We start from the raw sequence: 288,358 nt of genomic DNA on the forward strand, positions 1-288,358 counted from the left end.
CCGGTCCGCTCGGCCCAAGTGGGGAGGACTTGGGGGCGTGAAGGACGGGGAGGAAGTTGAAGGAGCCGGCCAGAAAGACCCAGGAAAAGAGGGGCTGAGAATCCGCAGCTGAGAAGTCCAAAGGTATATTAATCAAAACATATGAATGAAAGATCGACGGGGTGGGGGGAAAGTCTCGACCGTTACAACTCTTCCGGAGTTAGGGGTGGGGGACAGGCAGGCAGGCAGGCAAAAACTGCGGGCTTAATAGATTTGCGCCTAACCCCCCCATCTTCATATTTGCTTAGCGTTTTGCAAAGGTCTGGACTGGCCTGTACCCGAGCAGGCTTTCTCAGGTGCGTGGATGCGGAAGGAGGATTAAGAATGTTCCCCCTTTTCTTCCTGGCACACTGGTTTTGTGGTGAGCCAGGTTCTGTTAATACTGCAGCGTTCTTCTCCGGGGAAACGCGTGACCCCTATGTCCTGGACTTTGTTCTGAAAAAGGAGACGCTGTATGGATGTAGGGAGGGGAGGGGAGACGAGACAAGGGGAGGAGTTACAGCGGCTTCCCCAAGGCCTCTCCTTTTGAGGGTAGAGGGGAACCATTCACTTTTGCTTTCTCTCACCGCCGCCTTCCGTTCTCCTCACACGATTGCGGAAGCAGCTGCTGGGTATCATATGTACTGTATGGGGAAAAGCTAGGGAGAGAAGTAATTTAAAACAAGTAATGCTATTCAGTGAGTTTCTTCCCGTTTCTCAGCAGTTTTTTTTTTCTCACTCCCACTCCTGTACTGAGAGGAAGATTGATTATAACAGCTTTGTTTCCGGTTTTGCTTTGCTTGTAGCTTGCTCGGCTGTAATTTTCTTGGCGCCTGGTGCCCATGGTCTCTGGAGCGCGTTTCAGGCATGTGGTGCTGAAATGGACAGCTCCTTGACCTCGAAATAACTGGCAATGCCTAAGTGGCTGGCGATTTCCCCCTGTACTGTATTGCTTTGATCTTTCCATTAGTATCGAATGCACAATTGTATAAGCTTTTAGTTTTGCTGTGGAGAATGCCAGAAGTAACTCCCAGATGTTTTTATTTGGCCCCAATTGTGTTTAAGCAGCTCTGAAATTATTCCAGCATCATTATCAAACAGAAGAATTTGTGCTGCTGTTTAATTTTAGGGTAGAGGTTTCTAAAGCAATTAACAGTGGGAATTTCTAGAAGATTGTATTACATTAAAAAAATACAAGGAAATTGGTCAATGTTACCTGAGGCAATGTATACAGCTTGGGAAGTGGATTGAAAGTCCACTTCACCTCTGGGCCTGGCAGGTTTCTTGATTCTGCTGCACCTCAAGTCTTAGCAGAAAAGGAAAGATCTAATGAACTTACATCACAGTTATTTTGAGCCAGTAATGTAAGAAATGAATTGAAGCACCCTGCAGAATGGAAGTTCCATATAAAGTCTTAATTACAATGAAATGTTAATCATAATGGAAATGGCAGGAATTTTTATTACAAATATATGGTTTTCATAAACATGTAATATGAAAGGCACATAAACTATAGACAGCATCTATTCTGTGTGTTGAGTCATATTTCATTATCTTGCCACATGGCTCAGTCTCTTTCAATATCACTTTGTGTCATTAAAAACTGCCTATTTATATTTAAAATAAAGATACAAAAACATGGTCAAAATCAGACTGTCGAACCTGCATGTGTGGCTACAATAGATGCTGTATCTAAATAGTCTCAGTATTAAAGCTCCATCACCCAAATCAATCCTTACTGGGGTCAGTTTTGCAATTTCCACTTTGAAATCTTTTCTACAAAAGGATATATGCAATCTGTAGCTCATTGGAGCCTTAGAAATATAAAGAAATATAAATACTCTTCTTTGCTGTCATACCTAACATTGTCATCCTTAGCAAACAGGCACCTGGGCATCTGATTAACACAGCTGGAAATCGCAGCTGCCATAACTATGTGATTTTACCACAAACTAGGTTTAGGAAACAATACCAGGTTTGTGGTAAATATTGATGTCTCTCTACCTCCAGGTGGCATTAACTGTGATTAGGGATAATACATTGCTCGATTCAGCACATTTCATCTAACTCACACTAAAACTAGCAATTCTTCACATTATTTGAAAATGAAGTTTCAGTTCATAAGTAAGCTTAATGGCCATTAAGTGTGACTCAAAATAGGCTATGATGACTAGATATTAATTTATCATCTTTTGGGCTGCTTTTGAACATTTTGAAATATTTCAAAATATTTGCAAGGTTTTGCAAAATTTTGAGATATTTCAAAATATCTGCAAGGTTTCCGTATTTTCAAGACTATTAAATGGGTTAACATATGGTAGTCATAAGCTATGTTTACACATGTTGTAGATGAAGTTAATAGTCTCTAGACAGGTATGTGTATACATGCAATATAACAGATTAAGTGAAACCTCATACTGACCAAAGTATACTATACTGACATCCTTGCTTTGCTGTACATTACATTCAAAATTATTTTTCTATGCCAATACTTTATCAGAAACTGAATGAACATATACAGTAATTGTGGGGTTTGGGGATGGGTGGGAAGTAACATGGCACCAGCAAAGTCACTGATAATTCCATTGATGTATTTCTATAGTTAGATAAAATCCACTGCTTTTGGATCAAGATCCATTCACATGACACTTTCAGAAACAATTTAATTATGAGTAGAAATTATAATGAATTGTTTCCCCTTTAGGAGAGGATTTGTCAGTAGTTATTCATCACTGAAATCTCAAATGCGTAGAAATAGGTTGCATGATTTGGAGTGGCTGAGAATTTGGCTTTCAAAGTGGCTCTCTTTTCATTCCTATTTAGAAGCAAGGTCTTCTTTTACTATGACTTAAGACCAATCCTGTATTATGCACAGAAGTATCTGTGAAAATTATTTTGCAGAAGAAGCCAACCTTTAGAGAATATAGGAGCCCCACCTTCCTTCTTAAATCCTGTGGTTTGATTTATATCCATACGATTCTTTCTATAATATTCTCACTGATGCTTTTTCCCTGTTATGTTAAAGATGTAAAATCTCCACCTTCATTTTAATTATATAGAATGTATGCAAATCAAATTATTTCCATTCATTCTTGAGTACCTTCCTTTTACACCAAAATAAATTAAACACGCTGAATTAAAACAATTCAGTGTTTTGCAAACTTTATTTATTTACAAATTTATATAGTCATCCAACTTATACATAGGTAACTCTGAGTGGCTTACATTTTTTTTAAAAAATCCATCCTATAATAAAACCCATTAAAAATACCCAACCCCATGGCAGCATTTATATGATAAATGGCTATTCATAAGTAGCTCACTGATCATACAATGTTCAAAATATTTTATCCAACTTCCAGTGCAGAATCCCAAAGCACTATAAATTGAATAGTTCAAATTACTTTAACATTAATTGCAACAATAGTTTTCAGGGGGCTCCAAACATCTGTCAAACCTTTCAAATACTTGATTTAATATTTACTAGTACTAAAGTTAGAAATCCTGCATAGTACTTACACGATTAAGAAAGAAGCAGATCTATATTCATATAATTCACAATTTCCAGCATTTCAAACGATTGAATTAAGAATACTCACAATTTGGAACAGTATTAAGAGGAGCCCAACCTCAAAATGGCCATATAACTCTAAGCTTTACTTTACCGGGACTTAGTAAAACAGTTGAAGAAGTGTTTTGCCAACTAAGTGAAACACTTTCAAGTATTACAGGTGCCATTTGAGAAAGCATAGACTCTTCTGTTGAAATTGGGATTGAAATTGCTCACCAGTAATGGCAATATAGTATCTTTTGGTCTTACCCATTCATGTTCTAATGACATGGGGAAATGCCCAAAACAGCCACAGCATGTCCTTGAGAGGGTATAATGACCATCAAGAGTGAGTTACCGGTAAATTGGAGCAGCACTTCAGTTGTTGGCCTGTAAGGGTCCTTCTAGGTGGTTTGTATAGCTATACTATGTATCTTAATATCTCGGTGAAAGAAATAGTTAAAGATTCAGTTCAGGAAGGATTTAGAGTTGGGTGAATATCAGTGCACTTGCCATTTTGCCTTTGCTGCAATATGTTTTTGGGATTTTGCTCCTTTAAGGGAGATACTGAAGAGATGAGAAAAGAGATGAGAAAAGGCAGCCTAAGCAGTGTTTAAATACCCAGCAAGGAACCTATAGAGAGGTTGTGCTGAACGAATATGCAGAAACTGCCTTACTTCGATTTAGAAATAGCTTTCAATTTTTTTTAAAAAAAGCTGTCCTTTACTTGTTTTTCTGAAGTCCCAGACTTGGCAAGGCATCGAAGAATGCCCTATCAATTTATCCCTGGGAGTGGTAGGCCTTGCTACTCTGATCACCCCATGGTTAGCATTGGTTGCTGGTCCCTAAGAAAAACTTCTCATCTCTAACAGGACTCGTTTGTGTGTCAGTACTGGGGCTTTCTAGCAATGTTTTATTTACCGGTAGTTAATTTTTAGATGTAACAGAATTGAACTTACACAGTGAAATACAATGCTACAGGGGTGGACAGGTCACAGAGAAAGAGAGTGGTATAGAATAAGTGTCAGTTCTCATTTTGCCCATCCTTATTTTTAAGAGTTGTAAACATTTAGGCCAGCATTTGTAAGTGTTAACTTGACCCCCTTTCACTTTTCACCAAAAGATAATAATCTGCCCCATTCATACAAACTTTAAAATTAGTGATAGGTTGCCGGCCTTTAAGAACCTACCATGGAACATCAAATCAAATGTCTTGATTATGGTCTTTGACCAGCTTTTATAGTAAAAAGAGGAATAGTTTGACATAACAATCCTTTTATTGAGAAAGGGAAAAATAGAACAGAACAATGAAGCAACGTATCAAAGCTTTGGGCAGTTGTATAACTTGGTGAAGATATTTGGCCATCAGCGTAGGATTAGCAGCTCTTTAAAATAATAAACATATCATTTTTGCCCTCATATTCGGAAATGATTGGGAAGATCAGAGCATATTTTGGGACATCATGAATAAGACACCATATTTGGACTTGAGTAAGAGTTTCTACCTCTCTGGATCCAACAAGGGCAAAGTCTCTGTAAATAAGGAACACCATGAAATTTTCCTTCCAGTAAAGACAAATGGGAGAATGTCAAATCAGGATTTAGAAAAAGGCCATCTATGGTTTCTGAAGGTGAGATTGTATGAATATCCTGCAATAGAGAGCTTGCAGCTATCTAACATTTGGCAATAGAATTCAGGGGCACTGGAGGTATCATATTGACGATCAATATCCCCGATTCTCTCCATTACTATTGATTTGGCCTTCTCCAGGGTTAATTGGCCTAAACATCATCAATACAGGAGTTCTGAAAAAAGGTTTATTGGCTGGCAAGGATTATATATCTTTTTGGCATGCCTCCTTTGTGCTTGTTTGGATGGTCCTGTGGAGGAATGTTGTTTTGCAAGTGTTTGATGCTTTGTTTTAGATAGATGATTTATTTGGCTGAGAAGATTATTGGTTCCATCTTGCCAGTGTGTCAGTTGCTTCCTGTGCAGTAGCTGTTGGGATGGCTTGTTGGGATGCGCAGTAGCTGTTGGGATGGCTTGTTGCGAGAATAGTGTTCTTTTTCTATGATGGCAGTATTGTGGTTGGTGTTTGATTGTTAGGGAAATAGTATTGCTTGCTTTGTGTTGGGACGAAGAATGTTGCTTTCGAAGCATCAAAAACCAACTCATCTCACAACCTTCTCCACCCTGATGGTCATCAAGTTCAATAAGATGTTAAAACTCAAGTCTGCTGACTATTCATTTTAGTGTCGGGGAATCCCCCTATTCAACTCTCGTCAGCCACCCCCATATATGGGAATGAAAGATCACATTGCCTTTCACAAATCCAGAAGCTGCAGAAAAGTCACAAATAAGCAACCATGAGGCCCTTCCAAGATATCTGATTCAGTTTCAGTCCTTTGAAGCAGGACTGCACTTCACAAATCGGTTCGGAGGAGCTGATTTGACTAAAGCTTCATTCATTTGGATTCTCCTTCAAAGCTTTGCACAGCCGTAGTACTTTTCATCTTCATTTTTTTTTAAAAAAATCAATATGTAAAAAAAATGGCAGGCAAAAGCATACTGCATGTCAATTTACAAAAAGTAAAAATCAATAACTGAAAATTTCACTTCCCAATAAGCCCCACCCAAATGAGCTGTGCCATTTCCTGAGCTCCCTGGGATTTCCTGAGTCACTTTTTTTTCCCTTTAACTCTGCAGACCACCCAAGTGAATACAGGTAGTCCTCAACTTACAACAGTTCACTTTTTTTAAAAAAATTTGAATTTATATCCCGCCCTTCTCCAAAGACTCAGGGCGGCTTACTGTTGTGTCTTGCCCGCCCTCAGAGCAGCCGGGGCCTTCTTACCTGCTCCCGAACACGGAGAAATGTATGCCTCACGGCCCAAGTCCTGGCTCCATGCCCACACAAACTGCAGAAGAAGGAGCATCTCCCTGCCCCAGCCCTGACTCCATGCCCAGGCAAACGGAGCAGCTAGACCCCTCCCCCTCCTCCACAGCAGGTGAGCCTGAGGAGGGTTTACTCCCAACAACAGCTGATTGGAGTGACCCTCGCATCAGAAGATTGGAGAGGCGGAGGCAACAGAAGGAAGGAGGCAGGCCTTAATGAGTGCTGAGTCATGGAGCCACACCCCATGGCCTATATAAAGGATCTACTTTCTGGCAGTCTCTGAGTCAGGCAAAAGTCGAACTTATCTTGCTGAAGTCACTTACTGGTCTCCTGCCTGCTCTGCGGACTTTGCTAGGACTTTGGGCAGAGCTGCAGAGGCAAGCCTGATTCGGATTTCCCTGACCCGGCCGTCAGCGGAGGAGTGGGACACGACACTTACACTGTGTTAAGCAATAGTCTTCATCCATTGTATATTATATACAAAGTCAACTTTTATTGCCCCCAGCAATCTGGGTCCTCATTTTACCTAACCTTGGGCCTGGTGGGACTTGAACTTGCAGTAATTGCAAGCAGCTGTGTTAATAACAGATAGACTTAGTCTGCTGAGCCACCAGAGGCCCTTAGTGACTGTTCAAAGTTACACTGACAAAAGTGAACCATTTTTATGACCATTTTTCAGACTTACGACCGTTGCAGCATCCTCATGGTCACAAGATTTACATTTGGATGTTTGACAACTAATTCACACTTACGACGGTTGCAGTGTCCCTGGGTCACACGGTCATCTTTGGCAACCTTCTGACAAGCTAAGTCAATGGCGAAGCCAGATTCCCTTTAATAACCAGATTACTAATTTAACAACTGCAGAGATTCACTTAACGTGGCCAGAAATGTCATAAAATGGGGCAAAACTGACTTAACAAATTTATGTCTTAGCAACATAGATTTTTGGGCTCAGTTGTGGTTGTAATTTGAGGATTGCCTGTATTACTGTGTTCATGGAGTTGGGGAGGGCTGTTTTAGGCCATCCAATTGCAGGGATTCCGTTGAAGCATCTCTTACAGAAGATGATCTGCATCTCCAGGGAAAGGGAACCTGCGCCTCTCTGGATCTGCTCTGCAGCTGTTTTGGCTAGGTATATTTTCCCCTAACATTCTATCGGAATTTGCTTTCTGGCAAATCAGTTCACTTTGTTACATTCTGGAGAACAGTTTTGACCTTTTGTGTGACACTCTTTAGTTCATATATCTCTCATTTTTACCCAGAGGTAAATTGCTCACCTTTTCAATCTCTCTTCACAGCATTTTGTTTCCAGTACATTAATCATCCTCACAACCAGTTTCTCTGACTCCATCCTAAGTTGTGATGCCCCAAAACTAGACCTGATGAGTTCTGACTGCCACAGCATCAAATGAAGCACTTACTTTTCATAATTTAAAAACTGACCAGATTTGCCTTTATTGCAGCTGAACCATCCTGCTGACTCAAATTCAATCAATTGGTATTCCAAAAATGTTTTCACACGTATTATTACCAAGCCAGGTATACAACTTCTCTTTCTGACATTTTTCTAGTTTTTGAATGTGCTCAACAGCTGTGTTCTAATTAAAGGGTTCTCGTATTATGCATATTCGAGACATATGTGACCTCTTTGCTAAGAGTCCAGATTTATTTTGTTCATTTCCCATATTCTAAGCATTAATGGGTGGAAAAAAGTCATGAATTTTAGGAGCCAGCGTTCTTTTTGATTTGAAAAGGCTTAAAAGTCATAATTATAGCAAAATTCCCTCTTCTTCTTCTTCTTTTTTTTTTTTCTCAAGGTTTTTACTTCAGTATTTTCATCTTTAACCCGGATCAAATTCAAGTTTAAATCACTCTAGTAAAAATCATAATGCTTCAGCCATATACATTTTTATCAATCCACTGCAGTGCAACTCATCTCATTGCAAAAGTCCCATCTGGATAACTCAGATCGTAGTGTCAGTAATGAAATCCCTCATGTTAACTATATAGAGCACTGCACACCAGAACAATTAGACACAAGAACAGTTTTTTCCCGAAGGCCATCACTCTGCTAAACAAATAATTCCCTCAACACTGTCAGACTATTTACTGAATCTGCACTACTATTAATCATTTCATAGTTCCCATCACCAATCTCTTTCCACTTATGACTGTATGACTATAACTTGTTGCTGGCAATCCTTACGATTTATATTGATATATTGATCATCAATTGTGTTGTAAATGTTGTACCTTGATGAACGTATCTTTTCTTTTATGTACACTGAGAGCATATGCACCAAGACAAATTCCTTGTGTGTCCAATCACACTTGGCCAATAAAAATTCTATTCTATTCTATTCTAACGAGATTTGCGTAGTTATTTACTTGCAACATTCTTTTCCAACCCTTTCTGGTCCTTTTCCATGGGAAAGATCCCCTGATCTTCTTGAATTTCTTTCCTAGAACTTCAAAATTTATAGTGATAGAGCTGTAGCCCTTTTTTAAGTCCAATACAAAACAGCAGGAAGGGAGATTTTATTAGTTGGCTTGGTAATTCTTGGAAATTATTTAATTATATTCCTAATCCCTCTTTCTGAGAAATAGCACATTCTTTCATCCAATGGGTCTTGTCAGCATATATTTGATTCATTTCCTTTTATTAACGAGTCACCAACTACCATAACACTTCTCTTTGTCTTCTTGTAGGACACAATTGTATCTTCTCTGCCTCCCCCTCCCCCAGGGATTTTACTGTCCTAGCTCCTATTTCACAATATTTTCGTCTTCTTTTTCTGAACTCTTAAAAACTGGTATTTCAATTGAAGGCATCAAAGCTATCTCTGAGGTCCAATAGTGAAGAGCATCTTCTGGTCTCTATTTCATGAGTGACAAATTTGCTCCTTTGCTCATCTTTATGGGGAGTTGCTCCCACTGTCGATTTGTATTTTCTTTACAGTATTCTTGTTCCAGATTAACAAAACTTTATTTGATATTGGAAGATCAAAGCTATAGAGTGCAGTTTGATTCTTAATTTTTATTTCATTGTTGAACTAAAAATATATGTACCTATATTTTCAAGTCAATGTTGACACCTAATAACTGCCTGGATAAGTCCCTGCAGTTTTCTTGGCAAGATCAGAAGTATTTATCACTGCCTCCTTCCTAGGGCTGAGAGAAAGGAACTGGCTCAAGATCACCTAGCTGACTTCATGTCTAAGGATGGAACTAGAACTCACAGTTTTCCAGTTTCTAGCCTGATGCCTCTATGACTACACCAAATTGGTTTTCATAATATTATGAGATTATAATGAGTGGTAATTATAATACCTACCTGTATTATACAATTATACTACTGGTATACTATACAAAGTCTTGTTAAACAGTTCCCAAGAACGTGCTATGATTTTCAATAAATTTTTTCCAACTTAAGAGCACTTTTTTTTCCAATATCCCCTCTGAAAATGAGAACAAACTATTTCTTTTATTTCTTTGCGTTGAGACTGATTTTAGCTTAATATGTTGAAAATATGCTGGGTTGAGATTATGGCAATTTGTGGGGAAAGTCATTTGTAATGAACCCATTATTAATCATACTTGTGGTGAGCAAACATGTTCTGCAAACTTGATTGTATTTCCCACAAGATTATTAAGAATTTAAAACAATTTTAATACTGTAAGGGTGTTTCACAGTAACAGTAACTGGCTTTTCCAAAAAAGGTACAGCCAAATGTTTATAGAATTGTTAGAGGAAATATCATACAAATCCTGGCTGAAATACTGTACATAAAGAGCAGAGGTGGGTTTCAGCAGTTCTGACCAGTTCTGGAGAACCGGTAGAGGAAATTTTGAGTAGTTCGGAGAATCGGTAGTAAAAATTCTGACTGGCCCCGCCCCCTTCTATTCTCTGCCTCCCAAATCCTAGCTGATCTGGAGGAAATGGGGATTTTGCAGTATTCTTCCCCTTGATTGGGGAGGGAATGGAGATTTTATAGTATCCTTCCCCTGCCACGCCCAAGCCATGCCCACCAAGTCATGCCACGCCCACCAAGCCACACCCACAGAACCGGTAGTAAGAAATTTTGAAACCCACCACTAATAAGGAGGATTTTCTTTCCTGGGATTCATGTATCCTACAAATGAAGTAGAGGGAATGAAAGGGATCTTATCATGTTTTTAACTTCAGGTATCCTTGACATACGACCACGACTGAGCCCAAAATTTTTGTTGTTAAGTCAACTTACGTTACTAACTTAAACCATTCTAGTAGTTCACTTAAGAACTGTGGCAGGAAAGGTCGTACAATGGGGCGAAGCTCACTCAAGATCTGTCTTGCTTAGCAACAGAAATTTTAGGTTCAGTTGTGGTCATAAGTCGAGGACAACTTGTATTATTACATCATGTGACCATGTTAAAAAAAGAAAAAAGAAACACTTTGTTAGAATTATATGTTAATGTTGTGGGATTTCCCTTTCTTTCCTTCCTTGCATAATCTTATAGGAAACAAGGGACAATGGAAAGAGATGGGGCTGGTAGGGAGTGAGAAAAGAAGTTTATTTTTTAAAAAAATATGTTTTGAAATGTAAGGTTTCCCAGGCAATATGCTAATCATATACATTTGTAATTATTGCTGGCTTCTTTTGAAGATATTTCTTATTCTGGAGGTTTTTAAAAGGTATTATGATTTTATCATACTTTTGTTCTTTTTTAAAAAATAATCACTGCCGTAGGGTTCCACCATTATGCATATCCACACTTACTGTTTAAGCTGTTCTTGTCTTGTGCTCATACCAGCTCCGTTCTATGCCATTTTAAGAAAATCCTGCCTGGATGAAAACACTTTGGCAACAGCTTGCAACTTACCATGTCTTCCAATTGGATAATTCCTCTGCTGCTCTGTCCTCTCACCCTTCTCATTCAGGAAACCATTCCTTTGAATGGGTCTTACAAGACACATGTTCTACTATGTACATGTGTATACATGCAATTACAATGTGATACTTTTTTTAAAAAAAAGTTCACTATTTTTATCCCACCTTTATTATTTTTATAAATAACTCAAAGTGGCAAACACATATAATATTTCTTCCTCCTCCTATTTTCCTCCCAACAATAACCTTGAAAGTTGTTTGGCTGAGAAGACCAGTTGGTTTTCATGCCTAAGGTGGGACTAGAACTCCTGGCTTCTAGCCTGGTGTTTTTCCTTGCAAGTCAGAGGAAGTTGCTTCAAATCCAGCAGAAATTGTTACTCCTTTCCAAGCTCCTTGCATATTTTGTTATAATAAATGCAACTGCATAATTCATTATTTTTCTAGTCGCTTGAGAAAAAAGGGCTTCACTCAGAGATCCTAAATAATCCATAGGCTAACTGGCTATTCAGGAGCTACCTTGAAAGCCTTTTAATTGGAGACATAAGGTCCTGAATTTAAGGCTCTATGCATATGAATCAGCTGAGCTTCTCTTACTGAGAGATAGACGCTGTCTAAGATCTGACCTCTGTTCCTCAGGGAAGTCTACAAACCAAACGCTTTCACACCCAAAGTGCAAAATCATTCTCTCAGAGCACACTTGTCTTAGGTAAATAAAGAGTTTGCTGCAAATAGAGACTTTTGCTGCAAATAAAGATTTGGCTTTTAGAAGATTTCCACGCTTAAAGACATGAAGCCTCTCCTATTCAGGTTTAGATACTTTTGCACCTATTATGCTGAGAACACTGAGAACCAAACCAGAGAACAAGGGGTATCTGTTTTAACATCCACACACATCATTCTTGTGTGCCGGTAGCCCTATCTGGGCAGGTTGCTTCTGGATAAGCATGGAGCCAAAATGAGAAGTAGCAATCTCTCCAATTTGCAAAGGGAAAAAAAAAATAAGTGCCCATTTTGTTCCTTGGACTTTTATTTTGTAATCTCAACATCTGGAGGACATTTTGATGGCATCTGGCTTGTCTTCCTCCTCCTCTTAAATTCTACAATATTTGCTCCTTCGTCCTTCCTATGATTTCCCACTTTTCTCCAACATGTATTACTAATTTTCCTCAGAGGAGTCTCTGAGTATATGGAAGAAAGGCAAATTATAGAATCACTTACTGTGATTAAGGATGTCGCCAGGAGAGAACTGTGGGCTCAGCAGAAACTGGTCTTATTTGAGAGAGACTGCAGAAAACAATGCAGTTGTAGACAAAAGGAATATATTGGAGGTGCCATAGCAAATATTTTTAAAGGGGGAAAGTACTATAGAATGCAAGAGAGTAGGAGAGATAATGGGAGGAAGAGGCATCAGATACCACACATGTTTAATCTAATACAATTCTAATGAGAGAGAAATAATATGAATATATTCTGGTATAGGTAGTCCTTGACTTACAACCATAATCGAGCCCAAATTTTTTGTTGCTAAGAGACAGACAATTGTTAAGTGCCTTTTGTCCCATTTTATGATCTTTCTTGCCTTCGTCGCTAAATGAATCACAGCAGTTATTCAATTAGTGACACTGTTGTTAAACAAACCCATTGACTTGGCCTCTCAGATGGTTGTAAAAGGAGATCACATGACTCTGGGATACTGCAACCATCATAAATATGAACCAGCTGCCAAGTGTCTGAATTCTGATCACATGGCCTCAGGGACATTAATTCAATGGTCGTTAAGTGTGAAAAACGGTCATAAGTCATTTTTTTTCAATGTCATTGTAACTTTGAACGGTTACTAAAAGAACTATCGAGGACTACTGTATATGAATTTTTCCATCTTTACCATGCATAAATATGCTAAAAATTGAACAGCCTAGTTAATGAAGATGAACATGATATAGTAATAATGACAGGTGTTTGATCTACTCAAAAGGGCCATAAGGCTATTGCTTTTATTCAATTAATATGGTATAGGCTTAAAGGTGGCAAACATTTAAAGTTTTTTTTAATGATAAAATCACATTCATCTCCAATATATGAAGTTTTCCCAAAGGAGAAATGTGAAGCAAGGTATGTAAAACATATCTGATTAGAGCTAAACAAGGCATATCAAGGAAATTTGCATGTACTATTGCAGAAATAGGAATCGGACCTCAAAAATGTAACTGTTCATTTATTTTGAACAATAGCTTTTAATTATTTATTTATTTTTTATTTATTTATTATTCGAATTTGTATACCGCCCTATCTCCCAAAGGACTCAGGGCGGTTCACAGGCATATAAAACATCTATATACAAATTAAAATAATAATTAAAAAACTTATTCTAATGCCCAATTATTAAAAATAGAAATATAAATATTAAAACCAATTTAAAACCCCTATAAATTTAAAATCTAGGCCAGTCCTGCACAGGTAAATAGATGTGTCTTGAGCTCGCGACGGAAGGTTCGGAGGTCCGGAAGTTGACTATTGATAGTCATAACTTCCTCAGGAAAATGGACTATAGGGAGCAGTTGATAAAACAATGTCATGTTAGTAATGGAAGGGCTGGCAGTACAGTTTTGTGCACAGTCACACATTTGAAGTTCACATACAACTTACATGTTCACAATATGGCACCATTGTGAATGAATGAACGTCAGCCAAGGGGCTGTTTGATGCTGTGGCAATGTTGCTCAGTCTCCAAAGAAAAACTCCCTTATCAAATATCTTAAATTGGAAGCCCCCAATAACTCCATTAGAAGCGTCTGGGCCTATAGGTAGCCCTCAACTTATGACCACAATAGAGCCCAAAATTTCTGCTGCTAAGTGAGACATTTGTTAAGTGAGTTTTGCCCCATTTTACAGCCTTTCTTGCCGCAATTGTTAAGTGAATCATTGTATTTTCTAAGTTTGATAACATGTTTGTTAAGTGAATCTGGCTTCTTTGCTTGTCAGAAGGTCACAAAAGGTGATCACTTCACCCTGGGTCACTGCAACCATCATAAATGTGAGTCAGTTTCCAAGCATCTAAATTTTGATCACGTGACCATGAAGATGCTGTAAGGGTTGTAAGTGTGAAAACATCACAAGTCAACTCTTCAGTGCCCTTATAACTTCAAGCCATCACTAAACAGATGGTTGTAAATGAAGGACTACCTGTAATAATGGTCAAAACAGGATGACACGGGTTAGAATGCAGTATTGCAGGCTGACTCTGCTCACTGACAGGAGTTCGATCCTGACCGGCTCAAGGTTGATTCAGCTGTCCATCCTTCCGAGGTCAGCAAAATGAGGACCCAGATTGTTGGGGGAAATATGCTGATTCTGTAAACTGCTTAGAGAGGGCTGTAAAGCACTGTAAAGCGGTATATAAATCTAAGTGCTATTGCTTTTCTATTGCACAGGCAAAACTGAGGGAAGTTATTCCCATCTTCATCTTGATTATAGAAGTTGGACTCCCACCCATCTTCATCCACCATGCTCTTCATCTATAATCCATGTGCAGATTGATGAAGCGGTTATTGCTGATTATATTGCCGTCCAATATACTAAGACTGCAACTCTCACTTTTCTCATGGCGGGGTATGCTATGGCTGAGAAATCTGGGAGTTGATAACTCAACATATGTAGAGGTTATCTGACTGGGGAAGGAACCATCTTCCTGTACAAAGGAAATTTAATAGATCACAGTTTAAACCTGATGAAATTCTCAACATTTGAATGGACTACAGAATGGACTATAGCTTGGAAAAATTGCCGTGAGGTGAATCTTCTTATCAACTTTATCTGGGTTTAAGAAAAGCCCCTGTCATGGGAATCCTTAATCCCATTCTGCAATCAGGTAGAAATGATGCGTCATTGACTTTGTCTTTCTGCTATATCCATTCCAATTGGCTTTATCAATGCAAATGAAGCCATAATAGTACACAAGAAGAAGTCTAAATCAATAACTTTTCCAATATAGGTACAGTGTCTTTTTAGTCTTTAAGGTAAAGTATCCTAAAATCTAAACAGAATAAAATACCAGCCTTTCAACTCCTTACACCCTGATGGGAAAAAGTAAGTGTAAGGGGGCACTTTCACTTTTTGAGAAATAGTGATGCTTGGCAGAAATATTTCTTAGTTGTAATGTAGTCGTGTGTATTCACGGAGATGGTTCTTGTTATGATTATTATATTGCACAAAAATAAAGTTTTATTAGGACTGATATTCCAAATGTTGAGACTGAGTTAATGTGAAGTAATAATGAATTATTATGATTTTTATTGTTTTATTTTTTTTCCAATAGTCTTTAGACCGAGTACTGTAGTCAAGAAATACAGTATAAACACACTGATTGTTGTTCTTTAACATGTGGGAATGTATTGTGTTATTTATTTTAAGTGTCCTTAGGAATCCTTCCTGAGTCATAAAATAATGTTATAAATAATAGAATATATAAATAATAGAAGAACAGAATGCTTCTCTACCGTATTCCTTTGAAAAGGTAGGAACTGGTGTCCTTGGCTGCAATTTCCACCTTCAAGGGAATATATAAACTGAGAAATCCAGAACCAAAAGTGACAATGGTAAATTGCTATTTTCAGGAAAAATTGCAGCGAGTACAGCCCATGGCTATTGTTCATATTTCATTGGTTTTAATTGCACCTGGACTTACATAATGCTTTAAGGCATCTGTCTTTTGTTTAGTTGAAAGCCAGTTTGTAGATTCAGTAAATACATACTGGACATACTTGCAGTACTTCGCGTTATGCTCAGTCTTAACACATACATTAGGCATATATGGGTGGGCATTTGTTGTGGTTGTTTTTTGTTTTTTTTTACATTTATATCCCGCCCTTCTCCGAAGACTCAGGGCGGCTTACAATGTATAAGGCAATCTGGTTGAGAATTGTATGTACATTTTTTATTATTATTATTTAATGTTCCTAAAGGTGTCTAGCCTGTGGTTTTGTCTTCAGAGTAAGTTGTTCTGTCTGTGTCAGCAGGTTGAAAGGGGAGAAATAAGTCATTAAGCCTTTCAAAAGATAATGTGTTTATTTTTTTTTTCTATTTCGAAAAATAAGAAAAGAAAAATAAGAAACTAGTCATCTAGAAGTGACTATTTCTAGTCATTATAACCATAGAGACAAGAATGGAAAGGATCTTCCCATCACCTTTGTCAATCTCTTTGCTCTCTGTGATGAATAGATACAGGCGATATTATGTAGAACCAGGGGAAAATGTCCAATACTCGTACTTTGCATATTGTATCATAATCACACTGTGTCATTGTGTGTAATCAAAACCCAACAGGAAAAGCCACATAGAAGGAAAGTCCTTCCATCCTCCAATGATGCAAGAGATCTGACTGACACACATCCTATAGTACCACATCGCTACATTATACACCTGGCTAGAAACAAGGTAGTAGAAGTAGGAACAAAAGTGTAGGATGATATTTCTAAAAAAAAGATACAATATGGCATGAAACTGGATAACAAATAACATTAGAAGGCTACCCCTCCAACAGTAAAAGTTCTTGATGCAGTCAGTGTTCAAAGCAGCACAAAGACAAAAAGGTACAGTACCACTTGCATTCCACTTACACATATGCAAACTTGGGAAAATTACCTACAATCAACAATGGATAGGAAGCTCCAAGTATAGATCTTTGGTTGCACAATTATTCCCCCTCCACCACCACCCCCTTTTTTGTTTTTGTTTTTTTTGTGCCTTAAAAAGAAACTTCTAGTGTTGGAGCATTCACAACTTCTGGAGGCAAGTTGTTCCACTGATTAATTGTTCTGTCAGGAAATTTCTCCTTAGTTCTAAGTTGCTTCTTTCCTTGATTAATTTCCACCCGTTGCTTCTTGTCCTGTTCTCAGGTGCTTTGGAGAATAGCTTGACTCCCTCTTCTTTGTGGCAACTCTTGAGACACTGGAACACTGCTATCATGTCTCCCCTAGTCCTTCTTTTCTTCAAACTAGACATAACCAGTTCCTGCAACCGTTCTTCATATGTTTTAGCTGCCAGTCTTTGTTCTCTCAACATCTTTGTTGCTCTTCTCTGCACTGTTTCCAGAGTCTTCAAGACAGGTTTTTTCATTCCTGGATGTTGCCCAGACTAATCCCGGCAGTTTTCTTGGCAAAGGTTTTCAGAATAGCCTTGTTCTTACCTGCTTCCCAGAGTTGAGAGAGAGGGACTCGCCCATGGTCACCCAGTTGGTTTCATGTCTCAGGTAGGACTAGAAGGTGGGCTGCTGCCGGTTCGGATTGGTTTGGGCGAACTGGTAATTTCGGCCAGTGGCTGGGCCCACCCACCTGCCTTTGCGCTATCCCGTCCTATATAATCGCTGTTTTATCAATGCCCGTGCGTGCAAGGAATGCACATGCGCGAACAAAGCCAGCATGCACATGTGCGTGCTCACATTTTTGGTTCTGGGTGAACCGGTTGTTACAGTTACGTTATGCCCACCTCTGGTCTGGATAGGTAATTTTGTCTGATCTAGCCTTAACCACTAGACCAAACTGACTTTCTATTTTCTTCATGCAAGCTGCTTATCTAAAGAGGATAATCATTTATCTGATCATTCAAAAGTCCTTTTAAAAACGATGACTTAAATGTATATTTACATGTATGTGGTATAAAAAGATACAAGGTAACAGTTCTCACTAGCCTACTCATCAGTCCAAAACAGGCTTAGATTTCCACTTTCCGGAGGTGTTTTTATTGGGGAATCTAAGAAAAGATATCCTTAGAATTTTAATGGTAAGAATAAAGTTGAGAGCTATTCTCAGCACTGACATATTTTTTTTTGCAAGCAATCTCTCATGATTGGTTTTGAAAAATGCCAAAAAGATGACAACACTCTCATTTTACAATGAAAAGATAATATAAAAGTGAAGGAGACGGGGAGCGATCTTGCAACCATCTTATGGGGTTGCCAAAATTTACTATAATAAGATATGGGAAGGGCTGCTAGTTTAAATCATCAGAGCTGTGGGGGGGGAATAAGCTATAACAGACTGTTGCCATAATGGTTAACTGTGGATCTTTCGTGGTCAGAGATAACATATTCCTAAAAATAAGAAGAACAATTGTGGACCGACAGAAACACTGGACCACTGTCTTCAAGCTTTGCTTGTAACTTTTCAGCAACCAATGGAAGGAAAAGTTCTGGATCAAAGGTGGGCTGCTGCCAGTTCGGATTGGTTCGGGCGAACTGGTAATTCTGGCTGGGCCCACCCACCTGCCTTTGCATTATCCCGTCCTATATAATTGCTGTTTTATCAATGCCGCACATGCGCGAGCAAAGCCAGGATGCACATGTGCGTGCTCACATTTTTGGTTCTGGGTGAACCAGTTGTTACGGTTATGTGACGCCCACCTCTGGTCTGGATAGGTAATTTTGTCTGATCCAGCATAATATTTCTTATGGGAAGGAAAGGTGTGATTCATTTGATATGTGCCCTTCATGAGTCATTTAAACGTTATTTAGAATGTTGGAATCAATACACAGCCATTTTTCATATCAAGTATTTTTGTCCTGGGGTACTGCTATGTGCAGGAGTAAGCATAAAGTAGAAAGCAGGTGTATGGTTATTTGTAAGATCTCAGTGGAAAGCGCACCAGGTAGCCCTGGCAAATTTGGATTTTGTGGCATTTTTCTTATTCGTTGAATATTGTAGTTCTCTTCTGGAAACTTTATAATGTATATTAATGCAAACATATTTGACAAATATATACATCAGGCCAAAGATAACCTTTACACTCTGTATAGCTTTCCTGCCCATTCTGGGAGCTGTACTCATGGCAAGATTCAAAGTCACTAGAAAAAAATGTTTGGCACAAAAATTTGTGACCTTAAGCTCAGGTGAGCTCCCCTTGTGAAATTTCACATGTTCTTACACTTTACTTGATCTGTTCTCTTGCTGAACAGTGAGCAATTTGTTTTCCTTTTTCTTTTGGCATATTTTAAACCAGGGGTCTCCAACCTTGACAACTTTAAGACTTGCGGACTTCAGCTCCCAGAATTCTGGGAGTTGAAGTCCACAAGTCTTAAAGTTGCCAAGGTTGGAGACCCCTGGTTTAAAATATGCACAAATTATCAGCACACCCTTTCCACTATTTTATTTTTGCGTGTATTTAGAACCAACGTAGTGGTTAAGATAAAGGATTTAACTATTATGGTGGGAGAAATCCTCAATTATGGAAAGGTGCTCGATGACTTTGCTCCAGTTGCTCCCTCTCAGCCTGCCATATCTCACAAGTTTGTGGTGGGGAAAAAATGAAGGCAGATTCCCTATGTAAGTCACCTTGAACTCCTGGAGAAAAGGCAGGTTATACATCTCACAAACACATTCTGTTTGTTTGTTTGTTTATTTGTTTGTTTGTTTAAAATAATTTATTTAAAATACCTTTAAACATTCTGTCACTTGACCTGAATTCTAGACCAGGGGTCTCCAACCTTGGCAACTTTAAGACTTGTGGACTTCAACTCCCAGAATTCCTCAGCCAGCTTTGCCACTAAAGCCAGCAAAGCAAAGCCAGCTTTGCTGGCTGAGGAACTCTGGGAGTTCCTGAGGAACTCTGGGAGGAACTCTGGCGCCGCGGATCTTATAGGCGTTACAGAGACCTGGTTGGGCACTGAAGGGGGCGTGCCCCTGGTCGAAATGTGCCCACCGGGTTTCCGTGCATTCCATCAGCCGAGGGCCCAGGGTAGGGGTGGGGGGGTGGCGGTTGCTATTAAAGAGAGTCTAGAGCCGAGGGAGACCACTGTACCTCAGATTGCCGGGTGTGAATCCCTCTTTGTGAGATGGGGTCATAGGTGTCAGATGGGCTTGCTGGTCACGTACCTGGCTCCTTGCTGCGTGACAGCTGCCCTGCCCGAGCTCCTGGAGGTGCTTGCCGGGGTGGCAGTGGAGACTTTAACTTGCCATCTGCCGGCTCGTCATCGACAGTGGCTCGGGAGTTCATGGCTTCCATGACGGCCTTGGACCTGACTCAAGTAGTTGATGGCCCCACTCACATCGGGGGTGGCACTCTGGATCTTATTTTTATCTCTGGTCAGTGGTTGAAGGATCTGGATTTGAGAGATGTAGTCATAGAACCTTTGTCATGGTCAGATCACTCTCTCCTTCGCCTGGACTTTCTGACCGCCACTCAACACCGCAGGGAGACGGAACCACAATGTTGGTTCCGTCCCAGGCGCCTGATGGACCCGGAGAGGTTCCGGACGGAGCTTGGGCCACTTCCTGAGGGTCTGGCTCACGGCACGGCAGAGGAACTAGCCGCAGCCTGGCAACGGGCTGCGGCTGGGGCTTTAGACCGTGTCGTGCCTCTGCGGCCTCTGACCCAGCGCAGATCCCAACCGGTTCTCCGAGGAGCTGAGGGGGATGAAACGCCGGAGAAGACGCCTAGAGAGCTCCTGGAGGTCTAGCCGTTTAGAAGCTGATCGGACACTAGTTAGGTCCTATACTAGGACCTACCTAGTGGCACTGAGGGAAGCGAGGCGTTGCTACGCCTCCTCCCTCATTGCGTCGGCAGATAACCACCCAGCCGCCCTTTTTTGGGTGACCCGTTCCCTCCTTCACCAGGGGGAGCGGGATGACCCGTTGCAGGGACATGCTGAGGAGTTTAACGGTTATCTATACGATAAAATCGTTCAGCTTCGAGAGGGTCTAGACCAAAATTGTGGCGATTCAGATGAGGCATCTGAGGGTGGTCTTGGTGACATTTTTTGGGATGAGTTTGACCCTGTGGCTCCCGAGGACATAGACAGGTTGTTGGGTAGGCTGAATACCACCACGTGTTTACTGGACCTGTGCCCCTGCTGGCTGGTGCTGGCCACTCAGGAGGTGACACGAGGCTGGCTCCAGGCGATTACGAGTGCTTCCTTGTTGGAGGGAGTCTTTCCGGCCGCCTTGAAAGAGGCGGTGGTGAGGCCCCTCCTCAAGAAGCCCTCCCTGGACCCGGCTGTTTTAGGTAATTATCGTCCGGTCTCCAACCTTCGCTTCGCGGTGAAGGTTGTAGAGAGTATGGTGGCATATCAGTTTCCCCTGCACCTGGATGAAACTGTCTATCTAGACCCGTTCCAGTCCGGTTTCCGGCCCGGCTACAGCACGGAGACGGCTTTGGTCGCGTTGGTGGATGATCTCTGGAGGGCCAGGGATAGGGGTTGTTCCTCTGTCCTGGTCCTATTAGACCTCTCAGCGGCTTTCGATACCATCGACCATGGTATCCTGCTGCGCCGGTTGGAGGGATTGGGAGTGGGAGGCACCGTTTATCGGTGGTTCTCCTCCTATCTCTCCGACCGGTCGCAGACGGTGTTGACAGGGGGGCAGAGGTCGGCCCCGAGGCGCCTCACTTGTGGGGTGCCGCAGGGGGCGATTCTCTCGCCCCTTCTGTTCAACATCTATATGGAGCCGCTGGGTGGGGTCATCAGTGGCTTGCGTGTGAGGTACCAGCTGTACGCTGATGACACCCAGCTGTACTTTTCCACACCGGGCCACCCCAATGAAGCTATCGAAGTGCTGTCCCGGTGTTTGGAAGCCGTACGGGTCTGGATGGGGAGAAACAGGCTCAAGCTCAATCCCTCCAAGACTGAGTGGCTGTGGATGCCGGCATCCCGGTACAGTCAGCTGAGTCCTCGGCTGACTGTTGGGGGCGAGTCACTGGCCCCGATGGAGAGGGTGCGCAATCTGGGCGTTCTCCTGGATGAACGGCTGTCTTTTGAAGACCATTTGACGGCCGTCTCCAGGAGAGCTTTCCACCAGGTTCGCCTGGTGCGCCAGTTGCGCCCCTTTCTAGACCGGGATGCCTTATGCACGGTCACTCACGCCCTCGTGACGTCTCGCCTGGATTACTGCAATGCTCTCTACATGGGGCTCCCCTTGAGGGGCATCCGGAGGCTTCAGTTGGTCCAGAACGCGGCTGCGCGGGTGATAGAGGGAGCCCCTCGGGGCTCCCGTGTTACACCTATCCTGTGCAGACTGCACTGGCTACCTGTGGCCTTCCGGGTGCGCTTCAAGGTGTTGGTGACAATCTTTAAAGCGCTCCATGGCATAGGGCCGGGCTATTTACGGGACCGCCTACTGCTACCAAATACCTCTCACCGACCCGTGCACTCTCACAGAGAGGGACTCCTCAGGGTGCCGTCAGCTAGGCAGTGCCGTTTGGCGACACCCAGGGGAAGGGCTCCCACCCTCTGGAACGAACTCCCCCCAGGACTTCGTCAACTTCCGGACCTCCGAACCTTTCGTCGCGAGCTTAAAACGCACTTATTCATCTGCGCGGGACTGGATTAGATTTTAAAGTTATTGGTTTTAAGGGGTTTTTTATTATTTATATTGTTTTTTAAATTCGGCAATAGAATAAGTTTTTTAATTGTTGTTTTTTAATCTGTATTTATATGTATTTTAACTGCCTGTGAACCGCCCTGAGTCCTTAGGGAGATAGGGCGGTATATAAATTTGAAAAATAAATAAATAAATAAATAAATAAATAAATATCTGTTTCTTCCTCTCATCAAATGAGTGGTTTCTTTTGTTTATGCCAAAGAACATTGGATTTAACCCTAGAAAGCTTCCCTGTGCATTGAACTGCAGTGCAAAACAGCTTCTTTTCAAAAAACACCACGCTACTGACCAGAGCATATAAAACATTTGTTAGGCCAATTCTTGATTACTGCTCTCCTGTCTGGAACCCTTACCATATATCTGACATCAACACAGTTGAGCGTGTCCAAAGGTATTTTACGAGAAGAATTCTCCATTCCTCTGAAACTAATAAAATACCTTATTCCACCAGACTTGATATCTTGGGTCTAGAAAACTTGGAACTTCGTCGCCTTCGACTGGATCTGGGTTTAGCATATAAAATCATCCGTTGTAATGTCCTTCCTGTCAATGACTTTTTTAGTTTCAATAACAATATCACAAGAGCTACAAACAGATTCAAACTCAATGTCAACCGTTCCAGTTTAGATTGCAGAAAACACGATTTCTGTAACAGAATTGTATATACTTGGAATGCATTACCTGACTCTGTGGTTTCTTCTCATAACCCCAAAGGTTTCACTCAAAAACTGTCCACGGTTGACCTCACCACTTTCCTAAGAGGACTCTAAAGGGGCGTGCATAAGAGCACAAACGTGCCTACCGTTCCTGTCCTACTGTTTCTTTCCCTATGTATATATACGTTTTTAGTACCTCATTTCTCCTCATATATACGTTCATATATTTATAACCCTTTATGCAACGCTTGTATATATATTGTTATGACAAATAAATAAATAAATAAATTCGATTTATGACAAACCAATCCAATGGTCCATTTGTGGGAATCAGCTACCACATTCAGACTGCATGGAGTGGGTTCCCATCTGCACTTGCTTTGCTTCTGTTATTCTCTTTCTTCTTCACAGCATGAAAGAGGGCAATACGAACGAGAATGTTTCTCTGTCACTTCACGGCTCCCAAGAGAAATATGTAGTTTGGGCCCAGGAGATGCCATCAGTAGGGACTTATTAAGGGATGCCATTAGCAAACAGCTGGTTTTCATACATGTGAAGCTGCTGTTCCACAGTGGATTCTACACATGACAAGGTTCTAGCATGAGTGTTGATCTATTTGAGATTGTTAAGAGTTCCTTAAGCACCTCTCTATTGGGGAAAATCATGGATAAGTCTGGGAAGCTGGAATGTTGATATTTTTCACTAAGATTTAGCTTGTCTCTTTATTTTCTATTTTCTCTGACAAATCCCAAATAATTCAAAGCATAGGCATAAAGAGAAAATCCATGCTGCTACATGGTTCATAAGGTGGTTCTGGGAAGTACCAAAAGATACAAGATAAGCCTGGTTAACTATTCATTTTTAAGAAGGCTCATGATTGGATTGGATTGGATTGCAATGCATTGCATTGCATTGCATTGCATTGCATTGCATTGCATTGCATTGCATTGCATTGCATTGCATTGCATTGCATTGCATTGCATTGCATGAGAGTCCTATTTAATTTTTGTTTGTCCAGGGTTGGGTGGAACCCTCCCTTTATGTTGTTTCAGTGCTAACTCCTGCACATGACTCAGAATGCAGCATAATGGAAAATAGAACCTAAAATCATATCACAAACCTGGATTCTTCAAAACTATACAATTGGGGTAGGGAATTAAAACAGTACACATGTTTTGTGTCTTAATTCATAGGAAAAATTAGCTCCATTTCACAAAGGAGAAGACTCTGGCAGTAGGGCTAATCTCTAGGACTGAGCCATCAGTAAAATATCCTTACATTCAGGAGGACATCATTTTTCTGTTATTTGGTTCACTGACTACATTGGGAAACTCGGGATTTTGTTTTCCTTCTTTACTAATCACCATCCAGGTGAAAATACACAGCAGGTAGAAAGTATTTTTACAGTGGCATGGTGCATACCTACATAATAGGCAGTCTAGAGTGACATGTAGAGCTAAGCCAGAATATGGTTTTGGTCATTTTTGCCTTAATAGGATATGTACAGCCAAAAATTGTATAGCAACTTATAGCTTATGCAACAGAAAATAGTTAAATAAAGTATAGTTTAGCATGATATGTGAACTTAGACACAGCCCATTTAGACTTTCAAATGTTATAAAACAGTTAAAAATAGAGCAATAGTATAAACGCTTCCTGAGCTCTAGATATCACCTAAAGTTAAAATCAACCCAATGTTCATATCTATGTTTAGTTAAGTTTTAAACATGCTGGGCAAATCCTTTTATCAGAAAATTATTTTATTTTATTTTTCTCAGAATTGTATCTGAAGTATTTTTCCCACCCATAAGCAACTGAAGTGACCCCAAAAATGAAGCAAATTTTGTCAAAAATATAGTGCAGTCCCACATCAAATCAAGTATTTCAGTTCAATGTTATTTTTTTAAAAATAAATAACTAATAGTTTCAGCATTCTTTGGTTTTAGTCATAACTTCCCAAAACAAAGTGGAATTATTTGATGTGCTGTATCAGATAATTGCATCAGTTACATGGAGTATGAATAAGGGGACTGAATAATCTCTGACTCATTATTAGGTAAATGAGAACTTCTTATTGATTATTATATTATTAGCATTGGTTCTGCCAAATGTTGTTATTAAAGGATCAGAGATTATTTTGTGTTTCCTCTCGAAGAATTTTGGAACCCAGGGTCTTGTAATTCCTTTGGCCTTTTCAACCTGCACATATCCAAATATGGTTTCTTGTATACCTTGTTGGGTTTTTTTTTACCAGCCATCTTGCAACTTTCTCTCCAGCTACGTGTTACAATCCTAACCCTAATTTCTCTGAAAATTGAAAGCTGGAAAACTGTGGTTCTGAAGATCATCTAGGAAAGCTAGCTCCTGAAAGAAAAGAGGAACATTACATCCTAATTTGGGAAGGAGCCTAAAGTAAATTTGATAGCTAGAGACTGGAACCACTATAGTTATATCGTTATGCATTTGATTTCTGTATCTTACGGGTTTGTGAACTGGTTATAAGGTTAATACAATAAGAGAATGATGCATCCTTGGTAGTCTATCAGAACTTGGTTAACCTTATTAAACTTTTGCTGTCTTCCTTCTCTAGGAATGAGGACTGCTTACTCTGCTGGTTTTATAAGACTGAAGGTGAGATGCTATCCAAACCATTATAGCAGAAGCTATAGATGCTTCCCTCCATTGTTTAGTTGGATAAGTTCCAAATCATTTACTGGATGCATATTTCATGCTTAGTAGGGTTGGTTAAATCTTCTTGCGGTTGATTAAGCAACTGTTTAAATTTAACTTCAAAAATTAAATAATAATTTAATTAACTAATTAATCAGATTTAAGGCTGACCAATATCTCCATATAGAAGGCTCCACCGTATGCCAGAGCAATTGGATGTAACTTAAATGTGAACAGTGCAAACTATCATTCATTGGTTAAGAGGTCTAGCAATTTTTGTCTGTTAACTACAGCAGAAACATATCAAAGCTTGAAATAGCTTCAGAAAATGATCAGATCGGCTTTTTGCAGCAATAGCAAACATTTAATGAAGTAAAGCTTTGATTATCTACCTTAACTTTGCCATCATACTTGAATATCCAACAAAATTTGGGGAAATCATGGAGCTTCCCAGCAGCAGACTAAACTTTCTCTCAGAAATTGGAATGTTTAAATTTATTTATTTGTTTTTCTGTTTGTTTTTTTCTCAACAAGTACAAGGAAATAAGTAGACATAGACATGGACACATGAAAAAAAATGGCACAAATAAAAGGATATAAATAGGCAAAACATAGCCATAAACACATAGAATGATTACATATAAATGGGGACAGTAAGACAGGGATGGTAGGCACGCTGGTGGGTTTATGCATGCCCCCTTAGGGAAACACAAAAGGTCCATGGTAGACAATTTAAGGTAAAAGGTATGGGGATTAGCGATGCAAATGGTTTTGTCTCTGTGTATGTTTGAGTCAATCTTGACACCTGGTGATTTCCTGGGCAAGTCCTTGCAGTTTTCTTGGCAAGATTTTCAGAAGTGGTTTGCCATTGCCTGCTTGCTAGGGCTGAGAGAAAGGGACTGGCCCAAGGCCAACCAGATAGCTTTGTGCCTAAGGTGGAACTAGAACTCACAGTCTTCCAGTTTCCAGCCTGGTGCCTTACCTAGTACATTTAGAATTTACCTAGTACCCCAAACTGATTCTTCCATTTTTGTGTATACCGTATGGTTGCATTTTTAACTATACAGTATTTTCTCCAAGGAGATCAAGATAGTACATTATCTCCCCTTTCTGGTTTTAATTTGACAACATTGTGAAATAGGTTAAGCCAAATGCCAGGTCCAAGATCTCTTCAGCTGTTTCATGGTTTGAGTGTGCCTTTGAACCAGGATCTCTCTGATCCAATCAACGTACCAAAAGTCTCAGCTCTTTTTATATGTTTGCTTCTCTTAGGAGATTTTAATGAAGAATGATTCCGATTAGGGACCATAATAAAAAAATATGTATATCTAGTAAAGAATGGGTGAGAGAGGCAAAAAAAACAAGTTGGGTTTCTCAATGGGAAACGATGACTGACTTCTTGCTGGAATAGCCACATCATAATGATTTGGCCTTGTAGGGGTTCATTGGCTTCAGACAATGTATTGAGTCATCCTTCTTTATTCAAGAAGTCCTTGCTAGTCACTCATTTATGGGAAGATGCGTGCGTGTTTGGGCTGAAAGAGAGGATGGATAAAATCTCCTACGCCTCTGCCTTTGTTTTTAGAAATCACCCTGTCTATGTAAGGTATGTGGCAGGATCAAGATTTCTGTACTTCAGACCTTCTGCCCACTCAACAGCTGGATTCCTCCCTTCAGCGCCAGAGCCGATGTGCTCTGTTGTATTTCAGTCTGCAGTGCTGCAGTGCCATTGCATCAGTGCACCGCTTCTAGAACTCCACTCCCCTGCTTCCTTCAGTATAAAATGCTGTCGTGAAGGGAGCCACAGAGCGGAGAACCAAGGCTTCCTGTTTCTCCTGCACAATCTGCAAAGAAAGGGTGCTTGTGTATCTTGGCGTCTCGGCATGCATGCTTGACAGAAGCATTTGATGCAGATAAACTCTGGTGTGTGTGTGTGTGTTTCTGACTCATGCATTTATTTTGTCTGAGAGCACGTCATACCTGGACGGTGCCCTCCTTGTTGGGACACGGTGCAGTCTCTGCTGCATGCAAACTTATTTCTCCAGACATAGTCTTTCAACCGTATGTGGGTTTTTTTGCTTTCCTTTTAAGGTTTCCTTCCTCAGATTTAATCAGCATCTTTTAAAAATTCTAGTTTTATTTATATATATATATCTGGAGGACCGCGGCTTGCTCAGTTTGGTGTAAGGAAAATAGATTTGGCCTTGCTAGCCAGGCAGGCTTATTAAAAAGGATTGCCAACTGATCGGGAAGAAGTGTCAAAGGTACTTTTAGCAAGAGCAGCAACTTAATATTCAGAAAGGCTGAAATAAAGGTTTTGCTGCATTTCTGAAAGACCAGTCCTGCTGTGAACCTTCCCTGATGTAGCTAATATAACCAGAAATTCATTCTGGAGCCATTTCTCTTATAATACTGAAAAAGTTAGCTAGCCATTCATATTTCTTAAGCATGCCAACTAATTCTGGATTCTGGAAAATGGGGTTTTTTTTAATCGATCATTTTTATTTGCTGAAGGGGAAAACAAAGATCTTTTACCTTTTTTGCCTAGAAATAGAATCCTAGATCTCTTTCAACTAAACCCAAGGTTTGGGCACTGCAACAAGTTACTGTATGGTTTTTTTTAAAAAAAAAAAAAACCAAACCACAATCTGTTGAACAAATGGCCATGTTCACTCATAATGCCAAGCCACTGTGGCTGAACTTGCACGTTGTGCTATACTGCAAACAACCACAGTGAAGTCCTCCTCTTAGAAAGAGAAAGGGTAAGCCTGTTGTGCAAACCCTGTAACCTACATTAACGACAAAACACCCACCTACCCATATTATGTGAATTACTTTCTAGGAGGTTAGTTGATATTTCTTACACCTGAGACTGAGATAATAGCCTGGAGAAATGGGGGGGGGCACTTTTGCCTCTGTCTTTTTCGTTCCTTTTCACACCACCCCAGCCCCAGCCCTAAAATGGTATATGGTCTCCTGCTCAAGCAGAGGGTTGGACTAGAAGATCTCCAAGGTCCCTTCCAATTCTGTTATTCTGTTACCTGTTGTGTAGCAAAGGGTAAGTTCTCTCGCAGTCCATCTGCAATGTGACTCAACCCAGTTGTGTAACTGCAGAGCCCTTACACACAAACCAGTGGTGGGTTGCCCCCAGTTCGGACTGGTTCTATAGAACCGGTAGTAAAATAGTCGGGAGACTCCGCCCACCGACCCGGATGTGGTCATAGGCGATCTGCGTATGCGCAGAAGCGATCCTGTTGTGAACTGGTAGTAAAAGTAAGTAGAACTTACCCCTGATACAAACATACATAATCACACAGGGGGGGGGGGAAGCCAAGAGTTAAGAAGCAATAGTCTTTTTCACAGAAGCTGAGAGGACTAAAAATATAATAACCACATGACAAATCTTGCCATCTTTGCCATTTGCTACCAGTAGAGGAAAATGAATGGAGCAAGGTTATTCCTGTCATGTTAGGACAGCCTATGGCTTTGCAAATTATATGAATGAAGTCCCAGAATGATATGTGCCCCAACCTAGGGGATGTGTGGATATCTAACGTTTTAAAATCGAAAGCCCTATGCTTTTAGCCTAAACATACCAGCATGGTTCTGTCACATCTGCAGAGTGTTCACAGGCAAGTACAGAGCAGGTGTATGCTAGAGTTGTGTGAGTCAGAAGTCAGTGTGATCTGTCAGTTCAAACGCCAAGTGCGAATGAGGGCAAATAAGATTCATGCCTGGCTTATTGCCATACATGATCTCAGACAGACAGTTCAACGGGGAGAGATGATGGAATAGAATAGAATAGAATAGAATAGAATAGAATAGAATAGAATAGAATAGAATAGAATAGAATAGAATAGAATAGAAAAGAATAGAAAAGAATAGAAAAGAATAGAATAGAAAAGAAAAGAATAGAATAGAATAGAATAGAAAAGAAAAGAATAGAATAGAATAGAATAGAATAGAATAGAATAGAATAGAATAGAATAGAATAGAATAGAATAGAATAGAATAGAATAGAATAGAATAGAATAGAATAGAATAGAATAGAATAGAATAGAATAGAATAGAATAGAATAGAATAGAATAGAATAGAATAGAATAGAATAACAGAGTTGGAAGGGAACTTGAAGGTCTTTTAGCCCAACCCCCTACTCAGGCAGGAAACCTATACCATTTCACACAAATGGTTGTCTTCTTTAAACGTTTCCAGTGTTGGAGCATTCATAATTTCTGGAGGCAAGTTGTTCCACTGATTAATTGTTCTAACTGTTAGGAAATATACGCCATCAGAATAGTTTTCAACTCCTAACAACCACATTGTAGATACAACTGGATCATAACTTTACAGGTAGTCCTCAATTTATGATGACAACTGAGCCCAAAATTTCTGTTGCTAAGCGAAACATTTGTTAAGTGAGTTTTGCCCCATTTTACGACCTTCCTTGCCACAGTTGTTAGGTGAATCACAGCAGTTGTTAAGTTAGTAACACGGTTGTTAAGTGAATCTGCTTTCTCCATTGACTTTGCTTGCCAGAAGGTCACAAAAGCGGATCACATGACCCCAGGACCCTGCAACAGTCATAACTATGAATCAGTTGCCAAGCATCTGAACTTTGATCACGTGATCATGGGGATGCTGCAACAGTCCTGAGTCACTTTTTTCAATGCCGTTGTAGCTTTGAATGGTCACTAAATGAACTGCTGTAAGTCGAGGACTACCTGTATTTTAAACAGCTCCCAGGTCTTTTATTGAAACTTTTTTTTTTTAAATAATCAAATTCTATCTTTTTGTTTGGTTTCATTTTGTGGCATTGATGAATTAATGTTTCCTTTATTGAAAAAAAAAAACAACCTCAGAACTTGCTAATCTTTATGCATTTAAGGACAAATGCCTCTTGGATCATATTTGCACTTAGAGCTACGTTTTAGAGAGTTGATTCCAGGGGTGAAATGCTACCGGTTCAGACTAGTTCGGCCGAACCGATAACAATGCCGGCAGGTGGTTCAGAGAACCAGTAGCGATGTCACCGCGAGGCTCCGCCCACTCGCCTGGTCAGCGTTACTTCCAGGAAGTAACCTTTTTTTACCCTCTGAGCATGCACAGAAGGGTTTGCGCATGTGCAGAGTATCCACGCGCACATGTGACATGCACTTCCGAACCGGTATAGGGAAGGTAAGTAGACTTCACCCCTGATTGATTCCCTGCGTAGATCAAGAGGAAATGCTGCTTTGATATAGCTGTCTACAAATTCTTCACTTTTGTTGCTGGGTGGGTTCTTCCACACAAAGCTGTCTTAATATACTCAGAGAAGAACAACGTTCTTATGAGGAGCTCTGGTTTTCAGGTGGCACAGTGGGATTCCATCTTTTTTTTTTTTTCCTGTTCAGGAAATCCTTTGAAATGGGCTGATCGGTCAAGAAGAGACCACTGAAAGTATCTATGGAGATTCTCGGTCATCCAGGTTATGGTTGTCCCAAAGGTGCTTTTTCCAAAAGGCAACTGGACTTCCTTGGACTTTTTCCTGACTCCATGGTGAGGAATAGAGGGGTTTATATTACTTTTGGAAAAGCATCTTTGGGATATTTGGCATGAAAATTCCGGGACACACTTGATGGGTCCTGCTTAATTCAGGCTGCATCCGGTTAAACTACAGCAGCGGTTCTCAATCTGTGGGTCGGGACCCCGTTGGGGGTCGAATGATGATTTGCCAGGGGTCGCCTAAGACCATCGGAAATATGGGAAGTATACTTGCGAGTCGAAGAATCGCGCTCCAATGGTTGACTCCACAAGCCAGCTGCAGGCTCTTCAAATCGCTAGCCGAATTCGGCTTCAGGCGCGATGAATTAAAAAAGAGAGAAATCTTTGCTCTGATGTCTCCCTCTCAAGCCAGCTGCAATCAGTCCCGATCGCTAGCCTAATCTGGCTTCAGGCGCCATAAACTTAATAGGGGAGGAGTCTCCGCTTTAATGCCTCCGTCCTCAAGGCAATCGCAAGCAGTTCAGATCGCTAACCAATACAGCTTCAGGCGCGATAAATTCAAGATGAAAATAATTTTATGGTTGGGGTCGCCACATCGTGGGGAATTGTATTAAAGGGGTCACAGCACTATAAAGGTTGAGAACCACTGAACTACAGGAAGGGAAACCAAACAAAACTTTTGGGAATCTGTTGTTCAGGCACTCTGAGGTGGATGTCAGAAGGCCATTGGTCAGCTTCAGTATTTAAACCAAAATCAACTTTATTAAAGGTGCCAAAAAAGATAAAAGTTTCACACAAAATGCGCACGGACACATACAGACACACACACACACTAACACAATTTTATTCTAGAACAAAATAATTCCTCAGTGTTCGGTGTTGCCTGAGGTAAATGCCTCACCATCAGTCCACAACTAAAATCAACTCTAAAAAGTGTTTCTTGCCCAAAACCTGACAGAAACCCTTCTTTTCCTCTCAGGGATTAGATAACTTCTTCTGAACACATCAGGCTGGTTTGTTATGTAAAGGGCCAGCTGTTCCCTACTATACCGTAATGAAAAAAAGTAGAAACAACGTTATAACCTAAACCAAATCAAATACAGGAACTCTTCAATGTACGAGCACAATTGGGACCAGAATTTCTGTTTTTTAAGCAAAGTGAGCTGTACCCAATTTATGACCTTTTTGCCCTGGTTGTTAAACCATGGGACACAGCAGCCATAGTAAATACATGCCAATTGCCAAGCACCTGAATTTAATCACTTGATCCTGCAGATGCTGTGATGGTTGTTGTTACAAGTCCCTTTTTTCAATGCTACCGTAACTTCAAACAGACATTAAATGAATGGTTGCAAGTTGAGGGCTACCTGTCATAATAATATTCCCATTCAAAATCATGCCAAGAAATGGCACTCTGAATAATTAACCATTCACCTACTCCAGCACAGAAACCCACCGTTCTATTTATGCCCCCATCAGTAATGGGTTTTAATTTCCTTTGCTACTGGTTTGTTTGTGGGCGCGCGCGTGCGCACCGCTTCTGTCATGTGCAGAGACATCTGGGCAGGTGGGTGGAGCCTCCTGCCACCACCGCTACTGGTTCGGCTGAACCTGGGTGAACCGGTAGCAACCCAACACTGCCCCAATGCCATATTTTAGGGATTTTCTTAAATGCCAACAGAGTTGGTAATGCTATGAGCATTAGGTGCTCACAGCATTAATGTTGTTGCAGCATTAATAAATAATACTCTCAGGTGGAGCATTATTTCAAAGGAGAGGGGCAGCTCTGGAACAGGCATGCCACCATAGTCCCTGAAGGTGTTCAAAAGGGATTCATAAGGGTGCTCCCTTGGGTGATCAGAAACCATTGAGAGAAAGAAAAATCCTGAGTTTAAACAGGACAACCAGGACCTTGAATTGCACCTAGAAGCAACTTGGCAACTAATACTCCTCTCCCAGTAGTGAGGTCACTTGAGCAAATCAGGGATTCAATTAATTGGGTTGCATTCTCAACCAGCTTTAACTGATGCACTTCAAAGAAATCACTATATAGTGTGTTGCACTAATCCGGTCAAGAAATGACCAAATGTTGTTTTGAAATCATTGATTTAGCATCTCAAGTCTTGTAAAACTTTCCATGTTTCTTAATATGAGCCTCTGAAACTGAAAGAAAAATGTTGAACATAGAATACAAACTGAGATGAAATTGCTCAGAATGGAAACAGGATAAAAAAGAGAGAGAGAGAGAGAGAGAGAGAGAAATATCAGATTAATCTGTAGTTGTAGAGTTGAATCTTCAGGAGAGGCAGAATCATCAAAGCATTACAAAACACAGTAAATTCTGGCAATAAAAGCTGCTAGTTCCTACTGTTTTGATCATGGGCTATTATACAGAGTAATCCCAATAATTTATTCTTTATCTGAAGAACTCGGAACTTGTGGTAAGGTCAATGTCTCAAATGTCCCCAGAAGGACCCAAAGTTAAATGAGGTAAATGACATAGGGAAGCATAGTCCTTGAAAGTTGATGCTAATTTTTTGGCATGCTTTTTTTTATTATTGTTTATTCTACACTAGGCAAAACTGATTACTCCACCAGGGAATGTAGGAAGTGATATTTGTTTGTTTGTAACCTCAGAGGACTCTCAGTCAGCTATTTCAGTGGGGGAAGGGCTCGACCGGATAAATTCTTCCCTAGGGAAATTCCCAACTCTCCAGCCAATCTTGATATTGATAACTGTGATTGAGACAGTGATATTGATATTGTGGTTTTCTTTTCTTTTCTTTTGTGCTTTCAGAGTTGACCTATCCTGGGCGCAACATAACTGAACAAGCTTCTGCAGGATGAAAAGATGGCAGGGCGGTTGCTTGCACCACCAGGCCCTGACAGTTTTAGGCCTTTCACTCCGGAATCTCTGGCTAACATTGAGAAGCGCATTGCAGAAGAGAAGAAGAAGAAGCGTCCTAAGCAAGACGGCAGTCACAGAGATGACGATGAAGAGAACAAACCAAAACCAAACAGTGACCTGGAGGCAGGGAAGAGTTTGCCTTTCATCTACGGGGACATCCCCAAAGGCCTGGTTGCTGTGCCACTGGAGGACTTTGACCCTTACTATATGACGCAGAAAGTGAGTCAGCAAACAACCAGCTATGTAAAAGTCAGCCTTCTGATGGTCAAAGGAGTTACAGGTTTGGGTGGCCGGAGGCTTCACATGAAAAGCGGGGTGGTGGTGGCAGAAAAACAACAATTGTGTGGCCTTTCTTTGCAAAGATATTTCTTGTCTTTGGGTTGTTGGGGGATGGGAGGAAAAGGGAAGAGGGAGAAAGTTAAGGGAGCAATGGCTTGGACAGCTGAGTTTTTCAAAACGACCACATTGTTTATGTCATTGTATGAGTCGGAAGATTTAATGGGGAGGCAGTGATACATCCAAGAAAGATGGCAAATGAGGCTGAGAAGAAGATTGACTTTTATCAGCAAACGGTCCCTCAAAATCAGGATAAGCTAAAAACTGTCCACACCATGGTTATATTCCCAGAGGAAAAAAGGAAAATAGGATGAGGTTAGTGGTTCAATTATATTTGCAAATATGCAAATGGGTACAGTAGTGGTGTTTTGCGGCACCAAGAGATGCCCCAAAATCTAGGGGCCGGTGAATAGCGCAGGCTGGTAATGCCTGTTATTAAGAACACAAAGCCTGTTATTAAGAACACAGCAGCCTGCAATTACTGCAGGTTCGAGCCCGGCCCAAGGTTGACTCAGCCTTCCATCCTTTATAAGGTAGGTAAAATGAGGACCCAGATTGTTGGGGGGGCAATAAGTTGACTTTGTAAAAATATACAAATAGAATGAGACTATTGCCTTATACACTGTAAGCCGCCCTGAGTCTTCGGAGAAGGGCGGAGTATAAATGTAAAAACAAACAAAAAAAAAATTTTCTAGGGAAAACAATGACAGTGGCTCCCACATTTTTGGGCGGGGAGGGAGAAACAGGAAATGCAGCTGTTAAATATTAAAAGTCTAACTTCTTAGGAAAATATGTGGAATAGAAGTGAACCGGATAGTGATACGGAGAGCAAGAATCAGTCTCTCACCTGTATGGAAGCATATAATCCATATAATTGGTGACTGTCAGGCTAGAATAGCTTGTATAAATTGGCTAAAAAGAATGAGATGAGTGGAATGAAACCAAGTTCCAGCATTGGGGATTCTAAGTGGAAAACCAGACTTCTGTCGGCATATAAATTATATCCTCATATGAATAATGACAGACAGAGCTTATTTGCCTGGTAGCAACTGCAGATGCTCCAGCCTTTCTAGAGAATGCTAAGCAGACCGAGAGAATTACTACTAGGGTTAGAGTTAATACCACTGTCCACATATTGCTCATTCTACATGAGTCAATCTTGTTTCTTATCTCGATTAAATCTTGGGCAATGTCTGTGAGTAGAAGGGGGCAAGACAAATAGTCAGCTTAAGGTGTTGGAATCTTGAACACTTATCTCTCTTCCCATGGTTTCAGGCTCTTGATTCCAGCATCTTACAGTTCCACTAGACCAGTGTTTCTCAACCATGGCAACTTGGTTGGGTGGACTTTAACTCCCAGAATTCCCCAGCCTTGCTGTCCACCCAGCTTCAAGTTGCCAAGGTTGAGAAACATTGCACTAAACAATGTCCATCTCATGGCTTTATTTTCTGTTCATTCCAGATACTTGGCTATGTTTACCTCACATGCCTAACTTGGAGACTGAATAACACGTTTTCTGCGTAACATATTGAATTACAAACTACCCTTACAGGCTGGATTCACACAATGTGCACAGGAGGAAAAAAAAAACACATCTAATCAAGATTAACCCTAAGTTGGGTTCAGCCTGAGTAAATTATCTTCAAACATTTTATCTGACCTGCCTGTTTGTGTTTTGTGATCACTTGCAGTGCGTCCGTGTGAGAACTAAGAATTGCATTGTAAAAGATGCTTTCTTACATATATTTGCCAACTTCTCACAAGTTTGTTTCCTACAGTATCATGAATAGGATCCTCTTTCACTCTTCCTCTACCTCCTTCAATTGATACATTTGGGTGTATTTTGGATTTTTGTTATTGCAGATCTGAAGGCTGAGTTCCAGAGTATATGGTTAGTGAGGGATCCTTGGTGTTCTCTGAGCTTGCTTGTTTTCTTGTAGACATTTCATTGCCCAAACTAGGTAACATTATCAGTGCTAGTAAGGAGTGGCGTTTGCTCTCAGTTTATATTCCAGTGGCTTGCCAGCCTGTGTGGGTGGGAGTAGTCTTGGAGGTTCTTTGGTTGGGCTGTTTACTGACAACTTTTTTGGCAGTTTCTTAGTTTGGGGTATTGCTTACTTGATTATTGGTCTGATGTTAACTTTGGAGTTAAAAGATCTGGGTGCTGGGTGCTGGTGGAGAGGTGGTTGGGTCTTTTTGTTCCTTTTTGGACAGGGTGATTGTCTCTTTTATCTATTGTGTCTATTGATGGCTGTTTTGTCAGAGATCCAGGCTTCTAAAAATTCCCTGGAGTTTTTTGACTTGGCTTGGTCTAGGATGGTCACATTTTCCCAATTAAAACTATGGTTAAATCTGTCTATATGTTGTGAAATTAAAGAATTTTCATCATGTCTTCTGACTTCTACTTGGTGTTCGTAGATACGTTCTGCCAGTCTTCTACCTGTTTGTCCTACATAGTGGTTGTTGCAGTCCTTACATTGTTTATCGTGGATGATTCCCGTTTTTTCTCCTGGGGTTGTTGGGTCTTTTGATCTGCCTAGGACCTTTCTTTTTAGAGAAACAACTCATCTCCCACAAGGGAAGCTGTGTAAGGACTTTATTTAAACGAGCTAAACATGCTGCAGCAACCCAGAATAGCAGAAGAAGAAAATAGAGCATCTCTACAAGATATTCCAACAAAATGGATATCCACACAACTTTATCAAAAAGTCCCTGACCACTCAACCTTATGCAGCACAACCAGCACAAATCCTAAAAAGAATCACACCATACATCAAGAAGATCTCAGAAACCAACAGACTACTACAGCTACATGGAATCAGCATAGCACACAAGCCTTCAAAACATCCTAAGCAGACCAAAAGGAAGCTGACAGTGAAAAGGTCTTGAGGAGGCTTTGCTTCAAAATCTTCTTATAAAAATATAACATAATGCACATTCTGTGTTGAGTATAGTGTGTCCTGGCTTCATAACTTCATAACTTCATAACTTCATAACTTGAAACCATCGCTATCTATTGGACCTGATGGACTATGCGCATACTTCTTAAAAAAACTTTCCACTAATATAGCAGAACCCCTAAGCATAATCTTTAACAAAGCTTTCACAACCAGTTCCCTTCCCAAACTTTGGTCACTAGCCACAGTCATCCCTATCTTCAAAAAAGGAGACCCCAGCTTAGTTGAAAATTACAGACCGATCTCTCTGTGCTGCGTCAACTGCAAAGTCATGGAATCAATCATCAACCAATCCATTACCTCACACGTAGAAACTAACAACCTACTCTCCAATAAACAATTTGGTTTCAGGAAAAAATTATCATGCAACTTACAACTTCTTCACTGTAAAAACATATGGACTACAAATCTCGATCAAGGGAAAACAATAGATGCAATTTACATAGACTTCTGCAAAGCTTTTGACTCAGTAGTACACGATAAACTTCTCCTAAAACTAAAATCCTATGGCATTTCAGGACCCCTTCACAAATGGATATCTGCATTTCTGTCCAACAGACAACAAGTGGTCAAAATTGGCAATGCTCTATCAAATCCTGTTCCTGTCAAGAGTGGCATTCCTCAAGGTAGCGTCCTTGGACCAACACTCTTCATACTATACATTAATGATCTTTGTGACCATATCGCAAGTAATTGTGTTCTCTTTGCTGACAATGTCAAACTATTTAACACCACAGACAATGCATCTATCATCCAAAAAGACCTTGATTATCTAACCACTTGGTCTAAAACTTGGCAACTCCAAATCTCAACCAGCAAATGCTCAGTCTTACATATTGGAAAAAAGAACCCAAACACTAAGTACATACTTGATGGACATTATCTTACAGATGACCCCCACCCCGTTAAAGACCTTGGAGTTTTCATGTCAAATGATCTAAGTGCCAAAGCCCACTGTAACTACATAGCAAAAAAGGCTCTAAGAGTTGTAAACCTAATCCTGCGTAGCTTCTTTTCCAAAAACACTACACTACTAACCAGAGCATATAAAACATTTGCTAGACCAATTCTAGAATACAGCTCGCCTGTTTGGAACCCTCACCACATCTCTGACATCAATACAATTGAGCGAGTCCAGAAATATTTTACAAGAAGAGTTCTCCATTCCTCTGAAAACAACAAAATACCTTATCCCACCAGACTTGAAATCCTAGGCTTAGAAAACTTGGAACTCCGTCGCCTTCGACAAGACCTAAGTTTAACTCATAGAATCATCTATTGTAATGTCCTTCCTGTTAAAGACTACTTCAGCTTTAATTGCAACAATACAAGAGCAACCAACAGATTTAAACTTAATGTTAACCGCTTTAATCTAGATTGCAGAAAATATGACTTCTGTAACAGAATCATCAGTGCTTGGAATACTTTACCTGACTCTGTGGTCTCTTCCCATAATCCTAAAAGCTTCAACCAAAAACTTTCTACTATTGACCTCACCCCATTCCTAAGAGGACCATAAGGGGCGTGCATAAGTGCACAAACGTGCCTACCGTTCCTGTCCTATTGTTTTTTTTTCTTTTCTTCTTCCTATATATATATTGATGCTTATACCTCCTAATATTTACTCATATATATGTTTATATACTATATAATCCTTTTTATATGATGTTGTGACAAAAATAAATAAATAAATAAAATAAATAAATAAATAAGTTTTCCTGAGCTAAGGGGCCCCTGGTAGTTATTTACAGCACACTGAAAACTGCACTCTAGAATTGGTAAATCCAAAGGAAAGGGAAGACTAGAGCAATAAATAAATATGGTGTAAGTATTGCATAAATAGAAGACATTAGTGAATAATAAAGCAGTCTCGGAGCAAATGCTTCCAATAGGTTCAAAACAAAGTCATGAAAGCCTTTAGCTATTTAATAGTGCCCAACGGCTTTTATGGAAACTGAAGACAAACTGTAATAAACCAAGTAACATGAGTGCACACCTACACACATAAACTACTGGTCATTAAGTGAGAGATTAGAATGGAAGAAAAGTGATATTTTAAAGGCAACTGGGTCAACCTGAAAATTTTCTCAGCATTCACTTTAACTGATTACTCTGAACTTGTAAAGAATATTATTCCAGAATGTCTGGTGTTTTTTTTTTATTTTATAACTACATTCTTAGTCTTTTCTTAAGAGCCATGGTGGCGCAGTAGTTAGAATGCAGTACTGCAGGCTACTTCCGGCTGCCAGCAGTTTGGCAGTTTGTGTCTCACCGGCTCAAGGTTGACTCAGCCTTCCATCCTTCCAAGGTCGGTAAAATGAGGACCCAGTTTGTTGGGGGCAATAGGCTGACTCTGTAAACCGCTTAGTGTAAGAACTGTGAAGCGGTATATAAGTCTAAGTGCTATTGCTTTTCAGAGAGTTAGAAACCATTTTCAAGTGGTTTTCTTCCTTTGTGTACTAATTATAGTGGTCAATGGAATTATGAACCACCATTTGCATCTCGTTAACCATCTATGTATTCCTCTATTCTAGGTTCCATTTACCCAGTTTATCACATTGTTTGCTCATTAAATTTATTTGCCACCCATCTCACCGAGAGGCTTTACTATGCTGGGTGGTTTAAATAAATTTTAAGAGTGAATAAATTAAAAAATGAATGCAGATTAGATGGACATTGCATATGCAACTGAAAATGTACAAGTCACATTTATAGCTAAGAATGGCACCTCCATTGATTTTTATACCAGTTCATCTATTCTTGATGTCATGCTTATTTGAACTAAAGGAATATTTAGAAACCAAGACTGATGTCTCATCAGTCTTGGTTTCTAAATATATTCCTCTATTTCAAACCAAGGCTGGCCACAATACATTTGTTTAGCTGGGGCTTTGGATATTGGTGCCTTCTTCTGTAGAGAAGTCTTTTAATCTTATTCCCTTGAAGGCTTCAGGAGCTTAAGACATATTATTTCAAGGAATTTTCAGGAGATAATTGGAACCACAGGAGGAGGCATTTGCATTCTGCAATAGCTTAGGGACATGCTTTGTGTTTTTACCTGTTTTACGTGTTGGTGACATTTATGTTTTAAAAATAAAACCAACAAAGGCATCATATAGTAAGCAATAACAGGCATCCAAAACAAAAATCTGGAGGGAAAAAAACCTCAGTCCCCAGAGAATCATAGAAAAGAGATGAAGATGGGAGAGATGTGTTCTGCACCCATGGAGAATAACTAACAATTCTAGTTATTCCCCAATAGACTAGCAGTAGGTTCTTCAGGTATAAATCTGCTGGCAATAGGAAGCCCCAGGATATTTCAGGAATGGTGCGGAAATAGACAGCCTTGTATCCTTTAGATAATGACTCTTCCTTCCCAGTGAGTTCACTAGATTTGGATTTTGACTCACTGACTCTTCCCAGTGAGTTCACTAGATTTGGATTTTCCACCAGAGAGAAAAACGCTGGCAGGAAACAACAAATATAAGTATCCTTCCCCTCCCCCCCCCCCGCCCCCAACTTTCCAATCCTAAAAAATATATTGTATTTTAAATCATGAACCACATAAACCAGCAAGTTTTCAGGTTTGGCATATGATCTGCCACTTCCAATCCCTTGCACCCTCTTAGGGTGATATAATTGTCAAGAAATAAACTTCAGACTCCAAAAACCAGAAGGCTTTCTAATAGCAAATATTTTAACACTGGCAAAAGGCCAGTCAAGCAAAAGTAAAATTTACATCCAAAGACTGCTTGCCTGCAAGTGAGCATAATAAACATGTTGATGTTTCCCAGTAGATTCCCAGTAAAGTATTTGAACTTAATCCCATGTTATTGCATGCTTACGTTGCACCCTAATATGAATTTGCTTGAGGCAAATATGATGAATATGATGAGGCCCCCAGAAGAGAATATTTGTAGCTCAGAGTTGAACTGTGGAGTCCTTAGTACTGTCTGAGCCTGGTGGTTTTCTTGCAGATGTTTCATTACCAAATCAGGTAATATCAGCAGCGCATTGAGGGTGTTATCTAGTTTGGTAATGAATCATCTGCAAGAAAACTACTAAGTTCAGAGAGTACCAAGGACCCCACAATGAGTCCCACAGAATTCAGTGAAGATATAAATCAGATTGCAGTGTTATAGTATTATCTATGTAATAGAACTGAGATCTGAAGATGAGCTTGTATTTGATACCAAGGCTAAACTTTGGTGAACAAAAGGACAGAAATTGGGATTTTGGAAGGATGAAGGGCTGCAGGCTAAGTAAAGCTTTGTCATGGACCTGGTGTGGCTGAAGTTTTGGGAGGATTCTTTATTTGATATTCTATTTCCCACTTTAAAATAGCAGAATTTGCCATCAGTTTTCAATAGCTATGGTCAGAGAGACATCAAGGACTGCCCCAAAGAGACATGAAGGTCACAGGCCAATCCCAATCATAAGTATATAATATTGTCCATTTCTATATAGGAAACCTGTATGTTGTTTTAATCATTTGCCTTTCTGTCATATCTTGTATAATTAAGTGCCCCTATTTTCCTATTGTACTACTGTATATGTCAGTGAGACTGAACTTATGTGCTTCTAATGTAGACCCTTCTTATGAAAAAAATGCTATAAAGATTTTTTTTGGAATCATTGTATACATTACATACCACTATTCCATTACTTTTGAGATTTTGATAGTCATACCATTTGTTTATTCTCTGCAGAGTATTTTGATGGATATGAGAAACATTTTTTTTTTGTTTCTATATTGGGCCTTAGAAAAATAATCTCAATTTTTAGCTGAACCATAATCTCCATCCCATATTTTTTTTGTATCAGATTAATGTAGAAACATTATGAGATGAGCATAGCATGTCTGAAATGTTATTATGAATTACTTTTCTTCTATGCTTTTAATCATGATTTTGAAGACCATAAAATCTTTGCTACTATGATTATTTGGGGTTTTTTTATCCATTCATTTTCCATACAGGAAGATATTTGCAAATTCAAGTAAAAAACATATAAAATTCATTGGGGGAAATGCAATGTTTCACTTTCCCCAAACAAAGCAAGATTTCTTGGGCTTTTTGATCCCCATAAGCAAAAAAGAAATTCATATATATAGAATAGAATAGAATAGAATAGAATAGAATAGAATAGAATAGAATAGAATAGAATAGAATAGAATTTTTATTGGCCAAGTGTGATTGGACACACAAGGAATTTGTCTTGGTGCATATGCTCTCAGTGTACATAAAAGAAAAGATACGTTCATCAAGGTACAACATTTACAACACAAATGATGGTCAATATATCAATATAAATCATAAGGATTGCCAGCAACAAGTTATAGTCATACAGTCATAAGTGGAAAGAGATTGGTGATGGGAACGATGAGAAGATTAATAGTAGTGCAGATTTAGTAAATAGTTTGACAGTGTTGAGGGAATTATTTGTTTAGCAGAGTGATGGCCTTTGGGAAAAAACTGTTCTTGTGTCTAGTTGTTCTGTTGTGCAGTGCTCTATAGCATCGTTTTGAGGGTAGGAGTTGAAACAGTTTATGTCCAGGATGTGAAGGATCTGTAAATATTTTCACGGCCCTCTTTTTGATTCATGCAGTATACAGGTCCTCAATGGAAGGCAGGTTGGTAGCAATTGTTTTTTCTGCAGTTTTATTATTCTCTGAAGTCTGTGTCTGTCTTGTTGGGTCGCAGAACCAAACCAGACAGTTATAGAGGTGCAAATGACAGACTCAATAATTCTTCTGTAGAACTGGATCAGCAGCTCCTTGGGCAGTTTGAGCTTTCTGAGTTGGTGCAGAAAGAACATTCTTTGTTGTCCTTTTTTGATGATGTTTTTGATGTTAGTTGTCCATTTTAGATCTTGCGATATGGTAGAATCTAGAAATTGAAGGTTTCTACTGTTGATACTGTGTTATCTAGTATTGTGAGAGGTGGAAGTATGGAAGGGTTTTTCCTAAAGTCTACCACCATTTCTACGGTTTTGAGTGTGTTCAGTTCCAGATTGTTTTGGTCGCACCACGAGGCTAGTCGTTCGACCTCCCATCTGTATGCGGATTCATCATTGTCTTGAATGAGACCAATCACTGTTGTGTCATCTGCGAACTTCAGTAGTTTAACAGATGGATCGTTGGAGATGCAGTCATTGGTATACAGAGAGAAGAGAAGTTGGGAGAGCACACAGCCTTGGGGGGGCCCTGTGCTAATTGTACAGGTATCTGATGTGATCCTGCTTAGCTTCACCTGCTGCTTCCTGTTTGTCAGGAAGCTTCTGATCCACTTACAAGTCTGTTCGGGTACCTGTAGCTGGTTTAGCTTAGTTAGAAGAGTGGCTGGAATGATGGTATTGAATGCTGAACTAAAGTCTACAAAGAGGACCCTTGCATAGGTCTTTGGAGATTCAAGATGTTGTAGGATTATAAGGTAAAATAATAAGAAATGGCTGCCATTTGGAAGATTCATGAAATATGATGCAAAAATATATGAAAGGAACAGTAAAAGAGTGCCATGTATATTTGCAGCATCTGGCATTTATGGGATTTTACATTTCCATGGCAACTGATGCTTTCATTTTAGATTTGATCATTTCAGAAACAACACAGACACTGATGATAAAAGTTGGTCAGACTTTTGCATGATCAACAAAGGAAGTAAAAGTTTGGTTGAACCTACTGGGCTGTCTCTGGTTTTCTAGCACAGTCAACAATAACTTGCAACAAATCCAAATGTTGACAAAATCTGCTCTGCAATTTAGACCTAGGATCACCAGGAGGAACCTAAATACTTTTACATGCCTGAATAACCACTCTATATTTTCAGAAAATGAATTGACAGAAATTATATTTACCTGCCAGCCTTTAATAATATTATTAATACATATGAAATTTACAGTGTATGGACCTTCATGGCTGTCTGCAATAAACACATTCTGTGAGCAAGAGAAACTTGCTCATTGTAACATGAACACTTCTATTCGTATAGAACAATCAACTGCAGCCCACTCAAATATGTGTATAAATGTTAAAATAACAGTATGTTTTTAAGCAACAGATGATTGGCAGCCATATTGTTCTTCTCAGTATTATCATAGGGGGGAAAAAGTACACAGGAAGATGGGGAAACCAAATTTCTCATTTGAAGTGTTGAAGTTTTGCAAGGGGAAGCAGATTGTTTTTATATTGACAAGAAAAACTACTCAGCTTGGCTCCTGCCTGATGACCTTCCCTTTCGCTTCATTTCCTGTGGAAGCAAATCTAAAGTACCTTTCTATAGTACCTTCAGCCATACCATGACTTTTAATTGATCGAAGAGAAAGGACTCTGACAGCTTACAGCTCTCCCTTGTTGTAGATCAGGGGTGTCAAACTTGATTTCATTGAGGGCCGCATCAGGATTGTGTTTGACCTCAGGAGGGCGGGCAGGGGATGGCCGGTTCATCATCACTCCTTTCAGGAGTGCCTGTGGTGGCCCGAGCTCCGTTTTCGGCTGCAATGGCCTCCCGCAACCCTCTGCCAGTGAAAACAGAGTTCAGGAGGGCTGCCAGCTCCGTTTTCACTGGCAGAGGCACCGTGGGCCAGTCCTTCGCTGTTTCCAGGGCAGCCCTGCGGGTCAGATCTAAACACCTTACAGGCCAGATCTGGCCCACGGGCCTTGAGTTTGACACCCCTGTTGTAGATACTCAGACTTGTCCCCATGATACAGTGATGACAAATCCATGACATGTGCATCAAAGGTGACACACCATGACGTTTGGTTTGATATACCAGCATTTGCTAACACATAACAACAAATATTCTCAAAAACATACTCCTTTCTTCCACAATTTTCAAAACTTGCAGGGGCTGCACGAGAATACGATGTGCTCATCCGTGGCCTCCAGGCCCTCTGAAAATTGCACAAGATGGTCATGCTTTTGCACAGTCTTTGGAGCCTCCAAAAATTGCTCGAGAACTGGACATACTTTTATGTGGTTTTTGGAGGCTGCAGAGGCTATGGAAGAGCATTCTCCAAAGCTGCTTTAAGATTGAAGGCCTTGTGAGTCCTGGAGCAGCCTCAGGTAGGTCACAGAGCCAGTCAACAGAAAGAGAACATGGCCTAAAGATAGATGGCGCATGGCAGATCCGAGGGGATGCTGGGCCATGGGTGGAATCACACCATTCCTCAAGGCTTGTGCTTCTTGGGAAATGGCATGAGGAGGCCTTTTCAAGTGGCAGCAGTGCTGCTATGGCTTCTACTTCAGACCTAGCCTTGGCACTGCCCCTAACTGCCACTGTTCAGAGAGGCCCAGATGGTAGTGGTGAGATAAAGAATTATTTCTCTTGTGTTGTGGTGGAGGGATGCCAGCAGAATCGTTAGGCATCTTCCGAAATTTTGACATAGTGAGCCCAAAATATTCACCATCACTGCCATAATACCAATGTATTATGTTTCATTTTTTGCACTCTTTTATTAGTCAGCTGAAAGGCAAACTGGTTGATGTGGTTTCCTTAGCATTTTGAAAATGGTGGTGAAGATGACCGCAAATTAGTTTTAAATAATTTCTAAGACTCTGAAAATATACTCTTGTCTTCATTCAACTCTAATTTATCATCCTTGTTGCACCATTTATAACTTGGATAAATTGGAGTAATTTTTAAATATATATATGTATGTCTCAGGGGTGGGTTCTATTTACCTTTACTACTGGTTCACAACGGGAGCGCGCATGTGTGTTTGCTTCGCTCACTCGTGCGCACTTCTGCACATGCACAGAAGCCCCTTGATGATGTCGAGGCAGGCGAACGGAGTCTTCTGCCAGTTTTACTACTGTTTCTATAGAACCGGATAGAACCGGGAGCAACCTACCACTGGTTATGTATGTATGTATGTATTTAGTTGCTTGCTTACACATTAGATAAGCATTTTCTAATCCATCGGATGCAATGTTCTTCCAGAGCTTCACAAAAGCAGTGGTTGTTCCATTTCTTTCAGTTGTCTTTTCTTCTCCACATGGAGATAAGCCTTGTGGTTGCACTTGAGATCAAGTGGTACATTTGCTGCTCAAGTTAGTCCTGTTTTGGGCATCAAAGTTGGGCAGCTTTCTGGACCACAGCCAGGGGATTCAGTGAAGGAAGATTTCAAGTGTGTTTATGGAACCTTCCATACTACCGCAGGATTTGGCTGTGCAGAATTCACAGAATTTTATGTAGTGGTTCTAAATGCAGTGGGCCTTTTTCCATTTGTAATTTTCCAGTGTTTTCCTATCACTTCCTTCTTTTTTTTTTCTTTTTTTTTTCTTTTTCTTTGCTACAGTAAAGAAAATGGATTGGTAATATGAGAAGCCGTCCATAAGTATGGTGTGTGTGTGTATGTCTGGGTATAGATGCGTTTAGGGATGGGAATGTGCCTGGGCTTCAGGAGTGGAGATTTTTGTATTTGCATTGTTTTCCAAAGCAAAGTAGAAAGGGGCTTTGCAGAGAAGGAAGGTTGCTTCTTCTCTGTGATTGGGCAGGTACTGTATATTCTTTATTCTAATTTATAAAATGGCATCTAATACAAGTCCGTATGCTACAGATATACTAGAAGAGATCTCAGTAAAAATGCAAAGCAATATGACTCACTGGATGGAGAAGAAACTAAAATGTTCTAGTTATATTTATTAAGGAAAACCATGTTACTTGACTGATTTTTCCCTGTTGTTGGTTGTTATATCTCTTTCACTGAGCTACATACTGATATATTTTAAATCGTTAAGTAACATATGTGATCCTGTTTTTGAAAACCATTCTATACACAATACAGAAAGAAACAGGAGCGGCAGTTGCAGAATTCTAGTCTGTTCCAATTAAACTCCAGAGAAAGCGTTTGGATCAATCTTGGAATCTCCCTTCCATACAGAAGAAAAAAAATGTTTCATAGTGTACATGTAAATGTCATGTGCAGAGTGTAACTCTCAAAACAAGATGGCAGCTTTCCATCAGCCCTTAGAGACAGATCAGACTTTAATATCAAAGTCATGAATGGTAAAGCTATTTTTATTACAGGGTTATGGTAACAGAACTTTGCAACCCTGAATGTGTCTCTCCCCTCCCCGCCTTTATCCTAAAGAGAACTGGGAGGGGGGAGTGTCCAATCTGAGAGGTTTTGACTAACTGCATTCCTGTTTTGGACTGAGTTTTCTCTTGTCTTACTGTTGCCTTGGCTGTGTCGAGTCTTCCTCAAGGTTATTTTCACAGCCCATTACATCCAGTCTATTCTTTCACTCTCCATGTGCTACTTCATTCCTCCTTTTCTGGGGTGAAGGCTGAGAAATACTTTGTAATACAGTTATGCACATTTCACAGTGGGATCTATTCTGAGGTAAATGAAGCCTTAATATATAAATTTGCTTTAAGGATGTAAGCGACTGTTGTTGTTAATATTATTGTGGCTGTTGTTGCTGTTTTTATGTGCTTCTTTTAAAAGAGCTGTCAGATCAATTAAAGTATATTGTGGGATTTCTTCAAAATGATTTCGACACAAAGAATCATCTAGCTAAGAATGATATATTCATGGTTTTTGAATTAAAAATGTATGCTTTCTTCCTAGGCTTATGAATGTGTAACTTTTCCTTCTTTTTCTCTTTCTCTGCAGACCTTTGTAGTACTAAACAGAGGCAAAACACTCTTCCGATTTAGTGCCACGCCTGCCTTGTACATTTTAAGTCCTTTTAATCTGTTTAGGAGAATAGCTATTAAAATTTTGATACATTCATATCCTTTTCATAGTAATGTATACCACTTATTCTGAAGTCATTATTTCCTGTGTTGCTGGATTAATGTGCTGCCTTAAAAAAAGCATTATTTGGATTTAAAAATATATTTTATAGAAATAGCCTGCCTCGGGGAGATTGAAATTTCCGTAAGCAATTGTAAGGGTAGGTGAATGAAAGTGAATTTATTAGGGATGATGTTTCATAATTAGGGAATGTATGTACAAGATATGTCAGTAGATTTGAATACAGACTTACGACCATTTATATAGCAATGGTTGAAGTTTTGGCTGCGCTGAAAAAAGAGACTTACCATCAATCCTCATACTTACAACTGTCACAACATCATCATGGTCATATGGTCAAAACTTTCTCATTTGACAATCAACAAGGTTGCATGATAGTTGCAGCATCGCGGGGTCACATGATTGCCCAGAGAATTTCTGACAAGCAATGGAAAAACCCAGATTTACTTAATGATGGTTATGATTCACTTAATGACTTGGGGCAAAAAAGGTCATAAAATCAAGTGGGATTCACTCAACAGCCACATTGCTGGTCATAAGTCGAAAACTACCTGTGACTGATATTCTGCAAGAAGTGCTTACTATCAAGCAGAACTCATACTAGAGAAAACTTGAAAATGCTACTGTTTTCTCCTATTCTCTATATCAGACAGTGCCTCTGCTCAGCACATGGATTAAATACATCCCAATGCATTCTATATCTCTTCCTATTCAGATGCCGCAGGAACCAGAGAGCGAGGCTGGGAGAGATCTGCCCATTGTTATGTGGGGCTGCATCTTCACACACATACAGAGAGGGGGGTTAATATGGAATCTAAATATTATAAAATGAATCAAATTATTAATTTCAAAGAGGGAGATATATTAATTCTAAATATGTAGTTATTGCCTTTCCTTGTGAGTCCATAAACAGTCCATAAAACTATCATGCAATTAAGGTATAATTCTCAAATCTAAAAGCTGAATAGTCAGAATTCACCTTTTCCAACCATACTGTTTCTATGTATATACAAACTTAGGATGTTGTCTGATTATATGATATCATTCATTCAAAGACATTCATTTTGCCTATTTTACTATTTTACTGACTGGGCCTTGATTGTGAGAGTTTTTCTGGGTCTAATTCAGTTCTTATAACTTCCTCTTTTTCTTCCCAGTGAGCTGGCAGGCCTCTTTTCAGATCTTCTCATCTGCCTGCAGCAACTGCCTGAAAAATGAATAGGGGCATACAATTGCCCTAGACTAGGGGTCTGCAAACTTGGCTCTTTTAAGATTTGTGGACTTCAACTCCCAGAGTTCCTCAGCCAGCTGGCTGAGGAACTCTGGGAGTTGAAATCCACAAGTCTTAAAAGAGCCAAGTTTGCAGATCCCTGCCCTAGACAGACGTGGATGCTCAATTGTCCTTTTTTCCCCCCACTTTTGCAACCATATATGAAACTCCCCAAACCAATTCACTTTAAAATACATGGACTAGGTTCACCTTTTATGCTAAACCACAATGTGTGATTTGTTTCTAGCTGAGCATGAGGCATGAATGAAGCTAACAGATAAACTGTGGTTTTATAACCATGTGATTTGGAGTTTCCTGATTTGTTTTGTGTTCCAACCAAGCCTCTGTCCAATCCATAGAAGTGCAAAGCAAACGCAATGATTTTTTAAATCATTGAAACTCTTTTTTCCTTTTTAATCCAGAAAAAAATGTTTGACTCATGAAGTAGAATTTTCTTATCCTTCTATTCAGAAAATCTCTGTTTAGCTCTAAACTGTTTAGAGCTAAATAAGTCTAAAAGCGTTTAAGAAATTAGGCTTGTGTCCTCAAACCTTGTCCCTATATAGGCTGCATTATGGGTGTGAGTTAGATTGAAACCCTTTGACTCCCAGTCACTCAATTTATGAGCCAATTATAAAAACCTCAGTTCCTGCAGTTTTCTCACGAGGAGTAGCTGTCCAAAATGCAAGTGGGCAATCTCTAAATCTCTCCTTTATCCAGAAAGACTGCACCAGCTAGTATTCACCATCCTGCCACCAATCACCACTGCAATGCTATCCCTGCTCCTTCAGGGACATCTAGTCTACAATAAATACTCGCCAGAACAGGGGTCTCCAACCTTGGTCCCTTTAAGACTTGTGGACTTCAACTCTCAGAGTTCCTCAGCCAGCTTTGCTGGCTGAGGGACTCTGGGAGTTGAAGCCCACAAGTCTTAAAGAGACCAAAGCTGGAGACCCCTCCACCAGAACACCAAGACATTTTTTTCATTTGAAATATGAGTACAAAACCAGTACTGGATAGTATATATATACACTATTCCAAATCAGATTGGCTTCTTTTTTTATGATTTTTTTCCCTGAACATTCATAGGTGAAAGGATTCGTTTTTATTTATTCCTTAAGCAAGGAAATATCCTAAATGCGTAGATATATTTTGCAAAAGTTGCACTCCTGATGTCGCTGAAATATTGGACACATTGGCTGTAGTTTCTAGGGATGATTGGAGATGTAGCTAAGCAGTTTCAGGAATGACAGGTTTTTTTTTCCTTTAAGACTTACACTGGATCCTTTGACAAAAAGAGTTGGAAGTTCTTGATAAATGAACTAATTAATGAATTGATAAGTGAACTGATAAATGAATTAATGGAATTTAATGGAGTCTAAAACATTAATGAATTAATGTTATTGCCCTACATGGACTGAAAACCATTATGATTAGTCATCTCTGGATGTCCATATTCTGCATCTAATTATGAGAAACCTGTCTCCTCAGTAAATTGAGCATAATTCAATATAATTGCAATACAAGTGAGTTCAATTCCAGTTAAGGTTCCCAAAGCACTCCTTTGTTCTCATGTGGCTGGGTTCAGTATAATCTAAACTGCAAAAAGGTGTATATCCTTCTCAAGCCAAAATCAAAGCTAGGCATATTGTCACATTTGTTACCAGGAAAGTTTCAAATCTGCACTTTATTAATACTATTTCTGTGGTGGTGGGGGGGAACTGTTTGATTTTTGTTCCCAAATTTAAACAAGATATACCATCAGCTTGATGTTCTTTTGTTAATGTCAATAAGAAATTTCTTATCTTTTGTGCTTCCTTGACTTTGTTTTACAGTATTTAGCATGATCATTATGTGCACTATTTTGACGAACTGTGTGTTCATGACTTTTAGTAACCCACCAGAATGGTCGAAACAGGTGGAGTAAGTAATAATATTTTTGTTTGTTTCACTTTGATTGTTTATAATATCTAGCATTTCTTTAAAGTAATAGTTGCCAATTTTGAAGGAAAAGTGTGCCATATATAAACTCCCTGCCCAATATGGTTTAAAATATCAAGCTGGGAGTTAATTGAACATGTTTTCACTCTTGTCATAAATGTCTCTCAAAAGAAAGACAGAATGCCTTCTGTTTAAAATAGATAATTATTAAATTTATTTATTTTTTTAGTGTATATTGAATCTCTCCAAGATGGATAATTTTAGAAAATTTTTAATGTTGCTGGGTTAGGCAACATAATTGAGAGGGTTTTGACTTCTTGTACAAGCATATTAACTAGATCTCCTTTCACACAGGATTAATAGGCTGAGATGACATTAATAGGCCTGATGGATTTTTATCTAGAATCTGATAAAGGGGCTATTTTCTTGGGTCAGAAATGGCTTTCAGTAACAACAGTGGCACCAAGTAGACCATTTGGGAATAATAGGCATTGCTACTTGAATCTTAAATTATGGTGCCTGAAGTCTGTTGCTGGAGTCTGCTGGGGAATAGTGAGATGAAGTTCCTACAATTTATCCACTCTCCAAAGATGTTCCACTTCTCCACTGGAGAAGATCACCAGGAAATCTGGTCCGGAATGTTGTTGATATGCTTTTTTTTTTCTTACCACCTGATTGGGAAATAACAAATCTCTCCAAATGCTTACCTTCAGGCTTTCATTGGTTGAAAGAGATATAATAAATTAAAACTGAGGCCTTATCTTAAATGTCTTAGGGCTGGATTACCTAATTGGAATGCTAACTTCTAGATCGACCTTGGCAACTTTAAGATGTGTAGACTTTAAAATGTGTAGACACAAAATTCTGACTTCTCAGAATTTTCCAGCTAATATACTGCCTGAGGAATTCTGGGAGTTAAAGTTCATGCATCTTAAAACTGTCAAATTTGAGCAACACTGTACTAGATTATGTTTACCTAGCTGTGCCTTCTCCACTGATTTTCATAAACTCTGGAATGCATTGGAATGCACTCACTTTTGAAAAACTGTAAAGGATTGTTTTTATCCTTTAAAAACTCAAAGGCCTGTTTTCAAGGATTTTTAAATGGGGATTAAGATAAATTGAATAGTATTATATACATGCTTTACCCTTGTTAATTGCTAGCCTAGATATGTTTAAACAAAATAATTAATGACTTATGTTTGCATGCATCAACAAGGTAAACATTTTTTAAATTTCTATTTATTATGAATGAGCAGCCATGTTCCTTATGCAGTGTGATCACTCTATCTTAATTCTTCCTGACAGTGGAACAGCTAAAAAAACAATTTGAATGGTTCCATCTGTGATTTGTTTAGCTTATATATGAGCAGGATATATTATGTATTTCTGTTTTAACAAGCCCCAATGTTAAAGCAAAAATATATTTTATTGTCTTTATTGATCTAATTTATATAGCTGCCCATTGCTGGGTGGGTTGCCAGTGTTGTTAATCTTGATTTATAACTTTTTGGGGTGGGGAAGGGAGGAACCAGGATCCTGGGTTACATTATAATGCTAAAAGAGATACTGATAAAGCAATCCAGTTTGTTTTTTTATCTACTTCTGTTGCCAGTAAGCACAAACAAATATTGTCAACTAGATGCCTGAGATGTCAGAATTCCCAAAAAATATAGTTTATTGTTGGTACAAATACCAACTAATGCCATTTCAGTAGATATATTTACACACAACTATATACATATACCGTGTTTCCCCAAAAATAAGACGCCCTCTTACATTTTTTTGAACCCTGAAATAAGTGCTTGGCCTTATTGCCATGCGCTCAAAAGCCCAATTGGGCTTATTATCAGGGGATATCTTATTTTGGGGGAAACAGGGTACATATATACAGATATACAGATATACAGATATACACATATACACATATACACATATACACATATATATATACACACCCTGTTTCCCCCAAAATAAGACATCCCCTGATAATAAGCCCAATGGGGCTTTTGAGCGTATGGCAATAAGGCCAAGCACTTATTTCAGGGTTCAAAAAAATATAAGACAAGGTCTTACTTTCAGGGAAACACGATACATACATGCATACGTCTGTTCATTAAAATGTTCCTTAACAGATCCACTTTGGTCAACAAGATTTTGGAGTGTCATCCAGAAACCTGAAAAAAGGGTTATGAAATAATTACAGTCAATAAATATTCAGAATCTTGGCTTTTGAAATGTAAATATAAACAGTATCTCACCCTCCTTCATTATAAATACTATTCATCATTATTCTTTACTTTCAACAGGTACACATTCACTGGTATATATACATTTGAATCCCTTGTGAAAATTATTGCAAGAGGCTTCTGCATAGATGGTTTCACTTTTCTTCGTGATGCATGGAACTGGCTAGACTTCAGTGTCATCATGATGGCGTAAGTGCCTCAATTAGTGTTATTCTTGTCAGCAGAAGCCATATAATAACTATAAGTAAAAAGAAAAAATATATTTTTTTTATTTTTTTATTTTTTATTTTTATTTGCATTTATATCCCGCCCTTCTCCGAAGACTCAGGGCGGCTTACACTATGTTAGCAATAGTCTTCATCCATTTGTATATTATATACAAAGTCAACTTATTGCCCCCCAATAATCTGGGTCCTCATTTTACCTACCTTATAAAGGATGGAAGGCTGAGTCAACCTTGGGCCTGGTGGGATAACCTGCAGTAATTGCAAGCAGCTGTGTTAATAATAGACTGTTTTAGCAGTCTGAGCCACCAGAGGCCCCTATATACTTTTGAAGTAATCCAGAAAATCAGAAAAAACCCAATCATTGGGGTTTTTTTTATTATTCTGGACTAATGACTGGTAAGTTATCTAATATGACTTCACATTTAAGATATGAAGATCTTCACATCTAAAATACCACATTCTGACATTAGGGTGCAGGACTAAGCAACTTCCTTCTCCATAACATTATTATGGCAATATGTATTTTGGAGTAGTTTTAGTTGACAACCTGTTTTGCAACCAGTCTTAATTTTTCTTAACCTAGATATTTCAGATGAGTTGGAAAATGTATATGATTCCTGGATTTGCCTCAGGTTTTTCTATTTATCTGTTTATTTATTTATATTTTGCATTTCTTTTTACTTTTGTAGTATATAACAAGCAAGCAAAAAGGAAAAAAATTATAGCTAAAATGTTATATAATGTATAAATATAATTTAGTTGATTCATTTTGTAAATGGGTATCTCTTAACTAAATGAGGAATCAAAATCTATGTTGTCCAGATATTTTGGTCAGCAACTCCAATAATCTTCAATACTTAGGCATTGCTTGGGTTTGTATGGGAGTTATAGTCGAAAATATACGCAGACCATGAGATTGCTAATTTTTGGTTTAGGTGAACTAACTCTAATTGAAATATATACAGCATTCCTGGGGAGAAAATTCAAAATTTCAGGATTTTTTAAAAAGTAAAACTCTTTTTTTAATGTTAGCTAACCCCAGCATTTAGCCAGTAGTGGAAATATTTTTTTTAAAAAATCCACTAATTTTTGGTTTTTCTGAAGTTAATACTTTACATCATGTTTAAGGATAGAGAGCTTAATTTTAGTTTCTACAGCAAAATCCACTATAGGTTTAATGAAAAACGGGTCTCCTTGGTTCAGTGGCAAACCCGCCCCTGCCCAAGTACAGGAATTTGTGATGTTCCTTGGAAGACCAATATTTTCTCAGATACATACCAATAAACCTAGATTAGCAATCACAATTGCAACTGGCAACTCAGTTATCAAGTGAAATGGTTGCTAAATGAAATCACAACAGTGCTTATAATCTGATTTCGGCTTTCCTTTGTTTTGCAGACCTGAGTAGGTCATAAACGGGAGGATTGGTCACAAAGTTACTTTTTCATCACTGCTGTAACTGTGAACTAAACGAGGCAGTCAGTAAACATGGACTACCTGTATAGCCAACTGTTCTAATGCTCAAATTCAGGCATCACTTAAATTTACTACCAGTTCTTGGGTCAGGGGAAGTGGAGTCTGAGATAGGAAATGCCAACCTAGCCATCACAGTCGTTTTAAGTGATTTTGACTTTCAAACATGAGGCAGTCTTGTTCCTTTTTTCCTGTGGAGCTGAGGTGATTCTCATAGGTGAGGAAAGAGAAAGGAGGAAAGCAGACAGAGAAGGTAAATCATAATTCCTATGGAATACCACAGTGGCATTTTCCCGCTTTAGGGAGAAAACACTGACTCAGAGAAATGCCATGTCTGCAGCGGACATCCCTGGGCCATGTAAGATATTTCAGAATTTGCCTGTGACCAAAGTCCCCCACCCTTTATAACGAGAGGCCAGCAAAACCAAACAGAAACTTTGCAGGCTATGATTCTGTACTTCAGTTTCTGTATGGCACATATGCTGGTGTGCTGAGCAGGTGTTCTTACAGTGTTAGTAGTTAGTAGGTGTTAGTAGGTGTTAGTAGAGCTGATCTATCGCATTACAGTTCTTTTCCAGGAAATAAAGGACAGCCATATGATTTCAAGCGAAAACAATAATAACCTCATGTCAACTGAAAGACTGACACATTTTTATGCCGTTTCTTTTATCCCACAAAAAAATAGTTAGATTCTATGTCAATTTTTTTTTATACAACAGATGACCATGGCTGCTTTTGGGGTCCACATGCCCTGGATAATTGATTCTTACCTCACCTTACGTCAATTTTCTCTAGAGTTGGAAGCAATTTTCCATTACTTTATGCTCACCCTAATCTATTTAGAACTTTGTTTTTTCCACACCGCCCATTGGAAATGGGTGGTTTTTAAAAATAAAAAATCATGTTCTAATTATTATTATCCTGATTAGTTTCTCTCATTATTTTTGTGATGCTAGATCACCTGTTTTTCTATCTACTTCTCCCCACGACCACATTCCTACAACTGATGAAGATAGTCAGTCACTCATATTTGGGCCCATATCAGAGAAGTCCTTGTCAAATTATCCTTGTTAAATAGCTGACCTGCGATAACTGAAACACTTCCAATTGTCTTATTTACATCTTTGTTTCTTCTCTCCATTTTTAAACACTTCAAAGCATTTTACATTTGAAAGTTGTTTCTCTGCAACTGAAGATTACGCTCTTCTTTTTGAGGAGGTGACCCAAATGGTGCCATTAACTCTGGTTTAATTCTGCAGGTATATAACAGAGTTTGTAAACCTAGGCAATGTTTCAGCTCTGCGCACCTTCAGGGTACTGAGAGCTTTGAAAACTATTTCTGTAATTCCAGGTAAGGCAGTTTGGTGTTAGGTGTTGGGTTGCAGATCCCTGTGAGTGATGTACTGCTGTTTGTAGTTGTTGTTTTATTCCTCGTTCCCCTTTTGGTGTGTGTTATTGTCATTGTGTCTCTTTTGTGTGTGACCTCCCTCATTGCAGATATGTCACAGAGTTTGTGGACCTTGGGAATGTGTCAGCCTTGAGAACTTTCAGAGTTCTCCGAGCTTTGAAAACTATCTCTGTCATTCCAGGTGAGAGATGCTCTAAGAATGACCGTGTCTTACATTTTCCTTTGCCTCCCTTTGCCTTCCTTGTCACGTTTTAAAAATGGCTGTGGCACATTTCTAATAGGCCTTGTGATTTGCATGAGCATAAAATATAGTATGATTGAGCCTCAACCAATCAACTCAAAGCACTGCTGCAAATCAAGGGATTGTAATGCTGCTAGTAGAACAGCTTTTTAGTTTCAAGTGTTTGGTAACTTGGATGCATTCATCTTTAACAGTTATGCTTTCCTATTATTATTTTTATTATTATAGTTCAAAGATAAGAAAAATAAAATGCAATGACAATGTGCTAGATTAGGTTAGAAGCAAATAATAAATAAATAATAAATTAGCAAATAAATGAAAATAATTATTTGTGAAACTTTGGCATGAGTATTTATTACTCCATAAGCACATAAATTGGCTTCCCAATTAAAATTTCCATTAAATATTAAAGCCCATCATGTCACAACTTTATCCATGATAAGCAGGACATTTTCTTAGGTTGCAATCATCTTTAATGGGTGAAACAATCCTCAAGCAAGGCAGTGATACAATGCCTAGGCTGTCAATTCAAATGAGCTTTCTAATTTCAGATCTTAGATCTAATGCAGAGACTGTACTGTATATTGCTGTTCAAAATCATAAATGATTGAAATGATATGTGTGCTCAAATAAGTAAATATCCCTTGTGCTTGTCACTTAAAATTGAGTCACATATTCTATTCTGCCTGCCCATCTTTTTAAATGATCTGACGGGTAACAGAATAATTGAAACGTTGCCTGGCTCAATGATGGCAAAGCTATGACTTACATGTCAAAAGTGACAGACCATGATGTTTTGGGTGATACACTAGCATTCACCAACACCTGACAACAATTCTCAGAAGTAGGCCCTTTTTGTCATGCAATTTTTGGAGCCTGTGGAGACTGCATGAAATTGGGGCATGCTCTTGTGCAGTCTCTAGACCCACCAGAAGTTGCATGCAAGAGCCATGCTCTCTTGGGACATCCAGAACCTCTGAAAAATCACAAGAATGGGGTGTGCTTTGGTGCAGTTTTCAAAGGCTGCAGAAATTGTGAAAGAACTTTCTCCAAAAGCACTTCAAAAATGAAGGCCTTGTGTGACCTATAGCTTCCCTGAATAGGGGCCTGTCAAGAGAACATCTCCTGACGATAAGCGGTGCAAGGCAGATCCTGGGACCACAAGGTGGCCTTTTTGATGGCAGTGGTAGTGCTAGGGCTGAAATTGAGGTCCGGGCCTCTACTTCAGGCCCAACCTCTGTGTAGCCACTGCCGCTGGGCCTCTACTTCAGGCCCAACCTCTGTGCAGCCACTGCCGCTGTTCAAGGGGGGTGGGCTAGATAAGGGGGAGACAGAGAATTGTTTCTCTTTTGCTCAGGGGAAGTGGTGATAAACCAGAAGAGTCCAGTTATGTATTTTCTGAATTTTTGGCACAACAAGCCCAAGGTTCAAAATCAGTGGCAAACATACTAAGCTTACTTCACCCCACCCACTTTTCCTCGTTATGCAGTTGATCAACTTGGCAGCAGATAACAGGGAATATAATGTTACCACAGCTGAAGAAACTAGTATCTGATATCTGAAGAAATATCTCTGAGAAAGGAAGCACAAGGGAGACTTCTCCCCTACAAGACTTGTGATTTGAAGGCACATTTTTTTTAAAAAATTGTGCCCACAAGTCAGTTTTTGATTCCTGGTGACTGCCTGGACAAGTCTCTGCAGTTTTCTTGGCAAGATTTTGGGAATGGTTTTCCCTTGCCTGTTTCCTGGGGGCTGAAATGGGCCGACTCACCACAGCCAACTTGCCATGCGACAACTCACCACAGGACAGGAAAATGCAAGAGCGGGATAAGTGGATTGCTTGTCCCTCTCTTGGTTGTACAAGTGACAGGCCTGAAGTCACCCATCTGGATTTGTGGTGAAGGAGGTACTAAAACTCAGTTTCTACATTTCTAGTCTGATATCTAATCAGAATATTTAATGGGCTCCACTGCATCTTAGCTCACATTTGTTCTTAATAGTAAGACCATTTGTTCAATTTAGCAAGTACTTAGATCCATTTCACAAATGATAGCACAATCGCATGTGGCTATTTGTTATTCATTTTGTTAAAATTATCTATTCCAATTTTCCTACTAAAAATAAAGTTCCCAAAGCAGGTAATGGTGTAAATATGTGCAAAGGACATATTATAATTAAATTATAAAGATGCATATAAAAGCACAATAATTAAAATTGCATCAGTAAATCAGGGACAAGAACATCTACTGGAACAAAGCCAACTTAAGAAAAGCAAAACAATGAGTACAAATGATTGCCTTCCCAATAAATGTAACCCCACAAAACACATTAAACTTATTTATTTATTTATTTATTTATTTATTTATTTATTTATTTATTTATTTATCACATTTATATACCGCCCTATCTCCCTAGGGACTCAGGGCGGTTTACAGGCAAGTAAAAATACATATAAATACAGAATAAAATAACAATTAAAAAACTTATTCTACATGGCCGACTTTTTAAAAAACAATATAAATAATAAAACCCATTAAAACCAATATAAATTTAAAATCTAATCCAGTCCTGCGCAAATGAAAAGATGTGTTTTAAGCTCGCGACGGAAGGTTCGGAGGTCCGGAAGTTAATTCTAGATATTGAGTAGTGACAGTAAAATTGTAATAGCAAAGCAGTGACATGTATCCAATAAGTGACAGTAGTCCATATGCTTGCAGATGCAGTTTTTCAGAGGCATCCGTTACATTTACTTTGGGTTTGTCACAGTAGCCCAAACAAGATATAATAAGGAATATGCAATTTTAAAAATTACAACAATTCAATAAAACCTGTTTTCATAGTGGGGATGCTGTTGGTTTTAACTGCTGACCCCCTTCAAATTATGAAAGGAATGCATACATATCCATAATGTCAAAACAGCATTGGGCTCTGGAAGACTCATTCATTGTCACTTATGAAAGGAACACTTACAAAAAGGTAATTACAAGCTTAAAAAAGAATAAATCAGAATGAGCAGCACCCTCCCAAATCCTTCTAAAGTGGAGAGCTTTGGGAATTTTCTTAAAAACAACAGTCTGGAAATATTAATATCAATTACAGCTGAGGAAAATTGTGAAAATAGACTGAGGACTTTTAATCACGATATAAATGAAATGAAGAACTGGGAATAATAAAGACATATCCAAAAATGCTTGAGATAAAGTAAGAAATTAATAAATTTGGCCATTTAGTGGCTCATTGCTGTGCATAATTCATGAATAGTAAATTATAAATTAGAATAAATGTTAACGTCCATAAATTAAAATAAATGTGTATATGAATTAAATGTCCAAATAAATTAAAACAAATAAATTAAAAGATATGGCTTATAATATATATCTGTTGGGTATAAATATTTTGGTTGATTTGGTGAAGGGTTAGGGTTAGTTCATCACAATGAGCTGGGGGGAAATGATGCTATTGTGTCCAAAATGCTATTGCTGACTTTCTCTTCTCCCATACATATATACCGATACAAGCATGTGCACGAACATACACAAACATACACATAGAATCTAAATGCATCCTGAAACACTTGGAATTGTCAAACAACCTTAACAAACCCTCGAGATGGGTGATTTGCTTTTAAATCCTATGTTCACCAAATATAAAAGCAAAAAAACACAACTAAAAATACATAAAGTACAGTTTGGGCAGTGAATTTAGTAGTATTATGCCTGAGTTACTTAGTCAAGTAAATTATCCATTATTAAATATGGAAATGCAAAAATCAGTGCAGTCTTTTAAAAATAAATGTGTCTAAAATTATTACTAAATAATCCAAAAAGTACATAGCAGTCTACATATGCAGTTCTGGAGTATCCCAAGCAGTGCTTTAGTATATGGTTGTTACTGTGGGTTCATCATTTCTCCTGAATGTGTTTACAGGTGGAGATCTTGCTAGTCATGTCTTATATTGTAGTCATGTTAAAAGGCACAGGAAACTTCAAAGCCAGGCACAATCCTTCATTTTTGCAATATGCACTTGTGGAAGACACCTGGCTATAATCACAGTAATCTATATAGTGGATTATCTTTTATAACCCAACAGATTTGGAGGGCAGAAGATTGCAATACAGCAATTGATTGTTGCAAAAATACAGTGAAGTAGAAGTGCTGATAATGCATATAACCAATTCCCAGTTTTTAACGCATTTTGATTGTTAATTGATTAGGTTCTTATAATCTATCTCATACCTAACTAATTGCCCTGGCTTTCTTCTTCTCCCTCCCCCTTTTCCCTATTTAAATTATATTATCACCTTAGCTATTCCATGCATGTGAAGAGTTATAACTGAAATGTATTTATTCTGACATGTTCAATATACTTTCCTATATCTTGCAAATCTTTCATAAACTTTCAGAAAGAGGAGCAGTAGCTGGGAGCATGCTGGAAAAAAACATCCGTTTAAGCTCTCATCAATTAATTTGGCATTCTGCAAGATGATGCTGTTCATTCAGTTAAAATGAAATGTTTCATCCCTTTGGGCATCATTTTTTGGATGTACATTCTTAAGGCAACCCTAGAACCAAAACATTGGGCCCATTCTTGGATTATTTTCCTGCAGTAAGGTTGAGTGGGTAAGAAGAATGTGTGCCTAAAGCTTTGTAGTGTAGATGCTTTAATCTCTAAAACCCTTTTCCAAACCCCTCCCTCAACTCCTTAAGATCTGGTTTCCAAAAGAGGATCAGAGGACTCAGAAGTCTTTTTGATTAATTGATTTGCTGTGATTAGAAGATAACAAAGGCTTTTTTTGAAATCTTTCCTTCTTCATAGTGGGTCTAATAAAAATTCCAACAGCTGTTAATATAAAAGCCAAACTCTCCTAGATATAGCTAGCTTCTGTCTATGTGCAGAGACTTTGACTTCTGTATATAGTTTAAGAAACATAAATGTGAAAGGATGGCATCTTACGCAGAGTATTTTCAGTTTTTATCTGTCCAAGATTTGCTCTCTGAGCCATTTATGCAGTGTCTCTCAATTCTCTGAACAAAATGACATGAAATTTGTCTCATTTGGAATTCTGAATATATGCTTACGTGTAAGACTGTGACATCTGAAAATTGACTGGGGGCAGATATGCTCTGAATGCTCTGTTAACTTCTTTCACTCTTCTTTTTTCATTGTTTAAACAAATTAACACTATCTATGCTCGGCATTCATGACACTGATTTCTTAGAAAAAAAGAAAGTGAAGGTGATTTTCATATAATTTTTTGTGAATGGCTGGGGAAGTATATTGAGTATTGTACTATGTAAGAAAGTTCTCACTCCTGGCAATGCTGTGTTATTATCCAGAGAAATCCATCTTGGTGGGGGAAACTTCCTTTCCTAGCTTCCTTTTTAACCATTGATCTGACCAGCTGCATTAAGATGAGAATCTCTTATCTGATAGCAATTGTAGGCAGCTTCTAATAAATCTACCAATCTTCTCTCCTTCCTGCTCCCTCCTATTAATATAGATTTCTTTGGACAATAAAACAACATTCCAAATAGTCAGGAAATTTTGGTGCATTATTCAGTTGAGCTGATAAGTATATCCAACACCACTTATTGAAAGTTAGACAAACTTATGCTTTCTTTTCCATGCCACTCTTTTATTTTTAATCGTTGCTTTTTATCTTGCCAGTCCTTACGAATCATTCTGTTTGCCTTCGCTTATAATCTGATCACCCTAAAAGGCTGTTTTGTGCTCAGGTCTATGTTTCCACATAAATATCATTACTGGTTTGTTTCCTATCTCCAGGCCTGAAGACTATTGTGGGAGCCCTGATCCAGTCTGTGAAGAAACTCTCTGATGTGATGATTTTGACTGTGTTTTGCCTCAGTGTATTTGCTTTAATTGGGCTACAGCTATTCATGGGGAATCTAAGGAACAAATGTGTCATCTGGCCCATCGATCTCAATGAGACCTACCTAGAAAATGGCACCAAGGGATTTGATTGGGAAGAATACAGCAACAATATGTGTAGGTGCTACCTTTTGCTGCCATCATTTTCTCTGTCTATATTAACTGTAATATTTACTGGACTACCCCCATGAATACTTCGATTAAGGCCAACAATTACTGTACTTTGAATGGCAAGTAGACATCTTGACCTCTACTTGCTTATCTTTTCCTTAACAAACTATATTTGCATATTGTCTTCTTCATAAAATTCCTTTGATGTTCTATTAGTCTCAATTCCTTTAAACATGCTGCCTATGGTATAATGTTACTTTTATAGTCATTGTTCCCTTGGTTTGGCAAAGTGTACGTGTTTATTTAAAAAGATTTAAACCTAATAATGCTTTTATAATTGATTATAAAGAATTGCTGAAATGGCTTTATAGTTAGGATTTCGAGACTGGTTTAAAAAGTAAATGCCAGTAAACAATATAACTGGCATTAGAAAATGAAATTACAAATCTCCTGTTAGAATAGTGCTTGGTATTTACAGGCTGGTAATGGATAATTCAACCATAGTGATCATGAACATGTACCCTTCCCAATCATACTTGCTTTATAAATGGCAAAGACTCAAAATAATTCTTGACACTGAAGGGTCTGAAAAACTACCACTTTTTAAATTTATCTGGTGTGATTCAAAACTCAAATGTTTTCTACGCAAATTATGAGAAAATAAAAAGCTAAGAAAAAATCAAGGATAAAATATACAGCAAACTCCAAGCAATTCTCAGAGGATAGCATTCCTTCATTCTCCAATTCCACCCATTTAAATTTGCAAACTGTATCTAATCTCTAGGGTTTAATTTCTAAAATGTACAAGAAAAAAAGGATCTTTGCCAGGTGCTAAAAGATAGCAGTGTAGGCATCAGGTGGCATTCTTTCTAATGTTCTAGTTTAAGAAGCTTTAAATCAAAAGTGTATTTGGTTTAAATGTCTGTTTTCTTCCTCAATATGCTTATTCTTACGTGTTTTTCTTTATCTCCTCCAGCAAATTTTTACACAATACCTGGGTTTCTTGATCCATTGTTATGTGGTAATAGTTCTGATGCAGGGTAAGTTTTCAGCTCAATTGAGCTTTCTTTTCTCTTCCCCACAGCCAATCTTCTTCCACTAATGGGAAAATAAAAGTCAGTATACATAGATTAATCCAGATATAAACTTAAATGGATTTATTTATAAAGCAATCTGTCTACCCATATAAAGCAATCTATCTGAGACACCTTAGACTATTTGAAAAATTAACCTTGTTTCTTATTTTTTAATGGGAAGCTTATTAATAAACTATCTGAGAACCATGGTGGTGTAGTGGTTAGAATGCAGTATTGCAGGCTAATTCTGCTGACTGCCAGGAGTTCGATCCTGGCCGGCTCGAGGTTGACTCATCCTTCCATCCTTCCAAGGTCGATAAAATGAGAACCCAGATTGTTGGGAGCAATACGCTGACTCCATAAACCGCTTAGAGAGGGCTGTAAAGCACTATGAAGCGATATATAAATCTAAATGCCATTGCTATTGATGTCTGTCACCATTAGCTTTGTAAGGCATGAACTGGACCGCCTCCTGTTACGGGACTGCCTCCTGTTACCTTATGCCTCCCACCGACTCGTACGCTCTCACAGAGAGGGTCTTCTCAGGGTGCCGTCCGCCAGGCAATGTCGGCTGGCGGCCCCCAGGGGTAGGGCCTTCTCTGTTGGAGCACCTACCCTCTGGAACGAGCTTCCCCCCAGTTTGCGCCAACTACCTGACCTTCGGACCTTTCACCGTGAATTGAAAACTTATTTATTTATCCAAGCGGGACTGGCTTGATTTTAAATTTTCAAATTTTGAATTTTTAGTAATTTTATATGGGGTATTCTAGTCTGGGTCAATTTGACGGTTTTAATTTGGCCATTATTGAATATGTATTTTAATTGATATTTTAATTTTGTATATTTAATTGTTTTAATCTTGGCTGTACACCGCCCTGAATCCTTCGGGAGAAGGGCGGTATAAAAATTCAAATAATAAATAAATAAATAATAAATAAACTGCACCTTGCTATAGTACAGGATTAGGATTGGAATTACACTTGTTCTCTTCACCCACATTCATTTGTGACCTCATATCTGAATAGGATGCTCACTCAAACTTAATTACTCATTGTCTTGAGTCAAAAGAAATGGAGTACCATAATTGTTGGTAACTACACTGTCATTTTATGTTGCAATCTTTCAGATGGTGAGCTTATGGACAAGAGACATTTCTTAAATGGGATGCTTTGCAAATTAACTCTTTCTTGAATATTTGCGAAATATTGATGCAGAGATGAGCACTGTCCAATTGATCTTTTATTTTGTTTTTGTGTTAAAGTTGTATTTACTTGTTTCTCTGACATGGCAAATTGGCTTGGTACAGAAGGAATTAAAATTGCCATGACCAATCAGTATATACTGTACGTGTCAACCTTTTGAAATTGAGGTTTTTTTTTGTGTTAGGCTAAAACAAACAGAATTTATTTTAGATTTTTTTTATCCCACCTTTATTATTTTTATAAAAAAAACTCAAGGCAGCAAGTATACCTAATTTATTCCTTCTTCTTCCTGTTTTCCCCACAACAACAACCCTGTGAAGTGAGAGAGTGTGAGTGGTCCAAGTCACCCAGATTATTTCCATCCCTAAAGCAGGATTAGAACTCATAGTCTCCTAGTTTCTAACCTGGTGTCTTAACCACTAGGCCAAATTGGCTTCATGTTCTAACTCTGGTTGTGTTTACCCTTCACTTGCTCTTATACTCCAGGGAGTCAGGGGAAATCAGTCTGAGTCTCTTCTTAATATTTTCCCTGTTTCCATTTTGGACATGTCACTATAACCTTCTATGAATAGTTTCTCCAAGGTCATCTCTGTGGTTCCCTACAATATGACTTTTGCATATTTGCCTATAGGATATACAACCTTTTCTTATTTGATTAATTGCAATTGGGTTGAACACCAACATTTGGGACTTATCAAAAACAACCAACATGGGGGAGGCTGTCCTAGATGAACTCATTCTAATAATGTTGAGTCAATTAAAAACTCCCAATAGCCATACTGACTGCAGGCCTTTGCCTCACTCCTGTGGTAATATCAATTGGTTTTGCTCAAAGCCAATAGTCGAGAGAGGAATTGTGAAAATGATTGAGGCCAATCTTTGCCTTTGGAATTGGATATTTTCTACGCTTCCAAATCTGAACCATCTCCTTCCATCTTGTCTGCAGCCAATGCCCGGAAGGATACATGTGTATGAAAGCAGGGAGGAATCCAAACTATGGCTATACCAGTTTTGATACTTTTAGTTGGGCCTTCCTGGCCTTATTTCGCCTCATGACTCAGGACTTTTGGGAAAACCTGTATCAGTTAGTAAGTATGTCTATCCATGATCATGTTTCTTGCCTTAAAATAGGGATGGGCAATGTTTTAATGGCTGGAGCTCAATGTCTGGAGCCTGCAATAGTTAGATTTACAATGTAAAGAAGGTGGGAGCCAGAACTGTCTGTTTTTTTCTCTATTGCAGGAGGTGATGTCTCGGAATTTTCTTGGCTCTGTTTTGGGATTTGGATAGAAATAAATCCAAAGCTTGTACTCTAGGTTTGGAGTACAAAATGTGCCATTTTTCCAGCAGGATTTGCTCCTAGGTTCACAATCAAGGGCTCTGCTTTGCCCTGGCCTGCCCTGGCCTGCCCTATGTGTCATTTACAATTTGAAGAATGTAAGGCTTATGGATGCTTGACAGAAGCAACTTCTAATACTTGAAATGTTAACATTAAATGGTAGCATTAAACATTATTTGGTATCAGCCAAGTGTTAGTGAAGGGGACACTTGCTTTTATTAGGTACAAAATAATGTTCGTACTAGACCTATGTGATGATTTGACTTGAATTAGCTGCTGCAAAACTTCAGCTGTGGTAGAGAAAGGTATAGAAACATATACAGCGTGGCTGTTTCATTCTGAAAAATATCAGTTTTGGTGGGTAGAGATCACGAATGGTTTTTCCCAACAGAAAAGTCGGTGACAAATGAAGCTCCTAGCCACAGTGGCCAGCCTCCTGTTGAGGCAGGACAGCAGAATGCTTCAGAGAAGGAACAGGACCTTAGAAGTCACTTGTAGACAAAGCAAAAAAGTTAATTCCAAGTACAAGGGATACTAGAGATATGCAACGAGGAAGAGGCAGTGCACCAGAAATCCTTCTTTTACTTGATGGTGCAGTCAGGAAATCTTACAGTTGCCCTCCTTTCTTTACAGACATTGCGAGCAGCAGGAAAAACCTACATGATCTTTTTTGTCCTCGTTATTTTTGTTGGGTCATTCTACTTGGTGAACTTGATTTTGGCTGTAGTGGCTATGGCCTATGAAGAACAAAACCAGGCTACATTGGAAGAGGCAGAGCAGAAGGAAGCCGAATTCAAGGCCATGTTGGAACAACTGAAAAAGCAACAGGAGGAAGCTCAGGTTTGTTTCTTTCTTTCTTCTACCCCATTGTTTAAACAAACGGTGTTAACTATGAATACCCAATTTTTGTTTCCATCTAAAACCTATGCAAATATTTTAAACCATTTAATTCCACCCATTATTTAAATATACTTGTTCTTTCTTGCCTCTAATCCCAATAATAGGGAAAGTTGCCTGTACGGGTAGTCCTCAACTTACGACCTCAACTGAGCCCAAAATTTCTGTTGTTAAGTGAGACATATGTTAAATGAGTTTTGCCCCATTTTACAATCTTTCTTGCCACAGTTGTTAAGTGAATCACTGCAGCTGTTAAGTTAGTAACAGTGAATCTGGCTTCCCCATTAACTTTGTCAGAAGGTGGCAAAAGGTGACCCTGGGGCACGGCAAAGGGCCGTGATAGCTCAGGCTGTTAGAAGCCTGTTATTAGAACACAGCAGCCTGCAATTACTGCAGATTCAAGCCCGGCCCGAGGTTGACTCAGCCTTCCATCCTTTATAAGGTAGGTAAAATGAGGACCCAGATTGTTGGGGGGGCAATAAGTTGACTTTGTAAATATACAAATAGAATGAGACTATTGCCCTTACACAATGTAAGCCGCCCTGAGAAGAAGGGCGGGATATAAATGTAAATAAATAAAAAAAAAATAAGGGACAGTTGCCAAGCATCTGGATTTTGATCCATGACCATGGGGATGCTGCGGCAGTCATAAGTGTGAAAAATGATCATGTCCCTTTTTTCAGCGCCTCTGTTACGTCGAAGGGTCACTAACCAAACTGTTGTAAGTTGAGGACTATCTACTACTAATCCTAATAATACAGAAAGTTGGTGCTGAAGCATTAGTCTTACCAATGCAAAATTGGAAGTTGGAGAGTATTCAGTTCACAATCGGAATCTGATTAAACACAGTGATCTCGTTCACATGACATGCTGTGCAAAACTTTGGTTAGGAATATGGCCTGAACCTAAACTGAGTCTGTGACTGAAATTAAGGCGAAGAGTCTTGACCACCATCTGAATTATGGTCTGCAAAAGTAAACTATTTCTGTAGTAGTATATCTGTTGCTTTGCTTTTCACAAGCTCCATCCTACTGATGGCACCACACGAAAGAAGTGCTGGAAATTCTTAAGGAAAAAAAAATTAGAATAGTTACTAGGCACTTCCATGAGGAAATTAGGAAATCTGCCCAGAAACAGAGAAGAGCCTGCCAAAAGTTAAGGTGCATTGTAAGGTAAATGTCTTCAACCAATCAAAACAACTGATGTAATTTGTAAGGCTTATTGTTCTGTTTCCCTTCCCCCAATACTCCCAGCAAAGAGTCCGTCAGAGGCCTTCCTTTTTTTTCCCTTTTATTTACATAGATACATGTCCTGGCCACGTCTACCCACGGGCCTGCCAAGTTTCTGGAGATAACGAGGAAATTATAGATAAGGCCAGAATTACTCACGAATATATTCTTCCCTCCATGAATTAGCTTGCGCCAAATTCATTGCTTTGTCCGAGACAAAAAACCAGGAAGTCCCGCCTCCTATTTATAGTCTCTGCAGATGTCACTGCATGACAATTATGACTTGGCTTTGTCCCAACTCTTCCGCTGCTGCGCACGCCGATCAAGCCTTCGTAATCTTGCGTCCCTCCAAAACTGTTCTTGGGCGTTGCCAAATCAGAAGAAGGCCGGGAGAATCAGGCCTTGCCGGCCCCTCCCTTTGAGTGGGTGCCAGGGAGGAGAGGGCTCAAGAGAAGCAGGGCTTGCCAGGTCTTCTCCTCATTTTCTGAATCATCCGAGTCCAGGAGTCTGGGTCCAGGAACCTGGGTCACAACACTATCCTCACCGCAGGGCCCTTCCCCGGGCTGACGATCGGGATGCGGTCGGGCTGGGTTCTGCTCATGGAAGGCCTGCACCAGGTCAGGGGCATGAACGCCGGAGGCATCTACCCAGGAGAAATCAGTCCCGTATCCCTTCCACGCGATCAAATATTGGAAGCGACCCTTTAGCCAGCGAGAGTCTCGTGCGCTGTGGACTTCAGATTCCTCCGACCCGTCCTCGGCGACAGTGACGGGTGCTGTTGGGCACCGAAGGGGACTCGGTGTGGCCTCAGGAACCAGAAGGGACCGGTGAAAACGGGTGGATCCGCATGGATCGTGGCAGGGTCAGTCGGTGAGCTACCGGGTTGATGACTGCCTCGACAGGAACGGGCCGATGAATCGGTGGTCCAACTTCTTTACCGGCGGTCGGACGGGAGGTGTTTGGTGGAGAGCCACACCGGTCTCCAACTGCCAGCGGGGCGTTGCCCGTCGGGAGCGGTCAGCGGACCGTTGTAGTCCTCCTTTGCCCGATTCAGCTGCTGGCGTACCAACTGTTGGACCGCATGCAATTCCGTCAGGAAGGTCTGCGTTCGGGAACAGGAGAGTCCGGTGGTGCCAGAGGAAGAGCATGGATGGTACCCACATTGGCAAAGAACGGGTCATCTGAGTAGAGGTGTGCTGAGAGTTGTTAAAAGCAAACTCCGCCAGAGACAGGTAGTCGGCCCAGTTGTCCTGTTGCTGGTTGATGAAGCAACGGAGATACTGTTCCAGTATACCGATGACCTTCTCTGTACCCCCGTCGGTCTCCGGATGGTGCGATGACGACAGACATACCTGCACCTCCAACGCGCCATCAGGCTCTTCCAGAAGCGGGCTGTGAACTGAACTCCAGCGGTCCGAAACCACCCTGTCCGGTAGACCATGGAGGCGGAAGATGTGCTGCAGAAAGAGGCGGGCGTTTTGCGGCTGTGGGCAGTCCGCGGCATGGGATGAAGTGTGCCATCTTGGTGAGCAGGTCCATCACCACCAGCACCGTGGTGAACCCAGAGGACGGCGGCAGGTCTGTCAGGAAATCCATAGAGATCGCCCCCCAGGGTCTGTCGGGTGTCGGCAAGGGATGGAGGAGCCGGGGAGGGGCCCCGTGGCGGTCTTGGCTTGCCGGCACGGTACGCAGGATGTCACGTGAACATGTATATCATGCCGCCCTCGGGGCCACCAAAGGTCCGTGTCACCAGGTGGAGGGTCTTGAAGAACCCAAAATGTCCTGCTGCAGGGTTGTCGTGGCACTGGGTCATGACGAGGGCTCGGAGTGGTCCTGTGGGCACATATAATCGCCCGAAACTTGAGTAAGTCCTCCTCCAAGGTCCAAGGAGACGTGGGGCCCACCTCCGCTCTCCTTTGCTGCGACCAGGCGTCCTGGCGCTGCGCCTCGCACCTGGGCCCGCAAGTCCACTGGCTCCCGTGCTGCGGCCAAGGCTTCTGCCGGCAGCACTGTCCGTGGAGGAAGGGGGTCCTTGGCGCAGAGGTACTCTGGCTTGCGGGACAGGGCATCCGCCCTCCGGTTGTGACCGCTGGGAATGTAGGTCACGGAAGTTGAACCGGGCAAAACAACGACCACGGATCTGCCGCTGGTTTAACTTCCGAGCTGTGGTGAGGTGCTCGAGATTCCGATGGTCGTTCGGACCTCCACCTGATGTCGGGCCCCCTCCAGATGGTGTCGCCAAGCCTCGAATGCAGCCTTGATAGCCAGCAACTCTTTTTCCCAGATAGTGTAGTTGCGCTCGGAAGGGTTGAGTTTCCGGGAGTAGTAAGCGCAGGGAAAAAGTGTGCCACCATTCGTCGGAGCCTGTAGCAGCACCGCTCCCAGAGCCACATTGGACGCGTCCGTTTCCACCACAAAAGGCCGGAGCGGGTCGGGATGCCTCAGGACGGGTTCTGTGACGAAGGCTTTCTTGAGGGCTGTGAATGCTTCTTGCTGCGGGGGACCCCACCGGAATGCAACCTTCTTCCTGAGGAGCTGGGTAAGTGGAGCTGTCAGTGTGGCGAAGCCCGGGATGAAGGTCCGGTAGTAGTTGGCGAAGCCCAGTAGGCGCTGAACATCCTTCACCCGACGAGGGGCTTCCCAGCTACACAAAGCTTCTACTTTACATGGGTCCATGGCTATGCCCTCGGGCGAGATGATATGCCCGAGGAATTCTATGGAAGTCCGGAAGAAGACGCATTTCTCCAGCCGCATTGAGTTGTTGCTCCATAGCGTTGCAGAACCAGACTGAGGTGTCGGTGGCTTTCCTGGACCGGGAGTAAATCAGGATGTCGTCGAGGTAGATAACCACGAACCGATCCAACATGTCTCGGAACACGTCGTTCATGAAGTGCTGAAAAACGGCGGGAGCATTGGTCAACCCAAATGGCATGACAGTGTATTCGTAGTGTCCGTATCGGGTGCCGAATGCCGTCTTCCATTCGTCTCCTTCTCGTATCCGCACCAGGTTGTAGGCCCCCCGGAGATCGAGCTTGGTGAAGATCGTGGCCTCCGCAACCTTTCCAGTAGCTCCGGGATGAGCGGCGGGGTAGCGATTCCGCACCGTAATGGCGTTTAGCCGCGGTAATCACAGCATAGGCGCAAGTCCCTGTCTTCTTCTTCACAAAGAGGACCGGGGCCGAGAGGGACTTTGAAGGCGGATGTACCCTCGGGCCAGGTTTTTGTCCAGGAAGTCCCTGAGGGCGGCCAACTCGGGCTCCGACATGGAATACAGGCGTCCCACAGGCAGTGGTGCGTTGGGCAGAAGGTCCACGGGGCAATCGTAGGGCCGATGCGGGGGTAGTCGGTCCGCCTCCTTCTCGCTGAACACGTCGGCGAAGTCCGTCAGCTCAGGAGGCAAGGTGATGGCAGCGGTGGGGCGTTCTGGCGGCACAGGTGTGGCGGATGTGATCGACGCACTGCAGACTCGGGAAAGAGATGGCGTTCGCGACCAGGCCACCTGAGGATCGTGGGTCCGAAGCCAGGCCAACCAAGGACCAAGGGAAAATGAAGGTCCGCCGTGACATAAAACTGGATCGCCTCCTCATGGTCCCCAATAGCCAGGCGCAAAGGCTGGGTGGCGAATTTAATGGGGCGGACACCAGTTCTCGTCCATCAATTGTCTCTACCGCATCGGAGGGTCCACGGAACCACGGGACCGCAAACTGGGTCACAAAGGCCTGGTCCATAAAGTTTGTTGTGGCCCTGAGTCCACCAGCGCATGCGCCTGGAGCCCGTCCGACTGGTTCCCCAACCATATCCGTGTGTCCAGAATCAGATGCCGAGGGGCCCAGAGTCTACTTCCATAGCGTCCAGTGGGGCTTAGTACGTGCCCGACCTAGGGTTTCCCAGGTCGGGCCTGCTCCGTTCGATTGGTCACGCTGTGATTCGGGACCGGCGTCGTGCCCGCCGCTTTCTGGGGCAAGAAGCGGCGGTGGCGGGCTCCCCACAGTACAGGCACAATCCCCTTGGCGCCTCGGTTCCGCTCCTGGGCTGTTAGGCGAGGTCTGGCCGCTCCCAACTCCATGGGCTCTTCCGCAGCGGTTACAAAGCGTGGGGCGACCCTGGGTGCTGGTGGTGCAGGAAGTGGGGTGCAGATGTCGACGGAGGGTCCCGGGGTGCGACGGGACGGTCGCCATTGCAGAAGGGCATCGAGGCGGAGACAAAGGGCACCAAGTTGTCGAGGGTCCGCGCGCCTCCACGCGGGCCAGCTCGTCTTGCAATTCCTCTGAGAGTCCCTCCTGGGCACGTCCTGGCGCTGCATCATTCCAGTCAGAGTCCTGGCACAAAAGACGAAATTCGCGATGTACTCCTGCAGGCGTATCCCTTGACGGAGTTCCTTAAGGCGCCTGGTTGCCGTCAGCATTCGAACGGGTCCTCATACATGGTGCGAGGTGCTGCCAAAACGCTGTTGGTCCGCCAGCAGGGGCTGTCCTGGAGCAAGAGGCGTGGCCCATCGAGCAGCCGAGCCGGAAGAAGGTTAATCACGAAGGCCACCTTAGCCCGGTCGTCTGGGAAATCCTCTGGCCTCATAGCCATGTAGAGCTGGCACTGTCCCAAGAAGGTCGGGAACATCTCAGGCTGCCCAGAAAACTTATCCGCACGGTTATCGGGCACTTGCGGCGAGGAGGAGGAGTGGGAGGATGGGGGCTGCAGGCACATTCCTGGCAGCAAGTTGGCCTGCCAAGTGAGCCACTTGCTGCTGGAGCTGTTGATTAGCCGCGTAGCTGCTCTAACTGCTGCTGTACCTGCTGCTGATCCATCTTTGGTGGAAGATGTTTTAGTCAGGTCTTGGACAAAATGTTCTGTTTCCCTTCCCCCAATACTCCCAGCAAAGAGTCCGTCAGAGGCCTTCCTTTTTTCCTTTTATTTACATAGATACATGTCCTGGCCACGTCTACCCACGGGCCTGCCAAGTTTCTGGAGATAACGAGGAAATTATAGATAAGGCCAGAATTACTCACGAATATATTCTTCCCTCCATGAATTAGCTTGCGCCAAATTCATTGCTTTGTCCGAGACAAAAAACCAGGAAGTCCCGCCTCCTATTTATAGTCTCTGCAGATGTCACTGCATGACAATTATGACTTGGCTTTGTCCCAACTCTTCCGCTGCTGCGCACGCCGATCAAGCCTTCGTAATCTTGCGTCCCTCCAAAACTGTTCTTGGGGCGTTGCCAAATCAGAAGAAGGCCCGGGAGAATCAGGCCTTGCCGGCCCCTCCCTTTGAGTGGGTGCCAGGGAGGGAGAGGGCTCAAGAGAAGCAGGGCTTGCCAGGTCTTCTCCCTCATTTTCTGAATCATCCGAGTCCAGGAGTCTGGGTCCAGGAACCTGGGTCACAACACTTATACACCTTTTATGAGGGCATGCAGGGGTCATTTCCTTTGTCATTCTAGTCCAATGATGGCAAACCTGTGACACATGTGTCAGAGGTGACATACCTTAACATTCTGAGTGACATACCAGTGTTCATCGATACCCGACAACAGTTATTCTTAAAAGAAGGGGGTGTACTTTTGTGCAGGCTCTAGACTCTCTAAAAATGAATTTGTTCTACTCATGTTTTATTTTTGTAATTATTTGACATTTCTTTATACAGTACAAAGCACACATGACTGGACTGTATTGTTTAAAATAAATGATTTTTCCCCCTCTTTTGTTCAGGGTTTTTGTGTGACAGGCAGGCCAAATCAAGTTATGGGTTTTTGATACACAGAGCCCCAAGGGTTTGCCATCATTGCTCTAGTCCCAAGTGTGAGCTCTATAGAACAGAAATAAAGTTTTGAATATGTTCCTACCCACCTTTGTGTAATTATTAGTTAATTCACACCAGTGAAACAAACCATCCAGCTTTACACTGGGCCAACACTGTAGGGTTTATAGAAGATCTAGACCAGCGGTCACCAACTGGTGGTCTGTGGACCACTGGTGGTCCATGAGGAAATTTTGGTGGTCTGCAGAAAAATTATTTGCATTTTGTATATTGCACTAAATACTATTTATCTTTTTTTTAAATCATATTAGTGGTCCATGGGGTTTAAAATTATGAATTTAGTGGTCCCTGAGGTCCAAAAGGTTGGTGACCCCTGATCTAAACTTCACCTGAAAAGCCTCTGACTCTGATCAAGCCACCATACTCCTATATTCTTGTTGTGAAGGAATGGTTATCCACACATCACATGACTAGTTAGTCAGAAGGGAAGGTGACATAAAATTGCTGTCAAGTAAATAATCTGTGATGTGTCCTTTATAGAAGTTAGCATTATGTGTGAACACACTCAAGGTTTAAAGATTGGAAAGTGTTTTCTCCCAAATTCAGATAGGCCCAAAGCCTATTTGCATTAGGTAAATCACTGTGAGCTTTGTCAGTCGTGAGATTGACCGAAAAGACCTTTTTGTGGCTAGACTGAGAAAAAATATGGAAGGTGGCTTCTACCTTACAGAAAAGATCCCCCCCCCCCGCTTCTACAGAAATTGCTTTTCACACATACAATAATTCATGCCTGGTGATCTCACTTAATTTCAGCGTTATAATTTATGATGATAGGAACATTATTTGGTTGTTGTATTACTATAGTTAGAAAACTGGAAAGAGACATGATTTTTGCTGATCTTCTGAATATACCACGTATCTACCAGCAGATACATTCTTCTGGATATCTACTCCTTGGTTGATCCTTTGTTAGTCTATCACTGTGATGGCGAACCTATGGCACACGTGCCACAGGTGGCACACGGAGCCAGATCTGTGGGCACGCGAGTGTTACTCCATTGTGCATGCTTGCACTGGCCAGCTGATTTTCGGGCCTTCCGGGCGCACCGGAAGTCAGGAAACAGGCCGTTTCCAGCCTCTGGAGGGCCTCAAGGGGATGAGGGAGGCTGTTTCCACCCTCCCCAGACTCCAAGAAAGCCTCTGGAGCCTGAGGAGGGTGAAAAACGAGCCTACTGAGCTCACTGGTAACCTTTTTGCTGTCGCGGGGGGAATGCAGGAGGGTCACGCGGGGCAGAGGGGGCATGGAGGGGCATTGAATTATGGTGTGAGCACATGCGTGTGTGACACCACAACCACTCGCATTCCCCCCACTTTTGGCACACGATGGCAAAAAGGCTAGCCATCACTGGTCTATCACTTTCCTGTTCTTTAGAACTTCATGTTTTAACATCTCCACATTTCTCTTTTTTCGAAGGCTGCAGCCATGGCTACCTCAGCAGGGACCGTGTCTGAAGATGCTGTAGAAGAAGATGGTGGGGGAAGGATGTCCCACACCTCTTCTGAGTTCTCCAAGCTCAGCTCTAAGAGTGCCAAAGAGAGACGAAACAGAAGGAAAAAACGGAAGGAAAAGGAGCTCTCGGAAGGAGAGGAGAAGGGAGATCTTGAGAAAGTATTTAAGTCAGAATCAGAAGATGGAATGAGGAGGAAGGTCTTCCGCTTGCCAGACAACAGGCTTGGCCGGAAGCTCTCCATTATGAACCAGGTAAAGTCTCCATTCTCTAAGCAAAATTTCCACATCTGAACTTTATATTGTGCCAAGGCTAGGTGAGAGAAGGATGGACTGGATTCTTTATCCCTCTTTTCAGATAGCAGTGCAACATGTTCCCCTTTTATAATCCGTGTTTTAATTTGACTCTGTGCATGCAGCAATCCTTGACACAATGAAGGCCTCACTTCGGTTCCTTCTCCACTTCGCTTAAGCTTTGCAGCCTCTACAGGTAGTCCTCGACTTACAACAGTTCATTTAGTGAGTGTTTGAAGTTACAATGGTACTGAAAAAAAAAATGACTCATGACCATTTTCACATGACCGTTGCAGCATCCCCATGGTCATGTGATCAATATTCAGACACTTGGCAACTGACTCATACTGATGACAGTTGCAGTATCCTGGGGGGGTCGGGGGTCATGTGATTATCTTTTGCAACCTTCTGACAAGCAGTCAATGGGGAAGCCAGATTCACTTAACAGCTGTTTTACCAACTTAACAACTGCCGTGATTCACTTAACAACTGTGGCAAGAAAGGCTGTAAAATAGGGCAAAATTCACTTAACAACTATCACTTAACAACAAAAATTTTGGGCTCAATTGTGGTCATAAATCGAGGACTATCTGTAATATGACAAGTTCAAGTAGTAAATGGGGACAAGAAGAGGAGTGGGATGTAAATCATGTATTTGATTTGAAATAATTGCCCAATTGCTTGACCACAGACCAACAGTTTATTTGTGAGGTATTTTCATGAAGAATTTATTTCCTTTCCAACTTTTTTTTTTTTATCCAGGATGTCATTTCCTTCAGTAGTGGTACTTTATGGATTCTTGCCTCTGTTGCACAATTCCAATTTTGTCTTCTTGTTTGTTTTCCCTTTCAGTCACTGCTTAGCATTCCAGGATCCCCATATCTCTCTCGACACAACAGCAAAAGCAGCATTTTCAGCTTCAAGAGAGGGTTCCGGGATCCTGGGTCAGAGAATGAATTTGCCGATGATGAGCACAGCACAGTGGAAGAGAGCGAGGGCAGGAGGGACTCACTCTTCATCCCAATCCGAGGCTACGACAGGAAAAGCAGCTACAGCGGTTACAGTGGTTATAGCCAAGGAAGCCGGTCATCACGCATTTTTCCCAGCATTCGTCGGAATGTGAAGCGGAATAGCACGGTGGACTGTAATGGTGTGGTCTCCCTGATCGGTGGCCCAACCTCCAACATCCCCAGCGGGCGTCTTCTGCCTGAGGTGAAAATAGATAAGGCAGCTACTGATGACAGTGTAAGGAAGTCAGTGAGTAGATAGTCTAGGCATGGCGGTCTGCCCTTCTTTCTGCTTTCCTGTATATGCCGCCAAATGGATCCCTGATGGAATGAATAGAAATTGGTTTGACATATGATCGTCTGAACCCTCTTTCCAAATTATTCTGCTTTTAATTCTTATTTTTCCTTCTACCTATTCCCATTTTCTTCTACCTCTTCCTTCGGACTTCTAAGAAAAATAATGGCTTGGAAGATATTTTTTTTAAAAGGAATATAATACTGATAAATGTGCTATTTGTTACATCAAAAATGTGAAATTATCTAAAAAATACCTAGAAAAACATCTGGGTATGAATGAGGTAGAGGAGATATTTTTAAATTCCACATGTATAAATAGAATTAATTCTGTGTAATGTTTTCCTCACTAGTTGTTTATTTCCTTTTTCAAGCCGCTTTAGTTTATAGTTTAAAAAGCAAGAGGACTGTAATAAAATGTAATGCAGGACCCTATACTGTATACAGGTAGTCCTCACTTAATGACCTATTGCTTAACAACCATGTGACAGACACCCTCCCCCCTAGAAACAAAATTAGCTATGACCCAATTTTGAAATTCTGATAGTTACGCACACACATACACACATACGCAAGCACAAACACATGGTCACACGATCACATTTTGATGCTTAGTAACCAGCCTGCATGTATGGCTGTTTGCAGCATTCCTTGATCACATGACCATAATTTTCAATGGTTGTTGTTGTTTTTTGCCAGTTTCTGGTATTTACTTCTGGTTTCTGGCAAAAAATGTCCATTGGATAAAATGCATTTGCTTAACAGCTATGTGGTGTTCACTTAATGACCACCTCAAAAAAGGTTATAACATCATGTGATAACCCACTTAATGACTTCAATGGCTTTGTTATGGTGATAAGTTGAGCACTATATGTAAGTTGCTGATTAAAGCTTGCACCATAATTAAATTTTAGTTATATAGGCTGCAGATATCCTGAGTTGGGTTGTGAGATGTGGGGAGGGGCAGAGACTTCACTGCTCTGTAATCTATAAATAATGGCATTATTTCCAATGTTCAGGGTACTGAGAAAAAAGATGATTTTCTCATAGCGAAAATAGAGACTACAGGTGGCTCTTCACTCGTAATATCTCAGGCTGAATCCCAGTGATGAGATAGTAAGATCCAATCGAGTTTAATCCTTTATTTGCTTGCACCTAATGGTCAGAATCTTGCCAAACTAAAGTTATAACCTTCTATCCCACTAGATACAATTTGAGAGATTGTAGGGTGATGCTACCCTGAACTTCTTTCCCCCTTCCCCCATCCAGCTCAGAACTATGCAGTCTCTTAATCTGGGCCACTTTCTGGGACAGCTCTGAGTTTGCAAAATATGCCCCCTCTGCTGTTGCAGGTGCACATTCCAACACCTAATAGTAGCTCTTGTAATTTAGAACACTGTAGAATCTCCTTTAAAAGATGATCAACGGAGGTTTTTTTCTAGGACACAAAATTATGTTGGCTATTAAAAAGAAAGAAAGCTTTGCCTAAGATAGCTGAGTTAAAAAGTAAAATTGCAAAATTTTCAATTAAAAAAAAAAAAGCTGTTATTTATTGTCTCCCATTCTTAATTAAAAGACACATGTTCCTTCGTGGATAGAAATAGACTTAGTAAGAATTCAGAACATATTTATATTAACAATATAAATTGTTAATATTAGGGGGAAATATTAGGAGGTTTCTTTATTTCATGTATGTTTCTGCTATTTCCCATACATATAACAAAATATAGAACAGGGGTGTCAAACTCAAAGCCCAGGGGCCGGATCCGACCTGCAGAGTATTTAGCTCTGGCCCAGGGGGTTACCCTGGAAACAGTGAAGGACCACCACCCCGGTGCTTCTGCCAGTGAGAACAGAGCTCAGGAGAGCCGCATGCAGCTCTCCCGAGCTCTGTTTTCATTGGCAGAGGGTTGCAGGAGGCCGTGGCAGCTGAAAACGGAGCTCGGGAGCCCATTTTCACTGGCAGAGCGCTTGGACCACCACAGGTGCCCCCAATATAAATGATGTTGAGGTGGTCACGCGCACCCTGGCCACGCCCACCCCGGCTTCCAGAGGTCAAACACAACCCTGATGCAGCCCTCAATGAAATAGAGTTTGACACCCCTGATATAGAAGATTAAAATACACCCACGGAATTACAACCCATTGACATATACATTTAAAAATAAAAAAGAGTAAAGGAGAAGGAAAATATCAGATACATCCATCACCTGCACACAGCAAACTTTATTGGTATAAATATTATTTTTATTAAATGTTTATACCATTGATATAGGGTTTATTATCCCTATATCAATGGTATAAATACCATTATTAATATCCAGATGCAATTTAGGCTGACAAAAGGCACATGAGTCGGGAATCCCAACTAGAAAAGTGAAAGAAAGAAGGGGATTTATTTTGTTGCCTTTTCCAATCAAGATCTTCTCTCCCTCTCTTAAAAGCTTCATTTTTTTGTCAATTCCAATTTATAGTAATACAGCTACTTTACTACTAAAGTAAAGTGAAAACTTCACCAGTGGCAGAAGAAACACTAAGAAAAAGTTCTTTTGTCTTTGACTGAGGTGCATAACGTCGGTCTTGCTTCTCGTCTGTGAACTCCAAGCTCTTTTTTCCCAAAACACACCCCCAAAAAATGAAATCCCAAATGTTTTTAATTCTTGCAAGCTAAATTAAATTATTTCTCCCTGAGAATGTTTGAAGCCTTTCCTAATTAATTTCAGTTTAGTTCCTACCCTTTTCCCTAGTTAGCATGTTAGTATACTGTGTTGTTTTAGAATTTATTTCTCTAACAGCATGCAAAAATTACAAGTTGCTAACAACCGCATGATGCATGGAAAAACATTGTGAGATATATTGCTATGTTACATACCAGTTTCCTGATATTTTCCTTGCACAGGGACTTCTCAAGCAGTGCCTTTGTTCAACTAATCACTACATATGAGAAACCATTTAGGGACTATTGAATATTCGCCAAATCAACAGTAGATTCCTGCAACATATGTATTGTAGCCCTAAGCAACAGATAATGATTTTTTTTGTCTTAATGCAATAATGAATCAAATTATCTGTAATACAGTATAGTTGTATTTGCCTCTAATTCCAGAGACGTATGGAAGGAACCAGTCAAAATTAAGTTGCTACTAGAATCAACCAGAGACAAACACAATATAATCCTCTATGTTTCTCTTTATACCTACTTAATTTTCTTTAATTTCATAGATACAAAATTGTACTCTAAATGTTGATCTAATGATATTTAGGATTAAGCTAGGTATGCACAATTTGAAAAATTCTTCTTATATTTTTTTGTTAACTGGTGATTCTGAATTTGACTAGAACTAAAGAGGAAGATCGTTTAATCTTTCCTCATGGATACTTTTTATGATCCAGGTTTTCCCATTAATTAATTTTATTCTTGCAGGGGAAAAGATTTCCCTGCAGCAAGAAAAGAAACAGGATAATTTTGACAGTGGAAGCAACATCTTCTATATAATCCAGATCTGATAGAGGAGTAGAAAACAAATTCTATTTTTTCAGGCAAAAGCCTATTTAAAGAGTAACATTTTAAAGAACATTAATGAATTTTGCAGGCAGCCACAGAAGTAGAGATTAAGAAGAAAGCCACTGGGTCACTTCTGGTGTCAATGGACCAACTGAATGCTTCATATGGAAGAAAGGATCGAACCAATAGTATAATGACAGTCATAACAAATACCCTTGTAGAAGGTATGTGTAGTAGGAATGTATCCATTTCAACGAGTTCATAAGGTCACTATATTTCTAAAGATTATTCCCTTTTCTGTTACTGTTGACTGGCTTGAATTTTTAAAATTTTTAATTGATTTTATGGGTTTTAAATTTTATTAGTTTTACAGGGTTGATGTTGTATTTTAAATGGGGCCAATTGAATAAGTTTTTTAATGTTTGTTTTTAGCATTGTATGTGTTATTTTTGTATTTTACTGTGGCTGTAAACCGCCCTGAGTTCTTCGGGAGAAGGGCGGTATACAAATTAAATTATTAGTATTAGTATTAGTATTAGTATTAGTATTAGTATTATTAGTATTAGTATTATTAGTATTATTAGTATTATTAGTATTAGTATTATTAGTATTATTAGTATTATTAGTATTATTAGTATTACTACTTAATCAACCAGAGCAAAACATCATGATAAATACAAGAACATTAAAAGTATACAGGTCTTATGACGTTGCGAAGTTTAACCAACATCCAAGTCTCAGTTTATATGCATTCTTTGATTTATCGGGCATATGTATTTTGTGCCCCATTTTTAACATGCTCATTGTTATACATATTTTGATTTTTTTTTAATATCCAAAAAGAATAAATCTATAAATCTGAATTAGGGGTAGCAGAGCCAGAAAATCAAGAATGAGTCAGTTCTACCATTAAGTTTCTTTGAATAGTTTCAATTTTTGAGTAAACTGTCTGTTCATTCATGTTAACTTGGTTCTCATTTTGTTGTTACGATATAGAACTGGAAGAATCCCAAAGAAAATGTCCCCCTTGCTGGTACAAATTTGCTAACACCTTCCTCATTTGGGAGTGCCACCCACACTGGGTGAAGTTAAAAGAAATTGTCAACCTGATTGTCATGGATCCTTTTGTGGATTTAGCCATTACTATCTGTATTGTTCTAAATACTCTTTTCATGGCAATGGAACATCATCCCATGACCCCAACATTTGAGCATGTCTTGGCTGTAGGAAATCTGGTAAGCAGTTTTTGTGCTAAATGTTTCCCCGTGGCAGATGGAATGATTAAGAACAGTATTTATTTATCAGATTTTATTACTTTTATTACTTTATAAGTAATTCAAGGTGGCAAAGATACTAATACCCCTATTTTCCCCACAACAACCATGTGTAAACCTAATCTTGCGTGACTTCTTCTCCAGTAAGATTACACTACTAACCAGAGCATACAAAACATTTGCTAGACCAATTCTCAAATACAGCTCATCTGTCTGGAACCCACACTGCATATCGGACATTAATACAATTGAGCGCGTCCAGAAATATTTCACAAGAAGAGTCCTCCACTCCTCTGCTCGCAACAAAATACCTTATGCCGCCAGACTTGAAATTCTGGGTTTAGAAAATTTAGAACTACACCACGTTCGGTATGACCTGAGAATAGCTCATAAAATCATCTGCTATGATGTCCTTCCTGTCAATGACTACTTCAGCTTCAACCACAACAATACACGAGTACACAATAGATTCAAACTTAAAGTGAGCCGCTCCAATCCCCGATTGTAGAAAATATGACTTCAGTAACAGAGTTGTTAGTGCCTGAAATGCACTACCAGACTCTGTGGTCTCATCCCCAAACCCCCAAAATTTTAACCTAAGACTGTCTACTGTTGACCTCACCCCATTCCTAAGAGGTCTGTAAGGGGCGTGCAGAAGAGCACCAGCGTGCCTACCGTCCCTGTCCTAATGTTCCCTTTAATTGTATTCATTTTATGTATTCAATTCATGCTTATACTTTATATATATATATATATATATATTTGTTTTCTCAGGTTTTCACGGGTGTTTGTATGTAGGTCTTTGGTTGTTCGGGTTTTCTCCCGTGTAAAATTGGAAATGTCTTGGCAACGTTTCGACGAAGTCTCATTCGTCATCTTCAGGCTTCAGCTTCGTACTTCTGGGAGCAATGTGTGATCGCAGCTGTTTCTTCCTTTTAACTGCTAGTGGGGGTTTGAACTGATTGGGTGGGAGCTTGGCTGTGCTCTGATTGGATGGAGGGTTTTTTGTGCTCTGATTGGCTGGGGGTGTGTCCTGTTTGGGTGGGGGCTTGATTGTGCTCAATTTAGTCTATGTTGCAGGGGGATTTGAGCTGGTGAGCTGCATAGCTGTTGTTTGGCTTTGTGGTGGTGCTACATCTTCATAGTGGGTGTCAGTCTGCTGCATGTATGGATTGGAGGGGTTTGAAATGGCTAATGTTGCAGCTGCGGTCTGGCTTCTGGTCCTTGGTCGTGCTTCATGATCAGTGTGGGTTTGGGTCTGCTTTCTGGGTGGATGTGCGGTGGTGACATCCTGTGTGGACCTCGTGAGTGTGGGTCTGGTGTCATTCCTCGTGTTAGGGACTCGTTTGTCAATAAGGGCGGGTTTCCAAATGGCTGGTAGGCGGGAGGTATCATCTCGTTTGTTCATGCTGTGTGGGCGTTTTTCAGTTAATCAGAGAAGCCATTGAGATAGAAGAGTGATTGAATTATTCACAACCTCTTCATCAGATTAGAAAGCTATATTTTGTTAGACAAATTCAGAAAATTGAGGTATGTGTGGTTCCACAAAACTCATTTCATACTATTTGTCCACAGGGCTATTTTGGGACCATCACAGTTTTAAATGAGATCATTGTGCGATTTTTTTTAATACTCATCAAATCAGATAAAGAAAGGCCAGGATTGTACTTATTTTATTTTTTAATATATGAGATGACCACGGGATTTCTTCCAGTATGTTTTGCCATTAAGAAGGACAGCACATTTATAGCAAAATCATTTACAGCTTTTTGATGAAGGGGGTCCATCCTGCTTCTGGAATAACCCCTGCATGGTGTTTTTTTTTTTAAAAAACCAATGTCCCCAGTATTGCCGTTTATTTTACTTTTATTATATTATTTTATTTTACTTTTGAGAGATGGTCGAATATCCACTGTGCTTCTCTTCTTCATCCCACAGTGGGATTTCTTTGGAAAATTAAAACCTCAAATTGGCTCCCCAGAGAATTCTTGGCAAATTTCCTCTACGTTTCTTGCGGTGAAACAAGTATTTAAATTCTAGAAAATATAATTGTCTTGTTATCAAACTGCAGCTAGGGATTTTTTTTTCTTCCCTTCAAAGTTGACAAACCTACTTTAATTCGGTTTAAATGTACACTTTCTTTTCAGGTTTTTACTGGGATTTTTACAGCTGAAATGTTTCTGAAGCTGATAGCAATGGATCCCTACTACTATTTTCAAGAAGGGTGGAACATTTTTGATGGATTTATTGTCTCACTCAGTTTACTAGAACTGATGCTAGCAGATGTGGAGGGGCTTTCTGTGCTGCGATCTTTCCGATTGGTATTTCTTATTTATTTTACACATTGAATATTGGCTGTAATGTATGTTTATCTGGATATAAACATAAGAAACTGCTGTTAGGTTCCATGCAAACAAATTACTACATGCTAGTGATGCTTGAGAAATTGAAATTTGTTAAATGATTTAATTCGCAACCAAAACAAGTTCGGGGATGGGGAGTCTCTGTGATTTCTGTCTATGGTTTCTGCAATTAAATTGCTCCATTTCAAATCTTCCATAGATGAATGAAATAAACATGGTTGCTTTTAATGGTGCCCTCTTTCCAACTGATGACTTTTTCATCCAGTGGAATAATGGAGAAATATGCAATTGTTACGATTGTCCCTAACCAGTGCAGGTTTTTAGGTAATACAACAACAATACTGAAGATTCCCCAAATCGTGTCTCTCCATTTTTCATATCAAGTGTATCTGATCTTTCTCAAGTAGCACCTATGGGAATGATCTGAGGGCCACTATAAATATACATGCAATTGAAACTAAGAGAAAAGGAGTGTCCATTGGAGAAAATTCTATCTATTATGCAGAGAATAGGAGCAAAATAGTTAAGCGAAATGGAAAGAAACAATGTGGTGAAAAACCAGATTGTCTCTTAAGTGTTGTTGTTGCAATTATTAGCATTACGTACATTTCAGAAGGATACCGATAGTTAAAAAGAACCACACTGTTTATCAAAATAAACTGAATTAATTGACGGAAAATGTATTTTTACAGCCTGTTAAAATTGCTTTTATAGTGTTATATGGTAATAGGTAATATATAGAAGCATATTCCTAGAAGAGTAAAAATATTCCCATTCCATAAGGCCAAATGGATCTCAAGATTGGATTAAAGAATACTCCCAAATTGCAATTATGTTTTCATGTTTGGCACAATGTACAATGATGATTGACTGAAAGGCTTAGTGATGAGCCTTTCCAGCTGAAAATTCATAGTTATAATTCTTTCTCTCTAGAGGTGTCCTGTCCCGTGTTTAATTAATGAGAGTCAGTTGACCTCTCTTGAAATGGATTCCTCTGTTTCTATAAGTATTGTTTTATTGGTTTCTCTATGTGTGTCCCTCCCCACCAACCCACCTACTTTAATTATGTATGTTTTCTCCTTCATCTTGCAGCTGAGAGTCTTCAAACTGGCAAAATCCTGGCCAACTCTGAACATGCTGATAAAAATCATTGGTAATTCAGTGGGTGCCTTGGGGAACCTGACCTTGGTGCTGGCCATCATTGTTTTCATATTTGCTGTAGTGGGGATGCAGCTTTTTGGCAAGAACTACAAGGAATGTGTCTGCAAAATCAGCCCTGACTGTGAACTTCCACGATGGCATATGCATGACTTCTTCCACTCTTTCCTTATCGTCTTCCGTGTACTATGTGGAGAATGGATTGAAACTATGTGGGACTGTATGGAAGTGGCAGGACAAGCAATGTGCCTTATTGTCTTCATGATGGTGATGGTCATTGGAAATCTGGTGGTCAGTAAATATCTATGGTTCTTTTTAAGTGGGAAGTGAATGGCTGTCTTGTAATAATCCAATTTGTCATTCAGCTAGAAGACTAGGGGTTCTATGTAATGGGACTGAGCTACTCATGTAGGTATCCATTTCTCACCAGTAACATCATTCTGGGATATTGTGAGAAATTTAAATTACAGCTCCCATATTAAACCCCCCCCCCCAAAAAAAAGCTTCTAAAGAAGGCTTCCAAAGGGAAGACCTATCATGATATTTGAGTCCTTACTGCCCATGAATGCTAAATCCAGTTTTTGAATCTGAACTAGCAAGAGGTTTTGGGTAATAATGGACTTAGCAATGTTGCCCATATATGTGTGTGTGTGTGTGTGTGTGTGTGTGTGTGTGTGTGTGTGTGTGTGATATTACTTAATGAAATGGTATGGAATTGGAGGACATTAGAGCAAAAAAACCAAAACCCTTGTATTATTTATGACAAGGAGAATGCTGGTCCCATAGTACATTTCATATGTTTGTATGTTCCATAACGCTGGTCCCATAGTATGATTAATATTTTTAAAATATGAATGTTGGAAAGCATTCCATCTTTTCAAACTGCATACAACTTTTTTAATATTCATGTCTTTTTAGCAAATGAACATTTTACTACTCTACATGTTTTATTCTTCCCCTCCAAGCTATACAAATTTATTCCTGTATTAAATGTTTTCATTAAGACAGCTCATTCACAAACACTGTGAAAGCGTTCACATTCTCCAGAGTTATTTATCAGGAACGATGACAAAAAGTATTGGGGGCTTGAGATCTAATTTTCACATAAAAACTCACTTTATCTGGCTAATTTTACAGTTACTTGTTTTATCTTTTCTCTTGAATCCATGTTTGCCTTTTTTATTTTTTTACAAAAGCTTCTTTAAGAAGAGCAGTATCTAAAATGACACAAATGGATGCCACCGAGAATAAACTAATAAGTTTAGATTGACTGACTGACTAACTGATTATGTTCTATCAAGTAGGTGTTGATTCTTAGCAACCACATAAATAGATTTTCTCCAGGACAATCTGTCCCCAATCTGGTTCTTCAGATCTTCTTATGGTGCCACTGTGATCAAGTCCATTTATCTTGCTGTTGGTTGTTCTTTTTCTTTTCCCTTCCATCTTTCTCAGCATTTTAGGTTTCACAAGACAGCTAAGTCTTTGTATAATATATCCAAAATGTAATTCAAGTCTGGTCATTTGTACCTCAGGGGGAATTCTGGATTTGTTTGCTCTATGATTCATTTGTTTATTTTATTGGCTATCCATGCTGTTATCAGGAGTCTTTTCCAACAGTGAAGCTCCATAAAGTTAAAATTATTTCTACACTGTTTCTAATTTCAAATTTCTATAGGATGTTACAGTAAAAGACATTGTCTGCACAATTCTGATTTTTCTGGCTAAAGACACATCAGAGCACCTAAGTATCTTTTTTCAAAGCCGTCATTGCTATTCCGCTCACGTGGCATACTTCTTGATTAATAATTCCTCTACTGTGGATAAATGAACTTAAACAGCAGAAGTTATTTGCCATCTTAGTGTCTTCACTATTAGATATAAGGCTGGTTGCTGTACTTTTTGACATTCTTTTCTTCTTTATATTTAGTCTTCATCCTATTTTTGCACGTGCTGTTAAGACTCCTTTCTTGAGTAGAGGGTATCTAAACTGACCCAGTTTGTTGGCCAATATATCATTCTCCAGATTTGCTGGTATAGTGTGGTTAAAATCTGTATTGATTGTTCATCTGTTGCTTGCCTTATTTTTGTGGATATGATATCAATTTCTGCAACCTTATGACCCGGTATGATTGAAGTACTTGTCTAACTTTATCTGGTGTTAGAGATTTTTGTAAGTAGGGAATATTTTGTAAGGTACCTTGGGAGTTGAATATTTGTCCATAGCATCCTGTGGTGTACTACCACAAAGTTGGGACCTCCTTCCAATTTGAATATTATTTGGAAGACTTTCCTTATTTTTCTTTTTTTAAATTTAATTTTTATTTATACATTTTTTCTTAATTTTTTATGTCTGTTAAATCCTTCCATCTTGTATTTTTTTAGTTTGGCTTCTCTTCTTGTCAATTTCCACTGTTTGTTCTGACACCCAGTTTCCTTTCTTCTGTTTCTTCATCTTTGGCAACCTCTGTTCACAGTCATTCTTAACAGCCCATTGGACTTCATTCCACAGTCTCCTTATTCTGTATCAATGAGATTCAAGATTCTGATCTGATTGCTGATATTCTCTTTGAGAATTGTGAATAGATGTTCAAGATTATTTTGTGGATACTGGTTGATTTTCTTCTCCCACTTCATCTTGACATAGAACTTACACATGATAACTTGCTCCACAATCAGATCCTGGCTATGTTTTTGCTATTACAACTGAGCTTTTTAACCTCCGTGCACCAATATAAATTTGTCTGTATGTGATATCTGATGATGACCATGCTTATAAGCATTATTTTGGTTGTTTGAATGATGTCATTCTCCTGCTTCATTTCTGTTTCCTAAGTCTTACAATCCAATTACATTTCTTTCTTAAGATTTCCAACTTTGGTACTTCAGTCTCTTGTTTGCCTGATCTGTTGATTTCAGATTGAATTTGATCATAAAACACATTAAACATCTTATGCACCAGTGTTTGGAGCATCAACTTGGATAATCATCATATTAACTGGTTGTCTACGAAGTCTAAGTTATATTATTGACCGCATTGTAGCCACGTGCATACCCTTTCTGAGGTTGAAATCAATGCTGTTCCTTTTAAGTTTTTTGTGAACTGAACTATATTATTTTCTGACTGAAAGGGTCCAGTTCTAATCCACTTCAATTTACTGATGCCCACATTTTAATGTGTAGTCTATTGATTTTATTGTTCATTATATTGAGCTTTACCATGTTCAAACTTACATTCCAGGGTCCCATTATAAACTTAATTAGTCTCTGAAAGATCCTCAACTTTTTCCTCAGTAGCATTTTGAGTGCCATCTCAACTGAAGGGCCTATGCCCCGGCATTATATTGTCAATATATGTGTATACTGACCATCCATATGTTTTTGTGGTAAAAAATAGAGGAGAGGTTTACCATTGCCTTCTTTCATGCAGTATGAATTTATGTCTTTGCTATTCTCACAAAACTGATCATCTGCCTCACATCCTCCTATATCACTGCTATCAAATAAAGAGTTCTGTTTGCTTTAGCTGGCAGCTGCAATGATATTCAGCCATAGATTACCCTGCTGGGATTATATTCTTTTGGAATACACACCCAATTTTCTTATTCAACCTTCCTAGGGACACCCCCCACCCACCCCCACCCCACCCTTGTGATGAGGCAGGTCTCTTCACTTGAGGAGATGCAATTATGTACTGTATTTTAAAATGGGGGAATCAAATAACATGCTTAATTCCCTATTAAATATGTTAGATTTAAGAATGGTTCCAATGCTAATTTTCCAGCGTTATTAGGAGAAACAAGGTAGCTCACCCAACTATTCAAATGTTGAATAGAATACATTTGGGGATCCTTCTGCAAATTGCATTGAATATCTATATAAACACCCTCTCTTCAATTTGCTTTCTTTCTGCATTGCTTCTTGAGATGCTTTTACTAGCATCATTATCTTGAATGAGTTGAAAATAGAAAAAAAGGAATATGTATGAATTACAGCTGTGCCATGCTTCCGATTCCAAGGAAAGATTTTACTATTCTAGGAAAAGAGCCAGTTGTTTCAAGGAGTTACAGATAGAGGCCATGTTTGTACCCTGCACAATAAGAAGCATCTTTTTGCCCTTGAATTCAAAATGTTTCGCAACCTACTATGCAAAAGTATGGTGGTGGGGAGAAAAAATTAATTAAAAATTTGGTCACATTCATCCTGTAACCAAAATTGAAGTCTTTCAAGGATGGCAAAAAAAAACAACAGAGAAAATATATAATTCCAAATGTTGGGGTTTATGATGCAGTTGCTGTCTCTAATCAATAGGATTTCATGCTGCACCAGACAGTTTCTATTAATTTCACAGGGTTTTTTTTTTTACTACTGCTTTTTTATAAGAATGAATGAATACATAATTGAATGCGTGAATGAATGAAATACATTCAAAGAGATATACTATGTATATAATGTGCGTGTGTAAGAATAGGTACTTAAAAATTTATTGTATTATAGGAGTGTTTATGTACACACACACAGAGAGATATGCATGCACATACACATACCATATATATGTGTGGCACAGAATTACAAAATGAAAAAGGGAAAGAAGAATCAATCAGCAAATTCATTCTTACTTAGCAGTTATCAGAGAATTATTGTTGTTTTACTGCTATTATCGGAGGAGCCTACAGGCAATTTGGTTCCCAGCAAAGCTGTCTCACTTTTCCTTCCACTGCCAGGTGAAAACAGTGTTTTTTGTGGGTCAAATGCAGCAATTGTCCAAAAAGTTTGTTAAGAAGCATTGCCCTGATCTGCCTTTTCTGCTCATTCAGGTGCTGAATCTGTTCTTGGCCTTGTTGCTGAGCTCTTTTAGTGCAGACAACCTTGCAGCCAGTGATGATGATGGTGAGATGAACAACTTGCAGATCTCTGTCATCCGGATCAAGAAGGGAATCGCTTGGACAAAGATTAAAGTGCATGAATTTGTGCAGACGCACTTCAAGCAGAGGGAGGCAGATGAAGTTAAGCCACTGGATGAGCTGTATGACAAGAAGATGAACTGCATCGCTAACCATACAGGAGCAGATATCAATCGGGAGATTGATTATCAGAAGAATGGGAATGGCACCACCAGTGGCATTGGCAGCAGTGTAGAGAAGTACATCATTGATGAAGACCACATGTCATTCATCAACAACCCTCACCTCACTGTCCGTGTTCCCATTGCTGTGGGTGAGTCTGACTTTGAGAACCTCAACACAGAAGATTTCAGCAGTGACACTGACCCTGACGGCAGCAAAGAGGTATGACCCAATGCTCGCTCAAACCATGTTGTCATGCCATCATCTGGGGTAGCGATTTGTATTCCAGGGGTAACAAATGAGGACTTGTGGCTAGAGAACAAAGCTTCACAATGAAACAGATTGATGTTTTGATCAGAGCGCTAGATTGTTGTGATGCATAATGGGAGCTGATGGCTATAGCACAGAGCCTGGCAATCAGCAGATGCCCATAAATTTTGTGTTGTTAGCCCTATTTGGAAAAATGCATCTTAAAATAATGAAATGTTTTCTACAGTATTAATATGTCACTCATAGGAATTAAAGGAAAGACCAGCTGGAGCAAATCAAAGATACATTTGGGAAATGCAGAAGCTGGTAGATAATTAAATTCCTATTTGCATCTTTTCCTGGCTATGCTGTTCAGGACAGAATCAGTTTCCTCAATCTGAAAACCAGGTGTTTTGAGGAAGTAAGACAAGAAAACATAATACTGTTAATACTGAGTGACACACTGCTTCAGAAAAATGAAAGTCTGTTTTATTAATTTGTCTAATACAGGTTGACCTAGGGCTTATTTTATCATCCCTCTCGGCTTTTCCTCTCAATTTTCTCAAGGCTAATCATTCTTGTTCCCTCAGTCGCTTCTTTTAAGATTTCATTTTGTGTCCCCAGAATATTCTTGTTTTGTTTCTATAAAGAATCTTACCTGATGTTCTTGCTATCGTTTTTATTCCAGAAGCTGGATGATACAAGCTCATCAGAGGGGAGCACCATAGATATAAAGCCAGAGGCAGAAGAGGTACCTGTGGAAGCACCAGAAGAGTACTTGGATCCTGATGCATGCTTCACTGAAGGTGATACTAAATATGGGGTATATGTAAAAATCCTTAGGACAATGGGAAGAATTCATCATTTTTCATTTGCTGCAAAGTCCAAATATCATAATACAGTGCGGGGGCTTTGGTGGGCATTTACATGGCAGCTCATACAACAACTCTCTTCTGCATATGTTCTTGGGTACAGTTTCTGCTCTACTTTTCTTGATACAATAGGAATTTCAGGACAAACTTACCAAAACAAACAACTGAAAGAGAGAAGGTGGTTGGGCTGTGGAAATATACAAAAAAACTGTTCAAAGGATAATAGTTATGGGCAAGGAACTTTTTCTTCACTATGGCCTCTATATGTTGAAGATAGGGCTAAGTTGCAAGTTTATCACATGGTGATGAGCAGGTACACACCCTCTATGATAGACTTGATGAAAAGTGGCTTCCCAAAATGCATGGCTGAAAGATTTATTTGTTCAAGGCTGAATATTGTATCATGACAATTGTGGTGAGCAAAGGTCGAAGGCTGGGGCCATGTAGAGAACCGCCAACATTGGAGTTAGTGGAGCAGAGGAACTGCACAAAATGACTGAACTGTGAGTCCTTCTGGAATAAAGATCATGCACATTTATTTATTTATTTTTTTATTTTATTAAATTTTTATACCGCCCTTCTCCCGAAGGACTCAGGGCGGTGTACAGCCAAGGTAAAACATGAAATATATACAATTAAAACATTTAAAACATAGCAAATTACAAAAAGGCTGATAATTAAAATTTAGTTTTAAAATTTTAGAAATATTAATAAAACCCCAAATTAAAATTTAACACTATTATGCCAGTCCCGCTTGAATAAATAGGTGTGTTTTTAGCTCACGACGGAAGGTCCGACGATTAGGCACTTGATGTAAGCCAGGGGGAAGTTCGTTCCAGAGCGTCGGTGCCCCCACAGAGAAGGCCCTACTCCTGGGGGCCGCCAGCCGACACTGTTTGGCGGACGGCACCCTGAGGAGATCCTCTCTGTGAGAGCGTACGGGTCGGTGAGAGGCATAAGGTAACAGCAGGCGGTCTTGTAAGTCCCCGGGTCCTAAGCCATGGAGCGCTTTAAAGATGGTAACCAAAATCTTGAAGCGCACCCGAAAAACCACAGGAAGCCAGTGCAGGCTACGGAGTAGTGGTGTTATGTGGGAGCCACGGGCGGCTCCCGTTACCACTCGCGCAGCCGCATTCTGGACTAACTGTAGCCTCCGGGTGCACCTCAAGAGCAGCCCCATGTAGAGAGCATTGCAGTAATCCAACCTAGATGTAACCAGAGCGTGAGTGACCGTGCATAAGGCATCCCGGTCAAGGAAGGGACGCAACTGGCGGACCAAGCGAACTTGGTAAAAGGCCCTCCTGGAGATGGCCGCCAGATGTTCATCAAAGGACAGCCGTCCATCCAGGAGGATGCCCAAGTTGCGAACCACCTCCTTTGGGGCCACTAACTCGCCCCCAACAGTCAGCCGCGGATGCAGCTGACTGTACCGGGGTCCCGGCATCCACAGCCACTCAGTCTTGGAGGGATTGATCTTGAGTCTGTTTCTCCCCATCCAGACCCGTACAGCTTCCAGGCACCGGGACAGCACTTCGACCGCTTCGTTGGGATGGTCCGGGGTGGAAAAGTACAGCTGAGTATCATCAGCATACAGATGATAACTCACCCCAAAACCACTGATGACCTCACCCAGCGGCTTCATATAGATGTTGAACAGGGTAGGCGAGAGAATCGACCCCTGAGGCACCCCACAAGTGAGGCACCTCGAGGACGACCTCTGCCCCCCCGTCAACACCGTCTGTGACCGGTTGGAGAGATAGGAGGAGAACCACCGATAAACGGTGCCCCCCACTCCCAATCCCTCCAACCGGCGCAGCAGGATACCATGGTCGATGGTATCAAAAGCCGCTGAGAGGTCTAATAGGACCAAGGCAGAGGAGCAACCCCTGTCCCTGGCCCTCCAGAGGTCATCCACCAATGCGAGCAAAGCCGTCTCCGTGCTATAACTGGGTCGGAAGCCGGACTGGAACGGGTCTAGATAGACAGTTTCCTCCAGGTGCTGGGGGAGCTGCCATGCAACCATGCCCTCTACAACCTTCGCCACAAAGCGAAGGTTGGAGACTGGACGATAATTTCCCAAAATAGCTGGGTCCAGGGAAGGCTTCTTGAGGAGGGGTCTCACCACCGCCTCTTTCAAGGCGGCGGGGAAAACCCCTTCCACCAAAGAAGCATTTATAATCCCCTGGAGCCAGCCTCGTGTCACTTCCTGAGCAGCCAGCACTAACCAGGAAGGACACGGGTCCAGTAAACATGTAGTTGCATGCAACCTCCCCAGCAACCTGTCCACGTCCTCGAGAGCCACAGAATCAAACTCATCCCAAATAACATCAACAAGACGTGTCTCTGTCATCTCGGTTGGATCACCGCAATCTCAGTCCAAACTATCCCGAAGCTGAACGATTTATTTGGCAGTGTGCTTCTCACAATCTGCTTCAGCTCTAAATAAACAGGACAAGGGTTTTGCATAGATGCATCACTCATATGAGTAATGCACAGAGACCACAACAAAGAAGTAAGTTTATATTTCTGTTCTTAGCCTTTCAATTTGGTTTAGGGACGTGGTGGCTCAGTGGCTAAGATGCTGAGCTTGACGATCGAAAGGTTGGCAGTTCAGCGGTTCAAATCCCTAGTGCCACGTAACGGGGTGAGCTCCCGTTACTTGTCCCAGCTTCTGCCAACCTAGCAGTTCAAAAGCAGGTAAAAAATGCCAGTAGGAAAATAGGGACCACGGACGACTTCCGGTGTCCGGTGGCAACGGACGTCTGGAAGGCTTCTCCTGCCTCCAGTGTCCGAATCCGGCCGCCGCCGAGGCCCTTAGGGGCCAGGTGTTCCGAAAAGGACACCTGCCGCACGGACGGCTCGCCAGGGGTCTCCCAGCCGATATACAGGACTGGGGGGACCGATGCTGGCGCGTCCTAGGCTCGGCGGGGTTCGGAGGCTACAGGCCGCGGCCATTACTTTGGTCGTCGCCTGGGCCGCTGTGCCCGGTGACACCGGGGCTTTGGATTTATAATTGCAGCAGCCTGGTGGTGAACAGGGAACGGAGAAGAATTGAGGAATGAAGAAGGGAAGGGAATATCGGCAAACGTGAGTGGAGTATTCCGGAGTGCGGGGGTTTTTCTCCCTGCGACTGGAAGGAGTACGAACCACTTTGGAGAGAGGAGAACTTAAAATAACAAGATTACCGGTTTTGTGGAGCTCTGGAGAGAAGAGGTGATGGAGAAATTTAGGAGGGAGGGTTTGAGGCCCCCCCTCCCTCTGGGGAACAATGGTGGCGTCCAGCTTCCGCCTTCACTATGAGAATCTTGGTGACATCACTTCCCTTCGGCTTCCTGGTTGATTAACTGTACTCTGGACTCGTTGCTCCTGTGAGTGCCCCCTGGTGGATCCGGAGGAAATTATAAGGATACTGTGCTTGCCTGAGGATTTTGAAAAATTTTTTTTAAATGGCAAAAGGTCAGAGACCAACTGCTGGAGAAATGGAGAGAATTCTGGAAAAGTTATCTAATATGGACAAGAAACTGATGAAATAAGAGCAGAAATTGTGACTATCCAAAAGGATTTAAAGGATACTCAACAAGTCTCAGCAGAAAATAAGCAGAAAGTGGAAGGTCTGAGGGTGAGATGCGGCAGTGCAGAAAAGAGGGAGACGACAAGCAATGCTGTGCTTGGACTACAGATGGATAAAATGTCTTATTTCCTTAGGTTTCAAAATTTGGAAGAAGTGGACCAAGAAGACTTGAGAGATGTTGTGACTAAACTGTTGGGAGAATTTCTTGGGAGAGGTGTTGATTTTATGAATTGGGATGTGGATCGAGTTTATAGAGTTAATTCACAATATGCACGCACGCATGCAGTTCCTAGAGAGGTTCATGTCAAATTTGTGAAAAGAGAGACGAGAGATGAAATTCTTAGAAAACATAGGAGTGGGGCACTGACTTATAGGGGCAGGGAGATAGCCATTCTGAGGCAGATTCCCAGACAGGTACGTGAAATGAGAAAGAAATATTACTTTTTATCAAACAAATTGTACCAGAAGGGAGTGGGCTTCAGATGGCTGATGCCAGAGGGATTGATGATTTTCCGGGAGGGCATTACGAAAAAAATTAGTACAATTGCGGAGGCTGCGGCCTACGTGGAGGAACACAAAGCCCTCCTGGATTTAGATGACCCAGGAATTGAAGAAGGGAGGTTATAGACCATGGGGGGGAGGCGCCTGCCGCTGTTGCGGCCCTGGAATTGGGTCAGGCTGAGCCCAGAGTTCTGAGATCCAAAACTAGGAAGTGACAAAGATATTTGGTATTGTGTTGGTTTTTCTTATTTTCTTTCGTATGATATTCTGATTATTCTTGACCCTTCATTATTGTGTATGTAAGATTGAAACTTAGCTACTTCGTATCACCTGCTTGCCATATGGCTGTTGTATGTGTTTAAAATTTTGAGTAAAATTCTTATCATGTATAAGAAAAATGAAAATTTACCATACCTGATATGTATTTGCATAAATCTTTTTTGACCAATAAAACTTTTTATATAAAAAAAAAAAAAAAAAAAAGGAAAATAGGGACCACCTTTGGTGGGAAGGTAACAGTTTTCCGTGTGCCTTTGGCATTTAGTCATGCCAGTCACATGACCACGGAGACATCTTCGCACAGCGCTGGCTCTTCGGCTTTGAAATGGAGATGAGCACCACCCCCGAGAGTTGGGAACGACTAGCACATATGTGCGAGGGGAACCTTTACCTTACCTTATTCCTTCTACCTTCAGTTGTTCAATGGCCTGATTAATCCCATTTGGAGGGAAGAGTGAATGTAATAAACCCAACCCTTGTGTTTGCCTGGGCCGCATTGAGTGAAGTTGAATTTTCTTGGGCCACATATAAAATATATACTTTTATAATACAAAATTTATAATAATGTTAAAAGTTTAGTCTTGTGAGGCCACATTGCTAACTGTCCAGGGCCATATGTGACCCATGGACTGCAGATTGGAGATGTTTGTAATAAATTGAATGGAATCTGAAATTATACTAATATTATAAATTTTTACCAATCTCTCAAGTATCATTATGAAGAAGGTGCAAATATGCTATTTAATCACATGATTGAAACTCATTATGCCTCTTACATTTATAGCAATATTTACTATATTATTTTATCGAATAACTATCTTGTTTCCTTTTGATGGCATGTTATTAGAGGTTTGAGATTTAACTATAAGACTTGCACAACTCTAGAGATTTGTACATCTGTAAAATCTTTTGTAACTCAGTGCTAATTTTAATTGACAGCATTTTGGAATGAATGAATGAATAATGGGAAAATACCTTACAGCTGGAAAATGACTGACTCTTGGGATTGTTATCTGTAACAAAATTAATAAGAAAATTATTTTTACCTTTGCAGGCTGTGTGCAGCGGTTCAAATGCTGCCAAGTCAGCATAGAAGAAGGATTGGGAAAGTCTTGGTGGAACTTAAGAAAGACATGTTTCCTCATTGTGGAACATAACTGGTTTGAAACCTTCATTATCTTCATGATCTTGCTCAGCAGTGGAGCTTTGGTGAGCAACATTTTATTTTGCTAGTCAAACTGAACAGTATGTGAAATCCATGAATCAGCTTCAAATGCCTTCCCTTTTTTGGAAAAAAAAAGTTAGGTAGCAGCAACCAGAGGTGTCCTAGTTGCATGATAGGAAATTATTCCTCCCTGGCACATTCACAGTGAAAATAATCCCTTGCTAAAGTTACTGCAGAAGGATTTTGTACAAATATATTTGACTGTTTTTTAGGATATTCCAGATATTCCTGCAGGACCTTATACTGAGGGTGAGGGGTCCTTTAGGGAAGGATTGACCTGTTCTCCCCTTGCAACAGTATTTCATGTTCATGACAAGGGTTGAGGTGCTTAATTTTGTCTCAGGCGCATTTTGTGATAAATACTAAATGTCCATTTGTGCTTACCCAGAGAAGTATGAGGATTACGTATAGATCCCTATCTGAAACTAATACTCTGCTAGTATTGGTCCCTCCTTAAGATTGGGCAGTATGGAAACAAAGAGAAGATCTCAGACAGGTCAAATCAAATCAATATGATAATGTTTGATTTTTAGGAAGGAAAGAAGGGTAGTAATTGGGCTCTAAAGATGTGAACTTAGCTCCTTTGCCTTTTTAGGCAGGCTTTGAGTTAATACAGGTGGTCCTTGACGTATGACCGGATTTCTGGTCATAAGCCTTTATGGTCATAAGTCAAGGCAACCACATAAGGTGGGGTCTCCCACTCCTGGGCCACAACCCACTACCAGGCTGTGGCCTGTTTGCAACCAAGCTGAAGGCTGACCCACAAACGCATGTGCGGGTGCAGCTTGACTTACACGAGCAGCAGGCCTGCGCACACGCACATCTTGACTTGCGGTGTGTGAATGTAGGTGCGCACCAGCCCTCCACTCACACAGGTCAAGCTAGTAAGTCAAGGCTTCTAGTTAAATGCTGAGAGATCACAAATAAATATATATGTGTAAACTGAATTCATCTACAACAGCATCCTCCAGAAGAACCTAGATCAAAGCAAAACATCTTTGTAGCTCTCTAATGCCAAGACTAAGATATAATAACAATTGATGTTCTTTTGTTCCTTAGGCCTTTGAGGATATTTATATAGAACAGAGAAAAACAATACGTACCGTCCTGGAGTATGCTGACAAAGTCTTCACCTACATCTTTATCCTTGAAATGTTGTTGAAGTGGTGTGCCTATGGATTTGTGAAATTCTTCACGAACGCCTGGTGTTGGTTGGATTTCCTCATTGTAGCAGTAGGTATCTTTTTTTTTCTTTTTGCTGTTTTCCTGAAGATCTGAGATTGTACCTTATTTATCTAAATAAATAAGATCTAGCATTGTTACCCTTGTTTCTTTCTAAATCTTTTCTAAGGCAAAACATTCTGTTGTTCCCATTCTTATCAAAATGATAAGAATGTTAATTGTTGAGGAAGTTTTCCATATTTCACTTTCAGGTCCACTTTTTCACTGAGATTCGAATGGGGAATAAACTTAAGAAAATGCCACAGAAATAGTGAAGTCATATAGAAACAAACAGAAGTGCAAAGCAAACTTAACTTCTGTTGCTCTATTAAGATGCATGACTTCTCCTTCTCCTTCCATCCAAAATCTCAAATAAAGAAATGAGTCAGTGAGTTGTACAATCGGCTGAAATAATGAGAGCGCACTAGAGCTATCTTATCCATAAAATAAAATACAGGAAAATGAATTGGGAAAATTGAAAGGCTCACATTCAAAATCAATCTTGATTTATCTTGTTCAAGAATGAAAGACAAGTTTGCACCACTGCTAGAATATAATGTTTGCTTCTCCTTAAGAAATAAAATCTTAGATAAAAAATGCAGTCTCTCAATTCCACCACAGAAGGTTTAAGTGATTGCCTGTTCAGTTCTTCTCCCCCCCATGCTTCTTTCAGTATCTCTTGAACAATGTGGCCTTTCCTTCAAAATCTTCACCAGCCATAGGCACAAGATATGGAGGGGACAAATTATGAATAGTTACAAATATTAGATAATATTCCCAAAGCCACTTTATAGAACTATTGTCTTTTTTTTGTTTGTCACAACTTACCTTTCAAAAGACTGAGATCCAAAAGGCAAACTGAACATATACTTGCTCTCATGCATGTATCTTACATTTATATATCTAATTTTTACATTCTAATTTAATATAGTTTAGGTCTCAAAATATGAGGGACATGGTGGCTTAGTGGGTAAGACGCTGAGCTTATTTATCAAAAGGTCGGCAGTTCAGCGGTTTGAATCCCTAGTGCCACGTAACGGGGTGAGCTCCCGTTACTTGTCCCAGCTTCTGTCAACCTAGCAGTTCGAAAGCACGTAAAAAATGCAAGTAGAAAAATAGGGACCATCTTTGGTGGGAAGGTAACAGCGTTCCGTGCGCCTTTGGAATTGAGTCATGCCAGCCACATGACCACGGAGACGTCTTCGGACAGTGCTAGCTCTTCGGCTTTGAAACGGAGATGAGCACTGCCCCCTAGAGTTGGGAACGACTAGCACGTATGTGCGAGGGGAATCTTTACCTTTACCTTTAGGTCTCAAAATACTTGTTTTCTTGAAGCAATGGGAATTTCCATTGACCATCTGTATTATTTATTAACATGCTATTTTTGTGGAATAGAAGACCTGAAAATGATATAATATTTTTGATAGGGCCCTTATTTTCTAGGCCTTACTTGCATATAGCATTATTGTTATTGTTACTGTTTAAATAAAATTTACAAAAGAATGCTTTAAATATTTTTAAATTGTGAGCAGAAGCAAAATGAAGTTGGTCTTGATCTTTTAAAACAAAAGTCCATCCTACTCTTAGCTAAAAAGGCATTAGAGGTCTGCATGGTGTTTGATGTTGCATTATTAATGGGAAATGCTGTGATCACTAATATTTTTGACATTTGGGGACAATTTTCTTTTCTTGTTCTCTTCAGATTTCCACAGACATTGAGTATCTCTGTGTGTTTGTTTCCCCACATACATCTTCAGTATAGTTCGTTACTACTGTGCTGCCCTGTACTGTTCTATTTTTTGTTTCATTCTTTAGGGGGAAAAATGTGATTACTGTTAGTCCAATATCAAAATATCAAATCTATATATATGAATTTATCATTTGAAAACTAACATATTATCCTGGGTAAATAATCAATGTGTTTCTAATTAGTCTAGAGTTAAGTTTCAAGGTTCAGAGAAATATATCCTAGATCTTTTTTAAAAAAAAAAAAAATGTTCAATGTCTGTTTGTGTTGAGAAAAAAATCATCTCCTTAACATAACTGTCGTTCCCTTAGTGTATTTTTTTTTCTCCAAGGGGATCTTTAAGCTCCAAAATTTATATTTTTATAAAATTATGCTTTTCTTTCCTATGTTTGTTATCTACAAATGCAAACCATAAATGAAATGCAAGACCATGCTAATTCCTATCCATCAGTATTGTTCTAAAATTGACTCCTCAGCACTCTTGCCAGAGAATAAGGCTCACTGAACACAGTGGGACTTACTGTTGAGTAAACCATATATGGATTTGTTCTTTTGGACAAGATGTTAATATTACATTTACCCCTCATTTTGAGTGAATAGTATTTTCAAAGTGTGATCTAACTACATTCACCTCAATACCTGTTATAATTGTTATTAACAGTTATTTACCCATAACTGCCAATATTCAGAGGGATTTCTATATACCTTCAGAATCATCTGGAGAGGAGGCAAAAAAGTCAAGATATGGTCATGACTACATGATTGAAAGCTCAGCAGAGGTGGGTTTCAGCAGGTTCTGACCAGTTCTGGAGAACCGGTAGCAGAAATTTTGAGTAGTTCAGAGAACCGGTAGTAAAAAGGCTGACTGGCCCCGCCCCCATCTATTCTCTGCCTCCCAAGTCCCAGCTGATAGGGAGGAAATGAGGATTTTGCAGTAACCTTCCCCTGCCATGCCCACCAAGCCACACCCACCAAGCAATGCCACGCCCACCAAGCAATGCCACGCCCACCAAACCGGTAGTAAAAAATTTGGAAACCCACCACTGAAGCTCACCCTTTTGCACATGTGTCAATGTCTCTCACACGCAAACAAAGCACTGGGGCTTTGATCCTGTAATCATGGCCATCATCCTGGGGAAAAATGCCATTACCTCACTTATTAAAGTTCCTGCAACTCATAAGACATTCACATCATTTTGTTTCAGTGTGTTGGAGATGTGTGAAAAAAAGTCCAGTCCCTTTAATGAATTTCAGAGAGTAACTGTGACTGAAAGAGCTTCTTCTAAAACAGCGTTGCCCAGTTAGCCTCCTTCAAGAAATAGGAGAAGTTTCTTCCTGCTGAGATCTATAATTGATGAGGCAGGAAACATTTTCCTTTATAGGACCCTACAGAAGAGACTATCCTAGAAAATAACATTTTTTCCATCAATTTCTCCTTGCTTAAGAGAGCAGTTCTGCTCCAAACCCCTAGCATTCATGCAGGATTGGCTAAAAGACCAGTTTTCAAAGTCTAAAGTCTGTTCCATTTGACATATTCCAGTGGAAGTGATTAGGCACATTTATTATTATTTTATTGAAATCAATGAAATTTAAAATACAATCATATTCATGTCTGCTAAGAAGTAAGTTGCATTGAGTTCACTGGCTCTTATTTTGGGGGTAATTATATCATATTAAAGGAATATTTCCCATAGTTACAATTGTCTATTAAGATATTTTATCTTTCAGTGCTTTTGCATGGATGGGCAAAATATTGTTGAAGTACAATTGTGAATTGTCTGACTTTTAAAAATAGAATTACTTTTTTTAAATTAGATATTTTACAGTTTTTATCCCAACACTGATACATTTTCAAATGCATTTCTGGTTTCATTTATTATAAACTAATGTCTTTACCAGTTTATATATTTTTTATTTATTGACTTATTCCCACTTTTCAGTTATTAGGTTCTCAAAATTTCTTTTATCCACCCTCCATTTAGTTCAGGTATTCTAGTGCTCCTTGACCAACTTACAGAGTCCATCTATCATTTCCTTAACCAATATAGAATTGATAACCTATTGGGCTCGGGAAACATTGGCATTTTGAAAACATGCAAAGGAAATACTGACAAAATAGCTGTGTTAGGAGATTTGCTTATTTAAAAATGGCTTCATGTTGGACACGGCAATTAGAAATCCACTTGGACAAGATCAGGGTGAACAACAGTGAAGCAATCTGAAGACAGACCCATGTTGACTACCTTATAATTAATTATTTTTTCACATTTATGTCCTGACACTATCCTACACAGACTCTCTGGGGCTCACAGAATAAAAGAAAATAGCAATAACATTGAAAACATTGTAGCATAAAACCAGAGGTCAAAACAGACAAACCTAAACTTCAAAGAGTATTTGGTGTCAGTCCCCAAATGCACTCTGGAACTCAAATGCTTCTGGAAGGGAACCAAGACTGGGGCCAAGCACAACTTGTGGAAGCCATTCCAGAAGGCCAACCCTACAATGGACAAACTGTCTCTGGAGTGGATTCCCCAAAATGGGAGACAATCAGCTATCTATGGAGATTTTCAATCATCCAGGTCATGATTGTCCCAAAGGCTTTTCAAAAGGTTCCTAGACTTTCTTCGTTGACCAATTAAGAAAGTCCAGTTGCCTTTTGAAGAGCACCTTTGAGATAATCAGTTGCTTCTCCCAGCCAGATCAAGTATATATTATTATACTTTCAAAGCTTCAGCATATTATTCTCCAATCTGATTGTCAGCCCTGAAAAAACAGTGTCCTTAACTTTAGTTCTTTTGCAGTTGCTTAAAAGTATTGTTCTCTCCTTTGGAGCATTCCAGGCAGTACTACTGTATTCCATTTAATTAACATAAAACATTAACTAAAATTAATATTTTTAAAACAGTCTCCAATAACTCATGCCTTACTTATGGAAGGTTAAGTTTAAAAATGTTAGACAAGATGTTTTAGGGAGACATAAGTGAAAATATTTCTCTTAAAGGTAGTACAGTACTGAAATTTCTATGTACCCTCATACGTACATATGTGCAGTACATCCCATAATACATATCAAAAGAGAGAATGAGAGACAGAGACAAAGAGAGCAAAAATGTTCTAGTTTATCCATACTTCCTCTTTATGTTACTGTAAAAGCTTAAGCGCTATGCAGGACACTATTATTATTATTATTATTATTATTATTATTATTATTATTATTATTATTATTATTATTATTATTATTATTATTATTATTATTATTATTATTGATTGCAGCCAGCCAAATGTTTAGATTGGATCTGGCATTTTGATCCACATACTAAGTCTCTCCCAAGGACTTTGGATAAGCAAATGTTATTTTTATTATTTTCCCAAATCCACTGCAGGTTGAATGGCTCTATATTAAATGTTATGGACCTGTAATTCTGTTGCTACAGTGCAGGTCAGTAGATAGAATATAGAGCCTATAATCAGAAGCAAACATATGTTGAGCCTGGTCATATTATTTGTATTTATTCCAGAGCGAAATGGGAGCCAATCCTGAAAGCAGCAGCCATACTGCAAATGGTAATTTGTGAACTGGCTCCCAGAATGCATTCTCAGGCATTAGAAAAGGAACTGGCATCTTATGGTGAACTCCAATTTCAAATGTTGTAGGACCCCAATTCTCATCAGACCTATCATGTATAAACACTGGCAAGAAGCTAACATGCTGCATTCCAACATGATAAACACTTTTCAATAAAGAATGCCTGTGGAGATTCTTAGTCATGCAGATTATAGTTGCCTCAAAAGTGTGTTTTTTTCCCAAGTCCCATTGCTTTTTGAAAAACACTCCGGTTGCCTATTGAAAAAGCACCTTTATGCAACAAAGAGTACAGCTACCTATTATTCTGGCCAGGGGTAATAGGCTGGTAGCTGGGCACATATTACCGGTAGGTGGTACCAGAATTTGGAAGCCTGAGATAAAGAATTATTAAACTCCTAATATGAGGAAAGGCTCTTAGTCCTCACCAGTAGTGCAATACAGTCCTGTTGTAATTTAGAATAAGAGAAAAGAATAGCCTTCTCCACTAGATGGCCTTCAGATTCTTTGGATTGCAATAGCTATTTCATGCCACCTATTCCCCACACCAGCAAACAGAAAGCTGATACGAAACCTTTCAGAAAAGGTTTCTGACACAAAGGTTGCAAAGAGACAAACTGCTGTTTCAGAGGAGAAGCTTGGAAAGCCAGATATTTATTTTTCCTCTTAATTTTGTGATGCGATGTCAGTGGGTCATCCCCACTTCCCCCTCCCCACCCGAATGAGAGAATTAAGGAGGTTTGTGCAGAGTGTGTATTTATCTGTATTCTTTTTCATAGGTCCTTTAAAAATTTGTCTGGCTTAATTTAATGGGAGCTGCTGGGATCCTGCAGACTGTTAAGAGGGCGAGGGTAAGGTTCTTGTCATCCGTTTGGGCTCCTAATCTCCAACAGACCCTGTTTCCGTCTGTGTGTGTGTCTGTGCCTCTCTTTCTCTCTCTCACTTATTTTTCCCCTTTTGTTTTATATTTATGCCTCTCTCAACTGCATTATTTCCTTCCAGGTCCTTTCAGTGAAGCGCTGTAGGCAGCTGATGGCCATTGCCTTCTTCGGTGTCACTGTAAATGGGGGTGGCTCGGGCCTGCAGCCCAATTTGGGGGATGAATATACTGCCAGTGCTAGGGGATTTATGCTAACAGTCTGGAACCTCTTCTTTTTTTCTTTTTTCTTTTTCCTTTCTTTTCCTGTTTTCTGTGTAGGTCTCTTTAGTCAGCCTTATAGCTAATGCCCTGGGCTACTCGGAACTAGGTGCCATTAAATCCCTTAGGACACTCAGAGCCTTGAGGCCTTTAAGAGCGTTGTCCCGATTTGAGGGGATGAGGGTAAGATGCCATTAGCGAGCTGATCCTTCTGCATGCCTGTGGATTATGGGTTTTTTTATTTTAAAGCATGCTAGAACCGATCAAACTGGTAGAAAGACGTAACAAACAGGATCACGATGCAGCTGCTGACGTGATCACTTCCCTCTGTTTATGATTCACCATCACCCTGCCGCACAGTTCTCCCTTTTTTTATTCGATGATTGCCGTAATAATGACAACAATAACATACTAATGAAAAAAGGGAGATATATTAAGCTGCCTCATTATTGGCCCAAACCACCTGTCATTTGTAGATTCTTTGTTGGCACTTGGCTGCTCTTTTTTGGCCTGGCTTTTAATACCTGTAACATTCAAGGGGGCATTTCTGGCTATATATCTGGAACAGGGAGAATCACCAGGTGCAAAGAATCAGAATTTGAACCACCTCAAGTTTTTCTTCTCCCTTCCCCCGAAGTTATGATGGACCAAAAAAAGAGATCAAAACACAATGGTTGGTTTTCAAGTTGCTCCTGCTTTGTTTGGGGGTATATTCAGGATTGCAGAAAAGGGCTGGATATGGGGAGGGGGGATCTAACACTCCCCTCAAATAAAAGATTTCTGGTTTAATTCCTCTCATTTGCACCTCGTTGTTCTCAGTCCAGTCCGTTAGTGACTGGCAGCCTTGACTGATAGCTCAGCTTTTCTCCCTCTTTTCCCGTTTCCTGTTGACATGCTTTATGCCCCTCCCCTCCACTCTCCCCTTTCACTGTGATGTTAGCAACAAATCACAAGCAAAGCATAGAACCTGAACTTTCTGGAAATTATTGCAATACGCCATTTTATACATATTGAACTTATCCATGTTTTAAAGGAGATTTGCCAATCTGATTTTTTGTAATGCACGGCATATAAAAAAGATACAAGTTTGAAAGCTGTGAACCTATAGTTTATTAAGGAACGAGCCCCTTCTGAATGCATAGGATTGGGCGATATGTGTGGTGCATTCTAATTCAATCTCTTAATTGGAACAATATTGATAGAATGAAAAATAGGAGAGGTTACAGAGAAGAGATTCAACCTTCATTAAAAAATCTGAAAATATCTGTGTTCAAAATAGATCCTAAAAAAAAAAAAAAGTCAGGGATTATTAGTCATTAGTTTAACCTGTACAGAGATTTTGTTTAGCTGAAAGTTTCAATTAAAATCCAATCTTTTCCTGAAATTGCATATTATACCTGCTCCAAAAGTAAATTGAAGTGGGTGCATTACATAATTATGTTTTACTAAATTACATTGCTAAAGTGCCATCTTTTGGTTTTACATAGAAATTAGATGTTATTTCTTATATTAATATCTTCCTGTGTTGTACAACTGTTAAAAAAATTCTTATTTAACTTTCTCCACATACTAAAGACAAATACACAGGGACAGGGGAGTTATTCACACAGAGAAACAATATGCAATATTTTGATACCTGGATATATAACTGTATAATCAATTGTGGCCAATCCTAAGAAAATTGTGGTTGTAGAACAACCATTCTTTTCAATGGGATTTCAAAATGATCATGTTCAATTATCATTTTAGGTTTGAGTTTGTTAGTCTAGGCATCAAGCAGAACTAAATTAACAGGACAGTCTTGTTCGCTATTGTTTTAATTGAAATCAGCCCTACTGATTTTGGTGGGCTTACTCTGTAGTAGTAAATTTGTTCGGGATGGCAGTATTAGACCTTGACCAAATTCAATGGAATGTACTTCAGATATGAATGTGGACTGACATTTGTTCTGACCTGTACAAATGTTACTTAAAAAAAAAAAACTCAGCAGCTGCTTTTATTGTAGTTACTTTCAAGAGAAACTAGTGTTTCTAATGAAAGTATTGTAGCATAAATTATCAGACATTTTAGCTAATTTGGCTTGAAAAATTGTTTCCCAGCATCTTTCTAACAGAGAATGGCTCTTTCCTGGTAGGCATTTTAAAGCTAGTTAGAAATTATTTAAATCCATATATGATTCAGGCCTTACTTTCTTTTTGCCATCAGTATAAACTGACTTCATGAGAATGAAAAAAACAAAACAAAATGTTTTTTTCTAAACAGCATTAAATATCGTTCTTTGCTTTTCTCTATGGCTTAACAACTTAATATTTTTTAAAAAATATCTTCAACTCTTTATATTTGAGGGGAGGGAATTAAAATATTGTTATGAACTATGCATGCCCTACTTTCCTATTTCTAATATACAGTTGTCACACAAAAGCCATGTTCCCTTTCTCATAATAGTTTGCAGTGGTTTTGATAATTTGTTTAAAGTAGGGGCATAATGATTACATTGTAAGTGAATGAGTAGAAAAGTAAGAGATACATTTCGTCCTGTTATACAAAACAAATACAGAGCAAATCAAAACGCAACATAGTGTCAAGTCACAACAATATGACCAATAAATTTGCTTGGTTTTTATTTCATTCATTATTCCATCTCAAGAATAAAGAAAGGTTTTTTTAGTTTTCAGTTGGTATCTGAAATTTTAGACTGATAACGTTGAGGTTAATAGTTTCTGTTATTTCTGATAGGCCTCTATTCAGAAGTCAATGGGCTGTTGATTGCAATAATTTTTCTGCTTCATACAATGCCTAACTTTTGCAGAGGATTATGCATCTAAACACAAATTATGTTATGTCACCATTGTGAAACTTAACATAAAATAATGGCGCCATCTGTTGACACTTAAAAAAAATACAGTAATCAGCAGAAAGTAGATGAGGGTTTTGACTGGAGGAAGTTCATGTGATATTTACCTCCACCCCAGGAGACAGAGCTGACAGAAGGAGACAGGGAGATTACAGTGCCATGAGAGCTAATTCCTACTGCTGACATGCATTTTGACCTTCCACTAGAAACACTTTCCTCATGTCCAGTCAATGGGAAAGGCTCTATCTAGAAGTTTTCCATATTCAACAGAGAAACAACATTTTTCTCTAACATCCAGATTAGGGGGTTCATTTTGTACTATGGGAGAGGTTCATAACCTTTTAGTAGGGAGGGAGATGTGCCTAGTTCTCCCTTTTTTTTTCAGGAGTTTGTTGTAAAAAAAACGTCTAAAGTGGCATTTCTTTTAAAAGAAATATCATTGCCTAAAAATCAGTGTCATGTTGGAAATTAACCCTGAAGACAACAACGGATGCCAAATACTAGATTTCTGCAAATCATTCTAAAGAGTGATCATTGCTGGCAAAATAATGGAAATGCATTCTCACTGAAGTGGAGAAATGTGAGGGACAGCTTTCAAAATATTGTGTAAATCTAAAAAATTGCTTGATGTCTTAACATCTTCAAAATAAGTGCATCATACTCGTTTCTGTGTGTTTCAGAGTATTTGTTTGGGAGGATATGCACAGTCCTACCATATAGCCCTTTCTTTTTAAGAATGAATGCTGCGGTGTGTATATTAATAGGTTCCTGCTCCGTAAATTAAATAATTTCAGAATGATAGCTTTAATTTTCTAATTCTGAAACAAAAGAGATGCTTATTGATTGTCTCATATATATTAGACCAACAACTATAGATGGCAAATGTCTTCATTTCTGTTTAAATATTAAGGTACGAAAACATTATTAAAACAAAGTCTAAGTCTATAAACACTTAAGATTGAAGTTATCAATTTTGAAAGAAGATAGAAATAGTTATAAGCTGGAGTACATTTCCTAAGTCCAAATATTATAGAAGAAAGGAAGGAAGGAAGGAAGGAAGGAAGGAAGGAAGGAAGGAAGGAAGGAAGGAAGGAAGGAAGGAAGGAAGGGAACTGTAAAACATGAGTTTTATTTGCTGTGAAGCAGAAAAGGGAATATGGCTTTTTCTTTTTTTGAGCTTGCAAATATGCATGCTCAGCTCCTGGGACACTTCTGGCCTTGCTTACTAAAGGATATATAGTCCTGATTAATTTTATATTAATCTTAGAACAAGTTTGGCACCTTTTCCTACTCCCATTTGAAACATGTAGCTAAAGTTCCTCATTTATCTTCATGGGAGTAGGAGTAACAGGGCCCAAAAATTTATGAATCTGGTTTTAAAATGGGGAAAGATTGTTGGCTAAGTTAATTTACATGTGTCTGATTCAAAAAAATGAGTCTGACTTGGATATTAGACTCGCCTGGACATTTTAATTTTTCTTTTTTTATTTACCACCTATTGAGTGGCAAAAGAAATAAAACTAATTGCTAATATTTGTTTGGGTAAATTATTTAATAAATTTTTTTTGAAAAACAAAATGCTTGGAGACACATGATTCTTTTTGAATTAAAATGAGTCTTATGGGACTAGCCTTGTTTCTGTTCCCCTTACTAAAACTAGACAAATGAATGTTTTGCTTGTAAAACCGAAGTCATCAAATTTTCTGTACTGAAACACTCTCTTCCTTCCTTTCCCTTCCAATACAGGTGGTTGTGAATGCCTTGGTGGGTGCTATACCATCCATTATGAATGTGCTGTTGGTCTGCCTTATTTTCTGGCTGATTTTCAGCATTATGGGGGTTAATCTTTTTGCTGGGAAGTATCATTACTGCTTTAATGAGACGGCTGAGTATCGATTTGAAATAGAAGAGGTGAACAACAAGACAGAGTGTGAGAAGCTGATGGATCCCAATGGAACAGAGATTCGGTGGAAGAATGTGAAGATTAATTTTGACAATGTCGGTGCAGGGTACCTGGCCCTTCTACAAATTGTAAGTTCTATTTTTGTTGCTTGATGGCTATTGTATAATTGCCAAAATGTTGAAATCTTAAAATGTTTTCCTTTTGTAAATCCCATGTATCTTTTCCCATATTCAGATGGATCAGCCAAATGTTTTCGCTTTTTTATTGTACTTTGCAGCGACTATAAGGAGCCAATCAAGAACTCATTTCCATTTTTGAAGTAATTAACATGGGAAAGAATCTATTATTTTCACTTGCATCCCCTTTATTAGTGAGGATTTAAGAGCAGCTTATTCTTTAATCATTGAAGGTGGAAATAGCAAGGATCTGTTCCAGAAGTGGATTTCAGCAGGTTCTGACCAGTTCTGGAGAACCAGTAACAGAAATTTTGAGTAGTTCGGAGAACCTGTAGTAAAAATTCTGACTGGCCCCGCCCCCATCTATTCTCTGCCTCCCAATTCCCAGCTGATTGGGAGGAAATGGGGATTTTGCAGTAACCTTCCCTTGGAGTGGGGTGGGAATGGAGATTTTACAATATCTTTCCCCTGCCACGCCCACCAGCCACGCCCACCAATCCATGCCACACCCATCAAGCCACACCCACAGAACCGGTAGTAAAAAAAATTGAAACCTACCACTGATCTGTTCCTATAAGGAGGGGTCTGAGCTAAATAACTGGTAATTTTAGCTTTGAGGGAGGAGTGGTCTATAGCTTCCTGAAGAATTCTTAATTCCATGTTGCTGTTAGAAAATGTGGAGGGCAGGTATTGCTAGTTTGAATATATTCTAAGCAATACAGTCTCTGTTCACTTTTGTTTTTGGATTTTACCAATTGATATTTAACTGTGGTCATCTTGAAGATAGGTTGTGATCCAAATGATCTTATTTCATGCATGCAGTCCATCTGTTCCTCCAAGAGCAATCTTCTGCACTGCCTATGAGTCATTCACAACCTGGATGATATTCTAGAATTAGTCTTTGTGTATATTCACAAGAAGCAGAGGTGGGGTAGGAGTCTCTTGGAAATGAATCATAGAGCAACTTCGCTGAGGATTTTTTGAGTGAGGGTGAGGGTATGGTATGTCTATTGTTTTATAGTTCCAGGTTTTTCTGCAAATGTATTTGAAGATTTCAAGATCTGTGATACTATAAAAAAAAAAGGCTGATTGCATCCTAAAAAAATTATTAATCAGAAAGTTTAAAAGACTGGATGAAGATTCCTTTCATTATTTTAATTACAAAAGTGATAGTATTTTTAATGTCATTTTGTTTATTTGATTTCTGTAGCCGCCCATCTCAACAAATGACTCTGGGCAGCCTACATCATTATATGTATAAACAAATTAAAAGCAATAAATAAAATTACATTTTATTACATTGGATGTTATAATGTATTATTTTGTGAAATATTCTTAACTAAACAGGAATATTAGGATTAAATTATCTTGCAATTTGATCCAAATCATAATAACAACATGCAAATGTTTTGTTAATGATTTACAGGCTATCCTAGTGCACATTCCATATACAAGGCCGAGAACAAATGGATGTACCATTTACCAAAATAAAGGCAGTTATAGTTCGCTCCTTGTGTGTTTAGGATGAGTGAGAAATTCCACAAAAGTGGAAGCAGTTAAAAACATGTGAATCAGCACAGCCCCAGTGCTGCCAGTTCGCGTGGTTCAGATGAACCAATAATTCAGATTCTGTGCAGTTTGGCGAACTGGCAAATCCTATCGCTGGCTGGCCCCGCCCCTGCTTGTTTTTCAGCCTGTTTTCCAGACCATTTTCTGAGCTGTTTTCAGGCCGTTTTTTGGGCTGTTTGGGGCCATTTTTTGAGCTGAAAACAGCCCAGAAAATGCCCCCAAAATGGCCTGAAAACGGCCCCCAAAATGGCCTGAAAACAGCCCAAAAATAGCAAAAAAAACAGGCTAAAAAAATGGGTATAGGTGGGACCAGTCAGTGGTGGGATTAGCCCCAACCAGCTGAATCCTGGGACGAGTGGCCAGGAGGTGGCGCTGGGTGTGATGAGTGATGTCACCTACCCAGTCACATGACCAAACAGCCACGCCTACCCAGCCAGAGAACTGGTTGCTACGTTATTCACCACTGAACAACCCTCCCTTTAACCAAATCAGTACATCCAATGTAAATGTTTTAAACTATTTCCAAAATAAAAATAAATGTTTTCAAAGTGGCTGAGGGAGAGATTATTTATTGGTTTCTTTACTTCTGCAAAACTTCAGGTTTTCTCAAGCCAGCTGAACCTCCCTCTTATTGAGGGATTGTATCATTTTGACTGCATAAGGACCAATATTTGCAGAAGTTGGTATGCTAGTAGTGTATATATAATATTATGGATTTTATTATGTATGCAAACTGGTTGAACTTTGCTTTAAAAACCTTTCAAACAGCTTACAAAGGTTGGAAACTATAACGTTTCATGTCCTGGGATTACAATCTAAAAGATGTGACAAGGAGAAAATGAAACTGATATTAAATCACAGGGTGGAAAGATAGAAAATATACCTCTTGGGTATTGAGAACAAGATAAAAATGTTAACAAATGAGTATTCCTAGGCCTAATTAAAAGCGAATACAGCATTTCAGATCCTGTTTGTAAGTAAGGGCCTCTGGTGGCTCAGACTGGTAAGACAGTCTGTTATTAACACAGCTGCTTGCAATTACTGCAGGTTCAAATCCACCAGGCCCAAGGTTGACTCAGCCTTCCATCCTTCATAAGGTAGGTAAAATGAGGACCCAGATTGTTGGGGGCAATAAGTTGACTTTGTATATAATATACAAATGGATGAAGACTATTGCTTGACATAGTGTAAGCCGCCCTGAGTCTTCGGAGAAGGGCGGGATATAAATGCAAAAAAAAAAAAAGTAAGTGAAAAAATAAACGTTGGCTATTCATGTTGCTCTGTGCTATTTGTTACCCTGCTTTGTTTTTTCCTCCTCTTTAAAAGAAGTGTGCTTTTCCCACAGGCTACCTTCAAAGGCTGGATGGATATAATGTATGCAGCAGTAGATTCTAGAAAGGTAATATAGCTGTAAACCTAGCTCTGCTTTTAAAGTAAAGAATTGTGATCCATCCTTGATCTTTGCACAGACACACCTGTTTACTTTGCTTGGCAGCAACACCTAAGTGATTTGGCTACTGTCTTAGTTTGGGATATTTTTCAGCTTTTTGGCCAAATCCATAGCTCTGATTTCCCTGATAGTTTTTCATCCATATACTAACCAAGTTTGATCCCAAACTGAGAATCCAAACAAGGCAAGTCAGTTGCTACTACTTGCTAGGATTTAGAAGCAAGAGTGACTTTAGTATTTTATATAAGAAAAAATACTAATCGTCTCAAGAGAAAGAGAAAAAAAAGGTCCAATTGGCAGATGCTAGCTGCACCTTCTGTGTACGGGGCCTGGTCTCTTTTGTGCACAGAATATTCAGCAATGGCCCCAGAACTAATTTCGTTAGAGTGAAATTAAAGAGGATTTATGTACCTAATGGATCCCTATGAGCCTTTGAATCAAAGGGCAACTTTTCTAATCATTAGGTTTTGCATAATGCGTAAATTACAATGATTTCCCAGAAGAGGACATCATTTAATCATTTAATTCTTTACTAAATGTGTGAATTTAACCAGAAGCAAAATATTTAAACTGCCCTATTTATTAGATGCATGTGAGTTTGAGATAAAATAGGAAAAATGTAAAAATAATTTGAATGCACTGAGAATATGACATAACACAAGATATAGTCAAGATTAAATGTCAAATGAATCTAAATGCAGTACAAAAGTGAACAATACAAAATAAATATGTGAGAGGTACATGGATTATATGGAGAGAATGAATAAAGATCAAAACTCAAAACAAATGGAGGAAAACATATTAAATGGTGAAGAGAAGGGGAATGAGTAAATTGTAGATGGGTAATTAACTCTACCCAGCTACAATTTACTCATTCCCCTTCTCATTGATCCTCAAAAGTAATGTTTAAAGAACAAAAAAGTCAGTATATAAAGTGGTACATGGATATAGTATCAATGAGGGTGGTTTACAACAATAAAACGATTTGCAATACTATAGTGGATAGTGTTAGTATAAATAAGATTTAGTTATATTTCCTTTTTCTTTTACTTTTGCATATGCCTTTTGACTATTATTTCATTATTTTTCTGCACAATGTTGCATGCTTTAAAACAGAATACACTGTGATTTGTTATCTTAATAGATTGAGTGTATATAAATTGGGGTGTATCCTCTCTCTCTCTCTCTCTCTCTCTCTCTTCCCTCCAATGTATAATTATTTTGTCTCTGCTTATAGCAAGAAGAGCAGCCCAAGTATGAGGACAACATCTACATGTATATCTACTTTGTCATCTTCATCATCTTTGGATCTTTCTTCACCTTGAATCTCTTCATTGGTGTTATTATTGATAACTTCAATCAGCAAAAGAAAAAGATAGGTCAACTTTTCATATTTTCTAGCACACAAGGAGAAGGAAGAGAAGAAAGATACACACTAGAATGACTATTTAATTATCAACTAATAACAGTAGACAAAAGACTCTCCCAAATCTTGCTGCTGCTCATCCAAAATGTAAATGATTAAAAGCAGATTTTCACATGCAAGTCAGCTGTGGCAACTGTAGTTATCATAAAATGACATTAATGAGTGAAAGAGGCATTACAGATTGTCCTCGACTTACAAACATTCGTTTAGTGACTGCTCTTTAAAATGTGATTTATGACTGGTTCTCACACTTATGATCACGTGATCAAAATTCGGATGCTTGGCAAATGGCATGTATTTATGATGGTTGCAGCATTCCAGGGTCCATCTGCAACCTTCCTAGAACAGAGGTCACCAACTGGTGGTCCCTGGACCACTGGTGGTCCGCAAGAAAATTTTGGTGGTTCGCAGAAAAATTATTTGCATTTTTTATATTGCACTAAATCAGGGGTCCTCAAACTACGGCCCCTGGGACGGATACATGCAATGAATGTTTGTGTTGCTGCAGAGAGTCTCCCCCTCCGGGGTCTTCTTGTGCCGGTCAGGGGGGCAGAAATTCTGACTTGGGGTCTGCTTCAGCCTCCTGGTGTGGGGCTTTGGGCGAAGGCTGGAGGGAAGTGCCGCTGGTGGCGAAGAGCCGGAGGGCCTTGTTCCAGTGGGACTGCCTCATGGCTTGGAACTGGCTGACCATCTCAGCCCGCTGAGCCTCCAGGCACCGCTACCTGGTCTTGCACTCCCGCAGGTCTTCCCTCTGCTTGGAAATCCTATGCTCGTAGTCCTCAGTGAGGTGCTTCTGCTGAGCCTCCTTCTCAGTCAGATCCAATCTGAACTGAGCCAGCTGTTTTGGCAACTCTTTCTCGTGGTGGCTGCTTAGCTCCAACAACTGCTTCCTGTTGGGACCCTAAAGAGCCTGGGTGGGCAGGCGAGGAATGGCTGGGAGGGGAGGGGTGAGTAGAGGCCAGTGAGGCACCCCTCGACGTGAGTGACATCGAGTTGGCCACGCCCACCTAGCCATGCCCACCCAGCCGGTCTTTAGGCAGATCATATTAGTGGTTCACGGGATTTAAAATTATGAATTTAGTGGTCCCTGAGGTACCAAAGGTTGGGGACCCCTGTGGTAGAGAGCTTCTGACTAGCAAAGTCACTTTGCTAGTCAGAATTTGCTTAGCCACCACATGATTCACTTAACTGCAGCAATTTCCTTAAGAACTGTGGCAAAAAGGTCATAAAGTGGAGCATGACTCACTTAACAATTGCCTTGCTTATCAATGGAAATTTTAGGCTCAACTGTAGTTGTAAGTTGAGGACTACCTGTATAAATCAAATACAAAGGAAAAGCTTTGTATCCTTTTGTATAATTGTTTTCATTTTGACTTCTTCAACTATGCCCCAAAGAAAGCTAACTAGTAAATGCACAACAGATACATTTTACATAAATAATTTCCTGTTGGACAAGTTTCTCGTGCCTTTCCATTTCAAACAATGACAACATTACAATTTATAATGCTAAATTGAACTTTTGCTCTACATCAGGCTTCCCTAAACTAATGCGCTGGATTACACATTACCAGGCATCATAGGCCTGCAACTGATGAGAATTATAGCCTGAGATTTGGTGGGCACTAAATTGACTTAGATGTTCCCACAACAGAACTAAATAGAACATTAACTCTGTGACCCAATTACTTCTAGAGATGGGACAATTTCTTTGCCACACAAAGTAGTGAGAAAAGCCCACTCATTGAATATGCACCATAATCTTCAAGCAAGGTTGAATGGATTGTAACCAACTTCCTTTTCTTCCCTTCTTCCCCTTTACTTTGGAGGTCAGGATATCTTTATGACAGAAGAACAGAAGAAGTACTACAATGCCATGAAAAAATTAGGCTCCAAAAAACCTCAAAAGCCAATTCCCAGGCCTCTGGTAAGTTTTTCAATTTTTTTCCAGCATGGCATTCCTTATATACTCAAGGGGAATCTTTCATCCCTCCCCACCCATTGAGATTATTCAGGAATGAAAAACAAAACTATTATAATTGGTAATGGATGAAAATATCAATTGGGAGATTTCTGATTCAGATTTCCACATTAGACAGCCTTGAGAAACCCACAAATCTTTTCGCCTCCATTTCATCATCCCACTCCTGGGATTACAGATATATTCCAGAACTATTCCAGAGTTCTTGTAAAATTTGTGTCTGAGAAAATAATTAATGCCAGATGAGAAGGCCCCTCTGGCAAAGTGCTATTGCAGAATCCTTTTCCCTAAATCAGGGCCTGACCTCCACCCAGTCAGCCATCTATGATCTTATCTGGCAACAGCAGGTAAATTTTACCTCCCTGTATGCTGTATTCAGGTATGAACCCTTGATAGGTGCGGTATCATCCCAACAATTGGGGGAAAAGCCAAGTCTTCAGTACTTTATAGGAGACCAAGAGGGTAGGAGCCTGCCTGCCAAACTTTAGAGAAAAGGGTGTTCCCTAGGAAAGGGGCTTCCATGGAAAGAGCACGCTTCCTAGCTTCCATAAAATGGTAATGTTTAAAGGATGGGACTAGGAGTGTGTCCGCCCTATCTAACTTGGTAGGATGGGTAGATGTTCTTAGGGAAAGGCAGTTCCGCAGAAAGCCTGACCTAGTGTCATATAGGGCTTCAAAGGTAATGACCAGCATCTTGAATTGCATCCAAAGGAAAATAGAAGCCAGTGCAGCTCATGCAACAGAAAAGATATGAGTACTGAACATTGATTTAAAAGTTGGATAATATACCATATTTTTCAGTGTATAAGACGCACTTCCCCCCCCCCAAAAGTGGGTGGTCTGTGCGTCTTATACAGCGTCTTATACAGCTTATACAGCTAATGTTGCTGAAGACCCACCCACCCGCTAGCCCCCACCCTTCGGCTTATGCCTCCTAGCAATTTGCCTCCTTGCAGCAAACATCCTACTCAGCTTCAGCACAGCCTGATTTAGCACAAGCAGTTGATTGGCGGTTGGATCTGCCTCCCAGAATACCCCCAACAGCTGTTTCAGGCTGCGGGGATGATCACTGTCTTTGCTGCCCATCACAGCTGCCACCTATCACCGCTTCTGTGCATCCCATTTTTGGCCTCCGTGCACCCCACATTTGGCCTCCACGTGCCCCATTTTTGGCCCATTCCAGGCAGCAGGGATTGCCACTGCCGCTGGCTATCCCCACCGCCTGGAACAGGCTGAAAATGGGGCACACAGAGGCGGCAATAGGTGGCAGGAACAATGGGCGGCGATGGTGGCCATGGACGATGATGATCCTCGCAGCCTGAAACAGCTGACAGTGGGTATTCCGGGAGGCAGATCCAACCGCCAATCAGCTGCTCGTGCTAAATCAGGCTCTGCTGAAGCTGATCGGGCTGTTTGCTGTTTGCTGCAAGAAGGCAAATTGCTGGGAGGCAGAGGCAGATTTTTTTTTCTTGTTTTCCTCCCCAAAAGCTAGGTGCTTCTTATAGTCCAGAGCGTCTTATAGTCCAAAAAATATGGTATTTTTATTAATTTTTAAACCTACTGTTCTAACTGCAAATTTCTATAAGTTTTTTTAAAATGGGAAATAGTAGGTAAATGTGTCAGATAAATTTAATAGCCTATTCTGGGATAAATATTATCTTGAAGAAGAATAAAGGAGCTATCTTACTATTTACTGCTAGTTTACCTACGTACTTTGGCTACTGAAAAAAACCCCAACAAATGGATTTCCCTACCATTTCTTTAAATTATCCTACCTGATATTTGCTCTGCAGCAAATAAAACTGAACAAAGGCAACATCATGACAATTTAAAGGAGAAAATGAAGCTGAATGTGAAGTTTATTTATTTATTTGTCACAACAGTATATATTTGTTTTTTGTTTTGTTTTTGTTTGTTTTTGTTTTTGTTTTGTTTACATTTATATCCCGCCCTTCTCCGAAGACTCAGGGCGGCTTACAGTGTATAAGGCAATAGTCTCATTCTATTTGTATATTTACAAAGTCAACTATAATATAAGCATAAGCATGAAATAACTATACGATATATAAGCATATATATAAGCATAAGCATGAAATAACCATACAAATTGGATACAATCAAAGGGAACATTAGGACAGGAACGGTAGGCACGCTGGTGCTCTTATGCACGCCCCTTACAGACCTCTTAGGAATGGGGTGAGGTCAATAGTAGATAGTCTTTGGTTAAAGCTCTGGGGATTTTGGGAAGAGACCACAGAGTCAGGTAGTGCATTCCAGGCATTAACAACTCTGTTACTGAAGTCATATTTTCTGCAATCAAGATTGGAGCGGTTCATATTAAGCTTAAATCTATTGTGTGCTCGTGTATTGTTGCGATTGAAGCTGAAATAGTCTTCAACAGGAAGGACATTGTAACAGATGATTCTGTGTTAATCATACTATAATCTTATATGTGTTTGCATGCAGCTAAGCTTCATTAAATATCATGCTGACTGAACATTTTTCAATCTGCCTTTAAGCATCCCTTCAAAATGGGCAAAAAAAAAATCTCTGTTGCTATCTTATTAAATCTTCTTTAATTGGATAGTACCAAAGGTACATTTTGCAATTTGATATGCATGTTTTCTGTGTATAATAGAACAGAATCCAAGGCGCTGTCTTCGACTTTGTCACCCAGCAAGCCTTCGATATAGTAATAATGCTACTCATCTGTCTCAACATGGTGACTATGATGGTTGAAACCGACACACAAAGCAAACAGATGGAGGAAATCCTCTACTGGATAAATTTGGTCTTTGTTATCTTTTTCACTTGCGAATGTGTGCTGAAAATGTTTGCCTTACGTCACTATTATTTCACCATTGGATGGAATATTTTTGATTTTGTGGTTGTGATACTCTCTATTGTAGGTAAGTACATAGAAATATTTTCATGTATCTTGCGCAGTAATCAAAGTGCCTGGAGAAATGGACAATTCTAACATTCCGTTGCAAACTTCAAAATGAAAATGTGAACTTGTTAATAGTGAAACTGAGACTGATTAGGAGCTGAGATTTTGGTTCTTTTTATCATTAATCAGTTCTTTTATAGCCCCTAAGGGGGCGCAATAGTTCAGTGGTTAAAGATGCCGAGCTTATCAGTTGGAAAGTTCAACCATGACCATGGGGCATTTTTAAGGATTTCTAGTTGCTTATGGGAATTGTCATCAACTACAGTTACCGTATATGAGCGTTGACATCAAATTTTACTGTGCTGTTTGAATTGTATTTGTTTTGAATAATTGGCATTGGGATTTACAGGTAGACCTCAAGTTACAACTTTAACAGCCTTTTACAGTCACAAGTCGTAACAGTCGTAACAGTCATAACATTGGCCAATAATATGTGACCGACATGATTTTACATTTTTTGTAGTGTTCACTTAGTGAAACATCATTGCCATAAATGTGAACCCACTGTTTGCTATGAGCATGCTTTTGCAGAAAACTGAAAGTAAGCACCAGTTTTTGGCAAAAATGTCCTAAAATGTGGTCACATGCCAGCCCGTAAGTGCAGGTGTGTTGTCAAACGTCTGAAGTGCAGTCAGGTGGCTGTGACTTTTTATTGTCAAAACTTCAGATCTGGGTCCCATTTTTCAGGCAGGTCGTAACTTCAAACGGTCACTGAGTAAACCGGTCATTGGCTGAGGACTATCTGTAGTAATTACTAAAAGGACCTATTGACCAAGAGATGGTCACTTTTAAAGCAAGCTGTGATTTTCTTAGTCTCATGTATTGTCTCTTAAATTTGCCCATTATTTCCATGCTTCCGAAGAAAGAATGTAAAATGACTTGACACAATTGTAACTCTCTTTTCTCTCCTCAATATTTTTAAAGGTATGTTTTTGGCAGAAATCATAGAGAAATATTTTGTGTCACCAACTCTCTTCAGAGTCATCCGCCTGGCCCGTATTGGTCGAATCCTGCGCCTGATCAAGGGAGCTAAAGGGATCCGCACCTTGCTTTTTGCCTTAATGATGTCTTTGCCTGCCTTGTTCAACATTGGCCTCCTGCTCTTTTTAGTAATGTTCATCTTTTCCATCTTTGGAATGTCAAACTTCGCTTATGTCAAGCATGAGGCTGGCATTGATGACATGTTCAACTTTGAGACTTTTGGCAACAGCATGATATGCTTATTCCAGATCACTACCTCAGCTGGATGGGATGGGTTGCTCTTACCCATCCTCAACCGTCCTCCAGACTGTGATTTGGAAAAGGAACATCCTGGGAGTGGCTTCAAAGGTGACTGTGGGAATCCTTCCGTAGGGATCTTTTTCTTTGTTAGCTATATCATCATCTCCTTTCTGATTGTGGTAAATATGTACATTGCCATCATTCTAGAGAACTTCAGTGTGGCTACAGAGGAAAGTGCTGATCCACTGAGTGAAGATGACTTTGAAACCTTCTATGAGATCTGGGAGAAGTTTGACCCCGATGCTACCCAGTTCATTGAATACTGCAAGTTGGCAGACTTTGCAGATGCTTTGGAGCACCCTCTCCGTGTTCCTAAGCCCAACACCATTGAACTCATTGCCATGGATTTGCCAATGGTCAGTGGGGACAGAATCCATTGTCTGGACATCCTCTTTGCCTTTACCAAACGTGTACTGGGTGACAGTGGTGAACTAGACATCTTGAGGCAACAGATGGAAGAGAGATTTGTGGCTTCTAATCCTTCCAAAGTGTCTTATGAGCCCATCACAACCACGTTACGGCGCAAACAGGAGGAGGTCTCCGCAGTGGTGATCCAGAGGGCTTACAGGGTCCGTTTAGCAAGGAGGGGATTTATCTGCCGAAAAAACGTCTCCAACAGAATAGAAAATGGAGGGACAAATAGGGAGAAAAAAGAAGGTACTCCATCCACGGCTTCCCTCCCATCTTACGACAGCGTAACTAAGCCTGAAAAAGAGAAACAGCGGGCCGAAGAAGGGAGACGCGACAGGGCAAAAAGGCAAAAAGACGCCAGGGAATCCAAATGCTGAGATGATCTATAATAATAATAATATTAACTGTAGAAAACTCGTGAGCAGAAAAGATTGTTTACAAACTTCCTGTTAAAATATATATCAATAGCGAACAGCTGTGGAGAAACTTTAAAGATCTTATACCAAACATAGTCTGCTTACTGTGTGACCATGTTGCATCTCAAAGCAGTGATCTACCACCTGTTTAATGGACCCATCTAGACCAATATATTTAAAAAAAAAACAGGAAACAATGCAAAGGAGAACAAGGATTTTATACTGTCTGGGCAGGTGGATACTGCATGTTCCACATCAGTCAATGCAACTTAGGACAAAAAAGCAAAATAAAACACACACACAAACAAGGAAAAAAAAACTGCTGCTTGAGGATTCGTATTTTTTTCCAAAGCAGCAAAAATTGATTTTATTTTATTTTTCATTTTATTGAAAGGAAATCTGGAAAAATATCACTTAAAGGGTTGTTTAGTTCATGCAAAACTAGATTTTCATACTTGACATTTAGTTTAAGCAGCAAAAAAACAAAAACAAAAAAGAAGGAGGAAAAAAACCAAGTAGAGCATAAAAAAAAAAAAAAGCCGAAATGAAATGACACGTATTTAGCCCATATCATTGAATCATCATTGTTTCTTTAGTACTTATTATCTGCATACTTTTTATTCTATGGGCTTCACCATGGTTTGTGAGAGATGGGGGTAATCAGGTATTTTCAGTTTGCCAAACTCGCTCAGGCTGATTCCAAAAATAAATTAAATAAAATTGTGCTCGTTTCAATGCATAGAAATGATTTGCATGATGGCATGCTGTGATCAGGAATCATGCATGAGGAATCATAAAACCACAAGACACTCAATATGCTGTCCAGGCCGTGTGTTAAGCCATATGTTTGAGGCACTCCACTGACTACGGCACACGGTATTTGGAGAGTTACTCTTAGCTATGATGATGCTCTTCACCTAGTTTCCAAGTGTTAATCTTTCCACGTACCCTCCCACAAGAGGAGAAAAAGTGAAACCAATCAAGGAGTTTATGTGTATTTTTAATAAGCTTCGTGCAGTCAACTTCTTTTCCACTTTTTAAAAGTAACTCCCCAAATCCACACCAAAATGCTGCTCTAGCACCCTTCCAATTTCAGGAAGTGGTTGTAGTACAATCTCAATATCTGGAACATTAGGGCTTCAAGAAAACTCACCAAGTAGTTCTGTATCCTGCAATATTCAGTGTCCATTCTGCCATATGCACTTTTTTTTCTGTTAGAAATAAGCACTGTAGAAAACAACATATTATCTCTCAAAGACACATTTTGACAGTTATATAAAGCAATCTTATTGCAGGCAGGCTTATGACAGAGGAGTTTACAGCACTGTGTGCCATATTTACCGGCCAAATGTTGCGCTCTTTTGGAGTGTTGTGATGTGAGAAATGTACTCGGCACAAGTGGATTTGTTCTTTCACTGACAGTTTTCTGCGGCTACATGGTTTTATCCGATTCTTTGAGCTGCAATTTTTCCCTAAGGAAAGCAAACCAAAAATATTTTAAATAATTATGAAAATAGTTTAAATATCTATGAATATAACATCCTACTTTTGGTGAGCAAAGTAGCAGTGTGACATGGATACAGCACTGAGAGGAAAAGTGTCATACTTGACATGTGCCTTCACCAGTTCTACATTTCATCCCATATTGTTGTATGGTGATAATTTTAATGGTCCTGCATATTCAGGGAGGGATGAAGAGCTACCTCTCAACTAGTCTTAACTCTAACCTGATGAGAATTCTAAAGGGAGGGGAACTGACATTTATGTTTCTAAAAACTACTTTGGCATGTTTCATTCTTTTTTTAAAATGTTCATTATGCCCCCTTTTAATAAATTGATCCTCATAATAATTCATCTTCTAAGGGCACAGATTTATGGAATCGTTCTTGGGTCAATGTCGGCATTGCACCACAGTCAAGATTGTTCAACCATACAGCTTTAAAAAAAAAAAATATGCAGAAGGCTGTAAAGAAATATGTTGAATTTCTGCAACATGGTGAAAGACGCTGTTTGAATGTGGACCAAAACTGTTTTATCTATAAAAGGGCAAAAAATATTTTTTAAAAAAAGATTTAAAATATTCCAAAATCAAAAGAAAGCTAAGAAAGTTAGCAATGCCTTTTAGTTTAGTGGCAGATGCTTGACATTTAGAATTTTGCAACTTAGATACCTATTACAAGGTTAATCAGAAAGTAAGCCATTTGATAGATATCTGTGCCAAGTTGAGCTTTTTAAAAATGCATAATCTAGCTACCACAACATCAGTGGAATAATTCTGCTGTACCAGATACCACAAGGAGCAAAACATTTCTTTCTTGTTAGGTTTTATCCCAGCTACTCATAAAATCTGTATGATAAAATTACATGCATTTGTACAGGCAACATTGTAAACAGCACAACAACAACAACAAGAGCTGAAAAGTGTGACTGAACTTTTTAAGACAATAATATAAATACTGTAATATATCATTTTATTTTACTGGCATGCCTTTTTGTACATGACAAAGGACTACAAAAATTAAATAGAGTGGCTTCTGGCGTATGCCACTGTCCATATTTAATTTTCTATCTCTCTAAAAATATTTTTTTTCTTTTCCACTTTTCAGATGATGTCAATTTAAGTACATCCCTTCAGAGGAAAAATATCCTCTCAAAAGCTTTATTGCAAAAATGTACCGGTATTTACAACAAAACTACTTAGATTGTATTTTGGTTCTGAGGTGCAATACATTTTGACCACTCTATGCAAGATTTGGCTAAATGTCATATTTATTCTTCAGCTGGACTACTGTTCCATATGAAAAGCTTGGCACATATAGTGTTTGTGCTATCAAATTTTATTAAGCAAATTTTAGTAAAAATGCCCGCAGTCTATATTTATATTTGCTTATTATTTAAGAATACTTGAATTTTCTTATATTACTCAAGCTTTGCTTAAGAAAAAGCTTCAAAACTGTGAACTATGTCCTAACTAAAATCAACAGTTTTTCTAGTTTCTGCACAATGTTTCTTCAAGTTTCTTTCATTTTAGATTTCTTTAACCAGTTATCCCAATTAACCAGACTTCACTGAGATTAGGAGCCTCACTCTGGTATTTTTATATATCAGCATTACATTTTTGAAATCTTCTTTAAAATTGAATCATCCTGTAATGGTCTATTGAGATATATGAACATTATATAAAGGTATACCTGAACTTTTTTAAAAGAGAAAGGAACTTATTATTTCAGCAAAAATAGCCAGTGCTTTTTAGAAAAACATGGTCCAAACTAGGAATCAGTCAAATAAATCTCAAACTTATTGAGAAACATTTGAAAATGTACATTTAATTTTAATAACATTGGTTTTTAAATCCCATTGTTTCACTCCATCTATCTTCCCCATGGCCAGAAACGGTCAAAACAGTTTTGCTAAAAAATAATTTTAATAAAAATAACATTACATTTAGTGCATTTGTTTATAAATTCCTTTCCTTTTTTAAAAATGAAATAATAAGAATAACCTCTTTTGGGGGTATCTTCCTAGTGAATGAATGATGTATGGAAAAGGCCTAAGAACAACATATATGGGAGATAACCAATGCAAGCTGAAATGAATAAGCATTCATAATTAAATTATTTGACGTCCCTTTGATTTCTTTAATTACTGTCAATGACCAGCAAAATAAGACAGGCCAAATGCATTAGTCATAATGCCAAAACTAGAAAAAGGAAATTTTGAATAAAATGCAGTAAAATATTATAAAACATAAGATAACATAGAAATGGAATGAAACTGGAATACAATAGATTAAAAGAAGGGGAGAAAAAACCCTTCATAATGCCATCACTCCAAGATTAGACCATTCTATGTCTTCTTATGGAAATCACTGTAGATAGAAACCTAGCATCTTTACTTATGGTGGTGCTAAGGCTGACATGAGCAGGAAAGAAACTATCATTTGACAAATCTTATGACCAGGTTTTCAACCTCCACTGCAGAAGAGGTAAAGATATGGCTAAAAAATTGCAATCTGCTTCCCATGTAGTGTAAATCTAGGGAGAAAATCTATTTTTTCAACTCTTATCGTTCTGATAATGTCCTTTAAATAAAGAATCTTATATCTAAAATATTCATAAAGTATTTTAGGAGATTCATAATAGTTTAGAGCAGGAGCCTCCAACCTTGGCAACTTTAAGCCTGGTGGACTTCAACTTCCAGAATTCTGGGAATTCTGGAGGCTCCTGGTTTAAAGTGATGAATGTTTAGATTGTTTATGTGATGACACTGACAGTTCAGTAAAACTGGATTATCTGCAGCTAACTTTGATATGGATAAATTATCGATCAAACCATACAAAGCAAAAGTGAAACCATTTTTTTTGTACAAAGGGAAAAGAATTCTCAAATATAAAATATCTGACAAGTGAGGGGGGCTGAACAGCAATCTAGTGCGTTCCCATAGTGATCAGTCGATTTTGTTCAAGAATAATGGACTTTTGATATTTGAGTATTGAAGGGGAGGATGCAATAATAGACTGAATCCACATATCACTTGCCTATGTTGACAATTAAAGGGAAAATGTGCCTATTCTTGCTTACAGGCTTCTTTGGTAAGTGGCGTATCTGGCAAACCACCTATTTTTGGTAGCTAAGAATTGGACACATTTTAAACACTACACAGTCAGAAGAACAACCCATAGTCAAGTTCTCTGGTTATTAGGCATCAATAAAAGAAATCTTAACTCCATTGCAAATAATTGTACCATTCATCACATAGCAATTTCCCAATGAATCAATTTTCCTTAGCTTAGATAACAAAAGAAGGGGGGGAATAGTCTCCTATCTATGAGAAATTACATTGAAATGTTTTTAATTTACAGTGCTGCTCTCTTTTTTACATTTTGTTTCATAAAATAATGCAATCTATGTCATCTTGCACTTGGTCTTCTTTTTAAACCTTCTGATAAAGAGTAAACAGAAAGAAAAAGAATCATACATTGAATTAATCCTGAGCTAGTTATTGGAGTTTCTGTCTGGGTTTTTAATTTGTTTCGAGTATTATTACAAGAGCAGGTAACCAACCAGTGGAGAAGATCTGAATATTATTCTTGGGAAAGGTATATAGTCATGGATATGAGTTGTATGTAGGCAGATGGTCTTGGGTCAGTCTTGGTTCAATTAAAGAGGAGGTATAGGAGATGCTGGGAAGGGCCCTTTTCTGCCTAAGACTTTGAGAAAGATGCTGCCAACGAAACTGAACAATAATAGCTTAGATGGACCAATTAGGATCTTCCTAATTATTTCCTGGTTTCGAAAGTTATTCCAACTGTTAACTAACAAAGCATCACATATTTGGAAAGCTATGTAGTCCCATACTCCAAAGAGCCCAAAATAAACATTTCTGGTTTTATTTTGCCAAGGTATCGGTTTGATCTTTTTGGTAGTTCACTTTATAAGGTAAGGTTAAAAAAAAAGTTCTTTGATGTTAACTGTAAAAATAATAAATAATAATGTAGGGGCAGATGTTAGGAATAAGCCAGTAAGACTAAGAATTTATACTGAGTTCTCTTGTTTTTTCCAGTGGATGTTATGGGCATTTAGAAATGGCCAGTTTCAGATTGATTTTGGACTATTAATGCTTAGATGAAAAACTGATGGAAACTATTGCTAAGTTAATATTGGTAAATTAATATTATCCTACAAACCTTTATGGATTTGATGCTTCAAAATCCAAGAGAGGAAAAATCAAGGACCAGAAAGATTGGGACAAATTGGAAAGCAAAGGACTGAGCGTTGTTACTCAGCTACAACACTCCCTGTCATACAGGGTACATTCAGGTATAATGAACTGGGCCAGACTTGGTCCAGTGAGAATATTTCCTTGGGCTGAGTTTTGGATGTATATAATATTGTCTCTTCGCAACCAGTATTTGGCAACAGAGTAATTAGATACAGATAGATAGATATATCAGGAAAATGCAGCCTCCTATATGCAACTGGGGAGGTCACATTATATTTCATGGTACAAGGTGATTCAATGTGTACATACCGGTAACTCCTTTTGAAAAAAGTGATATACATGATTCCTAGGTTTGTATATATTTTCTCTTCAAAAGCTTTGGTGTTTATGAGGCTTTGAAGCATTCCCCATAATCAGTAATGGGGGGAAAACCTGTTAAAATTCAGAAAGTCCACAGTCACCTCTTGTGGTAGGTGGGAATGAAGAGAAATGTTTCAAGCTGGTTTTTGTTTAGAAGGTTATAAACAGAAAGAACATAAATACTAGGTTGACAAAAGATGATAAGAAAATTAGCTTGAAGGACTAGCTGGTCTCTTATGACATTAAGAACCTCAGCCTCATGCATTAGTGTGTAATCTGCACTAACATGCACTAGCAGTTATCTGCTAAGACAGGTAAGCTCTTGAGAAAAGCCAGTGTTCTTTTGCAGCATAACAATCACTCTTTCACATATAGAAGGTTCTCAGGTGGATGCTGCATTTACCTTGGCACAGGGAATGGGTAGTTTTGCAGTACCCTGTTTCATGCCTTTTGTCCTCTTTCCCTAACCTTTGTGTACTAGTAACACTCTCTCCAGAAAGAGTTATATGCTAGGGTGTTAGCTGTGTGATTGTCAGTGGACACCCAGACCTCGGCTTGTGCAGTTCTGTATCCATCCAGTGAATAGCAGCAGTGTGCCAATGTCGTATCTTTAAGTTCTTTGTTCCAAGCGATTTTTTCTTTAAAGCTTTCCATTTGAAGGGCTGAGATGAGACATCCTTGCTTTATGCTCTTGCTTTGCTAGGAGTTAAGAGCAAAATAAGGTGGTATATTTTTAATAAATCTCCCAAGGGAGGCAGTTCATGGTCCACTTGCTCTCATTGAACACTTGTAATATGTGGCCAGAAAAGAAAAATTTGTCTGAGCTACTTCTCCCATGTGGAGATCATCTCTGTCAACAAACAAATGTATGCTTTGTTGCTGCCGTGCCTATTTTGTCATCAATACGTCAATTGGGAATCAAACTATGATTGGGAAGAATTGCATGAGACTTATGTAAGTTGTCCTTCTGAGAGGAATACAACCAACAACTTTTTCTATAATTTACTTTTGTGCATCTGTTGGTGATATTGCTGAGAACTGACATTTGCTTTGAAACAGGCCTGTTTTGTATGAATGTGTGTGGCACACGTGTCTGCAGATCTCATTCTCTCTTTCATACTATGATTTTTATTCTATCCTAGTCTTTCCAAACTTTACCACATTAGCTACAATAAGAATTTTACAGTCACAAAACACAAGTATTGTGTTTGTGAACGGAGCACTGAGTAGATGTTTTGTCCACTCCCTTTACAAAGAATCAATACATGTTGGACTTTACAGGAGAAATAGCAAACTAAGCATTCACTGTTTTAAAGTTCATCAGTATTATCGTGATCCCCAATGAGATAAATGGCACATGTGGAATCCTTTTAAAAGGGCAGTTAATTCTAACAGCCTACTCAGCCACTCTCCAGAACGCAAAGTATTATTTTTAACGTTTCTATTTACCAGTGAAAACGAGAGATTTTCAATTTAACTCTGGTGTTAAACTAAATTGGAACATTTTGATGGAGAGAAATTCAAGACAACATTCATACGGATTTCAATGCCTACTAGAATTGTGTCACATGAAATATGAATCCATATAAAAAATTCTCATATGTTGCATGTTGCATTTATATAGGGAGGTATACATGTAAGTTTATGTTTTTGTGGGAGTGTGTGGGGAAGAGAAAATGAGAGCGCTAGAGGGCATGATGAGAGAGTGATTTTGTAAAAGAATGGGAAAATGTCTTTTTCAGGTATTAGACTTTGATAATTCTCTTAACAGGATTCTAGTGATTTCTGTTTTCAGCTTTGTGTGAATGAGTGACCGAATGGCAGATTGATCTTGGGCAAATTATCTAACCTCTCTGTGCGTGCCTCAGTTTTACCCATCTGTATAATGGGTAATTACCTACCTCACAGGGGTGTTGTGAGGCTCAACTTAATTCACATCTGTTCAAATGCTTTTCTGAGGTTCACATGGACATTGTGTTCTAGTTGTGTACGTGACAGAACCATGGACTAAAGGAAAAAATATAATGAGATGGTGTGGTTAAATGCTGCTAAAACCTCCACAAAAGCTTCCCCCCTCCCAATAGATATCAGGGCAAATACTTTTTCTTTTCTTTTTTGCTGCATTCTGCTTTTACCACCATCTCACAAATGTGTTTATTGTCCACATCTTTAAACCCCAGCCTGTAGGTTTGCTTGGTTTAAGATAAGAACAGCAAATGGGAGAAAGGTGTTTTGAGGAAGGGAGAAGCAGGGGGAACAAAATAACATGCATTTTAAAAATAACAAAACAGGTTGAAAGAACAGCATCTGACTTATCTGATTTCCTTTGTACTGTACATCTTTTTACTTTGGAATTTGCAATAAAAAGGTATGTCCATCTTGTTTTACCCTCTTCTCTTGGATTAAATGTTATTCCACATCTGAACAGGCTGAAAAGTTAACAGGCCTGACTGCAGGTTCTCATTTCAGTAGTGCCACTTCAGTCACTGGTTTCCATGGAAATGAAGTCAAGGATAACAAAATAAAATTAAACTCCACCCAAGGGCAGCTGATGCAACTTAGGAAGGAGATGAAAACTGCTCTACGGCAGGACAACTTTATGACTTGTGGACTTCAACTGGCTGGCTGAGGAATTCTGGGAGTTGAAGTCCACAAGTCATAAAGTTGCCAACGTTGGAGATCCCTGTTCTATGGGAAGGAAAGCTGCTACATTGCCAGAAAGCTTTACAGGCAAATGAATCTGGGAGGACTTGTCTGAAAGAGAGGATTGAAAGAGGTCTGGGATCTCAGATCTGAAGACTCTTATTCTCTGAACAGATCAGCTCTAGCCAGAGACCTCTGATCTCAAGCCACCAGCCACTAGGCCTCTGCATGTGTTTTAAAGGCACACTTTGGGAATCTGAGCATAACAGATACTCCTAAACTAAACAAAATGTGCCTTATACCTTTTCTTCCTATTGATTTCAAAGAGAGGAGAAAATTGAAAGGAAAACAATTGATTAAAAAATAATTATATTCTGGTTATTAGATATTTAGAATCAGAATAGAGCTAGAAGGGACCTTGGAGGTCTTCTAGTCCAGCCCCCTACTCTGGTTGCCTGCAAATTCTCACTTCCCTTCTCTATATTTATTTGTTATTGTTCCAGACTGTCTATATGTGATTCTCCAGATCATTTATAAGCCAAATCAAAGGAAGGAAGGAAGGAAGGAAGGAAGGAAGGAAGGAAGGAAGGAAGGAAGGAAGAAAGGAAGGAAGGAAGGAAGGAAGGAAGATGTTTAAGATTTTTTAATTGTGTTCACATTTAGTCCAATGGGTCCAGTAAGTACAATTCACTCAATTTAAATTCACCACCAACTTTATTATTTTAAGGCAACTCGGGCTGATTTAAAAAAAAACACATTTTATAATAAGGTGGCCTGATGGCAAGAGTACTAGACTGTGTGATTATGAAAACACAGCTTCCTTTCTTCTCTGGTAGTGATTTCCAAGCTTATCCATTCATATACTAGAATATAGCAACAGCAATAGTAGCAGCAGGCAAAATGAAATACTGCCAATTAAATCCACTTCTGGATGAACAACTCTTTATTAAAAATTTTAGGCCACAATCTGCCATACTTATCTTATTGGTGTAGTGGTTAAGGTACTGGCCTAGAAGCCAGGAGATGGTGAGTTCTAGTCCCACCTGAGCCATTAAAGCCAGCTGGGTGACCTTGGGCCAGTCTTTCTCAGCCCAACTCACCTCACAGGGTTGTTATTATGAGGAAAATAGAAAAAAGCAGTATTATTTATGTTCACCTCTTGAGTGATAATATATATAATATAATAATATAAAATAAAGGTGGGATAAAAATCTAACAAATAGATAAAAATAGGTTGATAGATATTTCTTAGGGCTAAGAGAGTATGTCTGGTCCAAAGGCATCTTTGTCCAATGGAGGATTAGACTTCCTCCTCCTGGTCCAGCATCTTAATCACTCTCCTGACATACATACATACATACATACATACATACATACATACATATATATATATATATATACACACAAACATATGTACATAGAGATACACATATAGAGACCTAGACCTAGACCTAGATATACATCTACATTATATATATATACATTATACATTATTTGTTTTCTGAGGTTTTCGCGGGTGTTTGTATGTAGGTCTTTGGTTATTCGGGTTTTCTCCCGTGTAAAATTGGAAGTGTCTTGGTGACGTTTCGACGAAGTCTCATTCGTCATCTTCATGCTTCAGCTTCATGCTTCATGAACGTCGCCAAGACACTTCCAATTTTACGCAGAAGAAAATCCGAATAACCAAAGACCTACATTATACATTATATATATATATATATATATATATATATATATATATATATATATATATATATATATATATATATATATACATACATGTATGTATGTATGAACGTATATACATACGTACATACATACATATGTAGGTCTTTGGTTATTCGGATTTTCTCCCACGTAAAATTGGAAGTGTCTTGGTGACGTTTTGACGAAGTCCCATTCGTCATTTTCAGGCTAGGTGTTTCGTCGAAACGTCACCAAGACACTTCCAATTTTACGCAGAAGAAAATCCGAATAACCAAAGACCTACATACAAACACCCGCGAAAACCTCAGAAAACATACATACATATACATATACATATACATATACATATACATATATTTATATTTATTTTCGTAGGTTTTCACGGGTATAGGTATGTAGGTCTTGGCATTTTCGGGTCTTTTCCCATGTAAGGTTGAGAGTATCTTGGTGACGTTTCAACGAGGTCTCACTCATCATCTTCAGGCTGGTGTCTTTGGCTTCGTGCTCGAGAAGCACGAAGCCGAAGACACCAACATGAAGATGATGAGTGAGACCTCGTCGAAACATCACCAAGATACTCTCAACCTTACATGGGAAAAGACCCGAAAATGCCAAGATCTACATATATATATATGTGTGTGTGTGTGTGTGTGTGTGTGTGTGTGTGTGTGTGTATACACACACACGTTTGCGTGCAAATTTTAATCCAGGAAAATAATATCCAGTTCTAAGTAGTTTTGGAAGCTATGGTCTGTGAACCAGCCATTGATTATTCTGAAAATATAGGTAAACAAATACAACTATGTCATGGTTGTCTTAAAACAGAGTGATATTGCTATTGCCCCCTGGTCTCCAAAGAACTGCCACACAGTAGGATAGAAATGTTAAGAATTGTCCCAGAAGGAACAGAAACTACTGGAAACAATCGGTTTAATTGATAAGGAAGTACATTTTGGACAGACGTTAGGAAAGCATCCTAATGGTAAATGGTAAAAAGCTTTTCAGTAATGAAAGAAACTGTCTAGGGATATGGAGGATTCTGCTTTGTTGAACTGACTAAAAGCAGGAATGGAACAGCAGTGGCTTCCTGCCTAGGGTGACGGGTTGTCTAGGGATCAGTGGGTTCCCTTCCATCCTGTTTTATTCACCCAACATCCCTTGGCATAGATTATAGGGTGACTGGCTGAAGAACATTTTGACAGTCTGTCTCAAAGGTGCTTTTCTCAAGAGGCAACTGGACTTTCTGGTTTTTCTTTGAAGACATTTCGCTTCTTACCCCAGAAGCTTCTTCAGCTCTGACTGGACTGTGGGGAATGGAAAGATGTATACTCCTTGCAGACAGCTGGTCATTTGCATTCTTTTAGCCAGTCATTAAGGTCACCTGGAGGTTTATCTGTGTCCTCAGGGTCATCTGAGTGGTGCAAATTGGTGTGGAGCCTTCTTGGAACTGCTGAAAGGACTGTGTGGTAGACTGGAGATCAATGATGTTGTATCCTTCCCACTCTGTTGAGAGAGGGCTGTTCAGTGTTGACATAGATGGCCTCTTTGACCCCTCTTTCAAACCAGTGGTCCTCTCTGTCCAAAATGTCGACTTTGCTGCCTTCAAAAGAGTGGCCTTTGTCTTTTAAATGCAGATGGACTGCTGAATCTAGTCCTGATGTGTTTGTTCTCCTATGTTGTGCCATGCATTTACAAAGAGCATCTGAAGGATGGTAGAACAACTAAGGAAACCAAGTCTAAGGGGCTGTCACAAAGAAGACAGAGTCAACCTATTTTCCAAAGCACCTGAAGGCAGAACAAGAAGCAATGGATGGAAACTAATCAAGGAGAGAACCAACCTTGAACTAAGGAGAAATTCCCTGACAGAACAATTAATCAATGGAACGACTTCCCTCCAGAAGTTAGGGGTGCTGCAACAGAAGAGGCTTTTAAAAAGAGATTGGACAACCATCTGCCTGAAAAGGTATAGTTTCATGCTTGAGCAGGGGTTGGAATAGAAGACCTCCAAGGTCCCTTCCAACTCTGTTATTTTGTTCTGTTCTGAAACTAGCATGCCTCTCTGGCTTCATCAAACAGCTTCTCTGATTCCACTTTGCCACTTATTTTTCTTAAATTGTGCTAGACAACGTATTTTCATAATGAAATGATTAATGGAATGCCTAGATACATCAATTAGTCCAATTTCTTTTTTAAAAAATCTTTCTTGCAACTCTTGTCTGTACCACGGCACCTCCTTTTCCCAGTTTCTCTATCCCAAAGTAGAGTACATCTTTTCAAAATTACTTTACAGGGACCATATAGCCTTTATTATAAAGGACAGTCTTTTATTTCATAGCGCTCTCTTTTAAATTGATTTAATTATTAATTTTCTTGGTTTTCCTCTAGAATTTTTCTTTGTAAAGCTAAGTTTTCAATGCACATGCACACAACACACACATATCCAAATCTGTTTCTGATTTGTCCATTTTTCAGGTTTGTCCTTTTTTTTTTTCCCTAAGAAAATATTGTCAGTGTATTTTTGGGCACAGCTCCAGCTTCCTTAATTCTGAAACGTTTCTGCTATCAGTTGTTTCTCAGAAAAATCTACAAGACGACTTTGGAGAGCTATTGATGTTAAAAGAGACCTAATTTCTTTCTATTTGATGTGGATTTTTATGATATTAAAGCTTATTAAAGCAATGTCGGCTGGCGGCCCCCAGGGGAAGGGCCTTCTCTGTGGGGGCTCCCACCCTATGGAACGAACTTCCCCCTGGACTTCGACAGCTCCCTGACCTTCGGACCTTTCGCCGCGAACTTAAGACATATCTATTTTCTCACGCAGGACTGGCCTGAAATTTTTAATATTTTAGATGATTTTATGGGTTTTAATTTTAATTAGTTTTATAGGGGTTTTGAATGTATTTTAAAAGTTGGGCCAAATTTAAATAAGTTTTTTAACTATTGTTTTTAGTTGTATAGTATGTGTCTTGATTGTTGTTTTATTTGGCTGTTAACCGCCCTGAGTCCTTCGGGAGAAGGGCGGTATACAAATTAAATTATTATTATTATTATTATTATTATTATTATTATTATTATTATTATTATTATTATTATTATTATTATTATTAAATAAAAACACAAAAAAGAAACAAAAGTGTCCTCGGGGTCATCTGAGTAGTTCTCCTGATTCCTGTTGTCCGCAATTTTCCATTTCTACTCCCACACCATTCAAACGGCGCTTATCCCAAACTGTATAGCTAAAACATTCCACAATGACTATGATGATAAACATTCCAGCAATGACTATGATGATTTAACTCATATAGATTTCACAGAAGACAATGTTGGAAAAGCTCTTCACAACTTAAAACCATTGCTTTCTATTGGACCCGATGGACTATGTGCATACTTCTTAAAAAAACTTTCCATTCATATAGCAGAACCCCTAAGTATTATCTTTGATAAAGCTTTCACTACCAGTTCTCTTCCCAAACTTTGGTCACTAGCCACAGTCATCCCTATCTTCAAAAAAGGAGACCCCAGCTTAGTCGAAAACTACAGACCGATCTCCCTTTGCTGCGTCACCTGCAAAGTCATGGAATCTATCATCAACCAATCCATTACCTCACACTTAGAAACTAACAACCTACTCTCCAACAAACAATTTGGTTTCAGGAAAAAATTATCATGTAACTTACAACTTCTCCACTGCAAAAACATATGGACTATAAATCTTGATCAAGGCAAAGCAATTGATGCAATCTACATAGACTTCTGCAAAGCTTTTGACTTAGTAGTACACGATAAACTTCTCCTAAAACTAACATCCTATGGCATCTCAGGACCCCTCCACAAATGGATATCTGCTTTTCTGTCTAACAGACAACAAGTGGTCAAAATTGGCAATGCTTTATCAAATCCTGTTCCTGTCAAGAGTGGCGTTCTTCAAGGCAGCGTCCTTGGACCAACACTCTTTATACTATACATTAATGATCTCTGTGACCACATCTCAAGTAATTGTGTTCTCTTTGCTGATGATGTCAAACTATTTAACACCAAAGACAATACTTCTATCATTCAAAACGACCTTGATCATCTATCTGTTTGGTCTAAAAATTGGCAGCTCCAAATTTCAACCAGCAAATGCTCAGTCTTACATATAGGAAAAAAGAACCCAAAAACTAAATACATACTAGATGGACATTACCTTACAGATGACCCCCATCCCATCAAAGACCTTGGAGTTTTCAAATGATCTAAGTGCCAAAGCCCACTGCAACTACATAGCAAAAAAAGCTCTAAGAGTTGTAAACCTAATTTTGCGTAGCTTCTTTTCCAAAAACACCACACTACTAACCAGAGCATATAAAACATTTGCTAGACCAATTCTAGAATACAGCTCGCCAGTTTGGAACCCTTACCACATCTCTGACATCAATACAATTGAACATGTCCAGAAATATTTTACAAGAAGAGTTCTCCATTCCTCTGAAAACAATAAAACACCCTATCCCACCAGACTTGAACTCCTAGGCTTAGAAAACTTGGAACTCCGTCGCCTTCGACAAGACCTAAGCTTAACTCACAGAATCATCTATTGTAATGTCCTTCCTGTTAAAGACTACTTCAGCTTTAATTGCAATAATACTAGAGCAACCAATAGATTTAAACTTAATGTCAACCGCTTTAATCTAGATTGCAGAAAATATGACTTCTGTAACAGAATCATCAGTGCTTGGAATACTTTACCTGGCTCTGTGGTCTCTTCCCATAATCCTAAAAGCTTTAACCAAAAACTTTCTACTATTGACCTCACCCCATTCCTAAGAGGACCATAAGGGCCGTGCATAAGCGCACAAACCTGCCTACCGTTCCTGTCCTATTGTTTTTCTTTTCTTCTTCCTATTCCTCTTCCTTTTCTTCTTTCCTTCTTATACCTCCTTATATTTACTCATATATGTGTTTATTTACTATATAATCTTTTTGTATGATACCTACATATATTGTTGTGACAAAATAAAATAAATAAAATAAAATAAAAGATTTTTTTTAAGTGACTGAAAGAGTCGCTGTCGCTTTAAGGAACAACTGGAACAGATCCCAACTGGGGACCGGATGTAGACGGTTTGCTTACGAAACCTCATTAAAAGAACAGGGCGTAGCAGGGAGTATTTAAAGGAAATCATTGAGCAAGAAGGGTTTCTCTTCCCAGTCCGGCGACGATGATGCTGGTTCTCATCTTCCAACAGTGCCTGAAAATCCTCACCCTGCCCATCTACGTGCTTGCCTATTTTGGCTTGTGGGATCCTATTTGTAAAAAAACTTTCCCACTTTTCATGAGCAAGATGAGCAAAACCTACAATGAAAAAATGCGCAAGGAAAAGGAGACGCTGTTCAAGAACCTGCAGGACTTCGCGGACTCCTCGGGAAAGCTCCGCCTGCTCGAGATTGGCGTGGGCAGCGGCACCAACTTTCAGTTTTATCCCCCCGACTCTCGCGTCACCTGCGTGGACTACAATCCCAACTTTCAAAAGTTCCTCCTGGAGAGCATGGCCCAGAACACGCACCTCCAGTTCGAGAATTTTGTGGTCGCCTCCGCCGAGGACATGTCTTCGGTGCCGGACAACTCTGTGGACGCGGTGGTTTGCACGCTGCTGTTTTGCTCTGTGAACAACCCGCAGGCTGCCTTGAAGGAGGTTCTGCGAGTGCTCAGACCGGTAAGCCAAAGGGGGAAAAGGGAAAGTGAAGTCCGAAGAATGGGCACAAGGCAGGTGTGCGTGGTTTGAAAATGATGGGCACTACGCAGGTGTGCATGGGAGCAAGGGCTTTAGATGAGGGGTCTCCAACCCTTGGACCCTTTAAGACTTGTGGACTTCAACTCCCAGAGTTCCTCAGCCAGCTTTGCTGGCTGAGGGACTCTGGGAGTTGAAGTCCACAAGTCTTAAAGGGACCAAGGTTGGAGACCCCTGCTTTAGATCCCACAAAAACAGCATCTCTGCTGCTCTTTGTGATGCTGATTTTCAGGCTTAACCTAAACTGGATTCCTTCTTAAAACAACCTCACCTTTCTTGCCTGCCTTGCGTTTCTGAATCATTTTCAGACTCCGTACAACAACTTCAAGGAATATATGCATAGTTTTAATGTTAGTAAACGGCAGCAAGCTTCTGGCCTGAGATAGGGGGCCTGGTTGGTGCTTCAGTGAGACATCTCCAGAAAACATTAGGTTGAAGCTAGACTAGAAAGTTAAAACAACATCTCTGTGAAATGACAAACCACTTTTGAGTGGTTTCTCAAAAAATGCTCTCCCCATGTGGAAGTCTGCATGGAAGCACCAGGGAGCAAGTTTGATTTGGAGGAGACTGGAGTAGGAACCCGAGTAGAGGAGTAGATCGAGCTGATACTGTAGCAGGAGGACAAGGGGGGTTACGTGAGGAAAGCGGGGAGGAGCATTGCTGTCATAGCATAGGCTGTGCCCATTTCAAAGTACAACTGCTGCTTTGGGAGTGTTTTTGGCTAGTCTCTGATACTTTAAGTAAATAGACTAAAGACTGCCCTTCACCTTTAAATAGAAGTTTAAAATGCTGCCCCAAATCTGCCATTTCCCTGCAGAAGTTCAAAACTCTTCTAGCGATAAGAAGAACAAACAGAGGCTGGGGATAGTATGCAGTCCAGTGGCTTTGGGAGGCTGTATGTATATTGATATATCGTGCAGTTTGAGAAAAAAATAAGTATCCAGACCTTATATGTTTGCTGTACAGAGAAAATTTGCAGTCCTTTTCACGGGTGGAATAGTTATTCTGTGCTGCACTCTGTAATCAAATAATAATCCAGCAAAGCCAGCATTATCTTCCAAATAGGAATTGTGGGGTTGTTCCTAGCATCTGGAATGTGACTAAAATTCAGATATTATTCTTAACAGGGTATTTGTCCAACTTTGCTAGTTTTCCTCCAAAGAAATACATTGTTTATTGAGCTTGATTGTTGTGTTTATTTTACATCCTCAGCCTCATATTAATGTATCCTGCCTATCAGAATTATCTGAAGAAGATATAAAAGTTTCATAAGATGTCTCATGATTTGTTCAAAGAACGAATAGACTAGGGCAAACAGTCAAGAATCACCCAAAACCAAGCCAAGGAAATGAAAATCAAAAAGCATAGAAAAGTAGTGGTAAGAGATAATTAAGCATAGCAACAATCCTGGTAACATGAAGTTCAAGAATGAGTCACGAGGCTCACAATGTTCCAATGCCCCGGGTGTGTTTTTTTTCCAGGAAAAGATTCAATGCCAAGTTCCAACCTTTGTATAAACCAAGTCATGATTCAGGCATATGAGTGCAATAGATCCGAAGCAAGCTGTAATCCTCAATATGCCACCCTTGAAATTTGGCATTTTTGCTCTCCTATTTTTGAGTCAGCTTGGCACACGGCAGACTTGTGTCCTGATTAGAATGATGTTAAGTCTTTGGTGAGAACCGGCTGTTTAGAATAAAAAAATGGTCAGCAATTTAATTGCAATATACTATAAGCAGGGATTTATGGCCTTTCTATGATATGACAAGATTCGGTGTATCACCAAGCGGGACTGGCCTGATTGATTTTAATATGGGGGTTTTTAGCGGGTTTTTAACAGGGTTTTAGCTTTTAAATAATTTTAGCTAATATTTTAAGTATATAGCGGTCGAATCAGATTTTTAAATTTGTTATAGTATTTTAATTTGTTTTGGATTTTTGTTGTTTTATTTGCTGTACACCGCCCTGAGTCTTCGGAGAAGGACGGTATAAAAATATGAATAAATAAATAAATAAATAAATAAATAACATCTTTCTTTAGCACAACAAAAGGTCAGATGGATGAGAGAGGAGCTAGAAAGAGAATTCTGAAGGTGATATGGTATCTAATGCTATACATAAAGTTAAGACACAACTTTCTATTACTTTTTATTTCCACAGAGTATGAAGTGAATAAGTCTTCCCTGCCCAACTAATAGTAATATTTAGCAATTCAGGTTTGAGACCAACATTATTCGGTACTTTTTTCTTGCTGCAAAATGGATAAAAATCCCAATGCGTTGTTGAAGTCTTGTTCCCTACATTTGTTATTTATACTTCCAATTGTCACTTTTGGGGAACAAATTCAAAATACATGTGAGCAGAATGCAAAGGGATGAGCTGCTCCATAGTTTTGGATATATTTTTTTCTTGCATCTGTTAGCTCCAAATGTCTTTTTTCTTACAGTTTATTAAATTTATATGCTATTCAACTCATGGTTCAAGGCGACTCTGGGCAGCTTTTACACTTTATTTAAAACTTTAATTAAGAATATAGCAATTTATTTATTTATAGAATTTAATGTCACCCGTCTTGAAATCTAAAGTGATTTTGAGCAGTTTTAAAATTTATTTAAAACTTTAATGCAGAAATTTGCAAAATTTATAAGCCACCCATCTCAAAATTCAAGGTGACTCTGGGTGGCTTTATTTAAACTTTATTTAAAATTTTAATTAACAATAATACAGATATATATATTTATTCATTTCCCTCTTTAAAAGAGTACATTGACAGTTCTCAGTGCTTTTAATTTAAAACAAGGATGTATTTTCATAAAAATCTATGAGTAAACATATAGTTGATGAGATTATAAAATTATTAATATAACATTAATAGAATGCATTCTTATGTAATTGCACATGGAAATAACCTTGGGAGACAGAAGAAGAGCTATGCATTAGAAAAATTACACAATGATTAAACAGGCAATGGGGATGTGGCAAACTCCCCTAGTTTCTTAGACTGGAAATATGTGCTTTCAGACATGCAAGATTTTGTTAATTTAACATTACAATAAAGCTAGAGCTAATACTTCCTAGTGTGCTTCTTGTCTGGATTATCTTGCAAAGCTGATTTTTATGATATAAAAAAGCATATATATATATATATATATTTAACTGGTACCAAAATCTCCGCTATATTGTTTAAAAAAAGAAAAAGGAAAAATAACATCATGCACCAGCTTGCTGGTGGAGGTAGCTGATGAGATAAGATCTCATCCCCGTCCTGTCCATCTCTTAGTTTTGGTTTTAGTACAGTTTTTAATAATATTTTAATCTGTGTAACTTTTTAAAAATATTTTTTTTACTTGTAAGCCACTCAAAATCACCTTGTAAGGGAGGTGGGTGACATAAAAATTTAATAAATACACAATGATGCTTAAAATTTTGTGAACCCTTTTTAATTTTAATATAAATTCTAAACCTAGATAAAGACAACCCAATTAAACAAGTTAAAAACTTCATCCTTCTACCATTTCCGCCTTTCAAGATGTGAGGTTTATTTTATTCTCTGTCATTCCTTTGAAATTTGTCTTGATTGCATTTTAAAATGAAACTATAAATTTAGGAAGAAGCAGTGAAGTTCATAAAATGAACGTAAAAAGAAACTCCAACATTTGATACATTTTAGAATAGAAGATAAGGAAAACAAGTGAACAATTTAAATTGTGAATCTGTATAAGAAGTTATTAGAAAGGAATTTGTCTTTCCTCATAATGATGGTATCTAGAGTAAATGCAGCCTAACTGAATATTCACATTTAAAAAGTAGCATTTTTATAGGGGAAAGAAATGAGAGAACATATGAGTTAGGGAAGGGCTATCCAAATATAAGTCGTTAGACACATTACAGCTTTTTTCTCCTTTAATAGGACTTGTTTGACTTTATGGTCGACTGTATCTCTTTATTCATTTAGCAGTAGAAAAATTGGCTTTCTTCGTGTATCTTGATGTATTGAGGTCTAGTCCCGTCTTAGCCATGAAAGCAGCTGGGTGACTTTAGGTCAGTAACTCTCCTTGGCCAACTCACCTCACAGGGTTGTGGACAACATAGGAGGAGAAAAGTGTGTTGAATGTGTACTCCACCTTGAGTTATTTGTTAAAATAATGAAGGTTATAAATAAAAAAAATAAAAGAACAAATTATTCAAATTTTGAGTTTGAGATGCGGAAATATATTGAACTGGTTCAGCTATTTAGTCGTCATCCTTAAATAAAAAAGGCCAATTCTGCAGTTTTCCTAGAACTTGAATTTCCTGTAAATCATTAATGGCTAAATTGCATTCCAGCTTCATTTTGTCTCTATACTTAGTTATTACTTCATATCCCCTTCTTCTTGTGCCTTATCCATCATCAGACTTTGACCATTAGAATAGAATAGAATTTTTATTATTGGCCAAGTGTGATTGGACACACAAGGAATTTGTCTTGGTGCATATGCTCTCAGTGTACATAAAAGAAAAGATACGTTCATCAAGGTACAACATTTATGCTGGCAATCCTATTTTTATCAACAGCCACACAAAAAAGTACTGAGTTTTGTCCAAACCAGTCCCTTAGATTTTGAAGCCATTATGTTCTTCTTCTGCCTGAACCTTGTTTGTCTTCAATCTTTCCCTGGAGGATTAAGTGAAGTATGCCATATTTTTCCCGGTGTCGCATCACACATCCAAAATATTCTAACTTTCACTTTTTAATGGTTTTGATTATTTCCTTGGCTTTCCCAAGCAGCTTATCACCTCCTCATTTGGCTTTCTATTAGAGACCAACTCTCTACTCCATGGAGCAGGACAGAAAAGATGTAACATCTGAAAAGCCTGATAAGTTCCGAATTTATCGGTGGTAAATTAATGGGTTGTTTGCTGATCACCATGATCTTGGTCTTTGAGCTTCAAGCCATATTTTTCAGATATTCTTGTGACTCTGTTGATGAGGAAGTGAAGGTCTTCATGCTTACTGGCAAATAGAACTGTATCATCAGCATATCTTAAATTGTTGATCCAAACACCATTTAGTTTTAGGCCAGCATCAGTGTTTTCCAGTGCTTTGTTGATATTTGACTCAGAGTAGATATTAAACACCAGTGGAGACAGGATACATCCCTGTCTGACCCCTCTTCATATTTCTGCATCATCTGAGTATTTTCGGCCTAGTCTCACATTTGCTATCTGATGCCAATATAGATTCTTTATTATTTGGATGTCTTTGTCATCTAGGCCCACTTGTTTCAGGATTTGTAATAGTAGGCTGTGTCTTATTTTATCAACAGCCACACAAAAAGTACTGAGTTTTGTCCAAACCAGTCCCTTAGATTTTGAAGCCATTATGTTCTTCTTCTGCCTGAACCTTGTTTGTCTTCAATCTTTCCTGGAGGATTAAGTGAAATATGCCATATTTTTCCCGGTGTCGCATCACACATCCAAAATATTCTAACTTTCACTTTTTAATGGTTTTGATTATTTCCTTGGCTTTCCCAAGCAGCTTATCACCTCCTCATTTGGCTTTCTATTAGAGACCAACTCTCTACTCCATGGAGCAGGACAGAAAAGATGTAACATCTGAAAAGCCTGATAAGTTCCGAATTTATCGGTGGTAAATTAATGGGTTGTTTGCTGATCACCATGATCTTGGTCTTTGAGCTTCAAGCCATATTTTTCAGATATTCTTGTGAATTATTCTCAGGAATATTTTCAGGGCATGACTCATTAAGTTTATTGTTCTGTATTCAGTACACTTCTTTGCATTTATATCCCGCCTTCTCCGAAGACTCAGGGCAGCTTACATTGTGTTAGCAATAGTCTTCATCCATTTGTATATTATATACAAAGTCAACTTATTGCCCCAACAATCTGGGTCCTCATTTTTATATTATATTATATTATATTATATTATATTATATTATATTATATTATATTATATTATATTATATTATATTATATTATATTATATTATATTATATTATATTATATTATATTATATTATATTATATTATATTATAATAATAATATTCATAATTAATTAATTAATTAATTAATTAATTAATTAATTAATTAATTAATTACCGTGCCAATTGCATTAAAATTAAATCCTTCAATCAAAAATTCACCACCAAACCCCCATCACCCATAACATCCAACCAGCCATCCAACAACCAATCAAGTACCCATCAGCCAACCATCCATCGAAACTGTCATCCAATCAGCCATCGAACAAACCATTCAACCAGCCATCCGTACAGCTATCCAACAAACTATTCAACCAGCCATCCGCTCATCCATCCAACCAACCTTCCAACCAGCCTTTCAACCATCCATCCAACAAACCTTATCAACAAACAGTCTAGTACCCAACATCCAAGCACTCACTACCCAAAACTTCCATCCACCCATCCAACCTCCAATACAACCACCAGTTATACATATCCTCAACCAACTAACATTCAAAACTAGGTATGCACGCCTCTTACCTCTTTAACACCTCTTTCTACAGATTTTAAATGTAAATTGATGAATGCAAGAAGTATTCTTAACAAATTACCTGAATTTATCCTCCTGCTAAACAGTGGTACATTTGACATTATATTTCTTTGCATTTATTTTTTTTGGGGGGGACTGTCACAAAGGTTGACTTCAGCCATCTTTCCTGTTTCATATATTAGATTGAAGACCTACGGTAAAAATGTCTTCCCATTGTCTTCCAGTAATTTTAAAATTTATTCCAGTTCACTTACATCTTCATTATTTAGGTTGTTGGTTTCTCTTAAATGAATTTTAATTCTTCTTTTATCTTATCTCCATGTTTAATGATGAATATTTATTTATTTGCATTTATTTACAAGATTGTTTTCTGAAATCAAATTGTGTGTTACTTAGACGCTCCTCAATTTTGTTGTATATTTTTGGTGAATTATTCTCAGGAATATTTTCAGGGCATGACTCATTAAGTTTATTGTTCTGTATTCAGTACACTTCTTTGCATTTATATCCGCCCTTCTCCGAAGACTCAGGGCAGCTTACATTGTGTTAGCAATAGTCTTCATCCATTTGTATATTATATACAAAGTCAACTTATTGCCCCAACAATCTGGGTCCTCATTTTTATATTATATTATATTATAATAATAATAATAATAATAATAATAATAATAATAATAATAATATTATCCCTAGTGACCGTCAATTCTTGGTTTAGTTGGATTCGGGTTTTCCATCCTCTTTAGTTTCAATAACAATATCACAAGAGCTACAAACAGATTCAAACTCAATGTCAACGTTCCAGTTTAGATTGCAGAAAACACGATTTCTGTAACAGAATTGTATATACTTGGAATGCATTACCTGACTCTGTGGTTTCTTCTCATAACCCCAAAGGTTTCACTCAAAAACTGTCCACGGTTGACCTCACCACTTTCCTAAGAGGACTCTAAAGGGGCGTGCATAAGAGCACAAACGTGCCTACCGTTCCTCTCCTACTGTTTCTTTCCTATGTATATACACGTTTTAGTACCTCATTTCTCCTCATATATCGTTCATCAAGGTACAACATTTATGCTGGCAATCCTATTTTTATCAACAGCCACACAAAAAAGTACTGAGTTTTGTCCAAACCAGTCCCTTAGATTTTGAAGCCATTATGTTCTTCTTCTGCCTGAACCTTGTTTGTCTTCAATCTTTCCCTGGAGGATTAAGTGAAGTATGCCATATTTTTCCCGGTGTCGCATCACACATCCAAAATATTCTAACTTTCACTTTTTAATGGTTTTGATTATTTCCTTGGCTTTCCCAAGCAGCTTATCACCTCCTCATTTGGCTTTCTATTAGAGATCAACTCTCTACTCCATGGAGCAGGACAGAAAAGATGTAACATCTGAAAAGCCTGATAAGTTCCAAATTTATCGGTGGTAAATTAATGGGTTGTTTGCTGATCACCATGATCTTGGTCTTTGAGCTTCAAGCCATATTTTCAGATATTCTTGTGAATTATTCTCAGGAATATTTTCAGGGCATGACTCATTAAGTTTATTGTTCTGTATTCAGTACACTTCTTTGCATTTATTTTTTTTGGGGGGGACTGTCACAAAGGTTGACTTCAGCCATCTTTCCTGTTTCATATATTAGATTGAAGACCTACGGTAAAAATGTCTTCCCATTGTCTTCCAGTAATTTTAAAATTTATTCCATCATCCACTGTTGTTTCTTGTGGTACCCTGTTCTCCGTTTTGAGTTTGTTACCTCTACTATTACATTTTAAAATTTATTCCAGTTCACTTCGACATCTTCATTATTTAGGTTGTTGGTTTCTCTTAAATGAATTTTTAATTCTTCTTTTATCTTATCTCCATGTTTAATGATGAATATTTATTTATTTATTTATTTATTTGCATTTATATCCCGCCCTTCTCCGAAGACTCAGGGCAGCTTACATTGTGTTAGCAATAGTCTTCATCCATTTGTATATTATATACAAAGTCAACTTATTGCCCCCAACAATCTGGGTCCTCATTTTTATATTATATTATATTATAATAATAATATTCATAATTAATTAATTAATTAATTAATTAATTAATATAATAATAATAATATTATCCCTAGTGACCGTCAATTCTTGGTTTAGTTGGATTCGGGTTTTTCCATCCTCTTTAGTTTCAACTGGACTTCGGCAAGTAATAGATAACATCTGCACCTGGGTGTGTCTTTACTGGTTTTACTGAGTTTCTAAATCTTTTGTTTATGGTAAAATAGTCAATTTGATTCCATACTATATTATTTCATGTATCTGCTGGTAATCTCCAAATATAGAGGTGACTTTTTGGCAACTTGAAAAAATTATTTATCACACATTTCCTATGTTCCCTGCAGAAGTCTACAAATCTGTCACCTCTACCATTTCTGATTCCTAAGCCAAAGTTTCCAACTACAGGAGCATCACTTCCATCTTCCACTTTTGCATTGAAGTCCCCTATGAGTATTGTGATATCATTATTTTTTAGGGTTTTCAGCACACTGCTTATATCTTCATAGAACTTCTCTAAATCCTCATCATCACTGTGAGCCGTGGGAGCATAAACTTGTATAACGTTCATATTTACTGGAGTACTATTTATTTGGACCATCATCACTCAATCGGATACAGGAATAAAGGACTTGATGCATTTATTTACAAGATTGTTTATGATTATAGCTACTCCATTTCGATGATGTTTACTATTTTCACCAGAGTAGTAGATAGTATAATCTCCTATTCTACACATTCCATTTTCTGGCCAGCACATTTCACTCACTTCCAATATAGAGATATTGTACTTGGATATTTCTTTGATAAGTTTTGTGTGTTTTCCCAGATTCTTTCTCAGATTCCACGTTCCAATTCATAGTTTTGGGTTTATCATGCTTCTAGCAGACCGGGAAATTCTTAGCACCCCTGCTCCATTTAAGGGGTATCCGTACTTGGGGCCATTGTTAGGTTTTGCCACCATTAACATGATTTTCCTGGGAAATATAGTGTAGTAGTCTTCCCTTTGCTTTCTACACCCTGTGCATACACTGTTCAAGTGGCTGCCACCACACTGTGTGCTGTTCTTCTGAACCTGTTCTGACCAATGTGGTCTCCGCCTTCAGTCAGTACTGATGAGCCAGCTGCCTGTTGGTTCATGGGAGGCATTTGATTCCCTCCAACCTACCATTACAGCATAAACGCCATACTAGGTAGGGGGCCACCCACCACCCAGGGACGTGTTCTGTGGGGATTCCAGGCTCCTCCAAAGAGTTCATGTCCCCAGAAAGTTATATAGCAACAGTCTTGATTACAGTGTGAATTTTTTATGTAATTTCAAAGCATTCTGCTTTATATTATTCTTTTTTGTATTATTTTACTTCTTCCAGGGTGGTGCATTCTATTTCATGGAACATGTAGCAGCTGACAGATCAACCTGGACCTACTTCTGGCAACAAGTCTGTGACCCTACTTGGAGATATCTGGGAGATGGGTGCTCGGTGTTAAGAGAGACCTGGAAAGATTTGGAGAACGCGGGTTTTTCTAAACTGAACTTGCAACACATCATAGGCCCGTTGTTCCTAAGTATAGTTTGTCCCCATATTTATGGATACGCTGTGAAGTAACTTAAAAGAAAGCATCTTTCTCTTAACGTCAGATTTCTGACTTTAAGGAATTAACAGTGACAATGCATACGCTGCAATAAGAAAAGTGTTTCCTTATTCTATACAATTGAGTGGAGGAGAAAGGCTCCTAAAAGTTCAGGCTGCACTAAACCTAAATGGTACCTTGGATCAGGTTTGGAAGGAGGACAAATAAATGTTAAAATTAATATAAAATAATATTAATATAAAATAATTAATATAAATATATAAAAGAAAAACAATCCTACTATCAAAAGACCATGTGGGGGGTGAAAAAAGCACCCCGCCATTTTGCTGTGGTATCACTCAGCCCACCATGTCAGCTTCCCAGGAAGGAAAGCTAGAGGAAGCCTGTTTTTGAGTATGACTCGCAACCTGTGTGGAGTTCTCTAAGAACAAGCTGGTAATGGACAAAGCTCTAACTCTTAAGCACAAGCGGAGCAGGGAATTTTGCTTAAATAATACTATAGGCAGAAGCCTTTGTTGGCCTTTGTGAGAGGCCTACCCAGAAAGATTTTTCTCAGCTATTTACCCCCTGTAGTTGTAGAGCAAGTCAAACTCTGCATATATTGGCATGGGATAATGTATCAAAGCTTGCTAACTGCTGAATTGTGTATTTCCTTATTTTACTTACCATACTTTTCATTTTCAATTAAAAAAAGGGGCTTGGATTTTTGGTGGGGTGTTTTTGTTTGTTTTTTGTTCTCTGGTGAACCTTGTCTCGTGACTTTTTCTGAATATGATAAATGCAAATATCAGGTGGTCTGGTTCTGAGGTATATTGTGGGTTGTGTAACTGACCTATGGAATAATCACTTTTAAATGGGGACTGAGGAGAGACGTGTTGTTAAACCTTAAGCTGATACTACCACGTTTATAGAAACATTTTGGGAAAACAATTTGGCACGTTTATTTAGTGCCACCCCTTCCTATTTCTATTATTTACAAAAGGTCCCAGGTTTGTGGCCAACTAATGGATAGTGGTGCACCACATCTCTGGGAGATTCCAGATTTCCAAAACCATAGCTTTATATGCTCTCAGCCTAGTGCTTTTTTCATTTTTAAAATGTATTATAGTAAAAGACTTATATAGAACAAAGTGAAGTGTTTAGAAGTAAAAAAGGAAGGATGGACATAAAACACGATGTTTAAAAAATGTACAGAATATTACAGGAAAAATGGGACTTGCAATCCAGATCTGAAGTTCCAATAGGGCCTCTGTGGCTCAGACTGGTAAGACAGTCTGTTATTAACACAGCTGCCTGCAATTACTGCAGGTTCTAGTCCCACCAGGCCCAAGGTTGACTCAGCCTTCCATCCTTTATAAGGTAGGTAAAATGAGGACCCAGATTGTTGGGGCCAATAAGTTGACTTTGTATATAAATATACAAATAGGATGAAGACTATTGCTAACATAGCGTAAGCCGCCCTGAGTCTTCGGAGAAGGGCGGGATATAAATGCAAAAAAAAAAAAAGATGGCCACACACTGCAGTCACATGACCACAATCAGGCGCTTGACAACACAGCTGCATTTACTCCTTGTTCTTGGGTGTCCCATCTTCTAGGATTAAACCTTTCTGGCAGATCAAACAATAAGCCTTTTGAACTCTTAGCCATGCTAGTTATGTGAGATATTATAATACTATTAGTCCTACCACTAGAAAGCTGAACTATTATTTTAATTCAGGAGCACTATCCAGGTAATCCTTGATTTATGAGTGGTTACTTAGCAATTACCATGGATCCACCTGCGGGCTACTTATGACCCGTGGTGGGATTCAGCCAATTCGCACCACTTCGGGAGAACCGGTTGTTAACTTTCTGAGCAGTTTGGCGAACTGGTTGTTGGAAGAAATCGTTAGGGCAGAGAACCGGTTGTTAAATTACTTGAATCCCACCACTGTTTATGACCTACTGTAGATTAGAAGTTATGACAGTCCCATTGCATCCGTGGTCAAAAGACCGAACTTTGGTTGCTCGGCTCAGCAACCAGACCAAATCTCTGGCTGTGGGTAGTTCCCTGAGTCATGTGACCTCATTTTACAACAGTTTTAACAAAAGCCAGCATTTACTTCAGGTTTTCAGATGAAGTATTAATTTGTTAAATTACCACGGCAATTGCTTAATAACCAATATATATATATTACAACCAAAAAAAGTTGTAAAACCATTTTATGACTATCAGGACTTATGGTCTGGATGCAAAATCTCCATTATGGTCATAAGTTGCATGCTACCTATTTAAATGAATGAATATACCTATTGGATTGTTGCTTCCTGAGATTCTTGTGTTGCTGGCTAATTTGCAAGACGGATACCAAAGTAGAACCATGTTAAAGCAAATGCCATGACTAGAACAAACAGCATCAGGTTTATTTAAATTGTCCCCATTAACTTACAGCACCAGGGGCCCTTCCTTAATTGCCAGAGTGAGCCCAAGTGCCAGAGACAGCCTCTGGAATTTGGAATTCAACTCATAAAGGGGTTGGTCTTGTTGGCCAGCTTTTAAAACCCTGCAACCTCTCTCTCCCCTGAGCCGTTTAGCTTAGGTATCAGCAAGGGAAGGTTACACATTAATGAAGATTAAATATCTGGTGTTTTTGGGCATCTGCTACAGCAAAAGAGGGAAATAAATTATCTAATTGGGATTGGAATAAAAACTTTGTTAGTTATCTCATAACCTGTGATTGGTCTCATTCGAGACAATGACGAATCCGCATATAGACGAGAGGTCGAACGACTAGCCTTGTGGTGCAACCAAAACAATCTGGAACTGAACACACTCAAAACCGTAGAAATGGTGGTAGACTTTAGGAAAAACCCTTCCATACTTCCACCTCTCACAATACTTGACAACACAGTATCAACAGTAGAAACCTTCAAATTTCTGGGTTCTATCATATCGCAAGATCTCAAATGGACAGCTAACATCAAAAACATCATTAAAAAAGGACAACAAAGAATGTTCTTTCTGTGCCAACTCAGTAAGCTCAAACTGCCCAAGGAGCTGCTGATCCAATTCTACAGAGGAATTATTGAGTCTGTCATTTGCACCTCTATAACTGTCTGGTTCGGTTCTGCAACCCAACAAGAAAAACACAGATTTCAGAGGATAATTAGAACTGCAGAAAAAATAATTGCTACCAACTTGCCTTCCATTGAGGACCTGTATACTGCACGAATCAAGAAGAGGGCCGTGAAAATATTTGCAGATCCCTCGCATCCTGGACATAAACTTTCAACTACCCTCAAAACGACGCTATAGAGCACTGCACACCAGAACAACTAGACACAAGAACAGTTTTTTCCCGAAGGCCATCACTCTGCTAAACAAATAATTCCCTCAACACTGTCAGACTATTTACTGAATCTGCACTACTATTAATCGTTTCATAGTTCCCATCACCAATCTCTTTCCACTTATGACTGTATGACTATAACTTGTTGCTGGCAATCCTTATGATTTATATTGCTATATTGATCATCAATTGTGTTGTAAATGTTGTACCTTGATGAACGTATCTTTTCTTTTATGTACACTGAGAGCATATGCACCAAGACAAATTCCTTGTGTGTCCAATCACACTTGGCCAATAAAAAAATTCTATTCTATTCTATTCTATTCTATTCTAACCTGCAAGAGTAAATGGGAAGCCTAGCTTGTCTTAAGCAGGCTCTTTTCCAGGTGTTAACTGAAAAATGTAGGTCAAACGCAAGGCAAGTGCATAGCATCTAATTGGGTTTGCATAAAAATGTGTGGTATTCTGTTTCTAAATGAAACATTTCAAATGGTGAATGGAATCAGGGGTGTCAAATTCAAGCTCCGCAGGCCAGATCCAGCCATGGGGTGCTTAGATCTGACCCATGGAGCCGCCCTGGAAACATCAAAAGAAGACCAGGTGTTATGTTTTTAATAAGTCTCCCAAGGGAGGCAGCAAATGGTCCACTTGCTCTCTTTGAATACTTGTAATATGTGGCCAGAAAAGAAAAATTTCTCTGAGCTACTTCTCCCATGTGGAGATCATCTCTGTCAACAAACAAATGTATTCTGTGTTGCTGCGGTGTCTATTTTGTCATCAATACTTCAATTGTACTATACCTTATGCCACCAGGCTTGAAATTTTGGGTTTGGACAACCTAGAACTATGCCGCCTATGATCCGACCTCAGATAGTACACAAAATTATCCGCTTCAACATACTACCTGTCAATGACCACTTCAGCTTCAACCACAGTAATACACGAGCACACAATAGATACAAACTCAAGGTAAACTGCTCCAAACTCCATTGCAGAAAATACAACTTCAGCAACAGAGTGGTCAATGCCTGGAATGCACTACCTGACTGTGGTTACATCCTCAAACCTCCAAAACTTTAACCTTAAACTGTCTACTGTTGACCTCACCCCATTCCTAAGAGGTCTGTAAGGGGCATGCATAAGTGGACCAGCATGTCTGCCATCCCTGTCCTACTGTCCCCATTTATTGGTCCCCATTTCCTGTATTCATATCCATGTTTCCTATCCATATCCACCACTTCAAGCTGCTGGTTACTACCTTTAAAGCGCTCCATGGCTTAGGGCCGGGTTATCTGCGGGACCGCCTACTGTTACCGATTGCCTCCCACCGACCCGTGCGCTCTCACAGAGAGGGACTCCTCAGGGTTCCGTCCGCCAAACAATGTCGGCTGGCGGCCCCCAGGGGAAGGGCCTTCTCTGTGGGGGCTCCTACCCTCTGGAATGAACTTCCCACAGGACTTCGCCAACTTCCTGACCTTCAAACCTTTCGCCGCGAGCTGAAAACATATTTGTTCATTCGTGCAGGACTGGCATAGGATTTTAGATTTTATAGTTTTAATTTTAATGGGTTTTGTTGTTTTAAATTTATCTTAATTAGAGCCAAATTGAATAAGTTTTTTAAATAGTATTTTATCTTGTATTTATATTGTTGCTGTTTTTATCTGGCTGTAAATTGCCCTGAGTCCCTTGGGAGAAGGGCGGTATTATACTTATTCCTATTATCTCGTACATGTTTGACAAGCTAAATAAAATAAAATAAATTGGGAATCAAACTATGATTGGGAAAAATTTCATGAGACTTACGTAAGTTGTCCTGAGAGGAATACAATCAACAACTTTTTCTGCATATAATTTACTTTTGTACATCTGTGATATTGCTGAATAGCAGTTTCATTAGTCATTATTTCAAGCACTGCCTATAACCTTGTAACAGTGGCGGGATTCAAAAATTTTTTACTTCCGGTTCTGTGGCCATGGCTTGGGGGCTGGGCTTGGCAAATTAGAGTGGAGGCATTTGAGCTACCAGTCCTAAGATGAAGAAGAAGACAGGCCAAGTATACAGTTCTTTACAAACATTCAACACCAATCACTTCAGATCTCAAATGCAAATTGATAAATGCAAGAAGCATAGTCAACAAATTACCTGAATTTATCCTCTTATTAAACAGTGGCACATTTGATATCATTTTTGTTTGTGAAACATGGCTGAACTCATCCCTTCCTGACTCCATTATCTCAAACAAAGAATATCAAGTCTACCGATCAGATCGTGAAAACCGAAGAGGTGGTGGAGTGGCTATCTTTTACAAAAAGTCACTGAATCTAAAAAATATCCAAGTAGCACATAAACTCTCTCTTCCTGAAACTATAGTATACGACCTATCCCTTGACACTACTCTTCAATTATTACTATGCTACAGAGCCCCTGACTATGACATTACCCATGCAAATATGCTAACCTCAATGCTAACATGGGCTACCTCTTGCCCATATCCTCTCATCTTCCTGGGTGACCTAAATCTACCTCTCATTAACTGGACAACTAATGAATGTTCAACTGACCCAATCCATACTACACTATACAACGCTGTTACAAACCTAGGTCTTGAACAACTTGTAACTAACAATACAAGACTCAACAACTGCCTTGACCTCAACTTCTGCAACAATTCATTATACATTGTAAGCCGCCCTGAGTCTTCGGAGAAGGGTGGGGTATAAATGTAAACAAACAAACAAACAAACAAACAACAATTCAAACTCAATTTACGGATTACAAATTAAAGAACCTTTTTCCAACAGTGACCACTGCATGATTGATTTTCGTCTCAATATACGTCCATACTTAAATCGTCATAACAACAGTACTCCCAACTACAACTTCAAAAAAGCCAATTACGACCTTATAAACAACGATCTTTCATTTCTGAACTCGCAAAATCTGTTTGCAACCTGCATAACCGCTGAAGACCACTATAGAGTCTTCCTACTTGAAATCAATAGAGTCATTAAACTATATGTACCACAAATGACTACCATGACCAAGAAAAACAAACTACCCATATCAATAAAAAAGCTTCAATCAAAAAAAAATCCCTCTGGAAAAGAAACAAAAAAGGCTATGTTACAAATTTCAAAAACCGCTACAGAAACATATGCAACCAAATAAAAACTGAATGCACAAATTACCACACCAAGCACGAAGAGAACCTTCTGCGCACAAATTCCAATCGTGCCTTTTATAATTTTGTCAACAATAAACTTAAAGACTCAAGATCCATCCCACCACTAAAAGATTCTAACAACAAAGAATGCAATGACGAAACAGTCAAAGCAAACCTCTTCAACATTTTCTTTGGCTCAGGTTTTGTTAACTCCGATAACACATATCCGACATTCCACAAACGAACCAGCAATGACTATGATGATTTAACTCATATAGATTTCACAGAAGACAATGTTGGAAAAGCTCTTCACAACTTAAAACCATCACTTTCTATTGGACCCGATGGACTATGTGCATACTTCTTAAAAAAACTTTCCATTCATATAGCAGAACCCCTAAGTATTATCTTTGATAAAGCTTTCACTACCAGTTCTCTTCCCAAACTTTGGTCACTAGCCACAGTCATCCCTATCTTCAAAAAAGGAGACCCCAGCTTAGTCGAAAACTACAGACCGATCTCCCTTTGCTGCGTCACCTGCAAAGTCATGGAATCTATCATCAACCAATCCATTACCTCACACTTAGAAACTAACAACCTACTCTCCAACAAACAATTTGGTTTCAGGAAAAAATTATCATGTAACTTACAACTTCTCCACTGAAAAAACATATGGACTTCAAATCTCGATCAAGGCAAATCAATACATGCAATCTACATAGACTTCTGCAAAGCTTTTGACTCAGTAGTACACGATAAACTTCTCCTAAAGCTAACATCCTATGGCATCTCAGGACCCCTCCACAAATGGATATCTGCTTTTCTGTCTAACAGACAACAAGTGGTCAAAATTGGCAATGCTTTATCAAATCCTGTTCCTGTCAAGAGTGGTGTTCCTCAAGGCAGCGTCCTTGGACCAACACTCTTTATACTATACATTAATGATCTCTGTGACCACATCTCAAGTAATTGTGTTCTCTTTGCTGATGATGTCAAACTATTTAACACCACAGACAATACTTCTATCATTCAAAATGACCTTCATCATCTACCCGCTTGGTCTAAAACTTGGCAGCTCCAAATTTCAACCAGCAAATGCTCACTCTTATATATAGGAAAAAAGAACCCAAAAACTAAATACATACTAGATGGACATTACCTTACAGACGACCCCCATCCCGTCAAAGATCTTGGAGTTTTCATGTCAAATGATCTAAGTGCCAAAGCCCAATGCAACTACATAGCAAAAAAAGCTCTAAGAGTTGTAAACCTAATTTTGCGTAGCTTCTTTTCCAAAAACACCACACTACTAACCAGAGCATATAAAACATTTGCTAGACCAATTCTAGAATACAGCTCGCCAGTTTGGAACCCTCACCACATCTCTGACATCAATACAATTGAACGTGTCCAGAAATATTTTACAAGAAGAGTTCTCCATTCCTCTGAAAACAATAAAATACCCTATCCCACCAGACTTGAAATCCTAGGCTTAGAAAACTTGGAACTCTGTCGCCTTTGACATGACCTAAGCTTAACTCACAGAATCATCTATTGTAATGTCCTTCCTGTTAAAGCAGAGGTTCCCAATCTTTTTCGCCCGCGGCTCCCCCGGAAATCCGACCTGCAACTGCGCATGCGCACCAGACGCCCCAGAAATGGCGCATCAGCGCCAGACCCAGCGGGCGCAGATATTCCGCGGCGCCCCCATGACGATAGCGCGGCTCCCTGGGGAGCCGCGGCTCACACTTTGGGAATCACTGTGTTAAAGACTACTTCAGCTTTAATTGCAATAATACTAGAGCAACTAATAGATTTAAACTTAATGTCAACCGCTTTAATCTAGATTGCAGAAAATATGACTTCTGTAACAGAATCATCAGTGCTTGGAATACTTTACCTGACTCCGTGGTCTCTTCCCATAATCCTAAAAGTTTTATCCAAAAACTGTCTACTATTGACCTCACCCCATTCCTAAGAGGACCATAAGGGGCGTGCATAAGTGCACAAACGTGCCTACTGTTCCTGTCCTATTGTTTTTTTTTCTTTTCTTCTTCCTATATATATGCTTATACCTCCTTATATTTACTCATATATGTGTTTATATACTATATAATCTTTTGTATGATACCTACATATATTGTTGTGACAAAATAAAATAAATAAAATAAAAATAAATATCTTTAGCTTCATATTGTGGAATCTCCCCCCATCTGCCCAAGTGTGGTAATATCCTGTTTTGGGCAGGTTCAAATTGTGAGCAAGGCCAAGGGTAAACACTTGGTTCATAGAAGAGACAAATTTGCATTCTATGGTACATTGCATTCCATGATACATGATATTCCCATTTAATTGCCACCGACTGCCTCTATGATTGATTGAAGCACTTTTGCTGTATGTAGCTGCTATTATTCCATATCAGGGTATTATCTGTTCCACTGCAATTTTGGCGATTGCAGTGGCCCTCATAGTTGGATAAGCTAACTTCATCCAGTCAAGTGAGCCACTCTCACCAATAAATATTTTAAGTCTCCCCACTTGAGGTAGTTCAGTAAAATCAATTTGAATGCAGTGAAATGTCACTCTCCCTTTTCTTCATGTTGTAGAATTTGTTTATTAACTCTTTTACATACTATACATTTGTCACATATTTGTTTAGATACTGTACACAATCCACAGCATCCATAAGCTTCTAAAAACAAATCATACCATACCTTAGTCCCCCAATGACTACCCTGATATAGTCTTCCCAAAATCAACATTTGCCACTACTCATTTACCTCCTCCACTTTCTACTGCTCCCACTTTCTCTAACTCCTTCTCATAACATTAAACATTCATTTCATTCTGCCGCTGCCATCCTGGCTTCCAAGTCAGCTTGCCTCGAGCTTCAAAGGAATTCAAAGCTTGATTTAAGACATAACTTTCTAGCTTCTACCAAAACTTCTTCGCTTCCCTTCTACCACGTTCTCTTCCCATCTATAAACAAATTAATCCCTTCTCAGCACTAACATCCAATCGTCCTTCTATATATCCTCTTAAGACTGAGCTGGATGCAAGATAACATCAGTGGTTAATACTAAATCATTTTGTTCCATAAGCACATTCTCATATTTCAAAATCCTTGAATCTGTCAGCCATTGACTGTCTTTTTTTGTTGTTGTTGTTCAAGATTCCAGTCACAACTCAATTTTCTGCTTTCCCTCATTAACACTGCCACAGGCGCCACCAGCACCATCTGGTAAACCTTGACAGAGTCTAACAGTCTGGACAAAAATGCCACTGGCTGCCTCTTTCCTCCCCACGCCTGGGTTCGAACCCTCAAAGCTATTCCCTTATCATAATTATCTATTCACAGCCTACAATATCCAGTCAATCCTAGAAATTTCCTCAACTCCTTCTTCATTTCAAAATCATTTCCTTTATATATATTTAACTAAGCATTTTATAGCACAAAGACTTCCGGGGGCGGGGAGAATCAAAATTGTAATAGAACCGAAAACAACAACAACTGTGAAAGCCAAGACTGCAAGAGCAGCTATAGAATGTCACCCCTTTACCTCGGTGACAGGAGCCTTGGGAGTGCAGTGGTTGGAGTGCAGTAGTGCAGGCTGCTTCTGCTGCCTGCTGGCTGCCTGCAATTTGGCAGTTCAAATCCCACCAGGCTCAAGGTTGACTCATCCTTCCATCCTTCCAAGGTGGGTAAAATGAGGACTCAAATTGTTGGGAGCAACAGGCTGACGCTGTAAACCACTTAGAGAGGGCTGTAAAGCACTGTGAAGTGGTATGTAAGTCTAAGGGCTTGACTTAGTTCTACTTGCTTAGCAACTATTCAAAGTTATGACTGACCAGAAAAATGGGACTTGCAATCCAGATCTGAAGTTCCAATAGTTGGCCATGCACCGCAGTCACATGACCACAATTCAGGTGCTTGACAACACAGCTGCATTTACTCCTTGTTCTTGGGTGTCCCATCTTCTAGGATTAAGCCTTTCTGACAGATCAAAGAATAAGCCTTTGGAATTCTTAGCTATGCTAGTTATGTGAGTTATTGTAATACTACCCTGTTTCCACAAAAATAAGACATCCCCTGATAATAAGCCCAATTGGGCTTTTGATCGCATGTGCTAAAATAACTCCCCACCCCCTAAAAAAAAAATAAGCCCTCCCTGAAAATATTTAACCACATGCGCAGCCGGTCCCTGCCATTTCCTCTGGTTAGGGTTAGGTAGACATAATTTTTACTACTGGTTTTCTGAACTACTCAAAATTTCTGCTACTGATTCTCCAGAACTGGTCAGAACCTGCTCTGGTATAGCAGTTAAAGCATCAGGCTAGAAACTGAGAGACCACAAATTCTATTTCTGCCTTAGGAAACAAAGCCGGCTGGGTCCAAATACTTTGTCTCAGCCCTAGAAAAGAGGCAATGGCAAACTGCTTCTGAAAAACTGTGCGAAGAAAACTCCACGATCCAGACTCTGAGAATCGCACATGATTCCATGGAAGAAAAAACAACATTTCCTAAGTGTCTAACAAGATATATTAAAGTTCCTACTCGATTTCATTAACCATCATAAAGTATTATTACTTTAACCAACTTAAAGTATTATGAGCCATGGTGGCGCAGCAGTTAGAATCAGTGGTGGGTTTCAAAATTTTTTACTACCAGTTCTGTGGGTTTGGCTTGGTGGGCTTGGCATGGCTTGGTGGGAGTGGCTTGGTGGGAGTGGCAGGGGAAGGATACTGTAAAATCCCCATTCCCTCCCCAATCCAGGGGAAGGTTACTGCAAAATCCCCATTTCCTCCCGATCAGCTGGGACTTGGGAGGCAGAGAATACATGAGGGCGGGGCCAGTCAGAATTTTTACCACCGGTTCTCTGAACAATTCAAAATTTCCACTATCAGTTCTCCAGAACTGGTCAGAACCTGCTGAAACCCACCTCTGGTTAGAATGCAGTACAGCTGTAAATATGAAAAAAATAATATGACTGTTTAGTTTTTAGATTTAAATTGTAATGTCTAAAATGTATTAGCTTTAGATTTTTTTAAAAAATATCTCATTTCAAGATACGTATGCTTTGTTATTACCCATAGTATATTTAAAATGGATTTTTTAATATTTATATTTATTTTGGTGATGGATCACTGCCTGCAGACAAACATGATTTGTGACTTTATGCAGACTGTAAATAAAAATTATGTGAAATGAACAGAATCTGCACTGTTTTGCTGAATGGTGAAGTCAAACATGATTGATTAACTTTTATTTGATGATAGTTTTAGGTTGATTCTTTGTAAAAGTTATATGGTATCAAGGTAATCAGTGTTTGCTTTCACTGATCTTTTACTCTTTTCTCTATTTAAAGATGGGTGAAAAAGATCAGATTCTGTTTAAATTCCTAGTACACTCTGTTCTGTTTACTTTTGCAGAATAGAATAGAATAGAATAGAATAGAATAGAATAGAATAGAATAGAATAGAATAGAATAGAATAGAATTTTTTTTATTGGCCAAGTGTGATTGGACACACAAGAAATTTGTCTTGGTGCATAGGCTCTCAGTGTCCATAAAGAAAAAAAATGTAAATTACATTTAGAAACTTGCCTTCACCTGGCTAGATTAAAATAAACCTAACCTTAGAATCCATCTTTGGCCCACCCACCAATGACGTTTTCTGTCCATTTATAATAGCAAATAGGAGAAGGGACCCCTACTGAGTTTTCTGAATGTATAGAAAATCGAAATATGATAGAACAACCTTAAGGCATTTCCAGTTGCTTGTGCCGATAGCTAGTTAACTGCCAACGAGTACAAGTGCGTTTTTCTCTAACAGAACTTGGAAGAAAATAATGCTTAGTTGCAAAGACAGGGAATTGCCCTGCCTGGATAGAGAACGTGGTTTCCTCCCAATGTTTTGAAGGCGATATCCCACCAATCCCCGTCCGCGCGTTCCAAGGCTCCGAGCGTAATAAACTCTCGCATCTGCCACTTTTCGTCATTTGCGTCGTTACTGATGGTTGCTTTCGAATCGAGTCTGAGGATTTTTGGCATCATTAAAGTCAGTAATTTTATTGACTCTCCAGACCATTTAAAATATACTAACAAATATTGGAAGAAAAAAGAATTACCTACAATAGAAGAATGGATATTGAAAGTTGCCAATTTGGCTGAGATGGCAAAAATCTCAGCCTTTTTGAAAGACAATACGCAAGAAAGATACTTAAAGGAATGGAAAAAATGGATTGACTATATTCAAAACAGATATCAGACTAAGAGATATCAGACTGCCTTCGAATGATTAGGATGTATTATTTTTGATTGCATTGGGGGAGGTTAGGATTTGATGAGAAATGCAGGAGTATAACTGAGTTAGGAGGGAAAATGTTTAGTACATGCTTGTTTTATTTTTAACTATACCTTGTGTTTGTTCCGGGAAGTGGGGGGGAGGGTTTTTAAGGGAGGGGAGGGTGGTAGAGGGAGGAGGGGAAAAGGGGGAAGCTTTTTTTGTAAAAACTTTATATATATATACATATACATATATATATACATATACATATATATATACATACATACACACACACACACACACACAAACAACAAAGCATACATATCTTGAAATGAGATTTCTAAAATCGAAGCAGTGTGTGACCAAGGGAGATACGGTGAGCAAGCCCCAGCTATTATAAGAAAGAAAGAGAGAGAGAGAGAGAGAGAGGAAGAGAGAAATGATGATGATGAAGAAGAAGAAGAAGAAGAAGAAGAAGAAGAAGAAGAAGAAGAAGAAGAAGAAGAAGAAGAAGAAGAAGAAGAAGAAGAAGAAGAAGAAGAAGAAGAAGAAGAAAAGGAAAACACGTTTTCGCGTGCTGAAACGGCGAAGCGCTCGCGCCACGTGAAACTCGCCCCTCGAGCCGCGCGGGCACCCGAGATGGACAATCGCAACAGAAGCCGTCCAGAAGCCCGGCCGCCATTTGCTTCCTGAATCGAAGATGATCCGGAGCTTTCGTTCGTCCATCCTTTCTTTGTGGCCGCTGTTTCTGCTGCTGGAGCTCCTGCCCCCCGCCTCCCTCACAGACGGTGAGAGCGCGGCTGCCTTGCTTCAGCAGGGGGTTGGACTAGAAGACCTCTAAGGTCCCTTCCAGCTCTATTCTTCATTTCATTTCATTTCATTTAACTTAACCTGTTCGTTGCTCCGTAAGGCAGTGGCCTTTGAATGAGCTTGCTCTCAAAAGACCGAGTGGCAGAAAGCCTGTTATCAGGGAAGCTGCTCCCTGCAGCCCTAATTCATGCTGATCCCGGGTGGTGGAAGGACGTTCAGGCCCCCCCCCACGCCCCACCTTGAAACCTCCTTAAGGAGAGAACTCTGCTCCTCCTGCTGAGATTTCTGCAATCTCCTGTTGACAAGCATCAGATTCCTATCTCCTCTTCCTCTCTTTTGGCTACTAACGTCTTTCCACCAGAAACTCCTCCAGAAGCATTCTCTTCTCCAACGTTCTTCCCCAAACACCACCATATGCAGAAGGTTGGGTTCAGATGTGCCCGTTGGCCAAAACTCACCAATCACCAGAATCTCCTTTTAATCCCGGGTTTAGAAAATTTAGAACTACGCAGCCTTTGGCATGACCTGAGTATAACTCATAAAATCATCTGCTACAATGTCCTTCCTGTCAAAGACTACTTCAGCTTCAACCGCAACAATACACGAGCACACAATAGATTTAAGCTCCAATCTTGATTGTAGAAAATATGACTTCAGTAACAGAGTTGTTAATGCCTGGAATGCACTACCTGACTCTGTGGTCTCTTCTCAAAATCCCCAAAGCTTTTTTTTTTTAAATTTGACTTTATATCCCGCCCTTCTCCGAAGATTCAGGGCGGCTTACACTATGTCAAGCAATAGTCTTCATCCATTTGTATATTATATACAAAGTCAACTTATTGCCCCCAACAATCTGGGTCCTCATTTTACCTACCTTATAAAGGATGGAAGGCTGAGTCAACCTTGGGCCTGGTGGGACTTGAACTTGCAGTAATTGCAAGCAGCTGTGTTAATAACAGACTGCATTAGTCTGTTGAGCCACCAGAGCCCTTTAACCAAAGACTATCTACTGCTGACCTCACCCCATTCCAAAGAGGTCTGTAAGGGGCGTGCATAAGAGCACCAGCGTGCCTACCGTTCCTGTCCTAATGTTCCCTTTGGTTGTATTCAATTTGTATGGTTATTTCATGCTTATACTTATATATATTGTTGTGTTTGACAAAATAAATAAATAAATAAATAAATAAATAAATAAATAAATAAATAAATAAATAAATAAATAAATAAATAAATAAATAAATAAATAAATAAATAAATAAAATGTGAGCCCAGAGCCTGGAATTTCCAGCTATTTCTCTCTTGGCAAGTTGAAACAAATTCAGAACTAGACCTAGAAGAACAGTTTCACCATACATAGACACAATGTTATCTTAGGTCGTTCTTAAACCACTGTTTCATCTTGCCCAGAAGAGAAGGGAAGGGTTGAGGAGCTAATTGCCTAACCTGGACTTGGCTCCTATCCCGGGGAGGAGGAGATAATAGCCTGGATAATAGCCTGTTTCCTGCTCCACTTTGAAAGTAGAGCAGGAAAACCTAAGCCAAGCCAACCTGGGTTGACATGAGCCCAATTCTGCACTTTCACTGCTGTGCTTTTATTCGACTCCATGACAGCAGTTCTCTTGGAGGATATAGGGAGCTGCTATCGTATCCCCTGCCTAATCACACTAATCACACCCTGTATAGCCAAATCCAGGGTATCTGCATACAAGAAGTAGAATGTGGTGGTATGAATGAGTCCACTATGGTTTGTGAACCAGGTCTCCACTGTTTGGGCAATTTCTATATCTTCAACAAGCAGAAGCACTGGCTCGTTGGCTCCTAACCACACAAACAACCAATGGTTAGGGCAAAAAAAGAAGTGCTGAGCAAGGATTGGTGTATCACTGCCCCAAGATAATGAATTGGTGAATTTCTATTTTTTTAAAAAGTGAGTGAAAATGACAAGTATTCTGCCAGTGTATCCTTCTAAGTCAAATCACAGGCAGGTAAAACAGAGATTCTGCTTTGTTTAATCAATCAGCTACGGCAGTAGACATGCCAAATGGGAAGTTGTTAAGTACAAGGAGAAGTTGGTGAAGGAGTCTCACACAAACAACCGTAATAAGTATCCTATTATTCCCCATTGTTTTGTTACAGACAAGAGAATTGTGGTTTTAAATCGAGGACTTCCTGTAATTTCTAGTTCTCAGGAGCTAGTTTTAATATATTGTTTTAATTTCATTTCTCACCATTAAACTATTTTGATTTCTAGAATGTGGAACAAGGCCTGCAGTGGATGAGTTCACAATGGCCTCCCGGATTGTAGGTGGACATGATGCTGAACCTGGGGCATGGCCATGGCAAATCAGTCTTCAAATTCATTACAGTGACAGAGTATATCGTCATATATGTGCAGGAGTTTTAATCAGTAACAATTCAGTGCTGACTGCAGCACATTGCATTCATGAATATCCGTATGTATCTTTCAGTTCTAAATGGTTTTCTGTCCATTTTTGGTGCATGTGTACATAGAAATAGCAGTAGCACTTAGACTTAGATACTGCTATATAGGTGCTTTGCAGCCCTCTCTAAGTGGTTTACAGAGTCAGAAAGTTGTCCCCAACAATCTGGATCCTCATTTTACTGACCTCGGAAGGATGGAAGACTGAGTCATCCTTGAGGTGATCACGATCAAACTGCTGGCAGTCAACAGGGTTAGCCTGTAATTCAGCATTCTAAGCACTATGCCACCACGGTTCTGGTGCAGATGTGTATATACCAAGGGTGAAATCCAGCAGGTTCTAACTGGTTCTGCACAACTGGTAGCGGAAATTTTGAGTAGTTCGGAGAACCGGCAAATACCACCTCTGGCTGGCCCCAGAGTGGGGTGGGAATGGAGATTTTGCAATATCCTTCCCCCAGGAGTGGGGAGGGAATGGGGATTTTGCAGTATCCTTCCCCTGCCATGCCCACCAAGCCACAACATGCCCACCAAGCCACGCCCACAGAACTAGTATTAAAAAATTTGGATTTCACCACTGGTATATACACACAGATACACTTTGAAACCTGGATTTACAAGGTTATGTGGCAACAGACTGATTGAGGAATTCATCCTCCAAAGAAAGAAGGAATGTTTTGGGAAAAGGAAAACAGGAGACTTTCTGTTCCCATTAATTGATACACATGTGTACATATACTGTGTATGTATATATGTATGTATGTGTGTGTGTGTATGTATGTATGGATGTGTGTGTATATATATGTATGTATGTATGTATGTATGTATGTATGTATGTATGTATGTATGTATGTATGTATATATATATCTGTCATATTTGAAAGGGGAAAATAGGAACCGGGGCAACCAAACAGTTTAATTAATTCCTGTAAAATAAGTCATTTCTTCCGACTTTAAAAATTATATCTAACTATACCAACCATTTTCTCCCTGCACAAGTAATCCCCCTCCCCCGAGACACACATAGACAGACAGACACACATTTCCCTCTGTCCTTCCATATGAAATGGCAAAAAAAGAAACTGAGATGTTTCATTGGGCAAGGATAGGGAGGGCTACCATTTCTCCTCTGCAAGACATGAGAACCACCAAGTCGAAGCTGCCATATGGTAGTCTGGATTTTTGCAATCCCAATACGGAATCTGTAAGGGGAAGAATAGCCAAGCTGGATGGAAATAAAGTGAGAGGAAAAATGAAAAAAGGAGAAATCTGTTCATGTATTACAGAAAGAGATCAAATTGTGTGATACATATAATTACATTACAGAGTGTGCGGCATTATGCTCGTGGGAAGTACCTAAAGGAAAGGGCTGGTTTAACTCCGAGAGTGCTGTCATACGTAACACTAATGTGCCAGTTATTTGTTTATGAATCTCTTTCCTATACTATTTCCTTCTTCCACATACCTTTTGCTTATAAGGGCGGGAGATATTCTGATACCTTAACCTACAGATTGAGTTTAATAAGTGTAAAAAAAACCTTAAAAAGCATCTATTGTAGGCTTCAGTGTTTGTAGGTCAAGTACCAAAAAAATACATAGCACAAATGCCAGGATAATGGCAATTAATAATAAAAGTTTATTAATCAAGTCCAGTTGCTTACTGTTTTGCATCAGTCTCTGGCATTCAAGAGAAATCTTCAAAACTTTTATCAGCTAACTTTGTAAATTCCAGAAAGAGACATTGTCCAGGGTTTCTTGTTGCAGCTAAAATACATTTTATTGTTGAGTTGCATGTCTTTTCCAAGCCTGAAAGCATTCAACATCTAGGTTTGGGATGAGGGGGAATTATGATAAGTTTCAGCTGTTTATGAATCCATTATCTTTTGAACTGTCAAATCAGGATAGGGAATGGTACTATTAATTGCCCTGTGAGATTTCACAGGTTGCACTCATCTGCCATTTTCAGTTCAGAACAAATCCTACAGCTCACAAAATAAGCTATCTTCAGGAAATGCAAGTGGAAGAAATATAGACTACTTGTGTGCAGCTTTTGCATCCTCAGGGGCCAGTATATGTCTCTCTTTGCATTTTTGTAAATCAGTGTCCAGATGTGGAAGACAGTGATAAGCAGTGATAAAAGTCACTGGAAGAAAGAAGAGTCAAGAGTTAGGAAAGTAGGGAAAAATATCTAGGAAGTAGGAACCTAGAAAGACCAAAGCAATTGGGGACAAGAATGACAGTGGTAGCAAAATAATCAAAATAAGTACAGGATCAAGGACTGCAAGAGAGCCAAAATCCAGACAATTTGACTAAAGAATGGAAGAAGTCAAGGTGAAAAAAAATGGGGTAGGGCAAAGCATCTAGCTTCAAGAAATAGAAACTGGATTTGGTACTTTGTGCTTCTTGCTCAATACTGGTATTAAAATTCTATAGAACTATCTTTCCTGGGCTCTTACAAGCTCAAGTATTGCCAATAACATACTTAGATGAGTATTAATTCTGAAACTTCTTACTAGCAGCAAAAATTATTTCTGTAGTTCTTTGCATTAGTCCTCACTCTATGCAGACTTCCATTTTCTAATAGGAATTCCTTGCTTAATTTTGAACAGAATTTACAAGACAACTGCCTTCGTTTTAACGACATACAGTAAATATGAAAATTGCTTTTGGCAAAGATTGGCTTTGATTTCAGAATTCCAATCTGAACATTCTTGAAGTGAAATTACTCAATTATTTTGACTCTGTTATCAGTATCTCTGATGTAACAATTCTATAGTATCTATTGACTCTTATGGACTTTGATTTTTTCCCCCTAGGAAACCAGACAAATGGAAGGCTGTAGTTGGTTTGCATCATCTTTACATACATTGGCCTTTTTCTAAAGAATATCATATCAAAGATATCATTATCCACTCTGGTTATGAATTTGGAACTTTTGAAAATGATGTTGCCTTGTTCAGACTGATGCAATTTGTGAAGTACAATGATTATGTCCAGCCTATCTGCTTACCTGACTCTGCTCACTTTTTGAGTGATAAATCTAAGAATCCATGTTATATAACTGGGTGGGGAAGCACAAAGGAAGAAGGTAAATCTGTTCTTATTACTTTAATATTAAGATCAAGATTTTAGTGATTTTAAGCTGCAATCTTATTCACAAATTAAATAAAATTACAGTTGTTAGTAAATGTACTCATTAAAAAGTTACCAGCCATAGTGATAGTACCTTTTTAATCACCTTTTTACCAAACTTTCTAGATATGTATGCATAAATAACACAATGTATTAATTTTTAAATTTTCTTTTTTTCTGGATATTGAAGTTTTAAAAATAATCCTTTTCAGAAACATTATAGAAGTGATGTTATTATCAGATAAATCCAATTTTGTCTGGATGTAATGGTACTGGAATTTTCTTCTCTTGTTCTTGCATGCATTATTGACAAAACCTGGACAGGACAGAACAGACAGTTTATTTCAACAGTTTATTTCAACAAATGGACAAATGGACAAATTTTAAAGGTGTAAAACCTGTGGGCTTCGATATGTTGTTAAGTGACAGTTTTCACTGCCTTGGTGAGGTAAGAGATGCTGAGAATCAGTACTATAACATCTGGAGGGCCAGAATTTACAATTTCTCAAGGCAGTGATAAGCCCTCCAGATGTTGTTGCATTATGATTCTCAGCATTTTTTCATCATCATGTTACTCTTAGCCATGCCACTGGCCTGCCTACCTTGCTACTGGTATATTGCCAATAGCATATGATGCAGGCTAGTCCATTACTATTAGATATTACTTACAGTACCCAGGATTGATGGAAATACCACTAAATGATCAATGAAAATTGAAAGCAAACTCATTCTAAATGCAATATTCTGACCTAAAACAAAAAAAATATTCAATTTTTTATGGCTAAGCGTGATGTGTAATGCTTTGTGAGATGATAGCTTACTGCAGATAACATGAATTTTAAAATTCTCCATAGTGATATTTGACCTTAATACTGTCACTCAGAGTTACAGTAATGAAAAGATGAAAATGAATAGATTGACAATATAGCAGTCAAACAAATAATATGGATTTGTTATATAAAATTTGCAAAGACTGTATATACAGTATAAAGTATATGGGGCAGGAAATTTGACTTATAGTCCCAAAACCTTCAAAGTTCCATCAGTTTTCCCTACCAGATTCATCTACCCTATCCCTACATTACTCAAACATACTCCCAGCTTTATTTTATGCTTTCATTACAGGTAAAGGTCAACACATATTACAAGAAGCTCAGGTTGACATTATTCCATTGCAAATCTGTAATAGCTACGATTGGTATGGAGGCACAGTATCCCTGAAAATGATTTGTGCTGGCTCTGAAAGTGGACATGTTGATAGTTGCCAGGTAAATTGTTAATTATTTCATTATAAAAATATTGTGAAACTACTTTCTACCGCTTTTGCTTGATCAGTTTTTAATAAGTAGAAGCATAGAAGTATGCCAAAATAATAGGAATACAATCAGTTTGGGAAGGAAAAAAATAGTTGATGACAGTATATATCATAAAATGGTTATTTGAATGTTTATAGTAAAATTCAAAGGATAGTTTGCTTTTTCTAAAATCATTAGATACTTACAAAAGTGACTGTTATGCCCACAAAGAGAAAAACCAGTCAACCAACTCATTAAAAATAATAATTCCTGAAAGCAAAAAGATGTTACAGGAAAACTAAATTTCTTATAGAAATTTGTGAGACATATTTTTAATTTATGCATATGAATATGAATATAAAGAAAAATAAATCATTTTTTTCACAGTCTTTCAGTGAAAGTTTTAGCAGTGGCTGTGGCATAGCAGTAGGAGATCCTGTCCGTCTCCTAGTTCAGGTTTCAATAGTTTTTAAAATCTTAATATGTGGTTTTAATATTTTAATTACTTTGTTTTATAATTTGTAAGCCACCCAGTCATCTTATAGGAGAGATGAGTCGCATAGAAAATTAATAAATAATGGTAATAATAGCAGATTTTTTTCTGATTCAGATTTCTTTATCTCTTTTCAGAATAGATCACTTAGAAATACAGAGTGATTCTCAATACCTGTGTACAAAAATGCTCGATGGTAGATAAGCTCAGATTCGGGATGGGCTGGACACAGATTAGGTAGTTTCAGACGGGATGACGGAGGTGGATCTTGAGGCTGCCATCTGGGAGAAGTTTGACACTGTGGCTCCCGAGGACATGGACAGGATACTGAGGAGGCTGAATGCAACCACATGTTTATTGGACCCATGTCCCTCTTGGTTGGTACTGGCCACACAGGAGGTTACACGAGGCTGGCTTCAGGGAATTGTTAACGCTTCTCTGATGGAGGGTCTTCCCTACAGCCTTGAAAGAGGCTGTGGTGAGACCCCTCCTCAAGAAGCCCTCCCTGGATCCAGCTGTTTTATCGAACTACCGTCCGGTCTCCAACCTTCATTTTGTGGTGAAGGTTGTTGAGAGTGTGGTAGCGCATCAGCTCCCTCAGGACCTGGATGAAACTGTCTATCTGGACCCGTTCCAGTCCGGTTTCCGGCCTGGGTACAGCACAGAGACAGCTTTGGTCGCGTTGGTGGATGATCTCTGGAGGGCCCGGGACAGGGGTTGTTCCTCTGCCCTGGTCTATTATATCTCTCAGCGGCTTTTGATACCATCGACCATGGTATCTTGCTGCATCGGCTGGAGGCGTTAGGAGTGGGGAGCACCGTTTTTCAGTGATTCTCCTCCTTCCTCTCTTACCAGTCGCAGACGGTGTTGGCAGGGGGGCAGAGATCGACCGCGATGCGCCTCTTGTGTGGGGTCCCTCAGGGGTCAGTTCTCTCGCCTCTCCTGTTCAACATCTATATGAAGCTGCTGGTTGAGATCATCCATGGTTTTGGGATGCGGTGTCATCTGTACGCTGATGATACACAGCTGTACATTTCCACCCCTAACCACCCCAGCGAAGCCGTCGAAGTGATGTCCCGGTGTCTGGAGGCTGTGCGGGGCTGGATGGGGAAAAACAGGCTCCGACTCAACCCCGCCAAGACCGAGTGGCTGTGGATGCCGGCATAATCAGCTGATGCCATCGCTGACTGTGGGGGACGAGTCATTGGCCCCCACAGAGAGGGTCCGCAATCTGGGCGTCCTTCTGGATGCACGGCTGTCGTTGGAAGAACATATGACGGCTGTCGTCAGAGGAGCTTTTTATCAGGTTCGCCTGATACGCCAGTTGCGTCCCTTCTTAGACCGGTATTCCTTATGCACAGTCACTCACGCCCTTGTCACCTCCCATCTGGACTACTGCAATGCTCTCTACACGGGGCTCCCCTTGAAGAGCACCCGAGGGCTCCAACTGGTTCAGAATGCGGCCGCACGGGTGACAGAGGGAGCGACTCGTTGCTCCCATATAACACTCTCCTGCGCAGGCTGCACTGGCTTCCAGTGGTCTTTCGGGTGCAATTCAAGGTGTTGGTTACCACCTTTAAGCGCTCCATGGCATAGGAATTCGCTATGGGACTGCCTGCTGCTATCAGCGACCTCGCATCGACCAGTGCGCTCCCATAGGGAAGGTCTCCTCAGGGTACCGTCGGCCAGACAATGTCGACTGGCGACACCCAGGGGGAGGGCCTTCTCTGTGAGGGCACCAACTCTCTGGAACAAGCTACCACCAGGTATCTGCCAACTCCCTGATCTCCGGACATTTCGACGCGAGCTGAAAACATTTCTGTTCCATCGCGCAGGACTGGCCTAATGGTTTTTAAATGGGGTTTTTATGGGTTTTATAGTGTTCAGCCAACCTTAATTTTTCTCTTTTTAAACTGGTTTTAATTTTTGTATCAATTGTTTTATCTTTGGCTGCAAACCGCCCTGAGTCCTTTGGGAGAAGGGCGGTATAGAAATTTAAACAATAAATAAATAAATAAATAAATAAATAAATAAATAAATAAATAAGCCCCTAACATGCTGAGTTTATAGTGCAATTTTGGTGCAGTGTAGTCACTAAGATGTTGGGCTGACACTAGGGAGACCCAAGTTCCAGATTGCCTTCAACCATGGAAACTCACTGGGCCATTTTATTCTACTCAGTATTTGTAAAATCTACTTCAGAAGGCTGTCATGGGAAAAATAGGAGAGACTGCTATGTATTCTGCCTTGATCTTATAAATGAAATGCATTTTATCAATAAATAATCTGCAATTTACCCAATCAAAATATCAATGTATGTATATTTAAAGTAATTTAATTTTAAATCTTGTGGTCCAACAAAAGCAAATATTTCCCCTTCAGGATATTCAGATTTCCAAATGATCAATATTTTCATTTCATATGTCATGGCAAGTATAACTCAGACAAATAGGATTATATGCCGAATCTTCAACATAGCAATAAAGCAACACTTAACTTGTCTTATCTTTATTTTTCATATTGTAGGGAGACAGTGGTGGTCCTCTGGTGTGCTATTTCCCAGATGCAAACAAATATTATTTAATAGGAATCACCAGTTCTGGTGTTGGCTGTGGCAGACCAAAATTTCCAGGACTCTATGTACGTGCTGCAAGTTACAAAAAATGGATACATTCATATTTATCTAACAAAACAAATATTGTAAGCCTTCAGCTTGTCCTAATTGTGGGAACTGCTGGATGGATAACTTTCCATATTGCATAAAATTCGAATTTTATTGAAATAGAGTAACAGCTGATTATATTTTAAGTTTTTTTTTCCTTTCCATTGCAAACATAACATTTTTCAGAAAATTCTCAGTAATGGAACTAATTGATTTAAGTGGTAATTCAATTTAATAAATTCAGTATTCTAATCTTAGTATTCTAATCTGCTACTTATGCACACATACTTAGAATTTAACATTTACTTAATCTATATTTTAAATATAAGCACCAGTTATGTACCACTTATGAGCTATAAAATATACAAAAGCTATCACACTATTAATTTTATTTATTTATTTATTTATTTATTTAAAGACTCTATATTTACTTAATGAATTCAGAGTCCTGTTTTACACATACTCCTAACCTTTCTATACTTTTTACAGCATTTCAAAAATAAATGTTATTTTACAAATGTGTGAAATTGCAGAAGAAAATACAGAATAGCCATTCTCTTTCAATTGATTACACCTTAGAAGTAAAAACAGAGACATATATAACATAGTAAAGTGACTAAATTAGTGGATCAGAGAAATGCTGTGGATATAGTTTACTTGGACTTCAATAAGGCATTTGGCAAAATAAACCACAGCCTTCATCTTGGTACGACAGAAAAATGTGGGATAGACAGTACCACCACCAAATGGATTTGCAGTTGGCTAACCAAACACACTCAGTGTATGGTATTACATCTACATGGAGGGAAGCATGCAGTAGGGTACCTCAAAATTCTGTCTTGAGTCCAATGCTCTGCAACATCTTCATAAATGATCTTTGATGAGGGTTAGAAGTGGAACTCATAACATTTGCAGATAACACCAAGCTGGAGGAGAAGTGGGGAGAATTGGCAACACCTTGGAAGATAGACTCATGATTCAGAAAGATCTTGACAAACTCAAGCATTGGCTCCTAGCCAATGAGATGCAATTCCGTGGGGAGAAAAAAAGGTTCTGCACCTAGGCAGGTAAAACTAAATGCACAGCTATAGGATAGGTGGATCCTGGCTCAACAACAATAACTGTAAGAAATATCTTGGTATCCTAGTGAGTCATCACTTAACTCTGAGCCAGCAGTGTGCTGCAGCTGCCAAAAAAGCCAATGCAATCCCAGGCTGCATCAACAGAAGAAGGGCAGCATCAAGATCATAAGAAGTGATAGCACTAGGAATACAGTTTTGGTTACCACGATAGAAAAAAGATGTTGAGACACTAGAAAGTGTGCAGAGAAGAGCAACAAAGATGAAAGGCTAAACTGTATGATGAATATTTAAGGGAACTGGGTAAATCTAGCCTAAGGAAGAGAAGCATTAGTGATGACATGATAGCTATCTTCCTATACTTGAAAGATAGTCACAGGGAGGAGGGAGTCAATACTCTCCAAAGCATCTGAGGACAGGGCAAGAAGAAAGGTGGGTGTTTGTTAAAGAGGGATCCAGTCTGGAAGGAGAAATTTCCTTACATGAAGAACAATAAAATGTACATGTATAGTACCAGATAATCCATAGTCTCCATAGATAGAGCTGAAGAGCCCAGTGAAATAGCTGGGATTTCTGATTCTCCAAAAGAGGAAAGGCCATGAAGGATAGTGCCTAAGATTGAGAAGGGAGGGGGATGCATGATCAACTTTCTGTGTATGTGTGTATGAAAATTCCTGTGTTACAGAATATTGTTCAAACATGGATTTCCGAATTAAAAGCTACCCATTAGAAGATATAATGATATAATGAAAACAACGTAATGTCTTTTCTTCAATGTGACTACTTCTTGCAAATTAAATCTGTAAGAAAAGCAAACTGTTCTCAGCCTACATTGGGCTCTACCATGGGGACAGCAGTTTCGTATTTACTCAAGGACAGGAGGAATGCACATTAATGTGGCCATGAGGAAGACCTAATTCTTTGTTCTGAGTTTGCCATATTGGGCTTATACTATCAGAATCCTGAATGTCACTGAAGATATTTGGCTGCTGTATATTCACTAGAAAACTAAATAAGAGGAGAGATAGACTTTATGCATGCATGCTTATAAATAATATGAGTCACTACTCATTGTTCTTTTTCATTTTTCAGGGAGATAGTGGTGCATAAATGCTTTTTATCAGATTCCAAATATTACCGTATATACTCGAGTATAAGCCGAGTTTTTCAGCACATTTTTTGTGCTGAAAAACGTCCCCTCGGCTTATACTCGGGTCTATACGGCTTATACTCGAGTTTTTTTTTTTTAAGCCCCTCGGCTTATACTCGAGTATATACGGCTTATACTCGAGGTTTTTTTTTTCTTTTTTTCACATTTTACCGGACTGAAGCCCTGCCGGTGCAGTGAGAGGGCGGGGCGGGGGAGCCGCCAGCCTTCTCAGCTGAGGAGGAGGGTTTCAACCGGTAGGTGCCTCATTTCCCACCCTCGGCTTATACTCGAGTCCCCAGTTTACCCCAGTTTTTGGGGTAAAATTGGGGACCTCGGCTTATACTCGGATCGGCTTATATTCGAGTATATACGGTACATTGTAGGTGTTAAGTCTGGGCAGTAACGAGGCAGGAGACCAGGGTAGTGACAACAGCTCTTTAATATATGGTGAACCCAGCAACCGGGCTGGGGAAAAACCTCTCCTTAAATACAGTTTAGCCGGCGGCTTCAACCAATCAGCAACGTGCTTGTTTCCCGCCAAAACATTTAAAGATACATTACACTCCTTCCCTCCCAGAAAACACTTTACCCATATTTACATGATATTTACATATTATTTTTCAACGTAATCACGCAAATAGACTGGGCGTCTCCTGACTCTTTCGGACCTGCACAATTCATTCCCTGGGAGTGGGTCGAGCTGACCGGAGGGGCTGTTTGTTCCTCTCAGCTCCTCCTCTAGGCCATCCGGCCCTGGATTATTTGCCGAGTCGTCCCTGCTGTTTTCTAATGGAACCTGTTGGCGTCGCTGGACCTCCTGGAACTCAGATAAGTCCTGCGATTGCCCCGGGTTTGAGTCAGCTGTGGATTCAAACATTGTATAGTCAGGGCCTGTTTCGTCTAATTCGGATTGTTCGGCTATGCGTTTTCTTATTTGGTCTATGTGGCGCCTCCATACTCGGCCGTCCTTTATTTCCACCAAGTATGATTTTGGACCTGTTATGTTTAGGATTTTCCCTGCTACCCAGGTCGGGCCTTCACCATAGTTGTGTGCCCACACTCGGTCGCCTATGTCCATCCCTCTTGTTTTTTCGAGTCCCCCCTTGTAACCCTCTGGTGTATAGTTTGGATTTAAACGGTTTAGTGGGCACCTGAGCTTTCGGCCCATTAATAATTCTGCTGGGCTTCTGCCGGTTGTGACACAGGGGGTTCTGTGTTGGACGGCCAGGAAGGCATCGATTTTTGTTTGCCAGTCGCCTGGCTTGAGTCTGGACAATGCCTCTTTTGCGCTCCGTACGAAGCGTTCTGCAAGGCCATTCGTCGCAGGGTGGAAAGGCGCCGAGAGGGCATGCCGGATGCCCTCTTCTGCCAAGTACTCCTCAAACTGGGTTGCCGTGAATTGCGGGCCGTTATCGGATACTAACGTGTCGGGCAACCCATGGGTTACGAATAGGTGCCGTAGGACTGAGATCACGGCCTCGGCTGTCATGGATCTCATGAGAATGATTTCCAGCCATTTGGAGTAGGCATCGACTACTACCAGAAAGGTTTGGCCGTGGAAGGGGCCGGCAAAGTCAATGTGGATTCTAGACCAGGGCCCTTGGGGTCTCTCCCATTCCCGAACCGGGGCCGTTGGGGGTAGCGGTCTGGACTCCTGGCAGGCCTGGCATTTCCCTACCCTCTCAGCAATTTCCGAGTCCATTAAAGGCCACCACACATAGCTTCTCGCTAGACCCTTCATCCTCACGATCCCTGGGTGACCCTCGTGGAGGAGATCCAACACCCTTTTCCTCAATTTCTCTGGGATCACCACTCGATACCCCCATAGCAGGCACCCCCCTTGAGCCGAAAGTTCCCCACGTTTCTTTACAAACTCTTTAAAACGCTCGCCCGGCGCAGCGGGCCACCCTCTTTGTACCCAACCAAGTACAGTTCTCAAAATAATGTCCCGGTATGTCGCCCGAGCCACCTCCTTAGACGTGACTGGGCCAGAGTCCAGAGAGTCAATTAACAGTATGGGCGTCCCTGGAGTGGGGTCCTCGATCGCCCCTGGCAGTGGGCATCTGCTTAACGCGTCCGCATGCCCCAGCTCCTTTCCTGGCCGATGCCGCAGTTTATAGGAGTAGGCGGCTAAAAAGATAGTCCATTGGGTCAATCGGGGCGAGAGTGCCACAGGCGTTGGGCGGTCGCCAGCCAGTAACCCTAACAGTGGTCTGTGGTCTGTAACAATTTCAAAGTCTCTACCAAAAACGTATTCGTGAAACTTTTTTACTCCTGACACTATAGCTAGAGCTTCCTTATCCAACTGACTATAGTTCCTCTCTGTCGAGGACATTGTTCTGGAGTAGAAGGCTATTGGGGCTTCTGTGCCATTTGGAAGCCTGTGGCTGAGCACAGCACCCACCCCGTAAGGGGAAGCATCGCAAACTAATACCAATGGCATTGTGCTATGATACTGGATCAGTAAGCTATCGCTCGAGAGTAGGTTTTTTACTGCCTCGAAAGCCCTAGCTTCCGTCTTTCCCCAAGACCAAACAGTATTCTTTCCCAGTAACTTATGTAGCGGCTCGGCAACGGTTGCCTTATTTTTCAAAAAGACCGCGTAAAGTTCACTAGACCCAGGAATGCCTGTAGCTCTGTTTTGTTTTGGGCGCTGGAGCCTTTCTTATTGCCTTGACCTTGCTCTCAGTGGGTGGATTCCTTCCTTGTCTATTCTGTAGCCCAAGAACTCTCTGATTCTACCCCTATTTGGCATTTGTTCACTTTAACCTTTGGAGCGGCTGACCGGAAAATGCCCAAAACTTTTCTCAAACGCTCCCCCAATTCTTCTAAATTTTCGGCTGATACCAATACATCATCAAAATAGGGGACTACCCCCGGGAGCCCTTGCAGAAGTCGCTCCATTAAATTTTGAAATAGACCAGGTGCCACACTCACCCCAAACTGTAACCGGGTACACTTGAAAGCACCTCTGTGAGTCACAATTGTCTGGGCTTCGGCTGTGTTGGCGTCTACAGGCAGTTGTTGATAGGCTTGGGCCAAATCTAATTTGGCAAAAACGTGCCCTTGCCCCAGCGAGTGCAGCAAGTGTTGCACCACGGGGACCGGATAAGCGCTTTTTTGCAAGGCTTTGTTTAAAGTTGCCTTGTAGTCAGCGCAGATTCTAACTGACCCATCTGGTTTCACTGGGGTGACGATTGGCGTCTCCCACTTTGCATGATCGACTGGCACTAGTATCCCCTGACTGATTAGTTTGTCTAGCTCCCTGTCAATCTTGGGTTTAAGGGCAAAAGGGACCCTCCTTGCTTTTAACCGTATGGGGGCTACCTGGGGGTCTAAATTGAAAGAAATAGGGGTCCCCTTGTACTTGCCCAGGCAGTCCTTGAAAACATCTTCGAATTCGTCCGTGAGTGTGTCCTTTAGGTTAAAGTCATTTCTGTAGATGCCAGTCACTCCCATGCCCAATGCTCGAAACCAGTCTAGTCCCAACAAACTGGGCAGGGTCCCTTCGACTATCGTGATGGGTAGGGTCTTCTTGTGTGGTCCGTACTCGACGCGGACGGACGTTGTCCCTCGAACAGGGATGCGATTCCCTTGGTAGTCTTGAACTTTTAGCCGCTGTGTTTGCAGTTTGCGTTTGGCGATTTTCGGCAAAGCTTTCGCAAAAGTGTCCCAGGACATGATTGTGATCGCTGACCCTGTGTCCACCTCCAGTCGGCACGGCACTCCTTCGATTTTCGGTTTTGTGAAGATTTTCTTCTCCACGCGGGTTGCTGCACGACCCACTATTACGGTCGTTCGATTTGACTTCGCGCCCTTTTTGTTTTGACCAATCACGGGTCGCCTTGCCGATCCCGCGCTCTGATTGGTTGGTTTGAATTTTCGGCGGGAAGGTTGGGGTGCTCGACAGACTTGAGCCAGGTGCCCCTTCTTCTCGCACCGTCGACATGTAGCGTCCTTGAACTTGCATTGATGACGCTGGTGTTGCCCTCCGCAACTTCCGCATTCATCCCGGTCTTCTTTTCTCGGTCTCCCGGTGTGAAAAACTCCTTCCTCATCCTCGCCGTCTGATTCGGTCTGGACTTCTTCGTAGTGGACCGGAGTTGATTTCGCGCTCGCCGTTGGCGTGAGCGGCTTTTGTAGGGTTTCCGCCGCTTGGGTGGACATCTCATGAGCTCTGGCTTCGTCCAGAGCGTTTGCCAGCGTTAGATTGCTTTTTGATAGCAGCCGCCTCCGCAAACGAATGTCTCTGACCCCACGGATGAGTTGCTCCAACAGTTCCTCATCCAAATCTCGGTACCCACAATCCTTGGAGGCTTTCCTCAGGGCGGCCATGTAATCGCTGATGGATTCTCCCTCTTGCTGTCTGCGCTCTCCAAATTCAAAACGCCGTACATATTTGGACGGTGTTGGCGCGAAATGGTTCTTCAATAGATTCTGCAGAGTTTGCCACGATACCGATTGTACCGGCGTTGGCTCTGCCAGGGCTTCCGCGATGTCGATGACCTCGGGACCGCAGTGGCTCAGAAAATACGCCCTTTTTCGGTTGTCTGGAACTCCTTGCAGTTCATTCGCCTCGAGGAAACTCTCGAAACGGGTCATGTATGTCCCCCATTTCTCCTTGGATGGGTCAAATGGCGCAGGCGGTGTGTAGCTGGCCATCGCTGCGTTCCGCCCTGAATTTTTGCTGGGTTCGGTCCTCGTAGTGCGTTCAGCTCTTTCCTGGTGCTTTTAGCCTCGGGATCCCATCCTCGTCGCCAGTGTTAAGTCTGGGCAGTAACGAGGCAGGAGACCAGGGTAGTGACAACAGCTCTTTAATATATGGTGAACCCAGCAACCGGGCTGGGGAAAAACCTCTCCTTAAATACAGTTTAGCCGGCGGCTTCAACCAATCAGCAACGTGCTTGTTTCCCGCCAAAACATTTAAAGATACATTACAGTAGGAAACACCAGCTATGGTATTGGCTGTGGCAGATTAAAATTTCTAGGAGTTTATACTAATTTGCCTAAGTGCATGTTCTGGGTGGGGAGACAACTTAGCAAAAGCAACACTGTGAGCATTCAGCAGGTTCTTTTTTTGCTTGTGGTGTGGAACATTTCCAAACTAATTGTATGAAGCAACAAACGTGCTTTTTAATGTGCCATAAATATATCATATTGTTTTTAAACACATTGAATTATTTTGCAATCTCATTATTTCTGAAAAAAATATTACTTAACAATAAAGTCTATCATTTTAATTTGCTCATTGATATATTAAAGCATGCATTTTCATCTGTAATAAACTCTATGAATGCTCTTTATTGTTGTAGGATAGAAAACCTGCTTCTTTCTGCCCCATATTATAGCAAACAAAATCAAGGTGGGGTTGAGTTAAAGGGTGTATTCAGCTGCCCGGAAGAGGGAATGAGAGTGTGATGTTGTGGTTAAGGTATCAGACTGTCACCCGGAGACCCAGGTTCTAGTTTACCCTGAGCCACAGAAGCTCAGTGGGTGAGTTTGGGGCCATTGTTTCCCCTCAGCCCAACCAAAGGTTGCTGTGCAGGACTGTGGTAAGGAAAATGGCAAGAGGGAGGACTACCGTATGCCTCAAGTTCCTGAATTAAAGAGCAAATATAAATCTAGGCTATAAATACATTTATTTGTTTACCTTTCTTATGTATGCATAAAGGTATCTGTCAGGCTTCCTTTTCCTTCATAATATAGAAATCCTCTTAACATGAAGCAGACCGCTAGTGTGACTCAGAGTTGTCTATACTTAATGGCAGCTAATGGGCTTCAGCCGGACCATTATTGAGGCAGACGTCCATCATGATGGATTTTGTTGCAGAAGTAATTGTGAACTGGAAAGACATCTGCTGGAGGAAAGAAAAAATCATTTAGATCAGTGTGGGACAAATTGGAAGGAACTTTGTTTTTATAGCTGGAGCGAGATGGTAGCAGAGAAAAAAGAGAAGTGGGATTGATAAAGATTTAAAGTGAAAGAGTTTTTTTAAAAAAAAACACCACATTGAAATTGGACTCTTCCAGAAGTAAAGAGATATATGGACTGGAATTTTTATAATTCAAAAATTTTTCTCTACTTGTATAAGAACATGAAAAACTGGGAAGAATTGTGGGAGATGCTTTTGATGATCCGAGTCTGTGAGACATATGGCTGAAAAAGAAATCAGTGAGAATACAGATATTCATACTAGGATCGATACTGAAAAAATGAAAATAGAAGAAAGAAAGAAACTTTTTAAAAAAGGGGGAAAAGTGAGAAAGAAAAAATTGAGAAGGAAAGTTAGAAAGATGGGAAAATTAAGGAAAAAAATTGATGATTACACTGGGATTAGCAGTGAAAAATTAAAGAGAAGGGGAGAAAATGGAGAAATATTGAGGGGGGACATCAAAAGAGGAAAGTGGAAAAGAGGAAATAAGAAAGGAAGATGTTATGTATTCATGTATGTACCTTTAAATATTTGGGCGGGAAATCAGCACGTTGCTGATTGGACGAAGCCGCCAGTAGAACTGTATATAAGGAGAGGTTTTTCCCCAGCTTGGTTGCTGGGTTCACCCTATATTAAAGAGCTGTTGTCACTACCCTGGTCTCCAGCCTCGTTACTTCCAGAACTTAACACTGGCGACGAAGGTGGGATTTCGAGGCTAAGGAGAACCAGAACCGAGCTGAAGCACGATAGACCCGAACCCAGCGAATCAGGGCAGAAAACGCGGAAATGGCCAGTTACACGCCGCCCGCGCCGTTTGACCCAGCCAGAGAGAAATGGGGAACGTATATGACCCGTTTCGAAAGCTTTCTAGAAGCCAACGAACTGCAAGGAGTTCCAGATAACCGCAAAAGGGCTTATTTCTTAAGCCACTGTGGTCCGGAGGTCATCGATATTGCGGAAGCCCTGGCAGAGCCAACGCCGATACAATTGGTATCGTGGCCAACTCTGCAAACCTTACTAAAAAACCACTTCGCGCCAACGCCGTCCAAATACGTGCGGCGGTTTGAATTCGGAGAGCGAAGACAGATGGAGGGCGAATCCATCGGTGACTACATGGCCGCCCTAAGGAAAGCGTCCAAGGACTGCGGATACCGAGACCTAGACGAGGTGCTGCTCGAGCAACTCATCCGAGGGGTCAGAGACATCCGTTTGCGGCGACGGCTGCTAGCAAAGAGCAACCTGGCACACGCTCTGCACGAAGCCAGAGCACATGAAATGTCCACCCAAGCGGCGGAGACACTGCAAAAGCCTCTCCCACCAAAGGCGAGCACAAAGCCAACTCCAGTGCACCAGGAGGAGATTCAGACCGAATCCAACGGTGAAGATGAGGAAGGGGTCTGCCGAACCGAGAATCGCGACAAAGAGGACCGAGACGAATGCGGAAGCTGCGGAGGTCAACACCAGCGCCAACGCTGCAAGTTTAAGGACGCAACATGTCGGCGGTGCGGAAAGAAAGGGCACCTAGCTCAAGTCTGTCGAGCGGCCCAACCTTCCCGCCGAAAATTCAAATCGGCCAATCAGAGCGCGGGATCGGAAAGGCGACCCGCGATTGGCTCAAACAAGAAAGGCGCGAATTCGAACCAAATGACTGTAGTCATAGGCCCGAGTGGAGAAGAAGATCTTCACCAAACCTAAAATAGAGGGAGTAAGGTGCCGGCTCGAAGTGGACACCGGGTCAGCGATCACCATCATGTCGTGGGACACTTTGGCGAAGTCACTGCCATCAGTCGCGAAGCGCCACCTGCAAACTCAACGGCTACGGGTCCACGACTACCAGGGGAATCGAATCCCTGTTCGAGGGACCACCTCTGTCCGCGTCGAGTACGGACCTCACAAGAAAAACCTACCCATCACGATCGTCGAGGGGACTCTGCCTAGTTTGTTAGGACTAGACTGGTTTCGTGCACTGGGCATGGGAGTGACTGGCATCTACAGAAGTGACTGTAACCTGAAAGACATTCTCTTGAACGAGTTCGAAGATGTCTTCAAGGACTGCCTGGGCAAGTACAAGGGGACCCCTATTTCCTTCAACTTAGACCCCCAGGTAGCTCCCATTACGCTAAAGGTGAGGAGAGTGCCTTCTGCCCTCAAGCCAAATACTGACTTGGTGCTATATAGGCTCATAAGTCAGGGAATTTTGGTACCAGTCGATCACGCAAAGTGGGAGACACCAATCGTCACCCCAATAAAACCAGATGGGTCAATTAGAATTTTCGCTGACTACAAGGCGACGCTAAACAAAGCCTTACAGAAAAGCGCTTACCCGGTTCCCGTGGTGCAACACTTGCTGCACTCTTTGGGGCAAGGGCAGGTCTTTGCAAAGTTAGACTTAGCCCAAGCCTACCAACAACTGCCCGTAGACGACAACACAGCCGAAGCCCAAACGATTGTAACTCACAGGGGTGCATTCAAGTGTACCCGATTACAATTTGGGGTGAGTGTAGCACCGGGGCTGTTCCAAAACTTAATGGAACGACTTCTGCAAGGGCTCCCAGGGGTAGTTCCCTACTTCGATGATGTCTTGATATCAGCGGAAAACGTAGAAGAATTGGGGGAGCGTTTGAGAAAGGTTCTGGGCATTTTCCGGACAGCCGGATTAAAGGTTAAAGTAAACAAATGCCAGATAGGGGTCGAATCCGTCGAATTCTTGGGCTACCGGATAGACAAGAAAGGAATCCACCCCACTGAGAGCAAGGTCAAGGCAATCAGAAAGGCTCCAGCGCCCAAAAACAAAGCAGAGCTACAGGCATTCCTGGGGCTAGTGAATTTTCTGTGGTCTTTTTAAAAACAAAGCGACCGTCGCTGAACCGCTGCATAAGCTTTTAGGAAAAATACTGTTTGGTCTTGGGAAAGTCGGAGAACAGGGCTTTCAAGCAGTAAAAACCTGCTCTCGGCGATAGCCTGCTCATCCAATATCATAACTCATTGCCCCTAGTGCTGGTTTGCGATGCCTCCCCTTACGGGGTGGGGGCTGTACTCAGCCACAGACTTCCAAACGGCACAGAAGCCCCTATAGCCTTCTACTCTAGAACAATGTCCTCCCCAGAGAGGAACTATAGCCAATTAGATAAGGAAGCGCTAGCAATTGTGTCAGGGGTAAAAAAATTCCACGAATATGTTTTTGGGCGAGACTTTGAAATTGTGACTGACCACAGACCGCTGTTAGGAATACTGGCTGGCGACCGCCCAACGCCTGTGGCACTTTCGCCACGTTTGACTCGATGGACTATTTTCTTAGCCGCTTATTCTTACAAGCTACAGCATCGACCAGGAAAAGAAGTGGGGCATGCGGACGCATTAAGCAGATGCCCACTACCAGGGGCGATCGAAGACCCCACTCCGGGAACGCCCATCCTGCTTATTGACTCTTTGGATTCTGGCCCAGTCACATCTAAGGAAGTGGCTCGGGCATCATACCGGGACATTATGTTGAGGACTGTACTCGGTTGGGTACAAAGAGGGTGGCCCGCTGCGCCGGGCGAACGTTTTAAGGAATTTGTTAAAAAACGTGATGAGCTCTCGGCTCAAGGGGGGTGCCTGTTATGGGGCGATCGTGTGGTAATTCCGGATAAATTAAGGGGAAAGGTACTGGACCTCCTCCACGAGGGTCACCCAGGGATCGTAAGGATGAAGGGGCTAGCAAGAAGCTATGTGTGGTGGCCACTCATGGACGCAGAGATTGCTGAGAGGGTAGGGAAATGCCAGGCTTGCCAAGAGTCCAGACCTCTACCCCCAACGGCCCCAGTCAGGGAATGGGAAAAACCCCAAGGGCCCTGGTCAAGAATCCACATTGATTTTGCTGGCCCTTTCCATGGCCAAACCTTCCTAGTGGTTGTCGATGCATTCTCTAAATGGTTGGAGATCATACTCATGAAATCCACTACGGCCGAGGCAGTAATCGCAGCCCTGCGCCACCTATTCGCAACCCACGGGTTGCCTGACACTCTGGTGTCCGACAACGGCCCGCAATTCACGGCAGCCCAGTTTGAGGAATACTTGGCAGAGGAGGGCATCCGACATGCCCTCTCTGCGCCTTTCCACCCTGCGTCGAATGGCCTTGCAGAGCGTTCCGTCCGGAGCGCTAAGGAGGCATTGTCCAGGCTCAAGCCAGGTGACTGGCAAACCAAGATAGACTTCTTTCTGGCCGTTCAGCACAGAACCCCAAGCACGGCTACAGGCAGAAGCCCAGCCGAATTATTGATGGGACGGAAACTCCGGTGCCCACTTGACCGTTTGAATCCCCATTACACGCCAGAGGGTTACAAGGGGGAACTAGAAAAAACGAGAGGAATGGGAATAGGCGACCGAGTGTGGGCCCGCAACTATGGGGACGGCCCAAGTTGGCTCGCAGGGCAAATCATAAAAGCAACCGGTCCAAAGTCATACTTGGTCGAGTTACGAGACAACCGAGTATGGAGGCGCCACATAGATCAGATAAGGAAACGAATAACGGAACAACCCGAGCCAAATGAAACAGATCATGACCACTCCTTATTTGAACCCACAGCTGACCATGACCCGGGGGAGGCGCAAGACTTAGCTGAGGTCCCGGAGGTCCAGCGACGCCATCAGGTTCCCGAGGGAAACGGCAGGGAAAATTACAAAAGTAATCCAAGGCCGGATGGCCAAGAAAAAGAGTCTGCAAGTAATCCAGGGCCCGATGGCCTAGAGAAAGAGCTGGGAGGAGAAAACAGCCCCTCCGACCAGCTCAAAACACCACCCAGGACTGAACCGCGCAGGTCTGAAAGAATTAGGAGACGCCCAGGTTATTTGCGTGACTACGTCGAAAAATAACATGTAAATAATATGTAAATAGAAGGAAAGTGTTTTCTGGGAGGGGAGGAGTGTTATGTATTCATGTATGTACCTTTAAATATTTGGGCGGGAAATCAGCACGTTGCTGATTGGACGAAGCCGCCAGTAGAACTGTATATAAGGAGAGGTTTTTCCCCAGCTTGGTTGCTGGGTTCACCCTATATTAAAGAGCTGTTGTCACTACCCTGGTCTCCAGCCTCGTTACTTCCAGAACTTAACAGAAGAAAAAAGAAAATTAAAGGGAGAAAGGGTGAAAAATATTAAGAAAGGGGATCTGGGAGAGGCTTAAAGAAAATGTTTAGGAGTAGAAGAAAAATATAAAAGGAAAGAAATTAATATAGAGCTAAAATCACTGTCTCTTTTTTATTTGTTTATGTTGGATAATATATGGAATGAGAAAAAAGTAAGTTGCTGATTAAGGGAAAAAATTCAAATATAGAAAGAATGGAAACCTCAGCAGAGGAAATTTGGAATGATAAGGTTTATAAATGAAGAAGATGGGAAATGAAGATGTAAAAGGAAATAAAATTGAAATGTTAGTAAATGATGTATACTGCTAGAAGAAAATAATAAGTATTGAATTTTGAATAGAAATGTTAAGATAAGAGGTGGAAAGTTGTACCAACTGACTGTATGATATAACTGAAATAAGATGAAGACAATGCTAAGATCTAAAATATAGGAGAGGAGGTTTGGAAAATATGTGTAATAAATGAGAGAGCTGGGGATGTCTGAACATTAGATCTTGAAAGCAGGTACAGCAATGGAGAGAGGTAGGAGGAAAGAGAAAGTTGAAAGGGAAAAAGAGGGAGAGAGAAAGAAGGAAGGGAAGAGGAGAGATGGAAAGGGAAGTTAGTGTAGGAGAGAAGGTTAGATAGGGAGGAAGAAGGGAGGAGGAGGAGAAGGGAAAGGAAAGTAGAAAAGGAGGAGAAGAGTGGAAGAAAGGAGGTAAGAAAGGAAGGAGGAACAGGAGCATGAGGAGAGGAAGGAGAAGAAGAGATTGCTGTGAAAAGGAAGGGAGGAAAGGCAACCCTGAAAATATTTTAAATATAAAAATTAAAATAGTTAAATACAAAAAAAAAAGAATGAAAGGGAATGAATATGAACAAGAATAGAGAAATTAGAAAATGAAGGGTGAAAATAGATGTGAATCAATAAAATATGCAAAGAAATATTAGGAAAGGAATAAAAAACTATGGGGGGGGAGAGACATTTTGTGGCTAAAATTGTAATTAAGAAAATTTTATTTGAACATTTTGAATTATTTACGATAAGAAAATGTAAATACTCTGTTCGTGAATTATGGTTGTGTGGAAGGGGGAAAATTAACAAACAATAAAAACGTGTATTAAAAAAAATGATGGATCCCTATAACTCGGTCTCCTTCCTCCTCTGTTTCTTCGCCCATTCCATTCAAATAAGTATTGCTTCACCAATTTCATGCCTATTAAAAAGATACAGGAAGATAACCGGCGTATAAATCGATTACTTCACGGGGATTAGAATCGCATCCCGACAATTGGTAAATAACCGCAGGGAAGCGGATTAAAACCTCTCTCCCTTTCTCTTCCTTTGGTCCAAAACTCGGACCGTTCACGTGTCGGCGAAGCCTGTCGGAGGCCGAGTTCCAAAAAGCTGCTGCGGGAGGGCGCGCGAACCACTTCCCTAGGCCTGCTTCAACGGCCTCGCCGGCTCCTTCCAGCCTCCTCCGCCCCGGGCGGCGAGCGGGAAAAGAGGCCGCCATTTTCTTTCTCGAGAGGATGATTAACCGGAGTTCTCTATTTCCTTCCGTCATTTCCCTTTTTTCCCTGGCGCTGTTCTGCTCTTCCCTTGCGAGCGATGGAAACGGTGAGGCGACCTTCTCCCGCCTTCGGTAGTGGGTTGGGCGGGCGCTTAGCCTAGGCAGGTTCGGCTCGTGGTAGTACGGGGCGAGGCCAGCGAGCAAGCCCGCAGGCCCCCCCCTGGAGCCTTGGGGAGGTGTGTAGGCGCCAAGCGCTCGCGGTCCGCTCCCGGCTCTTACTTTGCGGCATCTTTAACCGGCAAACCCAAATAGCCGGCTGGTTCATTTTAAGTGGATATACCGGTACGTTCAGGAGCATATTTTGGAAACTGGCTGGCTTTCTTTTTTAAACTTAAGTTGGGCCTTCATAGAATCGGAAGGCTGGAAGTAACCTCAGAATCTTCTAGTTCAACCCCCAGCCGAAGGAACAAGCCTTACCAGTCAAATGGTTGTCTGATCTGTTCTTGAAAATCTCCAGTGAAAAAGCATCCACAACTCCAGGAGGCAAGCTACTCTTCTGATTAATTCCTCTGTCAGAAAATTTCTCCTTACTTCTAGGCTGGATCTCTCTTTGACAGGTTCCACTCATTACTTCTTGTCCTGCCCCCTGGTACCCTATAGAATAAGTTAATCCCCTCTTCTTCCTGACAGCCTCCTCAAGCACTGGAAGACAGCTATTATATTCCTCCCAACCCTTGGCTTCAATAGGCTAGATATGCCTAACTTCGTTTTATCTTTAAAAATACAAAAAATATATATCTTTTTTTATTCTTCTGTGCACACTTTCCAGGGTCTCAACATCGTTATTGTATCATGGTGAGCAGAACTGGATCCAGTATTATTACACAAGTTATGCAGGTAGTCCTCGACTTATGACCATTGGCTTAGTGACTCTTTGCAGCACTGGAAAAATTGTCTTATAACCATTTTTCACATTTAAGTCTGTTGCAACATCCCCTTGGTCACTTGACCAAATTTTGGGCGCTTGGCAACTGGCTTGTATTTATAACGATTGCAGTTTCCCAGGGTTGTATGATCACTTTCTGACGAGCAAAGTGAATGGGGAGGCCAGGTTCATTTAACAACCATGTTACTAATTTAACAGCTGCAGTGATTCACTTAACAACTGTGACAAGAAAGGCAAAAGCAAAGCTCACATAACAACTATCTTGCTTAGCAATAGAAATTTGGGGCTCTATTGTGGTCATAAGTCAAGGACTACATGTATATTAACGTTAGCTTGAGTGACAGATATAGCCCACTTTGGAATGCTCTCTGATTCTATACATGTCTTACCTCATTTTTCAATTTTTATATTAATAGTCTAGGCAAGTTAGGATTTTTGTCCTAATCTGTATATGTTTACATTACTTACACTAACACATTTTCCACTTTAATTATGATCACTGAAAGGATGGGAAATAATTTTGGAATTCTTAACCCAGGTGGTGTAGCCAGGAAATTTGATAATGTTGCTTCTCATTTAAGTTCTAAATTATTGCCAAATGTTTTTAAAAGATCAAGAAAACAAGCCCAGAGCAAAATGGGAGAGATATCCAATATAGTATGCTCTAAGCTCTGTTTGGGACACGGTGGCTCAGTGACTAAAACGCTGATCTTGTCGATCGAAAGGTCAGCAGTTCAGCAGTTTGAATCCCTAGTGCTGCATAATGGGGTGAGCTCCCCATTCTTCTGCCAACCTAGCAATTCATAAACACATAAAAAGTAGAAAATAGGAACCACCTTTGGTGGGAAGGTAACAGCGTTCCATGCGCCTTTGGCGTTTAGTCATGCCGGCCACATGGCCACAGAGCCGTCTTTGGGCAGCGCTGGCTCTTTGGCTTTGAAACAAAGATGAGCATCACCCCCTAGAGTCAGGAACGACTAGCACATATGGGTGAGGAGAATCTTTACCTTTACCTTTAAGCTCTGTTCTAAGAAAATTAGACATTCATGTAGTACCAATTGTTGCAAATTTAACAAAGAGAAGGAATTTAAAAGAACAGTTGGTTTTAGATAAATATAAAGATGGCCATGCAGAACCAAAAGCAAAGCAATCCATATAGCTAGTTATATTAGAACAGCATTATAAAGTATCACAAAAGAGTAGAAGCAATTACCCATATTTTTATTAGGCAAAATATTAGAGGAAGGGAGGGAGGATTAGATGAAGCTGGCTCGATGCAGATGACTTGGAGTAGGTGCAGCAGCCCTTCCCTTCCCTTTAATTGCAAACTTGCAAGGAAACCTGTCCTCATAAAGGAAAATGAGAGTATTTGTGCAAAGGGAGAGGGGAATCCATCCACCCCTTCCTTTTCCTTTCAAATTTTGGCCGAATAGGTTGTAAAAAAACTGCTTTTAAAAGTAAAAAAAAGGATTGCATGCCACAGCTGATCACCCCCCTCCCCCCGTGCTGTTCCACTTGCCCCATGTCTCCTTTTGGTGTGCACCTTGTATTTGGTGCGTGCTGCGCACTGTGCATGCACGTGCACAGAACGCATGCACACCCGGCAAACCAGTAGTAAACCGGTTCAGATTTCGCCACTGCTAATAAGTCAGATAAACCTGTGCCAGCCGAAATAAAAGTCGCCCTACAGCCATGTAAAGATTTCTCCCTTTAGTAGTTATTCTGAAGTATAATATTCTAAAGTCTACTGTTTTTCAAAAACAGTTGAATTATTGCAATGTTCTCCTACATGGGGCTACTCTTTAAGAGTTTTTGAAAGCTACAATTGGTCCAGAATGCAGTGGCATGAACAGTTTGGAAGGCCCCTAGGCTGACACACGTAATAGCACTGTTATGTGTGCTGCAACTGGCTGACAATCTGCTTCTGGATGCTATTCAAGGTGTTGGTTTAAAGCCCTTTTTGGCACGTGTTCAGGATATCTGCAGAATCCTCTTTCCCCAATGGGATCGGCCCTCCCACTCATGCTGGCAGAAGGGGCCTACTGTGGATCCCATCAGGCGAGGAATTTCGGCTGGTGGAATCCAGGACAAGAACCTTTATTGCTACAGCCTCACCCTCTGAGAAATCTTCACAGGAGGTGAGATCTGCCTCCTCTCTTTTAACCATCAGGTAAGCCTTAAAACTTGGCAGTGCCCGTTGGTTTGGAGTACTAAAGGAGAAGTTCTTGGCTGAAGGTGGTTGGTGCAGTCATACGAGAAGGCACCACCACCTTTCTGCTCCAAACCCAGGGTTTTTAGTTTGCTTCAATTTTTTGTCATTGTAATCTTTTTTTACATTTATAATTGTTTTTATATTTACATATTTTATCACACTGTAAGCTGCTTTGCACCTCAAAGTGCAAAATTTGAGGCAGATAAATTAAATAATACAAAGGAGTTTTACTTGGAACAGCTTACATCCTATGACGATATCTTTAACATCAGGGGGGGGCGGATTAATTTTCCAAAGAGCCGCATGCGAAACTGGGACTGCTGAGGTTTCTTTCAACACCATCAAACATCAACATCTGCATATCTCAGATCTTTGGAAGGGACTTGATAGGTGGATAAAAATGCCAAATCTAGTCTGAACGTTTGGCTGACTATTGAAAAAACATAATATATTGAGAAGACAAGCAGAAACAGCAAATGCTATTTCTGCAAAGAAGCTAAAGTGGACTAGCTGGTTAGCTGTTACAAAAAAATTGAACTGATTAAGTACAAATAATGGCATGACAAAGTAGTAAGAATGGTGCATTGGAAGATTTGCAAGAAGTGCCATTTGTCTGTAAGCAAGAATTGATAGAACAGATATGCACCTGCTACATAACATCCCAGACTTAACAATTGTCGATAAGAAATAAAAATCTAGATAGCAGATATGGCTGAACCTGGTGGCAGCAGAATAGAAGAGAAAGAACTGGAGAAGGCAACAAAATATGAAGACCCACAAATAGAAATAGAATGACTGGCAAAGGAAAGCAAAGATAGTACCAAAAATAATAGGTGCTTTGGGTACAATCTGAAAAGAACTGAAGCACTACTTGAACACCAACAGCACTGACAAAATCATCAGTCAATTGAAGAAGCAGCTTTATTCAGAACAGCTTAGTTCCTGCGACAATATCTTTTAACACCGTCAAGCATCAATATCTGCCTATACCAGGTCTCTGGGAAGGACTCAGTAGGTGGATAAAAATGCAAAATTCAGTCTGAACATCTGGTTGACTGTGCGATGAATAATAAGAAAAAGTCTGGCCCTGTATAAACCTACGAAGATGAAAATTATATATATATATATATATTTGTTTTCTGAGGTTTTCACGGGTGTTTGTATATAGGTCTTTGGTTGTTCGGGTTTTCTCCCGTGTAAAATTGGAAGTGTCTTGGCGACGTTTCGACGAAGTCTCATTCGTCATCTTCAGGCTTCAGCTTCGTGCTTCTGGGAGCAATGTGTGATCGCAGCTGTTTCTTCCTTTTAACTGCTAGTGGGGGTTTGAACTGATTGGGTGGGAGCTTGGCTGTGCTCTGATTGGATGGGTTTTTTTCTGTGCTCTGATTGGCTGGGGGTGTGTCCTGTGTTGGTGGGGGCTTGGTTGTGCTCAGTCTAGTCTGTGCTGCAGGGGGATTTGAGCTGGTGAGCTGTATAGCTGTTGTTTGGCTTTGTGGTCGTGCTACATCTTCATAGTGGGTGTCAGTCTGCTGCATGAATGGATTGGAGGGGTTTGAAATGGCTAATGTTGCAGCTGCGGTCTGGCTTCTGGTCCTTGGTCGTGCTTCATGATCAGTGTGGGTTTGGGTCTGCTTTCTGGGTGGATGTGCGGTGGTGACATCCTGTGTGGACCTTGTGAGTGTGGGTCTGGTGTCATTCCTCGTGTTAGGGACTCGTTTGTCAATAAGGGCGGGTTTCCAAATGGCTGGTAGGCGGGAGGTGTCATCTCGTTTGTTCATGCTGTGTGGGCGTTTTTCTATCTCAATGGCTTCTCTGATTATTCTGTTGTTAAAGTGTTCAGATATATATATATATATATCTTCGTAGTTCGTAGGTTTTCACGGGTATAGGTATGTAGGTCTTGGCGTATTTGGGTCTTTTCCCGTGTAAGGTCGAGAGTATCTTGGCGACGTTTTGATGAGGTCTCACTCATTATCTTCATATACACACACACACATAATATATAAGGTATATTTAAGCAAGTGTACAAAGTTACAATGGCACTGAAAAATGAGATTTCTTTGAAGTTGCAGCTCTCACAGCATCTTCATAGTCATATCACAATTTGAGTGCTTGGCTACTGGCTTATGTTTATAGTGGTCACAGTGTCCCACAGTCACATCACCAAAAACCAGCTTCTGGTGGTCAATGGGAAAGTGGGCTGGAAGTTGCAAGTCATGTTAGTCATGTGGTCATGTTAGTCAGAATTGAATAGAGTTGGAAGGGACCTTGGAGGTCATCTAGTCTTCTAGACCAATCTTCTAGGTCTAGTCTTCTAGACCAATCCCTTGCACCATTTCAGACAAATGGCTGTCTGGTCTCTTCTTAAAAATCCCAGTGATGAAACACCTACAACTTCTGAAGGCAAGCTGTTCCACTGATTAATTGTTCTCAGTTACGAATACTGCTATCATGTCCCCCCTAGTTCTTCTTTTCTCTACACAAGCCATACAGAATTCCTGCAACTGCTCTTCATACGTTCTCGCACTTAATGGCCTTCAGTGGTTTGCTTAACCAAAAATTAATCCAAAGACCCAGAAGTTGTTCGTTCTGATACAGAAAAACCAAAGTTTCTTTTTCAGTAGTTTCAGAGCACCCACAGTTTTTTTGCTGCTTGTGATGTTCCATGAAAGCATTAGCAATAAGTTGTCCTGCTATACAAACCAAGTAATTTTTTCTGCAGAATAAATGACTTAACGAGGCCTTTTTTGTTAATTTCTGTGAACAGCTTTTATTCTATCCTGAAAACAAGTATTTTTTTAAAATGAAAATTTATTTATTTATTTATTTATTATTTAAATTTCTATACCGCCCTTCTCCCGAAGGACTCAGGGCGGTTCACAGCCAAATAAAATACACAATAATGTTACAATATAAACACAATTAAAATACAATTAAAAAACTTATTCAATTGGGCCGAAATTAAAAATTTAGAATAAATAATAAAAACCCAATTAAAACCCATAAATTTAAAAAACTAACCCAGTCCTGCGCAGATGAATAAATGCGTTTTAAGCTCGCGACGAAAGGTTCGGAGGTCCGGAAGTTGTGAGTCGGGGAGTTCGTTCCAGAGGCGAGGCCCCACAGAGAAGGCCCTTCCTGGGCGTCGCCAGGCAACACTGTCGCGCCGACGGCACCTGAGAGTCCCTCTCTGTGAGCGCCGCAGGTCGGTGGGAGGTATTCGGTAGCAGTGGGCGGTCCGTAAATAGCCGGCCCTATGCCATGGGCGCTTTAAAGGCGTTCACCAAAACCTTGAAGCGCACCGGAAGGCCACAGGTAGCCAGTGCAGTCTGCGCAGGATAGGTGTCACGCGGGAGCCACGAGGCTCCCTCTATCACCAGCGCAGCCCGTTCTGGACTAACTGAAGCCTCGGATGCCCCTCAAGGGGAGCCCCATGTGAGAGCATTGCAGTAATCCAGGCGAGGCGTCACGAGGCGTGGTGACTGTGCACAAGGCATCCCGGTCTAGAAAGGCGCAACTGGCGCACCAAGCGAACCTGGTGGAAAGCTCTCCTGGAGCGGCCGTCAGGTGGTCTTCAAAGACAGCCGTTCATCAGGAGAGCGCCCAAGTTGCGCACCCTCTCCGCCGGGGCCAATGACTCGCTCCCAACAGTCAGCCGTGGACTCAGCTGACTGTGCGGGATGCCGGCATCCACAGCCACTCCGTCTTGGAGGATTGAGCTTGAGCCTGTTTCTCCCCATCAGACCCGTCGGCTTCCAAACACCGGGACAGCACTTGATAGCTTCATTGGGGTGGCCCGTGTGAAAAGTACAGCTGGGTGTCATCAGCGTACAGCTGGTACCTCACACGAAGCCACTGATGATCTCACCCAGCGGCTTCATATAGATGTTGAACAGAAGGCGAGAGAATCGGCCCTGCGGCACCCCACAAGTGAGGCGCGGGTGACCTCTGCCCCCGTCAACACCGTCTGCGACGGTCGGAGAGATAGGAGGAGAACCACCGATAAACGGTGCCTCTCACTCCCAGTCCCTCCAACCGCGCAGCAGGATACCATGGTCGATGGTATCAAAAGCCGCTGAGAGGTCTAATAGGACCAGGGCAGAGGAACAACCCCTATCCTGGCCCTCCAGAGATCATCCACCAACGCGACCAAAGCCGCTCTCAGTGCTGTAACCGGGCCGAAGCCGGACTGGAGCAGGTCTAGATAGACAGTTTCCTCCAGGTGCAGAAACTGATATGCCACCATATTTCTACAACCTTCGCCGCGAAGGTTGGAGACCGGACGATAATTACCTAAAACAGCGGGTCAGGAAGGCTTCTTGAGGAGGGCCTCACCACCGCCTCTTTCAAGGCGGCGGAAGACTCCCTCCAACAAGGCTCTGTAATCGCCTGGAGCCAGCCTCGTGTCACCTCCTGAGTGGCCAGCACCAGCCAGGAGGGGCACGGGTCCAGTAAACACGTGGTGGCATTCAATCTACCCAGCAACCTGTCCATGTCCTCGGAGCCACAGGGTCAAACTCATCCCAGACAATATCACCAAGACCGCCTCAGACGCCCGTCCGAATCGCCACAATTTTGGTCCAGACCGTCCCGGTTGAACGATTTTATCGTATAGATAACCGTTAAACTCCTCAACACGTCCCTGCAGCGGGTCATCCCGCCCCTGGTGAAGGAGGGAGCGGGTCACCCAAACAGGGCAGCTGGGCGGTTATCTGCCGACGCAATGAGGGAGGCGTAGCGCCTCGCTTCCCTCAGTGCCACTAGGTAGGTCCTAGTATAGGATCTAACTAGTGTCCGATCAGCCTCTGAACGGCTGGACCTCCAAGAACTCTCTAGGCGCCTTCTCCGGCGTTTCATCCCCTCAGCTCCTCGGAGAACCAAGGAGCCGGTTGGGATCTCGCGGGTCAGAGGCCGCAGAGGCACGACACGGTCTAAAGCCCCAGCCGCAGCCCGTTCCCAGGCTGCGGCTAGTTCCTCTGCCGTGCCGTGAGCCAGACCCTCAGGAAGTGGCCCAAGCTCCGTCCGGAACCTCTCCGGGTCCATCAGGCGCCTGGGACGGTACCAACGTAATGGTTCCGTCTCCCTGCGGTGTTGAGTAGCGGTCAGAAAGTCCAGGCGAAGGAGCGAGTGATCTGACCATGACAAAGGTTCTGTGACTATATGACTAAAATGGAGATAATATATACCTTAAATGTTTGCCACTGAGTTATTTTCAGATCCACTTCTCATCTACACTCAAGGTAAGTAAATGGAAATAAAATAAAGGAAGAAAAGAAATTGTTTTCCATCCTATTGAAATAGAATAAGTAATTATATACAATGATCTTAAGAAATAGTTTAAAAATATTTATTGAAATCAACTACTTGATTCTTTTTGACTATGTATGCATGTGGGTGGGTGTATTGTATGGATTTATGTGAAAAAATGCCAACTGAAAAGTATGGCTATTCAGAGAAACCCTAAAGTTTGCATTTATAGTCACATCTAACAATTGTGATTTCATTTCTAGAGTGCGGAATAAGGCCTGCTGTTGACATATCAGGGAGTCGGATTGTAGGTGGAAATGAATCTGACGAGGGCGCATGGCCATGGCAAGTTAGCCTTCAAGTATATAAGCATGGTGCAGGATTTATCCATTTATGTGGTGGAACTTTACTTAATAACCACACAGTATTGTCAGCTGCACACTGCACTATAGGAAAATTGTATGTATTACCTATCCCTATATCTTTATAGATTTTAGTGTAAGAAATATACATGAATAAAAATAGATGCTAAATTTAGAAATGTATATTTTTAAATATCTATTTTGAAATATCTGGAATCTTCATCTAAGTTCTCAGATTAGAAATTAACTTTAGGAACAGGAAGAGTAACAGAAAGCCAGTCTATGTATTTTTGAGATCTCAGAAGCCAACAGACAAGATCTCCCATCAATATCAATATTGATTTCTGTAATTGTACATTATCACCATAAACTCCAAAGTAAAGATCAAATCAGATCTCACTAACTGTGGCAACAACTAATTGTTTTTAGAGAATATAACCTCATGATGTTGCTTTCATTTCACTTTTAACCCTCTGCAGGGGCAGCGTACATTAACTATTCTGGTTTAAAAATAGTATTTTCCCTTTTCTTTGAACATAAGTATTTCTCTACAATATAGGATGCCTCTTCAACAATGCCAATAGTGATGGTCAGGGCAAGGCTAAACTCCTATTGGTCATTGATTAATCCAGGGATGAGCTTAGAAAATTTCAGCAATGGGTTCTCTGCCTGGTTCCTGGGTGGACGTGGCCATGATGGGCATAGTCTAGTTGGCCTCCTGTACCATGGTGGGGGGGGAGCGTTTTCGCCTTCCCAAGGCTCTGGAGGCTTTCCTCGAGCCTCTGGGGGGGCAGAAACTGCCTCCCCCGGGCTCTGGAGACCCCCTGGAGAGGGCCTGTCTCCAGCCTTCCGGGAGGCCCGTTTTCCCCCTCCCCAAGCCTCTGTGTGGGCCTTGCACTTACCTCGCATCCAAAATGGGCCATGTGGAGACTCTGGGGAGGGGTGGGCGGGGCAGGGCCAGCCAGGGATTTGGAGGTTCTCTGATGTTAGTTAATGTTAATGTTAATAATATTAGCTATGGGTTCTCCCAAACCTGGGCGAACCCGTAGCAGCCCACCCCTGGATTAATCTGGATGCACCCCATTCCCTTTGCTGAGTATTATTTTTCAGAGGCATTCTACTTTTAGGAATAAGAGAGTCTGGTTCATTAAAGCTGAACTCTCCCCTTAAAGCAAAGAACAATCTTTTCTGATTTCTCTTGCCACCCTTGCTAGACCCAGGCTGCTGGGGCTTACAAGGATCCTAAGAGAAATGGTGATGAAAGACCCTTTCTCCAATTAAATCTCCATTCTCAGAGTGGCAAGGATGACTCATGGTAACAGCACTTAACAACTTGCCAAAAAACAGATTTCACTTTATTATCTGATACCTCCCAAGCTATCTGAAACCTATCATGTTGTGGAGAAGATTCCACTTTAACATATGCCCACCTATCTGTCACATGTTTTGGTAGAAAAAAATGGGAAGAACTATTTTAAATAGATTTTGTACTCTTCAGGGTGATCACAGGATGAGTGGATAGTTTCCAGTAAAGCAGGAAAGCCTCTCCCACTTTACTAGAAAATATTCACTGTCCTGTGATTAAGCTGCAGTATCTGACCCATGGGAAGGAAATGCACTTCTGAATTGTTCTACCCTGTGGATCAGATACAGGTAGTCCTCAAGATATGACAGGATACTTAACTGACCAAAGTTACAACAGACATCCCAAAATTACATATGACCCCATTTCAAAGTTACGACAGTTATAGTACCTCTGTAGTCATTTGCCCTTACAATCAACTACCTCCGCCTCTCCCCACATCCCTCCCCACCAGGACCCCAAGCACTTGCACCTGTTTCCCATGCCTTCTGGAAGTGGCTATCATTTTCAGCACTCTGACAGTTCCTTGCGGAAATAGCAGCTGTTTTCAGAACTTTTCTGCCCCAATCAGCTGATGGTTGGGAGTCTCCAAACTCCCTTCTGGCTCTTGCTATGCTTTGAGAAGCCAACCCCTGCATGCAAAGGCAGCAGCAGCAACCATCCCAAAATCTTTCTCTTGCTTTAACCACCTCCTCCCTCCCCCAGACAACTACATTTGTTCAATAAAACAAAACAAAAAAAGCTGCGAAGATCAGACTTGTTGATCTTTCTCCCCCTCCCCATTAGGTGCTAAAACTAAACTCTCCATCTCTGCCCTCAATCTCTGTCCCTTTTAAAAACCTTACCTTGACTCCAGGCTGAACAGTAGAAGAAAAGAAGCAAGCAAGCACAGGAAATCTTCCCACAGCTTTTTGTCTTGAGTTGAAAAAAAGCGGCTAAAGCAGAAACAGTCACAACAGAAGCTGGGTCCTAAAGGGAGTCAGAGAGGCTTCCAAGCTCTTTGCTTGCTTGCTTCTTCTTCTTTTTTTATCACAATATACACAAGCATCAACATAAAATAACTACATATCATATAAGCATATATATGAGCAAAAGTATGCAATAACTATTAATTTGATATAATGAAAGGAAATAATAGGACAGGAATGGTAGGCATAATTTGTGCGCTTATGCACGCCCCCTCTTAGGAATGGGGTGAGGTCAATAGTAGACAGTTTTTGGTTAAAGCTTTTGGGATTTTGATTCTTTCCTCTACTGTCAAGAGATTGGATTTTGAAAAATGGGTATCTGGGTCTAGTCATCTATCAAACTTTGCCTCAGTTGAGGGAGTGAATTATGGATGCTTTTCCTGCCAGCACTTTTTTTAAGCTGCTTCATCTTAGTTTGGTGATAACAATACCCCCTTGCTGGTCTTATTCCTGAAAAAAGAATAGGAGTATATAGATACTAAGAATATGTATGGCTTTATAGTTTTTAAGATTTCTGTGTAAGCCACAAAGGTTTTCCAAACTAATTCAGGTTGTTATTTATTATCAAATCCATATAGACTCTGGGTAGTTAACAATAAAACTAAAACATATATACCGTAACTAATACTGGGCATGATTTGGTATTTTCATATCATTCTGATCAAGATAGGATTTTAACTGATGGACTAGCCAAAGATGGGCAGAGACTCAACCAAGTATCCACAAAGAGCCATGAATCATAAACAATTATTTCAGGAGTGCAGCCCTGTCCAGACTAACTGCTTTGATGTTTACATATGAATAGCAATTTCATCTTGGTAGGGTTTAATCTGATTTTAATCAGATCTCCTCCCCGCCTCTCCAGCTAGACCCTTACAACCCCCAGACATGCTTCAGGACTTTGTGGCATCTCCAGATTGGCCCAGAATACCAAATGGGTTATCACTTTATTTATGACACCTCATCTTGAACTGATAGTTGACCTCCCTCACAAGTTTCAGGTAGCTGTTAAATAACATAGTGTCCCAAGGGCTGGAACACTGCCTCCCCCAATCATTGACTAATACTGCCCACTTACGTAACAATGTAACCACCACCGCATGTGCCCCAAGAGTGCCACAGGTTCACCATCACAGGTTTAGAGGATTTTCGTGGCAATTTGGCAAGCAATAACATTATGGACATAGTTGATCAGTGAAAAACAGGCAAGCAGAGTACCTGAAAAGATTGCTCCAATACAGCCTCTGCCTAGTTATCAATTCCTGGCAATTCCTTTGTTTAGTTAGATACACAGACGAATGAAGCAACTGAAAAGATAGCTAGAGCCTCCTTCCTCCCCCCCCCCTCTCTCTCTCTCAGACACACACACACCAAGCTGCAGAAGACCAAAAAAATACAGGTAGTCTTCAATTTACAACCACAATTAAGGCCAAAATTTCTGTGGTTAAGTGAGTTTTGTTCCATTTTACAACTTTTCTTGCCACAGTTCTTAAGTGAGTCACTGCAGTTGATAAATTAGTAATCCGGTGGTTAAATGAACCTGATTTCCTTATTGACTCTGCTTGAGAAAAGGTTGTAAAAGGTGATCAAACTGATGGGTCATGAATTTATCCTGAGTCTTCAGTGCTATCAACCACATTTTCCTTCAGGAACATCTCAGGATGTTTGGATCAGGGAAGCACCGTGTTGATGTGGTTCTACTTTCTCCAGCGCTAGTCCCAATCAGTGCTTATGGGGAAAAGTAAAGACTGAGGCTCCTGCTTTGTGTAGTTCCTTCAGGGTACAATCTCTCCATTCCTATTTTAACATCTACATGTTAAAATACAGTTTTACTGAGGTCATCCATCAACATGAGGCTTCATCAGAACGTTGATGATGTCCAACTATACTTTTCTGCCTTGGATTGATAAGTGATGCCCCTGGAGTTCTTTCAGTGTCTGGAAGCTTTGGAATCTGGATGGGAAAGAACAGGTTTCAGCTCTGATCTGAATTCTTCTAGCAAAACTAAGTAGCTGTGGGTATTGGAGCCATTGGATCCAAATATTTTCACTCTGAAAGGGGTAGCACTCCTACAGACAAAACTAGTGAACAGTTTGGGAATCCTTTTGCTCTCTGATTCCTTTTCAAAGACATGTGGCAGATGTGACCATGAAGGCTCTTTGGATAGGTTCATCTCATGTACCAATTGAGCCATTTTCTGGATTGGGAGGCCCTATTCACAGAAACTCAGAACTACCTACTGTTTGGATTACTGTAAGGCACTCTACATGGAACTACATTTCAAGAGCATTCAATATTTGACCAGAATGTGTAAAATACAGTGATGCGAGCAGTTTTAGGTGTTTCAGGTTGCACAATACTGCTGCAGTGTAAATTGCACTGGCTTTCAAGAAGCTTTGAGGTATAATTCAAAGTGCTGGTTTCTACCTATGAACTTTCAAATGGCACAGGGCCAATTGCCCTACCAGAACTAACAGGGTGACATACTCCTTCTACTGAGCAGTGTCATGGGAGCCAGGGTTGTGTCCTGTCTGTAATAGCACCTGCCCTGTAGAGCATATCTCTCTGGAGTTCCAGTTGGACCACACTCTGTTCGTCCCTCACAAGGAAGTTAAACCTGGTTGTTCCCTTAGGCATTGGGGCCAGAATGCTAAGCAATCTCTGCTGTTGAGTGGGTTGGTGAGTATTTTTTAAACTAATTGGGAATATATGTTTTTGATATTGGGCATGTGTTATATTGATGGTCTTTGGTTGTTTTGGTTTATAATCTTTTGTTCACTGCCTAGAGTCACTGTTGTGAGATAGTTGGCTATATAAAATCTATTTAAATAATAAATTTCAGATACATTATTTGAGAATTCTTGAATTAGGAATATTGCAATAAATGGTTTGAATCTGATTTTGCAAATGCTACATTTTTAGGTTAGTCTAAATGACTATTTAAACTGGTTGTATTTTTTATAACTGTGCCATTTTGTCATCTGAATAAAACCTGGCTCCATGCTTATTACCCATGTATACATTTTGAAATAAACAATTTCAACTCTCTGAAATTACATTTACATAATAATTACTAATTTTTAAAGATACTTTATTTTCTCCTAGGCGTCCAGAGTGGTGGAGGGCTGTGTTTGGCTTGCATCATCTTTTCAAACATAAAACATACGCTATAAAAAGACGCATAAAAGCCATCAAGAATTATTATTTCTATGATTCAAAAAGTTATGAAGGTGATATTGCTGTGTTTCAACTAAGCAAATCTATCATATTTAATGACTATGTTCAGCCCATCTGCTTGCCTAACGGTACTTTTGACCTGACTTCTGATATGAAATGTTTTGTAAGTGGGTGGGGAATGAAAAAAGAAAAAGGTAAGTGTTTTACTTTTCCTTTAAAGTAACTTATTAAAAGTGAAAATGAGTTTAGTGATCTTAGAAAGTTTATTTGCACTGAGAATAATATTTTTCTCATGGTGGGAGGGCGGGGGGAATCTTCAAATCATCCTGACTCCTGGTGACCAGTTTCTAGCTTGGTGCTTTTAACTACTACAGTCAACTTATATTACACACAGAAAAGTACAATCAGGAGGGAGCTCCTTTTGGATACTATTCTCAGGTAGACATACTTGATATTCACAGATCTGCATTTCAGTGTTTTCAAATTTATATATACAGAAAGTCATGGTAGCTGGATATAATGGGAGTTGTATGTACTACTTCTGGAAAATAATAAGATGGGAAGATCTGATATAAATAATATGAGATAATTTTTACTCACTTCCTTTCATAGATAGCAGTCTTTAAAAATGATCTGTTTGCAGGCCATTTCTTCCTCTTTACTATTTCCTTCTCTTTGCAAAAGGATATTCTGGTTTTATTCATATCAGACAATCAACAAATTATGAATTATTTCCAGTTGTTAGAGTATTTTCAGTTTTAATTCCAAATAACAAGGATTCAGACTTCAGTCCTATGATTCTTGAGAAGGTACCTAGAAGACATACAATTTTTCAGATCTTTTCCTCCATAGGTGAAGGAAGTCACATTCTCTTTGGGTTATAATAGACTTTATCACCAATACTGAATGACAATTAAAGAGAGTCTTTTTGTGTATCACAATCAGGGCTATGAAATGTAGGTATTCTGGATTCACATTTGGCTCCCATTATATCTAACATTAGAAAGGAAGTTAATACAGATTCTTTAGGCTCATCACTGAATATTAGTATTTTAGTTATTCTGTATGTTTTGTATTTTTTTAAAAATTAGTCACTTTTTTACTTTATTTAATAATAAATACATGGATACAGAGTGTTGTTAAAGAACCACAAACTATGATAATAGTCAATGGTTCCCTATCACAATAACATACTATACTATACTGAAGAGGATAATATAAGGTTGTCTCTCCCCTCTCCCATAGTTTTACTGACACGAGTCACTGGCACTGAAAATACATCAAGAAAATAAAATTTGAGGAGTTAAAATGCCAAGATTGTATTGTATTCCGAACATAAATTGGAATTAAACATTGATGATATTGTACCCAGAATTACCCAGCAAAAGGACTAAAACGGACTATATACAGCAATATGGTTTTGTCAGATTATCGGATCAGTAAAGAGAAAATTCAAATTCTGATATGTAACTTAAAGAGGAAGAAAAGAAACATCTTCTAATTATGTATTCTACCATTGCAAAACTGCTTAAATAGGAGTTTAGTAATGAAGATCTGTTCACAATTCTGAAAATATGTAACAGTAGACATTTCAAGATGGAGAAAATTGTTCTGGTTAGAATTGTAGCCATTAAAATGAATATTTTACTGAAACTCACATTTCTGTTCCCAATGATTTCAGTAAATATTTTTTAAATATCAAATGATTGACCCAAATAACTCATGAATTACATATAGAGCAATAAAACACTCAGAAATTCAAGATTTTTCATGACTCGGCAATTAGGCATGCAGGTTGTCTTTGTTTAGCAAGCACAATTGGGTCTGGCAATTTGGTCCTTAAAGTGAAGTAGTTGCTATGAGAAAAATCCCACAACCACAATTGTGCTTATGAGTTTACTTCAGTTTTCCTTTGCTTTACACTGTCAGAAGTATATGACCCCAAACAATTGTGTGAAGCCAAATGATGGAGATGTTTTCTGAAATTTGACTTGTGTAAATTGGGTTAAGGGCAGTGGTGGGATTCTGCCGGTTCTAGGCGGTTCGGCCGAACCATTTGTTAAATTGCCGATTCGCCCCGCCCCTTGCCCTCCCCTCCCCACCATTACTTACCGGTGTCGCAGCACCATTTGTTAAATTGCTGGGTCACACTCTCCTCCCCCCTGGGAGCACACCCAAACCACTTGTTAAATGTCTGGCTCAGCCGCCCCTCACCCGGTCCCGCCTCACCACTATTTATTGGCCTCGGAGCACACCGAAGCATTTTTTAAATTGTTGGCTCGCCAGCTCATCGCCCCGCTATACCACTATTTATTGGCCTCGCCCGCAGAGTTGCACAGTTTGCCTTAGTGACACACTGAGGCATAGCTGTAGTTATCGCTATCCTTTCTCTCGTGGTCCAGCCTTTCCTACTTTTACCGTGGCCTACCACTCTGTTCCCCATCTCGGACTGCCCACCTCGGACTGCCCCGACCGCTCCAGCAGCAGAAGGCAAGTACAGCTGAGTGCTGCCCCTGGGGAAGCTGGACTGGGAAAGGTGGTTGACCTGCGCCCGCCCGGCTGCTGGCCATGACCTACCCCCATCCAAGCACCTCGCTGGCCACACGGCCGCAGACCGAAGCCTGCCTCCATCCAAGTGTCTCGCTGCCCACCTGATCCATGCACCTCGCTGCCCACTTGATCCAAGCACCACGTGGCCACTGACCGAAGCCTGCCTGCATCCAAACCTCTTGCTAGTCAACCGATTCAAGCTCCTCGCTGGCCATGTGGCCAGCGAGGCGCTTTAATTGCTGGCTAGAGAGACGCTTGGATGCAGGCAGGCTTAAGTCAGCCGCGTGGTGCTTGGATCAGGTGGGCAGCGAGGTGCATGGATCAGGTGGGCAGCGAGACACTTGGATGGAGGCAGGCTTCGGTCTGCGGCCGTGTGGCCAGCGAGGTGCTTGGATGGGGGTAGGTCATGGCCAGCAGCCGGGCGGGCGCAGGTCAACCACCTTTCCCACAAGCTGCTGCCCACCCGATCCATGCACCTCGCTGCCCACCCGATCCAAGCACCATGCAGCCGCCGACCAAAGCCTGCCTGCATCCAAGCGTCTCTCTAGCCAGCAATTAAAGCGCCTCGCTGTCCATGTGGCCAGCGAGGAGCTTGAATCGGCTGACTAGCAAGAGGCTTGGATGCAGGCAGGTTTCGGTCGGTGGCCGCGTGGCACTTGGATCGGGTGGGCAGCAGCTTGTGGCCGCTGCCCACCTGATCCATGCACCTCGCTGCCTACCTGATCTATGCACCTCGCTGCCCACCCGATCCAAGAGCCACGTGCCCGCCAACCAAAGCCTGCCTCCATCCAAGTGTCTCGCTAGCCAGCCGATTCAAGCACAGCCAGTGAGGAGCTTGGATCGGGTGGGCAGCGAAGCGTGTGTCAATTGCCTCGGCCTGCTGCCCACCCAGCAGGACTGTCTTGCAGTCGCCTCCCACTCACACAGCGCCAGCCTACCCTACCCCATCTGAAGAAAGTGATGGAGAGAAAGAGGGGGGCAGAAAATGATGAAGGAGGGAAAGAGATGAAGGATAGAAGGGGGAGAAAGATGAAGAAGAGAAAGGGGGGGAGAAAGAGGGAGGGAGAAGGAGAGATTAAGGAGAGAGATGGAGAGAAAGATGAAGGATAGAAGGAGAAAGATGAAGAGAAAAGGGGTGAGAAAGATGGAGAGAAAGAGGGAGGGAGGAAGATTAAGGAGAGAAATGAAGGAGAGAAAGATGAAGGATAGAAGGGGGAGAAAGATGAAGAGAAAAGAGAGAAAGATGGAGAGGAGGAGGGAGAAAGATTAAGGAGAGAAAGATGGCGAGAAGGGGGAGAAAGAGGGAGGGAGAAAGAGATTAAGGAGAAAAAGGGAGAAAGAGATGGAGAGAAAGAGGGAGGGAGAATGGATTTGTTCTGGTAATTGGTTTAACAAGCATGGCACTGAAAAAGTGACTTATGACCGTTTTTCACACTTACGAACATTGTAGCAAACAGTTATTAGGGCAAAGAAGCTATGTCATATGACCACTTGGACATGTCCACCCGGTCACATGAAGCACTGCAGTTGTGACATGAGTGACATGGTTATTAAAAATGCTGCAACAGGCATAAATGATGACCGGTCATAAGTGTGAGGACTGATCAAAAGTGCGAGAACCTGTCAGAAATCCCTTTTTTCAGTCCTCTGGGTAGTCCCTATGTGCATAGGGACTACCCAGACGGCTGAAAAAAGGGATTTCTGACAGGTTCTCACACATTTGACCAGTCCTCACACCTACGACTGTCCTCACATTTTACATTTTGCGCCCTATTTTGTAACCGTGGTGAAGAGAAGCAGTTGTGAAATGAGTGACATGGTTGTTAAAAATGCTGCAATGGGCATAAATGTGAGGAGGGTCATAAGTGCGAGGACCAGTCAGAAATGACTTTTTTAGCCCTCTGAGTAGTTTCTATGCCCATAGCCATGGCCACCCGGTCACATGAGCAGCTAGGCTCGCCCACCCAGTCACATGAGCAGCTAGCCACGCCCACCCAGTCACATGAGTGCCAAGCCACACCCCAAAATAAGCCACGTCCACAGAACCGGTTGTTAAAAAATTTGAATCCCACCACTGGTTAAGGGGAAAATCTTATATTTTTCCCCACTCCCCCACCCTTTTGAATGCTAACCCTGGCACTGGAATAATTAGTAAGAAGAGAATTTATGTTTGTATTTACATTCATTAAAGAGGAAGCGATTACAAGAGAGTAAGCAGGCACAAAATGGGGAATACACATTAAAGAATGCACCAGTCTAAGCTGTATTGCTAAGCATGCTACCAGGCTTAAGAGGAAAAAAAGCCTTCAGTGCGAAGGCTTTTAAAATAGAACCTTGAGCTCTGTTTCAGGTGGCAAGTTGGCAAAAGGATATAACCAACTAATTAGGCCACAGAGCTGAGTTTGTTAACATTTTTCAGGAAAGCCTTGTGCTTGGGGAAAAAAGCAGCTAGGAAGAACAAACTTGTTTAGGCAATCTCTCCATTCTGTGAGGGAGAAAAGGGGTGAAAGGAGATCAGGCATAGGATTGCATTAACTGATTTTAATAGGAAATGTGACTCAGAGATGTTGCAAAGGTTATAAATGTGGGCATTGGTCACAAAACTACTTCATCAGCATATTCAGTTCACATATAACTGAACAATTGCTATCCAAGTCAGTTGCTAAATGAGGACTACATGTAGATATGTAATGGACATTTCATTGGATGAATACATTTATACCAAATATACTTAAGGAAAACTGGTGTTTTTTATCATTGATATATTACCCCAGACCTGTTTGCTAATTAAGCCTTATAGTCTTACAATATCTATTGGCTTTGCATATGCTAACTGCTGTGAGCATACTTTACATCCCTTATTGAAAAGGTTGTCTGATTCCCTCCAGGGAATAATGGCTAAACTGATATCAGCAAGACATGAATAGATCTATGTTTACGTGCTTGTGAATCTATAGAGCTTGCAAAGACCCCCCAGGTAATCAGTACTTGTACTTTCTGGTAAAAAACCCCAAAAGTTCAGGTAACTGTCAGCCAGACAGTGTTTTCTTGCCAACCATTAACAGCACCTCATCCCATCCCTCAGTCTATGCCTAAACATGTTTATTCTCTTTTCTCACAAAAGGAATAATAAATGTATACTTATTTATTTATTTATTTATTTTGTCACAACATCATACAAAAAGATTATATAGTATATACACATATAAACATATATAGGAAGAAGAAAAGAAAAACAATAGGACAGGAACGGTAGGCACGTTTGTGCGCTTATGCACGCCCCTTATGGTCCTCTTAGGAATGGGGTGAGGTCAATAGTAGAAAGTTTTTGGTTAAAGCTGTTAGGATTATGGGAAGAGACCACAGAGTCAGGTAAAGTATTCCAAGCACTGATGATTCTGTTGCAGAAGTCGTATTTTCTGCAATCTAGATTAAAGCGGTTTACATTAAGTTTAAATCTATTGGTTGCCCTTGTATTATTGCAATTAAAGCTGAAGTAGTCTTTGACAGGAAGGACATTACAATAGATGATTCTGTGAGTTAAACTTAGGTCTTGTCGAAGGCGACGGAGTTCCAAGTTTTCTAAGCCTAGGATTTCAAGTCTGGTGGGATAAGGTATTTTGTTGTTTTCAGAGGAATGGAGAACTCTTCTTGTAAAATATTTCTGGACACGTTCAATTGTATTGATGTCAGAGATGTGGTGAGGGTTCCAAACAGGTGAGCTGTATTCTAGAATTGGTCTAGCAAATGTTTTATATGCTCTGGTTAGTAGTGTGGTGTTTTGGAAAAGAAGCTACATAAAATTAGGTTTACAACTCTTAGAGCTTTTTTGCTATGTAGTTGCAGTGGGCTTTGGCACTTAGATCATTTGACATGAAAACTCCAAGGTCTTTAACGGGATGGGGTCGTCTGTAAGGTAATGTCCATCTAGTATGTACTTAGTTTTAGAGTTCTTTTTCCTATATGTAAGACTGAGCATTTGCTGGTTGAAATTTGGAGCTGCCAATTTTAGACCAAGCGGTTAGATGGTCAAGGTCGTTTTGAATGATAGAAGTGTTGTCTGTGGTGTTAAATAGTTTGACATCGTCAGCAAAGAGAACACAATTACTTGAGATATGGTCACAAAGATCATTAATGTATAGAATAAAGAGTGTTGGTCCAAGGACGCTGCCTTGAGGAACGCCACTCTTGACAGGAACAGGATTTGATAAAGCATTGCCAATTTTGACCACTTGTTGTCTGTTAGACAGAAAAGCAGATATCCATTTGTGGAGGGGTCCTGAGATGCCATAGGATGTTAGTTTAAGGAGAAGTTTATCGTGTACTACTGAGTCAAAAGCTTTGCAGAAGTCTATGTAGATTGCATCTATTGATTTGCCTTGATCTAGATTTGAAGTCCATATGTTTTTGCAGTGGAGAAGTTGTAAGTTACATGATAACTTTTCCTGAAACCAAATTGTTTGTTGGAGAGTAGGTTGTTAGTTTCTAAGTGTGAGGTAATGGATTGATTGATGATAGATTCCATGACTTTGCAGGTGACGCAGCAAAGGAGATCGGTCTGTAGTTTTCGACTAAGCTGGGGTCTCCTTTTTGAAGATGGGGATGACTGTGGCTAGTGACCAAAGTTTGGGAAGAGAACTGGTAGTGAAAGCTTTATCAAAGATAATACTTAGGGGTTCAGCTATATTAATGGAAAGTTTTTTTAAGAAATATGCACATAGACCATCAGGTCCAATAGAAAGCGATGGTTTTAAGTTGTGAAGAGCTTTACCAACGTTGTCTTCTGTGAAATCTATATGAGTTAAATCATCATAGTCATTGCTGGTTCGTTTGTGGAATGTTGGATATGTGTTATCGGAGTTAACAAAAACTGAGCCAAAGAAAATGTTGAAGAGGTTTGCTTTGACTGTTTCGTCATTGCATTCTTTGTTGTTAGAATCTTTTAGTGGTGGGATGGATCTTGAATCTTTAAGTTTACTGTTGACAAAATTATAAAAGGCACGATTGGAATTTGTGCGTAGAAGGTTTTCTTCTTGCTTGGTGTGGTAATTTGTGCATTCAGTTTTAATTTGGTTGCATATGTTTCTGTAACGGTTTCTGAAGTTTGTAACATAGCCTTTTTTGTTTCTTTTCAGAGGATTTTTTTTTGATTGAAGCTTTTTATTGATATGGGTAGTTTGTTTTCTTGGACATGGTAGTCATTCGTGGTACATATAATTTAATGACTCTATTGATTTCAAGTAGGAAGATTCTATAGAGGTCATCAGCGGTTATGCAGGTTGCAAACAGATTTTGCCAGTTCAGAAGTGAAAGATCGTTGTTTATAAGGTCGTAATTGGCTTTCTTGAAGTTGTAGTTGGGAGTTCTGGTGTTACGGCGAATTACGTATGGGCGTATATTGGGGCGAAAATCAATCATGCAGTGGTCACTGTTTGAAAAAGGTTCTTTAATTTGTATTCCGTAAATTGAGTTTGGATTGTTGCAGAAGATGAGGTCAAGGCAGTTGTTGAGTCTTGTATTGTTAGTTACAAGTTGTTCAAGACCTAGGTTTGTAACAGCGTTGTATAGTGTAGTATGGATTGGGTCAGTTGAACATTCATTGGTTGTCCAGTTAATGAGAGGTAGATTTAAGTCACCAAGGAAGATAAGAGGGTATGGGCAAGAGGTAGTCCATGTTAGCATTGAGGTTAGCATATTTGCGTGGGTAATGTCATAGTCGGGGGCTCTGTAGCATAGTAAGAATCAAGAGTAGTGTCAAGGGATAGGTCGCATACTATGGTTTCAGGAAGAGAGAGTTTATGTGCTACTTGGATATTTTTAGATTCAGTGTCTTTTTGTAAAGATAGCCACTCCACCACCTCTTCGGTTTTCCCGATCTGATCGATAGACTTGATATTCTTTGTTTGAGATAATGGAGTCAGGAAGGATGAATTCAGCCATGTTTCACAAACAAAATGATATCAAATGTGCCACTGTTTAATAAGAGGATAAATTCAGGTAATTTGTTGACTATGCTTCTTGCATTTATCAATTTGCATTTGAGATCTGATATGATTGGTGTTGAAGAGGTAAGGCGTGCATACCTAGTTTGGGTGTTAGTAGGTTGGGGGTTGTGGTCAATAGATGGTTGTATAGATGGTTGGATGGTAGTTTGGGTGTTTGGATGGATGGTTGTTTGGATGGCTGGTTGGGTGGATTGTTGGGTGGCTGTTTGGATGGCTGGTTGGATGGCTGTTTGGATGGCTGCTTGGATGGCTGCTTGGATGGCTGTTTGGATGGTTGGTTGGATGGTTGGTTGGATGGCTGGTTGGATTGTTGATTGGATGGCTGTTGGTTGGATAGTTGGTAAGATGGTTGGTTGAATGGGAGGTAGGGGGATGGGTACTTGGTTGAATACTGGGATGGCTGGTTGATTGTTATGGGTGATGGGGGGTTTGGAGGTGATTTTTTGATTGCAGGTTTTATTTTTTATGCAATCAGCATGGTAGTCGATGTATAGGTTGGATTCACCATTGTCTTGTCTTCTTTTAAGTTCTGTGCGAAGTTCACGAGGCGTATCCTTTGTAGAAAGGATAGGTCAGGGCGTGATCTAAGTTTACTGTAGGTAGGGTTGGATTTAGCAATTGAGTTTATAGTCTTTATGAATTTGCGTTTGCTGTCCTCATTAGTGCATATAACTCTACAAAATCTTGGTGCTGTTGTCCCATCGCTGTTTTATATTCTGGTCCATCTCTGGAGACAGCAATTATTTCATTTGGGGAGATGGTTGATGAATTATAATTTCCAATGATGTTGTGAATCTTATTGATATCTGGTTCATTTGTGTTTTCAAGTCCAAATAATATTGCATTATTTATTTTTTGTCCTCTCTCCATTGCATCTCTGATTAGTTGATTAGTAGTTGTTTGTTGATTGGGTTGTGTTGTATTAATTTGATGTCTAGGTTGAGTTGTAAGTTGTATATTTTGTGGTGATAGATGAGTTTGGAAGAGATTTAGATCATTAGAGTTTTCATTTTTTAGTGTTGAAATTTGTTTTATCAAATCTGTGAAACTTTGTTCAATAACTGATAGAATTTTTTTCTAAGTTTTGTTCAATATTTTGAATTCTTTTTTCTAGGTTTTGTTCAATATTTTGAATTCTTTTTTCTAGGTTTTGTTCAATAGCTTGTAATCTTTTATCTATGTTTTGTTCAATAGTTGTTAATCTTGATTCTAAGATTTTATCAGCGTTTGATTTTCTGGCTGGCATAATGATGATCTTTCTTATTCCTTTGTTTTATTTTATTTTATTTTATTTTATTTATTTATTTATTATTATTTTATTTTAGTAATGATTAAGTGTCTGTCACTTAATCAATTATCTTGATTTTATATCTGTCTCTTTAACTTTAAATGGTAGTCAATTTGGCAGTTGCTATGGTAATAGGGAGTCACTATGGTAACAGTGAGATTTGGCGGGAAATTTAAAATGGTGAGATAGGGTGGTTGAAGAAGCTTCTTTACAGGTGGCTGTAATGGCGGGAGATTCAAAAGTCAGTAGAGGCCGGGAGACTGGAGTCTCCTAGGAACTCACCAGTAGTCCTGCAGCAGTCCTGCCGATTGGGGGATAGGTTGATTAGGGTTGTTGTAAATGTTGCTGGGCTTTTATCTCCTTGGTGGGAAATTTAAAGTTTGTAGCAATGTGGGAGGGCGATGATGGAGGGCGGTGATGGCAGCGGTGCGACTCACGGTATCGGCAGCGGCAGTCCCGGGTCTGGTGGGGTGGCTTTAGTGGTTTCGGGTGTCTCCAGCCGCCTTTAATGCGGTAGCGGTGGTCTCGGGTCTGGCGGCGGCTCTGGCGGCACAAGCGGTAGCGGCAATCCCGGGGCTGGCGGCAGCTCTGGCGGCGGCTCCGGTGGCGCTCACGGGGCTGGCGGCGGCTCCGGCGGTGGCTCCGGCGGCACCAGTGGCAGCTGGCAGCAGCAGTCTCGGGGCTGGCAGCAGCTCCGGTGGCGGCACAAGCGGCAGCGGCAGTCTCAGGGCTGGCGGCGGCTCCGGCGGTAGCGGGCGGCTCCAGCCTCTTTCAGTCGACGGCCTCACGGCTGCGGCAGTCCAGGCTCCGGCGGTCTCCGACTCTTCGCCCACCGCCTGAGTCCTCAGCAGCCTGGAAGAACCTCGGCAGCCTCAATCCACGGCAGCCTGGAAAAACCTTCGGCTCTGGAGTATCGCCAGCAAGGAATCTTCGGGGAAACTGCTCTCCTAAGAGCTCAAAAGAGCCCTTTTACAGAGAGCATTTCTCCGGTGCAACCTTCCTGGTCGCCATCTTCCGGAAGTTTTTTATACATCCATCCATTGCTTTCAAAATTCATAATACTAGCTAGTGTGCTTTTCCCTTGGATTACTCAGTCATGACAATATTTTTTCTCTAATGAATTATCAGAAACTAGAAAGAACAAGCCAAAAATCTTTTCCAGTAAGCACAAGGCAGTAATTGTTGTTTCTGAAGTGGCAGTGTTAAAACCACTTTTTCCTCATCCAGATACAGTGCTACCAACACAAGGATATGTCAGAATTGCTCACCATTGCAAGTTCTTACTTGTATCATACAATCAACAGATTGTATAAAACTATTAAAATGTGTAACCATCAAATCTGCATATTTTTGTAATTTTCTAATTAACAAATGGTTCTTCAGTTGTTTGCTTTAGTCATACTGTATATATCATTATTAGATCTTGCACATGATCAACTTTCTGTGTATGTATGTATGAAAATTCCTGTGTTAGAGTATTGTTCAAACATGGATTTCTGAATTAAAAGCTACATATTAAAAGATATAATGAGGTATATTCAAGGATAAATGATATTCTCCCAATGTTGCAGTTTTAATCTGCAGACAATAGCTGGCATTTAGAATTTGGCACATCTCTAAACATAAAAATTGTGGCAATTAATATAGGTCCTCCCAATTGCATAGGATAATTGGAATGGTGTGTTAGTATTAGATCAAGAACTGCCAATTCAGCATTTCTACATAGTTCTTGTTACAGATTCGAAATCAATAAACTAAAACCTATTGTTTTTCTTGCAGGTAAAGGCAGTCTCACATTGCAAGAAGCTCAGATAAAGATTTTTTCATTAGACACTTGCAATCAATATGATTGGCATGCAGGATCAGTACCAGATACTGCTTTCTGTGCTGGCTCTGAAATTGGAGGTGTTGATACCTGTCAGGTAAATAGACATAGATCTATCTCAAATCACACTCACTTAATATCAAGTTAGGTTTACTAAATTAACAATTTACAGATGTACTACAGCAGATAGGAAATTTCAGAAAAGAAAATTAAAATTGATGCAATTTTAGAATTTTATATGTGGGATACTTGTGAATTGAGATGAAAGATCAATTATTACTGCTTTTGCTATTTTAGAGCCCAGCCAAATAATGCTTTTGTTATAATATAATCAGTGAGAGTTAAGTTAATATGACTAATTTATTCTACTGATTGCAGTGCAAATAAACCGGAGGTAACTTATGAAAACAACATAATGTCTCTTCTTCAGTGGACTGCTTCTTGTAAACTAAATCTGTAAGAAAAGCAAACTATTCTCAGCCTACATTGGGCTCTACCATGGGGACAGCAGTTTCGTACTTACTCAAGGACAGGAGGAATGCACATTAATGTGGCCACGAGGAAGACCTAATTCTTAGTTCTGAGTTTGCCATGATGGAATGAGAACCCTGAATGTCACTGAAGATATATGGCTGCTGTATATTCACTAGAAAACTAAATAACAGGAGGGATAGACTTCATGCATGCATGCTTTTAAATACTATGAATCACTACTCATTGGTATCTTTTTCATTTTTCAGGGAGATAGTGGTGGACCTCTTGTATGCTATTTATCAGATTCTAAATATTACGTTTTTGGAATCACCAGCTACGGTATTGGCTGTGGCCGACCCAAATATCCAGGAGTTTATACTAATTTGCCTAAGTACATGTTCTGGGTGAAGAGACAACTTAGCGAAACCAACACTGTGAGCATTCAGCAGTTTCCTTTGTTGCTTGTGGTATGGAGCATTTTCCAACTAATTGTATGAAGTGGCTTTTTGATATGCTATAAATATATCAGACTGCTCCTTAAATACAGTGAATCCTCGTGCAGTCTCATTATTTCTGAAAAATATTATTTAATAGTTTGTAATTTTAATTTGCTCATTGATATATTAAAGCATGTATTTTCATTTGTAATAATCTCTTTGGATGCTCTTTATTGTTGTAGGATAGAAAGCCTCTGTTTCTTTCTGCCCCATATTATATCAAACAAAATTAAAGTGGGGTTATTTTGAGTTTCTTTCTCGTACTTCCCTCCAAAGGAGTAAGTTGCTGCATTCTTTATTTTATTTATTTATTTATTTTGTCACAACAATATATATGTATCATACAAAAAGATTATATAGTACATAAACATATATATGAGTAAATATTAGGAGGTATAAGCATATATATATATAGGAAGAAGAAAAGAAAAACAATAGGACAGGAACGGTAGGCACGTTTGTGCTCTTATGCACGCCCCTTATGGTCCTCTTAGGAATGGGGTGAAGTCAATAGTAGAAAGTTTTTGGTTAAGTTTTGGGATTATGGGAAGAGACCACAGAGTCAGGTAAAGTGTTCCAAGCACTAATGATTCCGTTACAGAAGTCATATTTTCTGCAATCTAGATTAAAGCGGTTAACATTAAGTTTAAATCTATTGGTTGCTCTTGTGTTATTGCAATTAAAGCTGAAGTACTCTTTAACAGGAAGGACATTACAATAGATGATTCTATGAGTTAAACTTAGGTCTTGTCGAAAGCGACGGAGTTCCAAGTTTTCTAAGCCTAGGATTTCAAGTCTGGTGGGATAAGGTATTTTGTTGTTTTCAGAGGAATGGAGAACTCTTCTTGTAAAATATTTCTGGACACGTTCAATTGTATTGATGTCAGAGATGTGGTGAGGGTTCCAAACAGGCGAGCTGTATTCTAGAATTGGTCTAGCAAATGTTTTATATGCTATGGTTAGTAGTGTAGTGTTTTTGGAAAAGAAGCTATGCAAGATTAGGTTTACAACTCTTAAAGCCTTTTTTGCTATGTAGTTGCAGTGGGCTTTGGCACTTAGATCATTTGACATGAAAACTCCAAGGTCTTTAACAGGATGGGGGTCATCTGTAAGGTAATGTCCATCAAGTATGTACTTAGTGTTTGGGTTCTTTTTTCCAATATGTAAGACTGAGCATTTGGTTGTTGAGATTTGGAGTTGCCAAGTTTTAGACCAAGCGGTTAGATGATCAAGGTCTTTTTGAATGATAGATGTATTGTCTGTGGTGTTAAATAGTTTGACATTGTCAGCAAAGAGAACACAATTACTTGAGACATGGTCACAAAGATCATTAATGTATAGTATGAAGAGTGTTGGTCCAAGGACGCTGCCTTGAGGAACGCCACTCTTGACAGGAACAGGATTTGATAGAGAATTGCCAATTTTGACCACTTGTTGTCTGTTAGACAGAAAAGCAGATATCCATTTGTGAAGGGGTCCTGAAATGCCATAGGATTTTAGTTTTAGGAGAAGTTTATCGTGTACTACTGAGTCAGAAGTCTATGTAGATTGCATCTGTTGTTTTGCCTTGATCACGATTTGTAGTCCATTTGTTTTTACAGTGGAGAAGTTGTAAGTTGCATGATAATTTTTTCCTGAAACCAAATTGTTTATTGGAGAGTAGGTTGTTAGTTTCTAAGTGTGAGGTAATGGATTGGTTGATGATTGATTCCATGACTTTGCAAGTGACGCAGCACAGAGAGATTGGTCTGTAATTTTCGACTAAGCTGGGGTCTCCTTTTTTGAAGATTGGGATGACTGTGGCTAGTGACCAAAGTTTAGGAAGGGAACTGGTAGTGAAAGCTTTATCAAAGATTATGCTTAGGGGTTCTGCTCTATTATTGGAAAGTTTTTTTAAGAAGTATGCACATAGTCCATCGGGTCCAATAGATAGCGATGGTTTCAAGTTATGAAGAGCTTTTCCAACATTATCTTGTGTGAAATCTATATGAGTTAAATCATCATACTCATTGCTGGTACGTTTGTGGAATGTTGGATATGTGTCATCGCTGTTAACAAAAACTGCCAAAGAAAATGTTGAAGATTGGATCAGTTGTACATTCATTAGTTATCCATTAGTTAATGAGAGGTAGATTTAGGTCACCCAGGAAGATGAGAGGATATGGGCAAGAGGTAGCCCATGTTAGCAGTGAGGTTAGCATATTTGCTTGAGTAATGTCATAGTCAGGGGCTCTGTAGCATAGTAAGAATCGAAGAGTGGTGTTAAGGGATAGATCGCATACAATAGTTTCAGGAAGAGAAAGTTTATGTGCAACTTGGATATTTTTTAGATTCAGTGACTTTTTGTAAAAGATAGCCACTTCACCACCTCTTCGGTTTTCACGATCTGATTGATGAACTTGATATTCTTTGTTTGGGACAATGGAGTCAGGAAGGGATGAGTTCAGCCATGTTTCACAAACAAATATGATATCAAATGTACCACCGTTTAACAAGAGGATAAATTCAGATAATTTGTTAATAATGCTTCTTGCATTTATCAATTTGCATTTGAGATCTGTAGTGATTGGTGTTGAAGAGGTAAGGGGCGTGCATACTTCTCCCTTAACAGTTCACTGCTGTCTTCCCAAGGCCAGATCTATATTTCAGGAAAAACATCTGGAGGAAAATAATGGCAAGCCACTTCTGTGCTGTTGTTAAGAGAGTTGGGCCAGCATCTATCTCCCTGTGACAATAACTAGTAACTGATCTTGGTGTAAAAGCATCTCTACATTATCCTCCTCTCTCAAGCATAGCCTTCAGTTAAGTACGGTAATGTAGGAAGTTATCACCCACCCCTCTCCTAGATAAATGAAATATTCTAGGAAATATTAAAAAGGCAGAATATTTTTTTATTTCTTTTTGTCACAACAGTATACACAAACATTGTCATAAATAAAACAACATATCTTGAAGAAAAAAAAAATATATATATATATATATATATAAGTAAAATATATAAGTAAAAAAATATGCATCAACTATATTAATTTGATATAATGAAGGGAACAATAGGACAGGAACGGTAGGCACTTTTGTGCTCTTATGCACGCCCCTTATAGTCCTCTTAGGAATGGGGTGAGGTCAATAGTAGACAGTTTTTGGTTGAAGATGTTGGGATTTTGCGTAGAGACTATGGAGTCAGGTAATGAGTTCCAAGCGTTAACAACTCTGTTACAGAAGTCATATTTTCTGCAATCAAGTTTATACCTTCCTGGATGAGAAATGGAGAAGCATGTTTTTTTAGGCAGGAAGCAAACTCACTCTTAATAGCCCCAACCCTCCTCAAAGATAGGATTAGTCCTCTACCCATCTAGCAACAGAACTCACCACATGGCACCTGGAGAGACTGCATCGCCCAGTAAGGCTCAACCAAGCCCCTTTAAACCATCTTATCAAGCAGTCTCCATGTTTCCAGTCTTTCTCCCCACTTGGAACTGAACCCAGATGGACATTTCTTCCAACAGTAATTGCACACTTATTCAGAATATTTAATGGGTGTATTCAGCTGCCCAGAAGAGGGAATGAGAGTGTGATGTTGTGGTTAAAGTATCAGACTGGCACCCAGAGACCCAGGTTCTAGTTTACCCTGAGCCACAGAAGCTCGGTGGGCAAGTTTGGGGCCATCATTTCCCCTCAGCCCAACGAAAGGTTGCTGTGCAGGACTGTGGAAAGGAAAATGACTAGAGGGATGAATACTGTATGCCTCAAGTTCCTGAATTAAAGACTAAATATAAGTCTAGGCTATAAATACATGTATTTATTTACCTTTCTTATATATGCATAAAGGTATCTGTCAGGCTTCCTTTTCTTTCATAATATAGAAATCCTCTTAACATGAAGCAGACCACTAGTGTGACTCAGAGTTGTCTATACTTAATGGCAGCTAATGGGCTTCAGCCGGGCCATTATTGAGGCAAAGATTAAACGTCTAACATGATGGATCCCTATAACTCGGTCTCCTTCCTCCTCTGTTTCTTCGCCCATTCCATTCAAATAAGTCTTACTTCACCAATTTCATGCCTATTAAAAAGATACAGGAAGATAAGCGGCGTATAAATCAATTACTTCACGGGGATTAGAATCGCATCCCGACAATTGGTAAATAACCGCAGGGAAGCGGATTAAAACCTCTCTCCCTTTCTCTTCCTTTGGTCCAAAACTCGGACCGTTCACGTGTCGGCGAAGCCTGTCGGAGGCCGAGTTCCAAAAAGCTGCTGCGGGAGGGCGCGCGAACCACTTCCCTAGGCCTGCTTCAACGGCCTCTCCGGCTCCTTCCAGCCTCCTCCGCCCCGGGCGGCGAGCGGGAAAAGAGGCCGCCATTTTCTTTCTCGAGAGGATGATTAACCGGAGTTCTCTATTTCCTTCCGTCATTTCCCTTTTTTCCCTGGCGCTGTTCTGCTCTTCCCTTGCGAGCGATGGAAACGGTGAGGCGACCTTCTCCCGCCTTCGGTAGTGGGTTGGGCAGGTTCGGCTCGTGGTAGTACGGGGCGAGGCCAGCGAGCAAGCCCGCAGGCCCTCCCGGGAGCCTTGGGAAGGTGTGTAGGCGCCAAGCGCTCGCGGTCTGCTTCCGGCTCTTACTTTGCGGCATCTCTAACTGGCAAACCCAAATAGGCGGCTGGTTCATTTGAAGTATTATCTGGAAAAAAATACAGTCGTACAGGACTTTCAGTAGGGCCGTCCAAAACGCCGTAAGGCATTTGATGCGATGGTTTTTCTCCTTAGACAGTACTGGTTCCAAATACAGAGAAACAGACATCCGTGAGAATTGGGGTTTACGGGATTTACTTCAAGTTTAATAGCATGGTAGATCTACCGCTTCTCTAGCTATCGAGATACGACTCGGTCCTAAATGTTTCTAGAGATTCTCAGACATCCAGGTTATGGTTGTCCCAAGATGCTTTTTCAGGCGGCAACTGGGCTTTCTTGTTTTTTCTTTGAAGACGTTTCGCTTCTCATGCAAAAAGGTTCTTCAGCTCTGACAGGATAGTGGGGAATGGAAGGACTTTTACCTATACAATTTGGGATGAACACCCTTTGAATGGTGTGGGAGTAGGAATGGACTTCCAGAGAAAACTTGCAGACTACAGGAACCCCGAGCACTACACAGGTGACCCTGAGGACACACATTGCTTCAAGGACCCTCTAAAAAGATGCAAATGACCAGCTGTCTGCAAGGAATATAAATCTTTCCATTCCCCACTATCCTGTCAGAGCTGAAGAAGCTTCTTGGATGAGAAGCATTTCCATTCTTCACTGGGTCCTAAGAATATCTTTAGTCTGAAATCTCTTTCATGCTTGTTCTGGCGAGAAACTTCCTAGCATATCCGGCAGTTCAGTTTAGATTACAGTATTGTTCAAAACCTGAGCGGAAGTAACGATCTCTGTGGTGAAAACTGCTTCAATCAGTTTCTATAATATTTGTATAAATTTTTTCTCATCCTTCAGTATAATATGTACATAATTTGGATGTTTGTAGTGTCAGGAAAAATTCATTGAGAACAAATTGGAAGAGGTTTTTTTTCTTCTTGATGCCAACAAATGCAGCAGTTTCTCTGTTGGGCTAAATTGCCCATCCTGGACCCGAATTCCCTTTAAAATTCTACCGGTTTCTACTCTTGAAATTATAGAATGAATCATAGGTTGTGCATTTGGAAACCCTTATTGACTAAGTGGATCTGTTGCTTAATTGTCTTATTTTGGTTCAGGAGCTCTCATTTGACTTCAAGAATATTATTTTTATAAAACCCAAGTACCCTGAGATTAGTCTTTCTGAAATTTGATTGCATTGAAGCAGCTTAGTTGTCAGATGCTTATGTTTTGGCTCCATGACAGCTGTTTGTATTTGCAAATTCACAACCTAAGGCTCTGCCTTTTGTTTCTTCACTGATATTGTATACTTTTGTATACTGTTAGGCTTTTACAGGTAGTCCTCACCTTACCATAGTTCCTTTAGTGACTGTTCAAAGTTACAACAGCACTGAAGAAATTGACTTATGACTGTTTTTCACATTTATGACTGTTGCAGCATCGCTGTGGTCATGTGATCAAAATTTGGCCATTTGGCAACAGATTCATATTTATGATGGTTGTAGTTTTTCAGGGTTATGTGATCACCTTTTGTGACCTTCTTACAAGCAAAGCCAATGGGGAAGCCAGATTCACTTAATTACTGTTTTGCTAACTTATTAACTGTATTGATTCACTTAATAACTGTGGCAAGAAAGGATGTAAAATGGGGCAAAATTCACTTAAATGTTTTACTTAGCAACAGAAATTTAGTACTCGATTGTGGTCATAAATTGAGGATTACCTGTAGTTCCTTTTCCTTCAGCACATCTTGAATATATACTTTTGCTTTTGATTGTTGTCCCCAGTTCGAGGTCTGAGCCTGGTGCTGAGGCCAATGAAGGATCCCAGACACAAGGTGCAGGTTTTGATTGCTTTTTATTGGGGTTCAAAGGAAAAGGGCTTCTGGCTAAAATGCTAAGAGAGCCAAGAATAAAGGATTAAGAAAGCTTTATACCTTTTCACTAAAGAAGAAGGCTGGACAAGGCGGGTTAACAACAGATATCATCTAATAACCATTTTAGTAATAATTCTATAATTTGTTCTATTGGTCTCTACTGGTCCCTATTCCTAGGCCTTGGATAATGAATGCTCCAGGAGTTATTTAATATACATTTTATTTGCTGCAAGCCATCTCTAACTTTTAGCTGAGGTCTGCAAGTTGCCTAACTTTGTTACTTTTATTAGCTTTCTAACTACCCAGAATTGTTACAAGCTTTACACATGCATATTTCCTGTGGATAAGCATTCTTTGTTCTTGCCAGACAGACTCCACAATTACAGGCTTCTTAATTTATTTTCAAGTGTGTGCCATGACCTGGCTTTATTTTAGTAGACAGCCCATCAGTACATGTATCTAATGTTCTTCTTTTCTAATAGTTGTTGCATTCTAGCTCAGTGCAACTACCAACATCTTTATCACTTAAACTTTTAGTTACCTTAATGTAGTTGACTGATCGTCCATGGCTTTTGGAATGTAAGAGTTTTATACATTGAACATAGCAGTTTTAATAGTTTTATTCCCTAAGTAATCAATGGCTATGGAATCAAATGTTGCAATTTGTAAATCGCATAAGATCCATTGGGACTTCACAAATCTCAGTGCATTGATAGCTTACGTTTGAACAAAGATGTGAAGTTTTTTTCATCTTTGGCTGTCTCTTTTCACTTTCATCCTTAATGCCTCCTCAAATCAAATAAAATCAAGTAAATTTTATTTGTTTTGAATACCTCCTTAAATTTATTCCTCGTTTCCTTTCAATGAGATTCAGGATTTCTGGTGTTCCCATTGAAAATGGTGGATATATGTTCAGGAACATATTATAGCTGGTTTCTTTTTAAACTTAAGTTGGGCCTTCATAGAATCGGAAGGCTGGAAGTAACCTCAGAGTCTTCTAGTTCAACCCCCAGTTGAAGGAACAAGCCTTACCAGTCAAATGGTTGTCTGATCTGTTTTTGAAAATCTCCAGTGAAAAAGCATCCACAACTCCAGGAGGCAAGCTACTCTTCTGATTAATTCCTCTGTCAGAAAATTTCTCCTTACTTCTAGGCTGGATCTCTCTTTAACAGGTTCCACTCATTACTTCTTGTCCTGCCCCCTGGTGCCCATAGAATAAGTTAATCCCCTCTTCATTGTTACTTACGGGACCGCCTGCTGCTACCGAATACCTCTCACCGACCCGTGCGTTCTCACAGAGAGGGACTCCTCAGGGTGCCGTCGGCGCGACAGTGTCGTCTGGCGACACCCAGGGGAAGGGCCTTCTCTGGGGGCTCCCGCCCTCTGGAACGAACTCCCCCCAGGACTTCGTCAACTTCCGGACCTCCGAACCTTTCGCCGCGAGCTTAAAACTTACTTATTTATCTGCGCTGGACTGGGTTAGTTTTTTAAGTTATGGGTTTTTAATGGGTTTTATCTCCAAATTTTAATTGTGGCCAATTTAATAAGTTTTTTAATTGTATTTTAATTGTATTTATAGTGTATTGTGTATTTTTACTTGGCTGTGAACCGCCCTGAGTCCTTTGGGAGAAGGGCGGTATACAAATTTAAATAATAAATAAATAAATAATAAATTGTGAAAGCCTCTCAAGCAGAGGTGGTATTCAGCAGGTTCTGATCAGTTCTGGAGAACTGGTAGCATAAATCTTGAGTAGTTTGGAGAAATGGTAAATACCACCTCTGGCTTGCATCTATTCTCTGCCTCCTGAGTCCTAGCTGATTGGGAGGAAATGCAGATTTTGCAGTAACTTTCCCCTAGAGTGGGGAGGGAATGCAGATTTTACAGTATCCTTCCCCTTGGAGTGAGGTGGGAATGAAGATTTTACAATATCCTTCCCCTGTCACGGCCACCAAGCCACATCCACAGAACAGGTATAGGTAAAACTCAAAAAATTAGAATATTGTTCGAAATTCATTTATTTCAATAACACAACTTAAAAGGTGAAACTAATATATGAGATAGACTCATTACATGCAAAGCGAGATAGTTCAAGCCTTGATTTGTCATAATTTTGATGATTATGGCTGACAGCTCATGAAAACCCCAAATTCACAATCTCAGAAAATTAGAATATTACATGAAATCAATAAAACAAGGATTGTACATAGAACAATATCAGACCTCTGAAAAGTATAATCATGAATATGTACTCATTACTTGGTTTGGGCCCCTTTTGCATCAATTACTGCCTCAATGCGGTGTGGCATGGATGCTATCAGCCTGTGGTACTGCTGAGGTGTTATGGAAGACCAGGATGCTTCAATAGCGGCCTTCAGCTCTTGTGCATTGTTCGGTCTCATGTCTCTCATTTTTCTCTTGACAATACCCCATAGATTCTCTATGAGGGTCAGGTCAGGCGAGTTAGCTGGCCAAATTCAAGCACAGTAATCCCATGGGCATTGAACCAGGTTTTGGTACTTTTGGCATTGTGGGCAATGCCAAATCCTGCTGGAAAATGAAGTCAACATCCCCATAAAGCTCATCTGCGGAAGGAAGCATGAAGTGCTCCAAAATCTCCTGGTAGACAGCTGTGTTGATCCTGGACTTAATGAAGCACAGTGACCAACACCAGCAGATGACATGGCTCCCCAAATCAACACAGACTGTGGAAACTTCACACTGGACTTCAAGCATCTTGCAGTGTGTGCCTCTCCATTCTTCCTCCAGACTCTGGGTTCTTGGTTTCCAAATGAGATGTAAAAGTTGCTCTCATCAGACCAGTTCTTTTTTTCTTTAGCCTAGGTAAGACGCTTCTGACCTTGTTTGTTATTCAGGAGCAGCTTGACAAGAGGAATACGACATTTGAAGCCCATGTCCAGGATCTGTCTGTGTGTGATGGCTCTTGATGCACTGACTCCAGCCTCAGTCTACTTCTTGTGAAAGTCCCCAACACTTTTGAATGGCCTTTTCCTGACAATCCTCTCCAGGCTGCGTCATCCCTGCTGCTTGTGCACCTTTTTCTTCCACACTTTCCCCTTCCACATGACTTTTTATTAATGTGCTTTGATACAGCACTTTGGGAACATCCAATTTCTTTTGCAATTACCTTTTGAGGCTTTCACTCCTTATGGAGGGTGTCAATGATGGTTTTCTGCACAACTGTCAGGTCAGCAGTCTTTCCCATGATTGTGATTCCTACTGAACCAGACTGGGAGACCATTTAAAGGCTCAGGAACCCTTTGCTGGTGTTATGGCTTAAATAGCTGATTAGAGTGGGACACTTTGAGCCTAGAATATTGAACCTTTTCACAATATTCTAATTTTCTGAGATTGTGAATTTGGGGTTTTCATGAGCTGTAAGCCATAATCATCAAAATTATGACAAATCAAGGCATGAACTATCTCGCTTTGCATGTAATGAGTCTATCTCATATATTAGTTTCACCTTTTAAGTTGCATTACTGAAATAAATGAACTTTTGCATGATATTCTAATTTTTTGAGTTTCACCTGTAGTAATATATCCTTTCTATATCTCACATGGGTACACTACTTGTTTTTCAACCCTCAGGAATTCGTAGAAAGCAATCTTTCCCCCTCCCTGTCATTCCCCCCACTATAGTTTGAAACAATTGAGGAGTCCAATACTATTCTGGTCCTCATGATTATTCATTGTGGCCTGACCATGGAGACTACTGCTCAACTTGAAATCCCATGTCTTTTGGAAGGAATTACCTGATGGAACCAATTGAGACTGGAGATTGTAAGTTTTTTAGTGAATAGTAGTGAGAGGGATTGGGTTAAAGGATTGGGTGCTTATGCCATTAGTTTCTGTCTTCTTTAGTATCTAGATTGTTGGGCTTTTTCTTTTATTTATTTTGTATTTATTTATTAAATTTCGAAACCATTCATCTCCTTCAGAGAGGTTTTGTGGCTGTGCAGTTTACATGGGTAGTAATTTGCAACTCAGCAGCTGCAGCATTGATCAGTTTTTCTAGGTAAGGGAAATAAGGCAGCACACTGATGAATCACTAGAGGTTGGAACTATGGCTCAGTCCCAACTGTTGGAGAGTGACTTTGACATACCCATTTGACATACCCTTTTATCCTAGCAAATTAGTGTCCATTAACTTCATAGCTATGTAGGAACTTCTAGTGCAGGGGTCAGCAACCTGCGGTTCTGGAGCCACATGTGGTTCTTTCACACCTCTGCTGCAGCTCCCTGTCACTTAAAATATGTGTCTCAACCGCCAATGTGCGACACCTGCTGGAACACGATTCATTGAGCTTTTCAACCCCTGCTAGGCCAACCATGGATAAATCCAAGAAAAGTTAAGTCTCAGAAGAAAACAGAATGTTTAATTCAACCTCATATTTTTATTTATTTATTTATTTATTTATTTTGTCACAACAATATATGTAGGTATCATACAAAAAGATTATATAGCATATAAACACATATATGAGTAAATATTAGGAGGTATAAGCATATATATATATAGGAAGAAGAAAAGAAAAACAATAGGACAGAAACGGTAGGCATGTTTGTGCGCTTATGCACGCCCCTTATGGTCCTCTTAGGAATGGGGTGAGGTCAATAGTAGAAAGTTTTTGGATAAAACTTTTAGGATTATGAGAAGAGACCACAGAGTCAGGTAAAGTATTCCAAGCACTGATGATTCTGTTACAGAAGTCATATTTTCTGCAATCTAGATTAAAGCGGTTGACATTTAGTTTAAATCTATTAGTTGCTCTAGTATTATTGCAATTAAAGCTGAAGTAGTCTTTAACAGGAAGCACATTACAATAGATGATTCTGTGAGTTAAACTTAGGTCTTGTTGGAGGCGACGGAGTTCCAAGCTTCCTAAGCCTAGGATTTCAAGTCTGGTGGGGTAAGGTATTTTGTTGTTTTCAGAGGAATGGAGAACTCTTCTTGTAAAATATTTCTGGACACGTTCAATTGTATTGATGTCAGAGATGTGGTGAGGGTTCCAAACAGGTGAGCTGTATTCTAGAATTGGTCTAGCAAATGTTTTATATGCTATGTTTAGTAGTGTGGTGTTTTTGGAAAAGAAGCTATGCAAGATTAGGTTTACAACTCTTAGAGCTTTTTTTGCTATGTAGTTGCAGTGGGCTTTGGCACTTAGATCATTTGACATGAAAACTCAAAGGTCTTTAACGGGATGGGGGTCGTCAGTAAGGTAATGTCCATCTAGTATGAACTTAGTGTTTGGGTTCTGTTTTCCTATATGTAAGACTGAGCATTTGCTGGATGAAATTTGGAGCTGCCAATTTTCAGACCAAGCAGTTTTGTGGCCGCTCAGGAAATAGTCAGGCACAGGAAGGGTTTTGTAGCTCCCGGTGTTTTCTTTTCTGTGGGAAACGGGTCCAGATGGCTCTTTGAGTGTTTAAAGTTGCAGACCCCTGTTCTAGTGAATTTGTGGGAGATAAGGTAAACGAAAAGGAAAGGAAAAAAAAGAAAGAAATGGAGGTCTGCTAAAATTGAAGGAGTTTCTAGTAGAGCCAGCAAACTCCAGAATAAGACAAAGTCAGAACAGAGATAGGAAATATTTCTTCTCATACAAAGAAACTATAGATTTTTTTCCAGTCCTGCCTCCAGAACAAAAGGGAGACTATCCACTATAGAATGCTCTAAGCGCTATTCTAAGAAACTTAGACATTCGTATGTTCATAATTGTTGCAAATTTAATAAAGAGAAGGAACTTGAAAGAAGAGTTGGTTTTAGACAAATATAAAGATGGCTGTGCAGGACAAAATCAAAGCAATCTATATTAATACTAGTTATATTAGAGCAGCATTATAAAGTATTATCTTTACTAGACAAAATATTAGAGGGGAGGGAAGGGAAGGAAGGCAGGCCGGCCAGCCGGCCAAAAAAATCCTAAATTAATAAATACTGCATGGTCAGTGTTTAGAAATAATGTACAAGACGACTATGGACTCCCAAATTATATTCTAATTTGAAATTGCTTACAGGATCTGTTTTAATGCTAACTGCAGTGTGTTTTATGGACTACTTACAAATATTACATTTAATTAGTATTTGTGTTTTGTTTTCTAGAATGTGGAACAAGGCCTGCTATGAATGAGATAGCATCAGGCAATCGGATTGTAGGAGGACGTGATGCTCCACTTGGAGCATGGCCATGGCAAGTTAGTCTTCAAGTTTACCAATTGGGTATAGGATACCATCATATTTGTGGTGGAGTAGTAATTACTAACAATTCATTGCTGACAGCAGCACACTGCATTAGGAAATGGAAGTATGTATCTTTTAATTTTAAACATTTTTCAATTAATTTTAGATTTTAAAAAAGTGAGGTAAAATTGTTTGATTTGAAAATATTTTTAATTACATTTTTATGAATACTTTTCTTCCTTTATTTTATGTACATTTTTATGAATACTTTTCCTCCTGAATTGATTATCAAGCAAGAAAAATATTATTAAATATGTAAAGTTTATTTGAGGCAAGATGAAATATTCTACTTAGTAAAGTATACCAAATTAACAACTTAACAGGATTGATTGTACAGAAAACAATGAAGAACTTGTATATATAAGCAACCTTTGACTTTATAATTTAGAAAGGTAGCTTATTTTCTCGCATTCATTTATTTAAGGTCATGGAAATATGTATTAAAAAATAAATTCCATGCCAATCAAATCAGATTTTTAGGTATGCTCCATATCATAGGTCAGTACCATACACAAGATTTATATAAAGCAACACTCAAAACCAAAACCAAATTAAGCTTCACAAGTTTACAGGAAATATCTATTGTATAAAATTATTGTATAAAATGATTTATACAGTAATTTTATTAAAAATTATAATTAAAATAAAACTAATGCAAACCAAAAAAGTAGATTAAAAAGAAAGAGTAGGTGCAGAAAAAATTGAAAGACATAAAGCAAAGAAAAAATTTGTGAAGAAAAAGAAATATATAAAGAAGTGATTTCACCTTCCTCACAATTGTAAACACTGTTTATAACTTAGCATCTTCTCTTAAAATACAATAAATGATCTCTTCTTCCCATATCCCATCTCTTAACTTAACTAAATCGTTACAACTTTTTCATTTCAGTTCTAACGTCAGCAAAAGTCCATCAAGAGTTAGCAGAAACAACATACGTTCATATGATAAACAACATATCATAAAAACATATATTTTGAGCTTAGTCAAATAAACCAACTTTTTTTTACTTCTTCCTCACTTTTACTTAGGGTTTAGTTCCTCCAACTAATGTAGAACTTGATTTCTTCTTTGTCCCTTTCTCATAAAATTCTTCAAACTTTAGATAAACCTCTTTTGTAAATCTCATATAGGAAATTATTCTGGTCGCTCTCTTTGTTTTTTTGTAAATATCCCTTTTATTTACAATAAAAAGGGGTTATAAATATCCCTTTTAATTATTAATATATAAGCCAGCTTCTTTTGTATATCCAATGTAAAATCATCTTCTATGTCATTCCCATAGTCTGTTAATTCTATTTTCACATCAGTCTCAATCATGTCAGGTAATACTTGCTCCTCTTCAATAGGATCTTTTTATCTAACTATAGAGGCAGATATTTAAAATTAACTTCTGGGCCCATTGATCAAAAATATTTTTCAATATGTCCAATTTTGCTTCATTGTAAAGCAAAATTGAATATTCTTTTCCTTTGATTGTAATTTTTAGTTCCCTTTAGTTTCCAATTTTTAAATCTTTTTTTAAATAAAAAAATAGGCATTTTTCCATGGAAAGAATTTTAAAATTCTTTAAAATTAATTACCAAATCTTATTTCAAATTTATCTGGCCCTTTAGTCCAATTGTATCTTTTTAAAAGCAAATTTTTAATCAGCCTGTTGCTTATTGAAAAAAAAGTTAAATTCTTAAACTTGTAGTTAAAACTTCTTTTGTTAAGGATTGAAGAAAACTCTCCCAAGTGCTGGAAAACTTATCAATATTCCCAACAGCTGAAAAGCCACTAACAAGCAATTTCTGAAAGTGAATTGAAAAAGAAATAGGTAAACTTGGAAACATTTCAAAGGTGCCAACAACCATGGTTTGAACAAGATGGTTATTCACTGGTCTCTCAGACCTGTAAACCTACTAAAGACGATCTTATGATCATCCTGCAAGGAGCAGCTGACTGGAGCACTTATGGGTGTTCTCCTTGTCCAGAGAAGAATTATTGCAGTCTACTTGCTGACTCTTTATTCCGCTGCCATCTTCAGCTCTGCTTTTTGCAGAGCTGTCTTCAGTGTGGCATTTTTTTTCCTGGAAGTCCCGTAAAATGATCAAATCCTAATAGTTGTCATGTCTTTCATTGGTTCTTCCTATTAAGGTTGTCATAATAAAATAAACCATGCACTGGAGGTTAGCAATCTAATAGCAAAAATGCCACTAACTGCTCATTAGGCTCTAGATATTAAGGGCCTAGCAGCTTTGTTAAGGATAGACTTTATAGGTGTCTATAATAGACAGTAAAGCAGATAATGAGGCAGATTTTCAATTTGGAATTGGCAGCATCTATAAAACCTTGGAAAAGGAAATTTGGCAACCAATATATGATATTAAAAGAGAAAACGGATATTGGAAAGAGAAAACGATTAAGTGTACCTCAAGCTGAGTGTGACCTCTTATAATTACAAGTAATTATAGATCCAAATAATATTCTTGGCAATAATATAGAACTTTTGTCATTTTTTTGAGATTTTTTTTTGCGGGGTGGGGCTTCTCAATGTGGCCTACAGACTTGAGATTTCCTAAATATTCCCACTGAAATACCATCTAGGTTCTAAATTGCTTACATTTCAAGGTAAGTCAAAGCTTAGCTGGGTGCATGTTATCTTTAAAGAAGAAATCAGCCAACCAAAAATATTCCAGAAATTAGTAGCTAAGAGAAAGGAATATTTGTCTGAACCAAAGAACTGGAGGTTCACCAGCAAGTGGTCTCACAGTAGCAATGGAGAAAGCCCTTCTCCCTCAAATCCTTTTTTTGGGGGGACTGATTTTTTTCATTTTTAATTAGTTTTCAGCCAAAAAAAAAAGTGGAGAATGGACTTGCTTAATGACATGATTCACTTAATGACCACATAATTCTCTTATGACTGCATGACTCACAACCATCATAAAAGTGGTTGTAAAACTGAATCAGTTACATGGTGACCCACTTAATGATCGCAATGACTTACGAAAAGAATTCTGGGTTTAGTTGTTGTTAAGTGAGAACTACCTGAATTGTGAAATGAAAAATAAAATGTAGTTTTCCAGTGATTTGGTATACAAAATCTGAGAGCAATAGCATTTCTATCTTGTACAATTTAATAAAGGTTGGGGGAATTGGGCAAGAGAATGACCAAATGTTATGTCATACTAAATGTGGTATTTTTCCAAATTCATCAAAACCTTTCAACCAAAATGTTTAATTAATTATCATTACTAGTAGAGACATTATATCTACCAATCTGAGGATACCTCATATGCATTTTTAGTGCAAATTTAAGAATGTAGCACTATTATTATAGTCAGTTTTTAATAAGCCAACACAGATTTAAAGAAAATTTTCTACTGTCAAGTGTTTCGAGTAGACCTACTGAGGTCCAATTCCAAGATCTCTTCTGATCATTTTTAAACACTTGGGAAAGTGTTTTAATATAATTATTTTATATTGTCGATACTTGGTCAACACTGCAGAAATCCAGTCAAGCATTAAATGATAGCAGATATAAGAGGTATTCTAGAAAAACCTCTGATCAGATTTGCACAGCCTGGTTCTGATAGTTTAACCCTACCAATCATGACTTACTTGTCTTATTTGAAACCAGGTTGCACTTATGACTAAATCTTCTATAAGATATATATAGTAAAGGCAGGTTTTCTATCAATAATCAAATTTCTGATTCTACATAGGATTACTGATTCTGATTTTGGTCTGGTAAGAAGCTTAGTAGTTTTGCCCAGAACAGATGCCATGACAATTCTTAAATAGTACTGAAGTCATAATTCTATAATAAACACTATCTACAGTATATCCTTTCTCCCCCTCTCCTAGGAATCCAGAGTTTTGGAGAGCTGTATTTGGCTTAAATCATCTATATCATCATGAGTATTACACTAGAGAGAGATACATCAAAGCAATTATAATCCATTCGCATTTCAAGCAGGAAACGTATGAAAATGATATTGCATTATTCAAATTACAAAATCCTATCACATTTAATGATTATATCCAACCTATCTGCTTACCTCCAAGTCCTCTTTTTCTAGGTAATGATACTCTATGTTATATATCAGGATGGGGAAGCGCATATGAGAAAGGTAAATGTTTTAATTTCCCTGTAAATTTAATGTTGAGTGCAGTCATAATTTTACTCAGCTCATAAAATCTTTCTATGTTACTTCCATTTATTCCATTAAGTGGAAAAAAGGCTGTGGTGATTTTTATAATACACAGGCAATTGGGCGGGGGGGGTTTATATGTGTTTGCATTCAACAGTTTGTGCTTACATTGCTTCTGTTCCATCAATTACTGAGCATTATAGACAGCTATCTCTTCAGTTTTTACAATTTCAATAAGCATTGCTCCTGTTTTCATAATAAGCAATAAACAATGCTGATTTTTTAAAAAAAATGAAAGTGTATATTTTTCTTGCTCTTAAGAGTTGTATTTTGAGAGTTGGTCTTAAGAGTTGTATTTTGGTGGTGCGGTGGCACAGTGGTTAGAATGCAGTACTGCAGGCTACCGCTGCTGTTCACCAGCTGCCAGCAGATCGAATCTCACTAGGCTCAAGGTTGACTCAGCCTTCCAACCTTCCAAGGTTGGTAAAAATGAGGACCCAGATTGTTGGGGGCAATATGCTGACTCTGTAAACTGCTTAGAGAGGTCTGTAAAGCACCATGAAGCGGTATGTATGTCTAAGTGCTATTGCTGCTATTGATATTAATATTTTCATATCTCAAATAAAAACATGAATCAAAAAATAATGACTTGGAGAAGGAGAATCGGTTCAAAGCAAAGAACAATGAGCTGGTATACAGTAGTTGCATCCATATAGATAAAATTGTTTGCCATTGTTATGAGAGAAAAGGATTTTGACAAAATTATGTAAACTTGTCACAGAAAAAACTGCAGATAGTTTAAGTTCACGTAACAGAGGACAAACAATCACCTTTACTATCATGTGCTTTCAATTAAAATATTCCACTCCACACACATCCTGTTTCATGAACTTTTTCAACTTTGCCAGACGTGCTAACAGTCTACCAATCACTCTGGAAACTTCTGATCTTGATATTCTAACCTCTGTTTGTAAATAGTGTGCACATTTCTCCATATTGAGGTAGTAAGAGTAAGGTAGTATTTTGCTTCAAAAATTCATTTATGGAAAAACCCACTTAACTCCTTGCACAGGATTAGTAAATAAATAGGTTTATTGTTGTGACTGCAGGTCATAATAATGTATATTAGCAAAGTACCATATATTTACTTCACATCAATCATGTAGGACTCACCAAAATAAAAACTCTTACTAATCTCTAATAACACATTGTATAAAAATACATGCCTTTCCTCCCAAATACATATACATCATTGTGGATAAATCTTTAAAACAAAATTCATTTTTGTCTTTAAAAACATGGCTGCTATTCAGAAAGTAAATATCTGTCAGGAGGCAGTAGTTTTGCTTATTGAGTTATACTTTTTTTAAAAAGTAGAAGTATAATTGTAGCATTACTTTTTATTTTTTTCATTAAAGGTAAAAAAAAATATACATTGCAAGAAGCACAGGTTGAGATTATTCCACAAAATATCTGTAACAGATATGATTGGTATGGTGGAGCTGTAACAACAAATATGTTTTGTGCTGGCTCTGCAAGTGGAACTGTGGATAGTTGTCAGGTAAAACTGAAATAATTTCATTTTTAATTCTTTTGCCATAAAATCCTGATTGGTACTATTTAACTAGTCAAGCAAATAAATTTACAAATCTAGGAAATAAAATTAGTTGACACTTTCTGTGGAAAAACAGGCATCAGAATTTAGTTCAAGTAATATGTTTTACTTTGCTTAGAATATTTCAACCACTTTGTGTCCATACAAAACAATTTTGAAAGAGAGGTTGAAAGTGGTTCATTTCAACTTTGCATATGTAGTAATCATAAAACTTAGCAGAGGATGTATTATGTATTTCTAGATGTGTATCTTGACTTTTAAAGTAAGCATATTTATACTGGAACTGGAATGCCCAAAATATCAATGAAGACATTTAGTAATGTTAATAATTTAGTAATGTTAATAATTTAAATTTTAGCAATCTTGCACCATTTACCCAAAAGGAAGCCCCATTGAATTAAATGGGCTGAGTGCCAAGAGCACTTTGTGCACTCTCTGAACGACTCACAAGATTGCCTTATTCAAACTTTCTATATTTTCTTGGAAAAAAGATTTTAACAATTCATGTCCAAATAGGCCCTCAGAATCTTAAAATGTAAGTGTATTATAAGCAACATTCAAATTAATTCCTTCATTTTTTAGGGAGACAGTGGCGGACCATTGATGTGTAATATTCAAAATATCACACAATATTATCTGGTAGGAATAACCAGCTTTGGCCGTGGTTGTGGCCGACCACAAAATCCAGGGATCTATGTACGTCTAGCTAATTACATGAATTGGTTGCAAACTCTTTTACAAAGCAGAACTACTACTATGAACTTTCATAATGTTCTAATATTGTCAATAATAAGATGGATAACATTCCATATTTCTCTATGAAAAATTGACATATCAGATGGTCTTTTACATATTGCTTCCTCTTATAAACATGCATAGAGCATTTTTCTTTAACAATATGAATATATTATGTTTAACATATATTTTGTAATATTTCACCAATGTAGCCTAAATAAATTGAAAATATGTATTTAAACTGTTACTTTAAAAAGCAAACAAAAAGTTTAAACCAGTTACATATAGCTGTCAGAGAGGATAGGGCAGAGGAGCCATTGCAGAGATAAGAGGGGGGGAAAGCTATGAATTTCATTGTGGATTAAAATATAAGAATATTTTACTATTTCAATAAGACTGGTCTATCTCTAGTGAAAACACTTTTCCCTCCAGGATGGAACTAATAATTTGTAAAATTATCTTATTCCACATAAATGCAAAAGAAAGGCATATGACAAGTGCTTATGTTGCCATGTATTCATTGTCATCATAAAAATAATAAAACGTATTGCAATTGAATACAGATTGTATGCTTGAAATTCCAGTGTACTATTTTACTTTCATTCTCAACTAAGTAACTGTCATATTTATTTTATTTATTTATTTATTTTTCGTATTTTTATACCGCCCTATCTCCCTAGGGACTCAGGGTGGTTCACAGCCAGATAAAAATATACATATAAATACAAAATAAAACATCCATTAAAAAACTTATTACAGATGGCCGAATAATTAAAATGACAATACAAATAATAAAATCCCCATTAAAACCAATTCAAATTTAAAATCTAGTCCAGTCCTGCGCAAATAAATAGATGTGTCTTAAGCTCGCGGCGAAAGGTTCGAAGGTCAGGAAGTTGGCGGAGTCCTGGGGGAAGTTCGTTCCAGAGGGTGGGGGCCCCCACAGAGAAGGCCCTGTATAAGGCCTTATATATAAGGATTTGGCTGGGCTAATTTAATAGTATTTTTTTTAAAAAGCCACAAATTTTAAATATCAGAAAACTGAAAATTATTGATAGCTCTTTTCAATCAGTAAATTGTACAGCATGAATTTCTGCCTCTAAACAGCTATTCATTAGAATAACTTCATTAGAAAAACTTGTAAATTGAAGTAATAAGATTTTGCACATGACCTATACTGGTAATAAACTATAAGTGGGGATACAATGTTATAATAAAGTAGTTTAAAAAAACTGATTTATAGTAGTATGTTAAGCCAAAAGAGAACTCTTTCCTTAAAAAAATCCTTTGAAGAACCATAAAGAGCACAGTGATATAACTGCATTTCCAAAATCAATTTTATGTACCGATGGCAAAACACCTAAGAAATTGTCCATCAATCTGTTCCTCTATCAGTTTGTCTGTCTATTTAGACAAAACAGTTGGGCAGAAGCAAAACTCGGATCAAGTTTTCCTTTACAATTGGATATACTACCATTGTAATTACAGTTTGTTTTCCTGTATGAAGGGGGTATAAGATGATGGCCATTAGGAAGAAAACTAGTGGCAAAGGTAGTTACAATATAATGAAGGAAAAACAGTAAAATTGGTTAGATCTGGGTGGCAAAATTCAGGGTGACTAATTGACAACAGCAAAAGCTGGAAACTTCTAACACTTTGCCACTGTTTAGTACTGTATTCCAAATTTTTGCAGCCCAGATTTATAGATCAGTGTGCGCAAAACAAAAGCGCTAATGAAAGTAAAGGCACAAAAGTATCCTATTCATGAAAGCTGTAAATTTTATTTATTTATTTATTTATTTATTAAATTTTTATACCGCCCTTCTCCCGAAGGACTCAGGGCGGTGTACAGCCAGAGTAAAATACAAAATATATACAATTAAAACGGATTTAAAATATAAAATTACTAAATGGCTCAGAATTAAAATGAATTTAAAATTTAAAATACTACTAAAACCCAATTTAAAATCAATATAAATGATTTATATTGCGTATTAAGTGGCACCAAAATGAGGAAGAAAATCTCCAATGTGATGTCTTTGTCCAGCTTTATCCTTGGCAAAGTTCCTTGCGAGTTCACCAGGCAACAACATGGCACCATCCACAAGAGTGTGAGACGTTACGAGGCAGATGATCAGTGGCCGTAAAGGATGCCCACCACCACTTGTTCCCACACCATGTGACATCTAACCACATTCTGGCCAAAGAGATGTGAAAAAGATGTCCCCCCCCCATCTTGTCTACTCCGCCAGCTATGTTGTATGGTGACTCTTCATGGCCTTTTCTTTTGGGGGGGTCCTTGGGCTATTTATTAAAGCCCAGCCCAAACCTTATCAATCGCCAACTTGGTTTTGCCCCTTCAGTTCCCTGGGCATTGGATGTTTCTTACCACCAGAAGCCCCCAAAGCCTTTTCCAGGTAAAATCCCAAATATCTTAAGTGCCATGACAATGGCTGGCATTAGGCAGCAAAGGTTTTCTCAGTCACGCAGTTCTTCATTGGGGAGAATTTTGCAAATGCAAGCAGGTGAAGGGGCTGAATATAGTTCTACAGAGTCCTCCCTGTGATTTCTTTGAAGAGTGAGGCAAATGGATTTGTCTCAAAAATCTCTATTGGTGGGAGTATCTTACTACCTGGCAAGCGGCACCAATCACAGCATGTGATGGCGTTTTGGTCCCAAACCAAATTCAGATGTTTCTTAGGACATTTGTTATCATGCTCCATCCCCCGCCAAGCACTATATCTTGTCAAAAATATAAGTGCTCTATTGGATCAAATGAAAGATCTGATAGAGCAGTACAGAAGTGTCACAGTGTTCAATTTGATGCGTTTGGCATCAAGGGATAGGAGGGAGTTTACATATAGGGATAGGAGGGAGACAGCCTTGTCCACTGTGCCTCTTGGAATCTGGGACTGTATATTGCCCATGGTTCAGGAGAAGAGAAAATATAAAGGCTGGGAATTCTTTTTTTTTTTTAGAAAAACTTTTTTTATTTTTTTTTAACAAACACACATACATAAAACCATCTTTAATCCAAATACATTCACCAGTCTTTTGTGCAGGACACCATATTTCTTGCAGTTTTATTTATTTATTTATTTATTTTATTTATTATTCATTTTTTTATACCGCCCTATCTCCTGAAGGACTCAGGGCGGTTTACAGCCTTATAAAACATAGAAAACATAAGAATAAATACAAGTTAAAACAACATTTAAAAAACTTATTACATTAGGCCAAATTTAAAACTATCGTTAAAATAATACAAAACCCCATTTAAAACTAATTTTAAAACTAAACTCTAGGCCAGCCCCGCACAAATAAATAGATGTGTCTTAAGCTCGCGGCGGAAGGTTCGAAAATCAGGAAGTTGGCGCAGTGCGGGGGGAGCTCATTCCAGAGGGTGGGGGCCCCCACAGAGAAAGCCCTTCCCCTGGGTGTCGCCAGTTGGCACTGCCTGGCGGACGGCACCCTAAGGAGTCCCTCTCTGTGGGAGCGTACGGGTCAGTGGGAGGTAGTTGATGGCAGCAGGCAGTCCCATAAATAACCTGGCCCTATGCCATGGAGCGCTTTAAAGATGGTAACCAAAACCGTGAAGCGCACCCGAAAGGCCACAGGTAGCCAGTGCAGTCTGCGCAGGAGAGGTGTCACATGGGAGCCACGAGGGGCACCCTCTATTACCCGCACAGCTGCATTCTGAACCAACTGAAGCCTCCGGATGCTCTTCAAGGGGAGCCCCATGTAGAGAGCATTGCAGTAATCCAAATTGCTTCCCATCAGGACAGACTGGTCATGGTCACTTTATCATCTTTATCATCTTTCATTTTGACCAGCCCAGGATGGGCCTTCTTGCCGGATTTTCTCTGTTATGCGAATGTTTACAGCGACTGACCTTCTTGCCCTGCGAGACTCCCCTCTCTCGCGGGTTTGGCCCTCCATATTATCAAGGGCCTACCTTGAGGACAGGCTTTGGAGCCCCAAGAGGTGGCATGCTAAAAATAGGAGGCTTAGGGGTTCTTTAATTAGTTGTTTTAACAGATTTTTTAAGGGGAGTTTTAATGGGGATTTTAAGGGATGGGGGGGGTGGGGGAGGGAAGAGACGGGTAAGGGGAAAAACCCGTCGGGGAGGGAATGTCCAGTCCTGGGGTCAGTTCACAGCTTTTTCTTATCTGGTCCGAGGGCGGGGGGGAGGGGTGTGTTCCAGGTATTGAGGGTCGTTCCATCTGTACGGTAAGTGGGAGGGGCAGATATGGCGGAAGCAAGGGGCCGTATCATTTTGTGGGAGCACGAGCTCGCTGTTTAAAAGCGATCACGTGCTCCGGCCCCTCAGTCCTTACCCGTTCCCCGGAAGGCCAAGATCCTCAGAGCTTGGGCCTCCGGTTGATGCTCTGCAGTGCCCGGTCTGTGGTCAATAAGGCCCTCCTGATCTGCAATCTTATTCAGGGGGAATCCGCGGACTTTATGGGCATTACGGAGACCTGGCTGGGCACAGAAGGGGGTGTACCCCTGGTTGAACTGTGCCCTCCGGGATTCCGAGCATTCCATCAACCGAGGGCCCAAGGTAGGGGTGGAGGGGTGGCGGTTGTGATGAGGGAAGGTCTGGAGCCGAGAGAGTCCACTGTGCCTCAGATAGCCGGTTGTGAATCCCTCCTTGTGAAGTGGGGCCATAGGAATCAGATGGGTCTGTTGATCGCGTACCTGGCTCCTTGCTGCGTGACTACAGCCCTGCCTGAGCTACTGGAGGTGCTTGCCGGAGTGGCGGTTGAGATTCCCAGACTTTTGGTCATGGGGGATTTCAACTTGCCATCGGCCGGCTTGTCATCAACGGTGGTCCAGGAGTTCCAGGCTTCCATGACGGCCTTGGACCTGATTCAAGTAATTGATGGCCCTACACACATAGGGGGGTCCACACTGGACTTGATTTATATCTCTGGACAGTGGTTTAATGATCTGGTATTATGAGATTTAGTGACGGAATCTGTGTCATGGACAGATCATTTTCTCCTCCGCCTAGACTTTCTGACCGCCGCTCACCACCGCAGGGAGACGGAACCAATGCGTTGGTTCCGTCCCAGGCGCCTGATGGACCCCGAGAGGCTTCTGACGGAGCTTGGGCCGTTTCCTGAGGATCTTGCCCACGGCACGACCAAAGAACTAGTTGCGGCCTGGGAACAGGCCGCGGCTGCGGCTTTGGACCGTGTCGTGCCTTTGCGGCCTCTGACCCGGCGTAGATCTCAATTGGCTCCTTGGTTCTCTGAGGAGCTGAGAGAGATGAAACGCCGGAGAAGACGCCTAGAGAGTACCTGGAGATCCAGCCGTTCCGAGGCTGATCGGACACTAGTTAGGTCTTTTTCAAAGATCTACCTAGTGGCACTGAGGGAGGCGAAGCGTTCCTATGTTTCCACCCTCATTGCGTCGGCAGATAACCGCCCGGCCGCCCTGTTTCGGGTGACCCGTTCTCTCCTACATCAGGAGGGGCGGGATGACCCCTTGCAGGGACGTGCCGAGGAGTTTAGTGGTTATCTATATGATAAAATCGCTCAGCTTCGGGATAGTTTGGACCAAAATTGCGATGACCCAGATGAGATGACGGAGACGCATCTTGTTGATGTTGTTTGGGATGAGTTTGAGTCTGTGGCTCCCGAGGACGTAGACAGGTTACTGGGGAGGTTACATGCCACTACATGTTTACTGGACCCGTGCCTCTCCTGGCTGGTGCTGGCCACTCAGGAGGTGACACGAGGCTGGCTCCAGGAAATTATAAATGCTTCATTGTTGGAAGGGGTTTTCCCCGCCGCCTTGAAAGAGGCGGTGGTGAGACCCCTCCTCAAGAAGCCTTCCCTGGACCCAGCTATTTTGGGTAATTATCGTCCAGTCTCCAACCTTCGCTTTTTGGCGAAGGTTTTAGAGAGTGTGGTGGCATGGCAGCTTCCCCGGTACCTGGATGAAGCTGTCTATCTAGACCTGTTCCAGTCCGGCTTCCGGTCTGGATATAGCACGGAGACAGCTTTGGTCGCGTTGGTGGATGACCTCTGGAGGGCCAGGGATAGGGGTTGTTCCTCTGCCCTGGTCCTGTTAGATCTCTCAGCGGCTTTTGATACCATCGACCATGGTATCCTGCTGCACCGGTTGGAGAGTTTGGGAGTGGAAGGCACCGTTTATCGGTGGTTCTCCTCCTATCTCTCTGACCGGTCGCAGACAGTGTTGACAGGGGGGCAGAGATCGACGCGAGGCGCCTCACTTGTGGGGTACCTCAGGGGTCGATTCTCTCGCCTCTCCTGTTCAACATCTATATGAAGCCGTTGGGCGAGGTCATCAGTGGCTTTGGGATGAGTTACCAGCTGTACGCTGATGACACTCAGCTGTACTTTTCCACCCCGGGCCACCCCAATGAAGCTGTTGAAGTGCTGTCCCGGTGCCTGGAAGCCGTACGGGTCTGGATGGGGAGAAACAGACTCCGGCTCAATCCATCCAAGACAGAGTGGCTGTGGATGCCGGCACCCCGGTACAGCCAGCTGCAGCCGCGGCTGGCTGTTGGGGGCGAGTCACTGGCCCCAACAGAAAGGGTGCGCAACTTGGGCGTTCTCCTGGATGGACGGCTGTCGTTTGAAGACCACCTGGTGGCCGTCTCCAGGAGAGCTTTTTACCAGGTTCGCCTGGTTCGCCAGTTGCGCCCCTTCCTTGACCGGGATGCCTTATGCACGGTCACTCATGCTCTAGTCACTTCTCGTCTGGATTATTGCAATGCTCTCTACATGGGGCTACCCCTGAACTGCACTCGGAGGCTTCAGTTAGTCCAGAATGCAGCTGCGTGGGTGATAGAGGGAGCTACGCGTAGCTCCCATATAATACCGCTCCTGCGCAGACTGCACTGGCTACCTGTGGCCTTTCGAGTGCACTTTAAGGTTTTGGTCACTACCTTTAAAGCGCTCCATGGCTTAGGGCCTGGGTACTTACGGGACCGCCTGCTGTTACCGCATGCCTCCCACCGACCCGTACGCTCTCACAGAGAGGGACTTCTCAGGATGCCGTCCGCCAAGCAATGCCGGCTGGCAGCCCCCAGGGGAAGGGCCTTCTCTGTTGGAGCACCTACCCTCTGGAACGAACTTTCCCCTGGTTTGCGTCAATTACCTGACCTTCGGACCTTTTGCCGTGAATTGAAAACATACTTGTTCATCCAAGCGGGACTGGCTTAATTCTTAACTCTTAATTCTTAATTTTTAAATTTTGAACTTTTTGAATTTTAATAATTTTAAATTGGGTATTCTGTTTTATTGGGTCAATTTGACGGTTTTTAAATTTTTCGGCCATTATAGAATATGTTCTTTTAATTTGTGGTTTTAAAATTGTATATTGTATTGTTTAAATTTGGCTGTACACCGCCCTGAGTCCTTCGGGAGAAGGGCGGTATAAAAATCTAAATAATAATAATAATAATAATAATAATAATAATAATAATAATAATAATAATAATAATAATAATAATAATAATAATAATAGCGAGATGTGACGAGCGCATGAGTGACCGTGCACAGGGCACCCCGGTCTAGGAAGGGGCGCAACTGGCGAACCAGGCGAACCTGATAAAAACCTCTCCTGGAGATGGCCGTCAAATGATCTTCAAAAGACAGCCGTCCATCCAGGAGGACGCCCAAGTTGTGCACCCTTTCCATCGGGGCCAGTAACTCACCCCCAACAGTCAGCCGCGGCTGCAACTGACTGTACTGGGGTGCCGGCATCCACAGCCACTCCATCTTGGAGGGATTGAGTTTGAGCCTGTTTCTCCCCATCCAGACCAGTACGGCTTCCAGGCACCGGGACAGCACTTTGATAGCTTCATTGGGGTGGCCCAGGGTGGAAAAGTACAGCTGAGTATCATCAGCGTACAGATGGTAACTCACCCCAAAGCCACTGATGATTTCACCCAGCAGCTTCATATAGATGTTGAACAGAAGGGGCGAGAGAATCGACCCCTGCAGCACCCCACAAGTGCGGTGCCTCGGGTACGACTTCTGCCCCTCTGTCAACACCGTCTGAGACCGATCGGAGAGATAGGAGGAGAACCACCGATAAACAGTGCCTCCCACTCCCAATCCCTCCAATCGGTGCAGCAGGATACCATGGTCGATGGTATCAAAAGCCGCTGAGAGGTCTAATAGGTCCAGGGCAGAGGAAAAACCCCTATCCCTGGCCCTCCAGAGATCATCAACCAACGTGACCAAAGCCGTCTCAGTGCTATAACCGGGCCGAAAGCCGGACTGGAACGGGTCCAGATAGACAGATTCATCCAGGTACCGGGGTAATTGACATGCCACCACACTCTCTACAACCTTCGCCACAAAGCGAAAGTTGGAGACTGGACGATAATTTCCTAAAAAAGCCGGATCCAGTTAATTAATCTAATCTTATTTTTTATCAATATAATATGTCTCTCAACATTTTAATCAATTAATCTTAATTAGCTATAACATTTCTTTCTATTCAGATCAGCTTTAATTCAATCTTACTTAAATCTCTTTAACATATTTTCTTCTCTAACCACTGATAAAAGAGATCCCATATTTTATAAAATAGTTTTTCTTCCTGTTCTATAATTTCTAATGTCAATTTATTTATTTCTGCATATTCCAACATTTTCCTAATAATTTCATCTTGCAATGGAAGTCATTCATTTTTCCATTTTTTGGCAAATACAATCCTAGCTGCTGTCAAAACATTTACAATCAAATATCTCAAATCTCTATTATATGTTTCAGATATAATTCCCAATAAAAAAACTTCTGGTTTAAAATCAATACGTTTCTTAATCACCTTTTCCAACTATGTGTGGATTTTGGACCAATATCTTTTAGCTTCTACACATGTCCACCACATATGGTAATATGAACCAGGTGTCTGGTGACATTTCCAACATTTTTCAGATTTATTCTTAAACATTCTAGCGATTCTTGTCAGGTAGGTGCCATCTATAAAACATCTTGTACAAATTTTCTTTGTATGCAGTAGACATACATACTCCCCATTGGTGGGGAGGTGGAAGTCAAGCCACAACATGTACTACGATCAACCAGAGCCATAATTTTTTATTTATTTATTTATTTATTTATTCAATTTTTATACCGCCCTTCTCCCGAAGGACTCAGGGCGGTGTACAGCCAAAAATAAAAACAAACAATACAATATACAATTTAAAATACAAATTAAAAAACTTATTTTATAATTGGCCTAAAAAACTTTAAAATATATAAAACTAAAACCCCATTAAAATTAATAATAGATAATTTAAAATCAATAAAATTTAAGCCAGCCCCGCGCGAATGAAAAGATGTGTCTTCAGTTCGTGGCGGAAGGTCCGAAGGTCAGGTATTTGGCGTAAACCCGGGGGAAGCTCGTTCCAGAGTGTGGGAGCCCCCACAGAGAAGGACCTTCCCCTGGGGGCCGCCAGCCGACATTGCTTGGCGGACGGCACCCTGAGAAGACCCTCTCTGTGAGAGCGTACGGGTCGGTGGGAGGCATGCGGTAACAGCAGGCGGTCCCGTAAGTACCCAGGCCCTAAGCCATGGAGCGCTTTAAAGGTAGTGACCAAAACCTTAAAGTGCACTCGAAAAGCCACAGGTAGCCAGTGCAGTCTGCGCAGGAGCGGTATTATATGGGAGCTACGCGTAGCTCCCTCTATCACCCACGCAGCTGCATTCTGGACTAACTGAAGCCTCCGAGTGCACCTCAAGGGGAGCCCCATGTAGAGAGCATTACAATAATCCAAGCGAGAGGTAACGAGCGCATGAGTGACTGTGCACAAGGCATCCCGATCAAGGAAAGGGCGCAACTGCCGAACCAGGCGAACCTGGTGGAAGGCCCTCCTGGAGATGGCCGTCAAATGATCTCCAAACGACAGCCGTTCATCCAGGAGGACACCTAAGTTGCGCACCCTATCCTTTGGGGCCAATAACTCGCCTCCAACAGTCAGCCGCGGCTGCAGCTGACTGAATCGGGGTGCCGGCATCCACAGCCACTCCGTCTTGGAGAGATTAAGCTTGAGCCTGTTTCTCCCCATCCAGACCCGTACAGCTTCCACACACCGGGACAGCACTTCAACAGCTTCATTGGGGTGGCCTGGGGTGGAAAAGTACAGCTGGGTGTCATCAGCATACAGCTGGTATCTCACCCCAAAGCCACTGATGATCTCACCCAACGGCTTCATATAGATGTTGAACAGAAGGGGCGAGAGGATCGACCCCTGCGGCACCCCACAAGTGAGGCACCTCGCGGTCGACCTCTGCCCCCCTGTCAACACCGTCTGCGACCGGTCAGAGAGATAGGAGGAGAACCACCGATACACGGTGCCTCCCACTCCCAATCCCCCCAACCGGCGCAGCAAGATACCATGGTCGATGGTATCAAAAGCCGCTGAGAGGTCTAATAGGACCAGGGCAGAGGAATAACCCGTCCCTGGCCCTCCAGAGGTCATCCACCAATGCGACCAAAGCTGTCTCCGTGCTGTATCCGGGTCGGAAGCCGGACTGGAACGGGTCTAGATAGACAGATTCATCCAGGTATTGGGGTAGCTGTCGCGCCACAGCACTCTCTACAACCTTCGCAACAAAGCGAAGGTTGGAGACTGGACGATAATTACCCAAAATAGCTGGGTCCAGGGAGGGCTTCTTGAGGAGGGGTCTCACCACCGCCTCTTTCAAGGCGGCAAGGAAAACCCCTTCCAACAAAGAAGCGTTGATAATCCCCTGGAGCCAGCTTCGTGTCACCTCCTGAGTGGCCAGTACCAGCCAGGAAGGACACGGGTCCAGTAAACATGTAGTGGCGTGAAGCCTCCCCAACAACCTGTCCACGTCCTCGGGAGCCACAGGGTCAAACTCATCCCAAACAGACTCAACAAGACGTGCCTCCTCTCCCTCGCTTGGATCATCCCAATTTTGGTCCAGACCATCCCGGAGCTGAGCGATTTTATCGTATAGATAACCACTAAACTCCTCGGCACGTCCCTGCAATGGGTCATCCCGCACCTCCTGATGAAGGAGGGAGCGGGTCACCCGAAACAGGGCGGCCGGGCGGTTATCTGCCAACGCAATGAGGGTGGAGGCATATGAGCGCCTCGCCTCCCTCATTGCCACTAGGTAGGTCCTATTCTAGGACTAGTGTCCGATCAGCTTCGGAACGACTGGACCTCCAGGTGCTCTCTAGACGTCTTCTCCGGCGTTTCATCTCCCTCAGCCCCTCGGAGAACCAAGGGGCCGGACGAGATCTGCGCCGGGTCAGAGGCCGCAAAGGCACGACACGGTCCAAGGCCCCAGCCGCGGCCTGCTCCCAGGCCGCAACTAGTTCCTCAGTCGTGCCGTGGGCCAGATCCTCTGCCAGATTATCTAGTTATCCTAGATAAACCCTAACTATAAAGTATAAATGGAGGAGAGGAAATTGATTACAGTAAACATAAATGGTCTTAATTCGGTTATTAAGAGAAGAAGAATATTCCATAAGTTAGAGAAATTAAAATTTGATATAATTTGTTTACAAGAAGTACACATTAAAAAACAAAATGAACATTTGCTGATCCAGCCAAAGTCGGGGAGAATTTTCACCTCCCTGCCACAATGTAAAAAAAGAGGAGTTGTATTATATATAAGAAATACAACTGAAGCCAAGTTAGTATATACAGACGAAAATGGTAGGATTTTGATGGTGGAAATAATAAACAATAATATGAAAATACTTATGATAGCAATATATGCTCCAAATGATAACCAAGAAGATTTTTATGAGAAGCTACACGTGAAAATTACTGATCTGGAATATGAAAATATTTGTTTGATGGGAGACTTAAATGGCATGATTGATGGGAAATTAGACTACAGAACCCAAAAAGCAACGAAACAAAATAGAAATATTCTTCCGAGATCATTCTTTAAAATGGTTGAGGAAATGAACTTAAAGGATGTATGGAGAGAAAGGCATCTGGGAAATAATCAATATACTTTTTACTCGAATAGACATTTGTCATGGTCCAGAATAGATATGATATGGATGACAACGCAATTGATACTTAATACAGAAGAAATTGATATAGAAACTAACACTTGGGCAGACCATAATCCTATAACAATGAAATGGAAAGGACAAAGGAGAAGAAGCAGATGGACTTTAAATACAACACTACTAAAAGATAAAGATTTTGTACAGAAAATTGAAGCGGAGTTGGCCTTTTTCTTTAAGGAAAATAAAGAAGAAGATATATCATTACAAAACCAGTGGGACACAATGAAGGCATACACTAGAGCAGACCTGGGCAAATTAAGGCCCGCGGGCCACATCCGGCCCTTTGTACGTCCCTGTCCGGCCCGCGTGAGGCCAATCATAAACACCATAAAAAATAAATTGCACTGGTTCAATAATTGTTTTTCTTATTTAACCAATAGACCACAGTTTCACATAACCTAATATACATATTTACAGAGTGCTTTATTCTTCTGATTATCAGTACCAGCTATTCAAAATATTTAATTTAAGTATTTTACAATGAAAGAAAGTTGGTGGCCCTCTGACACAATTCAGGCTTCTCATGCGGCCCCTGATAAAAATTAATTGCCCACCCCTGCACTAGAGGGTTGTTTATAGACCAGTGGTCACCAACTGGTGGTCCATGGACCACTGGTGGTCCACAAGAAAATTTTGGTGGTCCACAGAAAAATTATTTGTATTTTTAATATTGCACTAAATCAGGGGTCCTCAAACTACAACACCTGGGACGGATATGTGCAATGAATGTTTGTGTTGCTGCACAGTCTCCCACTTTGAGGTCTTTTTGTGTGGGTTTGAGGGGGGGAGAAATTCTGACCTGGCGTCTGCTTCAGCCTCCTGGTGTAGTGCTTTGGGCGAAGGTTGGAGGGAAGTGCCACTGGTGGTGAAGAGCCAGAGGGCCTCGTTTCAGTGGGACAGCATCATGGTCTGGGACTGGCTGACCAACTCAGCCCGCTGAGCCTCCAGGTACTTGTACCTGGCCTTACACTCCTGCAGGTCTTCCCTCTACTTGGAAAGCCTATGCTCGTAGTCCTCAGTGAGGTGCTTCTACTGAGCCTCCTTCTTGGTCAGATCCAATTTGAACTGAGCTTCTTTTGCCAACTCTTTCTTGTGGTGGCTGCTTAGCTCCAACAACTGCTTCCTATTGGGGTCCTAAAGAGCCCGGGCGGGGAGGTGAGGAGTTTTGGCCACGCCCACCCAGTCACATGACCACCTAGCCTCGCCCACCCAGCCGGTCATTAGGCAGATCATATTAATGGTCCACGGGATTTAAAATTATGAATTTAGTGGTCCCTGAGGTCTGAAAGGTTGGGGACCCCTGTTATAGACTATGTAAGGAAGAAAAATGTGAAGAAAAGACAAGCTTATAAAGTGCTAGAAATTAGCCATAAGAATTTAGAGGAAAACTTACAGAAATTTCCAGAGAAAAAAGATGTTAAAATGAAAATGGAATTAATTAAGCATAAAATGGCCTTAATTGAAAAAGAAGATTTAGCACAGAAAATTAGAGGGGCGAAACAAAACTATTTTGAAAATGCTAATAAACCGGGTAGATGGCTAGCTTATAAATTGAAAAAAGAGAAAGAGTCCCCGCAAATAATACGATTAGTAGACAACCAAGGCTAGGTTCAATATGTAAATACAGAGAAGAAAAAAATTGTACAAGACTACTACAAGGAACTATATGACCAGGAGAATATACAAGAGGAAAATGTTAAACAATACTTACAGAAAGCGAATTTACCTCATATTTCTAAAGATATGGAAATGATGTTGGAAGGAAATATAACAATAATGGAATTGACCAAAACACTTAAAAACAAAAAAATGGGAAGGCACCAGGCCCAGACGGGCTATCAGCAGAATACTACAAAACATTTCAGGAGTCACTGAGTCTCCCACTACTAGAAGCCATGAATGAAGTGATGTTAAAAAAGAAAATACCAGAGACATGGACAGAGGCTTATATCACACTTATCTCAAAAGAGGATACCGATTTACAACAAATAAAGAATCATAGAGCCATATCCTTATTAAACTCGGATTACAAAATTTTTGCTTTAATATTGGCAGAAAGACTTAAAAGATACTTAAATGACTTTATACATTCTGATCAAAATGGCTTTCTGCCCAAAAGACATATTAAAGACAATATGAGAATTTCTTGATGCACAGAAAGCTTTTGATAACGTGAACTGGCGTTTTATGATACTACAATTGGAACAGATGGGTTTTGGTAGGAAGTTTATTAAGGCCATAGAAGCTATATATTATAAACAAACAGCTAAAGTAATGATGAATGGAAAAATGACGGAAGTGATACAAATTAAAAAAGGTTGCCCGTTATCACCTCTGCTGTTTGTATTAACACTGGAAGTACTAAATAGAAATATTAGAGAAGAAGAGGGAATGAAGGGTATGAAAATTAAAATACAAATTACAAGCATTCACAGATGATCTGGTTTTTATCCTTGAGGATCCATTAGAATCGATAAATATATTGATTGATAAGAGAGTAGAATATGAGAAGGTAGCAGGTTTGAAAATAAATAAAGATAAAACAAAAATTTTGACAAAAAACATGTTAATAAAATACGAAGATGAATTGGTGGAAAGATCAGGGATGCAAATCACTAATAAGGTTAAGTACTTGGGGATACACCTGACAGCAAGATGTAGTACATTGAAAGAAAATAACTATGTTAAACTTAAGCAGCAGATCATGCTACACCTGGCAAAATGGGAGAACTTACAATTATCACTGATTGGAAGAATATCAACTGTTAAGATGAAAATATTGCCCAGAATTTTGTATCTGTTCCAAACAATTCCAATTAAACTGGGGAAACAATATTTTGAGGACCAGAATAAAACAATGTTGAAATTCATATGGCAAAGTAAAAAAGCAAGAATAAAACTAAAATTATTGCAAGATGTGAGAATTAGAGGAGGCTTTGGACTACCCACTTGGGATTTATATTATCAATCAGCCAGTTTAATGTGGATCAAGAAATGGATAACTTTAAGAAATAAGAATATTGACATTGGAAGGACATGATTTGTTGTTGGGATGGCACGCTTTTCTATGGTATGGGGAAGCTAAAACACAGGGCTATTTCAGAAGACATTTTATAAGAGAGGCATTATTGCTAAACTGGGAAAAGATTAAAAAAAACCACTATTTAAAAATTCCAGTTTGGGTATTGACTATTGAGGCTTTTTCATATTCAATAATATTTAGGAAAGAACAAATTGTTAGATATTGTGAACTGTTGAATGAAAAGGGTGAATTAAAAACGATACAAGAATTAGAATTACAAGGTATAAAAATGAATTGGTTTTATTTGCAAATACGTTCCAGATATGATAAAGATTCCAAAACAGAAGGATTTTATAATAATATGATTAACTTAGATAAAATTTTGACAGGTGCTGATGACAACCTAATTAGGAAATTATATTGCTACTTATTGGAATTTAACTTAAAAGAAGAACAAGTCAAAGAGACGATTGCTTGGGGGAAAATTTTTGGACATGGAATTGACTTGGAGGTGTGGCAAAAACTCTGGACTCAAAACTATAAAATGACAAGGCTGGAAATTCTTGAAAGCTTGAGCTTCCATGAATGGTCATTCTCAATTAGTCGTGGCTATGAATTAGGCAGTTTGATTTTGCAAAAATAATATTTTTTTTTTGCAAGTTTAGTATGGGAAATTGTTTATCACTAATAGTGTTTACTTGGAAGGCTTTTAGGGATACTTCTGAATGGAATTAATTCCAAGGAAATAGAGCAATTTTCTTTAAAAAATTAGAATTAACTAATCAAAGGTTGGTGTCATAATCTTTCAAAAGTAAAAATATGTCCTGATAAAATTAGTTTGTGATTAATTTATGATTTGGCCATACTGACTAAAAAAATCTGAAATGTCCACCAAAAATGTTATTTGGTAACATATGAAAAAATAAGAGATGAAAGGGCATCATGAACTGTTATGTCATTTAGCATTCACAGAAATGGCATTCATAAACATGGCAGCTTGCTTCACAGATAGGAACATACATTGTATCTGAAGAAGGATCTCTGCAAGTGAACCATGGATTGTAGGAAAATTATTCCCAAAATCTTTCTGTGCAGCTACATACAAAATAGTTTGATAATTTTTTTAGAACAAAGGGAGAAGTTAGGTACAAGTCTGGGAGAAGTAAGTACATGCCAAAGGGGTTCTCAAGTACCCTTTGCTAAGGGAATATCAGGGATTTTGGAGAAGGGCATTTTTATCTACTCTGCCATCAAGAAAAGCCATTGTTTTTTCCCCCAAAGGCCTTGGGGTGGAAATTTTGTGAGCAGTTTGCTCTTTTAATTTATCTCTAATGGTTATTTTTAACCTTACTTTTTTTTAAAAAAAAGTGGATATGCAAGGTGCTTACTATTAATTGCAGTGGCATCTAAGCCAAATAAGTAAATAAATAAATCTTAGTGAGCTCCCCTTATCATAAAGCTTAAAAACAATTTTAATACTATTAAAGCATTACAAAATAAATAAATATGGCACCAAGTAAAATTGTTATGATGGATATTAATACAGCCAGGAAACAGAGCTCTTAACAAACTTGAAGCCCCAGGCCCAGACACACAATCAAGTCTTCATGTTCTTGGAAAGGCCAATGGGGTTGGGCTTATCCTGATATCTGAAGGAAAAATATTCCACAGGGAAAAGCCTATAGTTTCTGCCAGCTGACATTTCTTGGCTGCCAAGACCCACAGATGTACAACTTGCCTGACTTGACTGGACAGGTAGAAGCAACTGGAGGAAGATGGTTCCTTAGGTAACACACATGCACACAGTCAGGAAAGTCTTTAAAGGTGATAGCCAATATCTTGAATTGCACCCAGAAACACACTTGCAACTAATCCAGCTCACAAGGCTGGATTATATATGTGGCAACTAACCAGTACCATATTATACCCATGCAATTGCATTCTGTACTAGTTGAAGCTTCTGAATGTTCTTCAAGGACATGTAGATTGCACCACAGTAGTCCAGATGAGAAATTACAAGGACACAGCTAAGCATAATTGGTGATCAACTTCTGATACCTATGGTGGAAATTAGTCCTATAACAGAAGTGCTACAAGAAACTGAATTATTTAAAATGCTAGTTAGCTTCAAATGGTGCTTCAAATTCAAATGATGCTGTTGAACACATGATATGTTGTATAGGGTGTGCATTTTACCAGCATCACTTTTATTTCTAGAATGTGGAAAAAGATATCTTGGAGCTGAGATAGTGATTGAGTCTCGGATTATAGGTGGACATGATGCTCTACCTGGGACTTGGCCATGGCAAATTAGCTTCCAGGTCTATGAATTTCCCTCAGGATACAGTCATGTATGTGGTGGATCTTTAATTAATAACATCACAGTATTGACAGAAGCTCACTGCATTAGATCATGGATGGATGTATCTTCCAGATTTTTCCTGATTTACTTTTTAAAATTAACTTTTACTATAAAGTATACAGCTTAATACCTCTTTCTGTGTGTGTGTGTGTGTGTGTGTGTGTGTGTGTGTGTGGCGTTTGAATTTAAAATGAAAGTTTGATCTTAATTGTTCTGCTTGGACTCCTTGGCAATATATGTATAACATTTTCATTAGAACAAAATACATTTTTATGAAAGAGAATATATAAAACAGTCACATCTTAAATTAATACACATTTTGTTGAAAAGTTGTTTTTGATTAATATCCAGAATGATAAGAAACATGTCCTGATACATAAAATCATGATCAGTAATCATAACCTTCTGTGATTCTACTAGTCTGCAGTTATACAAATTATCACATTAATTTTACCTAGTATTCTTCCAATCGTGACGACTCTTGAGGATATAGACCAGGGGTGTCAAACTTGAATCATGTGACACATTGGGACTTTTTCTCCTTTGTAAACTGGGTGTGGGTGTGGCCAGGGTGTGACGCATCTGGCCCATGGGCCGGGAGTTTGACACCCCTGATATATACCATATTCTTATCAGCACGAGGAAAAAATGTAGAATGGGGTAAGAGGCTGAAGGGAGTAGATTTGGGAAAAAGTAAATTCCTCTTTCAGGGGTAAAATTGCACCTGATGCCTTGAAGTGGTGCTTGAAGAGCCAATTCTTGATCTATTGTTCCGATAATTTCATCCCATCTCCATTTTTTTCAAAAAGAGAAAAAGGAAGACTTTGGAGTACAGGTCCTTGAGTTACAACCATAATGGAGCCTGCCCATCATTTGTAACCCAAAATGTTTGTAAAATGAGTCAATTATTTGACGCATTTCTACAATCTTTTTTTTACAGTGGCCATTAAGTAAATCTGCAATTATTAAGTGAACCACTGGTTTGTGATGGATAGGTTTTTTTGAAAATCAGAAATAAATGCTTGTTTTCTGCAAAATTATCATAAAATGTGGTTAATGTGACTTCAGGATGCTGCAAATAACCCAGATACAAGTTTTATTTCTTTGTGACTGGACAGTATCAGTGGATAATCATACTCCCCCGTAAAATATCACAATTTTAAAAACCCATCCAATAAAAATAAAAATCAGGCTAGTCCAGCCATATGAAATAAATAAGTTTTAAGTTCGCGGCAAAAGGTCCTAAGGTCAGGTAATTGTCGAAGTCCGAGAGGAAGTTCGTTCCACAGGGTCGGAGCTCCCACAGAGAAGGCCCTCCCCCTGGGGGCCGCCAGTCGACACTGTTTGGCTGACGGCACCCTGAGGAGTCCCTCTCTGTGGGAGCGTACCGGACGATGGGAGATAGAAGCCGGCAGTAGGCGGTCCCGTAGATAGCCCGGTCCTAATAACACAGAACCCAAGAAATACCTCTCTAGGAATATCTCCAGATTACATGAGGAAGCTGCTCATGACATTCCTACCATAAACCTTAAAGGATCTCACAGGAGCAGCCTCATTGAAGATCTAAGGCTGCGTCCCCCTGTTGGAAGAAATATCCATCTGGGTTCAGTTCCAAGTGGGGACAAAGACACTGAAAACATGGAGGCTGCTTGGAAAGATGGTTTAATGGTGGTCAGGATCACATGGCTTGAGTTCCTGAACAGAAAAGGGCTGAGATCCTGTGTGCTCCCTGGCTTTATGCTTTTTCTGAGCTTTGAACTTTCTGGGGCACAGGAAGAGTATCCTGATTGGTTGTCAAACTCCCAGGGGGTGGGGGTCTTAGCTAGCCTTGCTGGCTGATGTAACCTTCCCAGGTGCCATGTGGTGAAATGGGTAGAGGCTAATCCTATCATGTCCTGAGGGCCATGTCTTAATCCCATCACCCTGGAGCTGAAGGTCTTCTGTGTTGTAGATAAGATGTCTTTTGTCTTTCTGGGGCTATTAACAAAGGTGGGGGCCGCTTTCCAAGAGCATGTTTCTCCTTTTCTCATCCAGGAAGGTATAATATTCTGCTTTTTTAAATATTTCCTAGAATATTTCATTCTTCTAGGAGGGGGGTGGGTGCTAAATTCCTACACCCCATTACTTTGGAAAGTAGGCAGGCGGCCTCTGTAAGTTAGCATACGAGTATACATGCGTGCATACCGTTCCTGTCCTATTGTTTCGTTATATCCAATTGTTGGAAGAAATATCCATCTGGGTTCAGTTCCAAGTGGGGACAAAGACACTGGAAACATGGAGACTGCTTGGAAAGATGATTTAATGGTGATCAGGATCACATGGCTTGAGATCCTGAACAGAAAAGAGCTGAGATCCTGTGTGCTCCCTGGTTTTATGCTTTTTCTGAGCTTTGAACTTTCTGGGGCACAGGAAGAGTACCCTGATTGGCTGTCGGACTCCCAGGGGGTGGGGGTCTTAGCTAGCCTTGTAGGTTGTCTCTCAAGCTTGCTTGAGCCTTGCCATGTGGTAAGATTCTGTTGCTAGATGGGTAGGGGCTAATCCTATCTTTGTCATGTAGACAATGGACTGGCTCAGGCCTTAATGGCCCATTGACAAAGGTGGGGGGGAGTTGCTTTGTCTTTAAAACATGTTTCTCCATTTCTCATCCAGGGAAATATATTTTGCCTTTTTAAATATTTTCTAAAATATTTCATTCTTCTAGGAGGCGGGTGGGTGCTAAATTCCTACACAATTAATATAGTTATTGCATACTCATACTTATATATATATATGCTTATATATTGTATAGTTATTACATGCTTATGCTTATATATACTGTGTGACAAAAATAAATAAATAAAATAAATAAAAGTAGCCAAAGTGGGCCGTTATGATGGTGAGGAGGGCCCGCAGTCCCCAGTTCAGCCAGCGGTTATTTCAGTCGGGTGGGGTTCAGACACCGCTTGGAAAGTAAGTCCCCACCTTTCCCCTGTCGGTGGCCGTACGCGCCTCCATTTGCCCCAGGCCATTTGCCTTAGCGAGAGGGCTCCCCGCGAGGCTCACGAGGAGAACCGTCGCTCTCGCGCCGCCTGTCGCCTGACCCTCTGAAGGGGAACGCGCGCGAAACCGGCCGCCATTTTGCTCCCTGGACGGACGATGAGCCGAAGCTTCTGTCCCGCCGCCTTTTCGTTTTGGGCTTTGCTTGTGCTGTTCAGGGAAGCTGCGGCCAAAGCCCTGCCCTCCCTGAACCTTTCCGACGGTGAGCCTCGGCCTCGCCCAGTCCTCGCAGGCCGTCGAGCGCCAACGGGCTGCTCAGGACGGGGTAGCCTAATAGATAAAGAGGTTTTGGCGGGGGGGGGGAACTGTCACCGGAGCGCACGGGAATTCATTCGCCGGGCGCTCAAGGGCCAAGGCCGTTGTCGGAAACGTCTCCTCGGCGGGGGAGGTTGCGAGCGCTCTCCAAAAGGAGACGTCCCCCGGACTACCCTATTGCCATATTTGCGACAGTGGCGGCTCGCGAAAGGCCCATCGACGATTGCATAAATAGGGGCAAAGTGGAGGCGCCTCAGGCCTTTGCTCTTGGTGATTACTCCGTGAGGATGTCTGCGCAGAGTTGCGTTCCGACAATGCGGGAGTTTCCTTGCCTACGATCTTTATAGACGGTACAGCAATTAGGTTGTGAGTGCGTGAACCTCTCCCTCTTCTTTCCTATTGAAATGAGCGAAGGAAATAAGAGTTACCTGGGCGTGGCCTCTGAGGTTTCCTTGTGTACCCCGTATCCCTGAATTTTTGTGCTGGGATCGACTCGAAAATAAATAGTTATAATTTATCTGTCCCCAGCTCTTGGGGAAATGACTGTAATTATGCCATCGCAACTGGAATGGGAAGCTCAGAAGTTAGGAAATAAAGCAATTAAAATTTCGGGACTATCGGTAGTAACGGAAGAATGAACACTGAAGCCAAAGTTGTAATTTACATACCAAATTGTGCCTGATGTGTTATCAGTTCTGTGATTATAAAATAATGAATCTTTAAATCATTGGTCGCAACTGAATGCAATTTGGGATTATTATTTAGATTTTATGCCTCATTTACTGGAATCTTTACCTGTATTGGAACACAGGTAAAGATCCTATACCTGATGTAACTAAGTTCGAATATTTATGTGCTATGTAGTTTGTTTTCAGTTATATTTCACCATTCACACTGTTAATTCTGGTGCATTTTTTTGTACGCAACACTCTTGACCATAAATTAACTACAGAGGTTTATTTTGTACAAGTAGGCTAAGATAAAATTACTAGTAAAAATATGATCTAGTCATACAACCTAAATGGGAGTGATTCAGTTCTGCAAATCTTTCACTCTTGTTTCATCTTTCTTATAAAATGTGGTTTAGTAAAAAAATTATTTAAATATATTGTTGCTACATGAATGCCGTTTCTTACATGGCTTACCTATTTTTCTTTGATTTCTAGTCTGTGGAACAAGGCCTCTTATGAAAAATACAGCGGCAGGGACTCGAATTGTAGGTGGACATGATGCTAACCTAGGAGCATGGCCTTGGCAAGTTAGTCTTCAAGTTTATACAATTGGTCTAGGATATGTCCATATATGTGGTGGATCTTTAATTAATAAAATCATAGTATTGACAGCAGCACACTGCATTAAAACATCAGAGTATGTATCTTTACATTCTAATACTTTTTCTTCAATTTAGGTGTGATAAATCTACTGACCAAAGAAGTATGGACCAAATATTATATAATTATGTATGAAAAATGGAGATTTAACATGCCTTTCCTATCTTATACAGAATTAAGTTTTGAAGCAGGTGTAGCTTCATACTACTTGTCAAGTATCTAATAAAGGAGGAAATTGTCAAGGATCACACAGATAAAGTCTAGGGACGAATTTTGGTGCTTTCAACAGATTTGTTTAATTATTTGCCCTGAAGCTTTTTCGTATCCAATCCTAGAGTAAGAAAAGACTCCGATTCAGAGCTACCAGGACCAAACCTAATTATTTTAATGATAAATAGTTGTGTGCAAGAATAAGATAAGAGGAAAATGTTTTTTTAATTGTTATGAGTCATTTCCCCTTATTTTACAATAGTACTTATCTCTGCTTGATCTTATATTATTATATTAAATTTTTAATTTTTTTCTCTTTCCTCCAACTAACTCCTTCGTTATTCCATGATTTAACTTACTAGTTTTAGATGGCTCATCCAATTTCTTCATTTAAAACATTTGGTTTTCACTTCCTTTAGCAACTCTGCCAGCAATGAAAGGAAGAAATCTGCTTGCTCAGGCCATGAGATCATCAAGCAAACATCTTTATTACACAGTAACCAAATATAACTGGGAAGCAGAATCACTAATATCCCTCATCCACTATTGCAAGTTGGAGATAGTAAATATGTACTAAGATTAGTAGCCTTTGTTAGTTTGATTATTTTTGAATTTGTCCATTCTCTTTTTTAAATAATCTAAATTGGTGACTATCACCTTATGTTGTTAAGTGATCACCTCCTCTCAAGGTATATGTATAGGTCTCAATAGCTTGCATACCCTCTCCAAGCCCTCTGTTCTTGCCTCCCCATCCTCTTGTATCTTCTCATTCTATAGCAGTCACATGCGTGCCAGGCCAGCCTTCTTGCAAACTGCCTGGAATTTGCAACTTCCTGCTGGGTTCCCCAGTGACTTTGTTGGAAATTAACAGAAAGTTGTGAGGTGCTCACTTAAAGTCCCAGGATATTCACTTAACAATGGCATTGGGGACTGTAAGAATTTCTGCCCAATGCAGTCACATGATGTTACAGTTTATGATTGCATTAGTTAACAATGGAAATTCCAGTTCCAATTGCCATTGTAACTTGTATTATATTTCTGCTATTGTGTGGCTTACCATTCCTGCAAAACACACTTGCCAACAGTGAAATCTCAGCTATCCTACCAATACATTTGTGATTTATATTTGTGAAAATTTTTGTCTAGCTATCCTTTTGTGCCTCCTATACCTTTTCCACAGAAAAAACCCCAGTTCCAAAACCCCAGTTTTCTTTTCCATTTACTCTTATTAGCCTTACCCTTCCAATCTGTTTAGACTTCATGTGAACTGAGTTCACAGTGAATTAATTACACCTGCCAACAAGTCTCTAGGAGACTGTTACACTGAGCTCCAGCTCCTCCCTTTGCTGCTAATCTTGTCTAAATAATGTCTAAATAATACTTTGCTGTTCTTACTATTTTTTCTTATTTCCCAATATATTGAAACAACATCAAACATGTTACAATTAGCTGCCATCTTATGAGTCTTGAATGTTAAAGAAACTCATTGTATTATCTTCTCATAAGTAGTATCAGTTGTTTAAACATTACAGGTGGTTCTCTATTCTTCATGAAATATTTATGTTTATTAGATAATTTGTTCTTTATTTTTGAGAGCCTAGAAACAATGTGTCTTCCTTGTTGAATTAATTGAAAAGAAACCCCACCCTCCTTTTATATCTTATTCCTCTTTTTAATAATAGCAGAGCTAGTATTTTGAAATATAACACTTGATTTCCATTCCAGTTTATCTTTTTTAGTCCATGGGCTTTTTGCTAAATTTTCTTTTTCCACCTGATTTTTTTTTTACCAATATATTATCTCTTGGCTTTTGCAGTTGATTGAACTTAAGACAAGAATCTCTATTGACACATTGCATATGAAAGTTTTAAATCTATCATTTGTTATTTAAGTTTTAAATATCCAATTAAATTAGCCCTTTCTGCATTTCCCGATTCCTACCATGTTTTCCTGAAAATAAGACCCTGTCTTATATTTTTTTGAACCCTGAAAAAAACGCTTGGCCTTATTGCCGTACGCTCAAAAGCCCGACTGTGCTTATTATCAGGGGATGTCTTATTTTGGGGGAAACGGGGTATTAATTCTCAAAAAATATCATCTGTTATAATTCTTATATTAGCCAAATTCAGCTAGTGTTAGTAACATTTTCTGGACTTTTCCAATAATTAAACTCATTTTCCATGATGACAGCATATAGTTTGTTAGCTATTTGGGGATCTTCAAATCTCGAGAAGATGGATCTATTAGTTGTTTATTTGTTCAAGCATGGCAAATCCTTTCAATCCAAATGTCTCATTTGTCCAATTTCTTGTTTAAGTTTCTTAATTGTATTTCCTATTAAATCATCCTCAAGACTTCTTGAGCAGCACTCAGCCTTCAGACCACTGACATGGATTTTTCATTCTCTCTCATCTCTTTTTCACTGCCAGAGTGGGTTGTCATTTGAGTCGCCTTAGTGATCTATGTAAGACTTAATTCTTCACCATTTCAGAGATTATCTTTCTTAAGACATCTTTTTATTGTTAATATGGGCAATTAGTCAAATATTAATAAAACATAAATGACAAAAATTATCAAAAAGCTGAGTGTGAGAAAAGCAATAGGCTCGCCATGCTGTCTTCTCCACTCACTTCCCCGCCATTGTTTTCCAAATCTGATGGATGGATCCTTCCCTACATACATAAATTATTTTTCAGCTAGCTGAAGGATGCATGGATAACAAGAGATGGAAGGATTTTTGAGGTCACATAAACCAAGCCCCTGCTGAGTGCAAAATCCACTACAGCAGGGGTGTCAAACTCGATTTCATTGAGGGCAGCAGCAGGGTTGTGTTTGACCTCGGGGGGGGGGGGCGGCCGTGGCCAGCTCAACATCACTCGTGTCGGGGGTGGGTGATGGCCCAAGTGCTCTGCCAGCAAAAACGGGCTCCAGAGCTCTGTTTTTGGCTGCGACAGCCTCCTGCATCCCTTGAAAACAGCTCCATTTTTGCTGGCAGAGGCAGTGCGGGCCAGTTCTTCGCAGGCCAGATCTAAGCACCCCGCGGGCTGGATCCGGGCCTTGAGTTTGACAACCCTACACTAGAGCATCTTTGGTGGATAACCATCTGGCCTCTGTTTGAAGATCTCTAAAAAAAGAAAAACTTACAGATGTGGCAGCTTGATCCAATGGCTGATGGCTTGTAGAGTTAAGAAATGCTCAATCGTTTTTCTGTAGGTTAAACATATTTAGATCCTGCAGCCATTCATCATAGGACTTGGTTTCCAGACCTTTCACCATATTGGTAGCCTTCTTCTGAATTTGCTCCAATTTAGACAAATTGGAAATTTGGAATTTGCTTCAATTGGCCTTTTTGAACAATAGTATTCCAGTATTCCAGATAAATTCGCAGAACAGTAGAGTGAAGCAAATACTGTCAATCTTCTAAAGTCTGCTCCAAGGTATCATTTGCTTTTTTAGAGACTGCATCACATCGTTAGTTTATGATTAACTTGTGGTTCATGAGGACACTCAAAAGTTGCTCTTGTGTGTATTATTTATTTTTTAAGAGTATTTGGTCATACAGAGAAATAGGTATTTCACAGAAGACCAACATGTTGTCCATAGAAATACAGACAGGAAAAATACCTGCCTATTCCACCTACAGACAAACCATATATCCCAGCACACCAGAACAAAAGCACAATGTATAACAAGTTGCGGAAAAGAAATAAAGCAGATATCTCATTCTCCATCCCCACCTTCACAATCAAAACATTTTTCCTATCACCATTATTTCTGCTACAGGATTCTCCATGCCAGCCTCAGCTTATCTTTCTTCTAGGATGATTCAAACAGTACATTTTGTGCAGCCAAAATTTATTAAAACAGAGCTCAAAGACACTTTGATCTTAAAAATGTATTGCATTTTGTTCTGTACTTTGCAACGTGTATGTTAAGAGTAATCTGGGTTCACAACCAAGGTTGTGGACTGTTGAGCAGAGTACCCTACGCATGAAAACGATTGAGACTGGTTGTAGACAATAACAGTCGCTACACAGACAAACTGGGGTTTGATATTCCTTTACTTTTAGGGAAAAGGCAAAGTCATAGTCCAAAAACAATCCAGGTCATACACATATAAAGCCAGTCAGGGATGTTACAAATATCAAGTCTTCTTACCAAACGTAGACTTGCACAACAAACAAGGTCTTCTTTCAGTTCGGCAAAACACAGTTCAATACACAACAGTGAGTACATACTGAGGAATCAGTAACTAGCCATGATCAAGCAAAGATCATAAAGCTCAAATATAGTTGCAGCATATCATCAGATAACAATGCTGTAGCGTCCCTGTAGATTCCCCACAAGCCATAATTTAGTTTTCCTTTTATACATTGGCTACAGAGCTTAGCCAGTCAGGAAGCTTGCATGATGCAGCACAGCCTTAAAGTAATATGATACCTTTCTTACTGCAAACATACCTAGTTAGTTTATATATTGCCTGGCCAACTAGTTAGGCAAATAACAATTTCCTAACATACTCCCCTTTGGACAGGACAATATATAATGGCTTACAATCTTAGTCCATAACTCTCACAACATATTTTATGTCTAATCGCACCCTGTGGCTTAGTAAAATTATTGGCAATATTATTTTCTGACATACAATACTCCAATTGTATCATATTATTCTGTATACATTGCCTTACATTTAGGTATCTAATGTCAGTATATTTAGATCTTGTTTTCACAGCTAAATTAGTTGCCATTTTAATAGCCGCTTGATTATCCTCAAAAACCACAATTGGATTATTTACACTTAAACCAATCCAGCAAATCCAACATTAATTGTTTGTAATAGATTAATTCTGTGCACAATAAAGCAAACAAGAAAATTCAGCTTCCATTGTTGATAAATTTATGTGCTTTTGCCTGATTGATTTCCATCCAATTAATTAATTTCCTAACATTATTGCAATACCTGATGTAGATTTTCTTGTAGCTAAATCAGTAGCAAAACTAGCATCAGCATATGCAGTCAGTATAAGATCACAGTTAGGTTCTAGATATAATGAGTAATGCATTGTTAGCTTCAAATATCTCAGTATTCGTTTTGCAGCTTGCCAATGCCTCTCAGTTGATTCTGCATTATACCTAGCTAATTGGTTAACATAATAGGAAATATCAGGCCTAGACCAATTACTAATGTAAGATAGACTACCTTTCAAGGATTGATAAATCTCCTTGCTGAATACAGGACTTTGTATATCTCCGTGTTTAAAATCCTGACTCGGGTGTTATTTGCTGGGTTACACAGTTCCATATTGTAGCTTTTCAATAATTGGCTAATTTTACTAGATTGTGACAGTTTATACCCTCGAGTTGTTTTAACAATATCAAGACCTAAATAATGTTTAATTTCACCAAGATTCCGTATTTTGAATTTCTTCTGTAACAAAGCAATAAATCCTATTGCTTCCTTTTCAGTTTTTGTTATAATAGCAATATCATCTGTAAACAAGAGTAAAAATGAAACCAAACCATCTCCCGTTTAAAGAGACAGTTATTGGCTACACTTGCCTTAAAACCTATAGCATTTAATTCTTTGATTATACATCTATTCCATTCAAACCCTGATTGCTTCAAACCATAAAGACTCTTTTTTAATTTCCAGCAATCAGTTCGCTCATCCGGTCTTACACCTAATGGCTTTTTCATATAGATATTGTGATGTAAAGGTGCATGTAAATATGCTGTCTCAACATCTATATGAGTAATTTGATAATCATTCTTCGCTGCCCACAGAAACATTGCTCTCAACGTGGTTTCTCTCAAACTGGGAGCAAAAACTTCATAAGTCTTTTTCAGACTGAGAAAAACCTTGAGCAACTAATCGCGCTTTATGGATTACAGTTCCATCAGCACCTGTCTTTAACTTATAAACCCATTTACAACCAATTAACCGTTCTCCTGGTGGTAACTTAACATTTTCATGTTAACGATTTCAGTTCTCTATCCATAGCTTCCTTCCAAGCTAATTGGTCCTTTTCAGGATACATTCTAATATCATCATAGTTAGAAGGTTCTATGTTTACTTGACAAACCATACTTACTTGATACCTATCGGGTGGACGCCGTACCCTAGTAGATCTTCTAGGTAATACAGGACTCATAGCTGGTCTTCCATCAACTTCCTTCCCTAAACTTCCTTCTCCTTTTATAGTAGATTCTACGTCATCTATTTCATCTTCAGAGGTATTGTTGAACATTTGATTATGAATAATAACATTATCCTCCTTTCTGTAATTAGCATGCTCAAGCTTATCCCAACCTTCATGCTCCAGGAATTTTGCACTAGCACTACGATAAACACTAGCGGTACCTGGGGCCCAAAATCTAAATGATCTGTGATTAGATTCATACCTAACAAAAAACTTTTTCCTTGCTCTTTGGTGTCCCTTTCACCTTAATTGCGATGGTATATGAATCCAAGCAGGAGCACCAAATGTATGCAGATAGCTTAGATTAGGTTTTCTACCATGCCAAAGTATAAACGGTAATTCACCAGTAGATGAATTAACTACATTGATTAACACATGGTTAGCACACATTACGGCTTCACCCCAAAGTGTTTCTGGTAAACTAGAATCTGCTAGCATAGCTCTAGCCATAGCTTGCAGTGTTTGACCTCTGCGTTCTACATAAGCGTTATGTTGTGGTTTATAAGGGGCAGAACATTTATGTTCAATACCTGCCTCCTGCAACATATTCTCTAATCTAAGATTAGTAAACTCAGTACCATTGTCCGTTACCAAGCAAACTACCTTATGTTTCTGTTTCCTCTCAACAAATTTCAGCCACTTTGCCATACGCTGAAATGTTTCAGACTTTGTTTTCATCAAGTAATAGAAACCATACCTAAAGAAATGATCAACTAGGCTCAGTATATATCAGGCCCCCCCTAAATTGGGTTTTTTAGGTTCAATTAAGTCTGCAAATACTACCTCTAATGCTCATTTAGTTTTGAATCCATTCACTCGGTTTGCTGGGGTTACTTTGCTTTTCTCTTGATTGCAAGCATTACAATTGAGGTACTTGTTACATGGTTTTAACCTTATTCCCTCAGATAATGCTACTGTCTTTTTCAATGCTTTGAAATTTGTATGGCCTAAGCGTCGATGAAGGAGATGGATACATTCATCATGTGGCTTCTTATTATCATAAACTGAGTTAGCATTAGCCACTATAGCTGGATTATCCTTCAGTTTGAATAAATTCAACTAGTTAGGAAAATAACAATTTACTAACAGTGTAGGTCTATAATTAAACATTTAAAATATTGGAAAGGACACTATTTTGGGTACTAGCATTACTTGTAAATACTTGTGACACTTACAGAAACTGATTAAACCTGGTTTAATGGCCATATTAATGATTTGATTAGTTTTGATATAGAAACTGAATAAAATTGAAACTTTAGTAAAATACAGAACATTTTAAGGTTTGTAAGAGTGATGCATTTACTTGGAGACCTTAAAAAGGGCTTGGATTGGAAAATACTTTCATTGGCTATAAGTAATGCTGAATATATACTACCACCAGAGAGACATACGTAGATTTCCCACAAGCATCTGAGCAGTAGTTACTATGGGAAGCAGAGTGGAGTGATTGTATATATGTATGTGAAGAGAAAGAATACTTTTTTTAATTGGTGTTTCTGTTATTTTCTGCAGTGATCCTTGTTTTAGCCACATAATCCAATTTTAATCAGGATCTGTACTTGGTGATTCATTGTTTATTCTGAATGGAATAAAAAAATAATGTCCATATCATAGAAGTTATAAAATAGCAATGTAATAATAAGAACAATAATCCCTGTAAAAGTTTTGTTCTGTCCTAGGAACCCAGCCATTTGGAGGGCTGTAATTGGCTTACATAATCTTAATGAAGATAACTCTCATACAATAAAGCGTCGGATTAAAGCTATCAATATACATCCTAATTATATGGCAGACACATATGACAATGACATTGCCTTGATAATACTAGTCAGATCTATCAAATTCAATGACTATGTTCACCCGATCTGCTTACCTGCCACAAATCTTTTGACAAATCAAAAGTATCCCTGTTACATATCTGGATGGGGTAAAACAAAGGAAAAAGGTACTTTTCTATTATTTCTGTAACATTTATATAAAGACAATGTACAAACATCAGATTAAAAATTACTGTGCAACAAAAACAATCAGTTAAAACTAACATATAATAAAATAAACGTTTCATTGTATTCATAATAGTTCTTTTGATTCTCTTTTAAAGTGTTAAGAATATTAAGTTTCTGGCAAACATTTTGCTGTTACTATACACTTCATGGCATTTCACATGTTTGTAAGAAAACTAGTCTGGATTTATATTTCAGAATGCTGAAAACCTTGGATAATGAAATTAGGTTTTTACAAATATAGGGTACAAAAAGGGTATTTTTATTTTGGCATTGGGCCTTCTATATCTAAGAGGTCTTGAATCTGGATTTATATGCAAGCAGCTAAACATGTAGAAGCAACTTTTGCTGCCCATCCCCCTTTTTCCTCCTCCCTTTCCCCAAATGTTGAACAAGGTAACCAGTACAGGGAAAGGGCAGAGAGGAACTTTATTAACAGCAGATTGGATTTGGAGGACATTTCCTCTGCCTGAACTGAAAAACCCCCTTCAATTTCAGTTTTAACTCCTGTGTCTTACAAATAAAATCATACAGTTTTCTTTGCAGCAGTAGAGCAGTAGTTTACCGTTTTAGGCCAGCACAATAACTACTACAGGTAAGCCCTTGGTTAATTTGTTCAGCAACTGTTTGAAGTTGAAGTTACAATGGTACTGAACAAGTGATATTTACAACTTGGTTTAAAGGTTCCAGCTGTCCCATACTCCCGTAGTCATGTGATTACAATCTGGATGCTTGGCAACTGGCTTGCACTTATTTATTTATTTATTTATTTATTTATTTATTTATTTATTTATTTATTTATTTGATTTTTATACCGCCCTTCTCCCGGAGGACTCAGGGCGGTGTACAGGCAAGATAAAACCAACAATACAATATACAGGTTAAAATGCAGTTTAAAAAACTTATTTAAATTAGCCTGAAAATTAAAATTTACCATAACTAAAAAAACCCGTTTAAAAATTAATAAAATTTAACATTAAAATTCCAATTTAAGCCAGCCCCGCGCGGATAAAGAGATGTGTCTTCAGTTCGCGACGGAATGTCCGAAGGTCAGGTATTTGACGTAAACCCAGGGGAAGCTCGTTCCAGAGTGTGGGAGCCCCCACAGAGAAGGCCCTTCCCCTGGGGGCCGCCAGCCGGCATTGTTTGGCGGACGGCACCCTGAGAAGTCCCTCTCTATGGGAGCGTACGGGTCGGTGGGAGGCATGTGGTAACAGCAGGCGGTCCCGTAAGTACCCAGGTCCTAAGCCATGGAGCGCTTTAAAGGTCGTAACCAACACCTTAAAGTGCACTCGGAAGGCCACAGGCAGCCAGTGCAGTCTGCGCAGGAGCGGTGTTACATGGGAGCTACGCGTAGCTCCCTCTATCACCCGCGCAGCTGCATTCTGTACTAACTGAAGCCTCCGAGTGCACTTCAAGGGGAGCCCTATGTAGAGAGCATTACAGTAATCCAAGCGAGAGGTAACGAGCGCATGAGTGACTGTGCATAAGGCATCCCGATCAAGGAAGGGGCGCAACTGCCGAACCAGGCGAACCTGGTGGAAGGCCCTCCTGGAGACGGCCGTCAAATGATCTTCAAACGACAGCCGATCATCCAGGAGGACACCTAAGTTGTGCACCCTATCCTTTGGGGCCAGTAACTCGCCTCCAACAGCCAGCCGCGGCTGCAGCTGACTGAATCGGGATGCCGGCATCCACAGCCACTCCGTCTTGGAGGGATTAAGCTTGAGCCTGTTTCTCCCCATCCAGACCCGTACGGCTTCCAAACACCGGGACAGCACTTCAACAACTTCATTGGGGTGGCCCGGGGTGGGAAAGTACAGCTGGGTGTCATCAGCGTACTGCTGGTATCTCACCCCGAAATCACTGATGATCTCACCCAACGGCTTCATGTAGATGTTGAACAGCAGGGGCGAGAGAATCGACCCCTGTGGGACCCCACAAGTGAGGCACCTCGTGGTCGACCTCTGCCCCCCTGTCAACACCGTCTGCGACCGGTCGGAGAGATAGGAGGAGAACCACCGATAAACGGTGCCTCCCACTCCCAATCCCCCCAACCGGCGCAGCAAGATACCATGGTCGATGGTATCGAACGCCGCTGAGAGGTCTAATAGGACCAGGGCAGAGGAATAACCCCTGTCCCTGGCCCTCCAGAGGTCATCCACCAATGCGACCAAAGCTGTCTCCGTTCTGTATCCGGGTCGGAAGCCGGACTGGAACGGGTCCAGATAGACATCTTCATCCAGGTATTGGGGTAGCTGTCGCGCCACGGCACTCTCTACAACCTTCGCAACAAAGCGAAGGTTGGAGACTGGACGATAATTACCCAAAATAGCTGGGTCCAGGAAGGGCTTCTTAAGGAGGGGTCTCACCACCGCCTCTTTCAAGGCGGCAGGGAAAACCCCTTCCAACAAAAAAGCGTTGATAATCCTCTGGAGCCAGCCTCGTGTCACCTCCTGAGTGGCCAGTACCAGCCAGGAAGGGCACGGGTCCAGTAAACATGTCGTGCCGTGGAGCCTCCCCAACAACCTGTCCACGTCCTCGGGAGCCACAGGGTCAAACTCATCCCAAATGGGCTCAACAAGACGTGCCCCCTCTCCCTCGCTTGGATCATCCCAAATTCGGTCCAGACCGTCCCTCAGCTGAGCGATTTTATTGTATAGATAACCACTAAACTCCTCGGCTCGTCCCTGCAAAGGGTCATCCCGCACCTCCTGATGTAGGAGAGAGCGGGTCACCCGAAACAGGGCGGCCGGGCGGTTATCTGCCGACGCAATGAGGGTGGAGGCATAAGAACGCCTTGCTTCCCTCATTGCCACTAGGTAGGTCCTAGAATAGGACCTAACTAGTGTCCGATCAGCTTCGGAGCGACTGGACCTCCAGGTGCTCTCTAGGCGTCTTCTCCGGCGTTTCATCTCCCTCAGCCCCTCGGAGAACCAAGGGGCCGGACGAGATCTACGCCGGGTCAGAGGCCGCAAAGGCGCGACACGGTCCAAGGCCCCGCCGCCTGTTCCCAGGCCACGACCAGTTCCTCAGTCGTGCCGTGGGCCAGATTCTCAGGAAATGGCCCAAGCTCCGTCAGGAACCTCTCGGGGTCCATCAGGCGCCTGGGGCGGAACCACCGTATAGGTTCCGTCTCCCTGCGATGGTGAATGGCGGTCCGGAAGGCCAGGCGAAGGAAATAATGGTCCGGCCATGACATTGGTTCTGTTACTAGATCATCTAACACCAGATCATTTAACCACTGTCCAGAGATATAAATCAGATCCAGCGTGCCTCCCCCCGTGTGCGTAGGGCCATCATTTACTCGAATCAGGTCCAAGGCCGTCATGGAAGCCTGGAACTCCCGAGCTGCCGTCGATGACAAGCCAACTGATGGCAGGTTGAAATCCCCCATGACTATAAGTCTGGAGGTCTCAACCGCCACAGCAGCAAGTACCTCCAACAGCTCAGGCAGGGCTGTGGTCACGCAGCAAGGAGCCAGGTACGCGATCACCAAGCCCAACTGATTCCTATAGCCCCACCGCACATAGAGGGATTCACAGCCGGCAATCTGAGGAACAGTGGTCTCCCTCGGCTCTAGATCTTCCTTAATAACAACCGCCACCCCCCCACCCCTACCTTGGACCCTCGGCTGATGAAACGCTCGGAAACCTGGAGGGCACATCTCAACAAGGGAGACCCCCCCTCTGGGCCCAACCAGGTCTCCGTAATGCCCATAAGGTCCGCGGACTCCCCCTGAATAAGATTGCAAATCAGGGGGGCCTTATTAACCACGGACCGGGCATTACATAACATCAGCCGAAGATCCAAGCTCTGAGGATCATGGCCACCCGGGGAACGGGTAGGGACTGAGGGGCCGGAGCACGTGATCGCTCTCAGACATCGAACACGTGCTCCCACAACTCGGTACGGCCCCTCCCCCCCGCCATATCTGCCTCCCACTTACCGTACAGATCGAACAACCCTCTAAACCTGGAACGTCCTCCCCCCCTGCCTTCAGACAAGATGGAGTGGTATCGCGAACTAGCACAGGGGCTGGATCCCTCCCCGACGGGTTCACACCCCCACCCGTCAAATCCCTCCCCCCCCTTAAAAAACCCTTATTTAAAAAACTATTTAAAAAACCCCACAAATTCTTCTTAAAATTCTTCTTCTTAAAAACCCTTAAGTGGGTTGCAATTGTTCACCCCTCATTCTCTCTTCCACCCAGCAGCAGCCAGTTACCTGTCTGGCAGCCTGCTTGCAAGCAAGCTGTCTGGGTCGTCCTGCTGGCTTCCCCACTAACTTTAGTTGTTGGAAGCCGGCAGGAAATTACAAGGAGTGAAAATTACATATTCACTTAATTCATGGTCCTGACTTAACAGCTGCAAGAAGAATTGAAGAAATTGCTGTCTCTAAGTGATGTGGTCATATGCTGGATTGCTTAGTGATGGAAATTCTGGACCCAATTCCCTTTTTAACGTTAGAACTACAGTATCTATATACCAAACTGACTCTCATTAGGTTAACTAGTGCTGGCATCTACTCAAGTGCTCTGTGAATTACATCTTTCTTAATTCAGCATCCTCTCTCATACAGGATTTTGGAATAGATAACATGGTGAGAGCTTCAGCAAATAATAATATGTGAATCACATTGTCTGAGCTCAGAAGCTAAGCAAGATACCCAAATGAAAGGTTTTCATGGACTAGTACTTGTGATGTAGGCTAGAGTGGGAAATTAAAAGATGTCTTAAGAAGAAGGAAGTAGGAAACCACTTTTGTACTGTTGCCAAGAAAATTGTGTGGACATCAGGAGTCAAACTCAACTTGAAGACTTTACCTAGACACAGTGAGGTTAGTTGCATACAGTTATATTGAAACCAAATTGATACCCTAATTGTACTCTTAAAATATGAAATGGTTCTTACATCTTAAGTTTTCTGGGTGCTGAACTCTGAAAGATAGCCCTTCCCATTCAGATCTATAATGATCAGTAGCACCTCTTTTTACTGTTAGATGAGGTCACTTGGCTGTCCAAACTACATTTAGTCCTGACCTTACTAATTAGGTATGAGAAACCTGAACAGATGCATTATCCACGAAGCATTTGCTTTTTTAATCTTACAAACTAAAAAGGACTGCCTATTTAGAATGTTGATGAATCTGGCTATTTCTACCTTCCAGCATTTGAAACTAAAAAACAACCATCAAAAGATTTCACTAGTGTTTAGCCTGCTAATGATTAAATGTAAGATTCGCTATGTACCTTTAGCACCAAGAATAGCATACTTTATCGTCTTTATAATTTGCAGCATTTGTGTTAAAATGACAGTGAAGTAAATATAGAATGGTGTAGCTAAATTAATGATTCTAAACATTTTATTCCATTACACCCTTTTCCCTTAGTTTTCCATTTCATACCTTCTCCCCAACCATCAGGCATCCATTCTGCAACAAATAAACATGCTTGGTCATAATTACTTTACTTTTTTTAACTCTCTCAACCCAACTTCATTTTCTCAGTATAATTTGTCTGGCTTTTGTAGAGTTTATTAGCCCATATACTGAAAGCTGTTTGGTCCTCAACTGAGAGGGCAAATAATATTGAAACTAATTTATGATAAAAATGTAACCAACACCATCACCACATATATAAAACTGCCTTTGAAATTTCAGAAATGTTTTAGAAAAAAAAAACACCAAAATAGAGGAAGTAGGAGTTTCACTAATTTAACAGAATGCAGTATTTTTAAACTTTATTTTTTAAAATTGTAAACTTCAAGGGACAATTGGTTCAAAGGAATACAGGTATACAGTCAGTTTGATTTCAAAGATTTGGCTACAGCTATTAGTTTACAGTATTCCAAGATCTTGGTGTTTTGTGTTTTTTTTTGCATCTATCAAGAAAGAATTACCTTGAGAAATCCTTAAAATTAAGGTGATATTTTCTTCATCAGGATTAGAATTTTACATGAAATAAATCCCACTATAATTTAAGCTTCATCACATATAATTCATAGCTAGTTAATATTTAATCCTTAATTATTTTACTGATCCACCCTTTAGAAAACTGTGCCTACAACTTCAGGATTGAAGTAGATCCCAAAATTACTTTCCAAGCCCAGTTAAAATATAGAAACTTTTTAGTATATAGCACTGTGTTGGCTATGTTCACTGCCGTGATTTTTTTTTTAAAAAAAGGCAGCAGACATACTTAATGTCATAATAACTACAAGAATAAAATAAATCTTTTTAAAATCTAGTCTAACGCACTATAGAGTAATTTGATACTGATTTTACTGATTCCTATTTCTTCCTTATTGAACTCACCCATGCTGACTGTACAAGACTGAGCACGAAAATGAATTCATAAAAATAAATCCTACACTATTACAAACTAATGACAAAAGGACAACAAAGCCTTTAAAATGTAACAATTCATGAGAAAAGAAATAAAATAATAAAAAGAACAAAAATCTTAACAGCACTTACTGTTCTGTTCAATCTTGGGTTCTATGTTGGATGCCAAACAAAATTGGACACAACTCCCAAAATTCTAGAATGAATCTTGAAGATTGTTTTGACCAGCAGTATTCTTTCTAGAGCAGGGATCCCCAACCTTTCGGACCTCAGGGACCACTAAATTCATAATTTTAAATACCACAGACCACTAATATGATCTGCCTAATGACTGGCTGGGTGGGCGTGGCCAGATGGTCATGTGACAGGGTGGTCATGGCCAACTCAATGTCACTCACATTGAGGGGCGTCTCACCGGCCTCTACTCGCCTCTCCCCTCCCAGTCCCTCCTCTCCTGCCCACCTGGGCTCCTTAGGGCCCCAACAGGAAGCAGTTGTTGGAACTAAGCAGCCACCACGAGAAAGAGTTGGCAAAACAGCTGGCTCAGTTCCAATTGGATGTGACCGAGAAGGAGGCTCAGCAGAAGCACCTCACTGAGGATTAGGAGTATAGGCTTTCCAAGCAGAGGGAAGACCTGTGAGAGCACACGGCCAGGTAAACCGCCCTGAGTCCCTTGGGAGATAGGGCGGTATATAAATATGATTAAATAAATAAATAAATAAATAAATAAATAAATAGCGGCGCCTGGAGGCTCAGCAGGCTGAGATGGTCAGCCAGTTCTAGGCCATTATGCAGTCCCACTGGAACAAGGTCCTCCGGCTCTTCGCTACCAGCGGCACTTCCCTCCAGCCTTCGCCAAAGCCCCACACCAGGAGGCTGAAACAGACTCCAAGTCGGAATTTCTGACCCCTCCGACCCACACAAAAAGACCCCAAAGGGAGAAAGCTCTCCAGCAACACAAACTTCATTGCACGTATCTGTCCCAGGGGCCGTAGGTTGAGGACCCTTGATTTTGTGCAATATAAAAAAATGCAAATAATTTTTCTGCGGACCACAAAAATTTTCTTGGGGACACCAGTGGTCCACGGACCACTGTTTGGTGACCGCTGTTCTAGAGCGTTAAGTGTAATGTAAGCTTGGTAGAGTATTTCAGAAAGGCTTAGTTGTCTTAAATAATGATTGATTTGTTTCACAATGTCATGATATGTTATATTTTTTTACAGGTGAAAGCAACTTAATATTACAAGAAGCTCAAGTAGATATTATTCCACAGAAAATGTGTAATAAACTCAGCTGGTATGCTGGAACAATTACATTGAATATGGTCTGTGCTGGCTTTCCAGCTGGAGGTGTTGATAGCTGCCAGGTAAAAAGGAGATAATTTTAGTTTAGATTATGTTGGCAAAGCTTGCTGTGCAGGTGTTTGGACAATATATTTTAATTACTCTTTGTTACATATTACTACAATTTATCTATAGCCTGTTATTTCCTTACTGCATATTTCCTTATTGTCTAGGCTCCTGATTTGAAGCAGATTTTCTGACATTTTCTCAAAAAGTTCAGATCAGTTTCAGAAGAGAAACAGATCTTACCCTCATGCTAGCAATTTAAAATTTTTTATTTATTTTATTTATTTATTTTTCAAATTTATATACCGCCCTATCTCCCTAAGGACTCAGGGCGGTTCACAGGCAGTTAAAATACATATAAATACAGATTAAAAACGACAATTAAAAAACTTATTCTATTGCCAAATTTAAAAATAGTATAAATAATAAAAACCCCTTAAAACCCATAACTTTAAAATCTAATCCAGTCCCGCGCAGATGAATAAGTGTGTTTTAAGCTCGCGACAAAAGGTTCGGAGGTCCGGAAGTTGACGAAGTCCTGGAGGGAGTTCGTTCCAGAGGGTGGGAGCCCCCACAGAGAAGGCCCTTCCCCTGGGTGTCGCCAGACGGCACTGCCTAGCTGACGGCACCCTGAGAAGTCCCTCTCTGTGAAAGTGCACGGGTCGGTAAGAGGTATTTGGTAGCAGTAGGCGGTCCCGTAAATAGCCCGGCCCTATGCCAAAAATAAACAAATAAGGGAAGATGAGGCAGATGATTTATTCAAAGTGGAAAGAATATGCTAGTGTTCATACTATATATAGCTTAGGAAGACCAGACTTTTGTTTTTGGAGTTCTTCCTTGAATAGTTGTGATACTTACTTCCTGATTGCTTATTGTACTCTATGACTATCATTAAGTGTTGTAGTACTTTATGATTCTTGACGAATGTATCTTGTCTTTTTATGTACCCTGAGAGCCTATGCACCAAAGACAAATTCCTTGTGTGTCCAATCACACTTGGTCAATAAAGAATTCTATTCTATTCTATTCTATTCTATTCTATTCTATTCTATTCCATTCCATTCCATTCCATTCCATTCCATTCTTACAAACATGTGATACTTATTAATTTGGCTAATGGATGGGGCCAAAATTACTTTTGGTGATGAATGGGATCAGAATAAGCTGCCATTCCGTTTTCCAGTCCCAGGACAGAACTACTGAGTTTTTTATGCAATAAAGTGGCCGAGCAAGTTCCCAGATTCCATTCTTTTCCTATCTGAGATAAATATGTAAGTTGGGACCCCTCCAACCATAATGGAGACTTATGACCAAAATTACCTGGATGTATTTCAGAGTAGCAAAGAAAGAAAAATGTTATTTCAAACACAAAAATTATTATTAGAAATCATACATTTTATCTTGATTAATTGATCCATTAGAGTAGCTCCACCTTATATCAGTAGATGTCTGTTGTCATTTCCAAGGAAAGTAGTATCCATACTCCTTAGACTTTATCTGTCTACTAACAGCACAGAATCTTAAGGTTTGTTTTAAATAGCATATCTTATTTCAAAAAGTCTCTTTTGGATTAGTTTGGAGACTCTAAATAGATTGGTGTTTCTTAAACTTTTTGTTTTCAGGACACCTCACTTTTCATTCATTCATTCATTCATTTTGGTACCTTCGAATCACTTTTTGAGACCTGACAACTACCTAGACAACTGTTTCCTTGGTTTTTTCCAGAAATGGTTTACCATTGCCTGCTTCCTAAGGCTGAGAGAGTGACTGGCTCAAAGATACCTGTAATGTATTTGAATTTTAGGAGGGAAAATTGGGCGGGAAAATGCACGTTGCTGATTGGTTGATGCCTCAGCCTAAATACTATATAAAGAGAGGTTTTTGCCTGTTGGCTTTTGCTGGGATTCACAATAAACTAAAGAGCTGTTGTCACTTGCATCGTCTCCTGCCTCTTCATTGCCCAAACTCAACATTGGCGACGAAGGTGGGATATTGAAGGCAGTGAGACTAGGAAAAGAGCTGAAGGAGCAACTTAGTTTCAAACCCAGCCAGTCATCCTGAGCGGATAGTATTTTATTATTTATTTATTTTATTTTATCATATTTATATACCGCCCTATCTCCCTAGGGACTCAGGGCGGTTCACAGGCAAGTAAAAATACATATAAATACAGACTAAAATAGTAGTTAAAAAACTTATTTTACATAGCCGAATTATTAAAAAGCAGTATAAATAATAAATAATAAAACCCATTAAAACCCATATAAATTTAAAATCTAATCCAGTCCTGCGTAGATGAATAGATATGTTTTGAGCTCGCGACGGAAGGTTCGGAGGTCCGGAAGTTGCCGAAGTCCTGGGGGGAGTTCGTTCCAGAGGGTGGGAGCCCCCACAGAGAAGGCCCTTCCCCTGGGTGTCGCCAGACGGCACTGCCTAGCTGACGGCACCCTGAGGAGTCCCTCTCTGTGGGAGCGCACGGGTCGGTGAGAGGTATTCGGTAGCAGTAGGCGGTCCCGTAAATAGCCCGGCCCTATGCCATGGAGCGCTTTGAAGATGGTTACCAAAACCTTGAAGCGCACCCGGAAGGCCACAGGTAGCCAGTGCAGTCTGCGCAGGATAGGTGTCACATGGGAGCCACGAGGGGCTCCCTCTATCACCCGCGCAGCCACATTCTGGACTAACTGAAGCCTCCGGATGCCCCTCAAGGGGAGCCCCATGTAGAGAGCATTGCAGTAATCCAGATGAGACGTCACGAGGGCGTGAGTGACCGTGCATAAGGCATCCCGGTCTAGAAAGGGGCGCAACTGGCGCACCAGGCGAACCTGGTAGAAAGCTCTCCTGGAGACGGCTGTCAAGTGATCTTCAAAAGACAGCCGTTCATCCAGGAGGACGCCCAAGTTGCGCACCCTCTCCATCGGGGCCAATGACTCGCCTCCGACAGTCAGCCGTGGACTCAGCTGACTGTACCGGGATGCCGGCATCCACAGCCATTCTGTCTTGGAGGGATTGAGCTTGAGCCTGTTTCTCCACATTCAGACCCGTCCGGTTGCCAAACACTGGGACAACACTTCGATAGCTTTGTTGGGGTGGTCCAGTGTGGAAAAGTACAGCTGGGTGTCATCAGCGTACAGCTGGTACCTCACACCGAAACCACTGATGATCTCACCCAGCGGCTTCATATAGATGTTGAACAGAAGGGGCGAAAGAATTGACCCCTGCGGCACCCCACAAGTGAGGCACCTCGGGGCCGACCTCTGCCCCCCTGTCAACACCATCTGCGACCGATCGGAGAGATAGGAGGAGAACCACCGATAAACGGTGCCTCCCACTCCCAATCCCTCCAACCGGCGCAGCAGGATACCATGGTCGATGGTATCAAAAGCCGCTGAGAGGTCTAATAGGACCAGGGCAGAGGAGCAACCCCTATCCCTGGCCCTCCAGAGATCATCCACCAACGCGACCAAAGCCGTCTCAGTGCTGTAACTGGGCCGGAAACCGGACTGGAACGGGTCTAGATAGACAGTTTCATCCAGGTGCAGGGGAAACTGATATGCCACCATACTCTCTACAACCTTCGCCGCGAAGCGAAGTTTGGAGACCGGACGATAATTACCTAAAACAGCCGGGTCCAGGGAAGGCTTCTCTTTCAAGGCGGCCGGAAAGACTCCCTCCAACAAAAAAGCGCTCATAATCGCCTGGAGCCAGCCTCGTGTCACCTCCTGAGAGGCCAGCACCAACCAGGAGGGGCACGGGTCCAGTAAACATGTGGTGGCATTCAACCCCCCCAACAACCTGTCCATGTCCTTGGGAGCCACAGGGTCAAACTCATCCCAAACAATGTCACCAAGACCACCCTCAGACGCCCCATCTGAATCGCCGCAATTTCGATCCAAACCGTCCCGAAGCTGAACGATTTTATCGTATAGATAACCGTTAAACTCCTCAGCACGTCCCTGCAATGGGTCATGCCACCCCCCCTGGTGAAGGAGGGAACGAGTCACCCGAAACAGGAACGAGTCACCCCCAACACCCGCCCTAACCCTCCCACCTCTTAAAAATGCCCTATCTAAAAAACCCCAAAGGCTCTTTCTCTTCGCATGCCACCTCTGTGGGTCCCAAGACCCGTCATTGAGGCCGGCCCTTGGTAACGAGGCGGGCCATTCCTGCGAGGCGGGGGCACCTCGCAGTTCATGAGACATCATAGTGATGTCTAGCTATACGCCGCCAGCGCCATTCGACCCAGCCAAGGAGAAATGGGGGTCGTACATGGCTCGTTTCGAGTGTTTCCTCGAAGCCAACGAACTGCAAGGAGTATCGGATAATCGGAAGCGCGCTTACTTCCTGAGCCACTGTGGGCCAGAAGTCTTCGATACCGTTGAATCGTTGCCGGAACCAACGCCTGTCCAGTCGGTGCCATGGCCAGGGCTACAGACGCCGCTACGAGCACACTACGCGCTGGTGCCATCGAAGTTCGTACAATGTTTCGAGCTAAGGCAAAGAGTTCAGCGAGAGGGCGAATCGATAAGCGTGTACATGGCCGCATTAAGGAAAGCCGCAACCCACTGTGAGTATAGGGACTTGGAGGACACTTTATTAGAACAACTCATTTGTGGGGTCAGGGACATCCGACTACAGAGGCGGCTGCTGTCGAAAAGCAACCTAACCCTAGTGATAGCCCTGGATGAGGCCAGGGCGCACGAGATGTCCACCAAAGCGGCGGAGTTATTGATGGGTAGAAGACTCCGGTGCCCCCTAGATCGGTTAAACCAAACATACTCCCCTGATGGGTACCAGAGCATGAAAGGAAAAACCGGAACAATGACAACAGGTGACCCGGTATGGGCACATAACTATAGTGAAGGCCCAGCGTGGCTAAGGGGAACAATTGTAGGAGTGACGGGCCCAAAGTCATACTCAGTGGACCTGGGGGATGGCCGAGTGTGGAGACGCCACATAGATCAATTACGAAAAAGAATGCAAAACAATCCAGAAACCAAACAGCCAGACCCTGACTTCCAAGTATTTGAACCAATAGCTAGCTCAATCCCGAGGCGATCGGAGGACTTAGCTGATTCAGAGGAAGTCCAGCGACGCCAACTGGCTCCTCCAGAGGACAGCAGGGATGATTCTGCCAATAATCCAGGGCCGGAGGGCCCAGAGGAGGAGCTGGGAGGAACAAACAGTCCCTCCGACCAGCTCGACTCACTCCCAGGGAATGATTTGCGCAGGTCAGAAAGAGTTAGGAGAAGCCCTGTCTACCTGCGTGACTACGTGGAAAAATAACATGCAAATTTTATGTAAATATGGCTAAATGTGTTCTGGGAGGGGAGGAGTGTAATGTATTTGAATTTTAGGAGGGAAAATTGGGCGAGAAAATGCACGTTGCTGATTGGTTGATGCCTCAGCCAAATACTATATAAAGAGAGGTTTTTGCCTGTTGGCTTTTGCTGGGATTCACAATAAACTAAAGAGCTGTTGTCACTTGCATTGTCTCCTGCCTCTTCATTGCCCAAACTCAACAATACCGATCTGGCTTTGTGCCTAAAGGAGATCTAGAACTTACAGTCTTGCAGTTTCTAGCTTGTTGCCTTAAACACTACATGTAACTAGCTTTCTTTAAATATTATTAAGAACTCCAAAACAACTATTGTTTGTACAGTTTTATTTATTGTGATATTGATAAAATTGACAGTTGTAGAAATATATTGCATGTAAAAATAGCTATATTAAACCATTAAATATTCACATAAACTATTTTCATGAAAAATTTCTCTCTCTCTCTCTCTCTCTATATATATATATATATATATATAGAGAGAGAGAGAGAGAGAGAGAGAGAGAGAAATTTTTCATGAAAATATATATATATATATATATATATATATATATATATATATATATAGAGAGAGAGAGAGAGAGAGAGAGAGAGAGAGAGAGAGAAATAATGAGAAAAATGACATTGTTTTATATTTTTAAAAATATCTGCAATACCTGGTAAATAATTTTGATTTTGCAGACCCCTCAGGGTCCTTATACAATTTAAGAAACACTGCTCTATATTAAATGGGAAAGATGTCATCAGGATTTTATCTCTCTACCCCCTAAACTCCCGACTAAATTCATAGAGTCAAGAATAACTTAGATTGGGCAATCTAGATTAGAGGACTTGATGGCTGTTTCATTAATTTCATAGAAATCATTAAGAAATCAAGCTGCTTCAAAATGGAGTTAAACAAATAAAATAGTATCTTCATATTGGATATTTTTAGTGTTTCAGCCTTCTGTTTTGATTTCAACTGTCATATCCTTCAATCTAGCCATTCATAAAATATATTCATTTGATATCAACAACTGGCAGAGGATAATTTAGAACTGCAGAAAAAATAATTGCTACCAACCTGCCTTCCATTGAGGACCTGTATACTGCACGAATCAAGAAGAGGGACGTGAAAATATTTACAGATCCCTCACATCCAGGACATAAACTGTTTCAACTCCTACCCTCAAAACGACATATAGAGCACTGCACACCAGAACAACTAGACACAAGAACAGTTTTTTCCCACTCTGCTAAACAATTAATTCCCTCAACACTGTCAAACTATTTTCTAAATCTGCACTACTATTAATCTTCTCATCGTTCCCATCACCAGTCTCTTTCCACTTATGACTGTATGACTGTAACTTTGTTGCTGGCAATCCTTATGATTTATATTGATATATTGACCATCATTTGTGTTGTAAATGTTGTACCTTGATGAACGTATCTTTTCTTTTATGTACACTGAGAGCATATGCACCAAGACAAATTCCTTGTGTGTCCAATCACACTTGGCCAATAAAAAATTCTATTCTATTCTATTCTATTCTATTCTATTCTATTCTATTCTATTCTATTCTATTCTAATTTTATATGTTAAACAGATATGGAAACAAACGCGTCCTTGCCTCACTCGATTCTGAATTACTCATTTCTCTAAATTTCTTTCTAAGAGTAGTTTCTTATCACTGCAAAATTTCCTCAGAAAAAATAATCAGAAGTTCTGGAACTGAATTACTCTTAGTAGGTTCCCCATACTAGTTTAATCAATAGTTATTAACTTTTGTGTAGTCAATGAACAAAGTTAACCTCATGCTTATACTTTCTTGCTCTCTTATTATCCTTCTGATATCCATCTGGACTCACTTTCTCTCCTCCTTCTGAAATCTACCTGTTCATTTGTACTGGGCTGAGTCCAGGGGTGAAATGCTCTTGGTTCGGACTGAATTGCCTGATCTGGTAGCGATGGCAGCTGGTGGTTCGGAGAACTGGTAGCAAAAATCCCTGGCCCCGCCCCCTGCTGAGCCGCACCATCATCGGAGGTTTTTTTAAAAAAAATTTAAAAGCATTTTTTCTTCAGCTGAAAAATGCTTTTAAAAGTAAAAAAAAGGGCTCTGATGATTGTGCGGCTCAGCTGGGATCATCAGAACCCTTTAAAACCTCGGCCGAAGAGGTTGTAAAAAAAAGAGGTTTTAAAAGGCTCCTCTGGTGATCCCAACTGAGTTGCCTGATCACCAGAACCTTTAAAAAACATGTTTTCTATAAGCTCTTCGGCCGAAGAGGTTGTTAAAATAATCCTTTTAAGAGGTTCTGGGCTGCGATCAGGCAACTTCAGCTGGGATCATCAGAGGAGCCTTTTAAAAGCTTTTTTCCCTCTGGCGATCCCAGCTGAGTTGCCTGATCATCACAGGCTTTTAAAATCATTTTTTTAACAACCTCTCCCGCCCATGCCCAACCAATCGCCCTATCCCCACTTACCTAATTGCTACTCCTTTCAGGCTAACTAAGCCTTGCTTTGCTTTGGCTGCTGCAATCAGTTGCATCAGCTAGCAACTGAATCTGCCTGCCTGCAATCCATCTTCTCCGTGAGCAACTGAATCTGCCTGCCTCCAATTGGGTAAATAAATGGGGGGAGAGCTTTAAAAAATAGTTAATTGGGGTTTTTTTTAAGGGTTTTTTTAGACAGCAATTTAAAGTTAAGGAAATTTTAAATTTGGCTGCTTTTATCTAAAACAGGGCTCTCCAACCTTAGTAACTTTAAGGCTTGTGAACTTAAACTCCCAGAGTTCCTCAGCCAGCTTTCCTGGCTGAATAACTTCGAGAGTTGAAGTTCACAAACCTTAAAGTTACTAAGTTGGAGACCCGTGATCTAAAAAATATAAATAAAATAAAATAATAAAATATTTGTGCAGCTTTCTGAGATTTGGTGTGTTTCTGTAGTGTTTCACTCTACACAGACTTCACAAACACACAAAATCTCACAAAGCTGTATGTGGCATTTTGTATGTGTGTGAGTCAGTTGTGTTGTGCTGTGTTTGTGGGTAAAATGTGAAAGTTGGTTTTTGAGCTTTTGTGGCTGTGAGATTCCTGCTTGTTGCAGGGGCCATTTTGGGTGAGGTGCAGCTGCTTTTACATGGTGTGTGAGTCAGTTTTGTTGTGTATGTGTAAAGTGTGAAAGTTGGTTTTTGGTACCTCTTATTGTTTTGTATATTATTTTTATTATTTGTTATTGGCCATGCCACCCAGCCATCTGACCACCAAGCCATGCCCACCAATTAAGCCACGCCCACCAATTAAGCCACGCCCACAGAACTGGAAGGGAACAAATTTAGATTTCACCCCTGGCTGAATCCTGTTGCTGCCTAGATGTTAGTCATGATTTTCCAGCCATATTGCCTCCCTTGTAGTCCATCAGAACAAGAAGACAGTTACCTATCATGTGATATGTCTATTGGATTGTTGTCTGGAATATTCAAGGACTTTAACATCTAAGGTTACTAAAGCCAAGGAGATTAGAATGAAGGGAAAGAAGGTTAAAAGAAGAAGGTAAAAATAACTTAGTGCTGACTGAGGATGTTTCTGGAGTCTGAGGCTTTTGTTCAAAAAGCAAGTGTAACCATGATTAGGAACATCTGCACAAATTCTTCTTATATACCAGCTGTACTTCTTCTTAAATTGGAAGGTCCTTCTCAAAGTCACTTGTAGGAGAATATGTGGTACCAGATTTGACAAGTTTGACAATTAAAACTAAACAAAACAAAGTATCCAACACCCTTAACTGCCTTTCCAGAACAATAAACTCTTGTCAGCTCACTCAAAAAATTTTAAGGGACAAATAATATTAATAAACCCAGAAAATACTAGAAAGCAAGTATAGCTCTTGGAACCAAAGTCAATTTAAGATAATGTATGATCTGTGATGGCACAGTAGTTAGAATGCAATATGGCAGACTAATTCTGCTCACTGTCAGGAGTTTGATACTGACAGCTCAAGTTGACTCAGCCTTCCATCCTTCTGAGGTTGGTAAAATGAGAATCCAAGTTTTGGGGGGCAATATGCTGACATAGTAAACACTCAATACCCCCTCCCTCGAGAGTGCTGTAACAGTATATAACTCTCAAGTGCTATTGCTATAAATCCCATTATTATAATAGCTAGGAATGCCCTTTTTGTTCTAACAATCTATACAGAGGGGTCTTGCTGCACCAGTACTGCAATAGCAATATGTGATTAAACTGAATTGTCTGGTAGTCTGGTTTGAACAAATTGTGAAGGAAATTTTTTGGGGAAAAAGTCGATTTCTGTAAAAAGATGTATAGATCATCAGAGGCAATATCTAAAATGTAATAAACATTTACTGTCTAGAATGTATAAATTTATGTTGGAAATGGGAAACCACATGAAGTGACATTTTGTCATCTTTAATGGACTTTTTAAAAAGCCAGACATTTTGGATACAAGTAAAAACACAATTCAAACAGAAGTATTTTCTTTAGAAATTGATGGACAAACCAGTAGGAAATAAGTCACAGAATTTAATTTTTATATATGATAGTTGTAGCAATTAATGTGCACAAAAGTAAAGATTTGGCATTCATTTTGGAGGAATGGGATTTGCAGAAATGGCTGAATCGACTTCTTCAATTAGATAGACAGATTAGATAATATCCATATTTATTGCTGATTAGAAAAATGAATTTACGACTTATGGATCTGATGACTAGAAAAAATAGATAAAAAGAGAGCTAAATAGAATAATTTTGTATTTTTATTTATATTTGCTTTATTATTTATATTTGCTGTAAAAATGGAAGTTACTTCTATTTCTTTCTTTTTGTATTTCTGGCTTTTGTTGTTTGTTCTAAGTTTGTGTTCATTTTATTTTTGTATAAAATTCTTAATAGAATTTTAGGATTTTAGGAGTATATATAGGCAATATTCTATCTTTTCCTTATTCAAAGAGGTTCCAGGAATCCAATCTACTCATTGGTTCCTCACTGGTTTGGCTTTTGCAGATCTACCTTCAATTCACTCATTTATCTTGGGAGGCTCAGATGTAAAGTCTGTATTGTATTGGTAATTAATAAAGCGTTCACTTTCAAATATGTGCTAATCTATCTCCTGCATTGTGTTTTGAGAATAAAAATACAGGAATGGTTTGCTCTGAGGTAGATATTAAAAGTTCTTTAAACGGGATAGCTACCCTCACACCTACAGAATCCTATTTTAACTCTCACACCCACCAAAACTTGCTCTTTATTTTCCTACTCTCTTTTCTACCTTATCAGCATGGGTAGGTCTACCATTAACTTGTATTCCCAGCGGGATCAATGGAATACTATGCTACACTCATGTAAAAATGGGAATTCTGTGGGTGGGAATTCTGATTAGACATAAATGTTTTTCTGGGTTTGCAGTATTCAGCAAAGACATGCTAAAGACAAATCCTTTTTTAAAAAATAATTCAGGAATTATATTACAATCATGGTTATTTTTCTTCCACTTATACTGTTTTTACAGTACAGAATTGAAGAATGAGAATAATCCTCTTCTCAGGAAAAATGTAAAAGATAATTAGCTCAGCCAAGTGACTTGCAAAAAAAATAAAGGCAGTGAGAAGTCATTTTTATATTATGCTAAGAAAATACATGGATATGTCCATGTGAGTCATCAGGGGTGGATAAATTAAAAGTGAATTAGTATAAGAAGACGGCTATCCAGAAAGATTAATAAAGTCAAAATAGTATTCAGAACTCGTGAAAAATCCTGAATTTTCTACTATATTGTTATAATTTCATTTTTTCATCATTATCAATTATTGAAAAATGAACCTATCTTAAAATGAAATTGACTTAATACTTTAACATAACTTGCTTACCTGCCAGGATATAATTTGCTTTTTCAAGATCAATCAAATAAACCCCAATTTTGTAGTATGTGAAACAATAGTTATAGTTTAACTTAGTTTATTCCTGAATAATTGCTGCTTTTACAGAATACTAGCAACTTTATAGGAAAAATAGAATTTATTTTGTTTCCGTTCTGTGTATTTGGACAATTTACTTGTCTCCAAAATCAACAATTTGAAAATAAAGGGTAAAGTGATTTGTCCTCATTAACTACGTATAAAATGCTTTCTTATGATAGTGGATGATAGATTGTGTATTCTTAGATATATAGTTTGATTTTTGGTCAAGCCTACTAAGCAAGTAGCTGATTTTCCAAGAAATGATATATAATTGACCTACTTTGTGTATTACCAAACTTGAATAAGATTGTTCAGATTTTCCAGCTTAATTTTTCCCATTATGTGCTTTTCCTGTTCCAGGGAGACAGCGGTGGTCCTCTGACATGCTACTTTCCAACCACTGCAAAGTTTTATTTGATAGGAATTACCAGCTTTGGTTATGGTTGTGGTCGCCCAAGACATCCAGGAGTTTATGTTAGGACAATTAATTATATAAGTTGGGTAAACAAGTATTTAGAGAGTAAAATTGTAACTGTGGAACTTCATTGCCTCTTGATCTTTTTAATTGTGTGGTGGACAGTCTTCCATATTCTGTAAAATGGCAACTTCCTTCAATTGTATGCAGTAAACTTGTACTGCTCTTTAAATGTATTTGGTTTTTAGGAACAGTATCATTATCAACATTTGCTGTTTAAAAATGTCCATACAATATAATTCTGCCTTCCATTATATTTACATTCAAATAATGATCTGTAACTAATGATAACAATCTTCCCAAATATACTAAAATTTGAAAATGAATTCAGTTCTTAAATAAATAATAGCAATCATATACATGATTAGAGAATTTCAAATAAATATACCCTATATTTCTCACTTTGAAGGCTAAATTATGTTTTTAAAAGATACTAGATGATTAAGAATATTTTCAAATAAAGTATTTTGAAGTTATTTGAATACTCCATTGTATTTTTTATACTCTAGAGTATTTCTTTGGAAAAAATCATGAAGATATAAAACTGAATTTTTTTACACATGAATCTTCCAACAAATACATAATTTTAGCTTTGTATCTGAAATATGAAAAAGTGTGATTAATTGCTGTGTCTGTGTATTCTGCAAGGTAAATTTTCTATATTTCCTTCTAGCAACTGTATAAATATGGTTCAAATATATGCAATAAAATATAAATGTTCTATATACAAAGAGCCTCTCTTTGAGGCAGATGAGTGGTTTAAAAATATGAAATATAAATAATAAATATGTATAAATTGATAAAACGGGTGCAACCTAAAGCCTTAAACATACTCTTCTTGAGCACAGCAATTTAATTTTTTGGTAAATATGGAAAATAATAAAAAACAAACTTCCTGATATGCGGAATCATCATCAATTCTCCAATTAATTGAAATGGTACTTGGACATCACATAGCAGAGAATTTATCATGTGAAGGGACGAGAAAACCCGCTGTCTTAAATGTATTCCATAAGTTGATGCAGGATTGTGATCTTAACCTAACACTTCATACTTTCAGTCTCAAACATGGGATTTTGCTCTCAAGCTCACATGTAGGAGAAACATGAATATATAGGAGGCTAATAAATGAAAAAAACTAAGTAAAGGGGGAGAGAATGAAAAACTAATAATCTAAAGTGATAGAATGTGAAAATATTTCAGTCACACTTTGCTATTTTTAAGGCACATTTTGACTTTATCAGTATATTGCATGTTATGTGCCTTCTAGCTGGTGAGATATGGGCAAATGTATCTTGGCTTGTGGAGTAGGTTTTGGACCTCTACTAGCTTGCAAAGAACGATGTGACCATGCTTAGGATAAAATTGAAATGGCCGTGGGCACAAGGATTTTTTCCTGTTAATATTAACTGGAAACTTATTTAAGGAGGGAAAACAGTAAAACATTCCTTTGTCTAACCCTTGTAGGTAATCCAAAAGGATATCATAATTGAAAGTAGCTATGGTTAAGAGTGTTCATTTTGTTATATGATATTATGAATTAAATATATCAAGAGAAATGAATTGAATGCAGTAGAATGAGGCATTTCAGAAGTGTGTGGTAAAACAATAGTCAGGAATGAATTGATCAACCCAGAAGTAAATGAAAGGCCTTAAAAAGCCAAGTGACAGTGGCTTGACTTAATGTATTTCCTCAGTCTTTTTCCCAAATGCACTTCAATTCAGCACAAATATGCCCTGTGTTTTATTTCAGGTGCCTTGAATGTTGTGTAATTTTGTGCACAAAAGGTAAAGGTGTCTGAGATGCGCACTGAGGCAGTGCACATCTCAGTTTCCTAGCCAAGGAAGCCAGCAATTATTGTGTTGTATTCATGGTCATTGGCTAACACGACTATTCCGAGATGCATGGAACACTGTTACCTTCCCACTGAAGTGGTCCTATTTATCTACTTGTATTTGCATGTTTTCAAATTGCATCGTCCAATCTATTTAATCTATCTATGTCTAGCACCAATAGCTCATTACAGTCAGTTTTATATATAAAAGCCTTCTGGCTTTTATCAGAGCCTGGCTCAATGTGATCTAAAAACAACTTAAGAATCCCTGCAGAACCTGATGTCCAGGAATCCTCCATTAGAAGAGATTACCATCAATAGCCTGTCAGAGCAATTTCAAATAACAAATCTTAGTCTTCTATTTGTTACCTGGAACTTTAGGGTTCATTATCAACCTTTTAAAAGGTGATATTAACATTTTTAAATTTAAATTTTAACTTTTTAAAATTCCCGCCATTGCGACCACGCCGAAAGAGGCTTCCTCAACTGCCCAGTTTCATCATTTTAAATTTCCCGCCGAATCGTCACCGTTACCATAGTGATGGCCAGTAAAAGTGAAAGAGAGAGAGATAAAAATTGAGGAAGATTGATTAAGTGAGAGATACTTCTTCAATACTAAAATTGAAGAGAGTGTGATAGCTGAACCCCTAAGCATAATCTTCAATAAAGCCTTCAAAACTAGTTCCCTTCCAAAACTCTGGTCTCTAGCCACAGTCATCCCTATCTTCAAAAAAGGAGATCCAAGCCTTATTGAAAATTACAGACCTCTCTCTCTATGTTGTGTCTCATGCAAAGTAATGGAATCCATCATAAACCAATCCATTACACTCCATCTCGAAACAACCTTCTCTCTAATAAACAATTTGGTTTCAGAAAAAAATTGTCTTGTAACCTGCAACTCCTCCACTGCAAAAACATATGGACTACCAACCTTGATCAAGGAAAAACAATAGATGCAATCTACACAGACTTCTGCAAAGCTTTTGATTCAGTAGTACATGATAAACTACTCCTCAAACTAAAATCCTACGGCATTTCGGGACCTCTTCACAATTGGATAAACGCCTTCCTGTCAAACAGACAACAAGTGGTCAAAATTGGCAACGCTATATCAAATCCTGTTCCTGTCAAAAGTGGCGTTCCCCAAGGTAGCGTTCTTGGACCAACACTCTATACATAAATGATCTCTGTGACCTCATCTCAAGTTATTGTGTTCTCTTTGCTGATGATGTCAAACTATTTAATATCACTAATAATACTTCTATCCTTCAAGAAGATCTCGACTTAATTTCCGATTGGTCTAAAACTTGGCAACTCCAAATCTCAACCAGCAAATGCTCAGTCTTACATATTGGAAAAAAGAATCCTAAAATCAAGTACAAACTTAATGGACATTACTTAACTGACGACCCCCACCCTCTCAAAGATCTTGGAGTTCTCATATCAAATGACCTTAATGCCAAAGCCCACTGCAACTACATAGCAAAAAAGGCCCTAAGAGTTGTAAACCTAATTTTACGCAGCTTCTTTTCTAAAAACTCTACACTACTAACTAGAGCATACAAAACATTTGCCAGACCTATTCTTGAATACAGCTCATCCGTCTGGAACCCATACCACATCTCTGACATAAATACAATAGAACGAGTCCAGAAATATTTCACTAGAAGAGTTCTTCAATCCTCCGAAAACAACAAAATACCTTATACCAACAGACTTGAAATCCTGGGATTAGAAAACTTACAACTCCGTCGACTTAGACATGACCTGTGTTTAACACACAAAATCATCTATTGCAATATCCTTCCTTTAAAAGACTACTTCAGCTTCAATCGCAATATTACAAGAGCAAAAAATAGATTCAAGCTAAATGTCAACCGCTTCAAACTTGATTGCAGAAAATATGACTTCTGTAACAGAGTTGTTAATGCTTGGAACTCATTACCTGACTCCATAGTCTCTACTCAAAATCCCAAAATCTTCAACCAAAAACTGTTTACTATTGACCTCACCCCATTCCTAAGAGGACTATAAGGGGCGTGCATAAGAGCACAATAGTGCCTACTGTTCCTGTCCTATTGTTCCCTTCATTATATCAAATTAATATAGTTGATGCATATTTTTTACTCATATATATATATATATATTTTCTTCAAGACATGTTGTTTTACCTATGACAATTGTTTGTGTATACTGTTGTGACAAAAAGAAATTTTAAAAAAAAGAAATAAGAAAGATAATGCTTCAATACTAATTACATAAAAACTAAAAAAATATCATTATGCCAGCTAGAAAATCCAACAGTTCAACCATTGACGCTGATAAAAACTTAGAAACAAGAATAATAGCTATTGAACAAAACTTAGAAAAAAGATTACTAGCTATTGAACAAAACTTAGAAAAAAAATTCTAACAGTTATTGAACAAAGTTTCACAAATCTGATAAAACAAATTACAACACAAAAAAATGAAAACTCAAATGATCTAAATCTCTTCCCAACTCATCTAACATTACATAATACACAACCTACAACACAATCTAGACAACAAATAACTACAACACAACCTAAACAACAAATAACTACTAACCAACTAATTAGAGATGCCATATGGAGAGGACAAAAAATAAATAATGCAATATTATTTGGATTAGAAAACACTAACAAACCTGATATCATTAAGATTCACAACATCATTAGAAATTGATCTCCCCATCTCCCCAAGTGAAATAACTGCTGTCTCCAGAAATGGACCAGAATATAAAAACAGTGATGGATCAATAGCACCAAGATTTTGTAGAGTCATATGCATAAATGGGGACAGCAAACGTAAGTTCATTTATACTATAAACTCAATTGCTAAAACTAACCCTGCCTACAGTAAACTTAGATCACGTCCCCACCATTACTTACCGGTGTCTGTCAGTGGCCGCATGGCGCTTGGATCGGCTGGGCAGCGAGGCCACCGAACGAAGCAGGCCTCCATTCAAGCGTCTCTCTACCCAGCGATTAAAGCGCCTTGTTGGCCACGTGGCCAGCGAGGCGCTTTAACCGCTGGCTAGAGAGACGCTTGGATGCAGGGAGGCTTTGGTCGGTGGGGGCTTTAATCGCATGGCGCTTAGATTGGGTGGGGAGCGGGGTGCATGGATCCGATCCGACAGAAGCCTGCCTGCATCCAAGCGTCTCTCTAGCCAGCGATTAAAGCTGTCGGATCGGATCCATGCACCCCGTTCCCCAACCAATCCAAGCGCCACGCGATTAAAGCCCCCACCGACCAAAGCCTCCCTGCATCCAAGCGTCTCTCTAGCCAGCGATTAAAGCGCCTCGCTGGCCACATGGTCAGCAAGTATAGCAAGACAGCTATTTAGATGTTAGAGCACGTTTTTATAAAATTTTTGGACCTCACCATGTTCTTGCTTACCTGTGGATCTTTGAAAGAATTTTGTTACAGATTAAAATGGTTTTCTTGGCTTTTTATGGCAGAGGTAAGAGGCTATATTTAAGATGTTTTTGATCTGATCCAGCAAATATTTTTAATTTTGGCTTGTTCATTTATTTATTTATTTTACATTCTCCAATTTTGGAAGCTAGCATCACCTTTTTAGATTTACTTCTCATTTTCAAGAACCATCATTGCCATCAAGTTCTGGTT

At 40.2% G+C, this 288,358-nt stretch overlaps 5 protein-coding genes and 1 long non-coding RNA gene across 17 annotated transcripts; 5 read left to right on the plus strand and 1 right to left on the minus strand.

Annotated features, from left to right (window-relative positions):
* Nucleotides 1-34,364: 34,364 nt before the first annotated feature.
* On the plus strand, nucleotides 34,365-122,012 carry SCN8A (sodium voltage-gated channel alpha subunit 8). 11 transcript variants are annotated; one of them, XM_058171555.1, is made up of 27 exons: nucleotides 34,365-34,640; nucleotides 48,333-48,451; nucleotides 51,580-51,669; nucleotides 53,997-54,125; nucleotides 56,896-56,987; nucleotides 63,071-63,292; nucleotides 64,263-64,326; nucleotides 66,511-66,652; nucleotides 67,537-67,743; nucleotides 76,255-76,542; nucleotides 77,434-77,793; nucleotides 79,680-79,682; nucleotides 81,476-81,611; nucleotides 82,384-82,622; nucleotides 84,809-84,982; nucleotides 86,117-86,473; nucleotides 91,000-91,470; nucleotides 92,186-92,303; nucleotides 97,775-97,929; nucleotides 99,005-99,178; nucleotides 105,698-105,820; nucleotides 110,238-110,522; nucleotides 113,485-113,538; nucleotides 114,827-114,964; nucleotides 116,835-116,939; nucleotides 119,632-119,902; nucleotides 120,868-122,012. In XM_058171555.1, exons 1-27 carry the CDS (start codon nucleotides 34,365-34,367, stop codon nucleotides 122,010-122,012), a joined length of 5,937 nt encoding a protein of 1,978 aa, XP_058027538.1. The 11 variants fall into 11 exon arrangements, with proteins under 11 accessions (XP_058027538.1, XP_058027537.1, XP_058027539.1 ...); XM_058171554.1 differs by lacking the exon at nucleotides 56,896-56,987 and adding an exon at nucleotides 57,134-57,225; XM_058171556.1 differs by lacking the exons at nucleotides 56,896-56,987; nucleotides 79,680-79,682 and adding exons at nucleotides 57,134-57,225; nucleotides 81,002-81,007 and having other exon boundaries at nucleotides 77,434-77,749; nucleotides 81,480-81,611.
* A 15,631-nt stretch (nucleotides 122,013-137,643) lies between these two features.
* Nucleotides 137,644-150,527, plus strand: TMT1A (thiol methyltransferase 1A). Its single transcript, XM_058171021.1, has 2 exons — nucleotides 137,644-138,178; nucleotides 148,175-150,527. Exons 1-2 carry the CDS (start codon nucleotides 137,684-137,686, stop codon nucleotides 148,409-148,411), a joined length of 732 nt encoding a protein of 243 aa, XP_058027004.1. The 5' UTR covers nucleotides 137,644-137,683; the 3' UTR covers nucleotides 148,412-150,527.
* Nucleotides 150,528-161,805: 11,278 nt separating this feature from the next.
* On the plus strand, nucleotides 161,806-172,816 carry LOC131192881 (transmembrane protease serine 12-like). Its single transcript, XM_058172430.1, has 5 exons — nucleotides 161,806-161,966; nucleotides 164,240-164,441; nucleotides 167,245-167,516; nucleotides 168,686-168,828; nucleotides 171,875-172,816. Exons 1-5 carry the CDS (start codon nucleotides 161,879-161,881, stop codon nucleotides 172,109-172,111), a joined length of 942 nt encoding a protein of 313 aa, XP_058028413.1. The 5' UTR covers nucleotides 161,806-161,878; the 3' UTR covers nucleotides 172,112-172,816.
* LOC131192883 (uncharacterized) lies at nucleotides 171,460-180,141 on the minus strand. The gene is made up of 3 exons (XR_009153808.1): nucleotides 179,890-180,141; nucleotides 172,836-172,936; nucleotides 171,460-171,995 (listed from the first exon to the last, which is right to left on the minus strand). It is a non-coding gene; the product is annotated as an uncharacterized LOC131192883 (long non-coding RNA).
* A 6,587-nt stretch (nucleotides 180,142-186,728) lies between these two features.
* LOC131192882 (transmembrane protease serine 12-like) lies at nucleotides 186,729-213,851 on the plus strand. Of its 2 annotated transcripts, none has more exons than XM_058172431.1 (5): nucleotides 186,729-186,895; nucleotides 195,457-195,652; nucleotides 200,992-201,257; nucleotides 212,686-212,828; nucleotides 213,472-213,851. In XM_058172431.1, exons 1-5 carry the CDS (start codon nucleotides 186,808-186,810, stop codon nucleotides 213,700-213,702), a joined length of 924 nt encoding a protein of 307 aa, XP_058028414.1. In that variant the 5' UTR covers nucleotides 186,729-186,807; the 3' UTR covers nucleotides 213,703-213,851. The 2 variants fall into 2 exon arrangements, with proteins under 2 accessions (XP_058028414.1, XP_058028415.1); XM_058172432.1 differs by having other exon boundaries at nucleotides 195,457-195,538.
* Nucleotides 213,852-218,053: 4,202 nt separating this feature from the next.
* On the plus strand, nucleotides 218,054-283,244 carry LOC131190585 (uncharacterized). Its single transcript, XM_058167924.1, has 11 exons — nucleotides 218,054-218,168; nucleotides 226,330-226,531; nucleotides 230,315-230,580; nucleotides 232,020-232,162; nucleotides 232,799-233,013; nucleotides 234,951-235,094; nucleotides 253,470-253,618; nucleotides 254,838-255,039; nucleotides 263,092-263,357; nucleotides 270,983-271,125; nucleotides 282,758-283,244. Exons 1-11 carry the CDS (start codon nucleotides 218,081-218,083, stop codon nucleotides 282,992-282,994), a joined length of 2,055 nt encoding a protein of 684 aa, XP_058023907.1. The 5' UTR covers nucleotides 218,054-218,080; the 3' UTR covers nucleotides 282,995-283,244.
* Nucleotides 283,245-288,358: the final 5,114 nt, after the last annotated feature.

Source organism: Ahaetulla prasina, chromosome 2 (assembly GCF_028640845.1).
Source record: "Ahaetulla prasina isolate Xishuangbanna chromosome 2, ASM2864084v1, whole genome shotgun sequence".
In the NCBI taxonomy this organism is placed as follows: domain Eukaryota; kingdom Metazoa; phylum Chordata; class Lepidosauria; order Squamata; family Colubridae; genus Ahaetulla; species Ahaetulla prasina.

Bases quoted from the DNA above. Each gene is read 5' to 3' on its own strand.
- TMT1A (XM_058171021.1), top strand. From the start codon at position 137,684: ATGATGCTGGTTCTCATCTTCCAACAGTGCCTGAAAATCCTCACCCTG. The intron at 138,179-148,174 runs GTAAGCCAAAGG...TACTTCTTCCAG, and splicing joins TTCTGCGAGTGCTCAGACCG to GGTGGTGCATTCTATTTCAT.
- LOC131190585 (XM_058167924.1), top strand. From the start codon at position 218,081: ATGATTAACCGGAGTTCTCTATTTCCTTCCGTCATTTCCCTTTTTTCC. The intron at 218,169-226,329 runs GTGAGGCGACCT...TTTGTTTTCTAG, and splicing joins CCTTGCGAGCGATGGAAACG to AATGTGGAACAAGGCCTGCT. The intron at 226,532-230,314 runs GTATGTATCTTT...CCCCTCTCCTAG, and splicing joins CACTGCATTAGGAAATGGAA to GAATCCAGAGTTTTGGAGAG.
- LOC131192882 (XM_058172431.1), top strand. From the start codon at position 186,808: ATGATTAACCGGAGTTCTCTATTTCCTTCCGTCATTTCCCTTTTTTCC. The intron at 186,896-195,456 runs GTGAGGCGACCT...TTTCATTTCTAG, and splicing joins CCTTGCGAGCGATGGAAACG to AGTGCGGAATAAGGCCTGCT. The intron at 195,653-200,991 runs GTATGTATTACC...ATTTTCTCCTAG, and splicing joins CACTGCACTATAGGAAAATT to GCGTCCAGAGTGGTGGAGGG.
- LOC131192881 (XM_058172430.1), top strand. From the start codon at position 161,879: ATGATCCGGAGCTTTCGTTCGTCCATCCTTTCTTTGTGGCCGCTGTTT. The intron at 161,967-164,239 runs GTGAGAGCGCGG...TTTGATTTCTAG, and splicing joins CCCCGCCTCCCTCACAGACG to AATGTGGAACAAGGCCTGCA. The intron at 167,517-168,685 runs GTAAATCTGTTC...CTTTCATTACAG, and splicing joins GGGAAGCACAAAGGAAGAAG to GTAAAGGTCAACACATATTA.
- SCN8A (XM_058171549.1), top strand. From the start codon at position 34,365: ATGGCAGGGCGGTTGCTTGCACCACCAGGCCCTGACAGTTTTAGGCCT. The intron at 63,293-64,262 runs GTAGGTGCTACC...TATCTCCTCCAG, and splicing joins AGAATACAGCAACAATATGT to CAAATTTTTACACAATACCT. The intron at 67,744-76,254 runs GTTTGTTTCTTT...CTTTTTTCGAAG, and splicing joins AGCAACAGGAGGAAGCTCAG to GCTGCAGCCATGGCTACCTC.